At 40.2% G+C, this 278,665-nt stretch overlaps 26 protein-coding genes, 2 long non-coding RNA genes, 1 other non-coding gene and 5 pseudogenes across 69 annotated transcripts in view; 16 read left to right on the plus strand and 18 right to left on the minus strand.

Moving 5' to 3' along the window:
• Nucleotides 1-368, minus strand: part of LOC126614922 (uncharacterized) — an 885-nt gene extending 517 nt beyond the window's left edge. Inside the window, exon 1 of the mRNA XM_050282624.1 lies at nucleotides 28-368. Coding sequence (XP_050138581.1) covers nucleotides 28-197 — 170 coding nt within the window. The 5' untranslated portion in view covers nucleotides 198-368. The remainder of the gene's footprint in view (nucleotides 1-27) is intronic.
• A 116-nt stretch (nucleotides 369-484) lies between these two features.
• LOC126615497 (uncharacterized mitochondrial protein AtMg00810-like) lies at nucleotides 485-1,642 on the plus strand. Its single transcript, XM_050283310.1, has one exon. It carries the CDS (start codon nucleotides 485-487, stop codon nucleotides 1,640-1,642), a length of 1,158 nt encoding a protein of 385 aa, XP_050139267.1.
• Nucleotides 1,643-7,753: 6,111 nt separating this feature from the next.
• LOC126614925 (uncharacterized) lies at nucleotides 7,754-10,212 on the minus strand. Of its 8 annotated transcripts, none has more exons than XR_007620572.1 (7): nucleotides 9,870-10,206; nucleotides 9,624-9,762; nucleotides 9,322-9,379; nucleotides 9,016-9,137; nucleotides 8,760-8,888; nucleotides 8,137-8,314; nucleotides 7,754-7,930 (listed from the first exon to the last, which is right to left on the minus strand). It is a non-coding gene; the product is annotated as an uncharacterized LOC126614925 (long non-coding RNA). The 8 variants fall into 8 exon arrangements; XR_007620571.1 differs by having other exon boundaries at nucleotides 9,322-9,382; XR_007620569.1 differs by having other exon boundaries at nucleotides 9,016-9,379; nucleotides 9,870-10,210.
• A 16,451-nt stretch (nucleotides 10,213-26,663) lies between these two features.
• Nucleotides 26,664-29,848, plus strand: LOC126614903 (protein NRT1/ PTR FAMILY 8.2-like). 2 transcript variants are annotated; one of them, XM_050282596.1, is made up of 5 exons: nucleotides 26,664-26,841; nucleotides 26,911-27,131; nucleotides 27,273-27,490; nucleotides 28,027-28,580; nucleotides 28,775-29,848. In XM_050282596.1, the coding sequence occupies exons 2-5, from the start codon at nucleotides 26,990-26,992 to the stop codon at nucleotides 29,607-29,609; spliced, it is 1,749 nt and encodes a 582-aa protein (XP_050138553.1). In that variant the 5' UTR covers nucleotides 26,664-26,841; nucleotides 26,911-26,989; the 3' UTR covers nucleotides 29,610-29,848. The 2 variants fall into 2 exon arrangements, with proteins under 2 accessions (XP_050138553.1, XP_050138552.1); XM_050282595.1 differs by having other exon boundaries at nucleotides 26,926-27,131.
• Nucleotides 29,849-34,230: 4,382 nt separating this feature from the next.
• On the plus strand, nucleotides 34,231-35,204 carry LOC126614919 (uncharacterized). The gene is made up of 2 exons (XM_050282621.1): nucleotides 34,231-34,455; nucleotides 34,590-35,204. Exons 1-2 carry the CDS (start codon nucleotides 34,422-34,424, stop codon nucleotides 35,048-35,050), a joined length of 495 nt encoding a protein of 164 aa, XP_050138578.1. The 5' UTR covers nucleotides 34,231-34,421; the 3' UTR covers nucleotides 35,051-35,204.
• A 163-nt stretch (nucleotides 35,205-35,367) lies between these two features.
• LOC126614904 (protein OCTOPUS-like) lies at nucleotides 35,368-37,235 on the minus strand. The gene has a single exon (XM_050282597.1). The coding sequence runs from the start codon at nucleotides 37,072-37,074 to the stop codon at nucleotides 35,551-35,553; it is 1,524 nt and encodes a 507-aa protein (XP_050138554.1). The 5' UTR covers nucleotides 37,075-37,235; the 3' UTR covers nucleotides 35,368-35,550.
• Nucleotides 37,236-41,617: 4,382 nt separating this feature from the next.
• Nucleotides 41,618-43,453, plus strand: LOC126614915 (uncharacterized). 4 transcript variants are annotated; one of them, XM_050282616.1, is made up of 5 exons: nucleotides 41,618-41,857; nucleotides 42,135-42,328; nucleotides 42,529-42,666; nucleotides 43,119-43,208; nucleotides 43,291-43,453. In XM_050282616.1, exons 1-5 carry the CDS (start codon nucleotides 41,635-41,637, stop codon nucleotides 43,297-43,299), a joined length of 654 nt encoding a protein of 217 aa, XP_050138573.1. In that variant the 5' UTR covers nucleotides 41,618-41,634; the 3' UTR covers nucleotides 43,300-43,453. The 4 variants fall into 4 exon arrangements, with proteins under 4 accessions (XP_050138573.1, XP_050138572.1, XP_050138574.1 ...); XM_050282615.1 differs by having other exon boundaries at nucleotides 41,620-41,857; nucleotides 43,119-43,453; XM_050282617.1 differs by having other exon boundaries at nucleotides 41,649-41,857; nucleotides 42,128-42,328; nucleotides 42,529-42,687; nucleotides 43,119-43,453.
• A 3,934-nt stretch (nucleotides 43,454-47,387) lies between these two features.
• Nucleotides 47,388-52,337, plus strand: LOC126614920 (uncharacterized). Of its 2 annotated transcripts, none has more exons than XM_050282623.1 (3): nucleotides 47,388-47,664; nucleotides 50,899-51,039; nucleotides 51,707-52,337. In XM_050282623.1, exons 1-3 carry the CDS (start codon nucleotides 47,476-47,478, stop codon nucleotides 51,857-51,859), a joined length of 483 nt encoding a protein of 160 aa, XP_050138580.1. In that variant the 5' UTR covers nucleotides 47,388-47,475; the 3' UTR covers nucleotides 51,860-52,337. The 2 variants fall into 2 exon arrangements, with proteins under 2 accessions (XP_050138580.1, XP_050138579.1); XM_050282622.1 differs by having other exon boundaries at nucleotides 47,389-47,646.
• Nucleotides 52,338-53,889: 1,552 nt separating this feature from the next.
• On the plus strand, nucleotides 53,890-55,472 carry LOC126615498 (probable anion transporter 4, chloroplastic; annotated as a pseudogene).
• Nucleotides 55,473-57,301: 1,829 nt separating this feature from the next.
• Nucleotides 57,302-60,267, plus strand: LOC126614911 (calmodulin-binding receptor-like cytoplasmic kinase 2). Its single transcript, XM_050282610.1, has 6 exons — nucleotides 57,302-57,648; nucleotides 57,901-58,142; nucleotides 58,266-58,437; nucleotides 58,801-58,890; nucleotides 59,020-59,315; nucleotides 59,780-60,267. Exons 1-6 carry the CDS (start codon nucleotides 57,399-57,401, stop codon nucleotides 60,104-60,106), a joined length of 1,377 nt encoding a protein of 458 aa, XP_050138567.1. The 5' UTR covers nucleotides 57,302-57,398; the 3' UTR covers nucleotides 60,107-60,267.
• A 1,332-nt stretch (nucleotides 60,268-61,599) lies between these two features.
• LOC126614924 (50S ribosomal protein L12-1, chloroplastic-like) lies at nucleotides 61,600-62,279 on the minus strand (annotated as a pseudogene).
• A 902-nt stretch (nucleotides 62,280-63,181) lies between these two features.
• Nucleotides 63,182-70,304, plus strand: LOC126614901 (alpha-glucan phosphorylase, H isozyme-like). 2 transcript variants are annotated; one of them, XR_007620564.1, is made up of 17 exons: nucleotides 63,182-63,570; nucleotides 63,686-63,942; nucleotides 64,029-64,208; nucleotides 64,842-65,018; nucleotides 65,101-65,186; nucleotides 65,345-65,534; nucleotides 65,811-65,903; nucleotides 66,230-66,414; nucleotides 66,555-66,672; nucleotides 66,753-66,881; nucleotides 67,393-67,611; nucleotides 67,702-67,905; nucleotides 68,239-68,397; nucleotides 68,468-68,731; nucleotides 69,182-69,372; nucleotides 69,572-69,763; nucleotides 70,040-70,304. XR_007620564.1 is itself a non-coding variant. In XM_050282592.1 (16 exons), the coding sequence occupies exons 2-16, from the start codon at nucleotides 63,724-63,726 to the stop codon at nucleotides 69,696-69,698; spliced, it is 2,541 nt and encodes an 846-aa protein (XP_050138549.1). In that variant the 5' UTR covers nucleotides 63,182-63,570; nucleotides 63,686-63,723; the 3' UTR covers nucleotides 69,699-69,945. The 2 variants fall into 2 exon arrangements, 1 of the variants encoding a protein (XP_050138549.1); XM_050282592.1 differs by lacking the exon at nucleotides 70,040-70,304 and having other exon boundaries at nucleotides 69,572-69,945.
• Nucleotides 70,305-72,093: 1,789 nt separating this feature from the next.
• On the plus strand, nucleotides 72,094-98,664 carry LOC126614900 (DExH-box ATP-dependent RNA helicase DExH11-like). 2 transcript variants are annotated; one of them, XM_050282590.1, is made up of 23 exons: nucleotides 72,094-72,411; nucleotides 72,600-72,857; nucleotides 73,085-73,345; nucleotides 73,431-73,499; nucleotides 73,661-73,745; nucleotides 88,082-88,260; nucleotides 88,386-88,493; nucleotides 89,137-89,238; nucleotides 89,329-89,529; nucleotides 89,674-89,784; nucleotides 90,893-90,960; nucleotides 91,176-91,566; nucleotides 92,040-92,195; nucleotides 92,274-92,384; nucleotides 92,611-92,664; nucleotides 93,288-93,545; nucleotides 94,237-94,346; nucleotides 94,910-95,063; nucleotides 96,126-96,585; nucleotides 97,051-97,265; nucleotides 97,378-97,616; nucleotides 97,974-98,100; nucleotides 98,177-98,664. In XM_050282590.1, the coding sequence occupies exons 1-23, from the start codon at nucleotides 72,277-72,279 to the stop codon at nucleotides 98,387-98,389; spliced, it is 4,065 nt and encodes a 1,354-aa protein (XP_050138547.1). In that variant the 5' UTR covers nucleotides 72,094-72,276; the 3' UTR covers nucleotides 98,390-98,664. The 2 variants fall into 2 exon arrangements, with proteins under 2 accessions (XP_050138547.1, XP_050138548.1); XM_050282591.1 differs by having other exon boundaries at nucleotides 73,670-73,745.
• Nucleotides 98,665-98,885: 221 nt separating this feature from the next.
• LOC126614917 (uncharacterized) lies at nucleotides 98,886-100,294 on the minus strand. Its single transcript, XM_050282620.1, has 3 exons — nucleotides 99,983-100,294; nucleotides 99,268-99,504; nucleotides 98,886-99,120 (listed from the first exon to the last, which is right to left on the minus strand). Exons 1-3 carry the CDS (start codon nucleotides 100,202-100,204, stop codon nucleotides 99,079-99,081), a joined length of 501 nt encoding a protein of 166 aa, XP_050138577.1. The 5' UTR covers nucleotides 100,205-100,294; the 3' UTR covers nucleotides 98,886-99,078.
• On the plus strand, nucleotides 99,551-99,622 carry TRNAG-UCC (transfer RNA glycine (anticodon UCC)). Its single transcript has one exon. It is a non-coding gene; the product is annotated as a tRNA-Gly (tRNA).
• Nucleotides 100,295-116,716: 16,422 nt separating the features above from the next.
• LOC126614910 (protein GRAVITROPIC IN THE LIGHT 1-like) lies at nucleotides 116,717-118,879 on the plus strand. Of its 2 annotated transcripts, XM_050282608.1 has the most exons (3): nucleotides 116,717-116,937; nucleotides 117,099-117,778; nucleotides 117,860-118,879. In XM_050282608.1, the coding sequence occupies exons 2-3, from the start codon at nucleotides 117,139-117,141 to the stop codon at nucleotides 118,633-118,635; spliced, it is 1,416 nt and encodes a 471-aa protein (XP_050138565.1). In that variant the 5' UTR covers nucleotides 116,717-116,937; nucleotides 117,099-117,138; the 3' UTR covers nucleotides 118,636-118,879. The 2 variants fall into 2 exon arrangements, with proteins under 2 accessions (XP_050138565.1, XP_050138566.1); XM_050282609.1 differs by lacking the exon at nucleotides 116,717-116,937 and having other exon boundaries at nucleotides 117,014-117,778.
• Nucleotides 118,880-119,537: 658 nt separating this feature from the next.
• LOC126614913 (mitochondrial uncoupling protein 2-like) lies at nucleotides 119,538-122,667 on the minus strand. The gene is made up of 9 exons (XM_050282613.1): nucleotides 122,390-122,667; nucleotides 121,635-121,853; nucleotides 121,452-121,530; nucleotides 121,146-121,279; nucleotides 120,948-121,046; nucleotides 120,725-120,829; nucleotides 120,210-120,284; nucleotides 119,963-120,049; nucleotides 119,538-119,847 (listed from the first exon to the last, which is right to left on the minus strand). The coding sequence occupies exons 1-9, from the start codon at nucleotides 122,468-122,470 to the stop codon at nucleotides 119,824-119,826; spliced, it is 903 nt and encodes a 300-aa protein (XP_050138570.1). The 5' UTR covers nucleotides 122,471-122,667; the 3' UTR covers nucleotides 119,538-119,823.
• A 2,001-nt stretch (nucleotides 122,668-124,668) lies between these two features.
• On the plus strand, nucleotides 124,669-126,621 carry LOC126614914 (proliferating cell nuclear antigen). Its single transcript, XM_050282614.1, has 4 exons — nucleotides 124,669-125,120; nucleotides 125,750-125,902; nucleotides 126,002-126,099; nucleotides 126,191-126,621. The coding sequence occupies exons 1-4, from the start codon at nucleotides 124,802-124,804 to the stop codon at nucleotides 126,419-126,421; spliced, it is 801 nt and encodes a 266-aa protein (XP_050138571.1). The 5' UTR covers nucleotides 124,669-124,801; the 3' UTR covers nucleotides 126,422-126,621.
• A 56-nt stretch (nucleotides 126,622-126,677) lies between these two features.
• LOC126614916 (probable sugar phosphate/phosphate translocator At3g11320) lies at nucleotides 126,678-129,078 on the minus strand. The gene is made up of 4 exons (XM_050282619.1): nucleotides 128,423-129,078; nucleotides 127,787-127,890; nucleotides 127,460-127,688; nucleotides 126,678-127,063 (listed from the first exon to the last, which is right to left on the minus strand). Exons 1-4 carry the CDS (start codon nucleotides 128,852-128,854, stop codon nucleotides 126,917-126,919), a joined length of 912 nt encoding a protein of 303 aa, XP_050138576.1. The 5' UTR covers nucleotides 128,855-129,078; the 3' UTR covers nucleotides 126,678-126,916.
• An 816-nt stretch (nucleotides 129,079-129,894) lies between these two features.
• LOC126614909 (cytosolic enolase 3-like) lies at nucleotides 129,895-135,832 on the minus strand. Of its 3 annotated transcripts, none has more exons than XM_050282607.1 (14): nucleotides 135,410-135,832; nucleotides 135,074-135,228; nucleotides 134,633-134,807; nucleotides 134,312-134,383; nucleotides 134,099-134,215; nucleotides 133,611-133,691; nucleotides 132,807-132,883; nucleotides 132,445-132,548; nucleotides 132,148-132,243; nucleotides 131,955-132,040; nucleotides 131,440-131,526; nucleotides 131,077-131,274; nucleotides 130,428-130,512; nucleotides 129,895-130,212 (listed from the first exon to the last, which is right to left on the minus strand). In XM_050282607.1, exons 1-13 carry the CDS (start codon nucleotides 135,512-135,514, stop codon nucleotides 130,441-130,443), a joined length of 1,425 nt encoding a protein of 474 aa, XP_050138564.1. In that variant the 5' UTR covers nucleotides 135,515-135,832; the 3' UTR covers nucleotides 129,895-130,212; nucleotides 130,428-130,440. The 3 variants fall into 3 exon arrangements, with proteins under 3 accessions (XP_050138564.1, XP_050138563.1, XP_050138562.1); XM_050282606.1 differs by having other exon boundaries at nucleotides 129,895-130,225; XM_050282605.1 differs by having other exon boundaries at nucleotides 129,895-130,512.
• A 1,870-nt stretch (nucleotides 135,833-137,702) lies between these two features.
• Nucleotides 137,703-139,490, plus strand: LOC126615500 (uncharacterized). Its single transcript, XM_050283312.1, has 2 exons — nucleotides 137,703-138,795; nucleotides 138,898-139,490. The coding sequence occupies exons 1-2, from the start codon at nucleotides 137,703-137,705 to the stop codon at nucleotides 139,488-139,490; spliced, it is 1,686 nt and encodes a 561-aa protein (XP_050139269.1).
• Nucleotides 139,491-147,969: 8,479 nt separating this feature from the next.
• On the minus strand, nucleotides 147,970-148,575 carry LOC126615501 (uncharacterized). The gene has a single exon (XM_050283313.1). The coding sequence runs from the start codon at nucleotides 148,573-148,575 to the stop codon at nucleotides 147,970-147,972; it is 606 nt and encodes a 201-aa protein (XP_050139270.1).
• An 8,447-nt stretch (nucleotides 148,576-157,022) lies between these two features.
• On the minus strand, nucleotides 157,023-160,166 carry LOC126614926 (uncharacterized). 2 transcript variants are annotated; one of them, XR_007620573.1, is made up of 5 exons: nucleotides 159,770-160,166; nucleotides 159,527-159,588; nucleotides 158,328-159,414; nucleotides 158,029-158,210; nucleotides 157,023-157,076 (listed from the first exon to the last, which is right to left on the minus strand). It is a non-coding gene; the product is annotated as an uncharacterized LOC126614926 (long non-coding RNA). The 2 variants fall into 2 exon arrangements; XR_007620574.1 differs by having other exon boundaries at nucleotides 159,527-159,591.
• A 695-nt stretch (nucleotides 160,167-160,861) lies between these two features.
• LOC126614902 (neutral ceramidase 1-like) lies at nucleotides 160,862-166,090 on the minus strand. 2 transcript variants are annotated; one of them, XM_050282593.1, is made up of 10 exons: nucleotides 165,927-166,090; nucleotides 165,367-165,754; nucleotides 164,917-165,125; nucleotides 164,487-164,831; nucleotides 163,572-163,836; nucleotides 163,188-163,458; nucleotides 162,973-163,098; nucleotides 162,506-162,569; nucleotides 162,003-162,163; nucleotides 160,862-161,616 (listed from the first exon to the last, which is right to left on the minus strand). In XM_050282593.1, exons 2-10 carry the CDS (start codon nucleotides 165,708-165,710, stop codon nucleotides 161,065-161,067), a joined length of 2,337 nt encoding a protein of 778 aa, XP_050138550.1. In that variant the 5' UTR covers nucleotides 165,711-165,754; nucleotides 165,927-166,090; the 3' UTR covers nucleotides 160,862-161,064. The 2 variants fall into 2 exon arrangements, with proteins under 2 accessions (XP_050138550.1, XP_050138551.1); XM_050282594.1 differs by lacking the exon at nucleotides 165,927-166,090 and having other exon boundaries at nucleotides 165,367-165,872.
• A 2,244-nt stretch (nucleotides 166,091-168,334) lies between these two features.
• LOC126614908 (uncharacterized) lies at nucleotides 168,335-171,641 on the minus strand (annotated as a pseudogene).
• A 6,901-nt stretch (nucleotides 171,642-178,542) lies between these two features.
• Nucleotides 178,543-180,439, minus strand: LOC126614921 (uncharacterized; annotated as a pseudogene).
• LOC126614906 (uncharacterized) lies at nucleotides 178,543-220,329 on the minus strand. 5 transcript variants are annotated; one of them, XM_050282601.1, is made up of 5 exons: nucleotides 220,183-220,329; nucleotides 218,729-219,385; nucleotides 195,339-196,067; nucleotides 194,482-194,845; nucleotides 178,543-178,610 (listed from the first exon to the last, which is right to left on the minus strand). In XM_050282601.1, exons 2-4 carry the CDS (start codon nucleotides 219,350-219,352, stop codon nucleotides 194,753-194,755), a joined length of 1,446 nt encoding a protein of 481 aa, XP_050138558.1. In that variant the 5' UTR covers nucleotides 219,353-219,385; nucleotides 220,183-220,329; the 3' UTR covers nucleotides 178,543-178,610; nucleotides 194,482-194,752. The 5 variants fall into 5 exon arrangements, with proteins under 5 accessions (XP_050138558.1, XP_050138557.1, XP_050138556.1 ...); XM_050282600.1 differs by lacking the exons at nucleotides 178,543-178,610; nucleotides 194,482-194,845 and adding exons at nucleotides 180,437-181,191; nucleotides 181,610-182,232 and having other exon boundaries at nucleotides 195,962-196,067; XM_050282599.1 differs by lacking the exons at nucleotides 178,543-178,610; nucleotides 194,482-194,845; nucleotides 195,339-196,067 and adding exons at nucleotides 180,437-181,138; nucleotides 217,370-217,422; nucleotides 217,916-218,644.
• LOC126614912 (uncharacterized) lies at nucleotides 206,684-210,084 on the minus strand. Of its 2 annotated transcripts, none has more exons than XM_050282612.1 (5): nucleotides 209,946-210,084; nucleotides 208,055-208,682; nucleotides 207,398-207,973; nucleotides 206,989-207,128; nucleotides 206,684-206,895 (listed from the first exon to the last, which is right to left on the minus strand). In XM_050282612.1, the coding sequence occupies exons 2-4, from the start codon at nucleotides 208,565-208,567 to the stop codon at nucleotides 207,021-207,023; spliced, it is 1,197 nt and encodes a 398-aa protein (XP_050138569.1). In that variant the 5' UTR covers nucleotides 208,568-208,682; nucleotides 209,946-210,084; the 3' UTR covers nucleotides 206,684-206,895; nucleotides 206,989-207,020. The 2 variants fall into 2 exon arrangements, with proteins under 2 accessions (XP_050138569.1, XP_050138568.1); XM_050282611.1 differs by having other exon boundaries at nucleotides 207,296-207,973.
• Nucleotides 220,330-236,193: 15,864 nt separating the features above from the next.
• LOC126614923 (ubiquitin-conjugating enzyme E2 36-like) lies at nucleotides 236,194-236,626 on the plus strand. The gene has a single exon (XM_050282625.1). The coding sequence runs from the start codon at nucleotides 236,278-236,280 to the stop codon at nucleotides 236,584-236,586; it is 309 nt and encodes a 102-aa protein (XP_050138582.1). The 5' UTR covers nucleotides 236,194-236,277; the 3' UTR covers nucleotides 236,587-236,626.
• Nucleotides 236,627-247,214: 10,588 nt separating this feature from the next.
• Nucleotides 247,215-255,835, minus strand: LOC126614907 (uncharacterized). Of its 2 annotated transcripts, none has more exons than XM_050282604.1 (5): nucleotides 255,696-255,835; nucleotides 255,556-255,600; nucleotides 254,345-254,995; nucleotides 253,532-254,260; nucleotides 247,215-247,633 (listed from the first exon to the last, which is right to left on the minus strand). In XM_050282604.1, the coding sequence occupies exons 3-5, from the start codon at nucleotides 254,960-254,962 to the stop codon at nucleotides 247,541-247,543; spliced, it is 1,440 nt and encodes a 479-aa protein (XP_050138561.1). In that variant the 5' UTR covers nucleotides 254,963-254,995; nucleotides 255,556-255,600; nucleotides 255,696-255,835; the 3' UTR covers nucleotides 247,215-247,540. The 2 variants fall into 2 exon arrangements, with proteins under 2 accessions (XP_050138561.1, XP_050138560.1); XM_050282603.1 differs by lacking the exon at nucleotides 247,215-247,633 and adding an exon at nucleotides 252,598-253,038.
• Nucleotides 255,836-258,064: 2,229 nt separating this feature from the next.
• Nucleotides 258,065-260,527, minus strand: LOC126616193 (uncharacterized). Of its 5 annotated transcripts, none has more exons than XM_050284199.1 (4): nucleotides 260,318-260,527; nucleotides 259,290-259,991; nucleotides 258,497-259,204; nucleotides 258,065-258,305 (listed from the first exon to the last, which is right to left on the minus strand). In XM_050284199.1, the coding sequence occupies exons 2-4, from the start codon at nucleotides 259,896-259,898 to the stop codon at nucleotides 258,225-258,227; spliced, it is 1,398 nt and encodes a 465-aa protein (XP_050140156.1). In that variant the 5' UTR covers nucleotides 259,899-259,991; nucleotides 260,318-260,527; the 3' UTR covers nucleotides 258,065-258,224. The 5 variants fall into 5 exon arrangements, with proteins under 5 accessions (XP_050140156.1, XP_050140155.1, XP_050140157.1 ...); XM_050284198.1 differs by having other exon boundaries at nucleotides 260,206-260,527; XM_050284200.1 differs by having other exon boundaries at nucleotides 259,290-259,988; nucleotides 260,318-260,332.
• A 398-nt stretch (nucleotides 260,528-260,925) lies between these two features.
• LOC126614523 (uncharacterized) lies at nucleotides 260,926-263,176 on the minus strand (annotated as a pseudogene).
• A 2,150-nt stretch (nucleotides 263,177-265,326) lies between these two features.
• On the plus strand, nucleotides 265,327-274,419 carry LOC126615164 (chromatin modification-related protein eaf-1-like). Of its 12 annotated transcripts, none has more exons than XR_007620660.1 (9): nucleotides 265,327-265,474; nucleotides 265,567-265,630; nucleotides 266,091-266,370; nucleotides 266,457-266,672; nucleotides 266,761-269,979; nucleotides 270,111-270,295; nucleotides 270,415-270,705; nucleotides 272,456-273,960; nucleotides 274,034-274,419. XR_007620660.1 is itself a non-coding variant. In XM_050282923.1 (7 exons), the coding sequence occupies exons 3-7, from the start codon at nucleotides 266,164-266,166 to the stop codon at nucleotides 270,503-270,505; spliced, it is 3,918 nt and encodes a 1,305-aa protein (XP_050138880.1). In that variant the 5' UTR covers nucleotides 265,327-265,474; nucleotides 265,567-265,630; nucleotides 266,091-266,163; the 3' UTR covers nucleotides 270,506-271,045. The 12 variants fall into 12 exon arrangements, 3 of the variants coding, with proteins under 3 accessions (XP_050138880.1, XP_050138882.1, XP_050138881.1); XR_007620661.1 differs by having other exon boundaries at nucleotides 274,044-274,419; XR_007620662.1 differs by having other exon boundaries at nucleotides 272,456-272,553.
• Nucleotides 274,420-275,062: 643 nt separating this feature from the next.
• Nucleotides 275,063-277,737, plus strand: LOC126615291 (tubulin beta chain-like). Its single transcript, XM_050283103.1, has 3 exons — nucleotides 275,063-275,694; nucleotides 275,892-276,161; nucleotides 276,858-277,737. The coding sequence occupies exons 1-3, from the start codon at nucleotides 275,301-275,303 to the stop codon at nucleotides 277,532-277,534; spliced, it is 1,341 nt and encodes a 446-aa protein (XP_050139060.1). The 5' UTR covers nucleotides 275,063-275,300; the 3' UTR covers nucleotides 277,535-277,737.
• The last annotated feature ends 928 nt before the right edge of the window (nucleotides 277,738-278,665 follow it).

Below are 278,665 nucleotides of genomic sequence, written 5' to 3' on the forward strand. Positions count from 1 at the left end.
AAAGAAATGGCGATAAAGAAAACTCACCCTAAAATATCCATTGAAATTTTCCTTCGTTGCCCTACAACTATGGTATCAACCCCAAGAACATCGCTTTGATGTAGAATGGTGCATGCTTTGTCTCTGCCTTCCTCCATTGCCAACCTCTCTACACGCACACGTATTTTTGGTTGTACGCATTCGCATACTTTCTTCATTTCCTCAAGAAAATCACGTCCTCCCCTACGGTTCCTTCGAAGGACATGGTGGCGAAAGCCGCAGAGGCAATGCTAGGTATTTTGAGTAACGTCGTAAATGCATTCCTCCATGTATTTTGGTTCTCAACAAAGAAAATGATCAACTCTGTTAGACCAAGTCCGAGTCTGGTGGTGGTTTCCTCCAATTCAGTATTGGATAAGTATCATTTGCCATGTCAGCAGTGCCACATGCGCAATAGTAGCTTATGTCTTAAGCCAATGTATTTGAGTTACAAGAGGAGGTTTATATGAAACAACCTCAAGGTTTTGTTAATTCTCAGTTTCCCACACATGTTTGTAAACTGGTAAAATCTTTATATGGCTTGAAACAAGCTCCTCGAGCCTGGAATGAGAAGTTTACTAGTTTTCTGCAAGCCATTGGTTTTGAAGCTTCTCTATTCGATTCAAGTTTGTTTGTGAAGACAGATGGGGTTCATGTGGTTATTTTACTCCTTTATGTCGATGACATCATAAACACAGGTTCTAGTACTTCATTGATTCAATCTGTGATTACTACTCTCAGTGAGGTTTTTGCTCTTAAGGACATGGGCAGATTAGCTTATTTTCTTGGTCTTCAAGTCATATATAAGCCTAATGGAGATTTGTTCATTAGTCAAGCCAAGTATGTCAAAGATCTTCTCCATAAAGCTGGGATGGCTGATTGTAAGTCGTGTTCAACTCCTTGCAAACCACATAATCAAATCTTGACTACTGCAGGTAACTTGCTTCCTGATCCTACCTTATATCGGAGTTTAGTTGGAGCCTTACAGTACTTGACCTTTACTCGTCCAGATATCGCCTTTGCTGTCAATACTGTTTGTCAATATATGAGTGCACCTACTGATGTACATTTTGGTATGGTGAAAAGAATTCTGAGATTTCTCCAGGGCACAATTCATTGTGGTTTGACATACACTTCTGGAAGTCCTATGCAGTTAAAAGCCTACAGTGACTCTGATTGGGCTGCAGATTTGAATACTCGGCGTTCCATCACTAGTTATGTTGTTTATTTAGGAGATAATCCGATTTCGTGGCAGTCCAAGAAACAATCTTCTGTTTCTCGGAGTTCCACCGAGGCTGAATATCGTGCTTTGGCTCATACTACTGCAGACATTGCTTGGATCAGATTAATCCTTAAGGATTTACATGAATATTTGTTTTCTCCTCCAGTGATCTATTGTGATAACCAATCTGCAATTGCCTTGAGTTTAAATCCTGTTCAGCATTCTCGGATTAAGCATCTGGAGACTGACTTCCATTTCGTTCGTGAACGAGTTCAAAAGGGTGATTTGCTTGTTGAATATTTGTGTACTAAAGATCAGATTGCAGATGTATTAACCAAGGGTCTTCATGGTCCTGATTTTTTGCGCCACTGTTTCAATCTTCAACTGAGTTACCTCAGTTAAGATTGAGGGGGGGTATTGGATAAGTATCATTTGCCATGTCAGCAGTGCCACATGCGCAATAGTAGCTTATGTCTTAAGCCAATGTATTTGAGCTGTTAGGATAAAAAATACTATTTTTCCTCCTTGTATTGTCGGTTAAGTAGTCTGTATTCTAAAAGGAAATAATAGTTAATGAGAAATATAGAAGTTTTTCCCTCTTTCTTCTCTGTTAAGTGTTATTCTTCAATTCTTTGAGATCATATTCTGAGAATAATGACGATTGTTAAGATTCAGGAGGTTGTGATCAACCTAAACTCTTATCCAAGAAGAGTTAGATTAGTTCAAACTTCTTTTCGAATGTTAGTTGTTTTCCGTAATACGTTTTCTAGCTTCTGTTGTAATTTTGAATTTGAAACAGCCTTGTAAATAGGGATTTCAATCCCTGATGTAATCTGAACGTGAATATAAATACATGCAACCTCTCTTTGAAACGGCATGCAATTAAAGTGAAACCTTGAGAGTTCTTAAGTTTTACATGGTATACGAGCCCTAGCAGTCTAACGACTTAGATCCTGATTTTTTTTTCCATGGCTGATACCCCAAACGACGCTGCAACCTCCACCAACTCTATTTCAAACCCTGCCATGAATCATTTCTGATCCATGACTACGGTTGTCAACATCAAACTGGATCGAACCAACTATCCTCTATGGTTGGCTCAGATCCTACCAATCCTCAAGAGTCGTAACCTGATGGGATATGTTGATAGGTCCATCGTATGTCCACCCAAACATCTTCCTGGTACTGCTGCTATCAACCCAGCATACACAACATGGGTGCAGCATGATCAAATGATACTAAGCTGGATCAATGGCTCTCTCACGCCATCTGTGTTGTCTGTCGTCACCAGCAAAAGGTCCTCTCATGACACCTGTGAGGCTCTCAAGCAACGGTATGCTTCTACGTCCTAAAATCGTATTTTGTTTCTTCGCAATGAACTGATGCAAACTAAGAAATGAGACATATCTATTGCTGACTATCTTGATCGAATGAACTCGATTACTGATAACCTTGCCCTAGCTAGCAACCCCGTCAATGATGATGAACTTGTCCAGATTATCTTGAACAATTTGGGCCCTGCCTATGAAATGACAGTGAGTGCTGCTCAAGCACGTGATACTCCAATCGCGTACCCTACACTTGAGGCCCTCTTACTGACTACCGAGAGACGAATGGCTGCATAGACTGCTCAGCCTGTGGAGGCTGCTCCGGTGAATGCCTTTGTCACTGCCAGAGGTCGTGGTGGACAACTTTGTGGAAATGGACGTGGTGTTTTTCCGTCCGCACATGGTGGTGGTGATGTCAACCCGCGGGGGTTCTTTCCTCGCAACAATAATCAAAGGCCAAATTCGGCCTGCAATGGTGAGAAATTTACTACCACAGAAGAACGACTCACATGCCAGATATGTGGAAAACAAGGGCATCCTGCCCTATATTGTTATCAAAGAATGAATGCATCCTATAAAGGGGGAATTCCAGCAAAACAGCTCACTGCCATGGTAACATCTCCGGTTCCTCTCAATCGGCAGAATAATGGATAGTGGCTTTTGAACACCGGTGCTAATGCTCATGTAACTCCAGACATCCAGAATTTGGTAAACCCAAAAGAGTATAATGGTAATCAGAATGTGGGTGGTGTAGGTAATGATAATGGCCTTTCTATCTCTTATGTTGGTTCGAATCAAATACAAACTCAATCTTGCTCATTTAAATTGCAAAATATTTTAAGATGCCCCACTGCCTCAACCAACATTATTTCTGCACACCGATTTACCCTAGACAATAATTGCTATTTACTCCTCTTTCCTAATTTTTTTCTTGTTAAGGACCTCAAGACCTGGAAGACGCTTTTCCGCGGGAGATGTGAGAATGGCTTATACCCATTTTTTGGTGGCGGTGGACAGTTCAATAACCATATTTCAGTGTGTCTAGGCATTCGAGTCTCGGCTCAAAAATGGCATTCACGTCTTGGTCATCCTGCGTCTTCTATTATCAAGTTTTTAATTTCAAATAAACACGTACCAATTCATGGTACTGTTGATGTAACGTTTTGTCAGTCATGTCCTTTAGGAAAAAGTACTAAGTTACCGTTTAGTACTTCAGAGTCTGTTTCTCAATTTCCCTTACAACTTTTACATTCCGATGTTTGGTGTTCTCCAGTTATTTCAATTGAAGGTTCGATATTATGTCTTGTTTGTGGATGATTATTCTAGGTATTCTTGGATTTTTTTCCATGAAAAATAAGTCTGAAGTGTTTGAAATATTTGTTCAATTTAAAGCTAAGGTTGAAAATATGTTTGATACCTCAATGTGATGAAGGAGGTGAGTACAAAAGTAAAGGTTTTCAACAATTTCTTGCAACAAATGGAATTTCTCAAAGGTTTCGTGTCCCAAACACCCCGAGCAAAATGGCCTAGCAGAACGAAAACATCGACATATTGTTGAAACGAGTATTGTCATGCTTTCTCACTCTCACATTCCAAACAAATATTGGTTTGATGCATGTTCAACAACAACTTATTTAATTAATAGATTGCCAACTCGGGTTTTGTCCCATAAATCGCCCTATGAGACATTGTTTGAAAAATCTCCAAACTATGAGACGTTAAAGGTGTTTGGTTGTAAGTGTTTTCCTTGGCTTGTTCCTTATGCACAAAATAAACTTCAACCCAAGTCAAAACCATGTGTATTTTTAGGATACTCATTGAATCATCAAGGGTATAAATGTTTGGACCTGTCCACTAGACGAATTTATTTGTCTCGCCATGTCCTATTCGATGAGGACTCGTTTCTATTTAAGGAACTCACATCCTTGCGAGAAAACGTTGATAACACAGGTCGTTTTGCATCTCCTGGTCTTTTGTTCACATTTCCTATACTTTTGTCAGATACTTCCCCCACTTTGCTGAACGCACCCACCATTTAGAGTCCCCATCCCAGCCAAACATAACCACGTCCAATTCGCCAAATCTTGATCATAATACTATTCCCCAAAATCCCATGTTATCTTATCCTTCCAACCCGCCAGCCACCTTATCTCTCCCTGACCCTAGTTCCACGAACCAAAATTTAAATAAGCAAGCCTTAGTTGTTGAGTCAACCAAGCCTCAGTCTCTGCCACCTTCAGACCACGATATTGCTTCAATAAATCAATTCTCAGTACCAAGGCCGCGCATGACGACTCGATCACGGTCTGGAATACAAAAACCTAATCCTAAATATGCTATGCATGTCTCTACTGAACTTTCTTTAGTTGAACCAACCTGTTTCAGTCAGGCAGTCAAGCACCACCAATGGAGGGAAGCCATGGTTCAAGAATTTAATGCACTGCAGTGATGTGGCACGTGGGAGCTTGTTCCTTATCATTCACAAATGAATGTGCTGCCAAACAAATGGGTATTTAAGATCAAAAGACAGGCGGATGGCTCTGTAGAGAGGCACAAAGCGAGGTTAGTCGCAAATGGGTTTCATCAATAGCCTGGGATTGATTACACCGAGACCTTTAGTCCTGTGGTCAAGCACAGCACCATACGACTTGTTCTTAGTTTGGCAGTTTAAAAAAAAAAAGGCATATCAGGCAATTGGATGTACAAAATGCTTTCTTGCATGGCTTTCTGAAGGAGGAAGTATATATGCGACAACCTGCAGGTTTCATTGATGAGCAGTATCCAAAACATGTCTGCAAATTGCAAAGGAGTATATACGGATTGAAACAAGCTCCGAGAGCTTGGTTTCAATGTTTTTAGAGTTTTTGCTTCAATTAGGGTTTCAAGCATCCACTTGTGCTTACAGTTTATTTTTTTTCAATCACTATGGTGTCTACTTGATTTTATTGATCTATGTAGATGATATATTGTTGACAGGGAATAGTCCTCGCCACATGTCTCGCTTAATCCATAAATTGGGAACTTTGTTTTCAATGAAGGACTTGGGGCCTCTTCATTACTTTTTGGGTGTCGAAGTAACCTATTGTGGTGATCAAATGTATTTGAATCAGGCCAAGTATGTTGTGGACTTGCTTAAGCGTACAAAGTTTTTGGATGCTAAACCAATTTCCACTCCAGTTTCTTGCGGACAGAAACTGAGTGCTTACAACGGTGAGCCACATGACGATTCTGAGATGTATCGAAGTGTTGTCGGAGCACTTCAGTATTTAACTATCCCGAGACCAGACCTCTCTTATGCAGTAAACCAGGTATGTTAGTTCATGCACTCTCCAAAGAATACTCACTGGATGGCAGTCAAGCGGATCATTCGATATGTTAAAGCCACATACAATCATGGTCTTGTGTATAAACCTGGTATTGCACACCTTATGGAGTATTCTGATGTTGATTACGCTGGGAATCCTTATACACGTCATTCCACAGGTGGTTTTTGCATTTACTTAGGGTCCAATCTCGTGTCTTGGAGTTCTAAAAAGCAGAAAACTGTCAGTAGGTCGAGTTCAGAAGCTAAATATAGGTAGCTTGCTTATACTGCTGCAGAATTATCATGGTTTCGGTCTTTATTTCGTGACCTCCACTTGCATCTTGATCGACCAACCATCTGGTGTGACAATGTTTCCTCCATTGCCCTTGCTTCAAATCCAGTTTTTCACTCCCGTACAAAGCACTTTGAGGTGGATTATCATTATGTTCGTGAGAAAGTGGTTCATCAAGAGTTATTTGTGAATTTCATATGTTCTCAAGACCAGATTGCTGATCTTTTTACAAAAGGATTGTCCTCTTCACAGTTCAAGCATCTTGTTTCTAAGCTTCCAGTTGTTTCTCCTCCCGTCAGCTTGCAGGGGGCTGTTAGACCAAGTCCGAGTCTGGTGGTGGTTTCCTCCAATTCAGGAGGTTGTGATCAACCTAAACTCTTATCCAAGAAAAGTTAGATTAGTTCAAACTTCTTTTCGAATGTTAGTTGTTTTCCGTAATACGTTTTGTAGCTTCTATTGTAATTTTGAATTTGAAACAGCCTTGAAAATAGGGATTTCAATCCCTGATGTAATCTGAACGTGAATATAAATACATGCAGCCTCTCTTTGAAATGGCATGCAATTAAAGTGAAACCTTGAGAGTTCTTAAGTTTTACACAACTCATCGTGTTCGAGTACTGCATGAGAAAGCGCATATTGGAGTGCACCCGCTGATTCCCGGGTTGGATCTGCCACCACCGTTACTCACCGCGGAGGTGCAGTTGGTTTACGTTCCATGGAATATATATAAATGCCGGTGATTGACGGGGTAGCTGCCACAACTCCTACCCAAATGTTGTCACTGAAAATTCCAAAAGGATTGCGCAATAGAAGGTATTAAGGAAGTGACGTAAATTTGGAGGGATCATTTTTTTGTGTTTATTAAGAAGGGATACTGCATTGACAACTTTTAGTGATTCACAAAGTTTTATCTTTTTAGGGCAGAGATTCACAAATTAGCTAGGGATTCTTTTGGGCATGCCATTTTTAGGTAAATTTGCAGACTACTATTCCATAGGACGCGGTCAAATGTCAGCAAAACACTAAATTTTAACATGTCCAAATTCCATGATTTCCACAACTCGAACCAAGTAAGACGAGTTGGCTTCAAAACCTTGGAGTTGGCCTAGAGAAATTTATGAGTATAATATAATCACACTAGATGTTATTATTAGTATATTTTTTTTTCAAAAAAGAGACCAGCTAGTAGAATTATCACAACAATCTATTTTTTGGGGGGTTAGAAAGACTATGCATTTCAGCTTCCCCCTAACCACTATGTAGTGATTCACCAATGTCAAGAATCTAATCCTCTGAAATTTGTCCACAACCACTGACCACCCCGAATCAAACGCATGACGTACAGTGTGAGATACCAGCCTGAAATTTATCCATAACTACTGACCACCCCGTAGTGATCACATAGTGTTATTAATTTATGTGTTATAATAGAGGTGGACAACCTTATTGACAATATGAAATAATTAAAATATAGTATTAATAAATAGATACATACTAGCTAGTAATGCCCGCGCGTTGTTGCGGGATTACAAATTGATCTTATTGCAGTGTACAAATTTGAGTTAGTATCAGTGTAACATTAATTAATCTAAACAAAATTACCATAGTGAAGGAAAGAATTTTATTTGCTATAGAAAAATTATAGTTTTGATACCTTACAAAGGTAATTTGTTTTAAAAGATTGAAAGCCATCGGTTTTCAATCTTGAAATTCCACAGCATCCTTTGAAAAATAGCGACCATGATCGGATAGAACTATTGTACCACCTACAGGAAAGAAAAAACAATGAGTTAATGAGATATTCTTATACACAAAAAGAAAACACTTGACACTGAATGAACAAAATATTCAAACATGGAAAACACATCATGAGGGATAATCTATCATTTTTGGCCAAGTGAGGAATGATATCTTGAGTATCGAGAGAGAAGATTTTAGAGACAAAGTGAGGACAGAAGAGAGGGGGGAGCACCTTGGGCAAGGAGGCGGTTGATAGCTTTGTTGGAGGAGTCAGTCCAATTTTTCACAATCTCCTTCAAGCTTGCACCAACAATTAAAAACAGACAAACACAACATAATTGCAGAACGGAATTAGAAACGATCTAATTTTGGGAAAACCTGTGGCTCGAACACACGTCCAATGACAATTGCTGCTTGAGTTTAGTAACATTAGTTAAATACAATACAATGTTTGCTTGCATAATCATGTTTAGTGATGCATTGGAATGCTCTCGAGGAAACAACTAAAGAAAATACGTAACTTAGTATTCGATAATGCACATTATAACTCATTTTTATGCAGAAATCAAGGTCCCATTTGATAACCATTCTGTTTTTGTCAACTTAAGTTTACTTCTCAAAACGTAACAGAATGCAAGGTTCTCAACTCAAACACACTTAACATTTGCAGGTGTAAGAGTAGCACTATAATGTAACAAAAGACTGCACACTACTCAAAAGATTGATGTTGAAGAATCCATGTTCTAATTAGCACTAATCACGACACGAGTACACTAAAGTCGAAACATAAGTAAAAAACGATGGAAAACAGATGCATAATGACAGGGAGACACGAACCTAAAAAGCAATCAATACCTTTAACTCTTTGTTCATAAGCAGCTTGGTAACACATCATTAAAGCTGCAGCCTCTCCGTTTAAAGCGTCAGAAGGATTGGGATACAACAGAAGTTGTGGTAACAACACTTCAAATACGTTTGCAAGATCTGGAAACACAGGCAGATGTAAGAGAATAAAACTTGGATTTCGGTACTTTCCCCATGCTTATAAGAGAATTTATTGTCCATTAGGTCTTACTGGGTACAAATAACGATAAACCGACTGCAATACTACCTGCACAAATACAGTTCTGTTCCAACACGGATTCCTCAGAGGATGCGGCTGCTGCAGATCAAGTTCAATCTTGATTGTTTTGTATTTAGTTCACATGCTGCTATTTATTTGTAATCCTACTTCTACACGTATATCAATTGTAATTAGATCAATGACCAAACAACAAATTCCATTAAAAAAAAAAAAAAAACTAACCAAAAATATCAAATCATAAATCTCAGAAAGCCCAATGCACAAAATTGCAGAAATAGGGAAGGAATCATAATCAAAACAAATGATACAAACACACACAGAGAAAATATATACTTTTATGCACTTAGCTACTGTACAAACCGCTCATTCAATTGCCTTATTCCCTTTTCCCCTACTAAATAAAAAAGAGGTCAGTGAATCAATACAAATATTCATTGAAATAAAAAAAAATTAAAAAAAATCCAAGATTTTCCTCAAGCGATATCCCAGAATTTAAATTCACGCTATATCCATTCCCTAATTCTCTTAATTGTAGGCAACCCAGAAACAAAAAAAAATGAAAAACTGATTCTCAGTATCCAAACAGCTCAAAACCCAGAACCCAAAAAAAAAAAAAATAAATAAATAAAAAAAACCTTTGCGGGTTTGGAGCTCTTTTCTTATAATTGTTACAGTATTGGTGTTGCGCCTCAATTCGTGGTGTTTCCGTCAGTATCAAGCGAAGGTGGGGCTGCTGGTTTGGGTGAGGAAGAGAAGGAGGAGGAGGATCCAAGCCTACAAACAGAATCACAAAAAGCAAACATAAACACAAAACCCATCTGCAAATCTAAAACCCAAAAGAAAAATTAAAACACCCACACTGAGAAAGCTATCAAACTCACCAGGAAACGCCAACGTTTCTGGGTAAAAAATTGAATCGGATCTAATTGCACCGTTGTCGATAATTCCTGAGAGAAAGATGGAAGGTTGGAGGGCGAGAAAATTCGCCGTTTTGGAGACACGAAGCTAGAGTTGAGAATAGCGGAACTGAGAACGGCGAGAGAGAGAGACGCGAAAGCAGGTCCATCGATGATCGACGCGTGGGAAAAATGAAAACGGAAGGGAAAAATGGAGAAGAAAAGTGGAGGAGCAGGCGTTGCACAGCGATGGTCGACACGTGCATCCAATACGGAAAAACGTAATCTCACTGTGCAAAGTAGGTCACAAAGGAGGAAACCAAGGAGAAACCCAGGGGCAGAATGGTCAGTACACTAGTCATCCACAGTGTCCGGGCGACTGAGTTTTAGTATATAAAGATGTTTTATATATATATATATATAATCAATAGATTGAGGCAAGAGACACAGGTTTCGAACAACCAATTCGGGTTCATGCCAGGGCGCTCAACCATGGAGGCAATCTATCTCTTACGAAGATTGATGGAAAGATATAGAGATGGGAAAAATGATTTACACATGATCTTTATAGATTTGGAAAAAGCGTATGATAGGGTCCCAAGAGACATTCTTTGGAGGATTTTAGAGAAGAAATGAGTACGAGTAGCATATATCCAAGCTATACAGGATATGTATGAAGGAGCAAAGACTGCCGTAAGAACTCATGAAGGACAAACCGAAAGCTTTCCCATAACTGTAGGATTACATCAAGGCTCATCCTTAAGTCCTTACCTTTTTGCGTTGGTAATGGATGAGATAACAGGACATATTTAAGATGATATTCCTTGGTGTATGCTTTTCGCAGACGATATAGTGTTGATAGATGAAACTCAGGAAGGGGTAAATGCAAAGCTTAACCTTTGGAGAGAAGTGTTGGAATCTAAAGGTCTTCGCCTAAGCCGATCAAAGACAGAATATATGGAGTGCAAGTTCAGTGCAAATGGAGGCCAAAACGAGTTAGGGGTGAGGATCAGAGATCAAGAAATACCAAAGAGCGACCGTTTTCGTTACCTAGGATCTATCTTGCAAAAGAACGGAGAATTAGATGGAGATCTCAACCATAGAATACAAGCTGGATGGATGAAGTGGAAGAGTGCATCCGGCGTGTTGTGTGACCGCCGTATGCCACTGAAGCTCAAGGGAAAATTTTATAGGACGGCAATAAGGTCGGCGATGCTGTATGGCACAAAATGTTGGGCGGTGAAGCATCAACACGTACACAAAATGGGTGTAGCGGAGATGAGGATGCTTCGTTGGATGTGTGGGCACATGAGAAAGGATAAGATTAGGAATGAGGATATCCGGGGTAAAGTAGGAGTAGCCGAAATTGAAGGAAAGATGAGAGAAAATCGGTTACGGTGGTTTGGACATGTGCAAAGAAGGCCTACGGACGCTCCGATCAGAAGATGCGACTATGGGACAGAGGTTCAGGGCCGAAGGGGTAGAGGAAGACCTAGGAAAACTTTGGAAGAGACCCTAAGAAAAGACTTAGAGTACTTGGATCTAACGGAGGACATGACACAGGACAGAACACAATGGCGTTCTAAGATTCATATAGCCGATCCCACTCAGTGACTTGGATTTTCCAAGTCTCCAACCGAGAAGTTTTCCTCACTCGGGAAATTAAGGGAACACTACCTCAACCTACATGGTCCACTCACAAAGCTTCAACAAAAGAAAATTCAAAGAACTTAGCGAAGAAGACTTTGGCTTATTTATTGATATCCCCGATAAGTTACAAATATGTACATATACTTGAGTCAAAATAAACAAACAAGAGGGAGCCTTCACAAAGGTTGCTTAGGAGAAGTCTCAGCAGTCGGTAGAGCCTCAGAAAGAGAAGGCACCGGAGGGGGATCATTCAGAGCCTCAGTACTGGACAGAACCCTAGAAGGAGGAGGCATCAGAGGTTGATCATTTGGAGCTTCATTACGCGGTACAGCCCCAGAAGACGAAGGCAATAAATGCCTTTGGAACAAACCCACAAATCTCTAATGATCAAGTAAAACCTGACCATCAGATTCTTTCATCTGGTCAAGCTTCCTCTTCATGTTTGTAGCATAGTCATGTGCGAGCCGGTGCAACTGTTTATTCTCATGCTTGAGCCCTTTAATCTCCTGTTTGAGACTCATCACTTCAGCCGCCAATGATTCAACTTGGCGGGTTCGAGCAAATAGGCGTTGGGCCATATTAGACACAGAACCTGCACACTGAACACTGAGAGCCAGAGAATCCTTAACAGCTAACTCATCAGACCGTTTGGAAAGTAGTCTGTTATCTTTGGGAGTGAGAAGGTTCCTGGCCACTACCGCAGCGGTCATATCATTCTTCATCACGGAATCCCCAACGGTAAGAGGACCAGTAGGGGAGACGAAGGATGGGCGCCATATGTTGTCTGGAGATGGCGGGGCTGCCTCTTCAACAATGTTCAAGTCAAAACGACGGTCGGAGGGGCCAGACATTTTCAAAGGTGTTGAAGAGAGAAGAGGTCGGACAAATCAAGATCTTAGAAGTGCAAGAATGGAGCTTCTACTGGTGGATATTCAAGTGTGCTTTGGAACTTAATGTCAGCCCCTATAAAAATCTGCACTCAACGAAGCTTCAGAAATTGAAGAGGCGCCTGCTCAGAAATCGAAGAGGCGTTTGCTTTCTCAAAAGTTGGGTTGCTCAGAGACCACGAGGGTCAATCTCAGAAATCGAAGAGGCGTTTGCTTTCTCAAAAGCTGGGCTGCTCAAAGACCACGAAGGTCGATCTCAGAAATTGAAGAGGTTTGCTTTCTCAAAAGCTGGGCTGCTCAGAGACCACGAGGGCCGATCTCAGAAATCGAAGAGGCACCTACTTTTCCAGCCTTGTCAGCACCTGTCACACGCACACTCAGCTTTGTGGAAATTATGGCAATTCTGTCGAAGATTTCTGGCGAAGTAGAAAGCACATGAATCGTACTGTTCAATCACCCACTTCCCACACGCAACAGTAGCTCATGGGTACCACAGATAACTTTGCCAAAGTTCTCTGACAAAGTTGAGACACGTGAAGCTTGCAGCTCCCACTACATCGCTCTGACCAAGAAAGGTAAAAGAATAGCAAAGAAACAACACTAACAAAGTTTAGACACATAAATTTTGAAGGTCTAGCTACCATATTATTACCCACAAGGGTAAAGGAATAGTACCACTGCTGGATAATTGGAAAGTCCCGGTGTGTCAACCTCTGTGCTTCGTGGCAAGGTAGACTAGCAAACATGCCCAACCTTTACTCACATTCGAGAAAACACTCCCAACAAGATTGCTTGCTCCAAAATCGAAAAGGCACCGCCCTCCGAATCTCGAGAGCCAGACTCCCAACATGATTACTTTCTCAAAAATCAAAGAGACACCGCTCTCCGAATCTCGAGAGCCAGACCCCCAGCAAGATTGCTTTCTCAAAAATTGAAGAGGCATCGTTCTCCGAATCTCGAGAGCCAGATCCCCGACAGGATTGCTTGTTCGAAAACCGAAGAGGCACCACTTTCCCAACTTCAAGAGCTGGATCTCCTTGGATAAAGCTTGTCTGTAATCTTCACACGCAACATCAGCTTTCCAGATACCACAGACCACTTTTTCAAAGTGCTCTGACAGAGTTAAAACATGTGAAGCTGGCAGCTCCCAATACCGTGCTATGACCAAGCAGGGTAAAGGAATATCATTATTACTTGATGTTAGGGAGACTCCTATATATGTCGACCTCCATCCCCAACGGACAGGCAGACCTGCAAAAATGCTCAACCCCTCCTTTTATCTGAGAGGGCACTCCCAACGAAGCCTTTCGAAATATTCAGCTTTCTTTCCCCCCGATAACACCTCTGTAAACAAGCTATACTAGAGCAAGAATATCTCATATCATCAGGGTTAAAAGCAAGAGTATCCCATATCATGTTTTTTCCCTGTCTTTTCCTTTGGCCTTGTTCTTACCTGCAAGACAAGGAGAAAGAGAGCAATCAGTCAGCACTTGGAATCAAGCTTCCAACCAGGAACTAACTGCCTGGAACCCCTTACCTGATTACTTACCTGGCATTGCTCTCGAGTACTTATCTTCAACATCTTAGGCTTCCAGGGAAGATACCGCATCTGCCTGCGGAACAGATAGGGCAAGTGAGAAGGATACAAGGAAGCATGTGGAGACAAGCGTAACAGCACACGTGCCGATACATCCACTACTCTGTCAAAAGCAAAAGTATCCCATAGCAGTAGGGTCGAACGTACTCTAGATTTGATGGACTTGTTTTGACCCTCAAATTCTTCAGTCGGCCTTATACTCTGGAGGAAACCAGAAAACCCTCCAGCCCAGTTCAAGAATAAGCCTGTGGAAAGTTACTTCTTCAAAAGCAAAAGTATCTCATATCATCTCTTCTCATTTTTCTTCTCTTTATCCTTCATGCTGCCTGCAAGATAGGGAAAATGTGAACAATCAGCCGGAGCTCTAATTGCTTACCTTGTCTGTCACCTCTTTCAGCAGATCCCCTAGCTCGGCGACTTGGGGGGCTCCTACTACATGGTTTGTATCGCGCTTGACCAAGCCTGAAACTACAAGTAAGCTTCAAGTGAAATTGATACATTACCTTGTGCATCTCCACCAGTTACAGATACCACCCCTGGATGGAGGAAGAGTACTTCCAGAGAAGATGCCACATCTACCTATGAGACAGATAAGGCAAGTCAAGACGATACCACACTCCGGTACTTAGAAGTTTCGTGGTTACGAGATCATTCTCCCACAATATTTCCTAATGTCATTTGTACTAAATCATTCACTTGTACTCACTAAAGGAGAGCTTGAACCTATGTACTTGTGTAAACCCTTCACAATTAATGAGAACTCCTCTATTCCGTGGACGTAGCCAATCTGGGTGAACCACGTACATCTTGTGTTTGCTTTCCTATCTCTATCCATTTATATACTTATCCACACTAATGACCGGAGCAATCTAGCGAAGATCATAAAAAGTGACCGTTTTCGCTACCTAGGATCTATCTTGCAAGAGAACGGAGAATTAGATAGAGATCTCAACCATAGAATACAAGTTGGATGGAGGAAGTGTAAGAGTGCTTCCGGCGTGTTGTGTGACCGTCGTAGGCCATTGAAGCTCAAGGGAAAATTTTATAGGACGGCAATAAGGCCAGCGATGTTGTATGGCACAGAATGTTGGGCGGTGAAGCATCAACACGTACACAAAATGGGTGTAGCGGAGATGAGGATGCTTCGTGGGATGTATGGGCACACGAGAAAGGATAAGATTGGGAATGAGGATATCCGAGGTAAAGTAGGAGTAGCCAAAATTGAAGGAAATATGAGAGAAATCGGTTCCGATGGTTTGGACATGTGCAAAGAAGGCCTACTGACGCTCCGGTTTGAAAATGTGACTACGGGACAGAGGTTCAGGGCCGAAAAGGTAGAGGAAGACCTAGGAAAACTTTGGAAGAGACCCTAAGAAAAGACTTGAGTACTTGGATCTAACGGAGGACATGACACAAAACCGAGCGCAATGGCGTTCTAGGATTCATATAGCCGACCCCACTTAGTGGGAAAAGGCTTTGTTGTTGTTGTTGTTGTTTGTATATATAAAATCAATATTGGAGTGCACCGGTTGATTCCCCACCGCCATTGCCCGCCGTGGAGGTGTAGTTGCTTTACGTTCCATGGCTCATGTACGGCGGTCATTGAAGGGCAGCCGGCTCCTACCCAAATGTTAGCACAAAAAATTGACACCATATGTTTTTGTCGGCTTAATGGAACATTTTTTTATCCTTTTGTCGAAGGGGTTGGGATGCAAACTTAAAACTTCTTTTAATATATAGTGGGAAGAGAATTACTATTAGATTGATAAGGCTCAATTCTTTTTAGCTAAAATAGTTTTTGAAATTGACATAACTCCTCATTTTGGTCTCTACGATTTAAATCGATAAAAGTGATTCATGAATTTGTTTACCTACATACATTTTGACCCATTAATTATTAAATTGAAGGTATTTGTTGTAGTCTATTTTATCTGACAGATGGACTAGGGTCGGCAGCAGAGAGAGAGAGGAGAGAGATGTGTGTTTGTAGAATTGTAGGGGAATGTGTGTGTTGTTATCCCTCCTACATTGTGCCTTTATTTATAGTAGTAAAGGGAGAGAAGATATTCCTTCTCCTCCAAGTAATACAAGTTGTAATAGGAAAGGATAACTAGAATCAAATCTTATCTAGGATTTACACAATCATACTTAAACTAGGAATGTTTACAACACTCCCCCTTGAGTGGGTAAATACTCAAGGTAGATTCAGCATCATGCAGAAGTTGAGGAAGTCGACTCGTTGGCATTGATTCCAAGGAACAACGCTTATTCTCAATAAGGTAGGAACTTGCATAAGTAGTAAGTCTCACTAAAAAACCCTAAGGCTATGGCAAAAACCCAAGTAGGGACAAAATCCATAGTCTAAGGAAAAATGCGTGAGAAATGCAAAGTCAAAAGAAACGTCTACAGGACGTCATCAGGGATATGACCAGCCCAAGGTGGGTGCCTCGTTAAAACCTAGTTAGGTAGCAAAAACCCAGTGGGAAAAATGCTCCTAATCGTAGGGAAAAAGAGTACATTAAGATCAAGCAAGTATCTAGAAGATACTCCCCCTGAGTTTGACATAATTCCACAGAGAAATAGCAAAGTTACAACTCAGAAAGTTTACGCATACCAATTCCATGAACAAGCTTCTGAAACGTCGCCTTCGGTAGTGATTTGGTGAAGAGGTCGGCCAGATTGTCTTGTGATCGGATTTGCGTGACTTCAATCTTCTGATGCTCTTGTTGTTGATGTGTAAAGAAGAACTTCGGCGCAATATGCTTGGTGTTGTTTCCTTTGATGTAACCCTTCTTGAGCTGTTCGATGCAAGCTGCGTTGTCTTCAAAAATCGTCGTCGGGGCATTAACGGCGGGATGAAGATCACAGGAGCTTCGAATATGGCCCACTACTGCTCTCAACCAAAAGCATTCCCGAGTTGCTTCATGTAAGGCGAGAATTTCAGCATGGTTAGACGAAGTGGCAACTAAGGTCTGTTTAGTTGACCTCCAAGATATTGCGGTGCCTCCAACGGTAAAGACATAACCCGTTTGAGAACGCGCCTTGTGCGGATCAGATAAGTATCCAGCGTCGGCATAACCAACAAGGCGAGAATCAACCCGATGAGCATAGGGTGCGGCATCACTCGAGGATTCGTAGGGATAGAATAAGCCCAAATCCGTAGTACCCCTAAGGTAACGGAAGATGTCTTTCACGCCAGTCCAATGTCTGCGTGTTGGTGCATTGCTGTATCTTGCCAAAAGATTAACAGCGAAGGAGATGTCGGGTCTAGTGCATTGAGCTAAGTACAATAAAGCGCCTATCGCACTTAGATAAGGAACTTCAGGCTCCAAAATCTCTTCATCATCCTCCTTCGGACGGAAGGGATCTCGCTTTGCATCTAGCGTACGAACGACCATAGGAGTACTCGAAGGCTTCGCTTTATCCTCATTAAAACGGCACAACACCTTCTGGGTGTAGTTCGATCGATGTACTAGGATTCCATCCGAACAATGCTCTATCTCGAGGCCGAGACAGTATCGAGTCTTACCTAGATCTTTCATCTCAAATTCCGACTTCAGGTGCGAAGCAGTTCTCGCGAGCTCTTCAGGAGTTCCGATGAGATTCATGTCATCGACATATACTGCAACAATCGCAAATCCGGAATGTGACTTCTTAATGAACACACAAGGGCATAGTTCGTTATTCACATATCCCTGACTAGTCAAATACTCACTTAAACGGTTATACCACATTCTTCCGGATTGTTTCAAACCGTATAGTGAACGCCTCAGCCGAATTGAGAGCGTGTTCCGGGGTTTGGAAATATTTGAACCAGTCAATGTAAGTCCTTCGGGAACTTTCATATAAATTTCCGTATCAAGATCCCTATAGAGATACGCGGTTACTACGTCCATCAGCTGCATATCCAGTTTTTCGGAAACTACCAAACTGATAAGGTATCGAAAAGTAATCACATCCATAACGGGTGAGTAAGTTTCGTCATAGTCAATCCCGGGCGTTGTGAGAAACCTTGTGCTACAAGACGAGCTTTGTAACGCACAATTTCGTTCTTCTCATTACGCTTCCGAACGAAAACCCACTTGTAGCCAAAGGGCTTCACATGTGGAGGAGTAGGAACTACAGGTCCAAACACCTTACGTTTCGCAAGTGAATCAAGTTCGACTTGGATTGCTTGTTTCCAGTTTGACCAATCAGCTCTACGTCGACATTCATCAACGGAACGCGGTTCAATGTCATCGCTCAACATGATCTCAGTAGCTACTGCAAATGCTAATGCATCGTCGACAATCATCTCATTTCTACGCCACACATCATCTAAGCTAGCATAATAGACCGAAATCTCACGATTCTCGGAAGGAGGATTCGTCTCTTCAAGGACGCTTCCATAATCTAGAATTTCCTCATGAGTTGGGTAAAATGAGTAAGCGATAGTCGGATTCACGGTAAGCTCTTAAGGACCTTGTGCCGTGGTTTTCCTCTTCCGGGGGTGTGAATCCTTTGAACCAAGGGGTTTGCCACGCTTTTGTGTAGGGGCAGATGATTGGCTAGCCGCTAATGTACGTGGATCACCAGAATTGGCGTCCCGGGCTTCCAGGAGGGTAGTCCGTCGTACATTTGGTACATCCATCTTTGCAGGCGTATTCGCAGCTGGAATATGTGATATTGTCACGCGCGCTAGATCGGTGAAAGCATCTGGCATGCTCTGAGCTATGCTCTGGAGATCTAATATGCGCTGCACTTCAGCTTCAGACTGAGCGGTGCGGGGATCTAAATGAGACAAAGTGGGAGTCGTCCACGATAATTCGCGTCGTTCATTAGGAACGTTGACGTTCTTATCTCCCCCTAACGACGGGAAGACTGTCTCATAGAAGTGACAATCCGCGAAACGAGCGGTAAACAGATCGCCTGTCAAAGGTTCTAAGTAACGAATAATCGAAGGAGAATCATATCCGACATAGATTCCCATCCTTCGCTGAGGCCCCATTTTTGTACGTAAGGGCGGCGAGATCGGCACATAGACCGCACAACAAAAAACGCGCAGATGCGATATGTCGGGTTCGCATCCGGTGACCAACTGAAGGGCACTAAATGGTTGTGTCGCAACAGGCCTCAGGCGGACCAACTTTGCTGCGTGCAATATTGCATGGCCCCAAGCAGCGATCGGGAGCTTGGTACGTATGACCAACGATCGAGCAATCATTTGTAAACGCTTAATGAAAGCCTCTGCCAGGCCGTTCTGGGTGTGAACATGGGGTACAGGATGTTCAACTTCAACCCCAACCGACATGCAATAGTCATCAAAAGTTTTAGATGTGAATTCTCCAGCATTATCCAATCGAATAGATTTGATCGGATAATCAGGGTAGTCCGTCGTACATTTGGTACATCCATCTTTGCAGGCGTATTCGCAGCTGGAATATGTGATATTGTCACGCGCGCTAGATCGGTGAAAGCATCTGGCATGCTCTGAGCTATGCTCTGGAGATCTAATATGCGCTGCACTTCAGCTTCAGACTGAGCGGTGCGGGGATCTAAATGAGACAAAGTGGGAGTCGTCCACGATAATTCGCGTCGTTCATTAGGAACGTTGACGTTCTTATCTCCCCCTAACGACGGGAAGACTGTCTCATAGAAGTGACAATCCGCGAAACGAGCGGTAAACAGATCGCCTGTCAAAGGTTCTAAGTAACGAATAATCGAAGGAGAATCATATCCGACATAGATTCCCATCCTTCGCTGAGGCCCCATTTTTGTACGTAAGGGCGGCGAGATCGGCACATAGACCGCACAACCAAAAACGCGCAGATGCGATATGTCGGGTTCGCATCCGGTGACCAACTGAAGGGCACTAAATGGTTGTGTCGCAACAGGCCTCAGGCGGACCAACTTTGCTGCGTGCAATATTGCATGGCCCCAAGCAGCGATCAGGAGCTTGGTACGTATGACCAACGATCGAGCAATCATTTGTAAACGCTTAATGAAAGCCTCTGCCAGGCCGTTCTGGGTGTGAACATGGGGTACAGGATGTTCAACTTCAACCCCAACCGACATGCAATAGTCATCAAAAGTTTTAGATGTGAATTCTCCAGCATTATCCAATCGAATAGATTTGATCGGATAATCAGGGTGGTGAGCCCTGAGCTTGATAACCTGAGCCAACAGTTTGGAGAATGCAGCGTTCCTTGTGGACAACAAGCACACGTGTGACCAACGTGTAGAAGCGTCAACCAAAACCATAAAATATCTAAATGGTCCGCAGGGAGGTTGAATCGGTCCACAAATGTCCCCCTGAATCCGTTGTAAAAAAATGGGAGGATTCGAACGAATCTTGTCATAAGAAGGCTTAGTAATAAGCTTTCCCATAGAACATGTTTGACATGCAATTTCATGGATCGAACCTAAGCTTCGGGTTAGTGGATGCCCGTGTGAAGTTTTGAGGATACGGCGCATCGCTATTCGTCCAGGATGTCCCAAACGATCATGCCAAAGTGTAATTTCGTGCGCGGTCCCTGTGGTAGGGCCGGCCACATAGTGGCATTCTATGGGGCGTATGGTCGTAGTATATAGACCACTCGGGTTACGCTCCATCTTCTCTAGAATACGCTTCTGGCCATATTCGTAGGAAGTTACGCACAGAAATTCAACTCCGTTTTCTACGTGGGTTTCAGCGTGGTAATTGTTATCTCTAATGTCCTTGAAACTTAGTAACGTTCTTCCGGAACGTGGAGAATAGAGTGCCTCAGCAATGGTCAAGATTGTACCATTGGACAACATTATACGTGCCTTACCGTATCCTTCGATCAGGTTGGATGGGCCTGAGAGGGTTGTCAGAGGTGCATTCTTAGGTACGAAGTTAGTGAAATAGATGCGTTCACGCAAAACAGTATGCGTGGTTGCACTATCTGCCAAACAACTAACTTTCCCACTAGTCATACCTAGAATGAAAAATTAATTTGAATCGGTCACATGCATAAAAGTTTATAAAAACAAGTATCAATTTAAAATAATTTCATTTATTCAAGGAAAAAAACTTAATATCCAAAATAAATCGCCAACTAATAATCCAAAACATAAAGGAAAATTGTTCAAAATCAACCAAAAAATAAGGTGGGGTTCGGCCACAAGGTGGAATTCGGCCCCAATTGTCTTATTTTAACTGAAAAATAAGTCTATGTCTAAGATTCTAATCTTCCATAGGAGTGGTATCCTCCTGAAAATCAGAAACCTCCATCTTTGTAGTCTCCGGTTCGTCCACTTGCAGGAAGTTTGATTCAAACTTCGTACGACGAGAATGATATGCATCCACAACCTTCTTGGGAGCACGGCAAATACGGGACCAATGGTCCTTGGAACCACAACGATAGCACATATCGTCATTCATTGTGGCAGGTGCTTTGCCCTTATTCTTGAAGTTCGGGGCCTTGGGAGCGAGGTTTGGGCGCTTCTGGGCTTTGTTTCCTCCCTTGGATGGGCCTTGGCTCTGTTGACCTTGGTGGGATGGCTTCTGGCCGCCCTTACCACGCCTCTTTTGGCGTTTTGGGTGCTGATTAGTGCTATAATGTGCTTCAGGCACAGCAGTAGCCCCAGTAGGTCGAGCTTGATGATTCTTCATCAACAGCTGGTTCTGCTTTTCAGCAAGAAGTAAAACAGAGATCAAATCCGAAAACTTAGTGAACTTCTGAGCTCTATATTGTTGCTGCAGGACAATATTAGAGGCAGAGAAGGTCGAGTAGGTCTTCTCCAGGAGATCCTCTTCAGTCAAAGTTTCATTGCAAAACTTGAGAAGTGATCGGATTCGACAAACTTCAGAATTATATTCATTCACAGACTTAAAGTCTTGGAAGCGCAAGTGCTGCCAGTCGTGTCTTGCTTCAGGCAAGAATATGTCCTTTTGGTGATCGAAACGATCAGCCAAAGCGACCCATAATGCACGTGGATCCTCCTCAGCAAGGTACTCAGTTTGTAGAGCGTCATGGATATGTCTGCGGATGAAGATCATAGCAGTGGCTTTTTCAGCCTCGCCAACAGGTTTATCTGTTGCTTCTTCAATAGCAGGACGCAAGTTCTTTGCAGTGAGGTGGAGCTTCACATCTTGAACCCACTTGAGGTAGTTCTTTCCAGAAACCTCCAAAGCGGTGAAGTCGAGTTTGTTCAAGTTCGACATGTTCCTATCACAAAATAGATGGACAAGATGTGGTTAGTGTAATGGAGAAAAATCAATCCATTCACATAGGAGTAGAACATACAGGTTCTAATAGACATGTATTGGTTTAATTTTGCATGAAAAACTTCGGGTTTTCATGGGTGATATATTTAAGTGAAAACTTCGGGTTTTCTAACAAGGCATGTGTATAAGAAACTTCGGGTTTCAAAGTAATTATGAACTTCAGGTTCATATATTCCTGCAGGCAAACACAAATATATATGCAAACAAATATGCAAAGAATATATGCAGAAATATTGTATAATGATAAGTGAATTAATTTATTTTTGGTCTTCGGGGCCAAATTAAAGTGTGGGTGAAAATATAAAAACCCATATTATTTAAAAAAAATTAAATAATAAAATCTCGGGGCCTAAAAATATAGGCCGAGGACCCCCGGGTGTAGGCTGCAGGCCCACGGGGTGAGAAGGGAATGGGCTGCTGTGTGCAGCCCTAAAAAAAAATTTCTCTTTTTTTTTTCGGTATGGGCCGCTGCAGGCGAGCCCAGGAAAATAAAAAAACAAATTGTTTTCTTTGCGGGCTGGGCCGCTGCAAGCGAGCCCAGCAAAAAATTGTTTTTTTTTTCTTTTGTTACACGGGCCGAGAGACAGAGCCCGAGTAGGGCTCGGGAAAGAGACCCAAAAGAAATCCCAGCCGTGCTGGGTGTGCGATGCCGAAGAAGAAAACCAGAAAATTTTGACGGCGTCGGGGTTGTTGGGACTTGGGGTGAGTCATGGTTGTCGTGGACAATCACGGAGATAAGAAAATCTCAACGTTTCAACAACTATAAAACCCTAAAAAAAATTGAAATCGAATTTTTCAAAAAAAATTCCGACGAGATTCCGGTGAATCTCGGTTCAATTACCGACATGGGACGACTTCAGGTCGTTTATAGCAAGAACCAATAGGTTCGTGGTTGTGGCTGTAGGCCACTCCATGATCGGGGGACACCATGAAGGGTGTCGGGATTTTGGGTTTTTGGGGCTTGGCTCAGTGGGTTTCTGGGAACAAGGAGAGCTGAATGCTCTCTGATTTGCGTGTGATACCCCATCTGCAGGATGGTGGTCACGGGTTCGAAAGAACTCATATCCCAATCGCAAAAAAAAATGTTTTTTGTTTTTGTTTTTTTTTTCTCAATTCAATTATATTATATGCATGTATAATTTTAATGAATCACATATTTACGTTGATGCATATGCAAATAATAGTTTCAATGCATGTACATATGTAGGATTCAATTCATGACAAATATCAAATTCACATAATTGTAGCAATTTTGATTATGAAGCATACACAATTTACGTAGAATCTAAAATACGTAAAACGTAAAGTTGGGTCATGCATCATGGTGAATGTTCATGCTATCAGGGCTTGCAAAATATCGAGTTAAAAGCCGTTGTTTGGAAAGAACCTGATTGCGTGATGATATGGATGAACTGGTTTGATGCAGAAAAAAAATCTCCAATGTCAGATTCCTAAGCGCAGCGGTAGGAGCATGCTGATAACGTGTTGTGGTCTATTTTATCTGACAGAGGGACTAGGGCCGGCGGCAGAGAGAGAGAGGAGAGAGATGTGTGTTTGTAGAATTGTAGGGGAATGTGTGTGTTGTTATCCCTCCTACATTGTGCCTTTATTTATAGTAGTAAAGGGAGAGAAGATATTCCTTCTCCTCCAAGTAATACAAGTTGTAATAGGAAATGATAACTAGAATCAAATCTTATCTAGGATTTACACAATCATACTTAAACTAGGAATGTTTACAACAGTATTATCATTTTGGTTCTTATTTAACAAAGATTTTTCATATAAGAATCAAAATGATTTACGATGGACAAACTCAGGGATCACTTTTATCGATTTCAAATATCAATGACCAAAGTGAAAAATTATGTCAATATCAAAAGCCATTTTTGGCTAAAATGTTGATTGATAGGGTGTATAGATCATTACTTTAAAGTTGCGTTGATTTTCCAGTAAAGTTATCATTTAATGATATTATCCCTACCTATAAGATAAGAGATTTTAGTTTCAATTTTTATAAATAACGGGTTTGATATTAAATTATTATAATTGATTAATTGTGAAACTTAGCCAAAATCTTCTACCTTTCTATAAAATAATTAAAGGTGGGCTAATTGAAGAGTCTGCAAGCTGGCGCTGAAAGAGAAGGGTGGGAATGAGTCAAGCCATGCCCTACCAAAAATATCCTGTACCAAGATACGTCTCTTTGTTTACACTATGCCAAAAATTCTCGTCTAGAGCTGATTAGGCAGGCTAAACAGTTGATCATCGTTTTGATAAGTTTTTAGCCCTTTGAAAATTAAGAAAGTACATCTAGACTCGTTTAGGCATCGGGTTAGCTCGTTTAAGCGTCCGTCTAGGTTTCAACTCTCACTTATACATAAAATATATAACTATCATTTTGCATTTTATTTTGTCAGTAAAATGTAAGAGACTTATTAATATTTGGACGAACACTCATAATATGTTTGTTTCTCATGTTTTCAATATATTCTAATACTTGACAATCAATATGTTTTTTTTATTTTGCAATTGTTGTATACACAATACAAATATGTGTTTTTTCACGTATAAATAAATACTTATTTATACAATATATAATAAACCTTCTTAAATCTATCATTATCGTCCAACTAGCGTTTAACTTCTTTTAGAACCTTATATATATTTTTTCTTATTTTTCAAATAATGTCTTTGAAACTAGGAATAATGCAAAACCATCAACTACGCAATCTCTGACCTTTCTGATTATGTCATCTTGGAGTAAATTTCAACGTACAAAGTTGGCCATATATTTTTGTTCACACTTGACTTGGAGTACGTGTAGGATGTTAATCTAATTACGTCTGCAATTTTTTGTCTATACTTGGTTTCATATAAAATTATAACCCATCATGTTTTTTAGGTTGAAAGATCGGCTTTAAAGTAAGATTTTTCATTTGAAAATGTCTTCGATGAGGAAGAGATGTTTCAACGTGCTTAGACATGAAGTTGTATACTACATGTAATTATATAATTTAAAAATATTAAAAAAAATCATTATTTTTATAATAACACATACTGTACTGCTTTATTTTTTAAATATACTAAAAAATCTCTTTAGTAACCGTTTCTTTCCATATATTGTTTACCACCATGTTTGTGAACACACTATTTTATTATTTTTCCTCGGTTCAATGTTGATACCTTAGAATCTAGATTACGTCTCCAGTAACAGTTTAATATTGTTTAATGAATAATATTAAAACTGTTTATAGCCATGAAGAACAAGAAGGAAGAGTCTCCTCTTGTCTAACAGAATCAGAGGGCACAATATTAAAATGCATACTTTACCATCAAGGGTTTATACTAGAATCAAGTTTGTTGTTGATTCTGCGAAAAAATAATGCTCGTCTCCTTATCTTGAAAAGACGTTCGTTCTTTGAAAAATCACAGCACACATTAGAAAAATGAATACTTAATGTAATTTGCATGTAAGATCGAGTATTGTAAAATGAGCTAAGTATTTTACTATTTTTCAGCTTAGACTTGATGTAATTTGCATGTAAAAACGAGTATTGTCAGAAAATGAGCTAAGTATTTTTTAGCCTAGAATTACCCAAAAAAAAAAAGAAGTTTTAACGAAAAGCTCACGGTATTGTTCATTTTAATGAAAAACCACATTTTTACACTAAAAAGTCAAATACGGTACTATTTATTTTACCTTTTATTTTGTCTTTATCATTAAAACTCAAAGTTTTCAAGTTCTTTTCATTAGTTTTCTTTAAAAAAAAAGTTGTTTTCTCGTGTAGGTGAAAAACAGCAAACTTTACCTTGTACTGCAAATATTTTGTCACTAGCTATAGATTAGACATACTAAATTTGTGCACCAGATAATTTGTCATGGTCAAATTTGTACCTCAATTTAAGTAAAAGTTAAATTAATAATTATAATAAAAATTCATGTGATGTAGAACGTGTCACGTTATTGATGCACGATTTCAGTATAATAAGCTCATACGGCTGTCAAGTATGCATATTCACACACTGTATTTCCAATTTCAAACGCAATCGAAAACTTGGAATCTCCACTCTAGAATCCAGATCCTCGCATGATTCTCTTTGAGAGGATCCGGAGATTCATGAATCATGTTCGTTTATTGTATATAATAAATTATTTTAAATATTTTTATTTAAAATTAAACACAAACAGTCATTGATAAAAATTAATTACAATGTACAATAAATAACCACGATTCATGAATATTTAAGAACCTCGTCAAAAGAATCCGAAGAGCATCCTGTTTGCTCCAGCCTCCACCCTAAACCCACGGCAATTGCAATACCTAATAATATTTTACACTTCTCCGGCCACATGCGTCCACACTCTCATCCACACGTGACCCACACTGATGACTTTGCTCGTTATCTTCTCGAGACAAGTCAATGCAAATAAACTGGCTATTTGCCAAATCTTTTCCGCCGTGGGAGCCTACATAATTGACCACCACACTCATCAGTATTCTGCTTTGCTTTCACTTGCCGAATAACAGATAATTACATTTAAAAAGTTCCATTAATCCATCTGAATCTCTGCCGGCCTGCCTTCTACCTCTGGTATGCAATTTTCTATTTAAATTTGGGCAAAAAAATAGTGAAAAAGATTAACCCTTTTGCTTAATCAAGTTGCTGGGTTTGCAGCTTGGGTTTTTGTAAATTTTGGGGACACCCCAAAGGGGCAAGAGCAAAACAGAGTCCAGAAGCCATGGCAGAAGATGATATGCTCGCCAAAGCAGCACCACCAGAAGAAAAAGATGCGTACACAAAAGATGGCACAGTGGATTTCCGTGGAAACCCAGCGAAGAGAAATGCAACCGGAACCTGGAAAGCCTGCCCTTTTATTCTAGGTACTTCTTGAAGATTTCCAACATGCATGCAATGAATTTTGGTCCGGGAAGTTGAATAAAAGATTGGGTTTTTATTTTAATGATGCTAATTTTCTTTGGTTTTTTAATTAATTAATGTTTTTGGGTTTGATTTGTGAGTAGGGAATGAATGCTGTGAGAGGTTGGCATATTATGGGATGAGCTCTAATCTGGTGATTTATTTCAAGACTCAATTGAACCAGACGAGTGCTGTTGCTGCGAAAAATAACTCGAATTGGAGTGGAACTTGCTACCTTACTCCATTGCTTGGAGCTTTTCTGGCTGATGCCTATTTGGGAAGATACAAGACAATTGCCTCTTTCTCAATCATTTATGTCGTTGTAAGTTCTTTTGCCTTCAAATTCTTACTAGTTTATTTCAATTTAGGAAAGTCGCTAGCCAGTTTGATAACCATTTCGTTTTCTTTTTTCACAAACGATAGCGTTAGTGGGTTAAATTGTTAGTTGTTAGAAGGGAGGGGGATCGGTGGGATCGAACCACACCAGGGTGCATAAGCAGCATTGCTTTCCACCACTGCACTAAAACACTGTTGAATGATAATCATTTTGTTTTGAGTTCTTAGTTTTTCGTTAGAGATATAAGGAAAATATATGGGTCAAACGAGAGATAAAAAGTGAAAACGTAAACCTAAATACTACAAACGAAATGGTTATCAGACGGGGGGTTCTATTTGCTTATCCCAACTGATTTGCAAATGTCCCCTTAATTCATAACATGGCTTACTGTAGGCCAACAATCATACTTTGCCTTAATTTTTCTAATATATGACCCTGCTGGTTGTTGTTGGAATTTGATTTGTTTGGTTTTTATCTTCTCACTCAATAGAAACTTATGGATTCTGTAATTATTTGCATAGGGGATGACACTTTTGACAATGTCAGCATCGGTCCCCGGCATGAAACCAACCTGTGTTAGCAAAGATGATTGCCATGCAAATGGTGGACAAATTGCAGCAACTTTCATAGCGCTTTACCTAATAGCATTGGGGACAGGAGGGATTAAGCCATGTGTCTCGTCCTACGGTGCAGACCAGTTTGACGATGATGATGAGGTTGAAAAGAAGCACAAGGGTTCTTTCTTCAACTGGTTTTATTTTTCCATCAATGTTGGTGCTTTGATTGCTAGTTCTGTGCTGGTGTGGATACAAGACAACGTGGGTTGGGGATGGGGTTTTGGTGTTCCAGCGGTGGCAATGGCAATTGCTGTGCTGAGTTTCTTTTCGGGGACTCAGTTGTATAGGAATCAGAAGCCTGGAGGTAGTCCTGTGACACGCATAATTCAGGTGGTTGTGGCGTCTGTGAGAAAATACAAGGTGAAAGTACCGGCAGACAAGTCCCTTTTGTATGAGACTGCAGATGCAGAATCTTCCATCCAAGGAAGCCGCAAGCTTGATCACACAAATGAATTCAGGTTAGTTTTTAAACCTAAAAAACTTTACTTATAAAGTTAATATTGCTAAGATGGGATTAAGGCTCACTTCAGTTCAGTAATCAAACCATAAGATTGAGAGTTCTTTTTCTCTAGCATTAGAGCGAATAGTGGTTTCGTAGTTTTACTTCCATTGTTGTTGCTGTTCTGTTGACCTGAATTTTTTTACTGCTCAGGTTCTTTGACAAAGCAGCGGTGGAGGTACAAGATGACCATTTAAAGGACTCAAAAAGCCCATGGAGACTCACTACAGTTACTCAAGTGGAGGAGCTAAAATCAATCATAAGGCTGCTTCCCATATGGGCCACCGGTATCATCTTTGCTGCAGCCTACAATCAGATGAGCAATTTCTTTGTGTTGCAAGGCACCCTCATGGATGTTCGTGTTGGCCACTCTAGCTTCAAAATCCCAGCAGCATCTCTTTCCGTCTTTGACACCCTAAGTGTCATTTTTTGGGTCCCAATATACGATCGAATCATTGTCCCAGCAGCTAGGAAATACACCGGTCACAAGAATGGCCTAACTACACTCCAGAGGATGGGCATTGGCCTCTTCATCTCCATATTCTCCATGGTCTGTGCTGCAGTTTTGGAACTCATCAGACTCCGAAGTGTTCGACAGAACAACTATTACGAATACGAGCACATGCCCATGTCAGTCTTTTGGCAGGTACCTCAGTATTTCCTCATAGGAGCTGCAGAAGTTTTCACATTCATAGGACAGCTGGAGTTTTTCTATGATCAAGCCCCAGACGCCATGAGGAGCTTGTGTTCTGCTCTCTCACTCTCCACCGTTGCACTAGGAAACTACTTCAACTCTATTCTTGTCTCCATCGTTACAAAAACGACTACAAAGGACGGCAACCCTGGATGGATACCGGACAATTTGAACTACGGACACCTTGATTATTTCTTCTGGCTATTAGCAATGCTGAGTTTTCTTAACCTAGTAGTTTACCTCTTCATTTCCAAGTGGTACACGTATAAGAAGACCGTCGGGACTCTGCGTTGATTGCCAACAGAATATCACCAAAAGAAGCTATACCATAAGAATGATAAAGATGATAAGTGACTCTCTTACTCTGCGTTGATCGCAAAATGACCGTCGGGGACTCGGCGTTGTTTCTGTACTGTGGTGATTTTTAGGTTTTACTTTGCCTTTCAATTACTTGTATATGGTTTGTCTTGTGTATGCAAGTCTGTTAGAGAGACTACAAGTTAATTAAAAGTCAATCATTGTGTTTGCTCCCATTCTATTTGACTTGTACAACACTACTAAGGCGACCCCAAGCCAAAAGGCTCTTCGCTTTGCAAGAGTCGGGGCAGAACTGTCTATCTTACATAGCCTTGCTCTTGTTTTGCAAAAATGTTGTTTTTATGACTCGAATTCAAAACCTTTTAGCCACAAATAAATAACTTTTATGTTGCCCCAAGGCTGACCCTACTTGTTCAACACTACTACTGCTACTTAATATTTGTTCGAGTCCTTGCAAGGGCCAACCGTGAGTGGACGACCTCATCTGAATGCCCCACAAGAAGCAACAAAAGAGTTGCTTCTAAATTTCTATTAAGTGGGCGAGGCCACAATTTTTCTAGGGTTGATCAATTTTCTTTGACAATTGTTTGGAGTCTTTGGACTAGATCTACTGGTTTTAAGTGGCGAAGTATTCAATATTTAAACGTATTTTAGAATTTTCGGTTGATAAGATAATTATTCTCTCCAAACATTTGTGTGACATTTACTTAATTAAAATCTGGAAAACCCTCAATCGAAAAAATCAAGAATAAGGAATAAGTCACGAATTAGGCATTGCATTAGGGAAATTTTATTTATACCCATGTAACCTATTTCTACACCCAACTTAAATTTTAAATGTAAATTGTCTATTTTACCCTATTGCATAATTACTATTAAGTACAAAATAAAATTAATAATAAAATTCAAATTTATCGATAAACCCAAACACTATACTTAAACCCTACGATCATTCTTTATTTATCCTACTTCATTCTGCCTAAAACCCTAATAGCTCTCATAGAGAAAAACATTTATTTATGGATGGTGATTATGAAATTTTGAATCCTCCAACCAATTTATGATTTTGAAGTTCTTTTAGATAAGCAAATTGATTTATTTCAATTTACAACTGCACACGATTGAAATACTTACGCAACTTCTCCCCAGAGCTTTTATTGTCTTACCTCGTGCAATTTATATCCTAGTTTGTTCTTCGGTACCATGCCAATTAGGCCTCCGCCCAAAAACATATAACATTTCTTACTTTATAAATTGCAAAAGGTAAAGAAATCCTTCCAAGAGTACCATGAGACATTGTGACACACCTCGACCCAAAAAGTCCACTAGGACTCTGAATCGAGTTGTGTTGGCCAACACCTAGAAGGTGACAAAACCATAACGTGTAGTGATGTGGAAAATGTGAATAAATTTAAACCTAAAAGTGCCTAAGTACATGAGTGCGCGGTGAGCGGGTATGAACCCATTTCATACGTGATGTCAGAGCATAAGTAAAGTACAGTAATGTAAGATAAGGATTATACCATCATAGGAAGCCACCTATATTGGGATATGCCAAGAATCCTCGCCAATACAGAAACTTTGCTACTAGAACCTGGAGGGGCGCAAAACAAGAAAACGTGAGTGGGCAAAAACAAAGCTTTTCAAAAACTATTTCTCTTTCCAAAAATAATAATCCCTCGCCGTAAAACTTGTATAATTTCCCAGAAAAAAAATACTAATACATACGTATATAGAAATTATGCTTGAGAGTAGTGAAAACCAAGTATATGCCATGTCAACTATCTCAGTATGAGAATAAGTAAACCAGGTAAAGTAAATCAATGTAAAATGATATGTCAGTCGGAGTCACCTAATGTGACATGTACGGCTGAACCTATAACTCATCACTCTAATCCTACACACGAGTCGGAACCACCTAAGGTGGTCTGTACGACAGGGCTGGGTGCAAATAAGTACGCTCAAGTGATACGAACACGTGAAGGCTGTGCGAATAATCGCGGGTCACCTACGAGTCAGAACCACCTAATGTGGTATGTACAACAAGACTGTGCACCAAACTTGGATCCAAGGTGAGCGTGCGGTGCGGGAGGTGAACATCACGCGAAGGACTGTGCCCTGACCAAGGGCGGGAGCACTAGCACCGGGGTGCTGGATAATAAGCTCTAAATACATCTCAACATAACCATACACACTACAATCACTACCATCAATATATACTCACCTGAAGCTTACATGAGTGTCCACAACATCAAACAACAATTGCATAACTATACTAATGCATGTTCTAAAATGTAATGTAATTGACATGGCATCTAAAATCGTAAATCCATATAAAACATGGGAAAACGTAAAGCATATATACGTATACATAGAAAATCAAAACCCCACTCACCTGGAGTCTGTGCTATAACTCCCTAGTACAAACATCGAGGCGTCACGAACGATCGGCGCCTAGAACAATTATCAAACCATATCTCATCATTCTTGTCAATAAAACACTTAACTTACATATCTTATTCGGAAAGATCCGTAAGTTGGATTCCCTATCCGTAAGTTTCTGAAATCCTCAAATTTTATGTACTACAACGTATCAAAGTTGAGTGATAATCCAACGGTCGGATCGTCGACTGCTATTATAATCGGGTGGCGGACCTTAATGAAACTAGGTTCAACTGACGGAAATTCATTAATCGGACCTCACAAATGGTATCAAGGTATTCAAACTTAACCTAGGAAGGTCAAGGGACACCTCGGCCCACGCGTCGCCGCAGGTGGCGGTCAGCCACCCCGACTTGCCGGAAAATTCAACTAATTCCAAAAATTATCAATTTTTACATAAATGAAGATATCAATGAATATAGCAACTTTCATACCTGCGACCAAAGCCAATTTTTCCGGAAAATTTCCCAATTTCACGAAAATCCGTCGAAACCCTAGGTTTGGGTGTGTTTTGATTCGACCTCCAAACTCACTCTAACGCCTCAAACATTGCTTAGGCTTTGTTCCTAGCCTCAAGGAGAGTTTAGTGGTAGTGGTAATTGGGACATAACGTTTCCAAAATGGTGGATTAGAGCCACGGTGTCGTCGCACCCTTCGGTGCGGTTTTGCAAAATCAAAGTCGAATTCTCTAATTTTTTTTTGGGTGGAATTGACAGAGGTATCGATTGGCCTCAAGGTAAGGATCATTTTGACACCAAGATCGTCGTCCATGGTGGCCGGAGTTGGGAGATAGAACCAGGTCGGGTCACAATTCCTCAAGGGGATCCGGCCAATCCCCTTCTTCTTCTCCTCCCTCATTTCCATCATTTCTCTCTTCTTTGATTTGTCCATTCCTTTCTCTCTCCTCTCCTCATTCCTTCTCTCCCATGTTCCTTCTTTATTTCCCATCCCCACCGCCCATCTTTCCTTACTTCAATCCCAGCCACACACATGGTATGACCAGATTAAACTCCAGAAATCTGGAGTTTTCTAGAAAATAGTAATTTACAATTTTTCCCTCGACTTTAAATGTTAGTATCTCCTTCGTTATAACTCCAAATTGCGCTTCGTTTGCGCCCACGCGTTCATAGCTATGAGTACTACAAGAATACACCAAGAAAATGAACCTTACGTGACACGACACGACAATCAACAAAAGTCAACACTTTGCCAAAGGGCATTTTTGTAAACTCACTTATTAAAATTATAAAAATCATAATTTTTAGGGACGGGGCTATTACACATTGAGCAAGGGGTTCCTGTGAGAATAATATCAGACCAACATATACTCTTAAGATTACCATGGAACCTAATCAAATGATTCGCTTCAAGACACAATGCATAACCTATATTCACCTATAAATCAAGTAAGGAGAGGAAATATATAATGATATTAAGAAGAATGCTTTTATGGAAGCCATTGAAGGGTCAATTATGAGAGTTTGATGTCTATGCAAGATTTGTCTAAGAATCATGCCTGGAGAAGATTTCAAAATATTGTCAACATCTATAGAAGTGTCAGTCTTGTTGTCAGCCATGGCTGAATTCACACCCCAATTCTCAGTATTCATTTCCAGACGGCGTAAAGATAGAGTTAAAAATCAAATGGGTGTAAAAATAAATCCACATATTGAATTGGGTTTATGGGGATATATTAGATATTAAATTGAGTTTAAAGAGATATTAATAGTTTAATTAAAAATCAAATGGGTGCAAAAAGTAAGTTTGGCGTAGAAATCGGTTACATGAGTTTAAATAAAATTTGTCATTGCATTATTGACCTGTTGCAACTTAAATTAAAGGTTTCATCTCCTTCGTCCATTTTAATGTTACGGTTTTTATGCAAGTGTGTATTTAAGATGGAGTAAACTGTAATTTGACTGCCTGAACTATTTGAACTTAGCCAATTAACCCCTCACTAATCGAAAAAAAAAAATTAACCCCTCGTAAGATTCGATAAAATATTATCTATTTTGCCGTCAAATACTAGCACATTACTAGCATGTGATTCACTCATGGATAATAGTTTAAGGGGTTAAACGACTTTTTATCCTTTAAAATGTGTATTTAGTGACGTGCGTTAGATAAAAATTGATGGGAAAAAAGTCTTTGTATGGTCTTTTCGTTATTGGGTTTCTTGCTTGGCTCAGTTGTCACAACTATATACCTACCCCAATTCTTCTCTTTACCCTAAAACAATGCCCACAGTAGCCATTTGAAGACCCTAAAAATTTTAGTTTTGATTCCTTTCAGAGCAAGATTGCAGAAAACTGAAAGATTTGTCCTCACAAATATCCGATCGCAAAAATGGTTCTCAAACGCTATCAGGATGCTAAAGCAGGTAATACCTAATGTGTTGCAGTCTCAGCGATCTATATATCCATTTGGGTTCATTTACAACCCTCCATATGTTTGATGAAATGCCTCAGTGAAACGCCCTAACCTTTTCCTCCTTTTTGAATGCGATCATTTCAGGATACCAATTGGCCAAATCGTTCAATGCCGAGAAGTACTTGAAAAAAGTGGGATTGGGCAAAGAAGACTACTACTTCTGGAAGCAAATTGGCAAGGCATTGGTATGCACATACACTCTGTTCGGCGTGGCCTGGCTCTACAACGAGAAATCGCCACTCGGGTGGTGGACACTCAAGCCTAGGCCCAAGGAAGAGAGAGAGCTAGCGCACCTGTACGAGCGTCGTGAGTTCCCGTACCCTGGGGATGAAGAAGCCATGGAAGAGTTTGTTGCCAAGGGGGGAATGATCGGCACGACAATTGGCCCGAAAGGGTTTGTCGAGACGGACAAAGATGCGTTTAATTATCAGAAAGAGCTGCAGAAGAAGAAGCTGGAGCAGGAAGCTGAGAAGCTGTGGGTGCGGATGAAGAATGAGGTCGTCTCCGAGCTTCAAGAGAAGGGTTACGTCGTTGACGCCGAGTGAAATGTGTAAAAATTTGCATGGTTATGTGAAAGTGTATGCGTTTGTGTGTAAAAGTGATAGCCTTTGCATTGCTTTTGGATAAAAGCACTTTGTGAGTACTTGCTCAAGAATTGCCGTGAGATAAATGCACAAGACCTTGGATATTTTTATGGAATTCTCACTATGCTTTTAACAAAACCCTACTTTGCAAAAGCGCTTTGCAAAGAAATAGGGGCGGATACACTACCCTGGCCAACATACCTAACCCACATTCGCCTCCCGTTCTTGAATTGGATCTCGTAATTCGTTTCATTTAATAATAATTCAACAAAAGCTAGTGAACCAATGATTTCAAAGATAAACAAACTAAATTGTATTATTACAAACTCCTCAAATTCCGATTATTGCCTTATTGGCAATTTTGGCAGTGTTAGGAAAAAAAACGTTAGGGGAAAGTGTTTGTGTTTCTCAGAAAACAAGAAAATCCACTTAAATTTGGCTTTACTACATAACAAAGACATCTACAAGACATTCTTGGGCAGAGATTGTGAGTTGTTGCCTGGCCTGCTCTTTCCCGATTCACTCCTCCGATGGCTCCTCAACGGCGTCAAGTAGAACCGCAGCAACCCGTGATCGAGATGGCTCGGCGAATACCGAGCACTCTTGTTCCTCTGCAGAGTCTTCACTTCATTGCCTTTAGTTTCCGCACCAACACCATTCACATTGCTAAACAAGCCAACCATTTTGCACTGGTTCCGGCAGCTGACACTGTAACTTCGAATCAGCTTCTGACTCACGGAGGCATTGGCTTCTTCTCCGTTGGCAACCCTCCTCAGCTTCTGCCAAGAATCCGCGGATTCTTCGTCTACGCATTTCTTCTCGCTTCTTCTCTGCATCAAACCCCGAAAGCTCCACTTCTTGTGCCTCCTATTTGATTTTTGATGATCAACATGAATCCCATTGGTTGATTCCGAAGCCGCATTTTTGCGAACAGGTCCAGAGCCAATCCCAACGCCGCTGCCCTCCTCCGCACGCTCATCATCTTCAGCAGATTTCAATTTCGAATTCGAACCCATCGAACTCATTAATTCTTTCTCTGTAATCAGCAGCTTGGCCCCATAGAACAACTCTGAAGTGGCAGGGGAGACTCTAGCATTTGATCCCAACTTCAGCTCATCAACCTCCGCCGTTGTGGACCGATCGAAACTCGGCCGTTCGAAGCTCCGCCGCCGCTGCGAATTGTAATAGTCTTTGGTCTGAGCTGAGCCGCCTGGATTCCTCTCCCAGCTCTCTTCCACAACCGAAACCATCGGGGTCAGCCTCGGGTGAGGGGCTCTCGGACCCAAATACCCGTCCCAAGAAGCCCGAGGCTCGTCCAATGACATCCGACCCGGATCGGGATCCGTATCGCACGATTTTCTTCCCAATGCGTACTCTCCCACTTCGGACTGGGTCTCCCTCCTCTTCTCCGCCACGAAACCCTCGTTCTCAGCCTTCTTCGTCTTCTGCTTCCGCCGCCATTGCTTCACCTTTTTGCTCAAAACCGACGCCGTTCCCCAAAATATCCCTGCTATTTCCTTCGAATCCCTACCCTCGCCCTTCTTCTTCTCCCACTCGAGATCTATCAACTCTTTCATCGTCTTGAACTCCGACTCTGCATCCGCATCCAAATCCAAAACCCTAGCTTCGTCTCCACCGTCGTCCTTATCCCCATCTCTCAATTCGACATCGAACTTTCTCGGCACTCCTTTGCGGTCGTCGTCGATGTTAAAGAGCTCGGACAGAGTGTTCCGGGCCCTGACATTGCACGACTTGCGCCGGGTCGGGTCCGGGGCGTTGGCCGACGACGATTCGGGTCTCGTTCCGGAACACGACTTGCTTCTCCGGAGCTCAGACCCAGAATGGGGGTTCTGGGTCAAGGGTTCTTGGTGAGAGGCGGAGTCGAGGCCGGCGAGGCGTTCGCTGAGGCAGGGGGCGCAGAAACCGGTTATGGGTTTGGTAGGGTGGCGGTGACAGGTGGAGAGGCGGTGAGTTTGCGCTTGCATGGCTTTTCCTAGGACTGGAGGAGGAGGGCGGCGGCGGTTGAGAGAGCGTGCATGGCAGAAGAAGGAAGTGGGGTGTCAGTGAGAGAGGCGGTGAGGTTGAGAAAGGAATGGGAAATTGCAAAAAATGGAAACCCCGGATAAACCCCTTTTTAGGATTTTATGGTATCCATGAATCTCTTTATTTTATTTTATTTTTTCTAAGCAGTTAGCACGGAGACGTATGATCTAATTTTTACAGAGAAAAAAGAATCCTATGCAAGGATGATCAAACAACTCTTAATCATGGCCCTAAACCCTAAACTCTTAAAAATCCAATTTTAGTCGGACGATCTTGTATCAACGGCCAATATTAGTTGATTCTAAGAGTTCACATAGAAAGATTCGGATATAATTTTTGTCTTTCTGAAAACATTCAGATAGTTACAATGTTTGTCGTTTTTGTTCTAGTTATTTGAATTGAATAATCAACAGATAAAAACAAAGAAAAAAGTGTAGGAGCATAAACAAGAGTGCGAAAGTTGTTTTCCTTTTTTGTAATATCAACTTCAATTTTTTTTTTTATTTTTTGGATTAAATCAAACAATAATTATCAAATTATTTGGTATATGACAAATGAATTTGTTAAGAAGTAAAAGGATTAGCTAGTTCATGAGTACCTCACTTGAAACCTGTTCACAAATCTAGAGTACTTCGCTTGCAACAGAAGAAGGCCGGGAAAGCAAATATTAGTGTGAAGAAGAAGGAAACCAACAGCTTTTCGGGCCACAGAAAGCCCAACACATTAGTCCCCCACTTTTCTTAGATTTTGGGTTTGCGAACGGAAACAGATGCAAAATCCAACCACTTCCATTCGGACGTGCACAAAATTTGTAGGTCAACTGCACTAAGGACACCACCATTGACATAGAAATCAACAAATAATGTAGCATTCCCAAACCGATGTGTTGTTTAAATATGAGCCTTAGAATCTTTGATTTATTAAATATATGCATTCTCGAAATACTTGCTCAATGTTTGTCTTTTCACATTTCACCTTCCAAAAAAGAGTTACTTGTATATGTCGGAGAATAGAATCTCATATTGATCATATGACAAAATAATATACAATTGATATTTGAAAGTTTCCACTTTCATATCACCAAGGTATTTTGCAACAAAAACCCAACACCTAGTAATAGGTGGTTAAGTTGGAACAATATTGATATTAATGGTGGACCATGCTGGGTCAAAAAAGTTTATCATAATATTATAGCAGACTATTCTTTCGACACATTCTTGACCCGATTTACTAGGCTTGAATTTGCTTCCTTATGTTGGGCTTTAGAAAAGTTGGGCTAGCTCTAGTTTAAGGATATTGAATGATTGAGCCCTCAAAAAGTTGTGTTGGCTTTAGTCCCTGAATGAATGATCGACCTCTCGAAAAGTTGTATTGGCTCTAGTTCCTAAATGAATGACTAACCTCTTGAAAAGTTGTGTTACCTCTATATAATGACTTGACCAATTTCTATTGTGGGAATTAGTTTCCCTTGTGACCTCGTATGGACCACTCGTGAGGAGGTGTGTTGGAGATAGGATTCCACATTAGTCATGTGACAAAATAATATATAATCAATATATAGGAATTTTCATCCTTAATATTACTAATGTCTTTTGTAATAAAACTCAACACCTAGCAATATGTAGGGCTGGTTTTGTATTGTTGTGCTTCGAAAAAAAACTGCTTTTGTTGTGCTGTGAGAATAAGTAGATGTGAAATAAAGCAGCATAATGTTTGGTAAACTTTTATGTAAAAGTGTTTTTGAAAAAAAAAAAGCAGTATGATAGTGTTTGGTAAACTTTAATGTAAAACAGTTGTGACTGTGTGAAATGAGCAAAAAGGTATAATACTAGATGTGCTATGACAAGCCACAACGTCGTTCGCTGGCAACCTCTCCACCTTCGTCTTCCTCTCCTTCCTCATCTTCTCCTTCCCCACGGTCGTCGAAAATGGGACCCACCTCCTCACCTCATTCATCGACTGCGACCCTTCTCTCAAATCCCTCATCTCCTGCCTCGACCTCGCTTGCGCTAGCAATACCAACCACCGCTCTCCCAGATCTCCAGCCGAGTCCCCTTCTCTGATCTCTCACCACCGCCGACACCGCCCATTTCTTCACCTCACCCGCGTCGGAACCTTAGACGACGATTTCTTCTCCATCAATGACGACGACGTTCACTCCCTCTTTGACCCCAATTGGATCGCCCCAATCCTCATTTTCTCCTCCTCCTCTCACTCCAAATTAGGGTTTAATGGAACTTACGGGACTAGGGTTTCTGAAATTGTTTGCTCCAGCCTCACGTTCAAGGCTGAGAAATTCACCATTTTTGATGACAGAGCTAGAGGAAGAGATGGCGACGGAGAAAGCAATGAAAGGGAGGAGAAATGCGGCGATGAAGAAATGGGCGATCAGGGCGTCGATTTGTAATTCTTGATCAAGGATTGGAGCTGGGTCGCTGGGACATGGCGTTGTTCTTCCTCCTGAAAGTGTGAGGAATCAGGAGAAACTTTGAAAATAAGCCACTTTTTTAAGCTGCTTTTTGCAGCTTCCACTTTTTAGCTTTTTTTCATCTGAAATTTTGAAAAACAGCTGGTTTGAGGTGTTTACCAAACACCAAAAACTCTCCCAACTTTTTTTCATACCAATTTTTTTTTAAATCACCTCAACCCCAAACCATACCGTAGTTAAGTTGGAATAATATCAATAATATTGACGGTGAACCCGACACTCCCCCATAACGACCTCAGCCTCCGAGATTCCTCACCCAAGAATCTTTCTTGCACCACTGGGACTAGGAGAACATGACTGAAGTCTAGCAGTCTGGAGCCATGTCACCTCATAAAGTCAACCCATAAGTCGTATTCACCATTAATCTTCTAAGATCATTTCGGATCACACACCACAGATGTTTTGATTGATCAATCAAGGTCAAAATTATTTCGTTTTCAAAGCCATGTTGCAGCTATGAGAATGCCAATGAGAAATTTACAAATATCATCCTCATATTTATTATTTACTTGGTTGATTTGGTACTTGTGACAATGTGACTTCAATTTTTTTTTTTTAAAACTTATAATTCTTGTTAAGGCTTCTTAGTTAAAATGGTTTATGAGATTGTTGTAATTTCTAATTTCAATTTCTGATAATGAAAATCGATAGAATTGATCTCTGGTGTCTACCTTTGTCAATATCTTCATTAATTGTCATGTGGACGACGCTGTGACAACCTTTTAAAGGGTATTTTTGTCAAACCAACCTCTCCACTTAACGAGGACATCGACAAATTTTTTCCGGAATGTTTTACGGTGGTTAAACTCATAAACCACTTCTAGCAATTTTCAATTTCAAAGATTAAAGTGAGGAATTATGCCAATTTTAGAGACAATTTTGGCTAAAAAGCATTCGTGTTAAAAGTATTGTAATGTCAAACGACAACAGAGAACAGATTCATTGCAAATTGCTTGACCACCAACGACCAATGTGGATATAATTTGGTGCCCTCTCTAATTGGGGGAATGAATATATTCCATATATCTTGACATCTTGTGCACTGAAATAGTTTGAGTATTCAAGCAGCCTCCGACGTGGGAACTACAATTTGGTGACAGTCTGAATCTATTTACTCACTTTTCAATGGCTATAAATAGATGCATAGTTCAACTGTGGAGAATATAGCAAGCTATGCAGCAGAATTCAGAGGAAGAGAAGTCTTGTATGAAGGTGAAGAGCCATGTTTGGTAGCCAAGGATGACTTGCCTAATCAAACATCATATATATATATGTTTATGTATTTATATTGTGGTTCGTAGCTAGGCAGTCGTCTTTGGGCTATTCTGACTGGCTCTTATCTTTCATGCTAGACTTTCCTCTCTTCCATTTTTACGTAGTTAAGTCTCTCTTTGCCATTACATGAAAAGCGAGCAACGATTACCAAGATTAGTAGCTATTCGGTTGCAGCTATTGGCGTAACAATGATTGTTACTAATGAGGAAAATGTGTGCTGATGTCAGTCGTTTTGCTTTATATATATTATTGGATATGCATTTTGATTGTGACCGACTGCAGAGCGTATGCACAATGGCTAAGCCTAAAGGTACATTTCTATCTGCATGCATGCAATGTGCAGCTGGTGAAGGCAACCACTTCTCACCATTCGCCACTCAAACCCTAGCAAGAAATGCGCATTTGGACATAATACATATCGTTGATATATCATTAATATTTGGTAGTTATTATTGATATGACGTCTGTATTTAGCATCAATACGTCAATATAATGTTGTTAAGATTCGATTATTATATCATCGGTTACGTCATTTTTGTTGTTCGTGTATTATAGACATCTGATTTTTTTTTAATAGAGACCAGCTGTTGGTTTTACCACGTCAATCCATCTTTTTTAAGGGCCAGGACTCACCCAGGCATTTCAACCATCTGATTAAAATGCCCTAAAAATCCCCCTCATTGTAGAAGCTTCCCTGGTCATAAGCCTATGTGGGTTGAAAAATAAACCAACTTTGAAAATGAATATAAGCCCATTCGAACCCGGCCCGCTCAACTTCTGCAAAGATGGATCTGAGTCAAGGCGGTGCAAAAGTCAGCAAGGAGAAGGCGTGACCCACGACGAGTCAGATGCGCCGGCGCCGGGCCGAGCTTCTACGAGCCTTACGCTCTTCGCGGCATCCGAGTCGACCGAGTCGAATCCGGACTCCTCGTCTGATTTTTCAAGGTCCCTCTCGCCTCAGTGTAAGCTACAGAGCCCCTCACTCGTTTGATCACAAGTCAAAATTTTCTGTAATTTTATCGAAATGAACTTCTGCTACTAATTGGGATTATTAGGAGCATCAAATTAGGCTAATTTAACTCAAAATTTAGCTGATTTTACTTGAAACTTAGCTAATTTGACTTGAATTTTAGCTTATTGAACCTGAAATTTAGCTAATTTAACATAAATTTTAGCTTATTTAACTAATTTAGCTAATTTGAGGCGTGATCCTAAATTGATTTGGCTTAAAGTTTGCAGCCAACAACATGGAGAATGCGAAGAAGTCTGTGGAGTTGACGCAGGACGAGTCAGAAGCCTTCTCGCGACTCGTCCTTCCGGAACCCCAACCAGGGGTATGTATATACAATCATTTCGCCACCAGAGGCATCCGAGTCGACCGAGTCGAACCCGGACTCGTTGTCTGTACTCTCAAGGTCCCTCCCCGCCTCACTGTGAGTCTTCTACTCACCAGCAGATCTGGATTTAGTCAATTTGGCTAGAGGAGTGTGGTCTCCCATTTGCACGCGAGTTCGAATCTCCCTCGCCGTAGCTTAGATGAATTTAGGGTAGAATTAGCAGTGGTTATGTTAATTGCAAACAAGGAGTTCAATGCTTGTGCGCGGTTTTGGAATTGTGTTTCTTGTGTTTGCAGGATAGAGCTGGAAATTTGGCTAATGGTGCAATTGCAAACCTTGTTGATCAAGTTGGTGCTGTTGTTCATGTTAGGGGTCTCCCGGTGAACGTTTCAGTGGACATTTCCATCTCGTTCATGTCAAAGGCGAAGCTTGGTGTAAGCAAACTTTCCACTCATGTAAAATCTCCGTTTTTCTTTCGGATTTAGCAACCTCTGAATTGGGCATACATGTACATGTTCAATCTAATAGACTAGACAATCAATATTGCGAATGCTTAAACTTCTGTGCTGAAAAGCTCTGTTGGCATTTTGATTAGCAGAATTTGGCTTTTGTAATGTGAGTCTGATATCGGTTGTTGTCCCTTGTTGAGTATTGCTTGTCAAAGGGGAATGATTAGGAATTCGAAAGAATCTGATTGCTCGTATATGGCTATTCATTTGTGTTTCCAGTGGTGGGATTTTCATTGCTCACCATGTCATGTGCGTGCGATATATGATTCACGTTTGTGTATATTTAGCTCTAACATCTTATACCTGTACCGTTCTGATTTCATCGCATTTCTTGAAGGGACCAATGGCATCTGATTGCTCTTGATCTCAAATTGCAGGATGAGTTAGAGATCACGTCAAGGGTGTTAGGACAACTAGGTCGTTATTGTGGAACATCGATACTTGTGAGAAACAAAGCAACCGGTGAGGTAATTGCTGAAGGTCGGCATTCGTTGTTTGCTATACATACTAGCAAACTCTGAGTCCTTTTTCACTTCACTATGTATATAGGTGGAATGAAGGGAGCTCTTTGGGGGCATAGGTTGAATCTTTTCGTAGTTTCGCTTTCTTTTGGGAAATAAGTGTTTTGTCATTGAATAAGGATTGAGAATTATGTTTAACATACATGGTCCAGATTCTGGCCTCAAATTTAGTGAACTGTTTTCAACTGCTATTGTTACCTGTTTTTCACTTCATCTTTTTTGCTGATTTGCTTGTACACAATCAAACATAACCCGAATCTTCACTCTGGTTGCCGGTTTTGCACTTTCCGTCGAAGTTTGTCTTTCCTCATAATAGGACGATTAAGATCGATTAGTAATTAGCGCGGATGTTATTCATGACTTGATGCTTCGTTCAGTTCGACTTTTTTTTCGGAATTCTTATATAAGATTCAATTGTGTAGACTAGCAGGTAGTAAATTTCACTCCAGAGTGCCTGGTAGTAAAAGGCTTCTTTCTATGAATCAAATTTTCATATCAAACACTTCTGTGGGTTATACTGTATGTAACTATGTTTTTGTATGCATCGCATGCAAGCCCAAGTCCTTTTAAATTTGTTTTCTCTCCTCTTGTGAGAGTCTTTCTCGCCGTGTGAGTGGTCTTTGATTTCGTCGATCCACGTCGCAGCTGGCTCTAGTTGTGGCTTGAATCGGTGGCAGTTCCATGCTTTTCCTTTGTTTTCATCTTTTCCTTGCTCTTCATGTTTGCCTGTCCATCACGATCTCCTCCTTTTTATCTCCTTGCCTGTTATCTCACCACTTTGAGCCCTGTTCCCCAATCATTCGTGTCCGCCATCCTTCTCAAGCCTTTCCTCTCCATCATCTTCGTCATTTGGCTCCATCGTCTCTCTGCCCATACCCAATTCCATTTAGTTACCGCCGGTGTTCGCTGCGATTTGTCATTGTCTATGGGAGGTTGCATAGAGTTTTGGCTCGGTCACCTTTGTTGGCCCTTGTTGGTCCTTCCCGGTGTTTGGCCTTATCGGCTACGTTGCTCGTGGGGTATGTCTTCCCTCGTGCTTACTTGGTTTCGTGGCGGAGGTTGTTGTGGTAGTTCTTCGAGGATGATGCGGCCTTTTTCTTCCTTAATTATGGGGTTCTTGCTGGTGTGATCTCTGGTGCTTGGGGGGGGGTCAATCAACAGCGGCTGTGGTGGCAACAGAGCTACAAGGGTTTTTGCTTTCTGTGGGTTTGCTGTGTTCTGTGAGTTTGTTGTGTGCTCAACCTTTGGGTTGGGTTTTTATTGCTTTGGGGGTCCAACTTTTAGTCTTGTGCCTTATTCGTAACTAGACCTTTGTTTGTGTAAGCTTGCTTTGTTTTTTTTTTTTTTTTTAAAGGAGAATATCCTGAATAAGACTAGAAGGTTCCTCAATCCAAACTAAATTATTGCTACTAGACAAAGCAAACTTTGCAAGACGGAAGGGCAACCCCATTACATAAACGAGAAACATGAATGAAACTCAACATAGAGAAGGAGGATGGCAGTTGCAACACATCATCTGCGATCAAATCTATTGCTGGCGAGTTTGAATAGGTCCTATTAAGTGCTGCTAGTAATGAATTTTACTTTTGTCCAAAAAAACATTTATGGATGCATTCAAGAGATCAAATTATGAAAACTTTTGATGAAGATTGTAGTTTGAGAAATAAACGTTGAAGATTAACTATAAGAAATTGAATAGTTGACCGTTAGTAATCGAAACAATCAAATTTGTTTAAAAAATCGAACTACTTAGTAGGCTTCGTATTTAAAACATTGATGCTTGAGAATCAAAACAATTAGGAAAATGTTAAGGAGACAATCTCTTTTTTAATAATCTTAATAAAAAAATTCAACCATCAACTATCACATTATGCGATTTACAAAATATAGTCTAAAACATTAATCTCACTAACATCGCCCAAACATTTAATTCACGGATTTGGATCCTCTCCTGAGCCAATGGAGAGGATCCTCCTGACCAGCCATTGTGGGCTGTTGGATTTTCATCCAACGGCTATAATTATTATAACTTTAAAATGACCCAAATTTGTAATCGTTGGATAAAAATCCAACGGCCCATAATGACTGGTCAGGAGGATCTTCCCCATTGGCTTAGGAGAGGATCCAAATCCTTAATTCACAAAGGTAAGTGGGACCCAATCCCACACTCTTGACGTTTTAACGGTTCAGCCAAAGCGGATAGAATAGTGGGAAACGCCGCCAACAAAATGGAGAATGCGAAGAAGTCTGTGGAGTTGACGGAGGACGAGTTAGAGGCCTTCTCGCGACTCGTCCTTCCGGAACCCCAAACAGGGGAATGCATATACAATCATTTCTCCATCACAGGCATCCGAGTCGACCGAGTTGAACCCGGATTCGTCGCCTGTACTCTCAAGGTCCCTCCCCGCCTCACTGTGAGTCTTCTAACCACCAGCAGATCTGGATTTATTCAATTTGACTAGAGCAGTTTGGCCTTCCATCTACACATAAGTTCGAATCCCCCTCCCGTAGCTTAGAAGAATTCAATCAATTTAGCTAGACCAGTGTGGTCTTCCATCTGCACGCGAGTTTGAATCCCCCTCCCCGTAGTTTAGATGAATTTAGCGTAGAATTAGTAGTGGTTATGTCAATTGAAAACACAAGTTTAACGCTCGGTTTTGGAATTGTGTTTCTTGTGTTTGCAGGATAGAGCTGGAAATTTGGCTAATGGTGCAATTGCAAACCTTGTTGATCTAGTTGGTGCTTCTGTTCATTTTAGGGGTCTCCCCATGAACGTTTCGGTGGACATTTCCATCTCGTATCTGTCAAAGGCGAAGCTTGGTGTAAGCAAACTTTCCGCTCATATAAAATCTCCGTTTTTTCGTTCACATTTAGCAGTCTCTGAATTCGCTATACATTTACATGTCAATCTTATAGACTACGTGATCAATATTGCGAATGCTCAAACTTTTCTGGAGGTGGTGGTAGGTTTTAACACCCATGAACGTGAGTTTGATATCCGTCGTTGTCCCTTGTTGAGTATTGCTTGTCAAAGGGGGATGGTTACCAGTTCGAAACAATCTGATTGCTCTTCTTTGGCTATTTTCTTGGGTTTCTAGTGGCGAGATTTTCATCGCTCGCCATGTCATGTGCACGCGATATATGATTCGCGTTTGTGTATATTTGGCTGTAACATCTTATTCCTGTTTCGTTCTGGTTTCATCGCATTTCTTGAAGGGACGTGCAGCAGCTGATTGCTCTTGATCTCAAATTGCAGGATGAGTTGGAGATCACCTCAAAAAGTTTAGGACAACGAGGTCGTTATTCCGGAGTATCGATACTTATGAGAAACAAAGCAACTGGGGAGATGATCGCTGAAGGTCGACATTCATTGTTTCGTTCTGCTGCTAGCAAACTCTGAGTCATTTCCAGAGCTGTACGTGAAGGGAAATCTCCATTTATGGTTGTTTTCCCTTGTAATTATTCTTTTCCTTTTTATGTAGTAAAGATCATAATCTTAAAAGGACGTAGACCAATACCTAAATTGGTTCTTTTCTCCCGGTCCCAGGACCACCCGCAGTTCAAAAAATATACATCCGAAGGTCTTTTGAGGACCCAATGAATGTTTTGTATTGGTTCCCTTATACCTACTACTAAGTGTTTTGATGTAATACATGCTAGGCATATCTAGATAGGTTGCATGGACAACACTCAATAAATCATCTCGATATCACTCAACAAGTGTTAAATGAAATGCCGTAGTGAATAAAGGGGAATTTTTTTTTGCAGACTTCGCGCTCTGTTTCTATCTAAAAATATTGAATATGTAACACTGCGACCATCCAAGATCCGAATCATGGATCCGCTACTACTCCTACGATATAGGAATACTACCCATCTCCCTACCCACCCTCACCATTAAACTAACCCCACTGACTTGGGTGTATTCAATTATTAATACCATACCATACGTCCTTTAAATATCAATTTCATTGTGCTTCATCCAAATTATCAAGTCTGGATTAATTATATTACGTGTCTGTGTAATCGTAAACGAGAGCCCATGCGCCATTACAAGTAGTTTTGCGGCCTTAGAAAAAGCCCACTAATACAACAAAGCAAGTTGACAGATTTTAATTCACCTAGTTGCTCTTTACATGTCAAACAAGTCGCACTGAGTTGGTTTCCGATCCAATGGAATGAAGGTTATAGATTTGGGGAAAGGGAAGTCAAGATGGAGAAGGCGAAGAAGCGTCTGGAGCTGAACTCGGACGAGTCAGAGACCGTGTCGCGAGTCGCCATCCCAGCTCTCCAAATCGGAAAGTCCAGCTTCTACGATGCCTTCGCTCTGAGAGGTATCCGAGTCGAGCGAGTCGAACCCGGTGTCGTCATCTGTTCTTTCAAGGTCCCTCCCCGCCTCATCGTGAGTCATCTAATTAATCTGTTATTTAATGCTTAAATTGTTGACATTAATTAACTTGGATCTTCTTTTATTTAGTTTAGAAAAAAAAACACATTCATTTCATAATTTTCATCTAACACTCTCTAAAGAATGTAACAGTGAGTGACCGCACATTTCTTTGATCATTAGGCGACCAAGAGAACATTGTGATAATTTTTCGATTAAACAAGTAGATTCTTTAAGGTTTTTAGTAATTTAGGAAATTTCATATGTAGACTGTTTCACGAAACATTTTAACATTTTGTTTTTCAGTTTGAGTACATTGAAAACCTTAATTAAACTTTCGCTTTGGATATTAGTGATAATTATGCACATTTAGAGATAGCCTAATTGTTGGAATTAAATAGAATTTGGTTTTGATCGAATGGTTGAGAAGGAAGAAACCAACACTTAAGTGAATGCTTAGTCTCATAGGACAAGTGTATGCTTTATATTACTGTTTGTGAATCAAGGGCTGATATTGCTCTAGAGTAGGTTGTAAGAGGAAAGTCCAATGTATTGATATATAATGAAAATATCTGTGCTTGCTCCAGATAGAGAGCACTGCACATTCCTCTGAAATTCCTAATTCTTGTTCCTTGTCAATTTCCAGAAATACATCATACCAACTACAAATTAACACACAAGAATTTATCACTAATCACCTAAACAAATGCCACTTTCCCAAAAAAAGGGGTCTCTTAGACCTACTCTAACATTTGGAGTAAAACTCAAATTTTTGGATTTAAACTTACCCCAACTTGCTTTAACTCCTGGGGCAGAATATGAGTTAAAACTCAAAACTCATTTCTGGGCTAAATTTAGCCCAGGATTTTCTTAGGTTAGTGGGGCTGAGCCACCATATAGGTATATTTTTTTTAGTTTTATATTTATAAATTCATTGAATTCAATGGTTAAAATCTAATTTGATGAGATCCAAAGGTAAAAAAAATATTTAACGGTCTAAATTTAAATCCAACGACTAAAGTAATTAAAAAGAAATTCTTTTATGTGTTTCATATTTTTTCATAGGGTTTCACGAGTTTTATGGTGACAGTTAGTGATTTTTCAATATTTGTCAGAACTCTAAATATTTTTAGATTAAAATGTTCATAAAATTAAATTAGGATAGTCTACATAATTTTTTTTCTTTTAAAAAAGTTACTTCAAGAAGAAAAAAATTAGCCTAAATTCATTATTTAATAATCTGGGGCTAAAATTTTAACCCAAAATGGTTGGAGTAAAAAAACTGTTTCTGGGTTAAAACCTAAATTTTCTAGGCTAATTTTTTTTTGTTTTAATCCAAGGGTTGGAGATGGTCTAATATGCGGTTATGCACTCTTCGAATAGGAATTCATTTTCTGAAAGATTCTGGTTTCGCATTTGCACTGGGGCAATTGGATATGATTCAATCCACCTTTGATGTTGATCCACTAGATGTTACGGAAACTCCCTTTGCTACTTTTTTCTGGGTCGACTAAAATTGGTGCCCAAAAACAAATAAAACAAACACTTCCGGGGCAGCCCATCTTTATTAATAAAGCCGAGAGGGCCCGGCTCCCCAAAAGTGTTGCCCCGTGTGAAACTGTATCCATGAAATAGTCTTTTAAACCCAATTCTTTCGAAATTAAATACAAAAAGAAAAAGCTAATACTATTTATTAGCTTAGCTTGCGTTCCGGGACAATCTAGTCATTAGTCAGTTCATAACAATCTCAATAAAGCAAGGGGCAAAGCTTCGTAGATAGCTTCCCTCCTTTGTCGGCCAAGCTGCAAGTTCATGAGTAAGTGAATGAACGAGCCATGATCCTAAAAGGAGTTCGGAAGGACCCTGCTTTGGATGGGGGGTGGTACCCTCCGTCATGCTGATCGCTTATGCACTTGTTTGAAAATGTTTTCCTGAAAACACATATGCTCATAAGTGCTTTTAGCCATTCTAGAATAACTATTGTGAGCTTATTTGAAAGCACTTAGGGCGTGTTTACTAACCCGGAATCGGAATGGAAGTATGGAGTTCGATTCCGATTACGGATCATACCTGTGTTTACTAAAATTGTGAGGAATCAACAGTGCGTGGGACCCACACAAAAAGTGGAATTCAATTTCTGAAATGGGAGGAATTGGACTCCCTGCATCGATGTGGTAATTGAATTCCGGGAGGATGAGGGAATTGGGAATCCATTTGCTCTTCCTATTATGCCCTCCAATCAATCTGCCGTTTAACCCAACAAATTAATCTCACGAGCTTGAAATCTGGTAGGGTGAGGGAATTGGAAATCTGATAGGTTCAGGAGATATGAGGGTCGCATACGAGATCTTGTCCCCGAACACCGGATCGCCGTCATTCAGGAGGCGATGGTCCAGCCGCTTCGATACCGCCAACACGCACGCGTGGACGTAGCTCCGGACGATGACGCCAACATCACGGATGTGCTTCTCGCTCGCCGGCTCATGTTTCTGGGTTTTTTCTTCTGCGGGGAGGGAAGATGAATGCGGCCGGGTTTTTTCTTTTGCGGGGAAGGAAGGTGAGTGGGTTCTTTATTTGGTTATACTAATTAAAGTTTAATTATATTACGAATAATTTAAGTAGTAACAAAATAATGCAAAAAACAAATTAGACCATAAATAATTTTTTATGAAAAAGTGTGTTTTAGTAATTATATTAAATTTAGATATTAAAGTAAATACTTAAATTTATTAAAAAAAAATTAACAAAATCATTTTAGTGTGTCTATGAAATAAAAAAGTAATTTAATTTTTCTTACTATTATATACTATATCAAATTTTATTAAAAAAAGTATATAAAATATTTGATTTGGGACAAGGGCATTTTAGTAATCATACTGGTTTATATTCCGATTCTGCTGAATTAGTAAACAGCTTTATGGAATTCTATTCCGATTCCAAACAGTTTTAGTAAACAATTTCAACAGGAATCTGATTCTGATTCCGCCTCATTTCAATTCCTCCTCAATCCAATTCCTCCTCAATTCAATTCCTCTCAATTTGATTACGGATTAGTAAACGCGCCATTAATTAGTATAACCTCTCTACTCTAGCAACTTTAATTTTTGTTGGAGATTTCAACACAATTTGTGCGAGTGGGAATATTTATTGGAAAAATTAGTTCAGTTCTTTAGTTTTCTGCAAGAAATTAAAAGGATTTAGTTTCATGTGAGAGATTTTGAATGTTTTTCTTAATTATTTCGTTTGCAGGATAGAGATGGAACTTTGGCAAATGGTGCAATTGCAAACCTCGTTGATATAGTTGGTGGTTCCTTAGCTTTTATTCCGGACCTCCCTATGAATGTTTCTGTCGACATATCCGTCTCTTATGTCTCAACTGCCAAGGTTCATGTAAGCAAATCTTTCCCACTCCAATCCCTCATTTCTTCTTGATCTTTATATATAAGTAATCCAAAAGTCACTTCAAATCTTTCAACTTTCATTTTATTTCAAAAGTTTGTTCTTTTTGTGAGGATCCGGAGGTAAAAGAATATCATATCGGTAAAAGGATAAACCTTGGAGGGTTTATAAGAGGTTGGCCCTTACCCATATTGTCAATTTTTATGGTGAAACCCAACTTTCTTCATGGTATCATAGTAGGTTGATCAACGTGTGAAGTCTAACAGCCACACGTGCTCCGCGTCACCCAATTCGTGTTGTTCACGTATTTGACTTGAATTCGCTACAATTGGTTTTATGGTGGAACCCTAACTTTCTTTAATTTTGGTATCCTTTCCCATGCATATATATAGAGAGAGAGAGAGAGAGAGAGAGAGAGAGAGAGAGAGAGAGAGAGAGAGAGAGAGCATATGATCGATGGTCATGTTCGTGTCAATATTTGGTTTTATTTTTATTTTTTATTAACAGGAGATGAGATTCAAACTTGAACCTCTTCCGAGTTCCAACATTAAAAGGAGTTCGAAGTAGCATGCACAAATGCAAATGATCGTTATATTGTTTCAATCTTAATCATTGGATGTCCCTAAGATACCTCTAACATTTTGATGTCAAATTGCAGGACGAGCTAGAGATAACTTCGAGGGTTTTAGGACGAGCAGGAGGATACTGTGGAACAATAGTAACATTCAAAAATAAATCAACGGGAGAGATAATAGCTGAAGGTCGACATTCATTGTTTCGTTCAAATGCTGGTCCCGTTCCCAAACTCTGAGGAGTCCTTTACAAATTCATATATGTAGTTTTGAGAAACAAAACAACAGGAGGGGAGATTAGTGCCGAAGGTCGACTTTGCTTCTAGCCAACGAAAAGGATCGTTTTACATGTGTTATAACAGGATCCTTGTAAAGGTTGTACCCAGTGCACAAGGCTCCCGCTTTACGCAGGGTTTGGGAGAGGTGAATGTCGGCTAGCCTTACCCCCATTTATGGAGAGGTTGCTCCCAAGTCTCGAACCCGAGACCTACCGCTCATGGGCGAAGACACTTGCCATTGCACTAAGTGCGATATAACATGATCCTTGTAAAACCTGAAATTACATCTTGATACATTCAACTTCACAGGTCACGGAACCCCTTTGAAACATTGCAAATTTCTTGCATAACTCTTCTTTCGTCTGCAAACTTGTATCAGTAATCATCTTGTCTAAAACTCTACCGTTCTTTAGCAAATACTATGCAAGTTCCATCTCAACTTCCCGCCCCTTGAATCTTTGTATGGCGATGGTCTTGAGGTGCGACAGCAAACAAATAGGTACAAATCCTGGTGGATCCATTGATGCTCTGAACATTGATGATAACACTCGCCGCTCTGAACCATAATTTAAAGAATGAATGAATGAGAATTATCGTAAAAACTGTATATTGGTATCATATTAGGAACTTACGTGTGAATATACGTCTAAGAAAAGATCTTTGAGATTAGCTGATCTTTTAAGAACCTCAGCTAGCAATTCCGAGTAATAGCAATCATAAAGAACCAACTTCAATTGCTTGAGATTATTAAAAGACGGCAGATCCCCAGCCTTCATATGAGAAACGATTAAACATAAATCCATACAAAACTTTTCAACTCAGGAACTGCAGAAATGAACAAGAGTAAGCTTCTACTTACCTCAAAACAAGAGGCCGAAAGGGACAGATATGTAACATTGCGAACTTGTGCCAGAAGCCCGTTACACAGTTGGAAAAGGCAGGCCGTTGTTCTCCAATGCAGTCGTCTAGAGCAATATTGGCTTTCACTAGAGATTTTGCACTCTCCAAAACACAATTTGCCACAATGTCCAGCTCAATATCAAGGTTTTCAAGCATTGGAGCATCAATAGAAAGATTGTAGACGTGGATTATCAACAGACAAACTTATCTGTAACGTTTTCAGTTTAGGTGCAGAAATCATGAAATTTAAAACTTCCTTGGCTCTGATACCTCCATCGATAGTCAAGCCTTCAAGTACAGGGCAGTCGGAGAAAAGCTTCGATATCATGTCATTATCAAAATAATAAACTGTAACATGGAGAAACTTGAGAGAAGGAAAATAGCCGGGGTTAGGAAGAGCGCACATAAGGCCATCTCCAACCTAAGGAGGGCCAGATTGTTAGAATTCATTTGTCCCACATCGGTCAGAAGGCTTGAGAACAAGTCATTTATATAGAATTACTCTACTCTAACTAACTCCGAGACTTTTTGTATTAAAACCCCACACCTAACGGATTGAGCAAGTAGCCAAGTGGGGACAGTATCGGTGTTGTTGGAGTGGGCCCATGGCCTGTCTACCTGAAATTTAAGATGGTATCAGAGTCAGGGGACGGGTCCGTACATCCAGGTGAATGGGTGGGGGTTCCCTTTGGCCCCGCGCAAATGGGTGAGCCCCGACTTGGCTCCATGTAGGCCAAGAGATGCCACGTGCATTGCCCTAGCGTGAACGGGTGAGCCCCGGCTTGGCTCCACGTGGTTGCCGATGTGTGGAACTCCGGAGTGTTAGAATTCATTTATCCCACATCGGCCAGAACAGTTGAACTCATGGGTTTTCAAAAAAATCATTTGGCAGTCATCTAGGAAATCTGAAATACTCATTTGAAAAAACATTTGGCAGTCATCTTTCCTTTGGGGATACCTCGTTTCTCCCATAGCTGGAGGGACTCTTGTGGACTATTATGGTGGTAAGGTAGTGGGGAGTAGCTTTCTGGTCTTTAGCTACCTTTCTTACACCGTGGGCTGCGGAAAATTCTCTATGGGCCCTCCTTGCGATGAGAGCTCTCCTTGGAATTGCAGGAGTGGCTCTTCCGTGCATGAACAACATGGTAGCGAGGTAATGGTGATCTTCAAACTTCCTTTTTGGATTTACCAATCACATTAAAGCCTATTTAATGATGTTCTTACAGGTGTTTTTTTGTTTGTTAAATTGTTGGTGAAGCTAAAATGTTGATCAAGGTATGAACTTGGTGTTTCAGGTGGTTTCCTCAAACAGAACGAGCCAGGGCTGTTGGACTTGCAATGGCCGGATTTCAGCTTGGAAGTGCAGTAGGACTCATGCTTTCTCCAATCCTCATGTCACAAGGTGGTAAATTTGGACCATTTGTGATTTTTGGTTTATCTGGATTTCTTTGGGTTAAATTTCTAGTCAAAGTGGATCTTTGTTAAAGAAAAAATTATATCCTATATGAGTTGAATTTCTAGTCGCTTATTGAATGTGAATATTGTTCCTTCTCTGCAGTCAATCGGTTTCGTTGGTCCTGGGATAGCTCTTGTGGGTTTAATTACAGCAAAAAGTCCAGCAGTTGCATCTGCTTGGCTTACATCCGCAGTCGGGCTGAAATCTTTTAGTCACTCTGGTTTTCTTGTGAATCTCCAGGTTGGCATTAGTGAATGTTATTGTCGTTAGTACGTAGAATTAATTCTTTATTTGTTTGGTGTGACTTAATTAATTAATTTTTCTTTAACCAGGAGATCACTCCACAGTACTCCGGTGTTTTACATGGTATGTAAAATTAGAATAAATTTTCAGTATATTAATGCTTCCAAAGCGTAGTGAAATAACTTGTTAATTTGGTAAAATTTGATGTTATCCTGTTATTTATTATTGTGTTAGGAATTTCAAATACTGCTGGAACATTTACTGCCATTTTGGGAACAGTTGGAGCTGGTTTCTTTGTTGAACATCGCTCTTATATATTCTTGCTGCCCTTTTCTACGTCGTCTTTTCTACTGGAGAGCGAGTAAATTTCGACGAACCTGGTAAGTATCATCGTTAACGATTCTTCAAATTTGTTTCTCCTTCCAAGCCCCTGCCCCGCTTTTAAACTTCCATTAGGAATTGTGGAGATTTGACATGATGACCAATTTGCTGCTTTGTTATACTGTTTGAACACGGTTTTAAATTCCTAACGCGTTGACAGTTTTATATCCCTAATGAAATTGGACTGTGCATTGACTTTTGCTTGACAGTTCATGAATGATATTTAAAGGCTGCTGGTGAAAGCATCGATTGATGATGACGATGATGATGCTTTTTCAACTGTAACTAACGGGGCAGTCCATGGAATTGGACCGAATGTGGGCAGGAAGACTCGACTAATGGTACAGATCGTTTCGAAGTCATCCGTTGTATAAATACATAACCTTGTTGTTCATTGTTTGAATCCAAGGTGTGTAAAGTGGATATTCTAGTAGTGTTCCTCTTCCTCGTGCATCAATAGTTTGTTTCAGGCGCATATGGGGATCCTGATTACCAAATTTTGTAAAAGATACGTGTAAATACGTTCCAGAGGTACGATGCCAGATTCTTTGTTCTTGCTTCCTCATTGATTGATTGTGGTTCATATTATTCATACATACATGAACGACAAAATGATGAAATTGAGGTTCATCATAAAACTAATTGGTAATATGAGGAGTAGTCCAAGACCATATAAGCACATACCAAACATTGTCCCTCACCGATGTGGGACAACTCTCAACACGTATCCGCATGTATGGTGGATTTTCAAGCTTATACGTGAACAACGACTGAGTGACGTGGAGTGCGTGTGTCCGTCTGGCTCCACACGAGGATAACATGTTCTGATATCATGATGAAATTGAGATTCCACCATAAAACCAATTAGCAATATAAGGAGTAGCCCAAGACCATATAAGCACATGGAAAACATTGTCTCACATTTATGTGGGACAACTCTCAACAAGGGAAGCATTTCCGTCAGGTAATTAGACTTGGCATTTTGGACCCGACCCGTTAATATTAGTATTTGGATGAATGTTTAACGGGTCGGATCGCTAACGGGTGAACCCGTTAACAACCCGTTAAATAACGGGTCACTTTGGATCAATCCGTTAGTTGATGATGTTTTAGTAATTTCAGTAAAGTTTTAACAACAAAAAATAAACTTCATGCAAAAAAAAAAAAAATAATAATAATAATTGTTAACGGGTGAAACGAGTGACCTGTTAGTTTAATGGGTCGGATTCGGATGATCCGTTAACTTAACGGGTCAGATTGAACCCGATCAAAACCCGATAAACCCGACCCGTTTAGATATAAAGTTAAAAGTTGAAAGGTCACAAGCACGTGCTGAAAATGAACGCTCAAAATGGAAATTTGAGCAATAGGAAACTGATTTACGTAAATCCCATTTTCTCCTTTTTGCGCTCAGCCATTTATTTATGTCTCTTAATTCTTTTTTAATTTATTTAATTATACGGCTAGAAAAAGAGAGGACAGTACACGAGAGGAGAAAAAGGAAGTGTGGAAATAACTTCTCTCGATCGAAAGGGGGACGCAATCACGCAAAAAGGCAGAAGCTCTCAATCAAGGAAAAGGAACCTCGTCATATCCCTATTTTTGGGGATTCCGAGATCCAATGATCGTGATCATTTATCGTATATAATGCGATCAGTTTTCGTTAGATATTATTTATATTTAATTTTAATTTTAAAATTTATAATAATTTTTTATTGCACGATATAAGATGAACGATCACGATCATGGATCCCCGGATCTTTTTCCCTCAATCAATTCATGTGATGCAACCCGCCCTACAACTTGGGTTGCCACTAGAATCTGCAGCCTATTAAAATATCTTCCGGTATTTGACTAAATATTATTCTTTCTTTCTTTCTTTTCTTTTTCTTTTTTCTTTTTTTAGGAGCAAATTCCAAACACGTATTGCGTCTTGAGTTCGACTCTTGGTGTTGATGAATTACACGATGATGATCAAATGGAGACTTTCTCTGTGAGTCTTTCCAGCCCCAGAAGAGTGAATTGCTATAATGAAATCACCAACTGATCCCTTTTTAAAATATTTTTAACTGAAAATGTTGTTGTTGATTTGTCCTCCATCAAAACGTGTAATGGCTACTAAGGACCTGGCTTCTCGGCCCTCTCAGTTCCAATATACTCTCATCCACTTCTATTTGTGCGGTCATGGTTAAGTCACATCAACATTTTATATCACTATTGTTTTTTGTCTTATTGTCCTATAAAAAATCAATATAAAATGTTGATGTAGCTTAACCAACGCACAAAATAAAAGAAAATGAAGGTGTATGAGAACTAGGGCAGAGAAGCCGGCTCTGGCTACTAATCCACAAAATCACTTGAATTAGTCTTAAATGTAAGACTTTAATAAACATTCAATTATTTTATTAAATAAAATTCTATAGGTACGAATCATAAATACAAGAATGCTACTAGTAAACAACAAAGCCAAATGTTGATCAAAATTGCATCAGACGGCCAAAAACTCCATAACTTCTGGCAATGAAGAGAACACCAAGTCCTCATAATCTGCAGGCAAATCAGGGAAAGCAAATCTCCAGTTTCCGGTATGAAGATGGTAACAAGAACAAAGCTAAGCACAAAAGTCTTCCTGTCCTGAGGCATATCAAGGTTGCTGTGAAGAAAGTTGCCGGGCTTTTCACAATTCTTTTCGGACAGCGAAAGGCCGCCTCAAAGGCTGCTGCTTTGATTGAAACAAAAAGAAATGATTCTCGAATCCGAGGGATTTCGTGTAAGTTTTTAGCTTCCATGTTGGTTCTGCGCAAATCTAAAGTAAACTTGTTCGGAAGTGCTTTTAGAACAGCTAAAAGGACTTTCAGATACCATTGGATTTTTATTGAAAATTTTGGATGTACTTTGAATAAAAGCGTCTTTGAGTAGAAGTGCTTTCTATTGCAGCTTGGTAAAAACCATATGTAGTAGTGCTTTCAAAATATCAAAGATTGAGAAGTTACTTGTGTTAATATTTTCCTGTACCCTGCAGCGTCAACTGATCGTTCGTCAGGGAGTGACACAAGGAGTAAGAGCTCGTCGAAGTTTAAGTTCTCTCAGTCCACTAGTTCTGCCAGTGGATTAATTGAGACGACGAATTTCTCTTACGAAGAGATTCTCAAAGCAACGGAAAAATTCTCTCCAGCAAATCAGATTGGTGAGGGCAGATTTGGAACCGTGTACAAGGGAAGGCTTGCAGATGGATCTCTTGTTGCTGTAAAGCGTGCTCGGAAGGTATAGATAATTATGCCTGATGGTTGAGAAACAGGCAGAATCCTTATAATTGGTAGAGCATTGTGAGGACAATAGTTAATCTCATTTTCTATTAGCTTGCATAACGGCGTAAAATTTGTGCAGGCTGCGTCTGACAAGCTCTTATTAGAAACGGAGTTCAAGAATGAAATACTTACCTTGTCAACGATTGAGCATCTGAATTTGGTACGGTTATATGGATATCTGGAGCATGGAGATGAGCGGATTATTGTGGTTGAATACGTTGCAAATGGAACGCTTCGCGAGCATTTGGATGGTAAGTCTTATGAAAACTTAGTTATGAAACTCAATAGGGTTAGTCAGTAGAAGGTAGACGTAAGTGATAAGTTCATCAGGTGGAATATCTACTGAGAAACTGGAAATGTTAACATCAAGTAACAAAAAGAGTTAGATAAAATGAAGGATCATTAGCAGTGTCCTGTTTCCTTTGTTCTTCAGTTGAAAAAATTAGCGTTTTAGTTGTCTCGTTGTGTTTTACATGAAGCTCGGAACACCTTTCCCTCCATGGAAGCTCTTTATTTTTCTACTTTTCTGTGATAATTAGATAATCTGGATATCATCAGAAATAACATAATACTAATCCAGAAATGTTTATAAAAATAGTTCTCTTTTCATGAAGGTACAAATGGAAATGAACTTGAAACCGGAGAACGTTTGGACATTGCTATTGATGTGGCTCATGCAATCACCTATCTTCACATGTATAAAGGTGTGTACATCATTTTCAATCCAAATTACTCGACCGATAAAGATGTTTTCATCTTGCTTCCCATTTAATTTGATTAGGATATTATTATGAAGGCATTTGACAACCTGAAGCGTCTCATGTATTTGACAGATCCTCCGATAATCCACAGAGACATAAAATCTTTAAACATCCTCATCACAGAAAAACTTCGGGCTAAAGTGGCGGACTTTGGGTTTGCACGATCGTCTGCAGACCCAAATGCAACTCACATTTCAACTCAAGTCAAAGGAACGGCAGGATACTTGGACCCCGAGTACCTCAAGACTTATCAACTCACCGTAAAGAGTGATGTTTACTCCTTTGGTGTCTTGCTTGTAGAACTTATGACAGGAAGACGACCCATCGAACCAAAGAAGCCAACCAATGAAAGAATTACAACAAGATGGGTAAGAGTATACTCATTTTAAGCATCTTGACATTACTAAACTGACACGAAACTGGAATTTTGTTGGGATGTCTGTTTCTATATGTTGCTTCGCGGTAAAATCTGCCCAGATTTCCACCTTACATGATTAATTAGTCATTGCTCAAGTTTTGTTTTACTCTTAATCTCCCCGATTTATTGTAGTTCCGACATTCATCACATGCTTCTGTTAAACTTTAGACAATCCGTCACTCATGACATATTTCTATAGAGGATAAGGGCAAACCACGAGTCTAGCTCTTGTAACATCCACCTTGTTCCTCGTTGCATTTACATGTGAAACATTCATCAAATGAAACCGCTACGGTTGCGGTAGATCATTTCATCCTCCTCTTCAGATGTCCTGTTCCCATGTGTTATAGACAAAGATTATGTATTAGAAGTGCTACGAACCAAACATTAGCCTAACCATGTTTACATCTGCAGGCAATCCAAATGTTGAAACGAGGAGACGCGATATTTGTCATGGATCCAAGGCTACGGAGAAACCCGGCATCAACGATGGTTTTGGAGAAAGTCCTCCTGCTAGCTCAGGAATGCCTTGCACCTCTAAGAAATTCAAGACCCTCCATGAAAAAATGTGCTGAAGTGTTATGGGGAATTCGAAAGGACTTTCAAGAAAAATCCCTCCTTTCTTCCTCCTCTGATGTTCATTTTTCTGCGAATTATCCCGTCAGAGATGCAAAGAGGACTCGGCGGACATCGTTTGGGATTCAAGATGATGATTGTCAGAGATTTATTATCTCTGCCTAACTTATAAGAATTTTGAGTGAAATTATTTACGGAAAATTGTTTTCTTCTTCTATCCAAGTGTTTAATTTGTACATCTATGTAAAAAAGAAACATCTTTTTGTATAAAACCCAATATTCAAATATTAAATTTCAATGGCAACCAGATTATATTACGAACCGAAGTTGGCGTCTAGCTAGCAATTAATGTCAGATAAATTAACTTTTTAAAGTTAAATTTGTAAATTATATGACGTGTTATCAATAAAAATAAGCACATTAATCATGTAAAACCACTTTTTATGCTTCCAAAATCTTTGGAGAAATTTTGGAAAAAGCACTTCACATAAAACAGTGTTGTATTGTATGTCACATCCCGGGCTCGACTCCGTCATAACACGATATTGTCCGCTTTTGGTCCTGACCACGCCCTCATGGTTTTGTTTATGGGAACTCACACGAGAACTTCCCAGTGGGTCACCAATCCTGGGAATGCTCTCGCCTGAACTCGCTTAACTTCAGAGTTCCGATGGTATTGTATGTCACATCCCGGGCTCGACTCCGCCATAGCATGATATTGTCTGCCTTGGGCCCCGATCACGTCCTCACGGTTTTGTTTCTGGGAACTCACACGAGAACTTCCCAGTGCCATTCTAGGAATGCTCTCGCCTGAACTTGCTTAACTTCAGAGTTCTGATGGAACCCGAAACCAGTGAGCTCCTAAAAAGCCTCGTGTTATATGAAGGTGGGCATGTACATAGAAAGCATAGAGGATCCACTCCCCTAGGCGATGTGGGATCTAACAATCCACCCCCTTAGGAGCTCGACGTCATAGTCGGCACACTTCCGATCATGGATTGGCTTTGATACCAAATTGTTACATCCCGACCCAGGTTCCATCACATCCCGGGCTCAACTCTGCCGTAGCACGATATTGTCCGCTTTGGGCCCCGATCATGCCCTCACTGTTTTGTTTCTAAAAACTCATGCGAGCAGAACTTCCCAGTGGGTCATCCATCTCGGGAATGTTCTAGCTTTTTTTCTCGCTTAATTTCAGAGTTCCTACAAAACCTGAAGCCAGTGAGCTCCCAAAAGGCCTCGTCATACGGTGGAGTCGAGCCCGGGATGTGGTGGTGGCCCGAGTCTGCATGTGACAATTTGGTATCATAGCCAATCCCTAGCCGGATGTGTGTCGATGAGGACGTCGGACCCCTAAAGAGGGTGGATTGTAACATCCCACATCGCCCAGGAGAATGGATCATGTAAGCCTTAAATGTATGAAATTGAAATGTTTTAAACATGTTGTAAGGAATTGAAATTGACCCCAAATTTGATTGGGAAAAATGTAATTTACCCTTATTTTTTTCGCCTACATCAGATCATTATTCCATCATAATAAAACCATATAACAGTGAAATAATAAAGGGTAAATTACATTTTTACCCTCTCATGTTTGGGGTATATTTCAATTTCATACATCCGTTAGAAAATCTATTAAGTAAACAGTTAAGTGATGACGTGGTAAATATGGGATCCATATTTGTGCTGACGTGGCAACCAAATTTGTATCACATGGCAAAAAATAATTTTTATGCATTTAAAATAATTAATTAAAGAAAAGTTAAAAAAAAAGAGAAAAAAATAGCCAAATCAAACCCAAAAACCATCCATTCCCCTTCCCCGCAACCCTTATTCCTCTCCTCCACTCTTTTCACCTTCCCCAACCGATCTTTTCCCTTTTCTCATTTTCTCAACGCCCTCGCTGCCTTAATCACCACAATTCTCACGTTGCTTAACACCTCCTCGATGACAACATCGAACTCCGTCTTTTCCTCCACGACGGCGGGGCCTCGCCCGCTCCTAGCGCAATGGCCACGGTGGCGGCTGGAGTGAGGGCAGCAATGGAGACGTCAAGCTTGTCCTGGAGGTCGTCAACGAGGATGCTGGCTTCCTCGAGGGTGAGGCTGGAGATGTCGGTGACAAGCTTTTCGATCTTTTTTGGGGCTTTGACGGCGGCGAGGGGGCGGATATGGGTGGCGCGGTGGGTGAGGGTAAGGGTTGGGGGGTTAAAGGGGAATTGGAGAGTGGGTTTGGTGGAGTGGGAGAGAAAGGAGGAGAGGGGTGAGAGGTTGTAGGGAATGGATGGGTTTTTCTGGGTTTGATTTGGTTTTTTTTTATTTTTATTTTTTATAACTTTTCTTTAAATAATTATTTTTAAATGCATAAAAAATTGCCACATGACACAAATTTGGCAGCCACATCAGCACAAATGTGGATCCCGTATTTGTCATGTCATCACTTAACGGATTTTCTAACAGATATATGAAATTGAAATAAAATGATAAGTAAATGTATGAAATTGAAGTGTTTTAAAGATATTATAAGAAATTGAAATCGACCCCAAACCTGAGAGGATAAAATGTAATTTACCCAATAATAAAATAGTGAAACTGTACTATTTTCTCGTTTTATCTTCTTGACTCTCTTTGTCATCTTGCAATTAAGAAAGTCAATTGCAACCTTATATTTAAATAGAAAAAAATAGTGTGCATCATTTTTCATACATAAACTCATTTGAAAATATTTTTAAAATGCCTGAATTTTTTTTTGATGAAAATGTTTTTTGAATTTATTCTTAGTAAAAATGCAAATAAACATAGAAATACACTTGAAGTGCTTCGGACAAGAAGCACTATTTTTATGTGCTTCTTGCAAGAAATACTTCAAGTATTTTTGAAATCCAATTATTTTTTTTTTCAAAAACTCTTTCATTTTAAAAACATTTTCAAACAAGCTTATAAATGCAAAAGATGTTGCTTTGCTCATTAACATGCAAAGAATCTCACATTACATCAAATACGTTCGCATGAACGATTGTCACTAGCATAGCTTAACTTTGTTGAGCTCTGTCCCTAATCTCATGGAAGAATTCTTATATGCACACGTGATCCAAGGCACCTTGGATCAAATGAAGCCACGTGGCGTCCCTAACTCAAGTATAGGAAGGGCAAAAGAAAACATGAAAATCTGATCTCCAATTGAAGCAAAGCTTGTCATGTGACTGTGCACCTCTCACTCGCTCCCACACACACACACAAACCCCGCCCTCTTTTGGCTCCATTTTCATGTGACGGTTCACGTTCGCTTCACTCCACCAAAACAAATCACGAAAAAGAAAGCAAAATATACGAAAATTTAGAACCTCCCTCCTACCATCTTCTTCTTCTTCTCCTTCTCCTTCCTCCTCTCTCTCTCTCCTCTCTCTCTCTCTCTCTCTCTCTCTCTCTCTGATATTTTTAGTTCACCTCCAAAACACACACACACACACTCTCTCTCTCTCTCTCTCACTTTTGGCCTTTATACGAAAATATCTCCTCCCCCACACTCAGATTCTCTTTTAAATTCCTTTATGCTAATATTTTCAGCTGATCATTTCATCACTCTTAAGAACCTCACACTCTCACAAACCAAAAACGCACTTCAAAGATGTAATCTTTTCTCTCTCCCTCTTTTGGGTTTTGTTTTTCTCATCAATTCTCTTCTGGGTTTCTGTTTACGGTTTCAGTTCGACATTAATTTGGTAATTTTGCTTTGATTTTTCAGATACTATTGAGGATTGAGAAGCTGCTGGAAGCTCAGCCATGGCGCCTACTGCGAAATCGAACGGGAAAACCATCACAGACTCCGCCATTTCGTCCAAGATTCCGGCAACCGCAAACCCTTTAGCCGAAGAGCCGTCGCAGATTGCTTCCAACATCAATTACCACGCCAAATTCAGCCCCCACTTCTCGCCGTTCAAGTTCGAGCCGGAGCAAGCCTACTACGCCACCGCCGACAGCGTCCGCGATCGCCTGATCCAAGTACTGTACCGCCGTTTCTCAGCCTCCGGGTTCGATCTTGGTCGATTTCCATTTTTTTAATTTTGTTTGGTTTTCCTTTTTTGTAGCAATGGAACGAGACGTACCTGCATTTCCACAAGGAGAATCCCAAGCAGACTTACTACTTGTCCATGGAGTATCTTCAAGGACGAGCCTTGACCAATGCGATTGGGAATTTGAATGTTCAGAGTGCTTATGCTGATGCTTTGAACAAGTTGGGGCATCAGCTGGAGGAAATAACAGAGCAGGTAATCTCCGAAAAATACGGTTTTCGTTCAATTATATTGTAAAGATTGAGTTTTTGTTCTTTCACATAATTAGAATTTGTGCGTGTACTTTTAGGGGCTGTATTCAACTGAGAATTTGAGAGATTTTAATGGATTTATAAATCTATGGATTTTTATGGAGTTTAATTGATTTGTTGATATTCCATATAAAATTTTGATTCAATTCCCTCGAAATCTCATGGGGATAGGTGAGGTTTGTGAATGCTTAAAATACATTACGAAATCTCTCCAATGCCCTCTAATTCCTCAACCTTTCTCAAATTCTTTAAAATCAATTTCTAATTGAATGCACCTGCAATGTTATAAACGTCTTTAAAATCCTAATTGAATACATCCGGATTTCTAAGAATTTTAATAAACTATCTTAAAATTCTAATTGAATACACCTTGAATTTCAGATAATCACTTAAAATCCTGATTGAAAATAATTAAAATCCCTCAAAATTCTAATTTAATATAGTGTCGTTGAAATGAATTATAATTGTTACCTCAGGAGGTTGTTAATAATTTGAAATGGATTCTTAATTGGATTTCGTCACATGAATTCGACGTGCAATCTGTTGATGGATGATTGGTAGAAATGAATCTTTGTAGGAGAAAGATGCGGCACTTGGAAATGGTGGGCTGGGAAGGCTTGCTTCGTGCTTTCTAGACTCCATGGCAACATTGAATTTGCCTGCATGGGGGTATGGTTTGAGGTACAGGTACGGGCTGTTCAAGCAGCGGATTGCCGAGGATGGCCAGGAAGAAACTGCTGAGGAGTGGCTAGAGGTTCTGTATCACCTCAAGTTCTGTAAAATTTTATGTTTTTCATGAGTTCTTACTGATATGTTTTTCGATGGAATTTGTGCAGAAATTTAGTCCTTGGGAAGTTGTCAGGCATGATGTTATGTACCCTGTCAGATTTTTTGGCCGTGTTCATGTCAATCCTGATGGATCGTAAGTGTCAATACTGATAACAGAATAGATTATTACACTTTTCTAAAACAAAAAAATTATTTATCAATTATCAATGTCATAAATTCACGTGCAACTTGGTTGGTGGCTTGAAATATAACTACACTAACTCAGCAATTATTCTTGTGATTGTATTATAGCCGAAAGTGGGTTGAGGGAGAGGTTTTGCAAGCTCTGGCTTATGATGTGCCAATTCCAGGATACAAAACCAAGAACACTATTAGTCTCCGTCTATGGGAAGCCAAAGCATCTGCTGAGGATTTTAACCTATTTCAGTTTAATGATGGACAGTATGAATCTGCTGCGCAGCTTCATTCTCGAGCGCAACAGGTTGGTTATTTATATCCTAATGGCAAGTTAGTCTTGGAACCACTTGCCAGTATTTCAAATCTTCCATAGACATTCAATCAAAAGCCTTTTAAGTTTACTATATCTAGATGTGTATTTGTATTACTGTGTGTGTGTGTGTGTGTGTGTATACACACACATAATACTAAGCTAAGTCTTTTTCTATAACTACTGTTCTCCCTTTCAATAATGTGTGGCACTACGTCTTCATGTTTTAAATGTTTTCTTGAACCACATTGTGATATGTGTTTTTTGCAGATTTGTGCTGTTCTATATCCTGGAGATGCCACAGAGGAGGGGAAACTTTTAAGGCTGAAGCAACAATTTTTCCTCTGCAGTGCATCACTTCAGGTTGGTTAATTATCATCTTATCCTTCATTGTTTTGTTGGTGTAAGTATCACCATTATTTTATTTCTTTCATTTGCTGTTTCAGATGACCTTTTAATTTCCACATGTCATTAGAGAAGGTCAAAAGAATCTCACACCTTTAGAAAAAAGTTTTCACATTGACATTTTCCCTCAAAGTGATGCTTGGGTTTAGCATTTCCAATTTTTATCTTCAATATGCAAAAATACATATCCAGTCTTGTCATAAAGAGGCATTTTCAGTTGCTAATTAGTGATCTCGATCCTGTTAAGATGTTGTGATCCTCAATTTATAATCTTGAAATTACAGGACATTATTTTTAGATTCAAGGAGAGGAAACAGGGGACAGACACATTGCATTGGTCAGAGTTCCCAAAAAAGGTTGCTGTCCAAATGAACGATACTCATCCTACACTGGCAATTCCGGAGCTGATGCGACTGCTATTGGATGAGGAAGGTCTTGGGTGGGATGAGGCATGGGAAGTGACAACAAGGTCAATTATATTTCATGTTGTTTTTAGGATTTCTTCCTGAAGTTGGCACACATTCTTCTTTCTTCTATGGCTACTCAGCTTGTTTGTAGTGCTTTTTGCACAAGGAGCTATAAAGTACTAACACATAATAATTGAACCAGGACGGTTGCTTATACTAATCACACAGTCCTTCCTGAAGCACTTGAGAAATGGTCACAAGCCGTAATGTGGAAGCTTCTCCCTCGCCATATGCAAATAATAGAAGAAATTGACAAAAGAGTAATATTTCTCACCTTTTTTATTTGTTCTGTTTATACTAAAGTTGTTATCTTCTAATGTACATTATTGCATCCTGGCAGTTCATTGCTATGGTACGTGCTACACGAAGTGATCTTGAGAGCAAAATTCCCAGCTTGTGCGTCTTGGATAACAATCCCCAAAAGCCTGTAGTGCGAATGGCAAATTTATGTGTGGTGTCTGCACATACGGTAAGACATCTATTTGGGGAAATTTACAAGCATCTCCTATAGCTTATTTTGAGCTGTCTTCAACGTAAACATACGGTAACCTGATATGGTTATTAGAAATCTTCCAGCTTCCTTCAATAAACTATTATGAAAGGCAACTTATTCCGTTTTCCCCAAAGAAAAAGGGGTTAGGAGGGCAAGCAAGTGATTGTATGCAATAGTGAATACAGAGTCTAAGACTGTAAGGTACAGTCCACCGTGTACGTTGGTGAGACTTGAACTCAAGCTTTGAACGAGAAGCAAGTTCTTCCCAGGAAGACACCCAATGGCAGTCTTACATAAGTGCATATTTTGACTATTCTATTTTATCTCTGAGTCCTATCTTTATTAGTAATATTTAACGACGCTTGAATATATATATGTTCTGCTTTCCTTTTCTTTTTCCCTCCCACAATATAAGAACCCCTTATTTCCACATTTGAGCTGTTGAGTGTTGACTTCGAGAATCTCATTGCTTTCAGTGTCATTGTAGGTTAATGGTGTTGCCCAATTGCACAGTGATATTTTAAAAAATGAGTTATTTGTAGACTATGTCTCTATATGGCCAACAAAGTTCCAAAACAAAACCAATGGGATTACTCCTCGCCGGTGGCTTCGGTTTTGCAGTCCTGAGCTCAGTAATATAATCACCAAATGGTTAAAAACGGATGAATGGGTGACCAACCTGGACCTACTTGTAGGTCTTCGAAAGGTATGCATCTCACATATTATGGAATTGTTTGTCCTTGTCAGATCGTTCCTGCAGTTGAAATATTAAAAGTCAGTATGTTTACTCCAACAGTTTGCTGATGATTCAAAATTACAAGAAGAATGGGCGTCTGCCAAGATGGCCAATAAGAAGCGTTTGGTGCAGTACATAGAGCATGTGGCAGGTGTCAAGATTGACCCAAACACTCTATTTGACATACAAGTGAAGCGTATCCATGAATATAAGAGACAGTTGCTGAATATTCTGGGCGCAGTTTATCGGTACAAGAAGTTAAAGGTATAAAAGGCTTCTCCTTGTTACTTGACTATATAGTTATATGAAACAATCAACATTGCTTAGTGATACTACCCATTATATGAACCTTCATGCTCTTTGAACTTGGATTTCTGTGTACATCTCTTTCAATTTGTTCGTAATGGTGTTGCACCCGCTAAGTACATCAAATAAATAATTTTTCAATCAATTTCTTTCTGCTTTTGGTTGTTATTCTCGAGCCTTAAAATTATAATTTGCAAGCAGTGTTCAACGGATTTCTTTTTTAAGGTTATATATCGTTTTTTCAAGTTTATGCATGATTTTGAGAACTTGCTTGGAACTGAACTGTGGCAGGAGATGAGCCCTGAAGATCGGAAGAAGACAACTCCACGCACTATCATGATTGGAGGAAAAGCATTTGCAACATATACAAATGCAAAAAGAATAGTCAAGCTGGTAGATGATGTCGGTGCTGTGGTCAACAATGATCCTGATATCAATAGTTACTTGAAGGTTAGTGAATATTTTTCAAGCGTGCTTGCTTCAATTGGTTGATTCTGGCCTAATAACCATTAATGTTCAGGTTGTATTTGTTCCAAACTACAATGTATCTGTGGCCGAGATACTTATCCCAGGAAGTGAGCTGTCACAACATATCAGTACTGCAGGCATGGAGGCAAGTGGCACGAGCAACATGAAATTTGCTCTGAACGGCTGCCTCATAATCGGCACACTGGATGGGGCTAATGTGGAAATCCGTGAGGAAATTGGGGATGACAACTTTTTTCTCTTTGGTGCAACAGCTGATGAAGTCCCTAAGCTGCGCAAGGACAGAGAGAACGGCCTGGTATGAGGCTTCATTTTCTCTTTATTATATGTGTCACTTAGATCAATGCAAGTAGTATGAAAGCTCTGCATTCAATGTTCGTAAAGGTAGATGGCTTCTTATCGTCGTTACAAAATGGTATTGAATCATGAAGCTTTTCGGGAGAACTTGCCAAAGCCTGAGCAATATTAGTTCTAAGTTGGAGCAACAGGCTATCAGGATTTCAATAAAAAGACTAGTTATAATAAGTTTCTAAATCTATGGATACCAAATAGTTCGATGACTGTTAATTATCTATTCAAGGTATCCAATATAATAGTTATTAGATCTCCCAGAAAGGGGTTCCTTAAACTAATCAATGATGTGAATTTCTTACATCCAGCTGAAAGTTAAATTTATCTTTTGTGCATACTGGTGAACGAGCACAAGTCTTTCTTATATGACTTTTTTCTCTTCTTGTAAATCATGCAGTTCAAACCCGATCCTCGGTTTGAAGAAGCCAAGCAGTTTGTTAGGAGTGGAGCATTTGGGAGCTACGATTACAATCCACTTCTTGACTCTCTGGAGGGGAACACTGGTTATGGTCGTGGTGATTATTTTCTTGTTGGCCATGACTTTGCACAGTATGTGGATGCTCAGGCAAAAGTAGATGAAGCTTACAAGTAAGATGTCAAACCTTCTAACCTTTACAATATAGATTTCTTGAATTGCAAGTATCTACTCCGACTAGAAAAAGAAAATCCGCAACATTTACCCTTGTGTTGACTGTTGTCATGAATCTCGCTGCTTGAAATACATGAGTCCATCGCCACAATATAACTACTTCCACCTTTGACACGAGGTGCCATTTTTCACCTGCAGGGATAGGAAAAGGTGGCTGAAGATGTCCATACTAAGCACTGCAGGGTCTGGCAAGTTCAGCAGCGACCGGACAATTGCTCAGTACGCCAAGGAAATCTGGAACATAGAGGAGTGCCGCGTACCATAGATCCCTTCACGGTGCTGGTTCTGATGCTTATTTGAATGTTATAACCATGCCACGAAAAGCTTAAGGTAAAGAATAAAAGAAGCCAACAGAAGTAGCAACTGCCGTTATATGTTCCATTTTATTTCTTCACATTTTTTTTCAATTATATGCTTCCTTCAAGAATTATTTTGGAGCTTGTGCTTCTCTATTTGTATTTTATTATGCTAACAGAAGTTACAAATAAGAAAATAAATCAATTACACGATAAGGTGTTGGCAACGAGCAGGTAAATACCTACCATACTGTGTTTGTATTATTGTGCATGCACTCTAACTTAACTAGGCACCCTTGTTCTTCTACAGACGTTTATTTTTGTACCTCGATCGATCCAAAAAAATTAACCAATGAAGTGCAGGAAGAGAAAGAATGCGTTTGGGAATTGTTTTCGCTATGATTGTATCACTGATATAATTATTTGGTCCATTTATGATTACTTAACAATGTAACTAGTGACCTCAAAAGCTTCTATTTTCGGTTGGAAAGCATTTCCCAACATGCTCATAGTTTTGGTGTATTTTAGTTTGAAAACTTCGTCGATTACTATGAAAGGGAAATATCATTGCTCCATTTGGTTGTTTTGGATGTAGACTTGTATTTGGCTGCCAAAACAGATTATATCAGTACTGCATAAACCGAGTGAGTTTTGTCAACTCTGTCACAAAGACCGGCCCGAGACTGCGTCATGTGAGGGAGTTGAGACGAGTTTGAGCAACTCTTGAAGCTCGTTATTGGTTGGATTTCGTAACTCACAAGATTCTCAAACTTCTGCATTAACAAAATCTAAAAGAAACGTCCATTTCCCTGTTCCCAATTCAGTAAGTTATCAAATCAAATTCAATCATAGACACCAACCGAGTGCTTGGCATCTTGCGCCCGAATAAGGTTACGTGAATTCATGAGACGGTTTCATATCTATCTTTGTGGCCAGGTCTTAGCCGCAAGATCATGATTCGCGATCGGCCAAATGTAGACTTCTACAGACGATCAAACCAAACACTGGAACCCGAACAGTAGAACTAAAATGACAAACTGACCAACATCACAATACTTTACCGCTAGATATGCAAAGTAACATCCTTCACGAGGAAGGTGAAGTAGACCTAGGGCTAGCAGATCGTGACATGAATCTGGAACTTGTTGCTCGAGTAGCTCCGCTTGGAAGAACCCCCCCTGTGAGACCTTGAGCTCCTGCGTCTGCGAGATCTCTGCTTCGAGAGTACCTCCTCCTTGACCGCCTCTTCACCGGTTCAGGTGATACACTAGGGGAATAACTCCTCCTGGAGGTCCTCCTAGGCCTGGGCGAATGACCGGGGGTGTAACTCCTCCTCCTATGCCTGGGCGAAACACTAGGTGAATAGCTCCTCCTGTAACTGCTAGTTCCCACGCCTGGGAGAGGCACTGGGAGTGTAGCTCCTCCTACCCCTAGGAGATACAGAACGATAGCCATGCCTCCTACCATAGTAACAGTTTATCTAGTGAATATATAGTCCATGTAGCGATGTCTCCTTCCATAGTAAAAGTCGTCTGGTGAATCTCCCCGGAGTCATACGGTGAGTAGTCCCGATCATGCCGTCTCACTGGTGACGGAGAGTAAGATCTACGCCGATTGTACTCGGGAGAGTATGACCTCCTTCTACGGTAGGGCGGAGAGTACGCCCTGCTCCTGCTTCTGTCAGATGAATGGGGCGACCGGCTACAGCTCCTCCGATAAGGAGAGTAGGTAGGAGATCGACGAGGAGGGAAGTAGATTGGGGATGTGGTGGGCCTAAAAATCAAGGGGCGTGGTTCAAATGCCGAACCTCAAAATTTCTCGTTAAAGTGGCAGTGCTCCTTCCATGCAGATATATACAAATTTATCAAAAATTAGAAATAATACATTTATCTTATATAAAACCATGACCATAAAGTCATAATATTTTGAACCAATCATGTGATGTTACTAGAAAAATAAAAAACACTAAGGCCATGTTGGTATGTTTCAAGAGTTAGGTTAAAGTAGTACGTGATTTCAGTTCAGAACGTCATAAGATAGTTCGATCTATTCTAGGATGCCACGATGGCATAGGTCTTTTTGTTTGGGCTTGAAGAACAAACAGTTGGGTTTAAATAGATTAGATACGGAAAGTATGGTAAATTACATAATTATTTTTTGAACAAACGATATTATTTATATAAAATATAAGGATAAACTTAGCGTTATAATAAACTAACAATAATTTATTCAAATTTATTTTTGACGAAATCAAACTTAAAATTTCTTAATTATAAATTACGTAATTAAAAATTACGCACAACGAAATCAAATTAAATTATAATAAAACTAAAAAAAATTAAAACCTCTGGATTAATAACTGGTATTCCCCGACTGGTAATCCGAGTTGATAGCAAGGGCAGTGAAGCAGTGACAACGACGGCACTTCTTTCCACAACCCATCAAACAAAACCCGCGAAAATCAAACACTCGGAATCGGAATAAAAAACCAAGGGTGTTCGAAGGGTTTCTGAACCCCTGAAACGCTCCAACCCTGGAGCCCGAAAAATGGATCCCGTAGAAGCCGCGAACGGGCTCTCGTTCCGGGTCGGGTTCTCCGGCCACAGTGGCCACCTCCGGCTCGAGCCCCTCTCCACTGTCGAGAGCTCCGACCCCGTCAAGTCTCTCCCTGATTTCATTCTGGTCGGTTCTCTCTTTCCACTTCGCAATTCCGCTGCAAATTTTCTTAATTTGGATTCTAGGGTTTGGTTTCGAAATTTGAAAGCTTGAATGCTTCATTGGCAAGCAAACGAGATTGGTTTCGAAATTGCTGAACATGAATGTGACTCGTAATTCAAGTATTAATGTTTGCATTGTTATGTATGTATCAGCCGCCTGCATTTCCTAGGGAGACGCCCGAATCAATAAAAGAGTATATAGAGGAGAAGTATCTTTCGCCAAGATTGGACGACGAAGTATTTGCACCCGAAAAAGTTGGGAGGCAGTGGGATTTCGACTGGTTTGATAAGGCAAATGTACCCTTGGAGCCAACACTGCCGCGCTGCGTTGTGGTTCCCACGTGGGAATTGCCGTTTCGGCGCCAGAAGAGTGGGTCGGCCGAATGTCAATGGGAACCTAAATCCGTGGAGGTATGTGGTTCACTCAGTGTTTGTGTTTGCCCACACATGTCGATTAGCTTAGCAAGTGAAGTCAAAAGCACAATGAGGTGATGTGATTCTTTTATTGTTCTAGATGCTATTAGAATATAGATCACCAGTAGTTTTTGTTCTTTAGGGATTTTTGCGTATTTTAGTGCTACATTTGTTACCATTGTGTTTCTAAGTGTGTCCCAGAGTTTGCTTTTATATTGGTTTAGGTGGATGTCTCAGAACTTATAGTAGGAGCTCAAGAGTCTGGTTCATTGCCACGTTTGGCTGGACCAGCTAAGGATTTTGTACGGGGAAGCATCAACAACCGCCCTTTTCGTCCGGGAGGCTTGGATGATTCCCAATCTCTAGAAAGAGTTCTTCCTGATGGTGCTTCTAATGGAGAATGGGTACGCGAACTTCTTGTTGGTGGCTCTCCTCAGGCTGTACCTCCAAGCTTTAAGCAAGGAATGGACCTTGGTGATCTGAAGGTTAATTTAATTGTCATCTAGATTGAAAGTTGTAAAAATATATATTATACAAAACATAATATTGATGGAAAAGCTTTTTTGGAAGGCCTATCCATGCTCGTGGAATGTATATAAGGATCAAAGTTCCCTGGAGAGCACATCAGATGAAAAACTGGTCAGTTTTGCTTCTCTCTCTCTCTCTTTCTCTCTACTGAGTCATAGTTTAAAAACTCAGTGGTTCTTCCTATAGTTTTTATACTTCTATCCTGTATGTATAATAATTGTCTCTTATCTTAAGTTGACAAATGTTTTGTTTTTATTTGTATGTGTTGCTAGTCTTTGCAGAGTGGGTTGTCTGTACAGTTTGATGACCTGTTCAAGAAAGCTTGGGAAGAGGATGTTGTTGAATTTGAAGGAGATGGTATGTATAAACTGCTAACTGGATACAATTTGTTTATAGCTTTTATAGTTTTATGGAATAAGAGCTGTAACTTAATTCACTGGGCCTTGATGCGTAGGCTTATAAAATTGGGGCAGTCATAGATCAGATTTAGAAGACTATACTGGAGTGGGGGCAGAAGTACTTTGGGGGAGAGTAAAATATTGGGCATCTTTTTGGGCTTCGGTTACTAAAGAGTTTAATAATTGCTCTCTATCTCAAATACTGTGGGATTTGTTAGCAGCAGTTAAGTGAGCTAAGTCTAGAATTGGCTACTGTAGCCAAATCCTATTGGGATTTTCCTTTCTAATTTGTTGGTGGACTTCTTATCCACTTCTATGTCTTTCACTATTCTTTAATAAAATTGTTTCTTCTAAAAAAAAAATAGATCAGATTTAGAATATGTCTGCTTTCAAATCAGCTGCAGATAACTTGGCTCTATTAGGTTGAGATTGCTTTGATGTTTATTCTCGACTAAGCATTGAAAGTAGATTTATGCAGAACTATGATACTGTTGACCCTAGAAATTACAAAGCCTACGTGGCGCGCAGGCCGAATATATTCTAAGCTAACTACGTCCTTCGGTGATTGCGGGGCGTGCCAACTCATCGGCAGAGGCTCGGCCGAGGAGTAAATTTGATGATGCTACGTTGGGTCGCGCTACTGACTTCTGCGTCTTGCGATTGCGGCCGAGAAAGGAACGCGTCTCGGCCTCTTGGGTTCTCGAGCCTGAAGACAAGGCTGCTATTTCTTACAAAGTTCACGAACCGAATTCGGCTTACAATGTGCCGAATGTAATAACTGTAACACCTCACCTCGCCGAGAAGGCTAATGAGATGACCTCGACCAACAAGGATTCGAAAACCCTTCTCGACCGAGACTTGGATAGGCAGTCGACCGTTCTCGCCGCAGTGCTGTTGATGCCAACGGAAGATACTGCGAGACCGACCGACTCTACGGTGACAGAGCTATCTATGCCGACTTAAGATATCACCGGTTGCTTCCACAGTGCTGTTGATGCCAACGGAAGATGTGTCAGCGAAAAAGGAAAAGAAAAAGATCTCAAGTTGTGAGAGTTTGCGCAGGGCAATTTTGTATTGATTTTTGTGGGGCTTTTCCATTGCTGAATGTCTTGTATTTATAGAAGCAGAACACCGAGCCCGAGTTCTAATCCTATTCGAACTAGGTTTCCTTCTCCGGATTAACGTTACCTCAATCAGTCCTACCTCTGCTAGGACTACGAATCTAGTCCTTAACTGAGCCGGATTCGCCTTCTAGTTTTACCGATCTCGTCGAGGGTCCCTATTGTATTAGGACTCGACTTGCACTCTGATTTAACCGATCTAGGCCTAGAAGCCCATGAGCTGAAGCCCCCATGACTTTCTCGCCGTAGTCTTCCCGGGCCGAAAGTGATACCTCCCTCGGCCCAAACTGCTATTTTGGGCCCAAACATTGCCCCCTCGCTTTTGAGGTCCTCGGCCTGAACCCTTCGGCCGAGTTTCGGCCTTGAAGAAGCGAATCTACCACTCAGGATCCCAATACCCGAGTTCCAAGGCGTATTTATTGAACATGTTCGCACGATCTTGATCCTGCTAAACCACTCGCCACGTGGCATCCCCTAACATGGCCAATCCCCGATAATGACGTCTGAAGCGTGCGCCTGCCCGAACCGTCTCGTCATTATGACCACTATCTCAATCCGCGAGCCATTTCATCAGTCCGTAAGCCCACCTGTCATCGTGCAGGCGTCGAACCGTCTTTCGTCATTAACTTCGCCGTCACACGCGATCGTGCGCCCCCAAAACCTAAAACCGTCGGTCTTCTCAACCGCATTCCCCAAATGCTCATCATGATCAACGATTCCTCCGGTCGATTTTGCCCTTTGTTTTGAATTTCGAACGATTGCTCTTCCTCCCATTACTCTATAAATACCGAAATTTCCTCATTTGTTCTTTACGTTCTCAAACTTCCTGAAATCCCCTACTCTTGCTCTCAAGTGCATTCCTCCATTCCAAGCTTTCGTCCTCAAATCCCCAACCCGAAAAACCTCCTTACGCTGTGCTTTTACAATGGCCTCTTTCATCTCCAAGCTTTCCCGGGAATGCGACCAGCATCAGAAGATCCTTGATCGGAGCTCGATCAAGAATATACGGTTCGAGAACGACATGAGCACCGTCCACCAAATCCTGGGTCCTCTCTTCAAGGCAACAATCCCGCCGACCATCACTGGTCTTCTCCAGGAACACTGCCTTACACCCTTGCTCCAAGGGTTTGAATGGTCGAGATGGGAGGCGGCAAAGCCCCAAGGCTCCTGGCCCTCGACGACCACCACCTGGGCGACCTGGGTTGTCCGAATGGAACGGCTCTTCGGCGAAAAATGGAAAATCCTGGGCATCTACGACGCCATCCTCCTTTCGTCGATGGACATTGTCCCTGACAAGGAGCTGCTCCTAGCCGCTCTATGCTTCTGGTGCTCAGCCACCAACACAATGGTCCTTCCCCTTGGTCCCATTGGTCCCACCATCCTGGACATCACCGCCATTTTGGGGACCTCGGCCACCGGGATCCCTATCGACGCGACCCTCTCCGGGCACCCGTCGAATATCGATCTGAAGACGCTCTTCGACCGTCGAGCCTTCGAGACCCTGAATAGTGACGGTCACATCCCGTCGAGGGATGAAATACAGAAGCTCCACAAGAACTTTCTCAACTACAACACCCTCTACCTTCACTTCGCCGGTCGAGGGGAAGAGGACCTGCGAGAAGGAGAGCATGAAGCCTTCCTCTTCTACTGGTACAATAAATACATTTGTTGTACCAAATCAAACAAATGTTTGGTCGAGAATATGCCAGTGGCCGAAGCCCTGGCCAGTGGTCGCGTCCTGGCGCTGAGTTCTAATATTCTTGCCCACCTCTTCCGTTGCCTGGCCGAGGCGACTCTCCACACGGTGGACCCCCACCAGAATGGCCCTCTCTGGGTCTTCCAGCTCTGGTTGCAGGTATACTTTGCCTCCCTTCGGCCGGCTATAGCTGATTTCTCAGCAACAGAGGCTCTTGGTCCTCAGCTAGCCTCCCGACCAACGCCTCCTCATCAGGCCGAAGAGGTGTTTAGGTACCTCTTTGCCCTTGACGATCTCACAAGCGACGAATTCCTGATTTGTCGTCGTCGTGATTACCCCCCCTCCATCAAACTGCCTACCTCTACGTGGGCGGCAGATGAGGACGCCGCTCTTCGCCGAACCTGGGGGTCGTTCGTGCTTGCTCGCGACCTTCCTCTCGGCTGCGACGGGAAACGGTCGGGGTGGGAAGTGTACCATCCGAACTTCCTTGCCCGTCAGCTCGGCTATCTTCAGGGCTGTCCCGTCCCCCTTCTTTCTTCCCGCACAGTATTGAGCCGCGGACGCGAGCCTCGCTCTTCAGAGAACGAGTGCAGGACTGCTGCGAAGGAGTTTCAAGAGTACTGCCAAAGATTTCGCCTTCGACCGGCCACCCCAGAAACCCATTGCACCGACACCTTCGGTGAGTGGTGGGAAAATTACACTCAAGAGTTCTTCGGTGCGCCGGTCGAGGATGTACTAAACAGGCTCTTCGGTAACCGACCTAAGAAAGCCCCGGCCCCCCATTCTCAAGGTAGTTGTTCAATTCCCCCTTTTTCTTCAACCTTGCCTGTTGTACGCCTTACTGAATTGTCTTTATCCTTTTAGGTAGTCGGCCTTTGAGAAAGACAGAGGTAGTTGCCGCTGCTATGGCCGGGAAAAAATCGGTCGTGGCCAAAAAGGACAAACCTGCTGGTAGGGCCGGGCTGACCAAACGGCCTCGCCAAGAGGCCGGGCCGGCTATCAAGCCTTCCCCGCCTGCCAAGCGGGTAAAGCAACTGGCGAAGAAAGGTGCACGGGAGATCCACGTTATTTCCAGCCACACGACGACTCCCAGTGCTTCCCCTTCTCCCGCCGCCGGCCATTCTGGGGTCAAGAAACAGCCGGCTTCAGCCGTAGAGACGATCCCAGCGCGGCCTGCTTCTGTGGCCGGCGAATCAGTCGTACCTACCTCTGTCGAGAAGGCACCTGTCTCACACCAGGCGGTTCCTACGACCGAGGAAACCTCTCCCAAGAATCCAAAGCCCACGGTCTTCGTGCTGGAAGAGAGTGAGGGGAGCGACGAGGTCCCGCTGGCGCGTCGTCCTCCTACTCGTCAACGAACTCCTCCAGTATCCGAGATGGCGGTTCGACACGGCCCCTCCTCGGCTAATCGTGGCAAGCACACGGTCGAGGAACCGACCCCGGCGGCCGAACCTCTCGTTCCTTCTCAAGACCAGGACGTCCCTGCCTCCACTGAAGCAGCTGCGCCAATCGGCCCATCGGCAGCCGACTGTGGCAAACGCCTGCTCGAGGAACCCGAGGCCACGGCGGAATCGCCGATCCATCCTCAAGACCAGGGCTTCCACATCCCTCCACAAGAGGTTACCTCGGCTTTTGTAAGTACCTTCGATTTTCCTCCTGATTGCTTTTCTGCTTTAGAATTCTAAACAAGGAAAAACTAAATGTCAGGTGCCTGTACATTCTTTTCACCGTCAATTCTATGCGCCGAAGGGCGTTATCTATATTTCCTGGCCGCCTCAGTGGCCATCAAACGTAGATAACCTCCATCGGCCTCGTGAAGTGAGAAGCAATCTGAGACACTGGGCTCGGCCATTGAGTTCTTTAGGTTCGAGCAACGACCCTGGGGACATGGCCGAGGTCTCCTCTCAGCAGGTTAAAAAAACGACACCCTCTTGCTATTCTCGTCATGACTTCCTTTAAGCTTAACCTTGTTTATTCGTGCAGGCTTCATGGGAGGTTGAATTCAAAGCTCTCCTCTCCAGTACGACTGCAGAGTCTGGTCCTTCGGCCGCTCCAACTGAGGCTGCCGATCCAAGCGCCCTAACCCAGTTGCGAGAAGTCCTGTCGCTCTCTTCATCGCAAGTACTTGAGCGCAACGGTCTTGATCTGCTCGGCGTGTGTCTGAACGACCTTGGGGCCGACGGTCGCCTAAGCGGAGATGCCATTGTTCGGGCATCGTCTGCTCTGGAGCGCGTTCGGGAGACATTTGGCATCTTCCAGACTGCTCTGAAGGCCGAACAGGACCTGCAAGCCGCCACGGCCGTTCAAGACACCCTCCGTCCGAAGATTGACGATCTACGGGCAAAAGGAGAAGCGTTAGCCGAACTCGACCGTCAGATGGCCGAACTAGCAAAACGCCGGTCGGTCATTGCTTCTGAACTTGCGAGGGACTTCGAGTCAGGCGGGAAGGATCGCCTAACTGAGTATGCGGCGGCCAAAAAACGGGTCGAGCGCCTGAGGCTAGACAAAAAGAATCGACAAGCCGAAGTCATCATGGCCGACGTGCGGTGGTTGGAATTGAAAGCTCTGCTCAGCACGCTTCTTCCCTCGTCTCCTTGAATGTATTTAGACCTACTCATTTTTGTAATACCTGTCAATTTTAATGGAATGACTTTTCCTACAACAAACTTTTTATTCACGCATTTCCCATGTGACCGGATAGTATTTCTTCAAGAACTTCCCATTAATTGGTAATTTGTGAACTACTCCAGTCCGGTCTTTAAGATGATACGCCCCTTTACCGTATACCTTATGCACAATGAACGGCCCTTCCCAATTCGGCGACCACTTGCCGAACCTAGGATCTTTTATTCCTACGGGCAACACCGTTTGCCACACCAATTCACCCTCGCCGAACGTTTTCTGTCGTACCCTTTGGTTATAGGCTCGCTCGGCAATCTGTTTCTGTGCCACCAGTAAGTTATAAGCGTCAAGTCGCGCTTCTTCCAAATCTTCTAGTTCCTGTCTCATGGACTGATTATATTCGGCGCTAAACAAACTACTTTGTTCAATTAATCGCAACGAATTTATGCTCAACTCGACTGGTAGCACCGCATCGTGTCCGTAAGTCAATGCGTACGGGGTTGTTGCAGTCGCCGATCGGGACGACGTTCGGTATGCCCATAATGCCTCGTTCAACTTCAAATGCCACATGCCAGGCCTCTCTTTTATTATTTTTTCGAGGATGCCAATCAACACTTTATTACTTGCCTCGGCCTGCCCATTCGCCTGTGGATAATACGGTGTGGACTGTTCCAGCCGAATTTTCAAATTGGCCGTGTATTCCTTAAACCTTTCGGCTGTGAAGATTGTTCCATTGTCGGTTATGATCGTTTCTGGCACACCGAACCGGGTCACAATGTGTTCCTCCACGAAATCGCAAACTTCTTTAGACGTTAATTCGGCATATGATTTTGCTTCGACCCACTTAGTAAAGTAATCAGTTGCGACTATTATCCATGCATGCTTAGCAGCTCCAGAAGTCGGCGTGATTTTGCCGATTACGTCCATGGCCCATCCTCTAAACGGCCACGGCTTAATGACCGAATGTAGCGATTCGGCCGGGACCCTTTGTATAGGCCCATGGATTTGGCACTGCACGCATCCTCGTGCAAACTCGATACAATCTTTCAGTATTCTCGGCCAAAAATAACCATGTCGTCGGAGTAGCCATCGCATTTTCCGTCCAGACTGGTGAGCTCCGCATACCCCTTCATGAACCTCTGCGATCGCTCGAGCACTCTCTTGAGGGCCGAGGCATAGCAATAACAAACCATCTTCACCCTTTCGGTACAACTCGCTCTGGTACGTGACATAGTTCGTGGCGTGAGCCCGTGTCCTGCGACTGTGTTTTCCGTTAGGATTATCAAGGTACTGCATAATGGGCTTTCTCCAATCATCTGGTACTGCCTCGGCCGCGCAAATTTCTATAGAGTCCTGGTCCTGCCGATCCACCAACGAAGGCAAGGACATGACCCTGGTGCGTATCACATTGTCTCGACGGAGGATTTGCTGATCAACCAAGGCCGGGTATAATTGTTGTAATATTGGTATCTCCCGGCCTAGCTTGCCCCCCAGGAGTTGTGCACCGGAGGCGATTTGAGCCAACTCGTCTGCGTCGGTATTATGAACCCGAGAAATATGCTCGAATGTAATGCCGTCAAAGGACTCGGCCAAATAGCTGGCGATCATGTGGTAAGGCGCCAGAGTACAACTTATGCAGCGAAAAGACCCATTAATTTGGTTAATTACTAATTCAGAATCCCCACGGACGAGGACACGAGTGGCATGTAGGTCAAGAAGGAGGCCTAGACCAATGACCAGAGCCTCGTACTCGGCCTGATTATTGGTACAGTCAAAATCCAATTTGAGCGAAAAAGACCAACGATCGTTGTGAGGAGACTGAATGACGATGCCTGCACCGGCCGAGGACGAAGTACTGGAACCATCGAAATACATCGTCCAATAGTTGTCGCGGGTCACCACCATGCCAATCTCAACATCAGCACCCCCGAAATCATAAGGCGAAGGGTGCTGGGCAAGGAAATCGGCCAACGCCTGTCCCTTCATAGCTTTTTGCGGCACGTATTGCAAACTAAACTCGGACAATGCCATCGTCCATTTCCCAATTCGGCCCTTCACAATTGGCCGGGTAAGCATGTACCGGATAACGTCGGTCTGGGCAATGACTTGGGTGACCGACGGGAGCATGTAATGCCTAAGCTTGGATGCAGCGAAGAACACAGCGAGACAGAGCTTCTCAACGGCGGAATAATTGATCTCCGGAGGACTCAGATTACGGCTGAGGTAGAAGATAGCCTGTTCCCGGCCGGCATCATTGTCTTGCGCGAGGAGGCAACCGATGGACTCGGCGGCCGCCGAGATGTACAGCTTGAGAGGCTTACCGCGCCGAGGAGGGACCAGGACAGGTGGGTTTGTAAGGGAAACCTTGATCTGTGTGAACGCCGCCTGGTGCTCCTCATTCCACATGAACTTATCAGAGTCCTTAAGCTTCAAAAGTGTGGAAAAGGCTTTCATTTTACCTGCCGAATTAGCAATAAATCGGCGTAAAAAATTGATCTGGCCGAGTAAGGACTGTAATTGTTTCTTCGTTGTTGGGGGTGGGGCGGTGATGATTGCGCGTGCCTTGTTCTCATCGACTTCAATCCCACGATGATGTACGAGGAAACCAAGAAAATTCCCGGCCGATACACCGAAGGCACACTTGGCAGGATTCATCTTGAGGTTGTGCTGACGCATACGGAGAAAAGCCTGTCGGAGATCGTCCAGATGTGTCTGTCGGCGTTTAGATTTGACGACAACATCGTCGATATAAACTTCGACGATGGTGCCAATTAAATCATGGAAGATGGTGTTCATCGCCCGCTGGTACGTGGCGCCGGCATTCTTGAGGCCGAATGGCATGACAACCCATTCGTAAGTGCCGAGTGCCCCCGGGCACCGGAAAGCAGTTTTGTGCACATCGGCTTCGGCAATAAATATTTGGTTATAGCCGGCATGTCCATCCAGAAAAGATAAGATCGCATGATTCGCCGCGGCATCGATTAACAGATCTGAAATCGGCATTGTATACTCATCTTTGGGCGTTGCCAGATTCAGATTGCGAAAATCGGTACAGATGCGCAGTGCACCACTTTTCTTTAATACAGGAACAATATTCGCCAACCATTCGACATATCGAGCTGTCCGAATGAACCCGGCTTTCAAAAGCCGAACTAATTCGTCCTTAACACTGAGTTGTACTTCGGTCGAGAATCGACGAGGTGGCTGACGGAAAGGCTTGAATCCGGGCTTAATACGTAATTCATGCTCGACCAAAGCACGATCTAAGCCGGGCATTTCATGATAACTCCAAGCAAAACAATCTTTGAATTCCGTAAGCAAAGCCCGCAACTCGTCCTTCATTTGTTGAGGAAGTAACGCACTAATAAACAAAAGTCGTGGGTCATCGGCCGTCCCAACATTAATTTCTTCCAAAGGGTCCTTGACAAGGGGCCGATGATCTTCGAGCTTGGCCGGGGCGGCTCGAATTTTATCAAAAGATAATACAGGCCCATTATCTCCCTCAGCAAGGAACTCGACGAGGTTGACACCCGAATTTGGTTGTTTGGATATCGTATACCAATGGGCCAGCAGTCGTTCCATAGTAGATGAAACCGCGGCCCTACGTGCTTCCCGATCGGCGTCAAACATCGGGTTCGGGGAGAAAGTTAGCTAATCCGAGTCTCGCCGAATCCTGCTGGACAGTCTCGGCGCCAACCTCGATAGCTTTCTGAACGGAAATCCGAGTCGGCCGTCCTTCTTCATTGAAGCCTTGCAACGTAATATAGCCGACGTGATCGTCATAATACCGTGCTTGAATCATGTTGGTTTCGAAGGGCTGGCTATCGGCCGGATGAACAGTGACCGATTTGCCGTCCCAAAAGACAAGCACTTGGTACAATGAGGAAGGAATACAGCTGGTTTGATGAATCCAATCTCGGCCGAGCAATGCATTATACTCGGTTTTGGAATCAACCACAAAAAAGGCGGTCATATGGGTGCGACCGGCAATATTCACAGTTAACGGAAGCACACCTTTGGTGTGGGACTTGTCGCCGACAAAACTGCTCATTGTGATCCCTGACGGAATAAGTTCGTCATTGGAACGGCGTAAGGCCTTCATGATGTTCAGGGGCATGATATTGACAGTAGCTCCACAATCGACAAAAACCTTAGAAACCGGATATCCCTCGATGTGTGCCGTTACATACAATGGCTTTAAATGGTGAAGCTTGGCCGATGATAAACGAGGGAACAATTCGGCCAAAGCGGCCTTTAGGCTATCATTTCTTGCTGTTGACTCGCCTTCAGCAATCGATATAAAATCAACATGACCAGGTTCCTCGACAACCACATCTCCATCGAGGAAATTTGGTTGAGCCGTGCTTGATTGAAAATCGGCAGGTAATACATGAACCATACTAATTTCCATATTATCCAGGACGGACGGGCCCATCTGGTCGAGACCCTCCTCGTTCGGTTGGTTAGCGACTACGGATTTGGTTGTCGTCAGAGTCGGACAACGAGATTCTTCCGTCCCTTCAACAATGTCACCCGGCGGAGCTGCTTCGGCCACTTGTTGGCTCCGCATGACCGCCTCAGGTAAGGTCGAGATTGACAATGAGCTTGGGGTCAAGTCCTGAACCTGCTCCTGGTAGTGTAGCCGAGCATCCCTAGTGTCGAGATAAGCATCAAGACGGGCAATACGGGCGATTTCATCGGTCGTAAGGCCGAAGAGAGAAACTGCTGAAAATACTTCAAAGTGATACCGTAAATACTGAAGGTCCTCTAGCGAGAAAGGAAGGTCAGCGACATCGATATCGGTATACGGGTCAACTTCAAATCCAAAGACACGAGCTTCTCGTATGTGCTGGAACCTTGCTTTCAATCCTGGATCTGAGGTCTTCTGGATGATCCGCTCAGCATCCGGACAAGCCAAGACAAGATCAATGGTGTCCTGACATGCCTTCGGCAAACCATACAAATCGTTGGCCGAATGTTCCTTATGAAATTCTCGCATATATTCCAAAGACTCCCCAAGGAACGGGGGGTGCAAATTCCGTCGAATTTTGACCAAAGGCTCTTGGATAGCTATCGGGGATAATTTACTTTCGGCCTTTTGCCTGAAATGTTCAACACGTGCCTTCATTTCCCCTGGTCGAATGAGAAGTTTGATCCGCTTATCGGCTTCTTCAAACATGGTCTCGACGTCTTGACCGACCAGCCGTTTTCCCTGAGCCAACTCTGTCATAATTGGTGGAGGTGGTTGCTTTTCATTAGTGGCAACTGTATCCTTCGGTCGCCACTTAGGGGCCGAAGTTTCTTGGGCTGCTTGTCGGCGAGCCATGCAATCCATCCGTTGATGCCGGCGTTTCTGAGATTTGGACAACGCGGTATAGACGCCCCTCGAAGAATGGTACGTATACCAACGTTGATCTCTAGGCTCAGGAGGCTTGAAGGTCTTTTGACTCCGTGATGATCCTGAACTGCTAGAATTACGCTTATAGTAATCATCGTCATAAAATGAAGCATCAAAATCGAGGCGCCGCCTGACCGGGGGTGTCTCTTCCATCCGTACTTTAGGACCGAGCCTCCCAAAAACCCCATGATGTTGGTCTTCATTGGCTACCTTTTGCCGAGTTACGGCCACGGGTTGCGAAGAAGGTTTCTCTTCTGGTTCACTGTCGACCTTCGCTTTACATTTCCTGCACAGAACCGCTGTCCCACTATCTTCATCGGCGCTATACTCCGTCAAAGATTTGACAATAGCGGGCCCCATTAAGGCCGCAGATAGTTTATTTGAACGCGAATCGGCCATGAACCGTGGCCGAACATTCTGACTCCGCGGGCGTTGTGTCTCACCCACTTCAGCCTTGCCTTTCCCTTTGTCCTTGGGTAGGTACGCGTCGACCATACTTACTGTTGCCGTGGGGAACGGATCAGTATCAACACTCATCCTCTTCTCGGGGAACTTCAGTTTGCCATTATCAATCCAGCTTTGGACGTTATCACGAAATACGACGCAATTGTTTGTCGTGTGTTTGCTCGAATTGTGGTATTTGCAATACACCTTTCCTTTAAGCTCCTCGGCCTTAGGAATGTTATGACCAGGCCGAAGCTTAATGATTCTTGCTGATAACAGTTGGTCAAAAATTGCGTCAGCCTTGGTAATATCAAAAGTATAAACCTTTGACGGTTTCGATGTTCCTTCAGTGGCCGAGCGACTTTTGGCTTCTCTAGAATCAACCTGAGTTAATGCCTTGCAAATGTATGGTTTATCTATTACTATCTCAGCCGCATCCACACTAACACATTCATCCTCGGTTGATGCATAATTGACAGTAGGGTTCTTGTAAATCGTTCCCCGAGTTGGAGTCTTCGAAGTCTTTTCCTCGCGGAGCAAATAATCGTACTGCTCAACATGCTGGGCCAATTCGTACATGTCCCGAAAATTTGCCCCCAAGAATTTCTTTTTGTATTCGACGTCAAGACCATTCAAAGCAAGTCTGACAAATTCGACTTCGGGTAAAGGCACTCGGCACCAATTCCTAGCCGATTTAAACCTAGTAAGATAATCCATTGGTGACTCATCAGACGCTTGAGCCATCCGTGCTAATGAAGAAACTGACATCTCCATCCCCGGCCGATAAAATTGCTCGTGGAACTTCTCGACCAACTCCTCCCAGTTTTGGACGGAATTAGGCGGGAGATTGATGTACCAGGCAAATGCCGAGCCGGTCAATGAAAAATTGAACAGCCGTAACTTGTGGAAATCACTATTCACATCTCCACATTGCGCGGTGAAACGAGCCACGTGCTCCAACGAAGACAGGGACGATTCACCAGCAAAAAGACTAAAATCTGGGATCTTGAAGCCCTTCGGGTATCCAAACGTCTCAACGTAAGCTGGGTATGGATGAATAAACTTGGGAAACTTCGGCCCTTTCTTCATAGCGGAGTCGATCATCCGCTGAACTTCGGTCATATCAACAGATGCTGCTTCGACCCTTTGGTCGGTCCCGTCTGACCTACTGTTCGACCCTCCTCCCTTCTCTAAGTTAATTGTTTTGAGCGGGGCAAGAATAGGCCCGGCCGGTACAATCGGTGCCGGATTGTTTTCTGGTAAGCAAGTTTGGCGAAGATCGAAAGGCCTGCTGCCACCAACTTGGCTAACCAGCATTTCGAGCAGTTTGGTTTGCCGATCATTGGCACTGAGTATCGCGTCCTGCAGCTTGTCAATGCCTCGACTGAACGTCTGCTCGACTGACCGAGACTGCTCGTCCAGTCGCTTTCTGAGGAATGACCTCGTTGGTGGGTCTGTTCCTTCACCACCATCCTCATCACATTCCTCTATTATCCCTTCATTGAGAACGCATGTGTTTCTGTTTGGGATCTCTAAACCACGGAGTTGACCGCCGAGATTAAGTTCTCTCTCTCGGCGAGTCGCGCTCGTGGACTCAGGTGTCCCAACGCTAAGGGGATTCTGCGCCTGTGGCACACTCTGTCCTATGCTCTGACTCGGTAAATCGGCTGTCGACTTTCCCATAGCTGTTTTTTTTTTTACCGATCGTGTTTCAATTGGCATGAACTTCGTAGTTTAGCACTGGGTCCCACTGGGCGTGCCAAAATGTTGACCCTAGAAATTACAAAGCCTACGTGGCGCGCAGGCCGAATATATTCTAAGCTAACTACGTCCTTCGGTGATTGCGGGGCGTGCCAACTCGTCGGCAGAGGCTCGGCCGAGGAGTAAATTTGATGATGCTACGTTGGGTCGCGCTACTGACTTCTGCGTCTTGCGATTGCGGCCGAGAAAGGAACGCGTCTCGGCCTCTTGGGTTCTCGAGCCTGAAGACAAGGCTGCTATTTCTTACAAAGTTCACGAACCGAATTCGGCTTACAATGTGCCGAATGTAATAACTGTAACACCTCACCTCGCCGAGAAGGCTAATGAGATGACCTCGACCAACAAGGATTCGAAAACCCTTCTCGACCGAGACTTGGATAGGCAGTCGACCGTTCTCGCCGCAGTGCTGTTGATGCCAACGGAAGATACTGCGAGACCGACCGACTCTACGGTGACAGAGCTATCTATGCCGACTTAAGATATCACCGGTTGCTTCCACAGTGCTGTTGATGCCAACGGAAGATGTGTCAGCGAAAAAGGAAAAGAAAAAGATCTCAAGTTGTGAGAGTTTGCGCAGGGCAATTTTGTATTGATTTTTGTGGGGCTTTTCCATTGCTGAATGTCTTGTATTTATAGAAGCAGAACACCGAGCCCGAGTTCTAATCCTATTCGAACTAGGTTTCCTTCTCCGGATTAACGTTACCTCAATCAGTCCTACCTCTGCTAGGACTACGAATCTAGTCCTTAACTGAGCCGGATTCGCCTTCTAGTTTTACCGATCTCGTCGAGGGTCCCTATTGTATTAGGACTCGACTTGCACTCTGATTTAACCGATCTAGGCCTAGAAGCCCATGAGCTGAAGCCCCCATGACTTTCTCGCCGTAGTCTTCCCGGGCCGAAAGTGATACCTCCCTCGGCCCAAACTGCTATTTTGGGCCCAAACAGATACATTCCAAGGTCATGTATCCACATTGGATTTCAGCTTCTAATAGTTGCAGGGTTAATAAACCATGCATCTATAATAATTAATAAAGTGAAAAGTTAACTCTTTTGCCCCCTGCCTATCAAACATTAACTAGGTTTATGGATTATGTTGGATGAATAAATGTGTAATAGGGATGAGAGCCCACATTGTTGTCAACTATTCACTGAGTAACTTTGAACAAATGACAAAATTACTGTGAGCTGTCTCTCCGAGTCTTTAGTGTTTTGCTTTCACTATTTTTGGGCTAATCTGGATGCCATCCACAAAGGTCAATTGTCAGGATCAGAATCTGTTAAGTCAGAGGATGAAGCAAAGGAGGTTGATGTTGCCATCGATACTTCTGAGCCTGAATTGTCTTTGTTGGATGAGATTTTGTCAGTTGCGGCAGGAGAATCAAAGTCAAGATCTAATGGAATTGGTGAAGATGGTGAACAAAATCCGAAGAAGGTATTTATTTGTGAAGTAACTGTTTACAGAAACTTTCTAATATTTGAGCATGTCATGTTTCGTGCTTTTAACTGAATTTTGCTCACTGCTGTATATTTATTTTTTAACTAGTTCGCCATTGGCAGGCTTGGGCTATTAGTGGAGGTACTGAATATATTGCAGAGAACTTTCATGATCTTGTTCCCGACAAAGCACTTGATTTTCCGTTTGAATTGGACAAATTCCAGAAGGAGGTATCGGTCAATCCAAACTCTCTTCTACTATGTTTCCATTAGAAGATTGATTTCTTTTTAGTTACTAAGCTTGGTTTTCCTTGGCTTGTAGTTGAGTTTGTATCCCTTTAACTAATATAATTTAATTATATGATGAAAAAAATTAAGATCAGTAGTTGATTTATGCACATACATAGTACACTCTCAGTCATTTTCAAGAGTGGGATGTTGCTGATGTCCCACATACATTGTTTGTGTTGACTACATAACAAAGTCAACATGGTTAAGTACATTGTACAGTGATGTCATGCAGAGAACAGGGCTAGATATATGTTGTTGTTGGGTGAGTTATACTTTTAGCGCTCTTGAGAAGGTTAAAAGCTTAATAGTTGTGTTGTGTAGCTACTTAATTTATTATCCAACTTGTAACGCAAATTCTCATGTTGAAACAGTCATTAGACTTTTCATGTGACAGTAAATTGCAGGATTCGTGGACAAAAAAAATTACACTTAGAAATTTTTAGTGTAATTTATTCGACTTTCCTCCTTTTCTCTCACTATTATAGATTACAAATTATTTAACATTTGTTATCTTTAGGATTGCTTTGAGAATTCTGTTTTTTATATCCTAAATAAACTTTCCTCTGCACTGTGATGTTTACAGGCTATTTATTATCTTGAAAAGGGGGACTCAGTATTTGTGGCTGCTCACACATCAGCTGGAAAGACAGTTGTTGCAGAATATGCATTTGCTTTAGCATCAAAAGTACAGCTTGAATCCTTGAGCTCGCTGTTACTTTTATTCATATATATTTAATTTTTCGTCAATTCTGACCTTTATGTTAATTTTGTGCAGCATTGTACCAGAGCTGTGTATACTGCTCCTATCAAAACCATCAGCAATCAAAAATATAGAGATTTGTGTGGAAAATTTGATGTTGGACTTCTCACTGGTGATGTTAGCTTGAGGCCAGAGGCTTCTTGTCTTATTATGACCACCGAAATATTAAGGTCAATGCTTTATCGTGGTGCTGACATAATACGTGATATTGAATGGGTAAAAGGCTCATTTTTTTTGTGATATTCTTTTGAACACTAATTTCCCATTATTTTCTTGGTTAATATTGTATTTGTTTTCCCCAGTTTTTTTACAAGTTATTAATATATTTTTGTTACTCTTTCTGCATGTGTGTGGAGATAGGTTATCTTTGATGAAGTGCACTATGTCAATGATGTTGAAAGAGGTGTTGTTTGGGAAGAAGTTATTATAATGCTACCAAGACACATCAATATTGTTCTCCTTTCAGCTACGGTATTTACTTTTTCCTGATACCATTGCCAATGTCCACATGAAACAAATATGAAAATATGAAGTATGATTATCTATAAAAAGAAAGGTATGAGGATTTAGGTTTGTTGACCACTATTGTATTTTTTTATTTTTTTTGACAAAATAAATTTTTTTAGTAGAAACGAGAGAATTTTATTAAAACAATAGAAGGAATTACAACAAGTGGATAAGAAATCCACCAACTTGCCAAACTAGCTAAGACCTCTCAAGTATGACTACTTTACAAGTAACTAAGGCTGAACCAAATTCATTTTACTGCTGCTAACATATCCATCACCATATAAGAAAGATAACCCCTGAACTCATTCGAAACTGATGCCCAGTATCTTACTCTACCCATAATTCCTCAACTCCCACTCCGTTATAATCCTCAAAAATTCTTCTATCACGCTCCAACCAAATGTTCCAGAAAACTGCCAACACCAAACTGCCCCACAAAGCTTTAGCTTTCTTCCCCTTTCCTAAAGCCTTGAACTTGGTGCTTAGAAGCTCGAAACAACCCTTTGGAATAACCCAACTAGCTCTAACTTCCGTGAACTATGTCAACCCCAGTTGTATCAAGTAAGAGCAATGGTGAAAAACATGATTAACACTCTCCTCAGATTTACACAAACTGCACCACTGAGGAGAAATGCAAATAAAAGTCCTTCGCTTTTGAACTTGATCATAGGTGTTAGACCTTCCCAATAGATACTAACCACGCAAGAACTTTGACATTTGGAGGAGATTATGTTTTTCAAATCCGAGAATAGGGTGGATATGTTGCACAAGAAAAACTGAAAGAGCTATCGGATTTGCAAGTGAACAATCCTGACCCATCTAGTTTCCACCTATTATCCGCTCTTTATTGAATCAAACAAACATCTTCCACCTTCTCTAACAACCCAGCCGCCTTTGCTATCACCAACTCATTCAATTTTCTTCTGAAATCAAAATTCCAACTCATTGACTGAAGAGAAGGATCCACAAAACTTGAAATTCTGTGGTCATGCTTTCCCCTGCCTCTGTATTATTATTTTTGTTTGCGGCACAAGATGCATTGTGTTACATATTAGTTATGAATTTGTAGGTACCAAACAAAGTTGAGTTTGCTGACTGGATTGGACAGACAAAGCAAAAGCAAATTCGTGTTACTGGGTAAGCATGAATCTTTGTGGCATATGGATTTATTTATTAGTTATGTTATCTTGGTTTTCTTTTGACAGTTCATATTATTTAAAACTCTCTTTCTCTTTTTCTCATTGCTCATTCTTATTTTTATAAGGATGTGGCTTACAGGAAGTTTGAATTACATTGTTGTCAACTTATTATTTACACTATTTTCACATTTGAGAATATAATTTTGATATCAGGACTACAAAAAGACCAGTTCCATTGGAGCACTGTCTATTTTACTCCGGAGAACTTTACAAAATATGTGAAAGCGAAATCTTCATTCCCCAGGGGTTCAAAGCTGCAAAAGATGCATTTAAGAAAAAGAATATGAGTGCCACTACTGGTGGTAGTGGATCACAGGCACCAGCTTCAGCTTCTCATGATGGGACTCGATCTCAAAAACAAAGTTCAAACTGGGGCGGAAAACAGAAGAAGCAATCTGGTTCCCAAAATTCAGGGAATTTCTCCCGAACTGGAGGAGCAAATCAAAACAATGGAAATGGCATGAACAGTTGGGGTTTAAGAAGATCAGATGCTTCTTTGTGGTTGTCACTTATTAACAAGCTCTCAAAGATGTCACTATTACCTGTATGTTTGAATATAACCCCTGTGCCACATGTCCGTTGCTTTAAATTCATTTGATTCTAGTCATTCATGGAAAGAATACAACCACCACCTGTGAAGATTGTGTAGTGTTTTTTTCCTTTATATGGAACAAAATGTGGAAATGTCAAAATATAAAAATAAGAAATAGAATAGTTTTAGATAAATAAGAGGAAGGCACCATGAAATGTGTTTTCTGCATCATTTTCTTATTTAACAGGGCAAAAAACGTTGATTCCCTCCATTTTTTTCAGCTCTAGCATCTACGAAACTATTGTTAATAGTCCATGGCAAGATTGGAATTTCTACTCAATATGTAGGAACCAGAGAGTTGTTGCATTATTCTTGTTAATGCCTGTGTTAGGAACTTAGAGTTACCTTCTCTGACAGTAATTAATAATTTACCTTCTCTTATAGTAATTAATAATTATCTAATATTGGTGTCAATGTGTGCCTAGGTGGTTGTATTTTGTTTCTCAAAGATTCGCTGTGATAAGTCAGCTGATAGTATGTATGGGACTGACCTTACAAGTAGTTCTGAGAAAAGTGAGATTCGTGTTTTCTGTGACAAAGCATTTTCGCGCCTAAAGGGATCTGACAGGACTTTACCACAGGTTCAGTTGCATGCTAATTATTTCTTTATACTTAACCAGAAAACCTTGAGACTTGGACATAATATGTTTGATATACAGGTTGTCAGAGTTCAAAGCCTTCTCCATAGAGGAATTGGCGTCCATCATGCTGGACTACTTCCAATTGTTAAGGAAGTAGTGGAAATGCTTTTTTGTCGCGGAGTGATCAAGGTATTTTACTTCTGTGTCGTGGCATTCGTATTTGGATCTTCAAAATGATACACCAGTCACCTGTGATGATCTTTAGAGGTTAAAAAAAATATTGCAAATAGTTTGTATGTGTGTTAATAAGGACTATTTGAGTTCAGGTTTCACCATTGTTGTTTTCCCATTTGATTGAGTTGTCAGGGTCATTTTTAATGTGTAATGTTTCAGTGCTTTATCTCTGTTGTTGTAGGTTTTGTTCTCAACAGAGACATTTGCAATGGGGGTTAATGCACCAGCTAGAACGGTTAGTTGTGTTTACGTGGTTTTCTCAAAATGGGAAGTATAATTCTGCTACACATATAAAAAAATAATTTATGTTATTTTTTCCTTTCACGCATATTCTTTATATCTGACTTCCTTTGTTAAATTGGTTTTCTACTTTTTAATTTTGAATTGATTAACATCAATCAATCTTACAAACCTTCAAAGAAATAGTTGTACAAGTTTACAAATAGTCCTGTTGGCACAATAGTTTGCAAATTTGTTGACTGAACTAATTATTTTCATAATTTGAGGCTACTTACGTAAGATTTTCTATTTTTTACATCTTATAACATGGTCATGAAGAAGAGTCTTTAATTCAATTCCACCATTAAACTGATTCGCTTGATGGTTTTGACTTCATAATTGAGTTCTATAGTCTTAATCATTACTTCATTAAAACAAGAGAGAACATAGTCTCTGACACCTAAATGTATTATAATTTTCTGCAGAGCCACTTCATGTCCTGTATTAGTTCTGGTTTATTTGTATTGATGAAACTTCAATTTTGACAAACATTTCTGATTTGCCAATAGAATATCTTGAGTTCTATACCTGTTTGCTTTGTGTTGGTCGCATTCTAACATTCTTCAAGGTGTTTTGCAGGTTGTTTTTGATACGTTAAGGAAATTTGATGGCAAGGAATTTAGACAATTATTTCCAGGAGAATACACTCAAATGGCAGGCCGTGCAGGCAGAAGAGGACTTGATAAAATTGGTACAGTTATTGTAATGTGCCGTGATGAAATCCTAGAAGAGGGTGATTTGAAGAATGTCATAGTTGGAAGTGCAACCAAGCTTGAATCTCAGTTTCGGCTTACCTATATCATGATCCTGCATCTCCTTCGTGTTGAGGAACTGAAGGTACCTGGTTACTTAATTCGTACAAAAAGGGAAGGAAAAGGATTGCAGATCAGTATTTTACCAAAATTGAAGTAACATTCCAAGTTCTAGGTGCTAAAGATAAAGCCTGCATCTTGGTACATCTAGCTTTGCAAAAATACAGAGACATGCTTCCCATAACTTATGCAACCTTATGGGGGTAAACAAATATATGCCTCTTAGAAATAGAGTGGCCCAGAATCACTAGTATTTCATTGAGGCTCATTAGGAGGGGAAAGAAAACCTGGTAGGTGTGGCTCAGGCTGCATTTAAAGTAACACCCATCGTGGCCCCACTGGGTGAAGGAATAGCTTCTAGATTTTAACCTCATTCTCACAATATTTTATCAGCAAGAGCTTATTTTTCGTAAAGTTATAATGATTGTCCCTTTCAGTTAATTCTTTGTTTATGGAGAATACAAGTCTTCTTTTCATATCATAAGTCCGTAAGGTTTTAGCTCAGGCTGCACTTAAAGTAGAACCATCTTGGGTCTATTGGGAAAATGAATGGCTTCTGCATGTTAACCTGAGTCTCAAAGTATTCTATCAACTGATATGGATTGTCCCTTCTAATTAATTCTGTGTTTTTGAAGAATACAAGTCTGGTTTTCATATCGTAAGTAAAGGTTTTAATGACTCCATTTTACTACTATTGGTTGGGACTATCACTGCAGGTGGAGGACATGCTGAAAAGAAGTTTTGCTGAGTTCCATGCTCAGAAGAAACTACCAGAACATCAGCGACTTCTGATGCGAAAGCTTGCTCAGCCTACAAAAACTATTGAGTATGTTTATGGCAGAGTCATTGTTACTTATTTGTATAATCTTGACATGGGCATGTACATGTTTTGTATGTGACGTCATATGCTACTTCTTACATGATATTTAAGCTTGTTTTACTCAATTCAGTGGTAACCTACTAAATGTGGTTGTAGTTCATTGCCATGCATGTAAGCTTTAAAAAATTAAAAGACTGCTAGACAAGTGATATGTAAAAATGGTTATGTATAAATCTTGGTGATTTTGGCTTAGGCTTATATGTCATTATCTCATAATGACCACATTTTCTGCTATTAGTAAGCTTATTAATCTAATTTGTGGACTTGTAACAGCATATCATTTAACGATATGAAAAAATGATTCTTTTTTAAAACAATGGTCGATGGGTTGTCCTTATTAATCAGTCTAGTAAATGTGTAAGGTGGGCATCTCTATGATACTAATTGTCAAAGCTTCATCTATGCAATATGAGCAACTTAGATGCTGCAGTTCTTTTCTTCTTGTTATTTTTTGCCTTTCATCACGTACAAACCTTTATGTCAGTGTCACATGGTTGTTTTGCATGTAGATGTGTAAAATGTGAAACAGCTATTGAGGAGTATTATGACATGTACTCAGAAGCTGCGAAGTATAGCAAGGAAATATTGGAGGCCGTTATGCAGTCTCCTATTGCCAAACAATTTCTTACAACTGGGAGAGTGGTAGTCATGGGATCACACTCAGTGAGTTCCTTACATATCTATTCCTTACATAGTTACACATCTATTCCAGTCATAACCTAAACCTCTTTTCTTTTTCTTTTTTCCATAAATTCCCCTTGTCCTTCCTCAGGATCAAATTGTAGTATTACTCTTCTGAGTAGTGCATGCAATGTGTTACTAGATATGATTCTTTTCATGCATGACTTTTGGTGATTCTTAAAGTGATTTGTGGTTACTGAAATTATGCTGACATCTGATGTATATCTATCAAAAAATAATTTAAAAGAAGAAAGAGTGCTGTCTTCTGGTGGTGAGTTGGTTGGAAATGTGTTTTAGAAGAATGAAATATTTGTAATTAGAATAAGACTTGGACTTAATTATTTTCTATCTCTGAGTATAATTTAGCTGTGACTTAAATAAACAACCCAATTTAATTCCATTAAACACCCCAAAGCTGGAGTCTTCACGGACCACTCTTATGCAAAAGTTGGGAGACATGATCCTACATCCTGGAGGGAAGATCAACATAGATTCTAGGAAGTTTGAGTTACCATACCTTAAGCCTAAAGAAAAAATGGAACTTAAACGAAAAGCTCCCGGTACTGTTCACTTTAACAAAAAACCACATTTTTACACTAAAAAGTCAATCTTGGTACTATTCACTTTACCCTTTATTTTGTCCTTATCGTTAAAAATCAAAGTTTTCAAACCTTTTTCATTAGTTTTCCTAAGAAAAAATTGGCAATCAAGTTTCAGAACTTATTATTTTTACTCTGGAAATGATTGATAATAGAAAATGGCATGTATTAAACCTTGAAGGTCAATTGATAATCTGAGATATTGCTCTGTGATATCTCACTCTCCCTTCCTTCGCCTTTGAAACTGAAGTCAAAGGGGATCATGTTTGTTCATATCATTTTCCCTGATCGTATGGTTGATTGCATCTATTCTGCTGTTTCTCTTTCTCATTTTCAACTGCATTTGTAAACTCTTCTGATTTGCCATTGATATTTCATTATTTCTATCTGGTTCTTTGTTAGATAGTGATTGGTATGCTAATACTGTATCATGCTTTACCAACAGGCACAGGACCACTTGCTTGGAGTCGTTGTGAAAACACCTAGTGCTAATAATAAACAGTACATCGTTTTGGTGCTGAAACCTGAATTATTGCCCCAGACTCCACTGGGTAGTGGTAACTTGCAAGACAGTAAAAACACAGATTTTCCACAAGGTTATTTTGTGGTACCAAAATCTAAACGTGCTCTTGATGAAGAGTATCGTTCTGGTGTCACACCTCGGAAAGCATCGGGTGTCATCAAGATAAAATTACCACACCAGGGTTCTGCTGCTGGGGTGAGCTTTGAGGTTAAAGAAGTTGACAGCAAAGATTTTCTATGCATATGCAATTGCAAGATAAAAATTGACCAAGTTGGGCTTCTTGAAGACAATAGCAATGCTGCTTACTCCAAGACAGTTCAACAGCTGTTGGACACAAAATCTGACAGAAATGAGTACCCTCCAGCCTTGGATCCGTATAAAGGTACATATTTGTCTTCTTTTTTTTTTTTTTGAACAATCGATATTATCTACACTAAGGTGAGGGGTTGGGCTTAGCCTCACACATATTTGTCAATTTTAAATAAGAAGTAAGATCAAGTAAATGCAGTTGTATCATTACAAAGTTACATTCATCCCAGATAAATATACACTTTCATGTAACTATAGAATTGTGATGCATGCCTTCTTTGGTTTTATGTCGTTGGAAATCTGAATTCCCGACTATGCACTCCTTGGTTTGATATTCGGTTGTCCCCTTTACTTTCTCTTTTCTGTTCAATTGTTTCTGTTTGGTTCAAAGTTCAATTGTTGAGAAAGCCTACTAGCCTGCTTATATAATATCTTGCATGTGCTCATTAAAACGTGCCTAACACTTGGGATAAATTGGGAATTTTTAGAGCTTAACTCGCCCTTAAAGCTGACTTTCATGGTGGTGACTCTGGTTCAGATCTGAATTTGAGAGACGTAAATCTTGTCGGAACATACTATAAGTGGATTAACTTATTGCAAAAGATGGCAACGAACAAGTGCCATGGGTGTATAAAGTTGGACGAGCACATTAAGTTAGCAAGAGAGATAAAGAGACACAGTGAGGAAGTCGATGCTCTTAAGTTTGAAATGTCAGATGAAGCACTTAAACAAATGCCAGACTTTCAAGGCCGGGTACTTTTCTACGATCCGCATATTTTTTTCTTAGTTGCTGTGGCTTGTGCTAATTGTCTTAACACTTATGATTCATCTTCGTAGTTTAATTTTGTATTTTCACTATTTTCAGATAGATGTTCTGAAGGAAATTGGATGTATAGATGCTGATCTTGTGGTTCAAATAAAAGGCCGTGTTGCATGCGAAATGAATTCTGGGGAGGAGTTGATATCCACAGAGTGTTTGTTTGAAAACCAACTGGATGACCTGGAACCAGAAGAAGCAGTGGCGTTGATGTCTGCCTTTGTGTTTCAGCAGAGGAAGACTTCAGATCCTTCTCTTACTCCAAAACTGTCTCAGGCCAAACAGAGGTCATTCACTCCCATCATCTGCATACAAATTTTCTTCTGTGCCAAGTTCCATGCTTAAATATCGTGTTTAATACAAAATATATGCATAAGGTTTTGGTAGTATGCTTTATGCTTACATTTAGAGGCTGCAATCAACCACCAGATCTGGCCGGATTTGTTACATAGAATTTTTACTTCTCGGTGACTTTAAGCAGAGACTTGTTATCAGATATGAGATGTTTACGAAGTTCTGGCTTGGGTACTGATAATCAAAACTTCGATTACATCATGCTGCATATACCTTAACTTCCATCAAAATTGTGTTCTGTATTATTCCCGTTCCCGTGTAAACTCATTTTATATAATTATTCATTTCAGGTTGTACGATACAGCAATAAGACTTGGCCAGCTTCAAGCCCACTACAATGTTCAAATAAATCCAGAGGAGTATGCTCGAGAGAATCTCAAGTTTGGTCTTGTTGAAGTCGTTTATGAGTGGGCAAAGGTATTTATCTGAGAATTTCATCAATTCTTCGTACGATTTTTAGAGTGGTTGGTCTTACATGCCCTTGTTATCGCAGGGCACTCCGTTCGCAGACATTTGCGAACTTACAGATGTTCCAGAAGGCATGATAGTTCGAACCATTGTCAGACTTGATGAGACGTGCCGTGAGTTCAAAAATGCTGCATCTATTATGGGTAATTCTGCTCTGTACAAGAAAATGGAAACAGCTTCAAATGCGATAAAGCGTGACATTGTATTTGCCGCTAGCTTATACGTCACCGGAGTCTAACTGCTTCGCAACCTGAAGGTATACCACTCCAGTTCATCCCTGTAAGTACTGAGTGGGAGGATCTACCTGGAGAAGCACACTGCATTCATACCCGTTTGTTGTATGTTACCATACGCTCAATTTCCGCAAAGTTCCTCAATCTTCGGTCATAGAATTTGTTTATTGTACTGTAATTGATTCGTTCTGCTAACAATTTTAGATGCAGAACTACAGCAGGATTTCAATGTGCAATTGTAGTTCAGAAATAGAAAGCTAACTAGTGACATTTTCTTTTTCGCGCTCGAGCTAAATTTTTCACCGAAGAAGAGATGTCATTAGCATCGAAAACCATAATCTTAGGATTAGTTTTGGTCATTTATCGTCCTCACCATTCATGTAAATCGAACCTGAGACTTCCATCCTCTCCAAGACAAATACATCAGAAGGCTAGTTGGCAGCTAACATGCAATTTATGCAGCAGAGAGAGTTTGCTAAGTGGAATAATAAAGATTGAACATTATAGAAGCAGCATTTTTATTTTTATTTTTTAAAATTTATTATAAGTACGGACAGGAGAGAGTTCGAAGTTATTACATTAATTTAGAGAGGAGGAATTTCAAACCCGAAACTCATACATTGAAATTCTCAAATTGCAGAGGAACAATAATATGCAGACAAAAATCTGCAACGTAATTACTTCTCGTTTAATCCTAATTTTCACTCCTCCTTGGCTTCCCTGAATCAAAACCCACCTGGAACAAAAGCAAATCAAATCAAATAACCAAATTTAAAAACAGTAGCAAATCCCTGAATCAAAAGACAGAAGCGCGTAATGACATTTTTGAAGCGTCAATAACAATTCCCTAGTAAAAAACGAACGGTGGTTAAGTTTAACCTACCGCATTGGCAGCAGAAGCGTCCGGGATCCAGTCATTAGTTGCTGGGTTGCACTGGCAAGAAGCATGGACGTCGGTGTCGGAATCCGGTGCTAAATTGTAACTGTTGTTACCTTTGTTTTGCACTTTGATGAACCCAGTTCCTGTGGTGTGGTGTTGCTTGTCAATGTCGTTCAGGTCCTTGTAGTAGTCTGTCTCCACAAACTCCTCACCAACTCCACTTCCATTCACCACTATTTTCTGCTCAAAAAAATAAATATCAAGAGGAAATGAAACAAACAAGCAAGCGTTTGTAGTCCAACGGTTAGGATAATTGCCTTCCAAGCAATAGACCCGGGTTCGACTCCCGGCAAACGCATTTTACTTTTACTTTTAAGAAAATTTTAACCAAAAACTCTCTGTTTATTTTAATAAAAAATTATATTTGTACTATTCAAATTTCTCTTTATCTTCTTTTCATTAATTTTTCTTATTTTTAAACTACAAAAGTTAAAGTGCAAAACTACATTTATTTTTAAGAGAATTTTATCCAAAAACTTTCAGTAATGTTGACTTTAACAAAAAAATCACATTTGTATTATTCAAATTATACTTTATTTTGTCCAAATAGTTAAGGTGCTTCTTTTCATTAATTTTTCTTATTTTTAAACTACAAAAGTAAAGTGCAAAAACTACATGGATCAAAACCATCAAGGACCAAAACCATCATAGAACTAACCTGCGAATCGTTTTCGAGACGATGGAACTCAACGAGTTCAGGAATTTGGTCTTCGTTTTTCAAATCATCCACATACTTTGACGAATACTCACTGCGTTGAGGTTTGGAGTGACGCTTGGGAGTCACTCCGTCGAAGTACTCTCTCGTCTTCGACTCGATCTCTGCCTCTTCCTCTCTCGACAAATGAGCGTCGCTCCTGTTTGGCCTCCCACAGCACTCCATTTTTCTTCTTCTTCCTCTTCTCTAATCTCTTCTGTATTTTCCCACAAACTTTTTCTTTCTGTTAATTGGGTTTTATACAAAAGAGAGAGACTTTTGCTTACCTACCTATCGTTGTTGACTTTATGAAATCTGGTGGGAAGTTTTGGGATCCAAAAGTATCCAACTTTTTTGAGAGAAAATATCTCAGCGATCTTATCCATTTGTCCCTTGCTTACCTGGCATGGTTTGGTGGCAATTTCAAGTTGGGTTCTCTTTTTTTCCTAGATTTTTACAAATTTTTTATTATTATCAAGGAAATGTAAAAGGATTTGAAACTATTATAATACTTTAAAATAGGAGTTTCGAACACGGGACGTATGGGTAGAAATCAACATCCTATCAACTAAGATATTGAACTAGCTCTTCTAGATTTTGATTATTTGAGGTTCTATTGTCTTTAATTTTAGTTACATAAACATTTGGAGTGGGCTAGAGAGCTTATACGCTCACAATTTTTATGCAAATTTGAACAAGTTTTATGGTGCAATGATATTGTGAATCATTTAGATTGTCTTTATATTGTCAAGATGAAAGCAAGAATTCTTACAACTCAACAACATTTGTTACATATGTACTAAAATTAGTGAGAAATGAAAGATTTGAACTCCTACTGTGAATCTGAGAGTAAACTGCTTTATAATTGAAGCTATAAGCCCTACAGAAAGTTAGTTGGGAAAGAGAAAAAAAGAAGAAATGTGTTTGGTTTATACCTAAAGTATAATGTGTTTGTTTACGTTGTTCAGTTTGGGACAGTGGCAAAGTCAGAAATTGTCGGAGGAATGACAAATTATAAAAGGGTAAAAGGTCCCCCAAAAATGTGGACATCCAAGTTTGCAAGAAAATTATGTGAAATACCCAGAATATTCAAAGGAGGGTTTGGATAACCGAAATATTCGAAGGAAGATTTGAACTACCCCAAATATTCGAAGAAGGGTTTGAACTAACAGTATTATTTGAATTTAAGCATTGTTTCTTGTTGTATCGTTCCATTACATAACTGTATGATGAACAAAGTTCTAAAAGACGCTAAACGCTAGTTGGACGGCCACATGACCTAACGCTCAAGTGAGGACCTAGACGGATTTAAATAAATTTATTATATATTGTATAAATAAGTGCCCATTTATTATATAGCACATAACATCTAAAAATATTGATAAATTTTCTGTATTACTTTGTTGAATTTGGTTGTAAAAGAAACAAATTCAAATGATTACGAGTTTGTAATACTTTACAGAATATTTTTTGAAGCTCGTAAGGATTTATAGTTTTAAAAGAAATAACAGTATCAAACACGTGACTTAAAAAATATTGGAGAATAATTAAAACAAAACAAAACAAATCCAATATAAATCAGCACATCTAACAAGCAAACTAGGTAACGCAAATTGATTGGACAATAGTTAAAAAACCAAAACAAATTGGGTGAATTTTGAAAGGGCATGTGGGGTGAGATGAGGGAGAGAGAAAGTCTCTTCTTCTTCGTCGGAACCCGAAACAGAAGCTCCATTTCCAGAAGCTACAAAATGTTGCTCTCTATTCCTCCTTTCTTTGGCATGAGTATTTTCGAAAGAAAAAACAAAGGAGAGCGCGGGCAACCTACTCTGCGCAGCAACAGGGACTCCTGACGGAGTTACAGGTTTTCCGACGAGATCAGAGGGCTGACCAATGCTCCTTGACATGCTTTTTAACGAGGGAAGGTACGGCCGCACCTCCTTGCACCTCCTTGCACCTCTATGGCTTCACCGCAGGCTTGGGCATACTCATCTTGCAAGAAAGAAAGACGGTGATGATTTCAGTATGGGTTAAAAGCCCAAAAAAATGTTAAATGGGCTCAGGCCCACAACCTGGTGCAAATCGAATCAAACTGTAACCAGACCAGTCTGGTCTGAGTCCAGTTTGGTTCGATTTTCATGACATGTTTTTGGATTTGTTGCATTAGTCGGCAACCGTCGAAATCAATTTGGAAGGCATTCTTCAGTCTGTTTTCTTTGTACTTTGATTCTTGTTCGATCATTGCTTTTCGATTTGTTGAAATGCTCTAGTACTTCCGACCAAAGAGGAAAAAAAAGGTATCGTAACAAACATAATGCATGTGCTGGGCACTGTAGCAATGTGATTACAACTTATAAGTAAAATCCGAATGAGGATCCTCTCCGGATTCTCAAATCGTGTCTTTTCATCGTATATCGTATGGTCATAAATTATTTTAAATACTTTTATTTAAAATTAAACATGAACAATACTTAACGAAAACTGGCCGCATGATGTACGATGAACGGACACGATTTGAGGATTCCCGGGATCCTCACAAAAAGGATCTAGAGATGATCCTCATTCCTAAAACCCATCATACCATCAAGTCTAAAATCACATACCACTTTGTTGGGGTACATATTACAACTTATAACTAAAATCCACCAATAACTTCGTCAATTACGTCACTTGATCCGAGTGGTCTTACAGTCGTAATATGACTAAAATAATAGAGTTTTAACTTTGATCGACCAATTATGTAATTCTTCTTTGGTAAGACTTATCACAATGCGGTATAAAATATATAATTGTTATTAGGAGTATCTCTCGTTTAATAATAGGCTTGATAAAGAGATATTCTGGCAACTATATAAGGATTGTTCCTATTCTCACAATATATACATTCCATTTTGAACAAACCCTATTATTACTAGAACACTTTCGTCTATTGAGAATAGACAACTTTTTTGTCATCCGTAAGAGCCATGTCATCCTCTTTGGTACATATTTCGTGCACATTGACCTTTGAGAATCAAGTCAAAGTGCCTATGATCTATTATTGATGTTGGTTCCAACTTTTATACTATCACATGCATGACTTGATAGAAATGGGGTATACAACCCAAAGCTAACTTATAACATTAGAGGTAACAAAGCGAGTTCGAAAGACTCCAACAGTATCATCCATGAGCGATGGTCCAATCCAAACAGGAGGAGTTTTTCTCCACTTTGACATCTTTTAAAGTTTACTGTTCGCTTGATAGGTCAAATTAAAATATTATTTTATTACATTAAACTATTAAAATAAATGTTTTTAAAACAAAATACAATAATAAGATTAATAAAATACATTTAATAATCAATTAAAAAAAATCAAGCAACTGTCACTTTTAGCAACAAAAGTAAAAACTGCTAATCTATGTCATGACACATCAGATTTGATTTTTCGGTTGAAAATTATTGTTGCTAGACAAAAAAAAATGACATGGACATGGACAAAAAGAAGAAATACCCCAAGAAAAAACACCTATACGCTATCAACCCCTTGACCGACAACTAACATATGCTCATGGCTCCACATTACAAGATTATATTCTCATGATTAAATTTTTTTATTTCTGAGTCGGAAGTCTATATAAATACCAACGCACTTGCTCTTCATCAACATATCTCATCTATCTATCCATCTTCCAACTTAGAACTAAATACTTGAGCTCTTAGTACCCTCTGGGATTGAAAGCATCATCATCATGTTCCTTCACATATTTACTTGTTGCACCAGTGTAGCAAGGTAACCTACATATACATACATACATACATACATACATACATACATATACATATATATATATATATATATATATCGTGTGTATATATATATATATCATATCAGACCCTTTAAAGGAAGATATTCCCATTTTATTTGAAAAATGGGGGTTGGTTATGGGATCCACTCCACATCGAACTTCAACAATCTGAACGTCTATTGTAAGTCTCGATTCATAGATCATCCTTACAAAAATTCAATTCAATCCAGAAAGTGTTCGACAATTTCTTTTAGCTCAATTAGATGCCTCAAATATTTTCTGTTTGACTAATATTTTGCAATGATGGTTTATGGGGTACAACTAAAAAAATGAATTGTTTAGATTGTTAAAGTTTAATGTGGTGTGAGCCCCACAACTAATCTCATTAAAAAAAATAGAAATCCCTCCCTGAAATTGAGGCCTCATATATCATAATATTTTCAGTTTGACTAATATTTTGCAATGATGGCTTATAGGGTACAACTAGAAAAATAAATGGTTCAAATCGTTAAAGTTTGATGTGATGTGAACTCCACAACTAATCCCTATTTAAAAAAAAAATTGGAAATCTCTCCCTTGAAATTAAGGCCTCATATATCATAATATCATAGACTTGTTCATTTCATAAATTACAATTTCTTGGTTACATTTTAAGCTGTTTTAGGGTGTGTTTGTACCATACTTGACCAATCCCGAAACTACTGAGCACCGGTCAACGTTATACCGTCAAGGACCCAGAAGAGCTTCCCTTCAACCAGGAGGCCAATCACAATGCGACACGTGTCGAGATCAGAAGTCAATCACAGCACGACACGTGTCAACATCAGAAGCCAACTAGAAACTCTCTTCTATAAATAGGGATCATTCTCCCGCAATAATCTATAATGTCATTTTGTACTAAATTATTCACTAGAACTCACAAAATGAGAGCTTGAACCTATGTATATATGTAAACCCTTCACAATTAATGAGAACTCCCCTACTCCGTGGACGTAGCCAATCTGGGTGAACCACGTATATCTTGTGTTTGCTTCTCTGTCTCTATTCATTTACATACTTATCCTCACTAGTGACCGAAGCAACCAAGCAAAGGTCACAAAACCTGACACTTTCTGTTGTACCAAAGTCCTCACTGATTTTGTGCATCAACAATATGAAATACTTTTGCTTTTGAAGAAGTAACTTTCCATAGGCTTATTCTTGAACTAGGCTGGAGGGTTTTCTGGTTTCCTCCAGAGTATAAGGCCGACTCAAGAATTTGAGGGTCAAAACGAGTCCATCAAATCTAGAGTACGTTTGACCTTGATAATATGAGATACTTTTGCTGTTGACAAAGTAGTGGATGTATCGGCACATGTTCTGTTACGCTTGTCTCCACATGCTTCCTTGTATCCTTCTCACTTGCCCTATTTGTTCCTCAGGCAGATGTGGTATCTTCTCTGGAAGCATAAGATGTTGAAGATGAGTACTCGAGAACAATGCCAGGTAAGTAATCAGGCAAGGGGTTCCAGGCAGTCAGTTCCTGACTAGAAGCTTGAATCCAAGTGCTGACTGATTACTCTCTTTCTCCTTGTCTTGCAGGTAAGAACAAGGCCAAAGGAAAAGACAGGGAAAAAGCATGATATGGGATACTCTTGCTTTTAACTCTAATGATATGAGATACTCTTACACTGGTGTGGCTTGTTTGCAGAGGTATTATCGGGGGGAAAAGAAGCTGAGTATTTTGAGAGACTCTGCTGAGAGTGCATTCTCGAATGCGAGAAAGGGTTGAGCATTTTTGCAGGTTTGCTTGTCCGTGGAGGAGGGAAGTCGACATATATAGGGATTTCCCAATAGCAAGTAGTAATGCTATTCCTTTACCCTTCTTGGTCACAGCAATGTAGTAGGAGCTGCCAGCTTCACGTGTTTTAACTTTGTCAGAGCACTTTGAAAAAGTGGTATGTGGTATCTGGAAAGCTGATGTTGCGTGTGAAAATTACAGACAAGCTTTATCTAAGGAAATCTGGCTCTCGAAGTTCTGAGAGCTGTGCCTCTTCAGTTTTCGAATAAGCAATCCCGTCGGGGATCTGGCTCTCGAGATTCGGAAAGTGGCGCCGTTTCAGTTTTTGAGAAAGTAATTATGTTGGGAGTCCTTTCTCGAATGTGAGTAAAGGTTGGACGTTCTTGCCAGTCTGTCTTGCCACGGAACACGGAGGTCGACACACATAGGAACTTTCCAGTTGTCAAGCAGTGGTGCTGTTCTTTTACCCTTGTGGGTAATAGTAGGGTAGCTGGAACTTCGAAATTCTCGTGCCTAAACTTTGTCAGAGATCTTTGGCAAAGTTATATGTGGTACCCGAGGAGTTGATGTTGCGTGTGGAAAGTGGTGCCTCTTCGAAATCCGGATAGTGGTGCCTCTTCGAAATCCGGAGAGTGGTGCCTCTTCGAAATCCGGATAGTGGTGCCTCTTCGAAATCCGGAGAGTGGTGCCTCTTCGAAATCCGGATAGTGGTGCCTCTTCGAAATCCGGATAGTGGTGCCTCTTCGAAATCCGGAGAGTGGTGCCTCTTCGATTTTTGAACCAACAGCCCTATTGCCCTTTCTTTTATAAGGGCACCAATTATGTGTAAGGAGTACATTCAGAGACTTATTGCTTGTAGGAATTTTCCCCTTACTTCAGAGATTTATTGCACCTCATTTCTCCTTCATCATTTCTGAGAATGTCTGGTCCATCTGACCATCGTTTTGACTTAAACTTTGGTGAAGAGGCAGCCATGCCTTCTCAAGACAACATATGGCGCCCCTCTTTCTTATCCCCTACTAGTCATCTTACTGTTGGAGACTCCGTGATGAAGAATGATATGACCGTTGCGGTGGTGGCCAGGAACCTTCTCACTCCCAAAGATAATAGAATATTTTCCAAACGGTCTGATGAGTTGGCTGTTAAGGATTCTCTGGCTCTTAGTGTTCAGTGTGCAGGTTCTGTGTCTAATATGGCCCAACGCCTATTTGTTAGAACCCGCCAAGTTGAATCATTGGAGGCTGAAGTGATAAGTCTCAAACAAGAGATTAGATGGCTCAAGCATGAGAATAAACAGTTGCACAGGCTCGCGCATGACTATGCTACAAACATGAAAATGAAACTTGACCAGATGCAGGAATCTGATGGTTAAGCTTTACTTGATCATCAAAGGTTTGTGGGTTTGTTCCAAATGCATTTATTGCATTCGTTTTCTATGGCAGTACCGCATAATGAAGCTCTAAATGATCAACCTCCAATGCCTCCTCCTTCTAGGGTTCTGTCCAGTACTGAGGCTCCAGATAACCACCCTCCGGTGCTTTCTCCTTCTGGGGCTCTACCGACTGCTGAGACTTCCCCTAAGCAACCTTTGTGAAGGCTCCCTCTTGTTTGTTTATTTGGACTCATGTATATGTACATATTTGTAGCTTATCGGAAATATTAATAAATAAGCTTTGCTTCATTTCAACGTATTGTGTTAAATACACCAAAGCCTTCTTCAGAAAGTTCTCTGAATTTTTTCTTTTGTTGAAACTTATATTGTTGAAGCTTTGTGAGTGAAGCATGTAGTTTGAGGTAGTGTTCCCTTAATTTCCCGAGTGAGGAAAACTTCTCGGTTGGAGACTTGAAAAATCCAAGTTACTGAGTGGTTGTGAGACTTCCGAGTATCAAGGTGCAGTAGCATATGGTGGGAGTCCCCTAAGTCTTCAGGCGAGGAGAGTTGCCGAATGAGGTGTCTTGCTTGCTACTAATTTGTCAAAGTAACGAAGCCTTGTTTTGATGTCACACCTTCATATATGCCTTATCCAAAAATATTTCAAGCTGGTTTTAGCTTTGCGAGGGCCCAAAATTTTTGTGTAGCCCAAAACTGCTCATTTGTTTTCAAGCCCACGAAAAGAGGGGATCCAGTGCCTTGGTTCATTTTTTATGTGGTTGGCAAGCCCAAAGAGGAGAAGAGGTCTGTGCCCACTCCCCTTTATTTATTTTATATTTTTTTTTTTGTGAAGCCCAATGCTTTCTTGCTTCATGTCGGGAGGTAGAGAAATAATAACAATGAGACTCAAAGTCTTATCCCTTTGCTTGTGTCTTCTTCCTCATTTCCCTGGACTGTTCTCAATATAGCACTGTTCATTTATTCCTTTTGTCCGTCACTTTTTGTGGCATTTAGCTTTTCTTTTGCTTTGCCTTTTCCTTTCTTTGCTGGAAAGGTTTTCATTTTCACTAAAAATCTGAATTATTCCAAATCCATGTTGAAGGAAATGTGGGTGTTAGAGCCAAGGAAGTGAAGGAGGGAGTTAACGTAGAGGGAGCGGTAGCTCTTCAATATAACACCATTCTATGTAGCTCAAATTGCAAGGTTGTCTTCATGAAAATTGTTCCTTAGCTTGTGAACTACACCATATCCTAATTTGAGATCCATCGGAGTAGTACAACTCCAGATATTCAGGTATGATGAGTGACTGTTCATCATTTTTCTGTTAACCCGTCAGACTTATTGTGAGCTTCGAAACTTCATGTTCTCTTATTCAGATCAACATACTTTCTTCATCGAAGTTGTTCCTCACCGTGTGAACTACAACATATCCAAATTTGAGATCCGTCGGAGCAGTACAAATTCAGAAAGTCAGGTATGATGAGTAGTTGTTCATCATTTTTCTGTTAACCCGTCAGACTTATTGTGAGCTTCGAAACTTCATTTCTCTTGTTCAGATCAACATACTTTCTTCATCGAAGTTGTTCCTGATCATCTCTTCCATAACATATCAAAAATTCAGAACAAACTAACGGTTGAATATTTCCAGATCTTCGAAACACCGCAGCAGCTTTGAAGCTTGCAGAAATCTGACCGTCATGTTTGGAGCTTCAACACTCTAACTTCTGTCGCTCAAATAGAAACATTTCCTTCGTGAAAGTTGTTCATCTGCTCAAGAACTATAAGATGTCCAAAATTCAGCTCCACTGAGGAAGAGCAGGAGTTGCAGAAATTTGATAGATGGAAAGAGGCGGAAGAGGGAGAGGGAGAAAAAGGCTGCTTGGGTTGGATTTTATATAATTGTATGTCTGTTTATGATAGGGATATTGCGGATGTAAAACAAAAAATGTTTGTGTTTACTCATGTGTTGTTGTACAAGTTCAAGAGAATCTTGGTTTTGTGAACAAAATTTGTTTATTTGCCATAAGGTTTTGTGTTTGTACCATATTTGACCAATCCCGAAACTAATGAGCACCGGTCAACGTTATACTGTCAAGGACCCAGAAGAGCTTCATTTCAACCAGGAGGCCAATCACAATGCGACACGTGTCGACATTAGAAGCCAATCACAGCGCGACACATGTCAACATCAGAAGCCAATCACAACACGACACGTGTCAATGTCAGAACAAAACTAGAAACTCTATTCTATAAATAGGGATCATTCTCCCACAATAATCTCTAATGTCATTTTGTACTACCCACAAGGGTAAAGGAACAGCACCACTGCTTGACAACTAGAAAGTCCCTATGTGTGTTGACCTCTGTGTTCCATGGCAAGACAGACTGGCAAGAACGTCCAACCTTTACTCACATTCGAGAAAAGACTCCCAACATAATTACTTTCACAAAAACCGAAACGGCGCCACTCTCTGAATCTTGAGAGCCGGACTCCCAACAGGATTACTTTCTTAAAAACCGAAGCGGCACCGCTTTCCGAATCTCGAGAGCTAGATCCCCGACGGGATTGCTTGTTCAAAAATCGAAGAGGCACAGCTCTCAGAACTTCGAGAGCCAAATTTCCTTAGATAAAGCTTGTCTGTAATCTTCACACGCAACATCAGCTTTCCAGATACCATATACCACTTTTTCAAAGTGCTCTGACAAAGTTAAAACACGTGAAGCTGGCAGCTCCCACTACATTGTTGTGACCAAGAAGGGTAAAGGAATAACATTACTACTTGCTATTGGGAAATCCCTATATATGTCGACCTCCCTTCTCCACGGACAGGCAAACCTGCAAAAATGCTCAACCCTTTCTCGCATTCGAGAAGACACTCTCAGCAGAGTCTCTCAAAATACTCAGCTTCTTTTCCTCCCGATAATACCTCTGCAAACAAGCCATACCAGAGCAAGAGTATCTCATATCATCAGGGTTAAAAGCAAGAGTATCCCATATCATGCTTTTTCCCTGTCTTTTCCTTTGGCCTTGTTCTTACCTGCAAGATAAGGAGAAAGAGAGTAATCAGTCAGCACTTAGATTCAAGCTTCTAGTCAGGAACTGATTGCTTGGAACCCCTTGCCTGATTACTTACCTGGCATTGTTCTCGAGTACTCATCTTCAACATCTTATGCTTCTAGAGAAGATACCACATCTGCCTGAGGAACAAATAGGGCAAGTGAGAAGGATACAAGGAAGCATGTAGAGATAAGCGTAACAGAACACGTGCCGATACATCCACTACTTTGTCAACTGCAAAAGTATCTCATATCATCAATGTCAAACGTACTCTAGATTTGATGGACTTATTTTGACCCTCAAATTCTTGAGTCGACCTTATACTCTGGAGGGAACCAGAAAACCCTCTAGCCTAGTTCAAGAATAAGCCTGTGGAAAGTTACTTCTTCAAAAGCAAAAGTATTTCATATCATCTCTTCTCCATTTGCTTCTTCTGATCCTTGGTGCTATTTACGACACAAAGAGAAGGAGAACAATTAACAGGAAGCCGAAGTCGAACCTCCGATCCAGGTTGCTTGCTTGGAAGTCTGATTGCTTACCTTGTCTGTTACCTCATTCGACAAATCTCCTAGCTCGGCGACTTGGGGGACTCCTACTATAGGGTTTGTATTGCACTTGACCAAGCACGAAACTACAAGTAAGTTTCAAGTGAAATTGATACATTACCTTGTGCATCTTTATCGGTTAAAGATATCACCCCTGGATGGAGGAAAAGTACTTACAGAGAAGATGCCACATTTACATATGAGACAGATAAGGTAAGTGAAAATGATACCACACTTTGGTACTTAGAAGTTTCGTGATTACTCAATAGCTTGGATCTTGCAAGTCCCCAACCGAGGAGCTTCCCTCACTCGGGAACTTAGGGGAGCACTGTTTGTACCATACTTGACCAATCCTGAAACTACTGAGCACCGATCAACGTTATACCGTCAAGAACCCAAAAGAGCTTCCCTTCAACCAGGAGGCCAATCATAATGCGACACGTGTCGACATCAGAAGCCAATCACAGCGCGATATGTGTTAACATCAGAAGCCAATCACAACACGACACGTGTTAATGTCATAACAAAACTAGAAACTCTCTTCTATAAATAGGGATCATTCTCCCACAATAATCTCTAATGTCATTTTGTACTAAACTATTCACTAGAACTCACAAAATGAGAGTTTGAACCTATGTATTTGTGTAAACCCTTCACAATTAATGAGAACTCCTCTACTCCGTGGACGTAGCCAATCTGGGTGAACCACGTATATCTTGTGTTTGCTTCTCTGTCTCTATTCATTTACATACTTATCCTCACTAGTGACCAAAACAACCAAGCGAAGGTCACAAAACCTGACATTTTCTGTTGTACCAAAGTCCTCACTGATTTTATGTATCAACACACTACTCTCCAGATTCCGAAGAGGCACCACTCTCTACACGCAACATCAACTCATCAGGTACCACATATAAGTTTGCCAAAGATCTCTGACAAAGTTTAGGCACGAGAATTTCGAAGTTCCAGCTACCCTACTATTACCTACAAGGGTAAAGGAACAGCACCACTGCTTAACAACTGGAAAGTTCCTATGTGTGTCGACCTCCGTGTTCCGTGGCAAGACAGACTGGTAAGAACGTCTAACCTTTACTCACATTCGAGAAAAGACTCCCAACATAATTACTTTCTTAAAAACCGAAGCGGCACCGCTCTCCGAATCTCGAGAGCCAGACTCCCAACATGATTACTTTCTTAAAAACCGAAGCGGCACCGCTTTCCGAATCTCGAGAGCCAGATCCCCGACGGGATTGCTTGTTCGAAAACCGAAGAGGCACAGCTCTCAGAACTTCGAGAGCCAGATTTCCTTAGATAAAGCTTGTCTGTATTCTTCACATGCAACATCAGCTTTCCAGATACCACATACCACTTTTTCAAAGTGCTCTGACAAAGTTAAAACACGTGAAGCTGGCAGTTCCCACTACATTGTTGTGACCAAGAAGGGTAAGGGAATAACATTACTACTTGCTATTGGGAAATCCCTATATATGTTGACCTCCCTCTTCCACGGACAGGCAAACCTGCAAAAATGCTCAACCTTTTCTCGCATTCGAGAAGGCACCCTCAACATAACCTCTCGAAATACTCAGCTTCATTTCCCCCCGATAATACCTCAACAAATAAGCCACACCAAGAACAAGAGTATCTCATATCATTAGGGTCGAAAGCAAGAGTATCCCATATCATGCTTTCTCCCTGTCCTTGTCTTTGTCCTTGTCCACACCTGCAGGACAAGGAGAAATAGAGCAATCAGTCGGAGCCTGAAATCAAACCTCCAATCTGGAACTGACTGCCTGGGACCTTTTCCTGGTTGCTTACTTAGCATTGCTCTTGAGTACTCATCCTCAACTGCTGTCAAGGTCATGAATTCATCCGGCAAATACCTCATGACAGTTGATCAGATATTGGCTATTTACACTGAAGTTGCCAAGCGTGGATGAGTCACTATGAAGGAATGTTCTGAATGACCATTTAAATGCAAAGCTTGCACACCACTTCTGCCATGCAAAAGATTGAAGCAGAAGGTTCAACGATGAGCTTAAACAGATCACTACAGCACGACACATTTCCATACCACATTCACTATTCTGTCAACAGCAAGAGTATCCCATATCATCAGGGTTACTCTAGATTTGATGGACTTGTTTTGACCCTCAAATTCTTGAGTCGACTCACTAAGGCGTCGTGAACTGTACGTGCCGATTCACCACTCTTGAATCAAATCCTTAAAGATCAAGCCACCAACGGTCCTTGAAGATATCACAAGCCCGATTCAAGATCAAGTGTCCACCACCCTGAATCAAATCCAGTTCAAGAATAAACCTGTGGAAAGTTACTTCTTCAAAAGCAAAAGTATCTCATATCATCTCTTCTCATTTTTCTTCCCTTTATCCTTCATGCTGCCTGCAAGATAGGGAGAATGAGAACAATCAACCGGAACTCGAAATCACATATCTGATCTGGGACTGATTGCTTACCTTGTCTGTCACCTCTTTCGGCAGATCTCCTAGCTCGGCGACTTGGGGGACTCCTACTACATGGTTTGTATTGCGTTTGACCAAGCCTAAAACTACAAGTAAGCTTCAAGTGAAAATGATACATTACCTTGTGCATCTCCACCGGTTAAAGACACCACCCCTAAATGGAGGAAGCGTACTTCCAGAGAAGATGCCACATCTACCTATGAGAAAGATAAGGCAAGTGAAGACGATACCACACCTCGGTACTTAGAAGTTTCGTGATTACTCAGCGGCTTGGATATTGCAAGTCCCCAACCGAGGAGCTTCCCTCACTCGGGAACTTAGGGGAGCACTGTTTGTACCATACTTGACCAATCCCGAAACTACTGAGCACCGGTTAACATTATACCGTCAAGGACCCAGAAGAGCTTTCCTTCAACCAGGAGGCCAATCACAATGCGACACGTGTTGACATCAGAAGTCAATCACAGCGCAACATGTGTCAACATCAGAAGCCAATCACAACACGACACGTGTCAATGTCATAACAAAACTAGAAACTCTCTTCTATAAATAGGGATCATTCTCCCACAATAATCTCTAATGTCATTTTGTACTAAACTATTCACTAGAACTCACAAAATGAGAGCTTGAATCTATGTATTTGTGTAAACCCTTCACAATTAATGAGAACTCCCCTACTCCGTGGACGTAGCCAATCAGGGTGAACCACGTATATCTTGTGTTTGCTTCTCTATCTCTATTCATTTACATACTTATCCTCACTAGTGACCGAAGCAACCAAGCGAAGGTCACAAAACCTAACACTTTCTGTTGTACCAAAGTCCTCACTGATTTTGTGCATCAACAGGGTGCATATTAGTCTCATTCAATAGATTTCTCGTCAGCCACCAATATTAGTCAGCGGTGCGCGTCGCCACCACATATGTATAGTTTTATTTTATTTTATATTTTATGAAACCATCCACATATGTATGGTTAAATGAGTTTAAAATAATTTATCAGTTGACAAAATTATAAAATTAAACTCATTGGCGGTGGTTCTTGTTGGAAAATATTAGGATTTTAGTTTATTTGAATATTTGGTTTTCTAGACTTAGCCTGTTAGCATTAGGGTTTCGGTTTATTACCTTTTAGGGTTAGGGTTAGTTTATTATAAATAGCATGCTTGTTATTCAGTTTAGAACAAGTCACTCACAATGTAGTCTCTTAGGGTTTTGTAGTCGTTTCAGCATTCTCAGTTAGTTTAATAATATTTTTATTATTTTGTTAGTCTTGTTCGTTGCGCAATTTGATATTCAACTTGGTATCAGAGCAGGTTTCATCCTTCGGCATTTAATCTGCTTTAGGTTGGTATATGTTTGCTTGTTTCTGTTTGTTCGTTCATAGCTACAATTGAGATATGGAAATCTTGTTCGTTTAGTGACGGGTTCTTTCCATACTTTCAACTCTAGCCAGTTTGCCAGCCAGAATCAAGAATCAAGTCAAGTCAAGTCAAGAATCAAGAACCAATTTACCAGTTTGCCAGTTTGCCAGTCAAGTCAAGAATCAAGCAAGTTTGTCAGTCAAATCAAGTCAAATTTGCATGCCTGTCAGTCTACCTAACGGAGCCAGTCCGCATTTGCTTATTTGCAAACCCATGTCGTATACCATCATGAGTTCGACGGGGGGTGTTGGAAAATATTAAGATTTTAGTTTATTTGAATCTTTGGCTTTATGGGCTTAACCCGTTAGCATTAGGGTTTCGGTTTCTTACCTTTTAGGGGTTAGTTTATTATAAATAGCATGCTTGTTATTCAATTTAGAACAAGTCATTCACAATGTAGTCTCTTAGGGTTTTGTAGCCGTTTCAGCATTCTCAGTTAGTTTAATAATACTCTTATTATTTTGTTAGTCTTGTTCGTTGCGCACTCTGATATTCAACCGTTCTTAGCATGAAGCAAGTCTTTTGCTGAAGTCCATGATTGATATGACCAAGATTTTTTTCATTGTCCACACTTGCTTATTGCTGCATCTTTATTCAAGACGAGAAAATTGTGTATGAAAATAATTTCTTTGTGTATTGTAGATGAGTTTAATTTAAAGGATAATGTTAGAGAGATCAAATTTGCAAATCAAATTATGTGTCATCAATAATAACAAAAGCACGTTAATCGACACTTAATTAATAACTCAATCATCTACAACCACATCATTTGGTTTGCAAATTTAGTTTAAATTTTTTGATCTCCCTAGCATTATCCTAATTTAAATTATTGATCCTTGTTTGACAGCTAATCCAGTGGTGATCACTGTGAGAGAGTCCTCTCCAGAGCTGGTTCCACCGGATCCTCCTCTTTCCTTTTCTTTCTCTGCAGGTTTTCGGCCCCCAGAGTTGGCGTTGTGGCCTCCCCGGAGCTAGTTATCAGCAATATCGTAGTAGTCGTCGCTGATTGTATGGTTTTGAAGTTTTCCGATAACTAGCTCCAAGGAGGCCACAGTGCCTACTCTGACCGATACCCACTCCGAGGGTTGAAAACCTGCAAAGAAAGATGAGGAAGAAGGATGATGGATCCTCTTCCGTGATCACTGATCTTGGAAAAGGATTATCGCCAAATCTTCTTTGTGAGGATCCAGGGAATCAAGCAATCACAGCCGTTCATCGTATATCGTGCGGTCAGAAATTATTTTAAATTCAAAATTTACAATTGAATATGAATAGTATATAACGAAAACTGACCACACGATATACAATAAACAGCCATAATTGCTTGATCCATAGATCCCCACAAAGAGAATCCAACGAGTACCCTTTTCCGCTGATCTTAGCAGTGAGCAAATCTTTTGCTCAAGTCCATGATCTTGCATAACATTTTGGAAACTCTTTCCAAAAAATAATTACAAAAAAAAAAATTTGGAAACTCTTTTTTCGCATTCTGCAACTTCTTATTTATTTTTAACCTTTTTTTTATCTTTCTTTTCATTTTCAAACTTTAATTTGTATTTCTTATTTTTGGATTAACCATGACTCGATGCCAGTCACTTCTTTATAAAATTATGGTTTATTTTTAATTGCATTATCTGAAACTTCATTTTGATATCATTTTATCTTTTATAATTCAAAAGTCGATCACTTTACTCCCTGAACTTAAAATTCGTTCAATTTTGACTTGTGAAGTCTCTCTTCTCTCCGAAACTTATAGGTTGTCTCCTAAGACATATGTGGAACCAACACCCAATAAGACTATGCAACATTTGCAATAAATTTGATTATAAATCTTCATTATGCATTAATATTCAATAATCAAAGAAATTGATTAGCTTGACGCACCCAAATCAAACTCATATAAGAAATTAATAGATCTATGAAAATATGGAGCGAATTTTGAGTTTTATAGAAATGACTTTTAAGTTTCAGGGGGCAAAATGAGATCAGAATCGATTTTTTGAGGTAAACTGAAACGGACTTTGAATTTCAAAGAATAAAATGATGATTTTTAAATTACTAAGAGATAAATGAGATTAAAAAATGAGTTCCAAAAAGTATGGCTAAAAATATGCGTTAGAATTAGAAAGTGAATCTTTCCATGGTCAACCGTAACTCCAAATCCTGGACGTACACGTGTAGGATAATCCAGACACATCAGCCTTTACACTCTCTTTCTTCACATGCACATGCACTTGCCCTCCCCGTCCTCCACAGTCCACTCACTAGTCACTACTGTGCCCATAACTCCAGATAACCTTCCACTTTTGACGCCGTAACACCAACTAACGCCGTTAATTTTCCGCTCACTCAGAAAGAAGGTCGCTGCCGTCAACGGCAGCCGGGTCAACCCGTTCGCCGTTCCGTACCATAGTGATCCTTTGCCGTTTGGGAAGCTTCAGCAAACACGATTGTCTCTGAGCTCCGAGAGGTCAGTCTCACTCAGATTTTTCATTTATTTATTTTTTAATAATTCATCAATTAATTTAATATGCTATCCTAAACGGTAAATTTTCTTATCCTGCGCACCCACCCCTCACTCAAAGAGCAAAGCCACTGGTCTGCGAATCTGATCTACCTTGTTTTTCTCAGAGGCGGAGAAGTACTCGAGGCAAAGAAGAAAGCGGAGAAAATGGCGGGAAAGGTTTCGAATTTCTCGGATCTGATTCAGCGAGTGGCGGCTTCTTGCTTGCTCCACCCACTCGCCGCCGGGCGCCACGATTCCTGCGATTCCCCCGTGCATCGACGCACCGGCGATGAGCATGACGAGGACGACGGAGATGAGGAAGACGAAGACGATGAAGTGATTGACGGTGGAGGCTTAGGGTTTAAGGCTGGGGAGGATCGGGGGTCGACGAATAAGGAGGTTGTGGAGATGGAGATGTCAATGCGGGAGGTTTTCGACGCCGTTGCGGCGATGAAGAAGGCGTACGTCAGCCTCCAGGAAGCCCACAACCCGTGGGACCCGGCGAAGCTCAGGGCGGCTGACGCTGCGGTGGTCGGTGAGCTGAGAAAAATCGGGGTGCTGAGAGAGAGGTTTCGAAGAAGGCATTTTACCGGCGGGGGAGAGCGAGTGATGGCGGGGAGTACGTTGAGAGAGGTGGTGGCGCCGTACGAAGCGGCAGTGGACGAGCTGAAGAGAGAGGTGAAGTGCAGAGAGGTCGAGATCCAGAACCTCAAGGAGAAGCTAAACGGCGTCGCTAACGGGTCCCACTCTAAGAAGGGCAGGTCCGTGTCCAGAAGAAAAGTCGGTTCCATCGGTCTGACTGAAGGTACACACTAAAATCTCTCTCCCAACTTTGTCTTACACTACGTAATGACAATTCTACCCCTTAATGGCTTCTTAATTACAGTTGCAGCGGCTCCAGCGCCGGAGCTGTTCGAGGCGACGATGAGCCAGGTGAGAGAGGCATCCAAGTCGTTCACGTCGCTGCTCCTCACCCTAATGCGCGCAGCCCACTGGGACATCGCCGCCGCAGTCCGGTCAATTGAAGCCGCCACCGCTACCACCGTCGGGACCAACACGACGTCTTCGACCATCGCTACCCAGAACGGCGACGCCAAGTACGCGCTGCAGTCCTACATTTCGCGGAAGCTCTTCCAGGGATTCGATCACGAGACGTTCTACATGGACGGTAGCCTCTCGTCGCTGCTCAACCCGGACCAGCACCGGCGCGACTGCTTCGCCCGGTACCGCGACTTCAAGGCCATGGACCCCACCGAGCTGCTCGGGATTCTGCCCACGTGTCAGTTCGGGAAGTTCTGCTCCGCCAAGTACCTGGCCGTCGTCCATCCCAAGATGGAGGAGTCGTTGTTTGGGCACTTGGAGCAGCGACGACATGTCGTAGAAGGGGGGCACCCGAGGAGCGAGTTTTACAGGGAATTTTTGGGGCTGGCGAAGGCGGTGTGGCTGCTGCACTTGCTGGCGTTTTCGCTTGACCCGCCGCCGAGTCAGTTCGAGGCGAGTCGGGGAGCGGAGTTTCATCCGGGTTATATGGAGAGTGTTGTGAGGTTTGCGGGCGGGCGAGTTCTGTTGGGTCAGGTTGTCGGGTTTCCGGTTTGTCCCGGGTTTAAGCTTGGGAATGGGTCGGTTATTAAGGCCAGGGTTTATCTGGTAAATAGGAATTAAAGGGGTTTATGCGGTGGGTTTAAGACCTAACCTAGGTTGCTAGTGAGTAGTGTGCCTAATGTTACTAGACTAGTAGTCCTCCTGTACTTTTGAGGATAAATTGTGCCTGCAACATAGGGCGCATCGTCAGTATTTCAAGCACATTGAAAATGTCTTAGTGTTGAGAGTGTAAACGTTATTGCATTGTTTAGTTTAAACAATAAATTTCTCTTATTAAATTAGAAATGGTTTAGCCCTTTGATCATTGTTGGGACTACTTTGCTGTTTATCAACAAAGTCAATATGTTTCTCTATTTATCATGTCATGGTTAGATACCTAAACATCTTTCGATTTTAGTGAATTATTGTAAAGATGATCTCTCAATAGTAGTCTAAAATGGTAAGTGAGATATTGTGAAGGTGACCCAAATGACTACAATTATGTCTTTTGTCTAATGTCAACCATTGTGGAGGGTTTAAGCTTGAAAATTCAACGAAATTTGGAAATTTCAACATTTTAACTTTTAAGATGCATTTCAATTCCGCTTGTTTTTTTTTTTCTTTGAATTTTTCGAATGTTAGATTTGATTCAGGTGTTCCCAAGTTAACAAATACGAAGTTAGGCAGTTCAATCAACAACACCTCCACTTAGCTGATGCCATGAGAAAAATAATTAATAATAAGGATATCTGAGATAAAGTAGAAGTAGCTACAATTGAAAATAAGATAAGAGAAATTCAGTTACAATGGTTTGGATATGTGAACTGAAGCGATTATAAGACAGATGCTCAGGGTAGAAGGGGTGGAAAAAGACTTGAAAGGATACTTTAAGAAAAGACATGGAATGCTTGCAGCTAACAAAAGACTTAACACAAAACCGAGCATAGTAATGTTCTAAAATTCATACAACTGACTCCACTTAGTGCGATAATGCTTTGTTATTGTTGTTGTATATTAATTCAAATGGCAATGCAAATATAAATAACAACATTTATATAATAGTCTAGTATAGTTGAAGGGAAGTAGCTTCCCAAAGAAGGGTACAAAGATATGACTCCCTTTCAAACCCTCTCCAATGATACAAAGATACAAGGATTTTATGCCTAAAATGGAAAAGCAGAAGAAATTTGGGGGATAAAAAATGAATCTTTAATTCCAAAGCAAAAGCTGTCTTCGTGCTTCGTGGTGACTGAAATCCGAGGAGCCTATTTATACCCGAATAACATTTTTCGCCTGCCATGGAAAACGTACAAGAGCGAAAAGGAATCATTACGATTTACAAGCAGGTTAACGGAGTAAACATGAACTGCCTGTGCAATTGAAAATTCCACATTAATGCAAATCTTACTTGCTCTAGCATTAGAAACATAAGCACGTTCCACGATCCTAGCCGACCGAAGTTTGGGAGGAACCCTTTATAGAAGGCCAAAAATCCCTGCAGTATGTCATGAGTTCCAAAACAAAGGAGTCACAAAAACCCATGTAGATATTGGCCTTTTATTCTTTTGGCCCTTTTAGTAATCAAAAACTTCGAAGGCGAATGGCCTACAGAATCAGAGTGCACAACACGGATTAAAACTGATTAAAAAGCATACCTCATACTTCAACGTTTTGACGAAGCAATCAAAGGTGTTTTTGTAAGTTGAATCTCCCATCATTCTGGATTTCACCTGGAACATAACAAGGAAGGCATCCAAGCCAACATTGCCTTACTAACTCACCCACTCAAAAACAATATAAAATTGTTTCATACAATAAGAAAATGTCATCACAATCTTTCACTAGCACACCGTTGTTACAGCCTGTAACGAATAATTGCAATGCAGGTCGTTGCTACCATCGCAAAACCAGCATTCAATGATGATTTAAAATTTGTGAACAAATATAGCAAGCGCTTATCATTTCTGTTTTTCTTTCTTAGGCTGGAAAATAGCGCACCGGGAAGGCATATGGATATCATATGATTACTTTTCTTTAAATTTTGTTTAATGTTTACAGATCTGTTGTAGTTTCCATATGTTGCAATCGTTACTTACACCTCTGCCAGTAGCATTCAACCTAGAAAACCACGGAACTTAATGTCACAACTAAAAGGTTGCAGAGTGCATACCACGTCAACAGGAGAGCCAATCGAAACTGCAAAGAAACCGGCACCCAGACCAGCTAGGATATGAGTTAAAATATTGTCTGTGGACCCTGGAATTTTCAAAATTGTCTGCATAAGTATGAAGAATCAGGAATCACTGGGATAATTATCCTAGTTATAGCAGATTATATTAACTTGCAAATTAGAAAGATAACTGCATTTCCGAGAAGGAATGTTATGAGATTACCTCCTTCACTTGATCATAACTGGCTAGTTCGGCAGCATTTACAATAGCGTTCCGTGCTACATTTGGCCCCAGCCCAGTCCACAGGGCCCCTAATCCTTCCTAAGTGTTAACAAATATTCAACAACTAAGCTGGTCTGCAAACAGTATTCAGGAACCAGAACAAAGAAAAACACTGCTCTACTATGAAAAAAAGCTAACCTGTCTGACTATAGTGGAATAAGCATCTAAGGCTCCAGCATATCGCCTAGGAACTCCAGCTGGCAATTTTCCTTCAGATTGAAGTCGAACCTTCACAAGGTCAGTTGGATTAGCCACTATGATTGCCAGAGCACCTGTCAACATAGAAGTTAACAAAAGAGTATGCTGTTAAATTTACTTTTTTAGATCAAAAGGCAGGGAAGATAATGGCAATAGTTTCGGCGCCTTCAGATAGGTAAAATATGTTAGTGAACAGAACAAGTTGCATAAATCTAGTCTCGCAATATGGTTGCCAAGTACACTTACCAGTGAATAGAGCAGCAAGTATTTTGTGGAATAGAGGAATATCCCCACCAAAAGCACTGCCAACAAGGAAAATTTTGACCTGTTCAACATTCAGTTTATAGATATGCAGAATGTGTCACAAAGGAAGCATTAAATAGGTAATTCATAATTTTATTTATGAAAGTAAACGTATTTAGAACTCACAGGATCATATAATCCAATTCTCAAGCCTCCGTAAATACATTGGCGTTGTAATCCTGGAATTATGCCATTCCAAAGTGCTGCTAAACCTTCTTCCCTAGCGATCGTAGCCATAGTACCCAATAGGCCCCTATACCTTGGTGCACCAGCTCCATCCCCCGCGACTGCTTTCTTTTGGAGCTGAAGCCTGACTTTAGCAGTGTCTAAAGGAATGGTACAAAACTGCAGAATATTCATGCATACACCATTAAACACCAAGCTTCGATTTTTATGCACACGCACACAAACACACACATGAAGTTGAGACCTTGTAGTTGTAAGACCGTCAAATCATACTTCAAGTGCTTAAATTGTTCAACAAAATCTTAACCACCAAGATAAAATAATTAAGCCACATTATCCATTAAATTGAGACCTAGTAGTTGTAAGACCATTAAATTGCTCAAATTGTTTCGACTCTAGCCTAGCATTCGCCATTTAACCTAATTTGTTCCAATTTTCGATCCTAACCTATCAGTTTGTTCACATTAAGCCACATTATCCAAATCTCTGAACCATCATACCAGAACCAACTGTCAGAAACTCACAAAACCCAAGAAGAAATTACACCAATTAAGCTAAAAACACAGAAATTAAAGCTAAATTATGATCAAAACCACCGACCCAGTAAACCAAATTTCACAACTAAGCAGTAAAAAACTATAATTTCCGCTGAAATTTAGAGCATGAACACAAACAGATGAAGTATCATCGATTACCTCAGCGAAGCAGGCGGCGAATGCACTGCAGAGGAAAGTTTGCAAGAAGGAGATCTCAGACCTGGGGCTGAGATCTGCCATTGGAAGGCGCAAAACGAAAGCTTCAAAAGCAAGGAATTTGGGGAAATGGGGAGGGAAATTCAGAGCGAATGGGGGGATTAAGGTTATATAAAGAAGGTGGTTAATGATTACTTTCGAAGGAAAGGGACATGGAAAAATATCAAGAAGAAGGAAGCTTTTGCAATTGCAATTGCCTTTTTCACAACTTTGCCATTTTCTTGTCGGTTGTCGACATCGACGTCGACGTCGACGTCGCGTCGTTTTTAATTGTTTTAGTTTAGGGGGGTAAGGTTAAGTGGACTTTTATTAGTTAAATTGGGTTTTGTTGCTTAATTTGATTTGTTGTGATTTTGAAAGTTAGAGCCTCTCAGCTCGCGGTAACATGCTAACCGTTTGGTTTTTTGTCTGTTGTTGAGCTATTTTTGGAAAACTCACAACGCTTATTATTCAATAACAAATCACGTTATCTATAATTCAACTAGTGTGGGTGAAAACTTTACTAACTATCTCAATGCGTGTTTAATTAGATCTAAACAACATGTGACAATGATTTTCTTGACGACATGACTTATTCTCGCGCTGCTAAGCTCGATGACGAACACTTGTGATTTGAGAAGTGAAAGGAAATATGGCTTCTATTTTTAGCATTATTTGGTTAACTTACATTTTACAAGATTTTCACTCTTAGCATTTTATTTAAAAAGGAGTATTTGTTGATTTTTCGACATTTAGTCAGATGATAAAATGCAATTAAAAGAGAAAATAATTCACTATGATATGTTATTTTCTGTCTAAAAGGGATTGATTCAAGTTCATCAACCGAAAAAAATGTGGTGGGAGAAGGGTTCGGTGTCAATACTAAATGCAACAAGTTTGACACCAAATATTCCCAAAAAGAGGTTTCAATTGAATCATAGATTTTAACTCTAAAAATAGAAGAAAATTAATTGGTATGCAAAAGAAAATTAATTGTTACAAACTATAACGAGAAAATATTGTGATGTATCGTAAGATAAAAGAGGTGAAAAATGAGATATAGCATAATCCATTCATCATATAAAATTCCAGCTTATGTTTGACTTCTTTATACCTTGTGCTACCATGACATTACTTCAAACAAGAGTTGTGAACAAACTTTGGTTAAAAATTCACTATAAAAATACTAAAGACATATTACGAAGCTACTTTAACTTTCACGGTCTAATTTGTTCCAATGCCATCGGCTTTAACAGTGATGTAAGTATATAACTGAGTGACAAACCCAATCGTAGAAATTTATGTTGTTTTTCGTTAACTTAGACGAGAGACATGCCAATCAAGCGGTTAAGAGTATTTAATTTAATCCACCTTGAGGTCTTGCATTCAATGGCGTAACCACACCAAGGGCTACGGTGGGCTGTAGCCCAGGGAGGATTTGTGTCAATATGTATATATACTTTGGTGTATGGTCTATATAATGGACAAAAAATGTGCAAGAAGAATTATTTTCAATGAAACTAGTCCAATGAGTATTTAGCACAACTAAAAATATAAAAAGTACCATGAAAATTGTGATGTTATTTTGTTCAAGATTATTCTGCTTTGATTTATATTAGTTTCAACCATTTTTTTTTAAGATTGCCTTTACTTCTACTTTTAGTGTTTTGTTTTGTGCTAGTTGTGCGGTTATAATTGAGATATCAAGTTTTCTATCTCTTCTTGTGTTTAAATCTAAATATATGTGAAATTTGATAATTCATTGTAATTTTTGTAGTTTATAATTGCGAAACGTATTAAGTTCATACCAAACAAATTTTAAGCATACAAATATAGAAGTTAAACTTAAATTTTTACATACAATACTTATGTAACAAAAGAAGAACAATTGATTTTAAGGTAATTTTTTTAGCTAACCCACCCATAAAATATTTTCTGGGTCCGCCCTTGCCCGCATTTGATTCTTCCTTCCTCAGTTATTGATTGTACATCATAAAATAAAATAAAAAATAAAAAACCAAAACAAAAAAGCCATAAAAAAGGGGCTTTGGTGGTGTTAGTTTATTCTTTATGGGCCACCCGGTCCTGGGCCATTAATTTAGTTCACTTTCTGGATCAGAAATAAGTCCAAACAACTGAAGGTGCAGGAATAATTACACTGTACCCTTACTGCAGCCAATCCCTCCCCGTCAAAGTCCTGCGCGGGAACACGAACCCGCCAAATCCCGCCAATCAAACCCCAAAATTCCCAAATACGCTTCCCATTTCCCCCGCTATATAAACCCTAACCCCCCACTCCCTCGCTCAAACCCTCCAAATCTCCCCCTCGAATTCTCCAAATCGAACAACCCGTACGCCTCCGACGACCCGGAAACGATGTTGGAGCTCCGACTGGTCCAGGGCTCGCTGCTGAAGAAGGTGCTGGAGTCCATCAAGGACCTGGTGAACGACGCCAACTTCGACTGCTCCTCCTCCGGCTTCTCCCTCCAGGCCATGGACTCCAGCCACGTGGCGCTCGTCGCCCTCCTCCTCAGATCTGAGGGCTTCGAGCACTACCGCTGCGACCGCAACATGTCCATGGGCATGAACCTTGGCAACATGTCCAAGATGCTCAGGTGTGCCGGAAATGATGACATCATCACCATCAAGGCTGACGACGGCAGCGACACCGTCACCTTCATGTTCGAAAGCCCCAGTATGTTTTTTCTTTCCCCCCCTTTTTTTTGTATTAATGTTTTTTCCCTAAATAATTTGATTCATTTGGGATTTCGTTAATTTGGGTTTCTTTTTTGCTATTAATTTTATTTCTTTATTATTGCTTTTTGTAAATTGCTTCTGTTGTATGCAAGAAATTGTAGGAAAGCAAAAAGAGACAATTTTTTCAATTTCTTTTTAAGAATTTGAAATTGATACTGGATTTGATAGTCATTTTTCTGTTATTTGGTTATAACCTGCAAATTTGTTAGTAGAATTTAAGCAAAAATGGGGTTTTATCTGATAATTCCGTGTTTGCCGGTGTTGATTACTTTGTACCTCACTGAGGTTCTACCATAGAGTTTCATTTATATGATCCTGCAGTGGCTCTTATTCTTCGCGTATGGAAACATAGAAATACTGATATGAGGAGAAATTGAATTGTAAGCAACGAAAATTGTACTGGTAGCTAAACATTGTATCTAATAGTTGTGATTGTTAATTGGAAGTTTTGCAAGCAAGGTTTTGGTTATGTGATAGTTTATTTCCATGCTTCAATGTTAGTTTTGTAGTTGGTGTATTTGTTTGTTGTTTTGATTTTCGGTGTTTTCTATGGGTGACGGATCACAGCACAAGATAAAATTTCTGATTTTGAGATGAAGCTGATGGATATTGATAGCGAACACCTTGGAATTCCGGAGGCAGAATACCAGTCTATTGTGACAATGCCCTCTTCTGAGTTTGCTAGAATATGTAAAGACCTCAGTGGCATTGGTGATACTGGTACTTTTTACTCTTTATCCCTTTACAAGATTCCGCTTTATCCAAATTTTGTGTATTTGTCTTGTGGATATGTGAGTAATGGTTTGATGTTGCTTGCAGTTGTGATATCTGTGACCAAGGAAGGAGTGAAGTTCTCTACAAGAGGGGATATTGGCACTGCTAACATTGTCTGCAGGCAGAACACTACCGTCGACAAGGTATGCTGTTCTTGTGAAAACATTGTCTGTTAGGTTTTTGCTACTGCAATCCGATGCCTAACCTTGTTTTGCTGATTTTTGGGAATTGCAGCCTGAAGAAGCAACTGTCATAAATATGAGCGAGCCAGTGTCGTTGACATTTGCTCTGAGGTACATGAACTCGTTCACAAAGGCTACCACATTGTCGAACACGGTCACAATCAGCTTGTCTTCTGAACTCCCAGTTGTGGTTGAGTACAAGATTGCAGAGATGGGCTACATTAGGTTCTACTTGGCTCCCAAGATAGAAGATGACGAAGACGAAACCAAGCCTGAAGTTTGAGTGTTATGCCAAATCATCATCGGCACACTCTTGCTGACTTGAACTGCTCTGTTTAAAAATCCATGTAGAGGATTCTTAATACGAGTTTTTTCTTGCTTTCTCTGTGACAATGAGTTAGCAAATCTGTAGTTTAGGAGTTTTCGAATCCGTCAGGTAAAGATGTTGTAGGTTTTCTATTGAAAACAATGTTATTTCTCCCATTTCTTTTCTCTTTATGATTTCTGGGTTGTTATGTATAGGGAAATCATCACGTAATCTTTCATTATCGACGAAATCAAACAATAATACACAAAATTCGAACTCCCTAAATCGAACAGAAAAATTTTGAGCTAGCACATTGGGGCGCAAGGTTACAAGGAAAATGAAACACGTTGCTTGAGCTGTCCTCTCTGATTTGGGCAGACAAAAGCCCCTTGTTCCTCTCTTTTGCACAAAAAATTGGAGAGTGCAGCACAAGAAATCTGCTCCATACATATACCCATAAAAATACTAAATCTACCTCCCTCGTTTCTTGGCTTCGCCGTAGAGGATGACTCCTGTTACTGTGAGACCGTAACCGAGCATTCCGGTCACTGATACCGGATTTCTGAATATCAAAATTGAAACCACCACTGCAACCGCTCCTTTTGCATTTCCCAACACCTGAAAGACACAGGATACCATATTTCAGCAATTACCATCCATGAGATATGTATTTTTTAACATAGCGGAAATTGAGCGTCACTACACCAGATGATCATATTGATTTATTGGCAAACGAGGTTGCATTTGTCCCACATTAAGCCTTGTTTGGATAAATTCACATGGAGAAAGGGTTTGGAAGGAACATAACAATATACTAAATTATAGGGCGACTCAAGCCAACAAGGCTCCGCGCCTTGTGAGGGTCAGAGAAGGTAACATCAATAATACACAAATAAATTGTTTCCACGAGTCGAACCCATAATTGTAACATTGTTCTTAGAGAACACTATTACTGTATAAAATAGTTCGACTGTGTCGACGTCATCTCAATATGTAGAAAAAATATTCAATTACCTGGAGAGTCAAGGCACTGGTGTGTTTGGTTACCACGAAGTTGGTCAAATTGACAAAATATGCAAGAGCGGAGTTGAACACCAGGTACCAGACGATTGACACGTCATCTCTTGCAAGTGCAATTGTTATTCCAACTACGTTCTCTTCCATCAAAAGAGCTGCAGGGAGAAGGATTGCCACGGCTACAGGAGCCATGTACATGAGCAGGTTCATGGAATTCAGCTTTTCCCTGGGAAATTGAACTGGAATTACAATCTCATTTAATTAACTCATAATTTTGTTTAATTAGTTGGTAATTAAATGTTAAATATTAGTGGAGAGGGTTACCCTTCAGAGGAGAGGAGTATCCCTTGAAGCACCGACTTGAGTGCCCTTGCTGCTGTAGCACCAATACACATTATAAATCCAAACAGATGAAAACTTGGCTCTCCCTTCATTCAATTAAAAAAAGAAGAAGAATATGATTAACTTCTCTCATATTTCCTCCAAAGAAAATAACATGAAAAGTTATATTGATCAAATCCTTCCCTTTAAGAGCATACAATGAGAAACCCTTAAAAATTTTAGCTAGAACAAAATTCTTTCGGCCAGAATATCTCAGAAGTTTATGGTGTGGCGAAAATGCCACAAAAATGTACTTTATGATTGTGGTAAGAAAAAAAATTGTGTACGATGATATGAACACTTGAAAATAGCCAAGATCAAATTAAGGTTTGGTAAATTATGTTTTACATTTCAAATCAGGCAAACCAAATATTTAGAAAAGTGAAACCAATGCCCAATTCCAAAAACAAAAAATCAAAATTAATTATTAAAGAAAATTAAAAGGTCAGAGGATAATGGCCAAAATTAAATTCAGGGAAGAAATTGTCAATTATAAAAGTTTTAGGGGGAGAAATTAGCCGCTCCTTACAAGTTCGATGAAAAAATCGACAAATGCCTAGCTTGATATTACGGTCTTACCCCGCTGGCAATGATAACGCCGGTGACAACCGGAATAAGAGTAACGTACGTGACCCAGCCCTCCTTCTTGAGAGTCATAATATACGCAAACACAGCCGTGAAGAACGGCGTGGTGGCGCCGATGGCCTGGTTAAACGACACGGCGAGGTACCGGAGCGAGATGTTCCCGCCAACGACAGACAAACAGAAGATGAGACCGAGGGACGATATCTTGAAGAACTGGACGCGTGACTTGATGCTCTGCATGGGAACGACCTTCATCCACGAAATGGCTACGTAGCTGAGGAGGGAGCACGCGAGCATGTGGCAAAGGGTCAAGAAAATCGGGTACTTGAACCCGTAATTGCTCAGGAGAAACTTGTTCAACAGCAAAACTCCGATGTTCGACGAGTACCATGCTGTTATTAATCCGACCGTGACGAACTTCGACATGTTTTCGGGTTCGGATTTATCAACTCTTGTGGAGGGCAAGGTGGAGGAAGGAAATGGTGGAGTGCATGGATTTGTTGAGGTTGTTTTTGAATTGTTGAAGGATGTCGGAGAGAAAGATTTGAATGGAAATGGGGGATGGTGGGTTGGAGGGTTGGAGGGATGGAGGAGATCAGGTATTGGATCTGGGGAAGGAGATGGAAAGAAATCTGGAACGTAGATTTCGAGCTTTAAATTCGGAGGTTTATTTTGTTTCTTAATTTACGTTGTTCCAATGTTTTAATTTTTGTTTTGGATTATAATTTTATATAAATGAGTGGGTGTTATTTTGAAATAATTGTAGGTAGGGTGACAATTTTTTATACGATTTGTTAACTTGACTCGAAACGATACGAAAATAACAAGTTTCGGATTAACTTGTTAATGAGTCAAATCGTTATCAAGTCACCCATTAATGAGTCAAGATGTTCTCAAGTCACTCCGTTGAGAACCCGATAAGATATCGTTTGTCAGATCTAGACATTAGGCATAACAATTTCTTGCAGGACACGTTAACTCAACACGAAACGACACGACTCATTAATGAATTGGGTAACACTTTGAAACAACACGGTCTATCAAGATAACGAGTATAATACAAAAACAAGACGAACACGAGAAACACAACTGTTTGCCAAATCTAATCGTAGAATGAGAAATGTTAGGACTGATAATGCAAATTGCAGATTAATCAACGGTAAGTTAATCCTCATATTTCATGTTAAAAATGTTCAGTCAAATTAATTTTTGGTAACAGGCAAATTGCAAATCAATTAATGTTGTGCATTTTCTGTTGTTTAATTTCACCTGACGCTACGAGGCTAATTTTGTCAATGCATCTCTTAATTTTGATTTATTTCACCTTTTAGCCACATGAGATCAAGGGATCATTGAAGAGTTAAAAGCACTTTTTAACAAAAATGCTTTTTCCAAAAGCATTCATTTACAAGTCTCAAGTCGATTGACTGGCTTTTGATTAATTTCGAGCTAGGGTTCTACTCATATTTTTCTCCATAATGTCTAATACCATTACCAAAACAACATTATTAAGAGTTCAGTAAACAAAGCAAGCTTCCATTCCAACAAATTGCCAACAAAAGTTCAGATTCAGAGGATTATACGTCGAGCCTATCGCACTTTCGTCAATCACTCAAGTCAGTCATAACTTCGCAACTCCTCATAGTAGTCTTATATCAACTGCATACAAATGCATTTTGATGAAGCAAGTACAAAGACATGCGTCGGAGCCAGTTCTTTTTATCTACCAAAACCTTGGTGCACGCTAGAAGTTCCGAAAATTTACTCAAAAATGTTTTTTCCTTCTGCAGTGTGCATCTGAAAATTTCATTAGGCGAACCGTCCATGTCTAGAACACCTTAGCAAACTTAATTACACATTTCATACTGCTCTCCACTCTATCCAGGGAAAACAAAGAGGAAAACACTCTGATAACAAAAACAACGAAGCAGAAGCAGGATTGGGGAGGCCCGGACTTTAGAGGAAGAATATAAGGAGAAGAGAATTGTGAGAAGGAAACCTGGGAGACATGATCAGGATGATTGCCTCCAATCCTCACCAGCATAAAATGCATCGTCCCCAAGTTCTTCCTCAATTCGAAGTAACTGCAAGAAAATTTGGCGCATCAGTTTCAAATCACGTATTCCTTTGTACCCGAACATATGGCTGCATAATACAAATTAAGAAACTAAGAGCATGGAAGACCATAAAAAGAAAGGGAACTTTAACTAAGAGCATGGAAGACCATACAAAGAAAACTTGATTTGTTTATTACAAGATTTCTCATAAAAAGAGTAGAAAAAGGATGAATTTGGCCAGGAAAGACGTGTTTTGACTTTTGAGTTATATATAACAAACAACAATAACAACAAAGTCTTATTCCACTAAGTGGGGTCGGCTATATGGATCCGAGAACGCCACTGCGCTCAGTAATAAATATTTCTGTTGCATTGACACTTGTCCTTGGACGATTCCAGATGCAATTACTTGTTTCTATAGCATAAGCTATAAAAAAGGGAACTCCGCATGGGGATGGAATATCAAGTATGGTACTGCAAAGTAGTAGTACTATCCGTGCAGAATTGCACCATAATATCCGATACCAATAACTTGTTAAGTAGCAGGTAACACAAGAATGGTGGACACAGTAACTGAGTATAAAAGTTTACCTGGTTATACTTGGCCAGCCGTTCGCCTCTGCAAGGAGCACCAGCTTTGATCTGACCCGTTGAGAGACCAACAGCTAAGTCAGCTATGAAGGAATCTTCCGTTTCACCACATCTATGAGACATGACCACTCCCCAGTGGGCATCCTTTGCCAGCTTCATCACTTCAATGGCCTCGGTCACTGTTCCAATCTGGTTTATCTGATGAATTGTAAAATTATCAGTTGCCTCGATCTTATCTCTCGTCCAAAAAAAAAAAAACCATAACAGTAATATAGTGTTAAAAATATCTCAAAAACGTAGAATAAAAACAGAATAAACATCTAAATCGAAAACATCACATATCATCCAAATATAGCTATATACCTTTACAAGTAGAGCATTGCAGGTGGACTCCTCTATAGCTCTCTTAATACGCTTTGGATTTGATGTTATCAAGTCATCTCCGACTACCTGAAAAACCGAAAAACCATCCAGTCTTCAAGTTAAGACATCTAACCATATCTCAGGCTTTCCAAAGGAGAAAATCCTAGAGGCATCTAACAAAAAACTAACTAATTTATATAGGCAAGATTCTACATTGCTCAGCGACCGTGATAGCAAGGCAACCGAATTGTTTTTACAAGTTACCGACAGATGAGGTCGAATATTCATGATAATATCTGATAGAATTTGCAGTGTACTACGGCCTTAAGCATTCACAAGGATGTTAAACAAAAGCAGTTGCAGGCTCATGTCCATCTAGTTACTACATAGTTTTCCATATGGAGGGACAACAAAAATTATCAATCTGTTCTCTTGTCAAAGCTTCTTCGGCAAAGAATGAAAGCACCAGGATACTAAATAAATATATCTCACCAACAAAAGAAAAGTAAACAAACCTGACAAATTCCAAGGCTAGAAAAGCGTTTAGTGTGTTCCCAGTCCTCTTTATCAAATGGATCTTCAATTGACACAATTTGGTACTCTGACACCCCAAACACAAGGAAGGAAGGCAGAAAAGGTACGTCACAGTGCAAAATTGCAAATCAAATACAAACACATTGACAAACAAAAAAGGAGAGACTGATTTACCACTACAAAGTTCTTTATACATCTCGATCATATCATCAGCCGACTTGAAATTTTGTCCCTTATCCGCTGATTTGTAATCCAGGTCATACTTTGTACCTGTATCAAGGGGGAAATAGAAAGGAAAATATTGCATTTAAAGTATACATGAATTCATGTTTTTTCTAAAAAGAAGATAAATTTTAATCATTACTACAAGATAATTTAGCCTTGGATTTCCATCAAGAAATCGTAAAATGCAATTATTTTCCCAAACTGCTATGTTACAGAAAAGATCAATTCTCAAGAAAGATCCATCACCTATGCAAAAGTCAGTAGCAGCAAAATCAATTGCTAGTTTGATTTGCTCATTATAACCTGTTCTACTGATCGCCTCTTTTACAAGATCCAAGACTTCTCTAACGCTGCCAAGAGATACAGAAAATAATTATAAAAAAATTGGCATATCATCTAATTAGTTCAGAAATTTCTCACAAGGCACAAAGTAACAACCATAGTAAACAGTTCAGAAAAACCTAAAACAATGTGTGTATGCATTTTAGGAGCATCTAAAATGATTTTTCTCTTCCAAAGACTTCTCTCTCCTTGGGGAAGGCTGTTTCAGGCGGATTCATGAGGCAAAGAAATTAAGGAACACTACAGATCACACAATAAATACTTGCCTCGAGATGTTGGGAGCAAAACCACCATCTTCACCAACATTACATCCATGTGAGCCATATTTTTCTGTAATAACAGCCTGCTCTTTTTGTGAACAATAATAGCTATCAATAAAAATGAGAGATGAAACTATCAAAACAAAATGGGACATAATGGCATAGCCTTGTTGATTGTTCACATGTACATAGAAAAGTCATTCTCCAATTTCTTACGCACATGGGATGCTGAGCTATTGACTTTATTATTTGAGCCAAATAAATTACATGCATAATAATAGATTGGCCACTTAAGAGCAGCTATGAAGAGCCATGAAATTTACTTCAAGGATTAGCATAATGGCATGAGAAAACTGAAATCAGTGCATACTCTGATATTTAAGATTTGGAAAGGCACAAGTCAGTTAATATTTACATGAATTCTTCCTTTTCAGAGCTAATTTTCGTTGTCATTAATAGAGCTGAATATTTGTTGGAAAGTTCAGCACTAAATAAAGCTTTAATTGAAACAATTTTTTGTAAAGTCATGAAACTTTTCATCCTAAGATGTGATCTTGATAGGTTGTAAAACGTGGTCAAAGACTTTGGTGACAAAAGAACACTGAAATTTAGGTCAAATGAATACTTATTAAAATGCAAGTGAAAAAAGTTGCATTCAGGTCCACATAAAATAAGGTGATTGCTTGTATGAAATGGGCAACTCATCAGGTCTCATAAGATGGAAAAATATTTTTTTCACATCAGTAAAGGAAAAATATTTTTTTCACACAGAATGTAATCTCCAAAGTCAACAGTTGAGATGAAAAGTACCTTCAGGTGATGATAGGTTTCAGATCCCATTTGCAATGCCTCCTCAAACTTGCTAGCTCCAATTGGGAGAATCATAATTTCCTAAAAAATTCAGGTCAAGTTTAATTAGAAGGACATGCCACACAAAAGTTTGAAGAGTTCATGCCAAAAAAATTGTATTGAAATATATATAAGCAACTTCAGCAGGCATAAAAACAATGTTATAGGAGGAACCAAAGAGAGCATTAAGCAGTCGTTACTGACACAATCAAATTCATGTAGAAGTGTTTAACCAGTGAACTCCACTGTAGTTTCCCACAAGCCAATTTCAAATATTTAAAATTTTAACTTCATTTTAAGGTAAAATGTCATACTTTCATGATGTGAATACAAGTACCCACATTAGTAAATGGTCTAAATATTGAAACCCCTCTCCCCACATACATTAAAACTGAAAATAAAAGATTTGGCAAGTACATATCTACAGACTCAAGCTTACCAGAGCATACCTGAATGGCCAGATTATTCCCAGCATGCTTTCCTCCACTAATAACAGTAAAAGCAGGGACAGGCAGGGTCAGGTGGCCTTTTCCAGAAAGGTCAGCAATATGTTTGTACAGTGGAACCTGATATTAACCTTGACTCAGACATTTTCGAGAAAAAAGTGAACAAATTTTAGCAATACCAATACTTAGTAAGCGGTAACAGAGAAACAGTCATGCCTCCTTTTGAGCAGCTCCAGCTTTGCAAGCAGCGATTGACACAGCCAATATGGCATTTACTCCAAGTTCACTCTGAAAGTATATTTGAAAATAATCATTAATCCAGAATCATAAAAAAAAAGTAAAATACAAATGCTTAATAGAGTTATCCTTCACATTTATAGTTACGCAAACGATATAAATTATGACTAATGTCTATTATTTATAATTTTTTATAGCCAGACAAGGAGAGTCATAGCATGAAAGCACCAATATATATTAGTAACAAATTCTCAAACAGATCATTTGCATCAAGCTGCATTGAAAAACGAAAAACGTTACCTTCTTTTCTGTTTTATCGAGGTCTATCATTGCCTGATCAATCTGCGACTGAAGCGTAGGATCCATGCCTACCAATGCTTCAGATATTTTCTCATTGACATTCTTAACAGCTTTAGTCACACTATTTCCAAGATATAATCCCTTGTCCCCATCTCGCAGTTCAACAGCCTCATACCTGGTTTCAACAAACACCTCCTTGATAATTAATCTCAGGATTTATAATTTTGAACGTGATCGAGCTCAAATAGAATTGTATACAAGAGGCATAATACACAGTTACTTAATAGTTAATAGCAATGCTCTTGACAAATGCAATAACAAATCAATTTCTGAATCATACAAAGCATTTCCACACGCAAAGAAGAAAAATGCAATTCAATATGAAACAAAAGGTCTATACAAATTCTCGGCAGCCAAACAACAGAGAGAGAGAGAGCTTACATTCCGGAAACATCAGAGCTAGGAGCTGAAGCACGAAACGTTCCTTTGTTAGTGTGGAGGTCGACTTCAACAGTTGGAATTCCTCTGCTATCGAGGATCTGCCGAGCTTTGACCTTTGTTATCACTGAAGGTACCGCTTTCTTCATATGATTCGACTGCGTAATTCAATTCAAAAACAAAGACATACAACAAAATCATTTCACAGCTCAAACAAAACTAATCAAGAAACTACAATTTCCTTCTCTTTCCAGAAACTTTCCTGCACATTCATTTTCCGAGTAACCAAACAGAATCACAGACGAGAGAGAGAGAGAGAGAGAGAGAGCAGAGATTTACGATGAAGAGGACGGGATCGGAGGCCTTAGCCCTAACGGCGGCATTGACGGCGTCTTCGATTTTCCGAGAGAGCATGTGGTTATCCAAGTAATCTTGCACCGACATTTCTTCTTATTGATTTCGGTCGCTCACCAAAACACCGGCGGTTTCAGATTCGAGCTCGGCGGAGAGAGGCGGAGCGATCCCTAATTGATTCAGAGCTTCACGCGCAGTAAGAACAACGACTGAGAGATGCTCGTGACTGGTGCCGAATATTCTCTTTAAATTTTTGAGTGCGTTGTGTTCCGGTTTAGGGTTTAGGTCCGAAGGCCGAGGCTTCTCCAAGCTTTCAGGTCCCCGGCTCTTGGATGTCAGCCGCAGAGAGTGTAGCAAAACGCAGCGTTTCCGTGTGTTAATTTCAAGTGGCTTCTGGTTCTGTCATGCTTTATTACAACAATTTTAATTGGGTTTGATTTGATGCTCCATTTTAATAATTATCGTGGTAATGATTTTAGTTATGGTCCCTTTTTTTTTAATTCCTCGATGCAGTTTGGTTTGGTTTTATCTTCTTCGTTGTTTTTGTTTAATTTATTTGGTTATGCGAAAAAAAATATAATAAGAATTGTATGAGACGAAAAATATTATGATTTATCATATGCTTTTATTTTATCATTTACTTTTTATTTGTATGAATTTATCCTTATATTTTTTACATCATTTATTTAATTAGTGGGTAAAAAAATAAAGGTTAATGATATTCACATACTTATTTTTATCTCTCATACATTCTTACTAATTTTTTACCATTGATCTGCAATTTATTTGATTGGACGGCCGAAAATTAAAAAAGGTAAGTGAGAGGCAAAAATGAATGTGTAGATAGACTTCTGGCTCCTTCTTGAAAGCTTTGCGGTTAATAATAAGTAATCTAATCTTCCTCACGCTCTTTAATTCATCTTGACAGAGGGACTTGAGTGACTTGTTTGGTACGAGCAAACGAGGGACGAGTGGTGGGAGCCGACAAATAATAGTGTTGGTTCAGTGAAGTCAAGCATTACCCAAAACAAAATTGAGGTGAATGAGCAACTGGTTTGGTACAAGCCACACTATTCCCTCCTTTTCTTTAGGACATAAACATACCAAACCACCATAAAATATTTCCCAAAAAAACCTAGAATTTTTGTCCAACCGTAGCAAGAAAGAAAAAAAAAAATTCTTGAGTTCGTCGCCAGTGGCGGATCCACAGTGGGGTCAATGGGGTCGCACGACCCCTTGGAAGCCATGGAAACAACCTGTGAGACCCCTTGGAGCTGCTGGTGCGACCCCTTGGGGCTGCACACCAAGTGTTCGACGAAAGTCCTCGGCAGTCCGCTGGGCTGGTTGAAGAAGACGAAGGCGCTCGCGCGCCTGTTTGATTTTTAAAACAGCCTGGGCAAAACGACGTCGTTTTGGGCCAGGTTTGAACAAAAAAAAAATGCCCAGCGTGTCCTGGGCAGGTCTGAACAAAAAAAAAATACCAACCGTGTCCTTTTCAGCCATATTTTGCACAGAACCGAAGCCCTCGAATCCAAAACCCCCAAATTTCTTTTGTTTTCTCCTCCTCTAACCCTAAGTTCCAAACTCAATCCTCCCCAAACCCTCAACTCCATCTCCTCCCTTGCTGCCGTCGTCGTCACTGTGGTGGTGGTGCCACCAGCTTTGCTCTTTGTATTTGCTCATTGTTATTGTGAAATTTCACAATTCAAGTAAGTTCTAAACCCTATGTATGATATATTTAATTTAATTGAAACCTAATTCATATTTATTTTGATTATATTGGTGGTTTGTTTATATTGTGAGTATTTATTTTGAATATTTTGTATATGTAGAATATATTTAATTTAATTGAAAATCAATTCATATTTATTTTGATTATATTGATGGTTTGTTTATATTGTGAGTTTTTATTTTCATTATTTTGTATATGTAGAATGCAAGATGAGATATTTAATTTAATTGAAATCCAATTCATACTTATTTTGATTATGTTGATGGTTTGTTTATATTGTGAGTTTTTATTTTCATTATTTTGTATATGTAGAATGCAAGATGAGATATTTAATTTAATTTAATTGAAATCCAAATCATACTTATTTTGATTATGTTGATGGTTTGTTTATATTGTGAGTTTTTATTTTCATTATTTTGTATATGTAGAATGCAAGATGAGATATTTAATTTAATTGAAATCCAATTCATATTTATTTTGATTATGTTGATGGTTTGTTTTTATTGTGAGTATTTATTTTGAATATTTTGTATATGTAGAATTATTATGGAACGGTTTTTTAAGAGAAAGTCATCATCGGGTTCGGGTAGTTCGAATAATGTTGATAGTTCAAATACTGTTGGTAGTTCAAGAACTCCAAGTTCAAGACAAAGTCAATTAGATGGTGTTTTGGGTAATCTTGAAGCGGATCCTGGATTGAGAACTCGAATAATAGATTATGATGCTAATATGAGAGATGAGGTCCGAAGATCATATCTACAAAAAGGACCTTGTCAACCTAGAGGTCATAATTTCCCAATAACTGATATGTCGGGAATTAATCGACGCTTCATTCCCCAATGGTTTGATGAGTTTGATTGGTTGGAGTATAGTATATCTAAAGATGCGGCATTTTGTCTATATTGCTATCTCTTTAAAACCAATTTTGCACAAGTGGGTAGTGAAACTTTCACTGGAGATGGATTTAAGACTTGGAAGAAAGGGAGAGAAAGATTTAAGATGCATGTTGGACCGATTGGGAGTGTTCATAATAAGGCTAGAGAAGCTGCTACAAATTTGATGAATCAAGCTACACATATTGAAACGGCAGTGAGCAAACACTCCGACCAAGCTCGTAAGGCTTATCGCACATGCTTGAATGCATCAATCAAGTGCACTAAGTTTTTATTGCGACAAGGTCTTCCTTTTCGTGGCCATGATGAAAGTGCCACTTCAAGCAATATGGGAAATTACTTGGAGCTATTGCAATTCATTGCAGATAATAATGATAAAGTTAGAGAAGTTGTGATGGAAAATGCTCCGGGGAATCTTAGATTAGTAGCTCCTAGCATTCAAAAAGAAATTTTGAATTCATGTGCCCTTGAAACACTTGATGCTATCATGGATGGTCTAAAAGATAGATTCTTTTCAATATTGGTGGATGAAGCACGTGATGTGTCGGTGAAAGAGCAAATGGCTATGGTGTTGCGTTATGTGGATGACAACGGGCATGTAATTGAAAGATTTGTGGGTATCCAACATGTTGCCAACACTACTTCAAGTTCACTAAAGGATGTTATTGACACATTATTTTCTCGCAACGATTTGAGCATTTCCAAGCTACGAGGACAAGGTTATGATGGTGCTAGCAATATGAGAGGTGAGTTGAATGGCCTTAAAACAAAGATATTGAGAGAACAACCTTATGCATATTATGTTCATTGCTTTGCTCATCAACTTCAACTAGCTCTTGTTGCCGTAGCAAAGAAGAATATAGACATTGCCTCTTTTTTTGCAACGGCTAATAATGTGGTTAATCATGTTGGAGCATCTTGTAAGCGACGTGATTTACTTAGAGAGCAACTTCAAGAAGAGCTTGTGATAGCTTTTGAAAATGATTGTCTTATAACGGGGCGAGGCTTAAATCAAGAAACAAGTCTCAAACGTGCCGGTGACACACGATGGAACTCACACTATGGTACCTTGATTAGCATCATTTCCATGTTTTCATCCGTGGTTCATGTGCTTCAAATGGTTATTGATGATAATCTCAATGACAGTGCGGGTGAAGCAAATAAGTTAATGAGAGATATACGTACTTTTGAGTTTGTGTTTCACCTTTTCTTGATGAAAGTCATATTAGGACTCACAAATGATTTGTCACAAGCATTGCAAAGGAAAGATCAAGAAATTGTGAATGCAATGGCGTTAGTGAAATCATGCAAGGAAAAGTTACATTGGATGAGGAATAATGGGTTCGATGCATTAGTTGATGAAGTATCTTCTTTTTGTGAAAAACATTATATTGAGGTTCCTAACATGGAAGAGGCATTTATACTTCCAGGGAGGTCGTAATGCTCCAATAAAGACAAATTGTCATCATTATCGTGTGGAGCTCTTTATTTATGTCATTGATGAGCAAATTACGGAGTTAGAGGATCGCTTTAATGAGGTAAATACCGAGTTGCTTATTTGTTTGGCATGTTTGAGTTCGAAAGATTCATTTGTAGCTTTTGATAAACCAAAGTTACTTCGTCTTGCTCAATTTTATCCTCAAGACTTTTCGGATGAGGATCGTTTGGCACTTGAAGATCAACTTGAGATTTATATTCATTATGTGCGTTCCAGTAGTGATTTCTCTCAATTGGAAGGGATTGGTGATCTTGCAAAAAAATGGTGGAGACAAGGATGCATCAAGTATTCAATTATGTATATTTGCTCATTACATTGTCTTTGGTTTTACCAGTTGCAACTGCTTCAGTGGAGAGAGCATTTTCTGTCATGAATATTGTTAAGGGTCCACTTAGGAACAAAATGGGAGATTAATGGTTGAGTGATAGCTTGCTTGTTTATATTGAGAGAGATATTTTTGCTTGTATTGAAAATGAAGCTATAATGCTTCGTTTTCAAAATATGAAACCTCGTCGTGGACAATTATAGCTTGTAATATTATTTCTGTTATGAATTATGAATGAAAGTACTATGATTTCATTTTCAACATGTTTTTCCATCCTAAATTTTTTTTTGGACTTTTACACTACGACCCCTTGTGGTAAGATTTCTGGCTCTGCCACTGTTCGTCACAAATGACTATTTGTAATAGAAAGCGTCAAGCCCTCTTTTGACGAAGAAGCATAGCCGTTGCCAGAATCCTCTGTTGTTGCAGTCCTTTCCTTGCTGCCAGAAAGCTCATTAGTGGAGGTGTAAAACAACCATAGTAAAAGAGAAAAATAAAGACTAAACTCGATATAGATCCAATTTTGTGAGTTGTTATTGAGTTTTAGTCCATTTTATTTGGTTAAGTTCATTCACTGATTGTCCACATCATCATTTTTTAATTATATTTTTACTAAACTGTAATGAATACCATCCTTTATAGGTTTATATTTTACTAACTTGTGATGAATAATTAATTTTGGATTAATCTCAATTTACTACCTTTAAGTTTCTTGGTTCAACATTTGGTACATAAAGTTTTTTTCATCCTAGAGTGATATCTGAAGTCAAAATTTTTGCACAGTTTCATACATCCGTTAAGGTTGCTGTTAAGTAAGCCATTAACTGGTGACGTGACACCCATGTAGACAATGACTGGACGCCACATGTTAATATGGGCCCACGTGTATATTAAAAAAATTAAAAATTAAAAGAATTAAAAATCTGGGTCCAAACCGTCGTCTTCATCCCAAAGGAAGAGTTTGACCTCCTCCCTTCCCTCATCCACGTCCCACACACATCCATATTCTCCGAAGTACCCACCTTGTCACCTCTATCTTCTTCGGCCAACTATATCCCAACCACACCCACTTCTCCTCTCGACAATCCACTCCCAAATTCCCCAAACCGCCATTTTCACCCATGCATCACACCCAGAACCCACACAGAAATCAAACACTTTATTTTCACCCACCACACCCAAAATTTGTCTCTCCACTTCTCCAAAGATACCACCGTTGACCCAGTATCGCAGCGCCCAATCGAAGAGGAAATTGAAACATGTCCACCCTCACATCAAGATCTCTAGCAAGGCCATGAGAATCATGAACATCTTGATCAACGACATCTTCGACAAGCTCACCCAAGATTCGTTAAGGCTCGCGAGGTACAACAAGAAGTCGACGATCACTTGCCAGGAACTCCAGACTGCCGTGAAACTCATGCTTCCCAGTGAGCTCGCCAAGCATGCCGTTTTGGAAAGGACCAAAGTCATGACTAAGTTTACTAGCTCTTGAAGGTTTAGGGTTTGTTGGTTTTAAGGTCTGGTATTTGAAATCAAGTCATATAGGTTTGTTGGTTAACAGACTTAATTCTCCTGCTCGAAGTGTTCGTCGACCGCTGTTAACCCCATGCTGTCTTTGCACACCGCCCTCGCAGAGGAGATTCTGGGTGAGAGTTGCAAAAACTTGATATAGTGTTGGAGAGAAGTGAGATGGCGGGTTTTGGGACGGGGGAGGAGGAGGGGAGGAGCGAGAGAGACCGAAGGGAGGAATTGAAGGTCGGGGTTAGGAAAACAGATCATGGAATATGCGAAACAATCTTAGGGTTTTAGTTTTTCTTAATTTTTTATTTTATAAATTTTTAACTTTTAACAGTTAGGTTTTTTTAATTTTCAATTTCATTTAATTTTTTTTAATATCCACGTGGCGCCCAGTCATTGTGTGACATCCCACATTGACCAACGGGGAGGGGGTGATGTGCCTTATATGTACATGCCCACCTCCATATAGCACGAGGCATTTTGGGAACTCATTGGCTTCGAGTTCCACCGGAACTCTGAAATTAAGCGAGTTCAGGCGAGAGCAATCCTAGGATGGGTGACCCACTGGGAAGTTGCTCGTGAGTTCCTAGAAACAAAACCGTAAGGGTGTGGTCAGGGCCTAAAGCGGACAATATTGTGCTACGACGGAGTTGAGACTAATATGTGACATAATGGTATCATAGCCACTATGGCGTGTGGTGCGAGTGTGCCCAAGAGGACGTCGGGGCCTTAAGGGGGGTGAATTATGACATCCCACATCAACCAACAGAGAGGGGGTGATGTGCCTTATACATACATGCCCACCTCCATATAGCACGAGGCCTTTTGGGAACTCACTGACTTCGGGTTTCATCGAAACTCTGAAGTTAAGCAAGTTCGGGCGAGAGCAATCCTAGGATGGGTGACCCACTAGGAAGTTGCTCGTGAGTTCCTAGAAACAAAACCATTAGGGCGTGGTCAGGGCCAAAAGTGGACAATATCGTGCTACAACGGATGTGAGACTGGGATGTGATACATTGTTCACATGAGTACCACGTCACCAGTTAACGGTTAACTTAACAGCAACCTTAACGAATGTATGTCTCAAAATTTTGACTTCAAGTATCGCTCTGGGATAAAAAAGCTTGATGTACCAAATATTGAAAATTAAGAAACTTGAGGGCAATAAACTAAGATTAACACATTATCATATGTTAAATGTATTTATTGACCCTAAAAACTACCAAGCATACGTGGCGCGCAGGCCGAGTAATTAGTAAGCTAACTACGTCCTTCGGTTTTATGCGGGGCGTGCCAACTTGTTGGTCGAGCTCGGTCGAGGAGTAAAATTTGTTGATGTTGCATTAGGTGCGCGACCGATTTCTCGATATTGCAATTGCGGTCGAGGAAGGAACACGCCTCGGCCTTCAAGTTCTAGAGCTTGAAGACAAAGCTACTAGTTATGCGAAGTTCACAAATCGTCGGCACCAGATTCGGTCACTGTGATTATATTCGTAAGAGTATAAGCACGCCAAATCGACACCAGAGTATAGGGACACAAATATTCAAAACGAATATACGTCTTGATTGTGAAAGTGGTTCGATCGTCAGAATGCCGAACTCTAAATCCTACTTGCGAATAACCAATCATAAACGACTCGGCGTTCAATGTGCCGAGTATAATAACTTTTAACACCTCGCTTTATCGAGAAGGTTAACGAGATGACCTCTACCGATAAGGATTCGAAAATCCTTCTCGACCGAGACTTGGATAGATAACCGGTCAACCTTGTCGCAGTGCTGTTTATCCAAACTGAAGATGCTCTACGGTCGGCTGATTCTACGGTAACAGTGCTGTTTATCCAAACTGAAGATGTTCGCCGGTTGCCTTTACAGTGTTGTTTATCCAAACTGAAGGTGCGTCGGCGAAAAAAGGAAAACAAAAATCTCAAGGTTGTTGAGAGGTTTCGCGTAGAGCGAGAGAATGCGCAGGGCAATTTGTGTGTTGAATTGGAGGAGGTTGTTTCGATGTCTTCCCTCCTTATTTATAGCAGTCAACCTGTATTGAATCTCAATCACTCCCGGATTAGAACTCCTTCTCATGATCCAACCTTATCTCGGCCAATCCTATTCCTACTAGGACTTTGAACATAACTCGTTATCAGACCGTATTCAATCTCAGTATCCTGACCCCGTCGAAACTCCTTCTCATAACAGGATTCGTCCACATTCCCAATTTATGATAAGATATGGCCAACTTCAACCGCGCGGCCCATGAGCTAAATATCTCCCAATGACACCTGTACACGACCACTAGGCCGAAAAAGATCTAACTCGGCCCAAAACAATATTTTTGGGCCCAAACATTGCCCCCTCGCTTCTGAAGTCGTCGACCTATACTCCTTAGTTCGAGCCTCGACCTTGAAAAAGTGAAACCGACTTTCGGGAACTGCCACCATATGCACTTATGAGATGTAATCCCATAATCTCGATTTCCAAATTGTCTTGCCACGTGTCAACCCCCTGGTTCCCTAGCAGCCTTTAATCATGATCCTCGAAAACATGCGACCGCCGAAACGTCTCTTTTGCATTAAAACCGCCGTAACACGCCATCGTGCTTCCTCAATTTGCGAAAACCTCAATCCTCTCGCCTTGATTTTCTGAACCTGTACAATGATTAGTATCTCTCCTGCTTGATTTTACCCATGATTTTGAAAATCAACCGTTTAGCCTTCCGTTCCCAAATGTCTATAAATACCTGGATCTCTTCCATTCGTACCTTACGCTCTCTCAAACCTTTGAAATTTTCTTGCCGTTCTGTTTTTTAAAACTTTCAAAAACCAGGGATTCTGAAACTTTCATCTCAGAAATTTCTAACCTTTCCTCAATGGCCTCCTTTGTCTCAAAACTCTCTTCTGAGTCCAACAAGTGCAAGGATTTCATCGATCAGCACGCTATCAAGACTCTGCGTTTCGAGGGTGAGTCAAACACTACTCACCAAGTTCTGGGCCCACTCTTCAAGGATACGGTGCCGTCATCCATCACCAACCTATTTAAAAAATACTGTTTGGCAGGTTTTCTGCAAGGATTCGATTGGTCGAAGTGGTGCCAGACAAAACCCCAAGGATCCTGGCCTTCACCCAATGCGAATTGGGTGGCATGGGTCATTCGAATGGAAAGGTTATTCGGTAAAGAGTGGAAAACTCTTGGTATTTATGACGCTATCAAGTTCTCGACTATGGAGATTACAATGGATAAAGAGCTCCTCATGGCAGCTTTTAGCCTCTGGTGCTCGACCACCAACACCATGGTCATTCCATTCAGTCATATGACTCTTACCATCCTCGACATTTCGGCTATCATTGGGACTTCTCATTCTAGCATCCCGGTCGACGCTACCCTTATTGGATGCCCCTCTAACCTTGACCTCAAGGCATTGTTTGACGATCAGGCCGTCGAGACGTTGAGCCAGGAAGGTTAAAAGCCTTCAAAAGTCGATGTTCAGAAATTGCACAAGAATTTTCTAAACTACAACACCCTTATCCTCCATTTTGCTGGTCGAGGAGATGTGAGTCTTCGGAAGGGGGAACACGAGGTTTTCCTGTTTTACTGGTATAACAAATTCATTTGTTGTACCATGTCAAATAAATGCTTGGTCGAGAACATGCCGGTGGCGGAAGCCCTGGCTAGTGGCCACTCTTTAGCGCTCAGCCCCGCCATCCTTGCCAACCTTGTTCGTTGCTTGGCAGAGACAACCCTCAACAAGATCGACCCGCAACAGAATGGACCTCTCTGGGTGTTCCAACTATGGCTGCAGGTTTATTTCTCCACCCTTCGGCCAGAAGTCTCCGACCTCCAGTCTACTGTAGTGTTCGGCCTTCAATTGGCCTCCCGCCCAGTGCCCCTCACCAAGCCGAAGAAGTCTTTAAACACATCTTCGGCCTGGATGTCCTTTCCGATGACGAATTTTTGATATGTCGTCGTCAAGAATATCCTCGCTCCATTAGACTTCCCACATCAACTTGGGGTGACAGCGAGGATGCCGCTTTTCGTCAAAACTGGGGGTCATTCGTGTTAACTCGCGACCTTCCCCTTGGTTGTGATGCCTATCGAGCAAGTTGGGAAGTTTATCACCCCCACTTTGCCGCCCGGTAGCTCGGTTACCTCTAAGGTTACCCATTGCCTATACTTTCTTCTCGCTCCATTCTGACCCGATGACGCGTCTCTGGTTCTTCAGAAATGAAGTGTAGAGACGCCGAGAAAGAATTTCAGGAACGATGTAGGAAATTTCTTCTTCGACCCAATTCTATTGAATATCTCGGCACTGATATCTTCAGCGACTGGTGGGAAGAATATACGCACGACTTTTTTGGCACTTCGATCGAGGAAGTAGTCAACAAAATTTTTGGTGATCGGCCCAAGAAACCCTCCGCCCCTCAATCTAAAGAGGCGCCCCAAGGTATACCCATGTTTCTACCTTTATTTTTTAGACATTTGAGTGATTCTATTAACGGGACTTCGCTTTCTTAGGTGGTCGGGTACTAAAACAAGTGGACGTGGTCGTCCCGGCAGTGGTTAAGAAAAAATTGGCCCTTTCCTCCAATAAGACCAAAACCACCGCACAAAACCTATCGAGCAAACGACTTCAACCGGTCACTGAGACGACAGGTGAAACTCCCCGTCCCCCAAAACGCGTCAAGAAATTGGCGAAGAATGGACCTTGGAAGATTCATGTTATCTCCAGCCACACAACTAGGACGATCGCTCATAGTGCCTCTCCTTCCGCTCTCGTTGCTCAGGCTTCGACGGATAATCGACCTTTTTCGGCTAGCCCGGCAACCCAAGCTCAACCAACACCTGAGGTCCCCGAGGTCGTGGTTGAGCCGGTTGTTGCACCCTCGGTTGACTTGCTTGCAGCTCCAAGGTCAACATGAGTACCCGTTCTTGGGGAGATGACTCCTTCGATTGGGAAGGATCTCTCCAAGAATCCAAAGCATTCAGCGGTCATCTTAGAAGAGGTACGATTATGCTGTCAAATTCCTTTACTTATTAAGTAATAAACAATTATTAACACTTTTGTTTTAGGATGATGAGAGTGACTAGACTCCGCTAGCGAGTCGCTCTCAACCAACCCAAGCTCTTTCCATTAATCTACCCCCCGTGGTTGAGGCAGCTGATCAGGTTAATCCTCCGGTCGCCGATCGCGAAAAGAGGCCTCTCGTCGAGCCTGAAGCGACGTCAGAAACTCCAATTCACCCTCACGACCAAGACCTCGACATCCCTCCTCAAGAAGTGACCTCGACTTTTGTAAGGCTCGATTACCTTCTATTGTTAATTTGTTATAACATGTATGAACCGAGAAAATATTAAATGTCAGGTGCCCATTTATTCATTTCACCGAAAATTTTATGTGCCAAAATGTGTTATCTATATTTCCTGGCCACCTCAGTGGCCATCGAATGTAGATAACCTTCATCGGCTGCGTGAATTAAGAAGCAGTCTGAAACATTGGGCTCGGCCATTGAGTTCTTTAGGTTCGAGCAATGAACCCGAAGACATGGCCGAAGTCTCCGCTCGGTAGGTTTAAAACAAAAACCTTCTTGCTATATTCTTTTGTAAATTTTCTTGCGCTTAAACTGTTTTCATGCGCAGCCTTCATGGGAAGTAGAGTTTGATGCTCTTCTATCAAGCACTTCTGGAGTGGCTGGTCCTTCGGCAACTACGATTGAACCTGTCAAATCAGCTGCTCTTGTTCGGTTGCAAGAAGTTCTGTCTCTCTCAGCTTCACAAGTCCTCAAGCGCAAAGGTCTTGATTCGTTGGGTGCATGCCTAAACGACCTCAGAGCTGATGGTCAATTGAGCGCCGAAGCTATCATTCAGGCGTCGCCCACCTTGGAACGAGTTCAGGAATCCTTTAGTATTTTCGAGAACACTATTCGGGCTGACGATGACTTGAAAGCTGCAACAGCCGTTCAAGACATTATTCGTCCGAAGATCGACGCTTTAAAAGTGAAAAAGAGGCCCTGGCCGACCTTGATCGTCAAATGGCTGAACTGGTAAAACGAAGGTCGGCCATTGCTTCTGAGCTTGAGAGGGACTTTGAGTCGGGCGGTAAATCTTGCTTAACCGAATACGCGGCGAACGCCAAGTAAGTCGAGCAGCTGAAAATGGACAAGAAAAACCGACAAGCTAAGGTCATAATGGGCGATGTGAGGTGGTTGGAGCTGAAGGCCCTTCTTGGAACTCTTCTTCCTTCATCACCTTAGAATTATTTAACTGTAAACCGACTTATGAATGAAATGAACTTGATGAAATGAAATAAGCTTTATTCTTGCATCTCCCATGTGACTGGGTAGTATTTCTTTAAGAATTTTCCATTGATTAGTAACTTGTGAATAATAACGGTTCAATCTCTAAGATGGTATGCCCCTTGCCGAGGATTTTATGAATAATGAATGGCCCTTCCCAATTCGGCGACCACTTGCCGAACCTGGGGTCTTTAATTCCTACGGGTAGTACGGTTTGCCAAACCAATTCTTTTTCGCCGAACGTTTTTTGTCTAACTTGCTGATTATATGCACACTCAGCGATTTTCTTTTAAGCCACTAATAAATTATAAGCATCAAGCCGAGCGTATTCCAAATCTTCTAGCTCTTGTCTCATGGCTTGATTGTACTCGGCGCTGAATAAACTAATCTGTTCAATTATTCGTAATGAGTTTACACTTAGCTCGACAGGTAGCATTGCGTCATGTCCATAAGTCAATGCGTACGGAGTCATTCTGATGGCTGTCCGCGGAGAGGTTCGATAAGCCCATAATGCTTCGTTTATCCTTAAATGCCACATGCCCGGCCTTTCTTTTATCATCTTTCCGAGAATACTAATAAGAACCTTATTACTTGCTTCGACCTGTTCATTCGCCTGCGGGTAGTATGGCGTAGATTGCTCGAGTCGAATCTTTAGATTCGCCGTAAAGTCCTTAAATCTGTCGGATGTAAAAATCGTACCGTTATCTGTTATGATTGTTTCTGGCCCTCCGAATCTAGTCACAATGTTTTCTTCAACAAAACTGCAAACTTCCTTAGACGTTAACTCGACATATGACTTGGTTTCGACCCATTTGGTGAAGTAGTCCGTTGCAACATGTATCCACGCATGTTTGGCTGCACCAAAATATGGTGTGATTTTACCAATAACATCCATGGCCCATCCTCGGAACGGCCATGGTTTGGTGACCGAATGTAATGATTCGGTCGGTACTCTCTGTATTGGCCCATGGATTTGACATTGTACACAACCTTTTGCGTACTCAATGCAATCCTTCAGAATACTCGGCCAAAAATAGCCGTGTCGTCGAAGTAGCTAACGCATTTTTCCTCCATATTGGTGGGCTCCATAAATTCCTTCGTGTACTTCTGCCATTGCTTGAGCAGCTTCTTGCGGGCTGAGGCACAACAACAGTAACTTGTCCTCACCTTTTCAATATAGCTCATTCTGGTATAACACGTAATTTATGGCATGAACCCTTGTCCGTCGGTCGTGTTTTCCGTTGGGGTTATCAATATATTGCATAATCGTCCTTCTCCAATCATCTGGTAATGCTTCAACGACACAAACCTTGACAAAGTCTTTACGTTCTAACAACGACAGCAATGACATGACTTGTGTACGGATCACGCAATCTTGTTGGAGAACTTGCTGATTGATCAAGGTCGAATGTACTTATCGTAACACAGGTATTTCTCGACCTAATTTGCCCCCCATGAGTTGGGCTCCGGAGGCTATTTGAGCCAATTCATCGGCGTCAGTGTTATGAACGCGTGAAATATGTTTGAAAGTTATTCCGTCGAAGGATTCGGCCAAATAGCTAGCAACCATGTGGTAAGGTGCCAGAGTACAACTCATGCAACGAAAAGTCCCGTTGAGTTGATTAATTACAAGTTCGGAGTCACCAAGCACAAGTACACGAGTTGCCCGCAAGTCATACAGTATGCCGAGGCCGATAACAAGAGCTTCGTATTCGACCTGATTATTTGTACAATCGAAATCGAGCTTGGGAGAGAAATACCAACGATTATGAGTGGGGGATTGAATAACGATCCCAATGCCAGCCAAGACTGACGTATTGGACCCATCAAAGTACAACGTCCAGTAATTATCCCATGTTTGTATCATGCCGATGTCAACGTTATTGCCCTTAAATTTGTACGGGGAAGGGTGGTGAGCCAAAAAATCAGCTAGGGCTTAACCTTTGACAGCTTTCTGGGGTACATATTGCAAGCTGAATTCAGACAGGGCCATCGTTCATTTGCCGATTCGACCCTTGACGATCGATAGAGTGAGCATGTAACGGATGACATTGGTCTGGGCGATAACTTGAGTGACTGACGGAGCATGTAATGTCTTAGTTCCAACGTGGTAAAAAATAAAGCCAGGCAGAGCTTCTCGACGGCTGAGTAATTAATTTCTGGTGGGTTGAGGTTCCAGCTAAGGTAAAAAATGGCATGTTCTCGCCCGACGTCATTATCCTGGGCGAAAAGGCAACCGATGGATTCTTTGGCCGTCAAGATATATAGCTTAAGAGGTTGACCCCGTCGTGGTGGGACGAGGACGGATGGAGTTGTTAGAGAGACTTTAATCTGCGTGAATGCCTCTTGATGCTCGGCACGCCATTCGAAGGTGTCGGAGTCTTTGAGTTTCAAGAGTGTGGAAAGGGCTTTCACTTTCCCGGTTGAGTTAGCAATGAAGCGTCGGAGAAAATTGATCTTGCCAAGCAACGATTGTAATTGTTTCTTGGTCGTCGGCGGTGGAGATGATTGCATGAGCCTTGTTGTCGTCCATCTCAATCCCACGGTGATGGACAAGGAAGCCTAAAAAATTCCCAGTTGATACGCTGAAAACACATTTGGCGGGATTCATCTTCAGATTGTGCTAGCGCATGCGCAAGAATGCCTGACGTAGGTCATCCAAATGCGTCCACCGTCGTGCTGATTTAACAACCACATCGTCAATATAGACTTCGACGATGGTACCAATTAAATCATGGAAAATACTGTTCATAGCTCGTTGGTATGTGGCCCTGGCGTTCTTGAAGCCGAAGGGCATGACGACCCATTCGTAAGTGCCGAGTGCCCCGGAACATTGAAAGGCAGTCTTGTGGACATCCACCTCAGCGATGAAAATCTGGTTATAACCGGCATGCCCATCCATGAAAGATAGAATCTCGTGATGTGCTGCGGCGTCAATTAACAAATCGGAGATAGGCATCGGGTACTCGTCTTTGGGCGTTGCCAGGTTCAGGTTACGAAAATAAATGCAGATGCGGAGTGTGCCATTTTTCTTTAATACTGGGACGATATTGGCTAGCCACTCGACGTATCAAGCGGTCTGAATAATCCCAGCTTGTAAAAGTCAAACTAGTTTGTCCTTTATGCCGAGCTGTATTTCAGTTGACAACCAACGAGGGGGCTGGCGGAAAGGTTTGCAGTCAGCTTTGATGCGTAGTTCATGTTCAACTAGGGTTCGATCGAGACCCGGCATCTCATGATAACTCCAAGCAAAACAATCTTTAAACTCGTGAAGTAATTGACGGAGTTCAACTTTCATGGTATGGGGTAATAACGCGCTAATAAATAATGGATGAGGGTCGTCGGCTGTTCCAACATTTATTTCCTCTAGAAGATCCTTAACTTGGGGTCGACTGTCTTCGAGTTTGGCTGGTGCGGCCTGAACTTTATCTAATGACAGTACCGGGCCGTTATCTTCCTCGGTAAAAAATTCGATTAAGTTGATGCCTGAATCTGGGTACTTGGAAATAGCATACCAATGGGCCAGCAGGTGTTCCATCGTGGATGAAACCGCGGCTCGACGCCTCTCGCTTTTGATGTCAGTCATTAGTGATAGGGAGAAAATTAGCCAAACCGAGTCTCGCCGAATCCTGGTGGACGGTCTCGGCGCCTACCTCGATGGCTTTCTGGACTGAGATCCGAGTCGGCCATCCATCTTCATTAAAACCCTGTAGGGTAATATAGCCAATGTGATCATCATAATAGCGAGCCTGAATCATGTTGGTTTCAAACGGCTGAGTATCGGCTGGGTGGACCATGACCGATTTACCATCAAAAAAAATGAAAACTTGGTATAAAGAAGAAGGAATGCAATTCATTTGATGAATCCAATCCCTACTAAGCAAAGCATTATACTCGGTCTTGGAGTCGACGATAAAAAATGCGATCATGTGATTGCGACCTGCAATGTTGACCTCTAGAGGGAGTACTCATTTGGTTTGAGACTTGTCACCGACAAAGCTGCTCATGGTTATTCCTGAAGGAATGAGTTCGTCGTTGGATCGTCGTAATGCTTTCATGATGGATACATGCATGATATTGACCGTTGCCCCGCAATCGATGAAAATTTTAGAGATTTGGTTGCCTTCAATATGGGCCGTGACATACAATGGTTTTAAATGCTGAAGATTAGCTGAGGAAGAACGGGGAAACAAGATGTCCAAGGCTGTTTTAAGTTTATCGTCGCCATTTGTTGACTCATATTCAGTGGTAATGACGAAATCAACTTGTGTTGCTTCCTCGGCCACCACATCACCATCCAAGGAACTTGTTTGGTGTGTAGTCAGCTGGAATTCAGCAGGTAGAACATGGACCATACTGATTTCCATATTTTCAAAAACTAAAGGGCCCATTGGATCTTGGTCGTCATCTTCCGGGTTGGTGAAGACTATAGCATCGTAGGTTAGAGCATTCTCGGCCTTATTGCTGTGTGTCTCAACATGTTATTGCACTTGTGCCATATAATCCGACTCTGTGTCCTTTTGACTGTCGTCGTCAGGCTTGCATGCATCTGGTGTCTAACTCTGCTCCTGCCGCATCTTACGAGCTTGTTCCTCATAGGCGATCCAGGCATTCCTTGTATCTAGGTAGGCGTCCAGACGTGCCACCCGATCTTTCTCATCAGCAGTTAAACTGAATAAGGATACGGCCGAAAAAACTTCGAAGTGATATCGAATGTGTTGAAGGTCTTCGAGAGAAAAAGGGAGTTCGGTTGTGTCAATGTCCGTGTATGGGTTAACCTCGAAGCTGAGAACCCTAGCCTCTTGAATGTACTGGAATCTAGCTTTCATCGCTGGATCAGTGGTTTTTTTTTATGATCTGCTCAGCGTCGGGGTAAGTTAATGCCAGGTCAAGAGCTTTTTGGCATGCCTTGGGCAAACCATACAAATCGTTGGCAGAATATTTTTTGTGAAACTCTTTCATGTACTCCAAAGATTCGCCGAGGAATGGGAGGTGCAGATTCCGTCGAACTCTGATTAGTGGTTCTTTCAAAGGTAATAGGGGCAATTAGCTTTCGGCCTATTTCTTAAATTGCTCGAAGCGAGCTTTCATCTCCTCGGGCCGAAGAAGGAGTTTGATACGCTTCTCGGACTCTTCAATGGTAGTTTCGAAGTCGCGATTGGTTTCCTTCTGCCCTTGTAACTCAGCCATGATTGTTGGGGTTGGCCGATCATCTCCGCTCCTTACCGATCTATACGCTGACGTCGACGTTTCTGAGATTTGGAAAGTGCGGTATACCTGTCGGTGGGAGAATTATAGCTATGCCAACGTTGGTCACGCGGTTCAGGCGGCCTGAAAGTTTTTGGATTCGCTGATGAGCTTGAGCTACTGGAATTATGTGAATAATAATCCTTATTGTAAAACGGTGCGTCGAAATCAAGGCGTCGTCTGACCGAGGTAGGGTCATCCGTCTATTTCTTAGGGCTAAGCCTATCGAATGCTTTCTGGCGCTGGCCTTCACTAGGTTCCTTTGAAGGTGCCGTCGTGGTCGCCAATTGTTATCGTGACGTCGACGTCTGTGTCTGAGGCAGTTTCTCCTTGGGCTCGGTTAAAACAACGCGTGCCTTACAATTGCTGCACAAAACTATCGGCCCATCATTTTCTTCTTCGCTGGAGTCTGACATGGATTCAACTATGGCCGGTCCTGAGAGCTCGGTAGGTGGCGCATTGGAAAATAGGTTGATCTTGAGTCGAGGCTGGGAACCTTTCTTTAGGATGTGTTGTACTGGGGCAAACCCGACCTTCTCTTTCCCTTTGCTCTTGGGCAAACGGGCGTCTACCATGCCAATTGTTGCCGAAGGGAATGGATCCATATCAACCGTCATACATTTTTCAGGAAACTTTAACTTGCCTTTGTCAATCCAGCTCTGTATATCATCACGAAATATGACACAATTGTTTGTGGCATGCTTGGTCGAGTTATGATATTTGCAATATGTCTTTCCTTTAAGCTCTTCGGCCTTGAGAATGTTATGCCTTGGCCGAAGTTTGATGATCTTCACTGATAGCAATTGATCAAAAATTGCTTCAGCCTTTGTAATATCAAAAGTGTAAACTTTCGATGTTTTCGCTGTTCCTTCTGTGGCCGAGCGGGTTTTGGCATCCTTGGAATTAATTGGAGTCAATGCCTTGCACACGTATGGTTTATCTATTACTATCTCGGCCGCGTCCACGCTGATGTATTGAGACTCATCGCCTTCGGTCGATGCGTAACTGATCGTGGGGTTTTTGTAAATCGTCCCTCGGGATGGGGATTTCGAGATCTTCTCTTCTTGGAGCAAATAGTCATATTGCTCGACATGCTAGGCTATTTCATACATATCCCGAAAGTTAACCCCCAAGAATTTCTTTTTGTAATCTACGTCGAGGCCGTTCAGAGAAAGTCTAACAAATTCGACTTCGGGTAGAGGCACTCAGCACCAATTCTTGGCCGATTTAAATCTGGTAAGATAATCCATTGGTGACTCATCAGATGCTTGACCCATCCTTGCTAATGAAGAAACTGACATTCCAACCCTGGCCGATAAAACTGCTCGTGAAATTTCTCGACCAACTCCTCCCAGCTTTGGACAGAATTAGGTGGGAGGTTGATATACCAGGCAAATGTTGAGCCGGACCGAAAAGTTAAACAGTCGCAGCTTGTGAAAATCACTATTAACATATCTGCATTGCGCGGTGAAACGAGCCACATGTTCTAACGAGGATAAGCATGATTCTCCAGCGAAAAGGCTAAAATCTGGAATTTTGAAACCTTTAGGATATTTAAACCTTTCCACATAAGCTGGATACGGATGCATGAATTTAGGGAACTTCGGCCCCTTTTTCATGGCCGAATCAATCATCCGCTGGACCTCGATCATATCAACGGATGTTGCTTCCACTCTCTAGTCGGATCCATCTGACCTACTACTCGATCCTTCCCTTTTTTCTAAGTTTGTCTTAGGCCGAGTAGACACCACTACGGCTTGTAGGGAATTACTTTTAAGTGGAAGTTGTCGAGCCTGATCAATAGGTTTCTCTTCGAATACTTTACTAACTATTAGTTCGAGCAATCGGGTTTGGGTCTCTCCAGTGCTTTGTATCGCTTCAGGCAAACGGTTCATTTTATGGCCTACTGTTTGTTCTACTTGCCGGGATTGCTCGTGTCATCTTCGAAGAAACAACCTAGTCGGAGGATCAGAACCTTCACCACCGTCTTCATCGCAGTTATCCACTATTCCTTCAATGAAAATGCCTGCAGTTCGGTTGAGTACTTCTGTATTTTGAGGCTGGCCACCGAGGCACATTTCCTTCTTTCGGTGCGTTGCACTTGTAGCCTCAAGGGTCACGGCGACGATAGGATTTCGCACATGTGATACCTCTTGTCCAGGACTTTGAACCGGTAGATCGGTCGCTGATTTTCCCATGGTCGTTTTCTTTTTTACTGATTGTGTCTCGATGGTCATGAACTTCGTAGTCTTAGCACTGTGTCCCACTGGGCGTGCCAAAATGTTGACCCTAAAAACTACCAAGCCTACGTGGCGCGCAGGCCGAGTAATTAGTAAGCTAACTACATCATTCGGTTGTATGCGGGGCGTGCCAACTCGTCGGCCGAGCTTGGCTGAGGAGTAAAATTTATTGATGTTGCGTTGGGTGCGCGGCTGACTTTTTGGTCTTGCGATTGCGGCCGAGAAAGAAACATACCTCGGCCTTCAGGTTCTAGAGCTTGAAGACAAAGCTACTAGTTCTGCGAAGTTCACAAATCGTTGGTGCCGGATTCGGTCACTATGATTATATTCGTAAGAGTATAAGCATACCGAATCGACACTAGAGTATAGGGACACAAATATTCAAAACGAATATACATCTTGATTGTGAAAGTGGTTCGGCCGTCAGAATGTCGAACTCTAAATCCTATTTACGAATAACCAATCATAAACGACTTGGCGTTCAATGTGCCGAGTATAATAACTTGTAACACCTCGTTTCTCCGAGAAGGCTAACGAGATGACCTCTGCCGATAAGGATTTGAAAATTCTTCTCGACCGAGACTTGAATAGATAATCGATCGGCCCTGTCGCAATGCTGTTTATCCAAACTGAAGATGTTCACGGTCAATTGATTCTACGGCAACAGTGTTGTTTATCCAAACTGAAGATGTTCGCCGGTTGCCTTTACAGTGCTGTTTATCCAAACTGAATGTGCGTCGGCAAAAAGAGGAAAACAAAAATCTCAAGGTTGTTGAGAGGTTTCGCGTAGAGCGAGAGAATGCACAGGGCAATTTGTGTGTTGAATTGGAGGGGGTTGTTTCGATGTCTTCCCTCCCTATTTATAGCAGCCAACTTGTATTGAATCCCAATCACTCTCGGATTAGAACTATTTCTCATGATCCAACCTTATCTCGGCCAATCTTATTCCTACTAGGACTTTGAACATAACTCATTATCAGACTGTATTCAATCTCAGCATCCTGACCCCGTCGAAACTCCTTCTCATAACAGGATTCGTCCACATTCCCAATTTCTGATAGGATATGGCCAACTTTGACCGCGCGGCCCATGGGCTGAATATCTCCCAATGACACCAGTACACGACCATTGGGCCGAAAAAGATCTAACTCGGCCCAAAACAATATTTTTGGGCCCAAACAGTATTTTAATAATTTATGGAATAGATATTTAATAGTTTATGGTATACACGTATCATGCATAAATCAAATTAAAAATAGAGTATACATATGAAATCATGAAATTAGATTAAAGTTGATAAAATAGGAAAACTCCAATTTGAAAAAATCAAACGCAACGGCATTCTAGGATTCACAACCAACCGCACTTGTTGTTTTTGTTTTGGAAAGATATGAAAACTGGACTAATTCAACAATTGTTATGTAGGGGGTTTTCTTACTAAAGTTTATATTACTGCAACAATCAATATGATTTTCCACACATAACGAGTAGAACTAAAATATATCTTCACAACTTCCTCATTATCTCGAAGGAAACTCTACAAACAAACGTCTTGCTGAACAATTTTTTAAGTAGGTTGGACTTGAAAAAATTATGGAAGGAAACGCTAAAACCCTAAAGCTAGTTTCGTTGGACCAGACTAGGTTTCGTTGGGGCCGGATGCCATTGAGTTTGGGCCGAACATCGTTGGGTTAGGCTGGACCCCAGTTGGGTTGGGCCAAACCTTATTGGGTTGTGCCGAACCACAGTTGGGCTGGGCCGAACCATGATTAGGTTGGGTCGGAGCTAGTTGGGTTAAACCAAGTTCGATTGTTGAACTGGCCCCGTTCAAGTGTGGACCAATCCTGTTTGATTATGGACATACCCTGTTCGGTTGTTGGACTGACCCCGTTCAATTGTTAGACCGAGTCTATTTGGTTGTATATGGTCACCTCAGCTATGACCAAGTTAGCCTTTTTTCGTTTGCACAGGCCCCTTTCAGTTGTTGGGCTGACCTAGTTTGATTGTTGGATCGACCCCGTTAGATTGTGGACCAACCCTATTCAGTTGTTGGATTGACCCTCGTTCAATTGTTAGATCAGGTTTGTTTGGCTATATCTGATCGCCTCGGTTGAGACCAAGTTAAACTCTTTCATTTGCGCAAGCCCCGTTCAGTTGTTGGGCCAACCCCATTTGGTTTAGGGTTTAGGGACCAACCCTTTTCGGTTGTTGGACCAACCCTGTTTGATTATTAAAACAAGTTTGCTTTGTTATGTTTGATCGCCTCAACTGAGACCAGGTTAGCTTCTTTCTGTTTGCACAGGTTGTTGAACCGACCCTGTTGGGTTGTTGGACAATCCCTGTTTAATTGTTAGACTGACCTCATTCGATTGTTGGACCAACCCTGTTTGGTTATTGGACCAACCCCGTTCATTTGTTGGACCGACCTCGTTGGGTTGTTAAACCGACCCCGTTGGGTTGTTAGGCCAGCCTCGCTCGATTGTTGGACCGACCCCGTTCGATTGTTAAACCGACCCCGTTTGGTTGTTAGGTCGACCCAATTCGATTGTTGAAACCCGGCACCGCTCAGTTGTTGGACCAACCTCGTTTGATTATTAAATTGGCTCTGTTCGATTGTGGACCAACCATGTTCGGTTGTTAGACCAACCCTATTCAGTTGTTGGACCGACCCTCGTTCAATTGTTAGACCAGGTTTATTCGGCTTTATTTGGACCAGGTTAGCCTCTTTCTGTTTGAGCAGGTTGGACCAACCCCATTAGGTTGTTGGACAGGCCCTGTTCGATTGTTAGACCAACCCCATTCGGTTGTTAGACCAGCAACATTCGATTATTAGACTAGCCTCGTTCGACTATTGGACCAACCCCGTTCGATGTGTCCGATCACCTCGATTGGGACCAGGTTAGCCTCTTTCCGTTTGAGCAGGTTGAACCAACCCCATTAGGTTGTTAGACAAGCCATATTCGATTGTTGGACCAACCCCTTTCGATTGTTAAACCAGCACCATTCGATTGTTAGACTAGCCTTGTTCAACTATTGGACCAACCTTGTTCGATTATTGGACCGACCCCGTTCGCTTGTTGGACCAACCCCGTTCAATTGTTGGGCCAACCCCATTGTGTTGTTCCCCATTTGATTGTTAGACCAACATCGTTGGACAAACCCTGTTTGATTATTGGTTTGTCTAGCTGTATCTGATCACCTCAACTGGAACCGCATCAAACTCTTTCCGTTTGCGTTGACCCCCATTCGGTTGTTAGACCAACCCCGCACAATTGTTAGACCGACCTTGTTCAGTTGGACCGAGTCTATCTAACTGTGTTCGATAAGCTCGACTAAGACCACATCAAACTCTTTACGAAAATTGTTCATTTGCATCGGCTTCGTTCAATTGTTGGAGCGATCCTATTCGATTGTTAGACCAAAATTGTTCAATTAGACCTCTATCTGACTATATCCGATCGCCTCGATTGGGACCACGTCAAACTCTTTCCATTTGCGCCAATCCCATTAGGTTAGGCCGGGTTTATTTGGCTATCCAGTCACCTTGGCTGTGACCAAGTAAAACTCTTTACGAAAAAAAGTCAATATTTAAAAAATCCAAAAACATTTTGTTTTTTGTTTTTTTTTAATTTCTCTTTCATATTTTACTTGTAGATTTCAACATCTGTGTTACAATTTTTAACCTGCATATCTGCGTTGCAGAAAATAAATCTTGATTGGAAAAGGGTTTGTGAAACATGCTTCTGATGCAAAAATTGGGGAATATGCAGGTTGATTTCAAAACATGCAAGGCAAACGAGATTGCCCCGGACGGATAACAAAGGGCTGGATCCTGCATCCAGCAGCAATTCTACATTTACATCAACCACAGCAGTTCTACTACTATCATATGCAGAAATTAAAGGCGGAAATTCAACTCAGACGAGCAGATATGAGGTCCTAAACCTATCATTGCAGGACTAAGTTTCTAAGGCCATCCCTAATCATGCACATCTAACAGATATAACCCTAAGCATGTTTCTAAGCAGTCACAGCACACATCAGTTAACAAGCAGGGTTTTCAGAGATCATACCATGGCGATTCTGATGAAGCTTCTGCACTCAGACCCACTCACTCCCACCCCATGAATTAATTACAGACCATTTCGAATTTCCTAATACATTTTCTAAAGTTCGGGTCCGAGTGCAGAAGGGTCCACATTGCTTAATCCAGTTTGGTCCAAGAGTTCATTTCAATTTTTCTCTTACTGGAAACAAGCACAAAAATTAAACTCAGAGTTCCAAAAAAAAAAAAATCACCAGCAGATTCATACATTTACAGATGAGTTATTTACAGTGAAGGACAGTGAAAATTTATACCTTCCATGTAGTGGATCCGAATATATAGAGCCTCACAACTCAGGTCCGTTTGCCCTTGATGCCTGCTGGATCCGAATATATCATGGGCATGCAAACACAGATATGGTACATGAGATGCAAACTTCACAGATTCAAATTATTCAAGAATTCAAGTTTGGGGGTCCCTAGGGCTCTACAGATTGCACATTCAAAGACACAGACACAGATCAAACTTTACTCAGTGCAGGGATTCACGTTTTGTACCTTTCGAAAATGATGGATCTGCGATTTCCAGTGTTCCATCGTCGTTTTTTTTTAACTGATCTCAGGTCCATGCAAAAGAAACAACACAAGCATTAGGATTTTAAGATTTTTCTTGTATGGTATATTTCAATCGGTGAACCTGAGTGCATGAATCGACAAGGGAGGGCGAGAAGTTTACCTCTGAGTGCGTCGGCACCAAGATCGGTGCTGCTACCCTTCTGGTGTTGCAGCAAATCCATGGCTGCGAGATCGTATGGGGTTGATGATGGAGGATTAAGGTTTGGTTTGCAGAGACGGAGGTTAGGGTTTGAGAAAATGTGGAGAGAGGAGCTGCGGTTTTAGGGTTTGCTTGGAAGAAATGAGAGAGAAATGAGGGAGAGCTCTCGAACGGCTAGAATTTGAAAATTTGAAATTTTGGAGAAATGAGCTGCTGAATGAGTTTATATAGCTTTTTTTCTAGGATTTCCATCGGAATGGCTTGCACGTGTGTCGCGTGAGAGTCTCAGCGCCTCTGCCACGCTTCCCACGGGTCACGACTCACGAGTTCGATTTCAAAATTTCAAAGGAAAAATAATAAAAAAAGTTTAAAAACTTTAAGTTTTAATGATAAGGACAAAATAAAAGGTAAAGTGAATAGTACTAAGATTAATTTTTTAGTGTAAAAATGTGATTTTTCGTTAAAGTGAACAGTACTGCGAACTTTTCGTTAAAACTCCATTTTTAATCCAAAGAGCATGCCGTTTATCCATCTTTCTTTGCCGTTTTGGTTTTATTTTTACTTTGCGCCAAAGATAGGAATAGACAGGCCACACACGTTCTGGATTTGGATCTCAGAAATCATCACATTTTAATCGTTTATCGTAAATCGTACGGTTATAAATTATTTTAAATTTTTTTATATAAAATTAAACACAATTAGTACCTAACGAAAACTGACAGCACGTTGTAAAATTTACAGCCATAATGTAAAGATTCCTAGAATCCCTGCAAATAGAATCCGGCAAGGATCCCCATCCCACAAGTTCCCACAAAGGGAATAAAAATTGTTGGATTCTCAGACGGCATTTCACATTTGCATACCAAATTTCCAGATTTAGCAAACAGCAAGAAAGTAGTGTAAAATTATATTGCACAAACAACGTCGTGATTACACCGCAACATAGTACAAAGGAAGGAATACGAGATGCTCTCTGTACACCCAAGAGATAAGAGTCCGTGGTAACTACTCAGCCGTATAATTAGCACAAAATACTAACAAGTATTCGCGTATAAAGTTACAGATAATATACGCCATCTTATGCTACCACGAATGCACTAGATGAACCTGTAAAATGGCGAATGGATCCCACGAAATTCTTTGACGCACCGAAATGTCTAATTCTGTATACGCCGGGAGTTGCAGACTGAGGAATTCTCCATTCTATGGTTGCCTGACTTCTGGTACTAAGTTTGGCGGGTCTTGACCACTTAAACCGCAGGCAGAAATCATCGTCATCATAAGCTGGAACCCAAGTATCTTCTCCATGGAGAATTTCCACAAGGGCGAATGTACCTTCAGTCATAAGGTCATTCCGAGGGCAAGCAGACCAGAAGGTAACTGTCACCATGTCATGGCCTTTCTTGAAGGTGGAGTTTTGAGGAACATCGGAGCTGCAGTCCCCAAAACTAATGCCCCGAGGGGTTCCATCCATCACAACTGGTGTAAGTAAGCTTATTTGTTTATCAAGGAGATCTGGGGGTTGTGGACCTTCTGCAATGGATTTGCCACTGGTGAGAGCGGTAGCAAGCTTCTTGAACTCCTGAATGTAGGCACTGAGTGTGTGTGGCCCATACAGAGTGGAGGCACCCTGGGAAGCACAACAGGTTAAAGAATGAACATATAGTACAGTATGACATTCCTCACACAAATACACCTATTTATGAATTTTGACTCATAACGCTACAATAGAAGTAATAAAAACAAAATAAACGAAAAAAGGGTGAAATCAAATTGTTTTCGGAGACAGGCTGATGGAATGTGGCATGAATTTTACCATTGACAGCACAGAGGCTTTAGTCCTAGAACCACTTCCTAGTCCCACAAGGGAATATCAAGTAATCTATTCTGGTTACTAGAAAAACGTTTAGAGTATGAGTTCATTGCTCATTTTATTTAATCTATCCATGATATTTTATCAGTTACTCTTTTAAGAATGTATTAGCAATTCATCACTTCAAGAAAATAGGAACTGACCTCGTATCTCTGCACCTGATACTCTTCAAAGGTAGTGATATACTGTGAATATGTATTAGTCAATCCAGCTATAACAACGTGAACATTTTCGCCATTACCACCACTAGTCAGTACTGACTTCACAGCATCACGGAGGCGCCTACCGGCCATTGTTGTAAATTCTAAAACAAAATCATCAAAAACTTTAGGAGCCATATAAAAAGTTGACCAGTTGAAAGAAAGAGAGGAGCTCAGAAGCAACTTTAACTTATGAACAAGGAAATAATAAATGAACGAGGACAGTGAATGCATAATGTGGTGCTTAGAAAATTACTGCAACAGCATTGTTTAGCCCCTCTACTATTTTCCGAAATATGGGGTATTCATAGGTTGGTTTTAATTATTAAAGCAGAAAACTCAGACAACACATTAAAAAATGAAGGTATTTAGGCATGAACCTCAGTTGAAAACGTTAAATACTAATTCCTAGTGTTTGTTTTATAAAAAGATGGACAAGATACTACCTCCAGGTACACTGAGAATGACAAGCTGTCCTACTCGGATGATCTGAATTGGAAGTATTGAAGGCTGCATAAACCAGGGAGAAAGAGTTATTTGAATATGTTAAATCATTAATCTCTCATGGCAAATATCATCCAGAAGATATCTACCAAGCATAGTTTTGTAACTCATACAAAATACAACTCAAATGCGCCTATACATTAAAGATAATTTGGATTTATCTTGGCTATGCAGATGATCCAAACAGATAAAACAGGAACTGCTATTTCCTATCTCAAATATAACATGAATCAGATATGATCTTGCATAAGATACGGACCTCAACTATCTAATATAATAGGTGAACTACACAGCTACGGAGGGTTTTAAGAGGTTTTAATGAGATACTATATGATCCAACCATTACGGAGTTTTCATATAATGCAACATCTTTGTCCAAAGAAGTATGTCCACAGAAATTGCAACCTACCGCCCAGTCATATGGTTCCTTCATTTCACCAGTATCAAGCAAGATCGGCTTTGGACTCTGACATTCCACTTGTTCCTGGCCTGGCTTTTTAAGTACATTGCGCACCAACCTCCAGAATGGATTTCCCTGATATAACCATGGAAATTAGTTACTTTGAAATTATAATGGGAGAATAGAACATGCACTACATATGAAATATTGCATTTACATGTTACCTTATCATCGCCTTGCTTGAAATCAAAAGCCCCAGGTCCATCAGTGGTTCCAGCAGCAAATCCAAACCCCATTGCAGCAGGACATGTTTTTACCACCTCCGAACCTCCTCCCTTTTTGGGAAGCGTTACTTCAAGTTGGGAGAAGTCTACATAAGTATGACGATAGTCAACTTTCCCCTTCAACTTCTCAGATGCCTTGTTGAAAAGATCCACAGCTTTTTTGAGTTGCCTCTCACCAATTATACGTGTACTTTCAAATTCATCTGGGTAGCTGTAATGTCATGTACAAGATGCAATTTAGCATTCGCAAAGGCGTCATAAACCATAACCATATGTACACATATCGGTAACTAAAGATATATATGTGCGCAGAGGAAGAAATACCCTGGTCCACGGCCATAGCACAACTCATTCTTCCCACCACAGGTACTGTGATTAAATTCACAAGGTAACCCAGTGTCTGTACAGAAAGCGCCTAGAACATTGGGGCTTACATCACCACAGTTCGATTGACAAAATGCAGAAACAAATTGAGGCTTGTCCGCCTGCCTTAGTGCACCCCTGACACGTCTTGCAACACTCAAGGTCCTGGTTGCTGGCTTACCAGGACGAGACTGAAAGGACGCAGCAAGCTCTAGTAACTCATGGTCTGAATCAGAAAGAAAAACAAATAAGCAATTTCTACTCCCTTTCTTATTGTTCCCATGACCAAAGTAATATGATGACTCAACACAATCTTACTTCTACACCTTTGGTAGCAAGTTTCACCATAGTTCTCAATGTACAGTGAAACCGAACATATAACATGTAAATGCGTCAAAGTCTCCTTCAAACTATGTGAAATATGTTTATAACAAGCACAGATAAAAAACATTTAAGGTAGAAAGTTGAAAGGGAAGGGATCCTATTAACACGTCAAATGATATCTATGATTTTGAGAGCAACTCCTCTTGCATACTTGGTTTGTTTTGAAAAATCTTCTTACAACACAATTTCAGTTCATTGGTTCTCCTCATTTATAAAGGGAAACATCCACAGGCAACTGGACAAGTCAACCATTCTTTGTTTTCAGTACCATGTGCATCATATATGTATAGGCAGCATCAACCAAACATCAGCATGTAATACAGTTAGCTTAAAAATCATGCACGTGAAAATCAATATTAACATCCCATACAAATATCATGACACATTAAAGAGGGTGTTGGCATGTATAGTTCAATTCAGCTATTTCAGAATAACCAAAAACCAATTTTATGTTAATATGAGGTAATTAAATGCAACTGAGGAATAACTCACGATTGTCATGACGGTCATAAAGTAAGTTTGAGACTCTTCGAGGGATTCCATCAGCAGCAAATTCATGAGAGTATGCACTTTTAGCACCATTCTCTTCAAACCAGTCTTCCATAAATCGTGCAGCAGCACCCTTGTTATCCCCACTAATCAATGAGTTACTACGACTCATGGAAGTTCCATGAGTCGCAAACCAATTAAAGCTACCCACTGGACCCCATTGATCATCAACAAACTTCAGAAGAGTCATATCTTTATCAACATCATACTTGTAAATACTGCGCTCTGCTGCAGGGTTATTGAGATAAGCACTAGGACTGCGATTTACACCAGCGTCTAAAATTTCCCCTGTAAGGAACCAAAACTTATATTAGAATTCAGTCACTAGTATTTAAAAAGAACCAGAAAAAATGACCAGGACTCTCCAACTTACCCTTATTAACAAAAATTGATCCCGGCGCAAGATTTTCATGAGCTTGAGTAATACTTTTTTCAATTCCATCAACAAGAACATCAAATGACTGACGGACGAATCCAAGAGATGTCACAATATACACCACATATTGCAGATAACCACCAGGGCCAGCGTGGGTGTGAATTCCACTAATAGCTACATTCTTTTCGGTGTATAAATCCCCATACCTGCCAAACAAAAACCCAGTACCATTTCCATCATATACCCGAAAAAGATGAAATCGGCCTCGATACAAACTGCATACACTTGATACCAATTAACAAATTGCAAAAGATTTTAGGAGAGATTAACAACATATCAAATAACATGAATTATAAGATTACCCATCAAATTAATTCAAACTATAAAATTTAATACACTTTGAACAACTGCAGCTCAGCTCCAAAATTAGTCATATAAATGGCTTACCTTGCCTTCAACCTCTCGACCACCTTCAATTTCACAAGTTGCGACGCCATGCAAGCATCGAGATTCACAAACGCCACCCGCTTCCCTTGCGGCTCCGCCACAATGAATGTCCGAGCCCGCAACCGGAAGTGGACTCCGGCAGCGACCTGCTCCGTGTTCGCGTACCCCATCATGTTGACATCGGCGGCCGGCCCCGTGATGTCATAGCTCCCGAGACCGATCAAATACTCTGAACCGGAGACTGCTCCTCCGCTACTACACAGAAGGATCAAAATTACGAATTTAGCCCACAAACCTCTGTACTTTCCTGTATCCTTGGAATTGGCGATACCCAAAAACTCCATTCCTGCTCTCTCCTCAAAAGAACCGATTACAGCTCGATCATCACCTTCCGTTGAAGAAAAACACAAAAAACATCAACTTTTAGCAACGAAAATTCAACGAAATTAGAGAATTGAAAACAAACCCAGTTCTATTTTTCACTGATGGAGCTCTCAGTGATGAGAGAGAGAGAGAGAGAGAGAGAGAGAGAGAGAGAGAGGGAGAGCTTGGGAGCAGACCTGCAGTTTTGTAATGGAGTCAAAGCGAAGAACGACAGGTTCTGGTAGCGGGGAAGGGAAGACACGGATGCTTAAATATAGTTTTTTAGCTTGGAATTTTCAGCTACTTTTTATAATATTTTTTTATTTGACGTTGCGGGAGCGTTCCTTTTGTGTACTTTGATGAGTATTTCACCGATTTTCGACTTGAATTTGTACTCTATTGCCAATTTTATTCATAAGCTTTTATTTTGGTCCTCTTTTCTTAAATATTACAAATGGCTAATTTTTCACTCCTATCCTCAGATTTACAGTGAATCATTTATCACATTTCATCTAATTTTCCGTCCACGAAAGTCACAAGCATGTCACCAAATGTTATTTTCTATTGTCTTTTCTTAATGTTATATGTTTTTTTTCCTTCTTGATATATGACATTTTTAATGAAGATTAAGTTATATGAAATGTGGAAAAAGACGATGTAGAGGTGAATGCATTTATAATAGTTTAGGAGAAAAGTTAGTCCAAATAAAAGTTCCAAGAGGTATTCGACATCGGAGTACAAGTTCAGAAGAAAAATCGACAAAATACTCAATTTTAATATTTGCAAAAATGAGTTTGGTTTTTACATGTGAATAATTCTCTTTGAGCATGTCACCTAATAAAAAGGGAGTGTCAATATAATATCGATAATATGTCTATAACATTGATAGATAATATGTCAATGTGCACGAAGAAAACCCTCATATCCACGTGTGGGAAAGAACATGGAAACTTCCATGTTTTGCTGGTGATAGTGATATATACCTACGTACAAACAAACATTCTGTTTCATACATGAATCATTCATCACGCCCACTAAGGCACGTCAAAAGCCAGTCCTCTTCATTTCAAACTTGTAGATTATAGAAGTTGTAAAGCTAACCCTAGATTATGCCAAAAATGTACTAGCACGACGAATGATCGTTGAAATTCCCGTAGGGCCATCTCGAAGATAAAGGTATCACACTAGGACATAAACCCATAATAGAGATCTTCTTTGGATCTCGCAGTCCGGAGTTTACATATCGAGAAATTTTGGTCATTCATTTAAAATCATACGACTCCTATTAGCCCATCACACTAACATACCTCACAGAAACTAAGGGTTCGGTTCTCTCTCTCCCTCTCTTGAACGATTTTCTCGGTCCGTCGGCTCCAAACTGCGAGATTTGAAGAGGATTTGGTACTCTTAATACTTAATCAAGTCATTTTTCATTGCTTGCGGTAAAAGCCACATAATATGATGTAACCGTGTAAACCATTTCCGCAAAACACGTACCGGTAAATAATAATCTTGGTTGATTCTCTTAAGGAACTGAAAGTAGTCACATAAATCTGTTTGCATGATTCTGTATAAAGGGTTGTTGTGTCACTTGAGTTGTATTAGGGTAAAAAAAGATTATTTTACTTTTTATTTTGTTAGAGAATAAAATAATCACACTAAATTATCTAAACTACATGGAAGGGTAATTGAACTTTTGTGAACATTGGACTCTAGTCTACTTGGCTAAATCCAGGCATGCGTATTGTGGTAAAACCTTAATTAGGAAGATAATAGGAAAATTATGAAGTTATCGGTGGTGCGGTGGGATTCAATTTCATAGTGTATCAATTTATCAACCTTTATTTTTACTTGCTCTATCTAGTTTTTGCAAGCTTAGTTTAATAAATAACATTAAAACTGCCACTTCGTACTATGATTTAGTGGTAATTGCTTTTTACCTGTAAGTTCGACTTCTGTAAATAGAGAGTTCAATACCACTTATTATACTTAGCTTAATGCATTCTCTCACCCCTTACGAACATGACTTCTTTCATGTTCTTTGAGCCTGAATACCAACATCTTCGTTATCGTTAATTGTTCAAGATATGTTTGTTCATTGTACCGTGTCGGCTCATCATTGTGAATTTTAAATTTGAGGTTTCTGCAATGACATTCAGCAGCATTGCAGGAAGCAACAATATGTCTCTATATGCATTTGATCGTAAGACACGTACACATTTGAATCGAGGATATTGAAAACGATGGTTTTTTTTATACAGATCGAAAATGGAGTCTATTTATAAGACAATAGGTTTCTTTGGCACATGAAAAGTTTAAAGGTGATTTCAATAAGTTCTCTTGATTTATTGTAGATCACTTGAATCATGTTGGAAGACGAAGCATCAGGTGAACCAAATAAATACATTTACCATCGTAAATGTGGAATTTTGAAAAGGAAGTCGTTTAGGTAGAAATTGCAAACCCCAACGATGACTTGAAGACTATTCAATGCTCTAACAGCATCTCCAATAGGAGAAATTCTTCAGCACACTGAATTCGTCTTGGTACACAAGTGTCACGTCCCGATACACTAATTATCTCTCTAATAAAGTAGGATCTACAATACAATATAAGTACAGAGCTGAACATTATCACAAGGTTCACCTAGATACAACCGATTTTTATCATAATAGTTCGGCAGCCTTTTACCAAACCATACAAATTTGACAGAAACAAACCGAAACTGGCTAAAGCCAACCAGGTCCAAACACCATTCGCTACCAGATCTCAAATTTTTCACTTTATATCAAACACAAAAGTTACCATGTAAATAAAATTTAATCTCACAGATAGGAATACTGTGGAGTTCTTATGCAGTAACAACAAAAGCAGCTCTTCTTTGTGTGACCAATCCTTCCTTATTGTTCTTGCTTTGGCTCCCTAAGCTTTCTAATGAAGGTATTGGTAAGGGCAGAATCACCAATAAACGAGGCCACCAAAAGAAGCAACGCCTGCAAAAAGTAACAAACTCTGAAGTTAAAAGAAATTTAAACAGATAACTAATGTTACATGTCCACAAAATGGGATTCCTTCAACTTTGAAGGTGGACGTACGGATTGGCTCAATTAAGTGTTCGATTACATGTTTGGGATTATGGTATCATTTTCCAACAATTGACTACCCTTGTTGTTTAGAGCAATCAATAACATAACATTGTGGACTGATGCAAATCAACAACCGTAACAAGGGAACTCCACTGACAGATTAGAGATGTTGGATAAGATGACGAATCAGTCAAGGTGATATGTGTTGCCGATGATTCATAAGGAAATCCCAGAGGGACATGAAATCTGGTAACAAAGATTCCACATAAACTAATAAAGCATAACGTTAGTGGATGAACATCAAACATTATAAATGACAACTCACCTCCCTCTTGCCCATATGCACGATATGGTCCTCGATGTCGGTGAAAGGTACCTTCAATTCTTGAAGAACAGACATTTCAAGGATTAGAGATAACGGTCTTACAACTAGATTGTCTGTCACTGTGAAGGTAGCAGGTCCTTCCAGAAATCCTTGAGCACTTTTATCGCTATCTTCATGAGATTTGGGATAAAAAACATTAAGTTTAACTGACTCCGCTGAAGCATAACCAGGAATACAGGACTTATCAGTAGTTAACTTCTCGTCGACATAATAAAACGAGGTCTCCTCAATTCCTAACAGAGTGTTCTCGTATCGATAACCAGGTGCAAGCTTTGGATTGACCAATAATTCCTTGTGGAAATTTGACTTCAATTATTGCTCCTCAAGATCTTGGACACTCTTGTACAACTGATCGAGACAGCCTTTCCATGAAACATTCCGCATCTTTTCTAATATAAACCCAAGTGGGAGAGTCAAGAAACTGCAGAGTAGATTAACAAAATCCTCTCGTGCCTCTGCATAACAAACAATCTTCTTAGACTTGCTAACTACAATCTTAAGAGAAATGTTTTTCTCTTCCTCATTGATTGTGTCACCATCCATTTGAGAATCAATTGATATTCCTTGACAGGAATGTACATCTCCCAAACTTGGTATTGGTTCGTTTTTCAGAAGAATTTCAGTCAACGGTGTCCTTGATACAAACGAACGCATAAGCAAATTCAAAGCCTGGAAAAAAAGACATCAAGCTAGTTAGAAACCACTTCTATTGTTGTTGATGAAAAAAAAAAAATTGAAGGCACACCCCACAAGAAAGAAATACCTCCTGAACTCCCATATTGAAAGTCGACTCCTCTGTAGTTTTAGAATCCGTGACCCCTAGCTTCGAAAACAAACAAATGCTTGTTGCACTTACTGGGGAAATGACCTGTAAATCATCGGTAATTATCAGCCTGGGTCGCCCTTTCACAAATACGCCTCCAACTTTAGTATTATCCACTGGAATCTCCCGAGAAAAGGAACAACCACAGGAAGGACAGATGGCACTTTTATAATAGCTAAAAAAGCGTCTTTGACAGCACTTAAAGTACCGTGTTGACCAATCATTGTCAATTTTCAACTTGAGGTTCTTGCATTGAAGATCTGCAGAATTGCAGGGAAGTAACAACATAACTTTACAAGCAATTGATCGGAAGTTATGCACATCAAATTTCCCAATACTCTGATACAAATTTCTCATACAACCTATTTCCACTGGCACTGAATCTTCAGCAAGCCTGACAATTCTTCCCATGGGCATTGTCAAGAAACTGAAGAGAACATCAATAAAATCACCGTCGGACTCTACGAAGATAACTTTGTTGCTTCCCCTGTCCACCAAGGCCTTCAAGGTAATAACATTTTCGAGATCCTCATTCAACCCAGCCTTTTTTTCAGCCATGATTGAAAGAAAGTATAAAGTCGGATTGCTATCCTGTTGTTGAACAAATTCAGTAAGCAATTGTCACAAATATTTGTTGTAGGATAATGACAACCGAAATAAAGCCTGTGTAGTCCGTGCCGATGTTAAGTTGTTTCCCTCCTCAAACATGAAAGAAGCTTCAAAATACAAATCAACTACTGGGAAAGAGATAAAATCTTGAGGAAAAAATAGCTTAAGCTATAGGAAACAGATTATCTAAAACCGGCAGACCCTATTTTTATTTGAAAATCTTCTAGCAGATAACAAATATGATACTAAAAGATTGAAAAAAATAACCATCTTATTGAATTCTCTGGAAAAAAAAAAACGTTAAAAAAAATCATAAATCTTTCTCAGAAAATTTCCAATAATCTTTTTTAGAATTGTGACTGTTTGGTTTTTGGTTTCAGTTAGTGATAGAGGGGATATATTTCGGGAGAGTTGAAACAAAAATCATTTCATTTTCACTTTGAAGATTTTGTTTTCATTTTTTTCTTCCTTATTTCTTCCCCTTTCTCGTCATTTTCCCTGTATACTTTCTTCGTGTCTCAAGCACAAAAATGAAAATCAGGACCTAAAAACCAAACCAAAAGGCCCGCAATATGACGTTGTTATTTTCTTTTTTCATTTTATGTAATATGAAATTTGAAGTGTCAACCTTTCTGATAAAGGGAACCATTTTGCGTAGAAAAGCTTGGATTGATCACAAGAAATTATATAAGTACTACTAATATAGGATCCAACATGTTTAAAAATAAATAAGACAACAAATAAGAGGTTCTTAATTAAGTTAGTTCAGAAACTCCTTCAACCTTCCAACATGCAAAATCTGAATATGTTACCCACAAACATTAATGAGAATCCTAACTCAACATCTCACGTAAACTTAACCGTACCAGAAAAAAAAAAACATGAAACTTGAAGAACAAACCTTCCTGGGTTGAATTGGCGAGCCGAAGTAATGGATGAAATATACGAAAGCACACAAGGAAGATCATCGACTTTGGAGAGAAAATATAGTGATAAAAAGTAAAGTGAGAGGAAGAAGTAAAGTGATTGCTTTGTTTCACAACATTATCTTTTTTATTTTGGAAATTTTAACAAAAAGCTCTCAGTACTCTTTAACGAAAAATCACATTTTTACACTAAAAGTCAATCATAATACTATTCACTCTACCATTTATTTTGTCTTTAGTGTTAAAACTCAAAATTTTCAAGCCTTTTTAATTAGTTTTTTTTTTTTTTTTGGCTAGACACAACATTATCTTTTCATAGCAGGAATGGTGCAGTAGATTTGACATCATTGGTTAATTAAAAAAACAATGCTAAATAGACTCTTTTAAATTGGAATTCTCCATCCTATAAAAAAAAATTGGGATTTTTTATAAACTCTTTATTAGTTTACAGCTTAATGTCAATTATCATGCCAAGTTTATAAAAAATTGTAAATAAAATATGAGATGACATATAATTTATAAATAATCTCATTTTGAAAAAATCTTATTAACTTTTCATAAGGAGATGTTACCTAAAAGTAATAAAATTTTATATTTAAAATTTCAAAGCGTTTGGAATCCAATTCACTAGTCTTCCTAGTTAAGGATTGAGATTGATAGTTTTAATGTTTTACATTAGATTTTTGTTGACTACGAGTTTGATTTTTAATATGTGCCATATCACTTGTATTAAAAAGAGTAGTTATCTTCACATATTCATTTTTACTTTGTACATTTTTGTTAGTTTTTATCTATTAATATTATTTAATTTATTTGATCCAACAATTGAAAATTAAGAGGAGTGTGTGAGAAGTAAAAATGGGTATGTGGATTGCACCACACAGAAAAAATATATTGACATTGCATGACAAGTGCCCTTTTTGGAAAGCTAAAGCTAAAATTAGACTTGGTAATCGTGTCATATTTGTTGTGTTCGTGTCGTTTTCGTGACATATACGATATCTTCATGGAACGTGTTGTGTCAAATCCGTTAAAATGAACTGATAATATGATATGAACCAAACTCAACCGGTTAAAATTAACGAGTAATATCACCCTATCCGTTCCCATTAAGAAAATATATTTGACTTCCATTAATAATCGAATGAAAAACGTTATACTAAATTAGTATCTACACAACACATTGACATATTGTTTAATTTAAAAAAAATGTCAATGAGACTTTTAAAGTGAGACTCTTTGTAGATTATTTGCCATCTCAAGACGTCAATTTATGTGTTAATATTATAAAATATAAGATAGCAGACTGTTCGTAGACTCCCACTTTTGATATATTCTCCTTAGCTTTTGACAAGGAGATGTTACCTAAGAGTGAAAGTAAGAAAATTTTATATTTAAAATTTCAAAGCGTTGGAATCCCACTCACAAATTTCTTCCTAGTTAAGGATTGAGATTGATACTTTTAGGGGGGATGTTTTAAGTTAGATTTTTGTTAACCTCGAGTTTGATTGTTTATTATGTGGCATAGCAATCGTATTAAAAAAAAGTAGGGCTATTTAAACACTTCTTTTTATGTCTTATACACTATTATTAATTTTTATTCGTTGATTTTTTCAATTCATTTAATTCAAGTACTAAAAATTAAGAAAATATATATTGGCATTGAATGACTAGTGTCCATTTTGAAAAGCTATAGCTAAAGTGGTGGCCCATAACATGCACCTCTAGACTCATGGTTTTTTTTTCTTTAAAATGGTGGCCCATAACATGCACAAAAATGTTTGATCTTTAATTTTATGTTTTTTCCCTTTCTGAAATGTATATTCTTGTACTGTTGATCTGTTTGGACTGATTCAGTCTGAGTACTCTGCTTGATTATGATTTAATTTAGTCCAAGAAAATTACACATTTTATTATAGCGTTTACACAAAACGCTATGATGATGATGTACTCGTGCGATTAAAGTTGTTCTTGCCATTACTCTAGCAGAAAATAACCCAAAAAACAGAAACAAGGGAAATTAAAAGAAAAACCCAAAACCAAAGAACAAAGTCCAAAGTTTAAATTTAATAACAAATGCATCCTCGATCCCCGACGATGGTAAGGGATGGATGCTTAATTATAGCAGAGTCGCCATGAAAGAAACTGTTGAATAAGTGGCCAAGTGGCCAAATGGACAACAAAACAAAACAACTTTAGGCTAATAAACAAACCAAAAGGAAAAAAAAAGGTGAAAGACAAAATGATGAGGGAACATATGATTATGTTTGTTGAAAAGAAAAATTGAAGGTCATGATGATGTTTTTGAATTTTTTATTTGGTGCTTTTGTATTGATGAAGTGAGCATACGGAAGTGAGAAATAGAGAGGAAGTGTGCATCATTTTTTCTGTTTTAGTAGCCCATCTTTGAGAGAGCAAAGAGAGCTGCAGAGAGCAGAAAACAGAGAGCAGAAAAGAAGAAGAAAGGCTCTTCTCTTTGGTTAGTAATCACCCACCAAGGTAGTTGTTGTTGTAATAGCTTTGAGCTTTGTATAGAGAAGAAATTAATCACTATATTTCTCTTTATTTGTTTCTTTGGTGTGTGAAAACTATTGGTTATATTGAGTTATTTGGGTTGTGAGATTGCCAACACTTTGTAAACTCCTATTTGGTTGATAGTGGATTATTGGGTGAGCTCCTACTGCTCCGAGCAGTGGCGAAGCCAGGAATTGACTGGGGGAGGGGCGAAACTTATCAAACCAACCGATGATAAAACATCTTTTGTCGCTAACTCTTTTTGGCATGATGTGGTCTCTAGGTTGACAATGATCATTTTGGAGATAGTGTCTACGAATTGCTTCACGATAATTAGGTAGATAATCAAGCATTCGACGTCTATGTTCATGATCTTCAGGAAGATTAGCCAAAATTTCATCTATCTCAGTGACCTCACTTTGTTGTGAACTACTCGGAATACTTGAAGGATGACTTCTTGGAATATTTGAAGGAGAAGGAGGAGGACCACTTTGAATATTTGAAGGAGAAGGACTACCTCAAATGTTTGAAGGAGGATTTAAGCATTGCTTTTTATAATATTGTTCCATTACGTAACTGTAAAATGGAGAGGAAAAAAAATTCTTACACTCTTAATCCTAGAGTAGACTATACTAATATGCATCATAATTAATCCAACCAACAATTCAATTAAGCAATACCAATAGCATACAAATTATTCAATAAATAAATATTCAATTCAACTAATCATATGAAATAATCAAGAATTCAAATTTTAATTTCACATAAAAAAATCATAGAATCAGATCAATAATCAATAATCATATTAGTGCATTACCATAAAATTCTATGCCAATCAAACAAAATGTGTATTAAATAATTAATTAAGGTTAAGGATTGTAAATTTGAGAATTAAATAAAACTACCTTAGAAGGCTGAAGCCGATGGCTCATCTGCTGGAGAAGTGTAGAGTGGCTGGAGCCTGGAAGAAGGTTGACAATTCAATTCGAATTAAAAAATATTTCTTTTTGTTGCTGATGGGACTTTGGGGGTAGCTTTGCTGTGCTCTCTGGCAGAAAGGTTGAAAAACAAAAGGTGGCGTGTCCTGCACTGAGGTCTTAGAGGGATTAAGAGTGAAAGGGGGACACGGGGTCCCCCCAATATATATATTTTTTTATTTTGAAACCTACGAAACGGTGCCGTTTCAATTACTTTAAAAAAAAAAAATTAAAACGCAGACACTCAGTCTGCTGCGCGCACCAGACATCACCGAAGCAGGGAGCACTGAACCAATGGGTTTTCCGGCGAGCAAGGGGAGGGGCTGACCCAGATATCCAGTCCAGTTTTCCGATGAGGGGAGTGGCGACCGCCACTCCTCCCCCTCACGTGGCTTCGCCAGTGGCTCCGAGGACGTACTCCAGTTACACTGATTGTTGAGGAACCTCGTTAAATCTTGGTGTTCTTTTATATTTTTATTCTTACATTTCATTTGATAAATTTCCTGTGGATTAGCTTGAGTTGGTTCCATTTGGTTTGGTGTTATCCTAGCACAACAAGAAGCTACCTAAAAGTGGAAGTTTCAACCTTCATATAAGTTTTTCAAGCAACCAATTCCCAGTGGAAAAGAATAACGATTGGAAAGCCTGATAATTGTTCCCACTGGAATTGTCAAGAAACTGAAGAGAACATCAATTATCACAAACGAACAAGTTTTTCAAAAAACACAATGTAAAAATAATATCATCCATATAAGAACCAGGTCAGTGAGCAATTGTCACAAATATATTATCTCAAACCGGCAAACCCTATTTTTATTTGAAAAATCTTGCGAATAGATTGGAGAGAGTTAAGTGTTAAAAAGTAAACGGACCTGGTTTCTCTGTCATTCTAGTTCTCATACACTCTCATTCATTTCTATTTGTGAGGTCACGGTTAAGCCACGTCAACATTTTATATCACTATTACCTTTTGTCTTATTATCTCTATAAAGAAAATTAATATAAAATGTTGACGTGGCTTAACTGTGATCGCACAAAATAGGAGGGGATGAGAATGTATGGGAAGTGAGAGGGTAGAGAAGTCGGGTCCAAAGTAAAGTGATCGCTTTGTTTCACGACATTTTCTTTCCACTGTTCAGTTTGACATTATTGTTTAATTAAAAAAAGTAAAGTTAGGGAGGCGTCACCATTTTTGCTTTCCACAAGAATAGATGTTACTTGAAAGCTAAGAATTTTTTTTATTATGCCGGAAATATGGTTTAGTATACCAAGTGTCATAGTTAAAAATTTTTATTTAAAACTCTAATCACTTGTTATGATATTTTGTGTACTAAATCGTGTTTTCAATACACTAAAAAAATCTCTCCTAAAGTGGAAGTAACAATTTTATATCTAAATTTAAAAGATTTGGAATCCAGTTCACTAATTTCTTCCTAGTTAAGGAATGAGATTGATACCTTTGGGCGTGATGTTTTAGGTGACAAAGCACTCATGTTAATAAAAAGGATATATTACACAAAACTACCTCAATTATAAGTACAACCACAATCACATACCTCATGTTTTAAACATCACAATGTTATACCTCAACTTTTGAATTCGTTGCAATGTTAGATATCCGTTAAGTTTTCTGTCAATTTAACTGTTATACCTCAACTTTTGAATTCGTTGCAATGTCCGAATTAAGAGTTTTTTTTTTAAGAATTTTAACGAAAAACACTGGAGTGTTTATTTTAACGAAAAATCACATTTTTACACTAAAAAGCCAATCCTGTACTATTTATTTTATCCTTTATTTTGTCTGTATCGTTAAAATTCAAAGTTTTCAAGTTTTTTTCATTAGATTTTTTAATATTATATTAGATTTTTTAATTAAGTTTAATTGTTAAATAATTTTTTATTAATTAATTTTTTATTCCAATTGGCAAAGGAGTGGGTTCTGCTCTTATCACGTCATCATTTAATAGGCAAATTGACAAAAAAGTTAACGAAACTCTGATATTGCAATGAATTCATAAGTTGAGGTATTGAAATGGTTAAAATATAAAGTATGAGATTGTGATTCGATCTATAGTTGAAATAGTTTTAGTCTAAAAATATTTATTGACATTGAATGACTGGCACTCTTTTTGAAAAGCTAAAGCTAAAACGGTGGCCAAAATGGTGACCCGAACTAGGCACAAAAGGTTTGATCTTTAATTTCTTGTTTTTTTCACTTTCTTATTTGCCCTTGTACTGTTGATCTGTTTGTACTGATTCAGTCCGAGTATTCCGCTTGATATGCTAATATATATTCATCTAATTTAGTCTGAAAAACTTACACGTAACGTTATATCATTATATCATCAACACAGAATATCATAATAACAGTGTATCCATGCTATTAAATTTAAGGGTTAAGATCTGAGAGTTGAGGGAAGGGAAATAAGCACAATAGGTGGGGTGTTTGTGTGTGTGGTGGCGGTGGTAGGACTCCTACCCTAGGAGTCAGAGAAGGAGATGGGGTGGGTGTAAAAGAAAGTGGTGGAGGAAGATGGAAAAAATGAAGTCCTTAATCTCTATTTTGTTCAATGCCATGCGAGCAGTGGCGGATCTACAGAGGGACCTGGGAGGTCCCAGGACCCCTCGGCGATCCTAAATTGCTGCTAGAAATTTTCTGGAGGACCCCTCGTACTCGACACGAGGTATGTGCTACGGGTTGGAGTTGCAGGTTCTAATGGAGAAGAAGACAGCTGGGAGGGGAAGAAGAAAGAAAACAGGGCCTTTTAACAATTGGTCCAAAACGGCATAGTTTTGGCCAATTGTTTTAATTTAATAAAAAAAATCAATGAGACAAACTCTGCTGTTTGTCCATGATGTTCCATATTCTTTTAAAGCCCCACATGGGCCGCATCCTTCCCGAGAGTCCCTCCCGTTTCCTTTCCCCACTCCTCTGCTTTTCCCCCTAATCCCCATCTTTCTTATATTCACCCAAAACCCAATTTCTAATCCCACCCAATTCCTAATCCCACCCAATTTCATATTATAATTACATTACTCCAATATCATACCTCCACTTGTTTCAATTCTCCAAGCCACCACTATTTAGTTCAAAGTTCACGTATGTTTTTTGGTATTCTAATCTAATCTCAATTAAATTATATTAGATATTGGTGGAGATTTTTAGTCTATTATTGATATGGTTGTTGATATGTTTTATGTTTGTATACTCATTTTATCATTGCAATTTAGATGGAATTTTTGTTTATTGGTTGATTGGTATATATTTTGTGTTTTTGGTTAAATGTGTAGTTTAGAAATGAGAAATATGGAAAGATTTTTCAAGCCAAAGCCAATAGCACCATCTAATTTTTGAATGAAGTGTATTATATTTAACTTTTCAATGTTATTTTTATCTATAAATTTTTTTACCTTTATTATTGGGACCCCCCGAATTTAAAATCCTGTATCCGCCACTGCATGCGAGGTATACGAATTGTCAGGGATGATGAAATGAGATCATATTTTGTAGATCACATTTAAATTATTTCTTTAATAAAAATAGGATCCACAAGTACAGACCTGAACAATATCACAAAGTTCGCCTAGATACAACCGATCTTCATCACAATACAAACCAAACACTACATATTCGACAGAAACTAACCGAAACTGGCCTAAAGCCAACCAGGTCCAAACTCCCTTCGCAACTAGATCTCACATTTTTCACTTTATCTCAAACCCAAATGTTACCATGTAAATAAAAATTAGTCTCAGACAAACAGGAAATACTGTGGATTCCTGTGCAGTAACAACAAAAGCAAGCTCTTCTTTGTGTAACCAATCCCTCCTCATTGTTCTTGCTTTGGCTCCCTAAGCTCTGAAATGAAGGTATTGGTAAGAGCAGAATCACCGATAAATGAGGCCGGCCGCCAAAAGAAGCAACGCCTGCAAAAAGAGTAACAAACTCTAACGTTAAAAGAATTTAAACAGATGACTAATCTTACATGTCCACAAAATGGGCTGTCTTCAAATTCAAGGCTTCAACTTTGTAGGTCAACGTATGGATTGACTCAATTAAGTATTTGATTACTTGTTTGGGATTGCGGTATTAGAGATGTTGGATAAGACGACGAATCAGTCGAGGTGATTTGTGTTGCCGATGATTCATAAGGAAATCCCGAGGGACATGAAATCTGGTAACAGAGATTCCACATAAACTAATAAAGCAACACATAAGTGGCTGAACATCAACTGCCTGCGCTAGCTAGTTTGCCCGTCTCGAGTCAAATCTACGATTTTTCAATAGGGATCATTTCACCAACCTGATAGTCTGTTGACATTTTCTAAATTGAATGTAAGCTCTCGATTTTATGATAAGCCAATGGCCTAAATTGTTAAAAGAACTTGCAAATCTGAAACCAACGGATTCTTTCAGTAAGGTTAATCAAACATTATAAATGACAACTCACTCACCTTCCTCTTGCCCACATGCACGGTATGATCCTCGATGTCAGTGAAAGGTAATTCTTGAAGAACAGAGATTTCAAGGATTGGAGATATCAGTCGTACAACTAGAATGCAGTCACTCTGAAGATAGCAGGTCCTCTAAGAAATCCTTCCACAGGATCTGAATGTTTACGAGCAAGCTCGATAACTGTTCCCATGGGGATTGTCAAGTAACTGAAGATAGTATCAACCAAATCATTACCAGACTCAACGAAAATAATCTTGTTGATTCCCTTGTCCACCAAGGCCTTCACGCAAATAGTAGGATTAGAAGCCATGGATTCTAAGGATAAGACCTACAACGAACGTTGGCTAAACGAAAATGGAGTCTATTATAAAGCAATAGGTTTCTTTGGCAGGTGAAAAGCATAAAGGTGAATTCAATAAATTCTCTTGATTTATTGTAGATCATTTGAATCATGTTGGAAGACGAAGCATCAGGTGAACCAAATAAATACATTTACCATTGTAAATGTGGAATTTTGAAAAGGAAGTCGTTTAGGTCGAAATTGCAAACCTCAACGATGACTTGAAGACTTTTCAAAGCTTCTTTAGCACACTGAGAACACGTCTTGATACACAAGTGTCAACGTTTCGATACACTAATTATCTCTCTAATAAAAGTAGGATTTACAATACAATATAAGTACAGAGTTGAACAATATCACAAGGTTCGCCTAGATACAACCGATCTTTATTATAATAGTTCGGCAGCCTTTTACCAAACCAAACCATACAAATACCAAACCAAACCATACAAATTCGACAGAAACAAACCAAAACTGGCTAAAGCCAACAAGGTCCAAACACCCTTCGCAACCAGATCTCAAATTTTTCATTTTATCTCAAACCCAAATGTTACCATGTAATAAAAATTAATCTCACAAATAGGAATATTGTGGAGTTTGTTGGTATATGGTCCAGCCCATGATCAATGTTCTAGATTATTCTAGTAAGCAAGAGAGATGGCTGGAGCATGCTAGACAATTCTAGCATGTTATTAAGTTGATGGAAGAAGCTAGAGAGTACTAGCTTCCTTGGTTGCAAATGGAAAGATCTAGAAGCCACACTTTTGTGGCTAGTCTAGATCTTTCTATGCTAGAGGTTTGAAGAATACACTAGAAACTAGTAGAATGCCAAACCCTCACCTATAAATATGGGTGTGATGTTGTAGTGAACCAACAAAATCAAGAGAGTAGTGAGTAGCAAAGGATCAAGTCCAAAGCTAGAGTTCCACTCCAAGAGTGAGAGTGAGAGTGTTCCACTACACATTGTGTGAGTGAAGTTTAGTGTGATAGAAAGTGTGTGTCCTACTTTCTTGTATCCATCAAGCCTTGTCTTTGGCTTGGTAAGACTACTCTTGTTGTACTCATCTTTTCATATAGTGAAGATTGATCCTTGTTTGGTGGACGTAGGCATAAATTGCCGAACCACATAAATTCTTGGTGTCCATTTTCTACTTTACTTTGTGCATTCTCTATCTTGTAGTACTGACATTCCTAACAGAGTTCTTATGCAGTAACAACAAAAGCAAGCTCTTCTTTGTGTGATCAATCCTTGCTTATTGTTCTTGCTTTGGCTCCCTAAGCTCTCTAATGAAGGTATTGGTTAGAGCAGAATCACCAACAAACGAGGCCACCAAAAGAAGCAAAGCCTGCAAAAAGTAACAAACTCTGAAGTTAAAAGAAATTTAAACAGATAACTAATGTTACATGTCCACAAAATGGGATTCCTTCAACTTTGAAGGTGGACGTACGGATTGGCTCAATTAAGTATTCGATTACATGTTTGGGATTATGGTATCATTTTCCAACAATTGACTACCCTTGTTGGTTAGAGCAATCAATAACATAACATTGTGGACTGATGCAAATCAACAACCGTAACAAGGGAACTCCACTGACAGATTAGAGATGTTGGATAAGATCACTTATCAGTCAAGGTGATATGTGTTGCCGATGATTCATAAGGAAATCCCAGAGGGACATGAAATCTGGTAACAAAAATTCCACAGAAACTAATGAAGCATAACATTAGTGGATGAACATCAAACTTTATAAATGACAACTCACCTCCCTCTTGCCCATATGCACGATATGGTCCTCGATGTCGGTGAAAGGTACCTTCAATTCTTGAATAACAGACATTTCAAGGATTAGAGATAACGGTCTTACAACTAGATTGTCAGTCACTGTGAAGGTATCAGGTCCTTTCAGAAAACCTTGAGCACTTTCATCGCTATCTTCATGAGATTTGGGATAAAAAACATTAAGTTTAACCGACTCCGCTGAAGTATTATCAGGAATACAGCACTTATCAGTAGTTAACTTCTCGTTGAGATAATAAAATGAGGTTTCCTCGATTCCTAACAGAGGGTTCTCGTATCGAAAACCAGGTGCAAGCTTTGGATTGACCAACAATTCCTTGTGGAAATTTGACTTCAAGTATTTCTCATCAAGATCTTCGACACTCTTGTACAACTGATCGAGACAGCCTTTCCATGAAACATTCCGCATCTTTTCTAATATATACCCAAGTGGGAGAGTCAAGAAACTGCAGAGTAGATTGACAAAATCCTCTTGTGCCTCTGCATAACAAACAATCTTCTTAGACTTGCTAACTACAAGCTTAAGAGAAATGTTTTTCTCTTCCTCATTGATTGTGTCACCATGCATTTGAGAATCAATCGATATTCCTTGACTGGAATGTACATCTCCCAAACTTGGTTTTGGTTCGTTTTTCAGAAGAATTTCAGTCAATGGTGTCTTTGATACAAACGAATGCATAAGCAAATTCAAAGCCTGGAAAAAAGAGACATCAAGCTAGTTAGAAACCACTTCTATTGTTGTTGATGAAAAAAAAAATTGAAGGCACACCCCACAAGAGGAATACCTCCTGAATTCCCATATTGAAAGTCAACTCCTCCGTAGTTTTAGAATCTGTGACCCCTAGCTTTGAAAACAAACAAATGCTTGTTGCACTTACTGGGGAAATGACCTGTAAATCATCGGTAATTATCAGCCTGGGTCGCTCTTTCACAAAGACGCCTCCAACTTGAGTATTATCCACTGGAATCTTCCAACCAAAAGTAGAAGCACAGGAAGGACAGATGACACTTTGATAATAGCTTAAAAAGCATCCGTTATAGCACCGAAAGTACCGTGTTGGCCTATCATCGTCAATTTTCAACTTGAGGTTCTGGCATTGAAGATCAGCAGAATTGCAGGGAAGTAACAACATATCTCTACATTCATTTGACCGGAAGTTACGCACGTCAAATTTCTCAATACTCTGATACAAATTTCTTAGACAACCTATTTCCACTGGTACTGAATCTTCAGCAAGCCTGACAATTCTTCCCATGGGCATTGTCAAGAAACTGAAGAGAACATCAAAAAAATCACCGTCGGACTCTACGAAGATAACTTTGTTGCTTCCCCTGTCCACCAAGGCCTTCAAGCTAATAACATTTTTGAGATCCTCATCCAACACAGGCTTTTTTTCAGCCATGATTGAAAGAAAGTATAAAGTCGGATTGCTATCCTGTTGTTGAACAGATTCAGTAAGCAATTGTCATTTGTCACAAATATTTGTTGTTGGATAATGACAACCGAAATAAAGCCTGACTAGTCCGTGCTGTTGGTAAGTTGTTTCCCTCCTTAAACATGAAAGAAGCTTCAAAATACAAATCAACTACTGGGAAAGAGATAAAATCTTGCCGAAAAAATAGCTTAAGCTATAGGAAACAGATTATCTAAAACCGGCAGACCCTATTTTTATTTGAAAATCTTCTAGCAGATAACAAATATGATACTAAATACAACAACAACAACAACAACAACAACAAAGCCTTTTCCCACTAAGTGGGGTCGGCTATATGAATCCTAGAACGCCATTGCGCTCGGTTTTGTGGCATGTCCTCCGTTAGATCCAAGTACTCTAAGTCTTTTCTTAGAGTCTCTTCCAAAGTTTTCCTAGGTCTTCCTCTACCCCTTCGGCCCTGGACCTTTGTCCCGTAGTCACATCTTCGAACCGGAGCGTCAGTCGGCCTTCTTTGCACATGTCCAAATCACCGGAGCCGATTTTCTCTCATCTTTCCTACAATTTCGGCTACTCCTACTTTACCTCGGATATCCTCATTCCCAATCTTATCCTTTCTCGTGTGTCCACACATCCCACGAAGCATCCTCATCTCCGCTACACCCATTTTGTGTACGTGTTGATGCTTCACCGCCCAACATTCTGTGCCATACAACATCGCTGGCCTTATTGCCGTCCTATAAAATTTTCCCTTGAGCTTCAGTGGCCTACGACGGTCACACAACACGCCGGATGCACTCTTACACTTCATCCATCCAGCTCGTATTCTATGGTTGAGATCTCCATCTAATTCTCCGTTCTCTTGCAAGATAGATCCTAGGTAGCGAAAACGGTCGCTTTTTGTGATCTTCGCTAGATTGCTCCGGTCATTAGTGTGGATAAGTATATAAATGGATAGAGATAGGAAAGCAAACACAAGATGTACGTGGTTCACCCAGATTGGCTACGTCCACGGAATAGAAGAGTTCTCATTAATTGTGAAGGGTTTACACAAGTACATAGGTTCAAGCTCTCCTTTAGTGAGTACAAGTGAATGATTTAGTACAAATGACATTAGGAAATATTGTGGGAGAATGATCTCGTAATCACGAAACTTCTAAGTATCGGAGTGTGGTGTCGTCTTGACTTGCCTTATCTGTCTCATAGGTAAATGTGGCATCTTCTCTGGAAGTACTCTTCCTCCATCCAGGGGTGGTATCTTTAACTGGTGGAGATGCACAAGGTAATGTATCAATTTCACTTGAAGCTTACTTGTAGTTTCAGGCTTGGTCAAGCGCGATACAAACCATATAGTAGGAGTCCCCAAGTCGCCGAGCTAGGGGGTCTGCTGAAAGAGGTGACAGACAAGGTAAGCAATCAGAGCTCCGACTGATTGTTCACCTTCTCCCCATCTTGCAGCAGCAGGAAGGATAAAGAGAAGAAAAATGAGAAGAGATGATATGAGATACTTTTGCTTTTGAAGAAGTAACTTTCCACAGGCTTATTCTTGAACTGAGCTGGAGGGTTTTCTGGTTTCCTCCAGAGTATAAGGCTGACTGAAGAATTTGAGGGTCAAAACAAGTCCATCAAATCTAGAGTACGTTCCACCCTGCTGATATGGGATACTTTTGCTTTTGACAGAGTAATGGATGTATCGGCACGTGTGCTGTTACGCTTGTCTCCACATGCTTCCTTGTATCCTTCGCACTTGCCCTATCTGTTCCTCAAGCAGATGCGGAATCTTCCCTGGAAACATAAGATGTTGAAGATGAGTATTCGAGTGCAATGCCAGGTAAGTAATCAGGTAAGGGGTTCCAGGCAGTCAGTTCCTGGATGGAAGCTTGATTCCAAGTGCTGACTGATTGCTTCTTTCTCCTTGTCTTGCAGGTAAAAACAAGGCCAAAGGAAAAGACAGGGAAAAAGCATGATATGGGATACTCTTGCTTTTAACCCTGATGATATGAGATATTCTTGCTCTAGTATAGCTTGTTTGCAGAGGTATTATCGGGGGGAAAGAAAGCTGAATATTTCGAAAGGCTTCGTTGGGAGTGCCCTCTCATATATGATAAAGGGTTGAGCATTTTTGCAGGTCTGCCTGTCCGTTGGGGATGGAGGTCGACATATATAGGAGTCTCCCTAACAACAAGTAGTAATGTTATTCCTTTACCCTGCTTGGTCATAGCACGGTAGTGGGAGCTGTCAGTTTCACATGTTTTAACTTTGTCAGAGCACTTTGAAAAAGTGGTATGTGGTATCTGGCTCTCGAGATTCGGAGAACGATGCCTCTTCGATTTTTGAGAAAGCAATCATGCTGGGGGTCTGGCTCTCGAGATTCGGAGAGCAGTGTCTCTTCGATTTTTGAGGAAGTAATCATGTTGGGAGTCTGGCTCTCGAGATTCGGAGGGCGGTGCCTCTTCGATTTTGGAGCAAGCAACCTTGTTGGGAGTGTTGTCTCGAATGTGAGTAAAGGTTGGGCATGTTTGCTAGTCTACCTTGCCACGAAGCACAAATGTTGACACACAGGGACTTTCCAATTATCCAGCAATGGTACTGTTCCTTTACCCTCTCTTCGATTTTGAGAAAGTAGTCATGTTGGGAGTCTGGCTCTCGAGATTCGGAGGACGGTGCCTCTTCGATTTTGGAGCAAGCAATCTTGTTGGGAGTGTTTTCTCGAATGTGAGTAAAGGTTGGGCATGTTTGCTAGTCTACCTTGCCACGAAGCACAGAAGTTGACACACAGGGACTTTCCAATTATCCAGCAGTGGTACTGTTCCTTTACCCTTGTGGGTAATAATATGGTAGCTAGACCTTCAAAATTTATGTGTCTAAACTTTGTTAGTGCTGTTTCTTTGCTATTCTTTTACCTTTCTTGGTCAGAGCGATGTAGTGGGAGCTGCAGGCTTCACGTGCTCAACTTTGGCAGAGAACTTTAGCAAAGTTATCTGTGGTACCCATGAGCTATTGTTGCGTGTGGGAAGTGGGTGATTGAACAGTAAGATTCATGTGCTTTCTACTTCACCAGAAATCTTCGACAGAATGCCCATAATTTCTGCAAAGCTGAGTGTGCGTGTGACAGGTGCTGACAAGGCTAGAAAAGTAGGTGACTCTTCGATTTCTGAGATCGGCCTTCGTGGTCTCTGAGCAGCCCAGCTTTTGAGAAAGCGAGCGCCTCTTCGATTGATTCGGAGAACGATGCCTCATCGATTTTTTAGAAAGCAATCATGCTGGGGGTCTGGCTCTCGAAGATTCGGGGAGCAGTGTCTCTTCCATTTTTGAGAAAGTAATCATGTTGGGAGTCTGGCTCTCGAGATTCGGAGGGCGGTGCCTCTTCGATTTTGGAGCAAGCAATCTTGTTGGGAGTGTTTTCTCGAATGTGAGTAAAGGTTGGGCATGTTTGCTAGTCTACCTTGCCACGAAGCACAGAGGTTGACACACAAGGACTTTCCAATTATCCAGCAATGGTACTGTTCCTTTACCCTCTCTTCGATTTTTAAGAAAGTAGTCATGTTGGGAGTCTGGCTCTCGAGATTCGGAGGACGGTGCCTCTTCGATTTTGGAGCAAGCAATCTTATTGGGAGTGTTTTCTCGAATGTGAGTAAAGGTTGAGCATGTTTGCTAGTCTACCTTGCCACGAAGCACAGAGGTTGACACACAGGGACTTTCCAATTATCCAGCAGTGGTACTGTTCCTTTACCCTTGTGGGTAATAATATGGTAGCTAGACCTTCAAAATTTATGGGTCTAAACTTTGTTAGTGCTGTTTCTTTGCCTATTCTTTTTCCCTTCTTGGTCAGAGCGATGTAGTAGGAGCTGCAAGCTTCACGTGCTCAACTTTGCAGAGAACTTTGGCAAAGTTATCTGTGGTACCCATGAGCTATTGTTGCGTGTGGGAAGTGAGTGATTGAACAGTAAGATTCATGTGTTTTCTACTTCCCCAGAAGTCTTCGACAGAATGCCCATAATTTCCGCAAAGCTGAGTGTGCGTGTGACAGGTGCTGACAAGGCTGGAAAAGTAGGTGCCTCTTCGATTTCTGAGATCGGCCCTCGTGGTCTCTGGGGAGCCCAGCTTTTGAGAAAGCGAGCGCCTCTTCGATTTCTGAGATCGGCCTTCGTGGTCTTTGAGCAGCCCAACTTTTGAGAAAGCAAACGCCTCTTCGATTTCTGAGATCAACCCTCGTGATCTCTAAGCAGCCCAGCTTTTGAGAAAGCAAACGCCTCTTCGATTTCTGAGCAGGCGCCTCTTCGATTTCTGAAGCTTCGTCGAGTGCAGATTTTTATAGGGGCTGGCATTAAGTTCCAAAGCACACTTGAATCTCCACCAGTAGAAGCTTCATTCTTGCACTTCTAAGATCTTGATTTGTCCGACCTCTTCTCTCTTCAACACCTTTGAAAATGTCTGGCCCCTCCGACCGTCGTTTTGACTTGAACCTTGTTGAAGAGGCAGCCCCGCCTTCTCCAGACAACATATGGCGCCCATCCTTCGTCTCCCCTACTGGTCCTCTTACCGTTGGGGATTCTGTGATGAAGAATGATATGACCGCTGCGGTGGTGGCCAGGAACCTTCTCACTCCCAAAGATAACAGACTACTTTCCAAACGGTCTGATGAGTTAGCTGTTAAGGATTCGCTGGCTCTCAGTGTTCAGTGTGCAGGTTCTGTGTCTAATATGGCCCAACGCCTATTTGCTCGAACCCGCCAAGTTGAATCATTGGCGGCTGAAGTGATGAGTCTCAAACAGGAGATTAGAGGGCTCAAGCATGAGAATAAACAGTTGCACCGGCTCGCACATGACTATGCTACAAACATGAAGAGGAAGCTTGACCAGATGAAGGAAATTGATGGTCAGGTTTTACTTGATCATCAGAGATTTGTGGGTTTGTTCCAAAGGCATTTATTGCCTTCGTCTTCTGGGGCTGTACCGCGTAATGAAGCTCCAAATGATCAACCTCTGATGCCTCCTCCTTCTAGGGTTCTGTCCAGTACTGAGGCTCCAAATGATCCCCCTCCGGTGCCTTCTCTTTCTGGGGCTCTACCGACTGCTGAGGCTTCTCCTAAGCAACCTTTGTGAAGGCTCCCTCTTGTGTGTTTATTTTGACTCATGTATATGTACATATTTGTAGCTTATCGGGGATATCAATAAATAAGCTTTCCTTCATTTCAACGTATTGTGTTAAATACACCAAAGCCTTCTTCGCTAAGTTCTTTGAATTTTCTTTTGTTGAAGCTTGTATGTTGAAGCTTTCTGAGTGGAGCATGTAGGTTGGGGTAGTGTTCCCTTAATTTTCCGAGTGAGGAAAACTTCTCGGTTGGAGACTTGGAAAATCCAAGTCACTGAGTGGGATCGGCTATATGAATCTTAGAACGCCATTGTGCTCGATCCTGTGTCATGTCCTTCGTTAGATCCAAGTACTCTAAGTCTTTTCTTAGAGTCTCTTCCAAAGTTTTCCTAGGTCTTCCTCTACCCCTTCGGCCCTGAACCTCTGTCCCATAGTCGCATCTTCTAATCGGAGCGTCAGTAGGCCTTCTTTGCACATGTCCAAACCACCGTAACCGATTTTCTCTCATCTTTCCTTCAATTTCGGCTACTCCTACTTTACCCCGGATATCCTCATTCCTAATCTTATCCTTTCTCGTGTGCCCACACATCCAACGAAGCATCCTCATCTCCGCTACACCCATTTTGTGTACGTGTTGATGTTTCACCGCCCAACATTCTGTGCCATACAGCATCGCCGGCCTTATTGCCGTCCTATAAAATTTTCCCTTGAGCTTCAGTGGCATACGGCGGTCACATAACACGCCGGATGCACTCTTCCACTTCATCCATCCAGCTTGTATTCTATGGTTGAGATCTCCATCTAATTCTCCGTTCTTTTGCAAGATAGATCCTAGGTAACGAAAACGGTCGCTCTTTGGTATTTCTTGATCTCCGATCCTCACCCCTAACTCGTTTTGGCCTCCATTTGCACTGAACTTGCACTCCATATATTCTGTCTTTGATCGGCTTAGGCGAAGACCTTTAGATTCCAACACTTCTCTCCAAAGGTTAAGCTTTGCATTTACCCCTTCCTGAGTTTCATCTATCAACACTATATCGTCTGCGAAAAGCATACACCAAGGAATATCATCTTGAATATGTCCTGTTAACTCATCCATTACCAACGCAAAAAGGTAAGGACTTAAGGATGAGCCTTGATGTAATCCTACAGTTATGGGAAAGCTTTCGGTTTGTCCTTCATGAGTTCTTACGGCAGTCTTTGCTCCTTCATACATATCCTTTATAGCTTGGATATATGCTACTCGTACTCATTTCTTCTCTAAAATCCTCCAAAGAATGTCTCTTGGGACCCTATCATACGCTTTTTCCAAATCTATAAAGACCATGTGTAAATCCTTTTTCTCATCTCTATATCTTTCCATCAATCTTCGTAAGAGATAGATTGCCTCCATGGTTGAGCGCCCTGGCATGAACCCGAATTGGTTGTCCGAAACCCGTGTCTTTTGCCTCAATCTATGCTCAATGACTCTCTCCCAGAGCTTCATTGTATGACTCATTAGCTTAATACCCCTATAGTTCATGCAATTTTGTACGTCGCCCTTATTCTTGTAGATAGGCACCAAAGTGCTCGTTCGCCACTCATTTGGCATCTTCTTCGTTTTCAAAATCCTATTGAAAAGGTCAGTGAGCCATGTTATACCTGTCTCTCCCAAAAGTTTCCACACTTCGATTGGTATATCGTCTGGGCCTATTGCTTTTTTATGCTTCATCTTCTTCAAAGCTACAACCACTTCTTCCTTCCGGATTCGACGATAAAAAGAGTAGTTTCTACACTCTTCTGAGTTACTCAACTCCCCTAAAGAAGCACTCATTTCATGTCCTTCATTGAAAAGATTATGAAAATAACCTCTCCATCTGTCTTTAACCGCGTTCTCTGTAGCAAGAACCTTTCCATCCTCATCCTTGATGCACCTCACTTGGTTTAGATCCCTTGTCTTCTTTTCCCTTGCTCTAGATAGTTTATAGATATCCAACTCTCCTTCTTTGGTATCTAGTCGTTTATACATATCGTCGTAAGCCGCTAACTTAGCTTCTCTGACAGCTTTCTTCGCCTCTTGCTTCGCTTTTCTATACCTTTCACCATTTTCATCGGTCCTCTCCTTGTATAAGGCTTTACAACATTCCTTCTTAGCCTTCACCTTTGTTTGTACCTCCTCATTCCACCACCAAGATTCCTTTTGGTGTGGGGCAAAGCCCTTGGACTCTCCTAATACCTCTTTTGCTACTTTTCGGATACAACTAGCCATGGAATCCCACATTTGGCTAGCTTCCCCCTCTCTATCCCACACACATTGGGTGATTACCTTCTCTTTGAAAATGGCTTGTTTTTCTTCTTTTAGATTCCACCATCTAGTCCTTGGGCACTTCCAAGTCTTGTTCTTTTGTCTTACTCTTTTGATATGTACATCCATCACCAACAAGCGATGTTGATTAGCCACACTCTCTCCTGGTATAACTTTGCAATCCTTACAAGTTATACGATCCCCTTTTCTCATTAGAAGAAAATCTATTTGTGTTTTTGACGACCCACTCTTGTAGGTGATCACATGTTCTTCTCTCTTTTTAAAGAAGGTGTTGGCTAAGAAGAGATCATATGTCATTGCAAAATCCAAGATAGCTTCCCCATCCTCGTTTCTCTCCCCAAAACCATGGCCACCATGAAAACCTCCATAGTTGCTTGTCTCCCTGCCCACGTGTCCATTTAAATCTCCTCCTATAAATAACTTCTCCGTCTGAGCAATTCCTTGCACCAAGTCTCCAAGATCTTCCCAAAATTTCTCCTTCGAACTCGTATCCAACCCTACTTGAGGTGCGTACGCACTAATCACATTGATAAGTTCTTGTCCTATTACAATCTAGATTGCCATGATTCTATCTCCTACCCTCTTGACATCTACAACATCTTGTACCAAGGTCTTGTCCACGATGATGCCAACACCGTTTCTCGTTCTATTTGTGCCCGAATACCAAAGTTTAAACCCTGAGTTTTCTAGATCCTTTGCCTTACTACCAACCCACTTAGTTTCTTGTAGGCACATAATATTTATCCTTCTCCTCACCATAACTTCCACTACTTCCATAGATTTTCCCGTTAAGGTTCCTATATTCCACGTTCCTAAACGCATTTTGCTCTCTTGAACTCTACCCTTCTGTCCTAGCTTCTTCACCCTCCCCCGTCTAATAGGATCAAAGTACTTCTTTTGTGTGTCCCGGGTAAAGTTGATAGGAGCATATGCTCCCAAACAACTTTGAGTGGAGTCGTTCGAAAAGAAGTTTCTATGGCCCCCTTGCTCATTTAACACTGCATCCGGGTGCCGATGGAGATACAGCGACCCTTGCTCACTTATCACTGTGCTCGGGCCACACAGCGCGCCACTTACGGGTGACGCCCTAGCTTTAGCGCGATTTTGTTCTGGATTCATTTTCATAAGGATTCGACGTGATCATGGAGTGCCGGCTGTCGACTACCTGACGCCCTCCCCCTCCTCCTTTATCCGGGCTTGGGACCGGCCATGTAAGACATAGGCGGAGTTAAATATGATACTAAATGATTGAAAAAAATAACCATCTTATTGAATTCTCTGGAAAAAAAAAAGAAACGTTAAAAAAAATCATAAATCTTTCTAAGGAAATTTCAAATAATCTTTTTTAGAATTGTGACCGTTTTGTAACCATGTTATTTTTTGTTTCAGTTAGTGATAGAGGGGATATATTTCGGGAGAGTTGAAACGAAAATCATTTCATTTTCACTTTGAAGATTTTGTTTTCATTTATTTCTTCCTTATTTCTTCCCCTCTCGCGTCACTTTCCCTATATATTTTCCTCATGTCTCAAGCACAAAAATGAAAATCAGGACCTAAAAACCAATCCAAAAAGCCCGCAATATGACATTATTTTCTTTTTCATTTTATGTAATATGAAATTTGAAGTGACAACCTTCCTGATAAAGGGAACCATTTTGCGTAGAAAAGCTTGGATTGATCACAAGAAATGATATAAGTACTACTAATATAGGATCCAACATGTTAAAAAGTAAATAAGACAACAAATAAGAGGTTCTTAATTACTTAGTTCAGAAACTCCTTCAACCTTCCAACATGCAAAATCTGAATATGTTACCCAAAACATTAATGAGAATCCTAACTCAACATCTCACGTACACTTAACCGTACCAGAACAAAAAAACATGAAACTTGAAGAACAAACCTTTCTGGGTTGAATTGGCGAGCCGAAGTAATGGATGAAATATACGAAAGCACACAAGGAAGATCATCGACTTTGGAGAGAAAATATAGTGATAAAAAGTAAAGTGATTGCTTTATTTCACAACATTATCTTCTTTTTTTTTTTTAAATTTTAACGAAAAGTTTTCAGTACTGTTCATTTTAACGAAAAATTACATTTTTACACTAAAAAGTCAATCCTGGTACTATTCACTCTACCATTTATTTTGTCTTTATCGTTAAAACTCAAAATTTTCAAAATTTTTTAATTAGTTTTCCTGTTTTTTTTGCTAGACACAACATTATCTTTTCATAACAGGAATGCTGCAGTAGATTTGACATTATTGGTTAATTAAAAAAACAATGCTAAATAGACTCTTTTAAATTGAAATTCTCCATCCTATAAAAAAAATGGAATTCTCTATAGACTCTTTATTAGTTTACAGCTTAATATCAATTATCATGCCAAATTTATAAAATTTTGCAAATAAAATATGAGATGACATATAATTTATAAATAATCTCACTTTTGAAAAAATCTTATTAACTTTCCATAAGGAGATGTTACCTAAAAGTAATAAAATTTTATATTTAAAATTTCAAAGCGTTTGGAATCCAATTCACTAGTTTCTTCCTAGTTAAGGATTGAGATTGATACTTTTAAGCGGGATGTTTTACATTAGATTTTTGTTGATGACGAGTTTGATTTTTAATATGTGGCATATCACTCGTATTAAAAAGAGTAGTTATCTTCACACACTCATTTTTACTTCGCACATTTTTGTTAGTTTTTTTTTCTATTAATATTATTTAATTTATTTGATCCAACGACCGAAAATTAAGAGGAGTGTGTGAGAAGTAAAAAGGGGTATGTGGATTGCACCACACAGAAAAAATATATTGACATTGCATGACAAGTGCCCTTTTTGGAAAGCTAAAGCTAAAATTAGACTTGGTAATCGTGTCATATTTGTCGTGTTCGTGTCGTTTTCGTGACATACAAGATATCTTAGTGGATCGTGTTGTGTCAAATCCGTTAAAATGAACTGATAATATGATATGAACTAAACTCAACCGGTTAAAATTAACGAGTAATATCACCCTATCCGTTACCATTAAGAAAATATATTTGACTTCCATTAATAATCGAATGAAAAACATCATACTAAATTAGTATATACACAACACATTGACATATTGTTTAATTAAAAAATAAATAAAAATGTCAAGGAGACTTTTAAAGTGAGACTCTTCGTAGATTCTTTGTCATCTCAAGACGTCAATTTATGTGTTAATATTATAAAATATAAGATAGCAGATTGTTCGTAGACTCCCACTTTTGATATATTCTCCTTAGCTTTTGACAAGGAGATGTTACCTAAGAGTGAAAGTAAGAAAATTTTATATTTAAAATTTCAAAGCGTTGGAATCCCACTCACAAATTTCTTCCTAGTTAAGGATTGAGATTGATACTTTTAGGGGGATGTTTTAAGTTAGATTTTTGTTAACCTCGAGTTTGATTGTTTATTTTGTGGCATAGCAATCGTATTAAAAAAAAGTAGGGTTATTTAAACACTTCTTTTTATGTCTCATACATTATTGTTCATTTTTATTCATTGATTTCTTCAATTCATTTAATTCAATTGCTAAAAATTAAGAAAATATATATTGGCATTGAATGACTAGTGCCCTTTTTGAAAAGCTATAGCTAAAATGGTGGCCCATAACAGGCACAAAAATGTTTGATCTTTTAATTTCATGTTTTTTTTCTTATTTGCCCTTGTACAGCTGATCTGTTTGTAGTGATTCAGTCTGAGTACTCTGCTTAATATGTTCATATATATATATTCATCTAATTTAGTCTGAAAAACTTACCCGTAACGTTATATCATTATATCATTGACACATAATGTTATAATAATGGTGTATCCGTACTATTAAATTTAGGGGTTGAGATATGAGGGATGAGGGAAGGGAAATAAGGACAATAGGTGGGGTGTGTGTGGGTGTGGTGGATGCAAGGGGACCATATTTTGTAGATCACATTTAAATTATTTTTCTAATTAAAATAGGATCCACAAGTACAGAAACATTATCACAAAGTACTGCTAGCTACAATCGATCTTCACCACAATACTTCGGCAGGCTTTTACCAAACCAGATCCCACATGTTCGACAGAAACTAACCGAAACTGGCCTAAAGCCCTTTGCAACTAGATCTCATATTTTTCACTTTATCTCAAACCCAAATGTTACCATGTAAATAAAAATTAGTCTCAGACAAACAGGAATACTGTGGATTCCTATGCAGTAACAACAAAAGCAAGCTCTTCTTTGTGTAACCAATAATCCCTCCTTATTGTTCTTGCTTTGGCTCCCCAAGCTCTGAAATGAAGGTATTGGTAAGAGCAGAATCACCAATAAATGAGGCCGCCAAAAGAAGCAACGCCTGCAAAAAGAGTAACAAACTCTAACGTTAAAAGAATTTAAACAGATGACTAATCTTACATGTCCACAAAATGGGATGTCTTCAACTTCCAAGGCTTCAACTTTCAAGGTCAACGTATGGATTGACTCAATTAAGTATTTGATTACTTGTTTGGGATTACGGTATTAGAGATGTTGGATAACAGGACGAATCAGTCGGGGTGATTTGTGTTGCCGATGATTCATAAGGAAATCCCGAGCGACATGAAATCTGGTAACAGAGATTCCACATAAACTAGTAAAGCATCACATAAGTGGCTGAACATCAACTGCCTGTACTAGCTAGTTTACCTGTCTTGAGTCAAATCTACGATTTTCTGTTGACATTTTCTAAATTGAATGTAAGCTCTCGATTTTATGATGAACCAATGGCCTAAATTGTTAAAAGAACTTGCTAATCTGAAACCAACGGATTCTTTCAGTAAGGTTAATCAAACATTACAATGAGAACTCACCTCTCTCTTGCCCACATGCACGGTATGGTCCTCGATGTCAGTGAAAGGTACCTTCAATTCTTGAAGAACAGAGATTTCAAGGATTGGAGATATCGGTCTTACAACTAGATTGTCAGTCACTGTGAAGATAGCAGGTCCTCTCAGAAATCCTTGAGCACTTTTATCTTTATCTTCATGAGATTTGGGATCAACAACATCAAGTTTAACCGACTCCGCTGAACTATTATCAGGAATACAGGATGTATCAGTAGTTAACTTCTTGTCGACATAATAAAAGGACGTCTCCTCGATTCCTAGCAGAGTTTTCTCGTATCGATAACCAGGTGCGAGCTTTGGATTGACCAACAATTCCTTGTGGTAATTTGACTTCAAGTATTGCTCATCAAGATCTTGGACACTCTTGTACAGCTGATCAAGACAGCCCTTCCATGAAATATTTTGCATCTTTTTTAATATAAACCCAAGTGGGAGAGTCAAGAAACTGCAGAGTAGATTAACAAAATCCTCTTGTGCTTCTGCATAACAAACAATCTTTTTACTCTTGCTAACTACAAGCTTAAGAGAAATGTTTTTCTCTTCCTTATTAATTGCGTCGCCATGCATTTGAGAATCAATCGATGTACCTTGACTGGAATGTACATCTCCCAAATTCGGTATTGGTTTGTTCTTCAGAAGAGTTTCAGTCAAAGGTGTCTTTGATACAAACGAATGCATAAGCAAATTCAAAACCTGGAAAATATAAATCAAGTTAGAAACCACTTCTATTGTTGTTGATTAAAAAAAATTAATTTATGGTACAAGAAAGAATTACCTCCAGAACTCCCATATTGAAAGTCAACTCCTCTGTAGTTTTAGAATCCGTGACCCCTAGCTTCGAAAACAAACAAATGCTTGCTGCACTTACTGGGGATATGACCTGTAAATCATCGTTAATTATCAGCCTGGATCGCCCTTTCACAAAGGCTCCTCCAGCTTGAGTATTATCCACTGGAAGATGTATCTCCCTAGTCAAGGGACAAGTACAGGAAGGACAGGGGATATCTCCATAATAGCTTAAGAAGCGTTTGTCATAGCACAAAAAGTACCGTGTCAGCCTACCACTGTCAATTTTCAACTTGAGGTTCTTGCATTGACAATCAGCAGCATTGCAGGGAAGTAACAACATATCTCTACACACATTTGACCGGAAGTCATGCACGTTACATTCATGATTGAAGGAAAGTATAAAGTTGGCTTGCTATCCTGTTGTTGAACAAATTCAGCAAAGCAATTGTTACAAATATTTGTAGTGGGATAATGATAACCGAAATAAAGCCTGTGTAGTCCGTGCTGATGCTAAGTTGTTTCCCTCCTTAAACATGACAGAAGCTTCAAAATACAACTCAACTATTGGGTCAGGGGACGTCTATCATACGCAGCCTTACCCTTGGTTTGCAAAGAGGTTGTTTCCACAACTCAAACCCGTAGCTCGCCCTCATAAATCAACTACTGGGAAAGAGATAAAATCTTGTGGCAAAAATATCTTAAGCTATAGGAAACAGATTATCTAAAACCGGCAAACCTATTTTCATCTGAAAAAATTCTAACTAAAATGATACTAAAAGATTGAAAATATAACCTTCTTATTGAAGGCAAGGAGGTAAAAATTCTCTGGAAAGAAAGAAACATTAAGAAAAAATCTTACATCTTTCTCAGAAAATTTGCAGTAATCTTATTTGGAACGAAAATCATTTCATTTTTACCTTCAAGATTTTGTTTTCATTTTTTCTTCTTCATTTCTTCCCCTCTCTCCCGTCACTTTCCCCATATACTTTCTTCGTGTCTCATGCACAAAAAATGAAAATGAAAACCTAAAAACCAAACCAAACGGCCCTAAATATCAAGTTTTTATTTTATTTTTCATTCTATTTAATATGAAATTTGAAGTGTCAACTTTCATAATAAAGTGAACCATTTTGCGTAGAATAGGTTGGATTGATCACAAGAAATGGTATTAATAAGTAAATAAGACGACAAATAAGAGGACTTGAGAGGTTCTTACCTTCAACCTTCCAACGTGCAAAATCTGAACATTTACCAAGAAGCATTAATCAGAATCCTAAAGAACTCAACATACACTTTACGGTACCAGAAAACAAAACATGAAATTTGCAGATCAAACCTTTCTAGGTGATCACAAGAGAGAAGAACATGTGATCACCTACAAGAGTGGATCGTCAAAAACACAAATAGATTTTCTTCTAATGAGGAAAGGGGATCGTATAACTTGTAAGGATTGCAAAGTTATACCAGGAGAGAGCGTGGCTAATCAACATCGCTTGTTGGTGATGGATGTACATATTAAAAGAGTGAGACAAAAGAACAAGACTTGGAAGTGCCTAAGGACTAGATGGTGGAATCTAAAAGAAGAAAAACAAGTCATTTTCAAAGAGAAAGTAATCACCCAGTGTATGTGGGATAGAGAGAGGGAAGCTAGCCAAATGTAGGATTCCATGGCTAGTTGTATCCGAAAAGAAGCAAAAGAGGTACTAGGAGAGTCCAAGGGCTTTGCCCCACACCAAAAGGAATCTTGGTGGTGGAATGAGGAGGTACAAACAAAGGTGAAGGCTAAGAAGGAATGTTGTAAAGCCTTATACAAGGATAGGACTGATGAAAATTGTGAAAGGTATAGAAAAGCGAAGCAAGAGGCGAAGAAAGCTGTGAGAGAAGCTAAGTTAGCGGCTTACGACGATATGTATAAACGACTAGATACCAAAGAAGGAGAGTTGGATATCTATAAACTAGCTAGAGCAAGGGAAAAGAAGACAAGGGACCTAAACCAAGTGAGGTGCATCAAGGATAAGGATGGAAAGGTTCTTGCTACAGAGAACGCGGTTAAAGACAGATGGAAAGGTTATTTTCATAATCTTTTCAATGAAGGACATGAAATGAGTGCTTCTTTAGGGGAGTTGAGTAACTCAGAAGAGTGTAGAAACTACTCTTTTTATCGTCGAATCCGGAAGGAAGAAGTGGTTGTAGCTTTGAAGAAGATGAAGCATAGAAAAGCAATAGGCCCAGACGATATACCAATCGAAGTGTGAAAAGTTTTAGGAGAGACAGGTATAACATGGCTCACTAACCTTTTCAATAGGATTTTGAAAACGAAGAAGATGCCAAATGAGTGGCGAACGAGCACTTTGGTGCCTATCTACAAGAATAAGGGCGACGTACAAAATTACATGAACTATAGGGGTATTAAGCTAATGAGTCATACAATGAAGCTCTGGGAGAGAGTCATTGAGCATAGATTGAGGCAAGAGACACGGGTTTCGGACAACCAATTCGGGTTCATGCCAGGGCGATCAACCATGGAGGCAATCTATCTCTTACGAAGATTGATGGAAAGATATATAGATGGGAAAAAGGATTTACACATGGTCTTTATAGATTTGGAGAAAGCGTATGATAGGGTCCCAAGAGACATTCTTTGGAGGATTTTATAGAAGAAAGGAGTACGAGTAGTATATATCCAAGCTATAAAGGATATGTATGAAGGAGCAAAGACTGCCGTAAGAACTCATGAAGGACAAACTGAAAGTTTTCCCATAACTGTAGGATTACATCAAGGCTCATCCTTAAGTCCTTACCTTTTTGCGTTGGTAATGGATGAGTTAACATGACATATTCAAGATGATATTCCTTGGTGTATGCTCTTCGCAGACGATATAGTGCTCATAGATGAAACTCAGGAAGGGGTAAATGCAAAGCTTAACCTTTGGAGAGAAGTGTTGGAATCTAAAGGTCTTCGCCTAAGCCGATCAAAGACAGAATATATGGAGTGCAAGTTCAGTGCAAATGGAGGCCAAAACGAGTTAGGGGTGAGGATCGGAGATCAAGAAATACCAAAGAGCGACCGTTTTCGTTACCTAGGATCTATCTTGCAAAAGAACGGAGAATTAGATGGAGATCTCAACCATATAATACAAGCTGGATGGATGAAGTGGAAGAGTGCATCCGGCGTGTTGTGTGACCGCCGTATGCCACTGAAGCTCAAGGGAAAATTTTATAGGACGACAATAAGGTCGGCGATGCTGTATGGCATAAAATGTTGGGCGGTGAAGCATCAACACGTACACAAAATGGGTGTAGCGGAGATGAGGATGCTTCGTTGGATGTGTGGGCACACGAGAAAGGATAAGATTAGGAATGAGGATATCCGGGGTAAAGTAGGAGTAGCCGAAATTGAAGGAAAGATGAGAGAAAATCGATTACGGTGGTTTGGACATGTGCAAAGAAGGCCTACTGACGCTCCGATTAGAAGATGCGACTATGGGACAGAGGTTGAGGGCCGAAGGGGTAGATGAAGACCTAGGAAAACTTTGGAAGAGACTCTAAGAAAAGACTTAGAGTACTTGGATCTAACGAAGGACATGACACAGGACCGAGCACAATGGCGTTCTAAGATTCATATAGCCGATCCCACTCAGTGACTTGGATTCTCTAAGTCTCCAACCGAAAAGTTTTCCTCACTCAGGAAATTAAGAGAACACTACCTCAACCTACATGCTCCACTCATAAAGCTTCAACAAAAGAAAATTCAAAGAACTTAGCGAAGAAGGCTTTGGTGTAATTAACACAATACGTTGAAATGAAGGAAAGCTTATTTATTGATATCCCCGATAAGCTACAATTATGTACATATACATAAGTGAAAATAAACAAACAAGAGGGAGCCTTCACAAAGGTTACTTAGGAGAAGTCTCAACAGTCGGTAGAGCCCCAGAAAGAGAAGGCACCGGAGGGGGATCATTCGGAACCTCAGTACTGAACAGAACCCTAGAAGAATGAGGCATCAGAGGTTGATCATTTGGAGCTTCATTACGCGGTACAGCCCCAGAAGACGAAGGCAATAAATGCCTTTGGAACAAACCCACAAATCTCTGATGATCAAGTAAAACCTGACCATCAGATTCCTTCATCTGGTCAAGCTTCCTCTTCATGTTTGTAGCATAGTCATGTGCAAGCCGGTGCAACTGTTTATTCTCATGCTTGAGCCCTCTAATCTCCTGTTTGAGACTCATCACTTCAGCCGCCAATGATTCAACATGGCGGGTTCGAGCAAATAGGCATTGGGCCATATTAGACACAGAACCTGCACACTGAACACTGATAGCCAGAGAATCCTTAACAGCTAACTCATCAGACCGTTTGGAAAGTAGTCTGTTATCATTGGGAGTGAGAATGTTCCTGGCCACCACCGCATCGATCATATCATTCTTCATCACGGAATCCCCAACGGTAAGAGAACCAGTAGGGGAGACGAAGGATGGGCATCATATGTTGTCTGGAGAAGGCGGGGCTGCCTCTTCAACAAGGTTCAACTCAAAATGACGGTCGGAGGGGCCAGACATTTTCAAAGGTGTTGAAGAGAGAAGAGGTCGGACAAATCAAGATCTTAGAAGTGCAAGAATGGAGCTTCTACTGGTGGAGATTCAAGTGTGCTTTGGAACTTAATGCCAGCCCCTATAAAAATCTGCACTCGACAGAGCTTCAGAAATCGAAGAGGTGCCTGCTCAGAAATCGAAGAGGCGTTTGTTTTCTCAAAAGCTGGGTTGCTCAGAGACCACGAGGGTCGATCTCAGAAATCGAAGAGGCGCTTGCTTTCTCAAAAGCTGGGCTGCTCAGAGACCACGAGGACCGATCTCAGAAATCGAAGAGGCACTTACTTTTCCAGCCTTGTCAGCACCTGTCACACGCACACTCAGCTTTGCGGAAATTATGGGCATTCTGTCGAAGACTTCTGGTGAAGTAGAAAGCACATGAGTCTTACTGTTCAATCATCCACTTCCCACACGCAACAGTAGCTCATGGGTACCACAAATAACTTTGCCAAAGTTATCTACCAAAGTTGAGCACGTGAAGCTTGCAGCTCCCACTACATCGCTCTGACCAAGAAGGGTAAAAGAATAGCAAAGAAACAACACTAACAAAGTTCAGACACATAAATTTTGAAGGTCTAGCTACCATATTATTACCCACAAGGGTAAAGGAACAGTACCACTGCTGGATAATGGGAAAGTCCCTGTGTGTCAATCTCTGTGCTTCGTGGCAAGGTAGACTAGCAAACATGCCCAACCTTTACTCACATTCGAGAAAACACTCCCAACAAGATTGCTTGCTCCAAAATCGAAGAGACACCGTCCTCCGAATCTCGAGAGCCAGACTCCCAACATGACTACTTTCTAAAAAATCGAAGAGAGGGTAAAGGAACAGTACCATTGCTGGATAATTGGAAAGTCTCTGTGTGTCAACCTCTGTGCTTCGTGGCAAGGTAGACTAGCAAACATGCCCAACCTTTACTCACATTCGAGAAAACACTCCCAATAAGTTTGCTTGCTCCAAAATCGAAGAGGCACCGCCCTCCGAATCTAGAGAGCCAGACGCCCAACATGATTACTTTCTCAAAAATCGAAGAGACGCCGCTCTCCAAATCTCGAGAGCCAGACCCCCAACATGATTGCTTTCTCAAAAATCGAAGAGGCATCATTCTCCGAATCTCGAGAGCCAGATTCCCGATAGGATTGCTTGTTCGAAAACCGAAGAGGCAACACTTTCCCAACTTCAAGAGCCGGATCTCCTTGGATAAAGCTGTCTGTAATCTTCACACGCAACATCCGCTTTCCAGATACCACGGACCACTTTTTCAAAGTGCTCTGACAGAGTTAAAACATGTGAAGCTGACAGCTCCCACTACCGTGCTATGACCAAGTAGGGTAAAGAAATAGCATTACTACTTGTTGCTAAGGAGACTCCTATATATGTCGACCTCCATCCCCAACAGATAGGCAGACCTGCAAAAATGCTCAACCCTTCCTCATATCTGATAGGGCACTCCCAACGAAGCCTTTCGAAATATTTAGCTTTATTTCCCCTCGATAATACATCTGCAAACAAGCTATACTAGAGTAAGAATATCTCATATCATCAGGGTTAAAAGCAAGAGTATCCCATATCATGCTTTTTCCCTGTCTTTTCCTTTTGCCTTGTACTTATCTGCAAGATAAGGAGAAAGAGAGCAATAAGGCAGCACTTGGAATCAAGCTTCCAGTCAGGAACTGACTGCCTGGAACCCCTTACCTGATTACTTACCTGCCATTGCTCTCGAGTACTCATCTTCAACATCTTATGCTTCCAGGGAAGATACCGCATCTGCCTGAGGAACAGATAGGGCAAGGGAGAAGGATACAAGGAAGCATGTGGAGACAAGCGAAACAGCACACGTGCCGATACATCCATTACTCTGTCAAAGCAAAAGTATCCCATATTAGCATGGTCGAACGTACTCTAAATTTGATGGACTTGTTTTGACCCTCAAATTTTTCAGTCGGCCTTATACTCTGGAGGAAACCAGAAAACCCTCCAGCTCAGTTCAAGAATAAGCCTGTGGAAAGTTACTTCTTCAAAAGCAAAAGTATCTCATATGATCTCTTCTCATTTTCTTCTCTTTATCCTTCATGTTGCTTGCAAGATAGGGAGAATGTGAACAATCAGCCGGAGCTCTGATTGCTTACCTTGTCTGTCACCTCTTTCAGTAGATCCCCTAGCTCGGCGACTTGGGGGACTCCTACTACATGGTATGTATCGCGCTTGACCAAGCCTGAAACTACAAGTAAGCTCCAAGTGAAATTGATACATTACCTTGTTCATCTCCACCAGTTAAAGATACCACCCCTGGATAGAGGAAGAGTACTTCCAGAGAAGATGCCACATCTACCTATGAGACAGATAAGGCAAGTCAAGACGAGACCACACTCCGATACTTAGAAGTTTCGTGATTACGAGATCATTCTCCCACAATATTTCCTAATGTCATTTGTACTAAATCATTCACTTGTACTCACTAAATGAGAGCTTGAACCTATGTACTTGTGTAAACCCTTCACAATTAATGAGAACTTTATTCCGTGGACGTAGCCAATCTGGGTGAACCACGTACATCTTGTGTTTGCTTTCCTATCTCTATCCATTTATATACTTATCCACACTAATGATCGGAGCAATCTAGCGAAGATCACAAAAAGCGACCGTTTTCGCTACCTAGGATCTATCGTGCAAGAGAACAGAGAATTAGATGGAGATCTCAACCATAGAATATAAGCTGGATGGATGAAGTGTAAGAGTACATCCGGCGTGTTGTGTCACCGTCGTAGGCCATTGAAGCTCAAGGGAAAATTTTATAGGACGGCAATAAGGCCAGCGATGTTGTATGGCACATAATGTTGGGCGGTGAAGCATCAACACGTACACAAAATGAGTGTGGCGGAGATGAGGATGCTTCGTGGGATGTGTGGGCACACGAGAAAGGATAAGATTGGGAATGAGGATATCCGAGGTAAAGTAGGAGTAGCCGAAATTGAAGGAAAGATGAGAGAAAATCGGTTCCGGTGATTTGGACATGTGCAAAGAAGGCCTACTGACGCTCCGGTTGGAAGATGTGACTACGGGACAGAGGTTGAGGGCCAAAGGGGTAGAGGAAGACCTAGGAAAACTTTGGAAGAGACTCTAAGAAAAGACTTAGAGTATTTCGATCTAACGGAGGACATGACACAAAACCGAACGCAATGGCGTTCTAGGATTCATATAGCCAACCCCACTTAATGGGAAAAAGGCTTTGTTGTTGTTGTTGTTGTTGTTGTTGTAAACCTTTCTGAGTAGAACTGGCGAGCCGAAGTAATGAATGAAAAACCAGTGAAAACACTCGAGGAAGATGATCGAGTTTGGAGAGAAAGTGAAGTGAGAGGAAGTACAGTGATCGCTTTGTTTCACATCATTTTCTTACCTTGTAGTAGATTTGACATTATCTAAAACTGTATTAATAAAAAAAATTGTCAATTAAAAAATGATGAAAAGATTATTTAATCTTCTATCACACAAAAAATTAATGAGTAATAATATAATTTTACAAGTCTAAATTTTACTGTTTTTTATTTAAACCTCTCCAATATTTAAAATTAAAAAAACCAAAAAATAAAACAAAAATATCCCACTCTCCCTCTCTCCTTCACATTTTTCTAATAAAAAAGTGTTCACACGCACAACAGAAAAGAGCAAGGGTCAGCTTCTTAATTACCGTAATAAGTTGAGGGGCAACCAAAGCGACCGCCTTTTGAGGCCTTGCATGCATGTTAAATAATATTTTTTTTTTAACAAACGAAATTATTTACACTAAGGAAGAGAGGGTAAGCTTAGTCTCACATGGTGCGTTTGTTGCACCGAACTGTCTCGGACTGGACTAGCTTCAAGGATTAAGCTGGACTGGCTTAGACTAGACTAAGCTGGACTGACTTAGTGAAGTGTTTGGTGCAGTGTCGGACTAAGAAGCAGGATTATAATATTATATTATTTAATCTATATTTATTAATATTTTATTTTTAATTTAATATATCAATTAATATTTTTTCATTACTATATCTTCTTCCCTATTTTCTAGAACCACCTATGTGCATCATTTTTTCTCTCCGCCTTTCCCTCCCCATTCCCTTTTTCTCCCAGTTTTGTTCCTCCTTTTTTTATTGCAAATCCTCTACCTCTTCACTTCATCTTCTTCGCCTCCTCTGCACTTCACCTCTTCCTCCTGCCTCTTCACTTCCTCTCACAAAATCACTTGCAAATCTTAAAATAAAAAAAATAGAGCAAGAAAGAGATTGAATGAGGTGGGCTACATGTGTGATTGGCTCAAAGGTGGAGGATAAGGGTTGAATCTGGTTTGGTTTTTCTGGGTGCATGTGTGATTGAAACAACCATGATCATCCCACTGCATTTTTTTTTTCTGGATTTCCTGGGTTTCTGAGTTTTCTAAGTTCGAATTTTGGGATTTTCTGGGTTATCTGGGTTCGAATTTTTCTGGGTGCATGTGTGATTGAAACAACCATGATCATCCCGCTGCAAATTTTTTGTATTTTTTTTTTGAATTTTGCGAAATCTGGATTTGAAAAGGGTTGTGGGACACGAGATAGAAGCAGGTGGGAGGAACGAAACAGGGAGGGGTGAATCCATCAGATTTGGCTTAGCAGTCCGGCCAATTTCGGGGGGCCTCGCGAAGACCCTTCAACGAAGCTTTTAGTCCGACTTAGTCTAGGCGAGTCCCATTAAAGGTAGTCCCGGCGTGAAACAAACACATGACCACAATCTAGTCTAGTCCAGTCCCCTCTAATCCGGTCAAACAAACACCCCCACAATGGATTAGCAATAATATGATTCAAATTCGTTTTTACGCGAAAATTGAATCTAAGACATTTCACTTACAAAAATATACAAAATAATAATTATACTACAAAATATACATAAAAAGCTACGTTTGATACGCGGAAATGAATTCATGGGAAATTAGGGAATGAGAAATGAAAATTTTCTTTCCTATATTGGTAATTAACGATGGGAAAGTAACAAGAAAAATTTAATTTTGAGAAAGGGGCCTTGAAAGGGTTTATAATCCCTTTTAGATTTTGGTCCAACAATGTGTCCGTAGGACAAGCATATATTGTTGATTGAACATCAATAAGGGGGTCGTTCCTTTTGTGTCTGATTACATGGCTTCACAGCCGATCGAACATAATAATTTATCGTCGGTCATACCATGTATGTAGTTTAATTACTTTAAAGAATGTTATTTTGTTTATGTTTTACGATGAAAGATTAAGTTTGAAGTGTACTTGGTGGTTAACTTACTAATTAATTCTATTTGCACTTCGTTGAAAGAGATCGTGTGTTTAGGTCCATCTTCTTGATTGCGTGACTGAAAATGTAATATTCGATATATCTATTGTGAAATGAATTTTGTTGTCTCTCACATCTTTTGAGTCATCTCTATTTTGAACAAGGTATATCTTCTTGTAAGCAGTTATTGATATTATTGTATGATATTTATAAGATTTCTTGACTTCGCAACATTATTTTGTAATTTCTCTTTTGTCAGACTATTAGCCCCTTTGATTAAAAAACAAAGAAGATCGCGCGTTCAAAATTCATGAAGGACAATTGCCGATCGATAAAAATCAAAAGAATAAAGTCTTCTTTGCAATTACATGATAATGTGCTATAATCATCTTATAATAACTTTACTCCAAAGAAGTCCACTCATGCCACTTAGTACTACAATCTATTAATACTCTTCTTCATTTCAAATTTGAACTACATTATTGCTAGCACATTGTAAAAGCCCACCCTCTCTCCTTAATGTAGATAATATTGATTGTTCAACAAAAAAAAAAGTCGACTAATATAGTTTCCAATCGAGTTTAGTGATTCCTGTAAAAATAATTTTTGATCAAATATCGGGTTTTAAACTGAACCATATGATATATATCAAAGAGTAAATACCTAGATTTAAATATTTATATCCACACATATATTGCAAAGTTTTAAGCCAAAAACAACCCAAAGTTTACGTCATGTAATGCAAAATATGATAGTGCAAAGAACTGCACATAACTAGAAAGCTAAATATCCTCTTCTTAAATTAGAAAATCAAGGCATCTGATCCTCAATCTTGCAAATGGACGTTGAGATTGAAAGCTGCCTGCAGTAAGAAACATGACATCAACAACAACAAAAGAGATATATGAACTCTCACAATAGAAGAGTTTATGATATGTTATAAATGATTACTCACCCCCTCTCCTTGCCAACATTGTTCTTACTTTCTCATCTTCGGCTTGCTTGGGAAGCACTTTTATCTATAGTCGAATTCCTCATGAAAACACTGGTTAGAGCAGATTGACAAACAAAAGAAGCCATGAAAAGAGAGAGAGCCTGAAACAAAACATAATCGTAACACCATCACTGAAAAGAAAAACTTAACAATACAAATACAATGCAGCATTTTATCAGTCCGTTCAGTGCTATAGAGTAAAGAAATACCAAATTTTCAGAGACTAATAAAAACAAAAATTTGTCGTAAATGATAAATGACAACTCACCTCATCTCTTCTGACTTTTGTAACTTTAACTTCAATGTCAGTTATCGGTACACACAGTTCGCACAGTTTGGACATGCTTAGGATAGGAGATATTGGACTTACAATGAGACTGTCAGTTATCAAGAACATAGCCGGTTCTTCTAAGAATCCACAAGTGCGACGATCATCATTATTGTGGGATTTGGAATCCGTGATTTTGACTGAGTTCCACAATCTATTAGCAAGAACATGGGTTCTATCAGTAGCCAGAGTACATGGTCGCTTCTGCTCGTAGCCAAATTCAGGAAAAAGCTTGGGATTCATTAGAGTTTCTCTGTGGTAATTTGACTTGAAGTACCAATCGTCAAGATCCTGGGCACTTTTGTACACGTGATTAACGCATCCTTTATAAAAGCTAGACGGCAATTCTTTAAGAATAAATCCAAGAGGAAAATGGAGGAAGCTGGAAAGTAAAGTAACAAAATCCTCCCCTGCTTCAGCATAACAAACAATATTCTTGGATTTGCTTACTACAAGGTTGATACAAATGTTTAAATCATCATTCACGGTGCGCCCTGCATTTCCATGTTCCATATATTTACCAATTTCTGGGCGGAAATCTGACAGTGGTTTATGCTTCAGCAGAATATCAGTCAGAGGAGTCTTTGATACTAATGAGCACAAAAGCAGATTCAAAACCTGGAAAAGGAGAAAAAAATTATAAAAACTGGCAGTTCAGGTCTAACAAAAAAAATTGAAACATGTGAACAAACTAGTTACCTGCTCAGTTCCGACATTGAATGTCAACTCTTCAATAGTATTCCAACCATTGAATCCAAGCTTAGTTATTAAAGAATAACTTGCCGTAGTTAATGGAGGCAACACTTTCAAATCGTCACTTACTATAAATGTGGCTAGTCCCTTAACAAAACTCCCACCATCTTGACCATCACTTACTGAAACATTGGTCTCGTGACTGTCAATTTTCAGTTTAAGGTTCTTTAAAAGAGATTCAGCCCCATTGCGAAGACATAAAAACATGGCTCGACACTCTTCAGATTGAAAAAGCTGTGAATCAGAACTCTCAACACTTTCATATAACTTTTTCAAGCAACCAATTCCCAATGGAAAAGAATGACGATTGGAAAGCATGATAATTGTTCCCACTGGAATTGTCAAGAAACTGAAGAGAACATCAACAAAATCATTATCAGCTTCTATGTAAATAATTTTATTCATCACATTGTTCACCAAGGCCTTCAAGCTTATAGTGTTCGAAGATGTATTAGCCATGGATTGTAGCAGAGAACAATTTTGGCTTTGACTTTGTCTTTAGTTCGAACGGCAGGACGTATGTTTGTTGCAAAATGAACGGTTCCGATTAGGGCCCATGGTGTAAGTTGTTTCCCTGTTTAAACAAGGAAAGAGCTTCAAAATACAAATTATCAACTACAAGAAAAGATGTAAAAGAAACTTTCGGACTCTTAGCAATGAACAACTCAAACAATAAAAATGTGCTACAAAGACACTAACCAATGTACTTTCAAGTTCATCTTAAAGTTGTCATTTTAACCAAGCTACTACTCAAGGTGTCATTTTAAAGTTCTCTCAAAGGTATAACATCTAGTCTATTTTGAATTCCCTGCATCAAAATTTTGTAGAGCATTCCTACCAAATTTAGCCGAAGTTCCATTGAAATGTAAAGTTTCTCATCCACAAGCTGTGGATTGCCCTAATGGTTAGGGCCTCTCTTTTCAAGTCATTGCGTCGCTGGTTCAAACCCTCCCCCCCCCCCCCCTCTCTCCTCTCCTTTTTTTTTGTGTAGATTATTATAGAATATCGCTTGTATTAAAGTTCCTCATCAAACAAGAAAACTTTGATACTGAGTTATGTATTCCACAACAATGAAAATTAATGCTTATCAATCGTCACAATTATATCGCATTTGGCTTCTCAACAAAATAACATTTGCCTTCATTTGGAATTGAGATGATTTTAAGTGCAGTTAATAACAGAAATAGCAAGGAAACTCATCTACGATCACAAACGAACAAGTTTTTCAAAAACACAATGTAAAATAGCATCATCCATATAAGAACAAATTCAGTAAGCAATTGTCACAAATATTTGTTGTAGAATAATGATGACCGAAATAAAGCCTGTGTAGTCCGTGCTGATGTGAACTTGTTTCCCTCCTTAAACATGAAAGAAGCTTCAAGATACAAATCAACTACTGGGAAAGAGGTAAAATCTTGCGGCAAAAATAGCTTAACCTATAGGAAACAGATTATCTAAAACCGGCAGACCCTATTTTTAACAGAATATTCTAGCAGATAACAAAGAAACATTAAAAATAAAAAAAATAAAAACATATAGATCTTTCTCAGAAAATTTGCAGTAATCTTTTTAGGAATTGTGCATGTTTGATAACCATTTCATTTTTTGTTTTTAATAAAGTGAACCATTTTGCTTGGGACAGCTTGGATTGATCCCAAGAAATGGTATAAGTAGTAATATATGATCCAATAAGTTAAAAAGTAAACCTTCCAACATGCAAAATCTGAATATTTACCCAGAAACATTAATCAGAATCCTAAAGAACTCAACTTCTCAAGTGTACTTAACCGCACAAGAAAAAGAAAAAAAAAACCATGAAATTTGAAGATCAAACCTTTCTGGGTAGAACTGGCGAGCCGAAGTAATGGATGAAATCAATGAAAACATACAAGGAAGATCATCGAGTTTGGAGACAAAGTAAAGGGAGAGAAAAGTGATCGCTTTGTTTCACAATATTGTCCTTTCATAATAGAAATGCTATACTAAATTTGTCTATTGTTTCATTGAAAAAAATGTGACTTTTAAAGTGAGATTTTTTTGTAGATTCTTTGTTATCTAATAATATTAATTTATATTTAAATTTTAACGATTTAGATCCCAAACTTGATGAATTAAGTGAAAAATGATAAATCTCTTTCTGTTACCTAAAAGTGGAAGTAATAAAATTTTATATTGAAATTTTCAAAGCGTTGGAATCCCACTCACAAATTTCTTCCTAGTTAAGGATTGAGATTGATACTTTTAGGGGGATTTTAAGTTCGATTTTTGTTAACCACAAGTTTGATTGTTTATTATGTGGCATAGCACTCGTATTATATAAAAAAATAGGGCTATTTAAATATTTCTTTTTGGGAGATTATATTTACACACCTCAAATTACTTTTTCTACATCTTTTTAATTTTATAATATTTTTCTATTAAGTGTTAGTGGTGTGTAAAAAATATTTAAAAAGTAAAAAATTGTGGAAGAAGTAATTTGAGATGTGTAAATATAATCTCTTCTTCTTTTTATATCTCAGACACTCTTTTTAATTTTTATTTATTGATTTTTTCAATTCATTGGATTCAAGTACTAAAAATTCAGAAGAGTATGTAAAAAAATAAAAATGACCTGTAAATCATCAGTAATTATCAGCCAGGTAACCCTTTCACAAAGACCCCACCAACTTTCGTATTATCCTCTGGAAGATGCATCTCTCTAGCGCCTTGAAAACAACAGGAAGGACAGCGGATAGCTCTATAAGCTTAAGTGGCATTTATGATAGGATGAAAAGTACCGTCACGGCCCATCATTGTCAATTTTCTTCCCATGGGCATTGTCAAGAAACTGAAGAGAACATCAATAAAATCACCGTCGGATTCTTGGAGCTGGTTTGGTATTGATAAAAATTACTTTTATTGTGCTATGAGAATAAGCGATTGTGAAATAAAACTGTAGAGTATTTGGTAAACTTTTTTGTAAAAATGCTTTTGAAAAAAAAAAAAAACAGTATTATAGTATTTGGTAAATTTTTATGTAAAACAAATATGAAAAAAAAGTCGGTTTTTTAAAGCTGAGTTTTGCAGCTTCTTGTTTTTTGCTTTTTTCCACCCAAAACTGTGAAAAAAAGCTGAAGCTGAATATTTACCAAACACAAAAAACTCCCAACTTTTTTTTATACCAGATTTTTTCAAAATCACCTCAGTACCAAACCAGACCTTACTCTTCGAATATAACTTTGTTGCTTCCCGTGTCCAGCAAGGCCTTCAAGGTAATAACATTTTCGAGATCCTCATTCAACACAGGCTTGTTGTTGAACAAATTCAGTAAGCAATTGTCACAAATACTTGTTGTAGGATAATTACAACCGAAATAAAGCCTGTCTAGTCTGTGTCGATGTTAAGTTGTTTCCCTCCTTAGAGCAATTCCACCCCAGTGGATTTTTCCCAGGACCCAGCACAAAAACAGGGCCAGAACCCTGTCAACCAAGTCCACCCCTCAATTTGACTGGTACCCAGCCTGAGCTGGGCAATGGACCAGCCCAAAACCGACTGAGTAAGAAGCTGGGCAGTTTGCCTGGCGCGTGCGCTTCACGCAGACGCTGCCGTGAGTGCCCAACAAGGTTTCAGAGCGCGGGCCCGCGTGCAGGCGCACTCAGTTCCCCCCCCCCCCGAGTTGGCGACGTGGCTCCCTTTGTGCCGTTGGATTTCCAACGGCTAGTTTTCTAGACCGTTGGATTTCCAACGGTAAAAAAAATTTAAATTTTACTTTTAAAATAGACCGTCGGATCAAAGATCAACAGTCCACGTTTTTTTCACAAAAAAGTAAAAAAAAAAAAGGCCCAACGGTCAGAAATATGATCGTTGGCCACGTGGCAATTCCCTGTCTCTTGGATTTGAATATTTTTCAAATCCAACGGTCCAGATTAATTAACTATATTAAAATTCATTAAAAATTATTAAAAAAATAAAGAAAAATTATTAAAGAATACATTAAATTTTGAAAAATGTTAAATTTTTTTCCTATAAATACCTAACCCTCATCTTCCACCTTTACACCACATTTCAATATTTTCTACACTTTCTATACTATCTACATTTCAATATTTTCTACACTTTAAGAGGAAAAAATGTCTTCGTGGAAGCTCATTGAAGATATTACGTTGTGTGAATGTTGGGTTCACACTACTCATGACCCGATTACGGGTAATGAGATGGATAAGCGAGAAATGTGGAGTAAAATTACGAAAGCGTTTTGCGATGTACATGGAGAAAACGCCAGAACTAGTCAAGGTCTTCAAGGTCATTAGAAAAAACTCAACGCATCCTTTACTTGTTGGAAAAACGCCATCTCTCATGCTTCCGGTAACCTCCGTAGTGGGACAAGTTTAGCAGATCATGTGACAATATTTTTATTTATTTATATGCATTCCACCCACATCAATATTTTGATTTATTTAATTTCGTATGTAATTTTTATGTTATTTCTTATGTAATTTTTATATGCATTCCACCCTCATCAAAATTTTAATTTATTTAATTTCTTATGTAATTTTTATTTAATTTCTTATGTCATTTTTTTGTAATTTATATGCATTCCACCCGTATCAATATTTTGAATTTATTTATTTGTGTTACACCCGCATTTTTTAACACTATGTTATCCCACATTTTTATAGACACTACAAGCTCAAGCATTCTACAATTCAAAGAACGGGAACCAATCATTCACTAGATGGGAATGTTGGCAAATTGTCAAAGATTGCCCTAAATACAAAATTGTGGCAACTGGTCCAGAAGTTGTCATGCACGGTATGGGTCTACATAGTTCTCCAGAACCAGACATGACTGAACAAGAAGCCAACACATTTCAAGACACGGAAGGGACGCCTGAACAAGTGCCCGAGACACAACCGACTCGTCAGTCCCTCAGGCCTCTCGGTAAAAAGGCGTCAAAGAAAAAAGGTAGTTCTTCCAAAAATGACTACACTAAATATATGGAGGAACTTGCTCGCTAAGGTGAACTGAACTTGGCACGGGAAAAGGTTAGAGATGAGGAAAAAGTTGCTGCTATGGCAGCAATATTAGCAGCTACTGAGGCTCGTGATGCGGCGGCTGAGAGACAAAGAGAAGTAGTTAATCGAGAGAACGAGCTGGTTAGAGAAGCACTTCATCGAGAAAATGAATTGCTTCGAGAAGAAAGGATGGCTCAAGCAGATCGTGACACTATGAGCAAGTCTCTAGTAGGACTGTCTCCGAATTCTAAATATTTTTGGACATCGGAAAAAAGAGATGTCATGCGAAGGAGGCGTGCAAGAGATGCGGAAACAAGTCAAGGGGGTTCTAGCTACACAAATTATGGCAACCAAGATCCTAGCACCACATATCCTAACTCGAGAGACTTTGTATAATTTTTATGTATTTTTTATGTTTTTTCTTTCTTTTTTCTTTTGAACTTTATTTAATTTCTTATGTAATTTCTTATGTTTTTTCTTTTTTTAGGTTTGAACTTTATTTAATTTCTTATGTAATTTTTATGTTTTATGTTTTTTTAGGTTTGAACTTTATTTAATTTCTTATGTAATTTCTTATTTATTTTTAAAACTTTATTTATTTTTATTTAATTTCTTATGTTATTTCTTATTTATTTTTAAAACTTTATTTATTTTTATTTAATTTATTATGCAATTTTAATGTAATTATGTATTTATTTATTTATTTTTAAAACTTTATTTCTTTTGTACTTTATTTAAACACATGAAATAAGATTACATAAACTCACCAAATAAATTTAAAAACAAAACACACTACATAGAATTACATAAACTCACCAAATAAACTTAAAAACAAAACACACTACATAGAATTACATAAACTCACCAAATAAATAGAATTACATAAACTCGCCAAATAAACTTAAAAACAAAACATACTACATAGAATTACATAAACTTAAAAAAAAATACAATTTATTGTTCAATCACAAGCCTCATTCTAATTATCTTCGCCTTCATGCAATCCCCACTGGTGCTCAATCAAGTCATTCTAGCAGGTTACGTGCCAGTATGGCTCTTGCACATTAGTGTACCGATGAACGATCAATTCATTGTAACGTCCATCGCGTTCCAACGGCTCGTGTTGCACTGGATCTTCGGTCCGGTCATGAGCACAATAGATACGTGTTCTTGAGTTGTTCATCGGATCCGGCTCATATTCATTGACGGCATCATAATCATACTCATCTTCAACAATCATGTTGTGGAGAATAATACACGTCATCATGATGGATCGAAGAGCCTCGACATCAAACATTCTAGCTGCAGCCCTGACAATCGCCCAACGAGCTTGCAGGATACCAAAACAACGCTCGACATCCTTCCTACACCCTTCTTGACATTTTGCAAAGTGTTTTTCCTTTTCAGTATGTGGATGTGGCACTGTTTTGAAAAATGTTGACCACCTTGGGTAAATGCCATCTGCAAGGTAGTATGATCCCTCGTATTGGGTACCATTAACCCAATATGTGCATCTCGGTGAGTTTCCTTGCAGCAGTTCGTCGAACACTGGGGATTGGGCAAGGACATTTAGGTCATTCTGAGCTCCTGGAACACCAAAAAAAGCATGTCAAATTCATGTATCAAATGAAGTCACCGCTTCCAAAATGATGCTTTTGGCTCCTTTTCTGTCGCCATATGCTCCTTGCCACGCACTTGGACAGTTTTTCCAAGTCCAGTGCATGCAGTCGATGCTTCCAATCATGCCAGGGAAGCCTCGCATCTCACCCTTCCTCAGAAGCCTTCGCATGTCCCTTGACGTGGGTGTCCGGAGGTACTCATCGGTAATTATCAGCCTGGGTCTCTCTTTCACAAAGACGCCTCCAACTTGAGTATTATCCACTGGAATCTTCCAACCAAAAGTAGAAGCACAGGAAGGACAGATGACACTTTGATAATAGCTTAAAAAGCATCCTTCATAGCACCAAAAGTACTGTGTTGGCCTATTATTGTCAATTTTCAACTTGAGGTTCTGGCATTGAAGATCAGCATAATTGCAGGGAAGCAACAACATATCTCTACATTCATTTGACCAGAAGTTACGCACATCATATTTCTCAATACTCTGATACAAATTTCTCATACAACCTATTTCCACTGGTACTGAATCTTCAGCAAGCCTGACAATTCTTCCCATGGGCATTGTCAAGAAACTGAAGAGAACATCAATAAAATCACCGTCGGACTCGACGAAGATAGCTTTGTTGCTTCCCTTGTCCACCAAGGCCTTCAAGGTAATAACATTTTCGAGATCCTCATTCAACACAGGCTTTTTTTCCGCCATGATTGAAAGAAAGTATAAAGTCAGATTGCTATCCTGTTGTTGAACAAATTTAGTAAGCAATTGTCACAAATATTTGTTGTAGGATAATGACAACCGAAATAAAGCCTGTCTAGTCCGTGCCGATGTTAAGTCGTTTCCCCTCCTTAAACATGAAAGAAGCTTCAAAATACAAACCAACTTCAGGGAAAGAGATAAAATTTTGCGAATAGCTTAAGCTATAGGAAACAGATTATCTAAAACCGGCAAACCCTATTTTTATCTAGACCAAATCTTCTGCATCCAAAATGGGTGACCTCTCTGTGGCCCCAATAAATGTCTGACACGTATTCAATATTTTAACTTTTCTTAATTTTATTGTCATGAATTTAATATGTATCAAATACTTATTGCGGCCACAGAGAGGTCACACCCATTTTGAATGTAGAAGATTTGATCTCATTTTTATCTGAAAAATCTTGCGAATAGTTTGGAGAGAAAGTTTAGTGTTAAAAAGTGAAGTGATCGCTTTGTTTCACAACATTTTCTTTCCACTATTGAGTTTGACATTATTGTCTAATTAAAAAAAAGAAAGTAAAGTTAGGATGGCCTTACCGTTATTGCTTTCCACAAGAATAGATGTTATTTGAAAGCAGATAAATTTTGTACTATGCCAGAAATACAACTTAGTACACCAAGTGTCATAATTAAAACATTTTGTTTAAGGCTCCAACCACTTGTTATGATATTTTGTGTATTAAATCGTGTTTTCAATACACTAAAAAATCTCTCCCAAACGGAAGTAATACAATTTTATATCTAAATTTCAAAGCATTAGGAATCCAGCTCACTAATTTCTTCCTGGTTAAGGAATGAGATTGATACTTTTAGGCGGGATGTTTTTGGTGACAAAGCACTTGTGTTAATAAAAATATAAATTGACATTGAATGACTAGTGCCTTTTTGAAAAGCTAAAGCTAAAAGGACAATGATTGTATGCCCTCTACTTTCGGTGTCCTTCCTATGCCCTTCTATTTTGTATGATCACGGTTAAGCCACGTCAACATTTTATATTGTTTTTTTATAGATATAATAATATAACAATTAATAGTAATATAAAATGTTGACATAATTTAACCGTGACCACACAAACAGAAGGGCACCGGAAGTGGAGGGCAAACAATCCTTGTCTAAGCTAAAATGGTGACCCGTAACGGGCAAAAAAAGGTTTGATCTTTAATTTCATGTTTTTTTTCTTATTTGCCCTTGTACGGTTGATTTGTTTGTGGTGATTCAGTCTGAGTACTCTACTTGATATGTTAATATATATTCATCTAATTTAGTCTGAAAAACTTACACGTAACTTTATATCATTATATCATCAACACAGAACGTCATAATAACGATGTATCCGTACTATTAAATTTAGGGGTTGAGAACTGAGGGATGAGGGAAGGAAAATAAGGACAATAGGTGGGGTGTGTGTGGGTGTGGTGGCGGTGGTAGGTGTCAGAGAAGGAGATGGGGTGGGTGTGAAAGAAAGTGGTGGAGGAAGATGGAATGATGCTAGGAGATCATATTTTGTAGATCACATTTAAATTATTTTTCTAATAAAAATAGGATCCACATGTACAGAGGTAAACAATATCACAAAGTTCTCCTAGATACAACCGATCTTTATCACAATACTTCGGCAGGCTTTTACCAAACCACGTCATACGTATTCGACAGAAACTAACCGAAACTGGCCTAAAGCCAACCAGGTCCAAACTCCCTTCGCAACTAGATCTCACATTTTTCACTTTATCTCAAACCCAAATGTTACCATGTAAATAAAAATTAGTCTCAGACAAACAGGAATACTGTGGATTCCTATGCAGTAACAACAAAAGCAAGCTCTTCTTTGTGTAACCAATAATCCCTCCTTATTGTTCTTGCTTTGGCTCCCCAAGCTCTGAAATGAAGGTATTGGTAAGAGCAGAATCACCAATAAATGAGGCCGCCAAAAGAAGCAACGCCTGCAAAAAGAGTAACAAACTCTAACGTTAAAAGAATTTAAACAGATGACTAATCTTAAATGTCCACAAAATGGGATGTCTTCAACTTCCAAGGCTTCAACTTTCAAGGTCAACGTATGGATTGACTCAATTAAGTATTTGATTACTTGTTTGGGATTACGGTATTAGAGATGTTGAATAAGAGGACGAATCGGTCGGGGTGATTTGTGTTGCCGATGATTCATAAGGAAATCCCGAGCGACATGAAATCTGGTAACAGAGATTCCACATAAACTAGTAAAGCATCACATAAGTGGCTGAACATCAACTGCCTGTACTAGCTAGTTTACCTATCTTGAGTCAAATCTACGATTTTCTGTTGACATTTTCTAAATTGAATGTAAGCTCTCGATTTTATGATGAACCAATGGCCTAAATTGTTAAAAGAACTTGCTAATCTGAAACCAACGGATTCTTTCAGTAAGGTTAATCAAACATTATAATGAGAACTCACCTCTCTCTTGCCCACATGCACGGTATGATCCTCGATGTCAGTGAAAGGTACCTTTAATTCTTGAAGAACAGAGATTTCAAGCATTGGAGATATCGGTCTTACAACTAGATTGTCAGTCACTGTGAAGATAGCAGGTCCTCTCAGAAATCCTTGAGCACTTCTATCTTTATCTTCATGAGATTTGGGATCAACAACATCAAGTTTAACTGACTCCACTAAACTATTATCAGGAATACAGGATGTATCAGTAGTTAACTTCTTGTCAACATAATAAAAGGACGTCTCCTCGATTCCTAGCAGAGTTTTCTCATATCGATAACCAGGTGCAAGCTTTGGATTGACCAACAATTCCTTGTGGTAATTTGACATCAAGTATTGCTCATCAAGATCTTCGACACTCTTGTACAACTGATCAAGACAGCCTTTCCATGAAACATTTCGCATCTTTTTTAATATAAGCCCAAGTGGGAGAGTCAAGAAACTGCAGAGTAGATTAACAAAATCCTCTTGTGCTTCTGCATAACAAACAATTTTTTTAGACTTGCTAACTACAATCTTAAGAGAAATGTTTTTCTCTTCCTCAATGATTGTGTCGCCATGCATTTGAGAATCAATCGATGTTCCTTGACTGGAATGTACGTCTCCCAAATTTGGTATTGGTTTGTTCTTCAGAAGAGTTTCAGTCAAAGGTGTCTTTGATACAAACGAATGCATAAGCAAATCCAAAACCTGGAAAATATAAATCAAGTTAGAAACCACTTCTATTGTTGTTGATGAAAAAAAATATTAATTGATGGTACAAGAAAGAATTACCTCCGGAACTCCCATATTGAAAGTCGACTCCTCTGTAGTTTTAGAATCCGTGACCCCTAGCTTCGAAAACAAACAAATGCTTGCTGCACTTACTGGGGATATGACCTGTAAATCATCGGTAATTATCAGCCTGGATGGCCCTTTCACAAAGACTCCTCCAGCTTGAGTATTATCCACCGGAAGATGTATCTCCCTAGTCAAGGGACAAGTACAGAAAGGACAGGGGATATCTCCATAATAGCTTAAGAAGCATCTGTCATAGCACAAAAAGTACCGTGTCGGCCTACCATTGTCAATTTTCAACTTGAGGTTCTTGCATTGACAATCAGCAGCATTGCAGGGAAGTAACAACATATCTCTACACGCATTTGACCGGAAGTCATGCACGTCAATTTTCTCAATACTCTGATACAAATTTCTCATACAACCTATTTCCACTGGTACTGAATTTTCAGCAAGCCTGACAATTCTTCCCATGGGCATTGTCAAGAAACTGAAGAGAACATCAATAAAATCACCGTCGGCTTCTACTAAGATAACTTTGTTGCTTCCCGTGTCCACCAAGGCTTTCAAGATAATAACATTTTCGAGATCCTCATTCGACCCAGCCTTTTTTTCAGCCATGATTGAAAGAAAGTATAAAGTCGGCTTGCTATCCTGTTGTTGAACAAATTCAGTAAGCAATTGTCAAAAATATTTGTTGTAGGATAATGACAACCGAAATAAAGCCTGTCTAGTCCGTGCCGATGTTAAGTTGTTTCCCTCCTCAAACATGAAAGAAGCTTCAAAATACAAATCAACTACTGGGAAAGAGATAAAATCTTGCGGAAAAAAATAGCTTAAGCTATAGGAAACAGATTATCTAAAACCGGCAGACCCTATTTTTATTTGAAAATCTTCTAGCAGATAACAAATATGATACTAAAAGATTGAAAAAAATAACCATCTTATTGAATTCTCTGGAAAAAAAAAAAACGTTAAAAAAAATCATAAATCTTTCTCAGAAAATTTCCAATAATCTTTTTTAGAATTGTGACTGTTTGATAACCAAGTTATCTTTGGTTTTTGGTTTCAGTTAGTGATAGAGGGGATATATTTCGGGAGAGTTGAAACAAAAATCATTTCATTTTCACTTTGAAGATTTTGTTTTCATTTTTTTCTTCCTTATTTCTTCCCCTCTCTCGTCACTTTCCCTGTATACTTTCTTCGTGTCTCAAGCACAAAAATGAAAATCAGGACCTAAAAACCAAACCAAAATGCCCGCAATATGACGTTGTTATTTTCTTTTTTCATTTTATGTAATATGAAATTTGAAGTGTCAACCTTCCTGATAAAGGGAACCATTTTGCGTAGAAAAGCTTGGATTGATCACAAGAAATGATATAAGTACTACTAATATAGGATCCAACATGTTAAAAAATAAATAAGACAACAAAAAAGAGGTTCTTAATTACCTTAGTTCAGAAACTCCTTCAACCTTCCAACATGCAAAATCTGAATATGTTACCCACAAACATTAATGAGAATCCTAACTCAACATCTGACGTACACTTAACCGTACCAGAAAAAAAAAAAAAACATGAAACTTGAAGAACAAACCTTCCTGGTGTCACGGGATGACTCTTTAAGCCTTCCGCCCGTGCGGCACTTAGACTTGAATACCTCGACGAACAAGCTAAGTAAGCCTTCGAAGCCTCGCTTCCCCGGATCGAATCACAAAGAAAGCTAAGATAACTTGGAGAATGCTAAGATCACTTGGAAGATGGGAGAAATGAAGCTTTGTATTGAAAGTTAAGAGAACTTTACAATTGCTTACAATTCTTGGATGGTTTGGCCAAATGGCCTTACCTCCTATTTATAGGCCTAAGTCACCTCCTCAATGGAGGGTTCTAGAATCCCCTACTTACATCCAAAAATATCTAGCATAGTTCTAGATACAACTTGCCTAATCTAGATTATTCTAGGTGAGGCTTAAATATGTACACTGGTGTGGAATGTTCCGGAATGCCCTAGATTATCTTGAATGCTCCGCCACGTTCTTGATTTCTCCGGGACGTTCCAGAAGCTTCCATGAAGACATGGCTTCATGGGCTTAGATATATGATGTCTTGGGCATTTTCTTTGTTTTTAACATGCGGCCCGTGACATCCTCCCCCACTTAAGCCGTCGACGTCCTCGTCGACTCTTGCCTCTCAAATGTCTGAATCAAGTCCTTATATTGCCATAAGGACGTCTCCTTCTCCCATGTTGCTTCGGAGTATGGTAGCCCCTTCCATTTGACAAAGTACTCCACATGCTTTGGTTGTCTTGGTCGCACCACGACACGCTTGGCTTCAATGCTCTCCACTTCTTTGTCAAATGCCTCCGTCATCAAAGGGGGTGCTCGATGAGACTCACCTCGGCTTGGTTCTTCATCGTCCGCATGATAAGGCTTCAAGTTGCTCACATGGAACACCGGGTGAAACTTGAGACGGGGTGGGAGTTCCACAACATAAGCGGCTTTGCCAACCTTCTTGATGATAGGGAATGGTCCCTCATATTTCCGCAACAAGCTTTTGTGCAAGCCACGAGTACTCTTGTGTTGAGACGCATTGAGCTTCACAAAGACTTGGTCGCCAGTTTGGAACTCCACATTCCTTCGCTTGCGATCCGCCCATTTCTTCATCTTCTTTGAAGCCTTCTCCAAATGAGCTCGAGCAAGTTCGAGGGCTAATTGCCACTCCTTAGCGGTTTTGAAAGCGGCTGGACTATTCCCCGTGTAGCCAGTCACGACCGTGTTCGGGGTCAAGGGTTGTTGCCCTATAGCCAACTCGAACGGACTTTTCCCCGTCGACTCCGAACGTTGCAAGTTATAAGAGAATTGGGCAACATCAAGTAACTTAGCCCAATCTCGTTGATTGGCACTAACATAGTGCCGCAAATAAGTCTCCAACAATGCATTAACCCGCTCCGTTTGTCCATCAGTTTGGGGATGAAAAGCTGTGGAGAAGTCTAACTTCGAGCCAAGTAGTTTGAAGAGCTCCTTCCAAAATCTACCCGTGAAGCGAGCATCTCGATCACTGACTATGCTCCTCGGAACACCCCAATACTTCACCACGTGCTTTAGAAACAAGCGTGCAGCTACTTCGGCTGTGCACTCCACAGGTGCGGGTATGAAAGTGGCATACTTGGTGAATCTATCGACCACGACGAAGATAGATCCACATCCATCAGACTTGGGCAAATGTGTGATGAAATCCATGGTTAAACATTCCCATGGTCTTGATGGGGTGGGAAGTGGTTCCAACAGTCCTCCCGGTTGCTTTTGTTCCACTTTGTCTTGTTGGCACACAAGACAAGTCTTCACGTATGAATCTACATCATCTCGCATTTGTGGCCAATAATAAGCATCGCTCACCAAAGCCAACGTGCGGTGAGTGCCAGGATGTCCTGCCCACATTGAGTCATGGCACTCCTTAAGGATTTCTTTCCTTAAGCTTCCCCACTTTGGGACATAGATCCGCTTGCCCTTGGTGTATAGCAAGCCGTCCTCAAGCCAAAACCTTCTTGTCTTCCCATCCTTGACAAACTCCACAATGTTCTTGGCTTGGACGTCATGTGATAAACCTTCTCGGACACGGCCCAAGAGATGGCTTTGCGGCTTGAGTACCGTAGCCATTAACTCTACTCGTCTACTCAGAGCATCGGCCACCACGTTCTCCTTTCCTTGCTTGTACTCTAGCTTGTAATCAAACTCCGCTAAGAACTCTTGCCACCTTGCTTGCTTAGGTGTGAGCTTTTGTTGGGTTTGAAAGTAGCTAGTGGCAACGTTGTCCGTCTTGATGACGAATGGGGTACCAAGCAAGTAATGCCTCCAAACTCTAAGGCAATGGACGATGGCGGTCATCTCCTTTTCATGGGTCGTGTACCTCTTCTCGGCATTGTTTAGCTTGCGACTTTCATAGGCTATCGGATGTCCCTCTTGCATCAACACTCCTCCTATGGCAAAGTCGGAAGCATCAGTGTGCAACTCGAATGGCTTACTAAGGTCGGGCAACCTTAGTACAGGCTCCTCCATTAAGGCCTTCTTCAACCTCTCAAAGGCCTCTTGACACCGGTCCGTCCATTCCCATGCCTTGTTTTTCTTAAGAAGGTCTGTTAAGGGTGCCGCTATAGCTGAATACCCTTTTATGAATCTCCGATAGTAGTTGGCTAGCCCCAGAAAGGATCGTAGTGTTGGTACCTTGGTCGGCGGTTCCCACTCTTGAATGGCCTTGATCTTGCCCTTTTCCATCATAAGTTTCCCCTCCTTTATCTTGTGGCCAAGAAATTCTACTTCTTTTGTGGCAAAGGAGCATTTCTCCTTCTTGACATAGAGTTCATGCTCCCGAAGGGTCTTGAACACTATGCGCAAGTGCTTGACGTGCTCCTCCAATGTCTTGCTATAGACAACGATATCATCAATGTAAACCACGACAAACTTGTCAAGATAAGGATGGAATACCTTATTCATCAATGTGCAGAATGTTGCGGGGGCATTGGTTAGACCAAATGGCATGACTTTATACTCGAACGCTCCATATCTGGTCACCATCGCCGTCTTCGATTCGTCTCCAGGGGCTATCCTCACTTGGTAGTATCCCGATCGAAGATCTAACTTTGTGAAGTACCTTGCTTCACCAAGTTGATCGAATAAGTCGGCGATCAACGGAAGTGGGTACTTGTTCTTGATGGTAATCTTGTTCAATGCTCTATAGTCGATGCACAACCTTAGGCTACCTTCTTTCTTGCGTTGGAACAAGACGGGTGCACCATATGGGGACTTGGAGGGTTGGATGTAGCCAGCATCAAGCAGCTCGTTGAGTTGCTTCCTCAATTCCTCCAACTCGGGTGGCGACATCCTATAAGGTGATTTGGAGGGAGGCTTAGCACCAGGCTCCAACTCAATCGCATGGTCGACCTCTCTCCTTGGTGGCAACTTCTTTGGAAGTTCCTTAGGCATCACGTCCGCAAACTCCACAAGGACGTCTTCCACTTGTTTTGGCAAAGGCCCGTGCTTCTCCTCCCCTTCATTCAACATTAGGGTTGCAAGAAATGTGGCCTCGCCTTTCTTCCAAGACTTGGCAAATTGAATTGCCGACAAGTGCTGGGTACACTTCTTGGCTTGCCTTTCCAATGGCACTAGGCAAGGTTGTCTTCCGTCGGCCAGGATACAGAAAATATTGTAGAAGGGAATGGGAAAGGCTCGTACCTTGTCCATGAACTCTAACCCAATGACTACGCCATAGTCGTCCATCTTGACTACGGTGAAGTCGATTGTTCCCTTCCATGTGCCAATGTCTACGTGTACATTGCGCGCAACTCCAACAATGGGGGTGGCAGCGGAATTTACCGTCTTCACGCTACCGGGCTCCTTGGTGACTCGGAGGCCAAGCCTTGTGGCTTCCTCCGACGTCATGAAGTTGTGTGTTGCTCCCGTGTCCACCAACACACGCGTCGTCTTGTCACCAGTCTTGACGTCGACGAACAATGATCCTCCCCCAACTTGAGCCTTAGGTTGTGGGAGGGTTGTCTGGATGGCATTCAGTAGACGGATGCATCCCATCGTTGCATCGTTACTCTCCTCGGCCTTGTCCTCCTTGAAGGCCATGGCCTTAAGGGCCTTCTTTTGTGGGCAATCTCGCATCATGTGAGGGCCGTCGCATAGGTAACAAGTGGGTTGCCAAGACTTACCCTTGCCTTTGTCATGCTTATCGGCTTTCTTCTCCTTCGGTTTGCTTGTCTCGGCCTTGTCCTTCGGCTTATGTTCTCCCCCACTTCTCTCATGGTTACCCCTCTTCCCCGTGGACTTGGAATCACCTTGGTGGCTTGATTTAAACTCAATCAAGGATTCGGCAGCGGCAATGGCATCAGACAATGTTTGCACGTGTCTCCTTTGTAGTTCGAGTTTTGCCCAATTTTGCAGTCCACTCATGAAGTACATGAGCTTGTCTTCCTCTAACATGTTGGGCACCTCGAATAACAAGCTCACGAAGGCGTTGACATAGTCTTTGACGTTCCCCGTTTGCTTGAGCCACCTTAGTTTCTCCTTGGCTTCGTACTTGGCATTTTGGGGATAGAAGTGCAACATAAGATCTTTCTTAAATTCATCCCAAGTGGTGAGAAAGAACGTACCTTGCTCAATCTCCATGCTCCGACGACGCCACCACATAAGGGCATTGTCAGCTAAGAACATGGTTGCCGTTGAGATTTTGGACTCGTCATCTTCAAGCTTCAGGTACTTGAAGTATCGCTCCACGTTCCACACGAATGTGTCGAGCTCCTTTGCTTCCCTCTTCCCATTATAGGATTTGGGTTTAAAGGAGTCGATTACCTTGGAGTCCAACGCCTTGATTTCCCTCGACCCTTGCACGAATTGCTTCACGACTGCTTCTTTACAAAACGCCACATCTCCCTTAAGTTCCCTTGTGTCCTTTATCTCTTCTTGAAGCGCCACAAACCTTGCCTCTATGTTGTCAAGGTGAACCTGGACTTCCCTCCGCATCTTGTCTGCCATGGTGTTGAGAGCGCCAAGGAGCTCATCTCGTAGCCCTTCCACCAAGCCACGCAATTCATCCTTACCATTGTCCACCATGGTTTGGATTTCCTCCTTGTCGACAACATCCTCATCAAGTCGAGTATCGAACTCGAGTATGGTTCGTTCCACCTTCTCGAGTCGCTCTTCCATGGTCTCCATCGATGCTTGCAAGTCCTTTAACTTTGGCTTGCTCTTGGCAACATCTTGGACCTCGGCAGTACGCTCCCTTAGGTCGGAGACTCCGGACACCATCTCTCCACTTGCCATATCCTACTTTCCTTCAAGTGATTCACGAGCTTGGCTCTGATACCAGCTGTCACGGGATGACTCTTTAAGCCTTCCGCCCGTGCGGCACTTAGACTTGAATACCTCGACGAACAAGCTAAGTAAGCCTTCGAAGCCTCGCTTCCCCGGATCGAATCACAAAGAAAGCTAAGATAACTTGGAGAATGCTAAGATCACTTGGAAGATGGGAGAAATGAAGCTTTGTATTGAAAGTTAAGAGAACTTTACAATTGCTTACAATTCTTGGATGGTTTGGCCAAATGGCCTTACCTCCTATTTATAGGCCTAAGTCACCTCCTCAATGGAGGGTTCTAGAATCCCCTACTTACATCCAAAAATATCTAGCATAGTTCTAGATACAACTTGCCTAATCTAGATTATTCTAGGTGAGGCTTAAATATGTACACTGGTGTGGAATGTTCCGGAATGCCCTAGATTATCTTGAATGCTCCGCCACGTTCTTGATTTCTCCGGGACGTTCCAGAAGCTTCCATGAAGACATGGCTTCATGGGCTTAGATATATGATGTCTTGGGCATTTTCTTTGTTTTTAACATGCGGCCCGTGACATCGGGTTGAATTGGCGAGCCGAAGTAATGGATATAATATACGAAAGCACACAAGGAAGATCATCGACTTTGGAGAGAATATAGTGATAAAAAGTAAAGTGAGAGGAGGAAGTAAAGTGATTGCTTTGTTTCACAACATTATCTTTTTTATTTTGGAAACTTTAACGAAAAACTCTCACTACTCTTTAACGAAAAACCATATTTTTACATTAAAAAGTCAATATTGGTACTATTCACTCTACCATTTATTTTGTCTTTATCGTTAAAACTCAAAGTTTTCAAGTTATTTTAATTAGTTTTTTTTTTTTTTGGCTAGACACAACATTATCTTTTCATAACAAGAATGCTACAGTAGATTTGACATTATTAGTTAATTAAAAAAACAATGCTAAATAGACTCTTTTAAATTGGAATTCTCCATCCTATAAAAAAAAATTAGGATTCTCCATAGACTCTAGTTCACAGCTTAATGTCAATTATCATGCCAAGTTTATAAAAATTTGCAAATAAAATATGAGATGACATATAATTTATAAACAATCTCACTTTTGAAAAAATCTTATTAACTTTCCATAAGGAGATGTTACCTAAAAGTAATAAAGTTTTATATTTAAAATTTCAAAGCGTTGGGAATCCAATTCACTAGTTTCTTCCTAGTTAAGGATTGAGATTGACACTTTTAAGCGGGATGTTTTAGATTAGATTTTTGTTGACGACGAGTTTGATTTTTAATATGTGGCATAGCACTCGTATTAAAAAAAGTAGTTATCTTCACACACTCATTTTTACTTTGTACATTTTTGTTAGTTTTTATCTATTAATATTATTTAATTTATTTGATCCAACAACCGGAAATTAAGAGGAGTGTATAAGAAGTAAAAAGGGGTAAGTGGATTGCACCACATAGAAAAAATATATTGACATTGCATGACATGTGCCCTTTTTGGAAAGCTAAAGCTAAAATTAGACTTGGTAATCGGGTGTCATATTTGTCTTTTTCGTGTCGTTTTCGTGACATACACTATATCTTAATGGATCGTGTTGTGTCAAATTCGTTAAAATGAATTGATAATATGATATGAACCAAACTCAATCGGTTAAAATTAACGAGTAATATCACCCTATCCGTTCCCATTAAGAAAATATATTTGACTTCCATTAATAATCGAATGAAAAACATCATACTAAATTAGTATCTACACAACACATTGACATATTGTTTAATTAAAAAAAGAAAAAGAAAAATGTCAATGAGACTTTTAAAGTGAGACACTTCGTAGATTCTTTGCCATCTCAAGACGTCAATTTATGTGTTAATATTATAAAATATAAGATAGTAGACTCTTCGTAGACTTCCACTTTTGAGATATTCTCCTTAGATTTTGACAAGGAGATGTTACCTAAGAGTGAAAGTAAGAAAATTTTATATTTAAAATTTCAAAGCGTTGGAATCCCACTCACAAATTTCTTCCTAGTTAAGGATTGAGATTGATACTTTTAAGGGGTGATGTTTTAAGTTAGATTTTTGTTAACCTCGAGTTTGATTGTTTATTATGTGGCATATCACTCGTATTAAAAAAAAGTAGGGCTATTTAAACACTTCTTTTTATGTCTCATACACTATTGTTAATTTTTATTCATTGATTTCTTCAATTCATTTAATTCAGCTGCTAAAAATTAAGAAAATATATATTGGCATTGAATGACTAGTACCCTTTTTGAAAAGCTATAGCTAAAGTGGTTGCCCATAACATGCACCTAGACTCATGGGTTTTTTCTTTAAAATGGTGGCCCATAACAGGCACAAAAATGTTTGATCTTTAATTTTATGTTTTTTTCCCTTTCTGAAATGTATATTCTTGTACTGTTGATATGTTTGGACTGATTCTGTCTGAGTAATCTGCTTGATTATGATTTAATTTAGTCCGAGAAAATTACACATATTATTATAGCGTTTACACAAAACGCTACGATGACGATGGACTCGTGCTATTAAAGTTGTTATTGCCATTACCCCAGCAGAAAATAACCCAAAAAACAGAAACAAGGGAAATTAAAAGAAAAACCCAAAACCAAGGAACAAAGTCCAAAGTTTAAATTTAACAACAAATGCATCCTCTATCCCCGACGATGGTAAGGGATGGATGCTTAATTATAGCAGAGTCGCCATGAAAGAAGCTACCTAAAAGTGGAAGTTTCAACCTTCATATAAGTTTTTCAAGCAACCAATTCCCAGTGGAAAATAATAACGATTGGAAAGCCTGATAATTGTTCCCACTGGAATTGTCAAGAAACTGAAGAGAACAACAATAAAATCATTATCAGCTTCTATGTAAATAACTTTGTTCATCACATTGTTCAGCAACAGCAAGGACTTCAAACTTGTTAGCCATGGATTGTAGCAGAGAAATTTTTTGGCTTTGACTTCGTCTTTTGTTCAAATCGCAGTACGTGTATTTGTTGCAAAATGAACGGTTCCGATTAGGGCTCATGGTGTAAGTTGTTGTGCAGATAATAACAGAAATAGCAAGGAAACTCATCTATTATCACAAAAGAACAAGTTTTTCAAAAACACAATGTAAAAATAATATCATCCATATAAGAACCAGGTCAGTGAGCAATTGTCACAAATATATTATCTCAAACCGGCAAACCCTATTTTTATTTGAAAAATCTTGCGAATAGTTTGGAGAGAGAGTTAAGTGTTAAAAAGTAAAGGGATGTGGTTTCTCTGCCCTCTCAGTTCCCATACACTCTCATTCATTTCTATTTGTGAGGTTACGGTTAAGCTACGTTAATATTTTATATCACTATTATCTTTTGTCTTATTATCTCTATAAATAAAATTATTATAAAATATTGACGTGGCTTAACCGTGATCACATAAAATAGGAGGAGATGAGAGTGTATAGAAACTGAGAGGGTAGAGAAGTCGGATCCAAAGTAAAGTGATCGCTTTGTTTCACGACATTTTCTTTCCACTATTCAGTTTGACATTATTGTTTAATTAAAAAAATGTAAAGTTAGGGAGGCGTCACCATTTTTGCTTTCCACAAGAATAGATGTTACTTGAAAGCTAAGAATTTTTTTTATTATGACGGAAATATGGTTTAGTACACCAAGTGTTATAGTTAAAAAAATTTATTTAAGACTCCAACCACTTGTTATGATATTTTGTGTACTACATCGTGTTTTCAATACAATAAACAAAATCTCTCCCAAAGCGGAAGTAACAATTTTATATCTAAATTTAAAAGATTTTGAATCCAACTCACTAATTTCTTCCTAGTTAAGGAATGAGATTGATACCTTTAGGCGTGATGTTTTAGGTGACAAAGCACTCACGTTAATAAAAAGGATATATTACACAAAACTACCTCAATTATGAGTCGAATCACAATCACATACCTCATGTTTTAAACATCGCAATGTTATACCTCAACTTTTGAATTCGTTGCAATGTTATATCTCCGTTCAGTTTTCTGTCAATTTAACTGTTAAATGATGACGTGGCAGGAGCATGGCCCACTCCTTTGTAAAATTGAATAAAAAATTAATTAATTAACAATAAATTATTAATTTTTATTAATTTTTTATTTAACAATTAAACTTAATTTAAAAAAAAATCTCTTAATTTAAAAGTTTGTATGATTTTATTTATTTTTGGGGTTGATTTTGATGAAATGAAATCTGGGTGTGCAGGTTTTGTCGTTGGTGAAATCTCTCCAACAGAACGAAGCAAAGATGAGAATAGGTGTACAAGCAGAACGCCATGGCAGGCTGCGACGGGATGGATTCAGCTGTGTGCCCAAAACCACGCGTCCCTTCGTCCTCCCCTCACCGAGCCTCTCTCTCATTTATCATTTTCCCTCTCTTCGAATCCCATCACCAACTGGGGCTTTCGCTGCACCTTCTCATTTCCGCCTCCGTCCGTCCGTCCGTTCTCCATCAACAACCGTTTGATTTCTTCCAACCATCATTCGAATCGATCCACTGCCGTTTCAAAGAAAATCGGACCGATTTATGCCAAAGAAGACATGTATATGCTCGCCGACGTCGTAGCCAGATCATCTCGTTGCAGCCTCCACAAGAACTAAGGAAGGAGTCAGAACAGCGGATCTTTCCTGTCGAACAGGTTGAGTATGCACCGATCTGATATGACGAACTCGCTGGTCCGAATCAGTGGACTCGAAGGTGGCTGATGGAGATCAACCGCACTTTCCCCGCCGGCCCCATCTCATCTTTGCTTCTTTTGTTAGAGAGATCTCACCAACAACAAAGCCGCACACCCAGATTTGATTTCACCAAAATCAACCCAAAAATAAAAGAGAATTCATCAATTCTTCTGAACTTGTGATCATTGACCAATTTCCCACTCAACTTTAATTTTGATCAATTTCTCCTTCAACTCTCATGATTAATCAATTTCCCCCTCAACTTTAATTAAGCCAATTTTCCCCGTCAACTCTTATAATTAATCAATTTGCACCCTATTGTTAATTTTTTTTTTAATTTTCCATCTTTTTTTTTCTTTCAATCTTTCAAATAACAAAGTACTAAAATTAACATAAACTCACCTGCATAATATAGGGTAAAATGTACAAAAACATAATACAATTAGTATGTGATATGAGTTGATTATAAGAAAAAATTATGAATCGGGTTTAAAGCATGTAGAAGAAGAAATAATAATCCTAAACTCATGGATCAGACATATTTCAATAAAATGAGTTATTCTTAATAAGGAGTCAAAAATTATGAATTGACTAGCCATTTTTGCACTAAAGCTCGATTCTTTACAATTTACTTGAACTTAGCTTTCACTTTTATAAAGAAAATTGTATTCACATACAAAAATGTACACATCAATCATTTTCGTTATCAATTTTGTATAGTAAAAAATCAAATAAAATTACTCCATACTGATTTATTATGACTAATAATATTATCTATGATAAATTGTAAAATTCTAAATTTTAATCTATTTGTAATAGGATAAAGACATAGGAAAATGATTAACATACATCTTATTTAATTTCTTACACACACTTGTTTAATTATGATCAAATTAAAAAATTAACAGTAGGGTGCAAATTGACTAATTATGAGAGTTGAGGGGGAATTGGCCAAATTAAAGTTGATGGGGGAAATTGACTAATTATGAGAGTTGAGGGGGGAAATTGGCCAAAATTAAAGTTGAGGGGGGAAATTGGCCAATATTCACAAGTTTAGGGGGATTGATGAATACCTCAAAATAAAATAATGCAAACTTCCGAATAAAGAGTTTTTATTTTTTATTTTTTTAGAACTTTAATGAAAAGCAACTTGTACTGTTCACTTTAACGAAAAATCATATTTTTACACTAAAAAGTCAATCCTGGTACTATTTATTTTACCCTTCCTTGTACTATTTATTTTACCATTTATTTTGTCTTTATCGTTAAAACTTAAATTTTTCAAGCATTTTTCATTAGTTTTATTTTATTTTATATTATTGTGAACACGGAAAATTCCTGAAACGAAAGAGACAAGAACAACGTGCACAAACAAATATTTGTATTTGATGATTTTGGGTTACAATCTCTCTCTATTTTGATCCTCTGATTCGATCTCCGTAAGGTGTTGATTGGTGGATGTTTCGTTGATCCAAAGGTCGTCGAGGCTTGATCTTGGATGAACAATTCTTCAAGGGCCGTGGACTTGATCTTGAAGGTGGATTTGAGCGGATCTTCAAAGGGGCTTTTGGGCTTGATCTTTGAAGAACAGTGATGAACGGATCTCCAAGGGCTTTTGGGCTTGAACTCGAAGAATAGTGACGAACGGATCTTCGAGAGCTTTTGGGCTTGAACGGATCTTCGAGGGCTTTTGGGCTTGAACGGATCTTCGAGGGCTTTTGGGCTTGATTTCGAAGAACAGTTGGATGTGTGGATTGATTGATGTTGTTGATCCAAAGGGGCCGTTGGGGCTTGATCCTTGAGGATGAACAGTTGATGAACGATGAACGCTTTCTTCAAGGGCCGTCGGGGGCTTGATCTTGAAGGTGGATGATTGTTGATCCAAGGGTCGTCGGGACTTGATCTTGGAAGAACGATGAACGAAGAACGAAGAGGGCTTTCTTGATTCTTCGGGAAATCTGGATGCTTGAGAGCTTCGGAGTTTCAGAGCTTCAGAGCTTCAAGCGTTTTGCCTCTTAGACTTGGTCCTCCCAAATGAATGAAATGGGCTTGTATTTATAGAATTTTCCAAGGCCTAACTTTGAATATAATATTCCAGATGAAATAAATCATCTCTGCCAGGCGTTGACACATGTCATATTTGATGCCTTTTCTGACCCATTTCAATTTTTCATCGAGTCACATGCTACGTGTAAAATTTATGTAATACATGAGCGTTGAAACTTTGATTTATCAGTCAACATTTATTTACTGAAATTTCGATGTCTACAAATGCCCCCACTTCAAGGCGCGTCGTATACATGTGCTTATCACGTGTAAGAGATGTGTTTTGAAGTCCCTTACTGTAGATGTCGATTCAAGGGCCGTTAAGGCTTTGATCTTGAAATGGACTGGAGATTTCTTCAAGGGTCGTTGAGGCTTGATCTTGAATTGGGCTTGAGATTTCTTCAAGGGCCATTGATGCTTGTTCTTGAACTTTTGTTTGAAATTTCTTCAAGGGCCGTCGAGGCTTGGTCTTAAAGGTTGAAATTGGGCCACAGGGAGCTTCATGTGGTAGATGATCTTTGGCTTTGGTAGTGGATGAATCGGCACGTATTTATTTTTGCGTTTTGTTGACTTTCCATAGCTTTGATCTTGAACTGGGTTGGAGGATTTTCTGGATTCCTGCAATTGTTGATTTTCCACAGCTTATTCTTGAACTAGGTTTTGATTCAAGGGTGGTAGACACTTGATCTTGAATCAGACTTGTGATTTCCTCAAGGGCCGTCGAGGCTTGATTCTTAAAGGTTGACTCGAACACATGGCAAGCAGGCACGAGGTAAAGGTGACAACCTGTTTCTTTGTTCAATCTTTCTAATTCACACCTGAGCGGTTTGGTCAACGGTATGATCTTCAAGATTGATGGGCTTTTCTTCCAGTCGGTGACTTGATCTTTAAGGATTCGATTCAAGGGTGGTGAATCGGCACGTGCAGCTCACAACGCCTAGTAAGTCGACCCAAGAATTTGAGGGTCAAAACGAGTTCTTCATCTCAGACTCTTTCTGCCGAGTTGACTGAGCATGCTGCATTCTTCTCTGCTTGTTTCTTCTGTACCTTGTCTCCACATGCTGCAAGGTATCATTTTCACTTGCCTTATCTGTTCTCCAGGCAGATGTGGCAGCTTCTTTGGAAGTATAGCAGCAGTGGGAAACGAGTACTCGAGAGCAGTGCTAGGTAGGCAATCAGGGAAGGGTTCCAAGCAGTCGGTTCCTTACCCGAGTTTGAGTGGAAGTTCCGGCACATTGTTTTCTTTATCCTTGTCTTTGTAGGTAAGAACAAGGACAAAGGAAAGGACAGAGAGAACGCATGATATGAGATACTCTTGCTTTCTACCCTGGTGATATGAGATACTTTTGCTTTGGGGTCATTGGCTTGCAGAGGTACCCCAAGGAATAAGGAACAGTGAATGACTCGAGAGGCTTCGTTGGGAAAGCATTTTTTTGGAGATGAAGAAAGGCTTTGTATGTCTGCCTTGCTATGGAAGGCGAAGGTAGACAATTATAGGAAGTTCTTTGATACCTGTAGAGGTACTATTCTTTCACTCGTGTCGGCAACCCATGCATGATTGATCTATATGGCTTCACGTGCTTTCTTCTTTATCAGAAATCTTCGATAAATTGTCCGTAATTTCCGCCAAGATGAGTGTGCATGTGACAGGTGTTGACGCGGCTGAAAAAGACTGGCGCCTCTTCGATAACTGAGATCGGCGCTTCGACAAATTACCCGTGATTTCCGCAAAGCTGAGTTCGCGTGTGATGGGTGCTAACGTGGTTGAAAAAGACTGGCGCCTCTTCGAGATCTGGGATCGGCGCTTCGACAAATTGCCCGTGATTTCCGCAAAGCCGAGTTTGCGTGTGACGGGTGCCGACACGTCTGGAAAAGCCAGATGCTTCTCCGATTTCTGAGCTTGTCTCTTCGATTTTTGAATGGCCTCTTCGAATTCTGAGCTCGCCTCTTCGATCTCTGAAATCCCGTCGAGTGCTGATTTTTTATAGAGGCATGCAGTTCGTTTCAAAGCACACTTGAATTTTCGCTTGTGAAAAATCCCCTCTTGTACTTCTAAGATCTTGATTTGTCCGATCTCTTCTTCCTTCAACACTTTGAAAATGTATGGACCTTCCGACCGTCGTTTTGATTTGAACCTTGGTGAAGAGGTAGTCCCGTCTTCTCCAGATAACATATGGCGCCCATCATTCATATCCCCTACTGGTCCTCTTACCGTTGGGGATTCGGTGATGAAGAATGATATGACCGCCGCGGTGGTGGCCCGGAACCTTGTCACTCCCAAAGATAGCAGACTGCTTTCCAAGCGGTCTGATGAGTTGGCTGTTAAGGAGTCTCTGGCCCTTAGTGTGCAGTGCGCGGGTTCTGTGTCCAACATGGCCCAACGCCTATTTGCTCGAACCCGTCAAGTTGAATCGTTGGCGGCTGAAGTGATGAGTCTCAAACAGGAGATTAGGGGGCTCAAGCATGAGAATAAACAGCTGCACAAGCTTGCACACAACTATGCCACCAACATGAAAAGGAAAATTGACCAGATGCAGAAATCTGATGGTCAGATTTTACTTGATCATCGGAGGTTTGTGGGTTTGTTCCAGCAGCATTTACCTTCGTCTTCTGGGGCTGTACCGACTGCTGAGGCTTCAAACGGCCGACCTTCGACGCCTTCTCTTCCTGGAGCTCCGCCGAGTTGTGAGGCGGCACCTGATCGTCCTTGAATATCCCCTCTTGTAAATTTGATTTGATTTGATGATTTATTTATTTATTTATTTATTTATTTTTATTATTTCTTTTATTATTTCTTTTATGTATAATGCAAATGTATGTGAAATTCCCAGAAAAATAAATAAAATGAACCTTCTATTTCTCTCTATGCATTTTTTTGGGGTGCTGGATGCACCAAGTTCCATCGTTTTTTTTTTATTTATTATTTTATTTTTTTTTACAACAATTTTTTTTTTCTTTTTGCACATGGTGCCCATGCACCATCAGAAACTTTTGATCTGTCATGGGTTGTACCCCATCTTTGATCCACCATTCCTCTTTTTCACGTGGTGCCAGATGCACCACCACCTTTTTTTTTTTTTTAATTGTATTTCTTTTTGTATAAATTTGGGTGGTGGGTAGAGGAATTTGCAGGGAGCGGATGAAGACGGACGGAGAGTTGGAGTTTGAGGAAGCGCTTCTCGGCCGGCTAGTCGTTTGACAGCGGTCTTTGAAGTTGTTGGCAGCTGCGAGGCAAGAGACGGAGGAGGTCTTTGGGTGTGTATTGACAAACTTTGTTTTTGTCAATCTCATTCAAAGGCAGCGGCCAAGGCGGAGGTGCAGAGGAAGACGCTCCACCACTACTGTTACTGAGCACAACCATTAAGCACAGACATTGCACACCCGTTGCACTGCCACTGAGCACAGCCACAGAGCACAGCCGCTGTACACCCGTTGCACTGCCACCGAGCACAGCCATTGCAGACCCGTTGCATAGCCTGCCTGCCGTCGCGGAGGAAGAATGAGCTTGTTTGCAGTGTTCCGCCGTGACTCGAGAGATGAAGACGAGGGGGTAGCATGGAGGAAGTTGGATGGGCAGCATAGACTTATCACGGAACAAGCTCGAAGGTGACGCGGCTGTTGGGTGGTCTTGATGTTACCGTGGGTGAGCTAAAGACGAAGAAGATGGAGCACGGCAAGCTTGCGAGAAGATTCCAGGAGGTGAGGCTGCTCAAGGCGATGTTGTTCAACATCCGATCGAGAAACTGAAATTTTATAACTTCTCCGCATTATTCCCTATTAGCAAAAGCTGTTGACCAGATTTCCCCCATTTTGTTGGTCCCTTTGGCTTTCAGCTTCTGATCTTCACAGAGAGAGAGAGAGCTTCTGAGTCTTCGGCTTCTGGAGTCCTCCAACTCTCAAGAGAAGAATAAGAGATTTGATGGCGAACAGTAATCTTCCGAGAAGAATTATCAAGGAGACGCAGAGGCTTCTCAGCGAACCAGCTCCTGGAATCAGTGCTTCTCCTGAAGAATATCCAATGGCACCTCCAAAGGTCCGTTTCCTGACAAAAATATATCATCCTAACATTGACAAGCTTGGGAGGATATGCCTCGATATTCTGAAAGACAAATGGAGTCCAGCCCTTCAAATCCATACAGTATTGCTGAGCATTCAAGCACTTCTGAGTACTCCAAATCCTGATGATCCGCTTTCTGAGAACATTTGCAAAGCACTGGAAGACAAATGAAGGAGAAGCTGTTGAGACAGCAAAGGAGTGGAAACGACGGAGAAGCAGAAAACGACACTGAGCCCGGAGATCTTGGCTAACTGAACCTTTGACTTCAAGCTCTGCAATGGGGCCACCTTCATCACAGCTATGGCGACGTAGCTGAGCACCGAACAAACCGTCATGTGGCAGAGCGTCAGAAAGATCGAAAACCGGAAGCCGCAGTTCGTGAGCAGGTACTTGTTTAGAAGCAGGATACCGATGTTGGAGCCGTACCAGGTGGCGACCATCCCGACCATCGTCCATTGGATCGCCGCCGACATCGATTTTTTTGCAGTTGGTGATGTAAGTCAGGTGGTGCTTCTGGTGGTGGATCTGCGAGATCTCGCCGCTGATTGCAGGCGCCATAGTCATAGGGAGGTCGTTGGATGAGGGTGGCTCGTGAGGACGAGAGATTCCATGTCGTCTCGGAATGCGTGTAGGTCGACCTCCTGGTCGCCGTGGTTTTCCAGCCTTATCATTTTTCCCTTTTTCTTTAGCCGGGAAATAAAAAATTAATATTTAAATAAATGATAAATGGAAGGAGGGTTTAGGCGGAGGAAGATGCCGCGGTGGCTCAGCGTTGGGCTTTGGCTTCTAATTCGCGCTTCTCTTGCTCCCAAAGCTTCTGGATTTGCTTCTGCTTTATCTCGGAGTGCTTGAAGAATCGCTTGCTGCTGGTGTTCCGAACTTCCTGGCGCCGATTGTGTCGCGCAAGACGACGACAGTTAAGAACAAGCACAAAAAAGTCACCGTTCTGTGCCGCAGCGCCCTCTGGATCTGACGGGCCCGGCGAGGCCCTAAGAACCGGTCCAGCATTCTGACTCGCCCAAGTTGAACTGGAAGGGAAGCAAGTCGAACCTGGCACTTGACGAATTCGGCGCGATGAGGGTCATCAACACGATCCCATCGACGAAGAAGAAGCAGAATGGGCCTCTTGCGTGGCCTATGGCATCAGCCGGTCTCTGGGCTTCTGGGCCAGTAAATTGGAGAGGGGCCTGGGCTTTGACTTGCAGAGAGATTGGGCTCTGGGAGCCGCTTGTAGTGTTTTGGCTAAAGGGGTTGCTTCTTGTAGCCATTTATATATATATTTTGTAAATACATAAAACATTTATCTCTTTTTTTTTTCTTTTTTTTTTGTACAAAGAAATTGTAATAGCATCAAAACTTTTAATAAAATCTTTATTCCTTATTTTGGTGTGACTGAACTCAAATTTTGAATATTCAAGCTGCCTACGTACCCCTCCAAAGAATAGATCAAGTCGTAACGTAGTTCAAATACATAGATATATATATATATATTTTTTTTTTGGTATTTTATTTTTTTGTGCCATTTGCAGCTTTAACTCATGCAGGCAAGGAGTGTTGGTGTCGTTTGCAGTTTCAACTCGTGCAGACAAGGAGCATGGTATTTGTTGCCTTTCAGGGGTAGTAGCACTTCAAGAATCTGCCGTTGATAGGGCCGATCTTCAAGTCGTCTTCCGCCATGATTAAGTAGGCACCATTGGTGTAGACTTCTTGTACTACGTATGGTCCATCCCATTTTGACGTGAACTTGCTTTTTGTCTTGTGAGTTGTGATGATAGGCCTACGCAATGAAAGGACGAGATCTCCCATTTGAAAAGATCGAGGGAGAACTTTCTTGTTGAAAGCTTTAGAAAGTCGAGCTTGATAACACTCCAGGTGTTGCTGGGCTTCGAGTCTTTTCTCATCCAGTGCCTCCAGTTCTTGAAGACGCAACTTTGCATTCTCTTCGTCAGTCAAGCCTTCTTGTATAGCCATCCTTAGCGAGGGGATTTGACTTTCGAGTGGTAGAACAGCTTCTACGCCATATACAAGAGAATAAGGTGTGGCTTGGGTAGGCGTTCTATATGTTGTCCTGTATGCCCATAGGGCTTCGCCTATTCTTTCATGCCAGTCTTTCTTTGTTCTACCGATTACCTTCTTCAGGAGGTTGCACAATGTCTTGTTGAATGCTTCTGCAAGACCGTTGGCCGGAGCATGATACATGGAGGATTTGCGCTGCTTGAACTTGTATTTCTCGCAGAGCTCGTCCATGAGTCGGTTTGAGAACTGCTTTCCGTTGTCGGTGACAATGTAGCGAGGCACCCCATATCGATGGATGATATGTCCCTTGATGAAACAGACGACATTTTCCTTCTTGACTTCCTTCAGGGGTATGGCCTCAGCCCACTTAGAGAAGTAATCTGTTGCAGCCAGGATGTAAGCCTCTCCTGTAGATGACTTTGGCGCAATTGGTCCTACGACATCCAATCCCCATGCATCGAACGGCCATGAAGTAGCTGTGGGGTGTAATGGTTCAGGCGGTTGATGTATGAAGTTGGCGTGAAATTGGCAGGCTTGGCACCTTTTGGCGTATTCTAGGCAGTCATTTACCATGCTTGGCCAGTAATAACCCATTCTTTTGAGCTGGAAATGAAGCTTTGGTCCGGACTGGTGCGCTCCACATATTCCTGAGTGTGCTTCTTCCATGGCTTGATTGGCTTCTTCCTCGCCTAGGCATCTCAGAAGTACCCCTTTAAACGATCGCCGGTAGAGTGTCCCTTTGTAATAGAGGAAGCGATGTGCTCGTCGACGTATTTCAGAGCGGTGTTTCGAATCATCTGGAAGCATTCCGTGCTCCAAGTAGTTGATCAGAGGCTGTCTCCATTCTTCAACGTTGACCGGAAGTATTGAAATAACGTTTGCATCACTTAATACCATTTCGGTGATAAGCGGGATTACCCATCTTTGGCAGACTGGCACGTTTGTAGCTTCGTCTTCTCCTAATGTCATGCTCGAGGCTAGGTTGGCGAGAGCGTCTGCCATTTGATTCTCTTTTCTTGGCACGTGTTCTAGTGTTACGGCCTCAAACCTTTGTAGCAACTGTGTTGCCAGCCGGAAGTATGGGACAAGGTCATCTTTCCTCACTTCATATTCAGTCAGGAGTCGATTGATTATGAGCTTGGAGTCGCCGTATATCTCGAGGGCTGCGATTTCCATGTTGATTGCCATTTGGAGCCCGATAATCAGTGCTTGGTACTCAGCGACATTGTTGGAGCATAATTCACTTAGCTGGAATGAATAAGGTAGTACTTGCCTTTGTGGCGACATGAATACTACTCCTGCCCCCGCTCCGTCTGCTCGTGCAGATCCGTCGAAGAACATCGTCCATGTCGGGAATATGTTGATGCAGAACACCTCTTCGTCGGGCAAGTCGTCCGAGATTTTCCAATCGGCTGGGATTGGATGGTCGGCAAGGAAGTCTGCTAGCGCTTGTCCTTTGACGGCTTTAGCTGGGACGTAGATGATCTCGTATTGATTGAGAAGTAATGCCCATTTAGCTAGTCGCCTTGTCAAAACGGGCTTAGACATGACGTATTTGACCGGGTCAGCTTTAGCAACCAAGTGGATGGTGTAAGCATGCATGTAATGTCTGAGCTTCTGGATGGCAAACATCAAGGCCAGGCACATTTTCTCTATTGGGGAGTAGTTCAATTCAGCGCCGGTAAGCGTTCGACTGAGGTAGTAGAGCGCTATTTCTTTCTGGGCCTTGTTTTCCTGTGCCAAGAGTGCTCCAACTGAACTTTCCTGAGCAGCAATGTACAATATGAGCGGTTTCCCTGGTACAGGTGCCCCCAGGACAGGTGGACTTGATAAATACTTCTTTATGCTTTCAAAAGCATTGTTGCATGCTTTGTCCCATATGAACGAGACATCTTTCTTCATGAGTCGACTGAACGGTTGACAACGCCCTGCAAGGTTGGAGATGAAGCGTCTGATGAAGGCTAGCCGTCCTTGTAGACTTTTCAACTCGTGCAGGTTTCTTGGCTCGGGCATGCTTTGAATGGCCTTGATCTTTGATTGGTCCACTTCAATGCCACGATGCTTGACAATGAAGCCAAGGAACTTTCCAGATGTGACGCTAAATGCACACTTTAACGGGTTCATCTTGAGGTTGTATTTTCGCAACCTTTCGAACACTACTCGCAAATCCTTCAAGTGATTTGATCTTTTCTTTGTCTTGACCACCACATCGTCTACATAACATTCTACGTTCTTGTGTAGCATGTCATTGAAGATCTTCTGCATTGCGCGTTGATATGTAGCTCCAGCGTTCTTCAGACCAAAGGGCATCACCTTGTAGCAGTAGATACCTTTTGGAGTGCGGAAGGCTGTTAGTTCCTCATCTTCAAGAGCCATACGAATTTGATTGTATCCAGAAGAGCCGTCCATGAATGATAGTGCCTCATGGCCAGTGGTTGCGTCCACCATGATTTCAATGATTGGCAAGGGGAAGTCATCCTTTGGGCAAGCATTATTGAGGTCTCGGAAGTCCACGCAAACACGTATTTGTCCAGATTTCTTGAGGACTATGACGACGTTGGAGATCCACTTGGGGTATTGCACCTCTCGAATGAAGCCTGCTTCGATCAACTTGTCAATCTCGGCCTCGATCTGTGGGATGAGCTCGGATCGATAACGTCTTTGAGTTTGCTTTATTGGTCGCGTTCCAGGCTTAACTGCAAGATGATGCACAGCAATGATAGGGTCGAGGTCGGGCATTTCCTTGTAGGTCCAAGCAAAGACGTCCTTGAACTCTAATAGCAGCTGGTAATACTTCTCTATCTCGTCTACACTTAGTAATGCACTCACGAAGATAGGCTTCGGTTCCTCACTTGTGCCTAAGTTGAGTTCTTTGAGATCGTCAATGGTGGCTTGCCCCCCATCTTCGAGTTGTGACGGTGCTGCAATGACATCTTCCTCGAGGCTTTCATCTTCTTCACCTTCTTGGATTGTGATGTGGAAGACGTCTTGGGCTTCTTCTTCGGTGTTAACCTCTCGAGCTAGTTGGCATGAAGATTGTCCAGTGTGAATGATGGTGCGCCTTTTCACTTTCAGCGATCCAACTGTGTTAACCTCCAAAATTGCTTGGCGCTTCATTCTTGAAGGAATGGAACTTCGAACGTCACCCTTTTCTGCTAGACGATCGATCTCTTCTACTTCTGATGTCGTCTTTCTCCTTTTGGAAGGCTCTTTGGCTTCTCCAAGTCTTTCCATAACTGACTGTCGTGGAGGAAAGCTAGTCGTATTGCTTTGCTTTTTAGGTTTTGATAACCTTTTGAAAACAGAGCCTCGAGATACTGATGTGTTAAGCATTTTAAAGACGGAAGTTTTGTTTTGACCGCCAATGAGTTTAGGTGCCGAAACTTTGGGCTTTGAACAATTCATTCTATCGAATACTGATGTCCGGGGGGTAGGTTAAGGCTCCTCTTTATCTTGTATAATGCTTACGCTGATGTGTTGAGCGCTAGCATTTTTTGCCTTGCTGGAGATCTTCCCCGGTGCATTTGGTGTGAAGCCAAGCCCAGCTTTGTTGTTGCTAACCCCGTAACCATGCTTCTCTAACTTCTTCTGAGTTTTAGTGAGATCACGTTCGTTGTCTTTGATGGTGTTCAAATCATTCTTTCCTAAATTTGTAGAGGAAGTGAAGTTATACCCAGCTTTCGACATAAGTTTGTAGGCGTTTGGATCAAAACCTTCTTCTGTCCTTTTGGTTGGGAGAAAACTTGGTTCTACCCCCTTTGGCAGGCCTTTTATGAAGCCCTGTGATGGTTTTGCAACCTTAGTGTCGCCTAGCTGGGTCAGAGGCAAAACTGCATTCGTTTTGAGCAACTTTACATTATCTATGTGCCGCTGTGCATCGGCTTTGCTCGCTGCAGTTTCGAACGGGGATTGACCATTCTTTCTTCTCGACGTCGGGATGTACCGGAAGACGGGTACGCTTGGTCCACTTGAGGTCGTCCTACTTCCTCTGGTTGTTGCAGGTTTACAAAGCTCATCGTCGTTTTTGCTTGAAGATGGCATAGCTTCTTCTTCTTGCTTCTTGGCCATAGCTTGCCACTCCTGTTTTTTAGGCGCTGCTTTGCTCATGGATTTAATCTCTTTTGGAAGAGTTTCGGGCACCGTGTCTTCATTCATGTAGAACTTGGCGTATGCGAAATGTGATTTGGCTTCGGTGAATGGCTTGGTGTCACCATAGATCACCTTCACTCGTTCTTGGTAAAATTTTAAACATTGGTGAAGGGTGGACGGTACCACTCCGTTCGCATGGATCCAAGGCCTTCCTAAGAGCAGACCGTAGGAAGTTCTTGCATCAATCACGTGGAACATCACGCTTGACTTGAGTTCGCCAATGGTCATCTCCACTCGGATCATGCCCATCGCTCTTTGTCCTCCTTGGTTAAAACCTTGGATTAGTAGACGACTTAGGGATAGTTCATCCACCTTGATGCCGATTGCGATCATTGTTGACTTTGGCATGATATTTATGGCTGACCCGCCGTCCACAAGCATGCGGCTGACTTTATGCTCCCTTACGTACCCAGAGACGAAGAGAGGTCGGTTGTGAGGCTTGGATCCTAGCAACAAGTCTTCGTCGGCGAAGTGGATTGTGTCCTCGGTGGCACAGCACGTGGCACACTCGTGTGGCCGAGGCCTCAAGCCTTCGTTCTTGCTTTCTTGCACTTCGTGGTCTTTTGGACTCGCTAAAACCGTTGCCAATGCCCTTCGTATCTTCTTTGGCAATTGTAGCGCTTCCTCGATGCTAAAGTGTATTGGCAGACCTTCTTCAGGTGTCGGAGTATTTTCTCCCTCAGCGGCGACGATTTTTTCCTTTGAGGGTTCTTCCATTTCTACTTCGACCATGTGACATGCGGTGATAGTGCAATGTTGGAAGAAGTCCTCCGGGAAGTACTCATGCAATGAGACGGGAATGCGTGGCTTTTGCTCCGCAGGTTCCCCAGCATATATTGGCTTAGCAGCCCTTATATTTCTCTTAGGCTTCCTATTGCCGCGACGGCGGTGCTTTCTCCCTTGTTCCCCCTTTTGCTTTATAGCTCGCGGTTTTGGTTTCCTCGTCCTCTTATAGGTCACCAATGTCCATCATTTGTCATCGTCAGTAGGTGCGTCCTGGTGGCTTGCCCCCAGTGACGGTGGTGAAGAATGTGCCGTGTGGTTTGAGTATTGCCGAGCATGGTCAGGCATTTCTTGAAGAAGCGCGGGATCAAAGGATCCGAACACGACCGTAGTGGTGTGCGTCGCAGCTGTGTCTTCAAGGTCGAGCTCAATCTGTCCTTGTTGTGCCAACTTCATGATGAGTTCTTTTAGGATGAAACACTTGCCCACATGATGACCCACGATACGATGGTACTTGCAGTACTTAGGATCATTGATGCGATTCATTTCTTCAGGGCGTTTGCATTCGGGTAAGTCAATCACCTTCTTCTCCAGTAGGTCGTCCAGCATTGCGTCCATGTCGGAGTCCGGAAAAGGGTATACCTTCTGCTCCAATTCCCTCAAGGTGTTTTTGTACCTATCTTGGGTGTGGGAAGGCTCACATTTTTTTATCTCCCTTGCTTTATTGAAAGAGATTTTGACGGGCGCGGACGAGGTCTTGTTAGGGGTGGTGTTGGTGGTAAAAGCTTCATTGGCGGGCTTTTTCCCATGATTGTCTGCTCTTGAAGTGAACACCTTATCCCTTTTGAAATCGGTGATTGGCTCCTTCTTTCCATGGTGGGCGATGCTCAACTCCATGTCGTGGGCACGGGTGGCTAATTCTTCAAAAGTTCGTGGTTTGATACCTTGAAGGATGTATTGTAAACCTCATTGCATGCCCTGGATGCACATCTCGATTGAAGAAATCTCGGAGAGTCTGTCCTTACAGTCGAGGCTTAGATTACGCCATCGGTTGATGTAGTCCATGACTGGCTCGTCCTTCCACTGCTTTGTGCTTGTTAGCTCTAGCATGCTCACAGTGCGGCGGGTGCTGTAGAAGCGATTGAGGAATTCCCGCTCCAATTGCTCCCAACTGTTGATGGACTCAGGCTCCAGATTCGTGTACCACTCAAAGGCGTTTCCTTTCAGCGAGTGCACAAACTGCTTGGCGAGGTAGTCCCCTTCGGTTCCTGTGTTGTTGCAAGTTTCAACGAAGTGGGCAACGTGCTGTTTCGGGTTTCCCTTTCCATCAAATTGCATGAACTTTGGTGGTTGATAACCCTTCGGCATCCTTAAGGCGTCGATCTTCTTTGAATACGGCTTTGAGTACAACCCGGATGTATTTGAGCTCCCTTCATACTGTGCCTTGATGGTGTTGGTGATCATCTCTTGCAGCTGCTGGATAGAAAGAGATCCCATGAGTGCCGCTGCTTGGTCTGGTTTCGGCTTCCCATCGATTTTCTTCACCGGGGGTTCTTCGTCTCCGCCAGCTCCTCCCTTTAGTGGATCATCCTCTGGGTCGGGTTTCTCGCTGTCCTGCGCCTCCAGTCGGTTGACTAATGCCGCAATTTGCAAGTCTTTTTCTTCCACAGTTCGAGTTAGTCTTGCGATTGCTTCATTCATTTGAGCAAGATGTTCCTCGACTAAAGTTGCTCCAGCGGTCATGACTTGCATAGCTGAACTGCCGCTTGAATCGTCATCGGAGTGCATGGATTCGGAGTATTCCCTTGGTCTTTCCCCCCTTGGTGCCCTTAGTGAGGCTAAGGTGATCACAGGCTCGCGCCTGGGGTACTCTCGTTCCCCTGGCAGAGTTGATGCAGAGGTGAAAGAGGTGGCAGAAGTAGCTTTTGCTTTGCTTCGAGTCGTGATACCCAACGTGACACCACTTGCGACGAGGGCGCCTTTGTTCTTTGCGCCGGTTATGGGAACAGCTTGAGCCTTCCTTGACGTCATTGATTTTGGAAGTGTGCTTATATTCCTTGAACGGAGGAAGAGATGAGAGGTAGAGATTGTCCCACTGGGCGTGCCAATTTGTGAACACGGAAAATTCCTAAAACGAAAGAGACAAGAACAACGTGCACAAACAAATATTTGTATTTGATGATTTTGGGTTACAATCTCTCTCTATTTTGATCCTCTGATTCGATCTCCGTAAGGTGTTGATTGGTGGATGTTTCGTTGATCCAAGGGCAGTCGAGGCTTGATCTTGGATGAACAATTCTTCAAGGGCCGTGGACTTGATCTTGAAGGTGGATTTGAGCGGATCTTCAAAGGGGCTTTTGGGCTTGATCTTTGAAGAACAGTGATGAACGGATCTCCAAGGGCTTTTGGGCTTGAACTCGAAGAATAGTGACGAACGGATCTTTGAGAGCTTTTGGGCTTGAACGGATCTTCGAGGGCTTTTGGGCTTGAACGGATCTTCGACGGCTTTTGGGCTTGAACGGATCTTCGAGGGCTTTTGGGCTTGATCTCGAAGAACAGTGATGAACGGATCTTCGAGGGCTTTTGGGCTTGATTTCGAAGAACAGTTGGATGTGTGGATTGATTGATGTTGTTGATCCAAAGGGGCCGTTGGGGCTTGATCCTTGAGGATGAACAGTTGATGAACGATGAACGCTTTCTTCAAGGGCCGTCGGGGGCTTGATCTTGAAGGTGGATGATTGTTGATCCAAGGGTCGTCGGGGCTTGATCTTGGAAGAACGATGAACGAAGAATGAAGAGGGCTTTCTTGATTCTTCGGGAAATCTGGATGCTTGAGAGCTTCGGAGTTTCAGAGCTTCAGAGCTTCAAGCGTTTTGCCTCTTAGACTTGGTCCTCCCAAATGAATGAAATGGGCTTGTATTTATAGAATTTTCCAAGGCCTAACTTTGAATATAATATTCCAGCTGAAATAAATCATCTCTGCCAGGCGTTGACACATGTCATATTTGATGCCTTTTCTGACCCATTTCAATTTTTCGTCGAGTCACATGCTACGTGTAAAATTTATGTAATACATGAGCGTTGAAACTTTGATTTATCAGTCAACATTTATTTACTGAAATTTCGATGTCTACAATTATATTATATATTTTTAATTAAGTTTAATTGTTAAATAATTTTTTATTAATTAATTTTTTATTCTAATTGGAAAATGAGTGGGCCTTGCTCTTGCCACGCCATCATTTAATAGGCAAATTGACAAAAAAGTTAACGGAACTCTGATATTGCAACGAATTCATAAGTTGAGGTATTAAAATGTTTAAAACATAAGGTATGAGATTGTGATTCGACCTATAGTTGAAATAGTTTTATGTAATTTAGCCTAAAAATATTTATTGACATTGAATGACTGGCGTCCTTTTTGAAAAGCTAAAGCTAAAACGGTGGCCAAAATGGTGACCCGTACTAGGCACAAAAAAGTTTGATCTTTAATTTCTTGTTTTTTTTTCATTCTTATTTGCCCTTGTACTGTTGATTTGTTTGTACTGATTCAGTCTGAGTATTCCGCTTGATATGCTAATATATATTCATCTAATTTAGTCTAAAAACTTACACGTAACGTTATATCATTATATCATTGACACAGAATGTCATAATAACAGTGTATCCATGCTATTAAATTTAGGGGTTGAGATCTGAGAGTTGAGGGAAGGGAAATAAGCACAATAGGTGGGGTGTTTGTGTGTGTGGTGGCGGTGGTAGGACTCCTACCGTAGGAGTCAGAGAAGGAGATGGGGTGGGTGTAAAAGAAAGTGGTGGAGGAAGATGGAAAAAATGAAGTCCTTAATCTCTATTTTGTTCAATGCCATGCGAGGTATACAAATTGTCAGGGATGATGAAAGGAGACCATATTTTGTAGATCACATTTAAATTATTTATCTAATAAAAATAAGATCCACAAGTACAAAGCTGAACAATATCACAAAGTTCGCCTAGATACAACCGATCTTCATCACAATACAAACCAAACCCTACATATTCGACAGAAACTAACCGAAACTGGCCTAAAGCCAACCAGGTACAAACGCCCTTCGCAACTAGATCTCACATTTTTCACTTTATCTCAAACCCAAATGTTACCATGTAAATAAAAATTAGTCTCAGACAAACAGGAATACTGTGGATTCCTCTGCAGTAACAACAAAAGCAAGCTCTTCTTTGTGTAACCAATCCCTCTTTATTGTTCTTGCTTTGGCTCCCTAAGCTCTGAAATGAAGGTATTGGTAAGAGCAGAATCACCAATAAATGAGGCCGCCAAAAGAAGCAACGCCTGCAAAAAGAGTAACAAACTCTAACGTTAAAAGAATTTAAACAGAGGACTAATCTTACATGTCCACAAAATGGGATGTCTTCAACTTCCAAGGCTTCAACTTTCAAGGTCAACGTATGGATTGGCTCAATTAAGTATTTGATTACTTGTTTGGGATTACGGTATTAGAGATGTTGGATAAGAGGACGAATCAGTCGGGGTGATTTGTGTTGCCGATGATTCATAAGGAAATCCCGAGCGACATGAAATCTGGTAACAGAGATTCCACATAAACTAGTAAAGCATCACATAAGTGGCTGAACATCAACTGCCTGTACTAGCTAGTTTACCTGTCTTGAGTCAAATCTACGATTTTCTGTTGACATTTTCTAAATTAAATGTATGCTCTCGATTTTATGATGAACCAATGGCCTAAATTGTTAAAAGAACTTGCTAATCTGAAACCAACTGATTCTTTCAGTAAGGTTAATCAAACATTACAATGAGAACTCACCTCTCTCTTGCCCACATGCACGGTATGGTCCTCGATGTCAGTGAAAGGTACCTTCAATTCTTGAAGAACAGAGATTTCAAGGATTGGAGATATCGGTCTTACAACTAGATTGTCAGTCACTGTGAAGATAGCAGGTCCTCTCAGAAATCCTTGAGCACTTCTATCTTTATCTTCATGAGATTTGGGATCCACAACATCAAGTTTAACTGACTCCACTAAACTATTATCAGGAATACAGGATGTATCAGTAGTTAACTTATTGTCAACATAATAAAAGAACGTCTCCTCGATTCCTAGCAGAGTTTTCTCGTATCGATAACCAGGTGCAAGCTTTGGATTGACCAACAATTCCTTGTGGTAATTTGACATCAAGTATTGCTCATCAAGATCTTCGACACTCTTGTACAACTGATCAAGACAGCCTTTCCATGAAACATTTCGCATCTTTTTTAATATAAGCCCAAGTGGGAGAGTCAAGAAACTGCAGAGTAGATTAACAAAATCCTCTTGTGCTTCTGCATAACAAACAATCTTTTTAGACTTGCTAACTACAATCTTAAGAGTAGATTAACTACAATCTTTTTAATATATGGAGGAACTTGCTCGCTAAGGTGAACTGAACTTGGCACGGGAAAAGGTTAGAGATGAGGAAAAAGTTGCTGCTATGGCAGCAATATTAGCAGCTACTGAGGCTCGTGATGCGGCGGCTGAGAGACAAAGAGAAGTAGTTAATCGAGAGAACGAGCTGGTTAGAGAAGCACTTCATCGAGAAAATGAATTGCTTCGAGAAGAAAGGATGGCTCAAGCAGATCGTGACACTATGAGCAAGTCTCTAGTAGGACTGTCTCCGAATTCTAAATATTTTTGGACATCGGAAAAAAGAGATGTCATGCGAAGGAGGCGTGCAAGAGATGCGGAAACAAGTCAAGGGGGTTCTAGCTACACAAATTATGGCAACCAAGATCCTAGCACCACATATCCTAACTCGAGAGACTTTGTATAATTTTTATGTATTTTTTATGTTTTTTCTTTCTTTTTTCTTTTGAACTTTATTTAATTTCTTATGTTTTTTTCTTTTTTTAGGTTTGAACTTTATTTAATTTCTTATGTAATTTTTATGTTTTATGTTTTTTTAGGTTTGAACTTTATTTAATTTCTTATGTAATTTCTTATTTATTTTTAAAACTTTATTTATTTTTATTTAATTTCTTATGTTATTTCTTATTTATTTTTAAAACTTTATTTATTTTTATTTAATTTATTATGCAATTTTAATGTAATTATGTATTTATTTATTTATTTTTAAAACTTTATTTCTTTTGTACTTTATTTAAACACATGAAATAAGATTACATAAACTCACCAAATAAATTTAAAAACAAAACACACTACATAGAATTACATAAACTCACCAAATAAACTTAAAAACAAAACACACTACATAGAATTACATAAACTCACCAAATAAATAGAATTACATAAACTCGCCAAATAAACTTAAAAACAAAACATACTACATAGAATTACATAAACTTAAAAAAAATACAATTTATTGTTCAATCACAAGCCTCATTCTAATTATCTTCGCCTTCATGCAATCCCCACTGGTGCTCAATCAAGTCATTCTAGCAGGTTACGTGCCAGTATGGCTCTTGCACATTAGTGTACCGATGAACGATCAATTCATTGTAACGTCCATCGCGTTCCAACGGCTCGTGTTGCACTGGATCTTCGGTCCGGTCATGAGCACAATAGATACGTGTTCTTGAGTTGTTCATCGGATCCGGCTCATATTCATTGACGGCATCATAATCATACTCATCTTCAACAATCATGTTGTGGAGAATAATACACGTCATCATGATGGATCGAAGAGCCTCGACATCAAACATTCTAGCTGCAGCCCTGACAATCGCCCAACGAGCTTGCAGGATACCAAAACAACGCTCGACATCCTTCCTACACCCTTCTTGACATTTTGCAAAGTGTTTTTCCTTTTCAGTATGTGGATGTGGCACTGTTTTGAAAAATGTTGACCACCTTGGGTAAATGCCATCTGCAAGGTAGTATGATCCCTCGTATTGGGTACCATTAACCCAATATGTGCATCTCGGTGAGTTTCCTTGCAGCAGTTCGTCGAACACTGGGGATTGGGCAAGGACATTTAGGTCATTCTGAGCTCCTGGAACACCAAAAAAAGCATGTCAAATTCATGTATCAAATGAAGTCACCGCTTCCAAAATGATGCTTTTGGCTCCTTTTCTGTCGCCATATGCTCCTTGCCACGCACTTGGACAGTTTTTCCAAGTCCAGTGCATGCAGTCGATGCTTCCAATCATGCCAGGGAAGCCTCGCATCTCACCCTTCCTCAGAAGCCTTCGCATGTCCCTTGACGTGGGTGTCCGGAGGTACTCATCGGTAATTATCAGCCTGGGTCTCTCTTTCACAAAGACGCCTCCAACTTGAGTATTATCCACTGGAATCTTCCAACCAAAAGTAGAAGCACAGGAAGGACAGATGACACTTTGATAATAGCTTAAAAAGCATCCTTCATAGCACCAAAAGTACTGTGTTGGCCTATTATTGTCAATTTTCAACTTGAGGTTCTGGCATTGAAGATCAGCATAATTGCAGGGAAGCAACAACATATCTCTACATTCATTTGACCAGAAGTTACGCACATCATATTTCTCAATACTCTGATACAAATTTCTCATACAACCTATTTCCACTGGTACTGAATCTTCAGCAAGCCTGACAATTCTTCCCATGGGCATTGTCAAGAAACTGAAGAGAACATCAATAAAATCACCGTCGGACTCGACGAAGATAGCTTTGTTGCTTCCCTTGTCCACCAAGGCCTTCAAGGTAATAACATTTTCGAGATCCTCATTCAACACAGGCTTTTTTTCCGCCATGATTGAAAGAAAGTATAAAGTCAGATTGCTATCCTGTTGTTGAACAAATTTAGTAAGCAATTGTCACAAATATTTGTTGTAGGATAATGACAACCGAAATAAAGCCTGTCTAGTCCGTGCCGATGTTAAGTCGTTTCCCCTCCTTAAACATGAAAGAAGCTTCAAAATACAAACCAACTTCAGGGAAAGAGATAAAATTTTGCGAATAGCTTAAGCTATAGGAAACAGATTATCTAAAACCGGCAAACCCTATTTTTATCTAGACCAAATCTTCTGCATCCAAAATGGGTGACCTCTCTGTGGCCCCAATAAATGTCTGACACGTATTCAATATTTTAACTTTTCTTAATTTTATTGTCATGAATTTAATATGTATCAAATACTTATTGCGGCCACAGAGAGGTCACACCCATTTTGAATGTAGAAGATTTGATCTCATTTTTATCTGAAAAATCTTGCGAATAGTTTGGAGAGAAAGTTTAGTGTTAAAAAGTGAAGTGATCGCTTTGTTTCACAACATTTTCTTTCCACTATTGAGTTTGACATTATTGTCTAATTAAAAAAAAGAAAGTAAAGTTAGGATGGCCTTACCGTTATTGCTTTCCACAAGAATAGATGTTATTTGAAAGCAGATAAATTTTGTACTATGCCAGAAATACAACTTAGTACACCAAGTGTCATAATTAAAACATTTTGTTTAAGGCTCCAACCACTTGTTATGATATTTTGTGTATTAAATCGTGTTTTCAATACACTAAAAAATCTCTCCCAAACGGAAGTAATACAATTTTATATCTAAATTTCAAAGCATTAGGAATCCAGCTCACTAATTTCTTCCTGGTTAAGGAATGAGATTGATACTTTTAGGCGGGATGTTTTTGGTGACAAAGCACTTGTGTTAATAAAAATATAAATTGACATTGAATGACTAGTGCCTTTTTGAAAAGCTAAAGCTAAAAGGACAATGATTGTATGCCCTCTACTTTCGGTGTCCTTCCTATGCCCTTCTATTTTGTATGATCACGGTTAAGCCACGTCAACATTTTATATTGTTTTTTTATAGATATAATAATATAACAATTAATAGTAATATAAAATGTTGACATAATTTAACCGTGACCACACAAACAGAAGGGCACCGGAAGTGGAGGGCAAACAATCCTTGTCTAAGCTAAAATGGTGACCCGTAACGGGCAAAAAAAGGTTTGATCTTTAATTTCATGTTTTTTTTCTTATTTGCCCTTGTACGGTTAATTTGTTTGTGGTGATTCAGTCTGAGTACTCTACTTGATATGTTAATATATATTCATCTAATTTAGTCTGAAAAACTTACACGTAACTTTATATCATTATATCATCAACACAGAACGTCATAATAACGATGTATCCGTACTATTAAATTTAGGGGTTGAGAACTGAGGGATGAGGGAAGGAAAATAAGGACAATAGGTGGGGTGTGTGTGGGTGTGGTGGCGGTGGTAGGTGTCAGAGAAGGAGATGGGGTGGGTGTGAAAGAAAGTGGTGGAGGAAGATGGAATGATGCTAGGAGATCATATTTTGTAGATCACATTTAAATTATTTTTCTAATAAAAATAGGATCCACATGTACAGAGGTAAACAATATCACAAAGTTCTCCTAGATACAACCGATCTTTATCACAATACTTCGGCAGGCTTTTACCAAACCACGTCATACGTATTCGACAGAAACTAACCGAAACTGGCCTAAAGCCAACCAGGTCCAAACTCCCTTCGCAACTAGATCTCACATTTTTCACTTTATCTCAAACCCAAATGTTACCATGTAAATAAAAATTAGTCTCAGACAAACAGGAATACTGTGGATTCCTATGCAGTAACAACAAAAGCAAGCTCTTCTTTGTGTAACCAATAATCCCTCCTTATTGTTCTTGCTTTGGCTCCCCAAGCTCTGAAATGAAGGTATTGGTAAGAGCAGAATCACCAATAAATGAGGCCGCCAAAAGAAGCAACGCCTGCAAAAAGAGTAACAAACTCTAACGTTAAAAGAATTTAAACAGATGACTAATCTTAAATGTCCACAAAATGGGATGTCTTCAACTTCCAAGGCTTCAACTTTCAAGGTCAACGTATGGATTGACTCAATTAAGTATTTGATTACTTGTTTGGGATTACGGTATTAGAGATGTTGAATAAGAGGACGAATCGGTCGGGGTGATTTGTGTTGCCGATGATTCATAAGGAAATCCCGAGCGACATGAAATCTGGTAACAGAGATTCCACATAAACTAGTAAAGCATCACATAAGTGGCTGAACATCAACTGCCTGTACTAGCTAGTTTACCTATCTTGAGTCAAATCTACGATTTTCTGTTGACATTTTCTAAATTGAATGTAAGCTCTCGATTTTATGATGAACCAATGGCCTAAATTGTTAAAAGAACTTGCTAATCTGAAACCAACGGATTCTTTCAGTAAGGTTAATCAAACATTATAATGAGAACTCACCTCTCTCTTGCCCACATGCACGGTATGATCCTCGATGTCAGTGAAAGGTACCTTTAATTCTTGAAGAACAGAGATTTCAAGCATTGGAGATATCGGTCTTACAACTAGATTGTCAGTCACTGTGAAGATAGCAGGTCCTCTCAGAAATCCTTGAGCACTTCTATCTTTATCTTCATGAGATTTGGGATCAACAACATCAAGTTTAACTGACTCCACTAAACTATTATCAGGAATACAGGATGTATCAGTAGTTAACTTCTTGTCAACATAATAAAAGGACGTCTCCTCGATTCCTAGCAGAGTTTTCTCATATCGATAACCAGGTGCAAGCTTTGGATTGACCAACAATTCCTTGTGGTAATTTGACATCAAGTATTGCTCATCAAGATCTTCGACACTCTTGTACAACTGATCAAGACAGCCTTTCCATGAAACATTTCGCATCTTTTTTAATATAAGCCCAAGTGGGAGAGTCAAGAAACTGCAGAGTAGATTAACAAAATCCTCTTGTGCTTCTGCATAACAAACAATTTTTTTAGACTTGCTAACTACAATCTTAAGAGAAATGTTTTTCTCTTCCTCAATGATTGTGTCGCCATGCATTTGAGAATCAATCGATGTTCCTTGACTGGAATGTACGTCTCCCAAATTTGGTATTGGTTTGTTCTTCAGAAGAGTTTCAGTCAAAGGTGTCTTTGATACAAACGAATGCATAAGCAAATCCAAAACCTGGAAAATATAAATCAAGTTAGAAACCACTTCTATTGTTGTTGATGAAAAAAAATATTAATTGATGGTACAAGAAAGAATTACCTCCGGAACTCCCATATTGAAAGTCGACTCCTCTGTAGTTTTAGAATCCGTGACCCCTAGCTTCGAAAACAAACAAATGCTTGCTGCACTTACTGGGGATATGACCTGTAAATCATCGGTAATTATCAGCCTGGATGGCCCTTTCACAAAGACTCCTCCAGCTTGAGTATTATCCACCGGAAGATGTATCTCCCTAGTCAAGGGACAAGTACAGAAAGGACAGGGGATATCTCCATAATAGCTTAAGAAGCATCTGTCATAGCACAAAAAGTACCGTGTCGGCCTACCATTGTCAATTTTCAACTTGAGGTTCTTGCATTGACAATCAGCAGCATTGCAGGGAAGTAACAACATATCTCTACACGCATTTGACCGGAAGTCATGCACGTCAATTTTCTCAATACTCTGATACAAATTTCTCATACAACCTATTTCCACCGGTACTGAAGATGTACAGGCAAGCCTGGCAATCCTTCCCATTGGCATTGTCAAGAAACTGAAGAGAACATCAATAAAATCACTGTTGGACTCAACGAAGATAACTTTGTTGCTTCCCGTGTCCATCAAGGCCTTCAAGCTTACATTTTTGCGATTCTTCGCACGCTTTTTTTCAGCCATGATTGAAAGAAAGTATAAGGTTGGCTTGCTATCCTGTTGTTGAACAAATTTAGTAAGCAATTGTCACAAATATTTGTTGTAGGATAATGATAACCGAAAAGCCTGTGTAGTCTGTGCTGATGTTAAGTTGTTTCCCTCCTTAAACATGAGAGAAGCTTCAAAATACAAATAAAAAAGAGAGAAAATCTTGCATCAAAAAGAAACTTAAAAAAAAAAAACAATCATAAATTTTTCTATATTATTTGCAGTAATCTTTTTTGGAGTTGTGCTTTTTTGATAACCATTTCACCTGGAAAGTTGGAGCAAAAATCATTTCATTTTCACCTTCAAGATTTCTTTTTCATTTTTTCTTCCCATCTCTCAGTCATATACTTTCCTCTGTCTCATGCACAAAAACGAAAATCAAAATCTAACACCAAACCAAACGCCCCGCAATATCACGTTGTTATTTTCTTTTTTTTCATTCTATGTAATATGAAATTAAGTGTCAACTTTCCTAATAAAGTGAACCATTTTGTGCTTGATTACCAAGAAACATATGATCCAACAAGTTAAAAAGTAAATAAGACAACAAATAAGAGGTTTTTAATTACCTTAATTAGATGCAAAAACTCCTTCAACCTTCCAACATGCAAAATCTGAATATTTACCAAGAAACATAATCAGAATCTCCTCATCATCTCAAGTACACTTGACCGTACCAGAACAAAAAAATGAAGTTCGAAGATCAAACCTGTCTGGGTAGAACTAGCGAGCCAAAGTAAATGGATGAAATCAATAAAAACACACAAGGAAGATCATCGGGTTTGGTGGAGAGAAAGTAAAGGGAGGCAGATTCTCTACCCTCCTGTTATGTTACGGTGCCATTCCCATCTCTTCTTATTTGTGCAATCATGGTTAAAGCATATTAATATTTTATATTCTTATTGTCTTTTATCTTATTATCTTTATAAAAAAATCAATATAAAATGTTGAAGTGGTTTAATCGTGACCGTACAAATAGGAATGAATGTTAATTGCACCATAACTAGAGGGCATCTGCCTCCAAAGTAAAGTGAGTGTGGCCCCACCACTTTTGAAGAAAGTAATGCCCTTAATGAAGGAATAGGATTGTCTTTGGATCCTCTTTGTGGGGATCCGGAATCAATCAATCGTGTCTATTTATCGTACATCGTACAGTTAAAAATCATTTAAAATTTAAAATTAAATATAAATAGTATCTAACGAAAACTGACCTCAAGATGTATGATGAACGGACACGATTGATTGATCTTTGGATCCCACAAAAAAAATCGGGAGAGGATCCTTGTCCTTTAATGAAAAGCTAAAGCTAAAATGGTGACCCATAACATGAACAGATTTTTTAGCATGCCTAAAACACAAAACGAAATACTACATGCTTTTATATATAGGAAAATTAATGAAAATTACTTGAAAATTTTGAGTTTTAATTAAAATGACAAAAAGGTTTTGTAAGTAAATAGTATTAGGAATGACTTTTTAGAGTAAAAATGTATTTCTCATTAAAAGTGAACAGTACCAGAAGTGTTTTGTTAAAACTCCATTTATATATTGAAGGAATTTTTTTTTGAAGTGCCTCTCTAATTGTACAACGAAATGCGGTCTTCCACTCTATATTCTAAGCCCACTGAAAAATCTTTTCATAACATGCACCTCTAGACTCATAATCTTCTTCTGCTTGTGTATTACTTCAAGTTGAACCTGATTTCTGGTTCAGCAGTTTTACCCAAAATGGTTTGAACTTTAATTCCATAATTTTATTTTGTTTCTGAAATGTATATTTGTCCTTGTACTGTTGATCTGTTTGGACTGATCCATTCCGAGTACTGCTTGATATGTTAATATATATTCATCCAACGTACTTGAGAAACTTACACATAACATTATATCATTAACACACAAAGTCATGGTATCGATGTATCCGTGCTATTAAAGTTGTTCTTGCAATTACCCCAACAGATAATAACCCAAACAACAGAAACAAGGGAAATAAAAAGAAAAGAACCAGAACCAAGGAACAAAGTCCAAAGTTTAAATTTAACAACAAATGCATCCTCGATCCTTAACGAAGGTAAGGGATGGATGCTTAATTGTGTTTGACAACTTCATATGAGCAAGTATTCTTAATACTCCGCACCAATTAACATATTGGCTTTGGTTCAAGTTTGTAGCAAGTCTAGCGACAGAAGCATCGCATCATCATAATAGTAAACCGAGCAATTCGACTGATACAACCCGCACCATGGTGCGTAGGCTCGTAATTATTTGAAATGTATTTGTGGCCTTATCTGTTTGCTACCATGTGTTATCCAGTTAGTGTTTGAAATTGGAATTGGCTCATCCGTTCAAGTTGCAGATTGCCGGTTCTTAATGACATTCTTTCGTTGATGGCTAAGGAATACACGGGTGAGAGCAGAATCAGATCGAAAAGATGTCACCAAAAGACGTAAGGCCTGCAGCAAGTAACAATACAGGAGACAACAACAGTTAAAACGACGAGACATAGAAACTGAAGCTTTCATAAAAACAAGCATGGAAGATGCAAGAGCAGTTAAATGGAAGTGTAACCAAATGTTGAGGACTCAAGGTCACCTCCTCCCTGCCAACCTTCAAATTTTGCACCTTCATTTCGTTCAAAACAGAAATTCCAAAGAGAGGAGATATAGGCCTTACGATAAGACCATCAGTTATGTTGAACATCATCGGTCCATTTAAAGATCCTTGAGCACTTAAATCACCTTGAGATTCTTGCAATGAGACTCAGCCCCATTGCGGGGATGTAGCAACATCTCTCTGCATGCTTCGGTTTGAAAGTGACGAGCATCAGCATTCTCAACGCTTTCATACAAATTGCTCCCTTTGGAATTGTCAAGAAACTAAAGGGAAAGGCATGAAATGACAAAGGCAAACACTTGAGATCATTAACTTGAAATTACCAACAATCTAAAAGGACAAGAACTAGTGTACCTGCAGCCTCGGAAATTTTTTTGGGTATGACCTTAACACCGAAACTGCTACCTGGATTAAATACTAATTTCCTAAGTATAAAATTACTGTTCACCTCATGTTATAACACGTGGATTAAATACCAACTGACGGTATTAAAATGAAACTTGTATGTTCGAACTTGCACACACACACGCAAACACCAATCTCAAGTCTGCATAATCATGAAAACATTACAGTCCTATTTTGAAACAAAATCATCGTATCCTCTTCATCAAATGTAATCAAGCTCTGGTTATTCTTGATATGGCTCGCTAATGAAGGCATTCGTTAATGCAGAGTCAGAAGCAAAAGAAGCAACCAAAAGACTCAGAGCCTGCAAACAAATAAGGAATGTTTAAGGAGTCTTTAGCAAACTTTTTAATTAGTTTCCGAATTTCGTTAAAACTTTGATTAGAATAAATCAACTGTCTTTGCCAAATGGCCTAAAGTGCTTAAAAGATCATGCTAATTAAAACCCAGAATTCTGTTGGTAGAGGTAATTGAAAAATATAACTGATAACTCACCAACTTCTTGCCCATAAGCATAACTCTTTCTTCAATGTCAGTGAAAGGTACATTCAATTCGTGAAGAACAGACAGCTCAAAGATTGTAGATATCGGTCTTATGACCAGATTGTCAGTTACTGTGAAAATCGCCGGTCCTTTTAAAAATCCTCGAGCACTGGAGTTGTGATCTTCGGGTTCAATTTTAAATGACTCCGATGACGTATTAGAATGGATAAGGGAACTATCCGTAGTTAGCCCACTGCCGAGATAATAATATGAGGCTTCCTCAATTCCTAAAAGACTGTTGTAGCAAAAACCAGGAACAAGCTTCGGATTGAGTAGCATTTCCTTGTGATGATTTGACTTCAAGTATTGCGCATCGAGATCTTGGACACTCCAGTACAACTGATCAATGCATCCCTTCAGAGACCCATCCTCTATCTGCTTTGTTACAAACCCAAGTGGCAGAGTTAGAAAACTGAAGAGTAAATTAACAAAATCCTCCCCGGCTTCTGCATAGCAAACAATGTTCTTAGATTTGCTAATTATAAGCTTAATAGAAATGTTGTCTTCTTCCATCAGCACCATCTCTCCTCCTGTTTGCGGATCAATGTGTACAGCTTGATAATTGTTGTCATGGTTCAGTTCGGCCACGGGTTTATGCTTCAGTAGAGTTTCGGTCAATGGCGTCTTTGATACTAAGGAGCTTATAAGCAAATTCATAACCTGGGAAAAAATTCACGTCAGAAATTGCGGATTGCAATTTTAACGAAAAGCTAATTAAGGTACGCATGAATCAACAACTGAGTACCTCATCAACTCCAATATTAAACTGCAACTCCTCCGTAGTATTCCTATTGGTGACTCCAAGCTTGGTAAATAAAGAAACGATTGATGTGCAAAAAGGGGAGATCAGTTGTAAATCATCGGTAATTAGAAGCCTGACTCGCTCTTTTACAAAGGCGCTTGCAACATCCACCGAAAATGAAATCTCCCGATGCATGGTATCCATGCACCCTACACACAAGAGACCTGGGTAGTAACTAAAGAACTTACTTGTGGCTGTGGCCAGGCAATAACGAGAGCATACAAAGTACTGTGTTGGCTTGGCATTGTGATCAATTTGCAATACAAGGTTCTTGCAATGAGATTCAGCCGCGTTGCGGGGAAGTAACAACATTTCTCTACATGCATCTGACCGCAACTCACGCGCGTCAATTTCCTCCACACTTGAATACAAATTGTTAATGCAGCCGATTTCCACTGGTACTGAATGCTCACGACCAAGCTTGATTATTGTTCCCAAGGGGATTGTCAAGAAACTTAGGAGAACATCGACAAAAGCATGGTCGGACTCTATGAAGATAACTTTGTTGCTCCGCTTATCCACCAAAGCCTTCAAGTTTATCTTGTTCTCCATAGTCGGACTAGCTATGAATTGTTAAGAAGTTGTCTTTTTTTTATCCCTTCTCTGAAGAATTTCAGTAAGTAAAGTGGCAGAAGCCAATTCCTGCTGAACACGACAGGAGCTAATGAGAAATAAAAATTTGCGGTATTAAGTTTCATAAGTAGGCAGGGTTACGCGGATAACAAACATGATTCATATCTAAACAACCCGAATGCAGCACTTAATTGTAAATTCCACCTCCTAGAACTGATAAGTGATGAACTGGAACGTAGAGCAAAAATAATACGATCTCTAGAAGCAGTTATGACAGAGACCGTACTAAATTCCAGGTTGGTATTAACATAATACGTATCAAGCAGATTGAATCAGTCCGGACAGATCAACATTGCAAGTACAATTAAAGTTAAAAACCTGGAATTCAAATATCAAACCTTTTTGTGTAAAACTGTGAATCTGAAGTAATGGGTGAAGGTAATGAGAAGACAAAAGACTTATAAAACAAGCTCAGCTTAAAGTAATACACAAGCGGAAACACATTATTAGTGTAGAATGCGTAGAGAGACGGTAAAGCGACGATTACTGAAGTTTTGGGGGCAAGAGGTGCATGTTATGGCCCAGCATTTTAGCCTTTTGCTTTTTAAAAAGAGAATTACTCAAGTGTTAATAGCATAACTAAACTTAATATGAGATTAATTACTTCCAATTCCAGCCAATGAGGTGTTGATAGCATCGCTAAACAAGATATCAAAGGCAAGAACTTGTCTGCTTCGCCCTCACGGAGTTTTATGGTGACACTACTATGTTGTGTTACTAATCAACGTGTTATAACATAAGTGAATTGGTAATAAAATGTGAAATTGTGATTGTACCGGCGAAAAATTACTCAGCATCGTCGTAAACTTTCACCGACTGCGCTTGTGTGGGCCAGAAAGTCTGGCTTTTACTGTTAAAAAACACCAGTCCAGAATAAAACAAGGATTATGCTTACGCAGTCACTGATTCTCATTTAACTGATCTCACACTCACAGTGACGAAAATGCAAAAAGTCCTTGCATTTTCATCACCATCAGGTTGATCGCATCACTGATGCTCAATTCCAAAAAGGACAATTGATCTCGCAGTGATGAAATTGCAGAGTGGAGCATCGCAGCGATCTTCTAATTGAACAACAAACTGATGAGATCGGTCAAACAAATGAATAAATACAATCCGTAAGTAATATCTTTAACCAACTAGTAGCAGTATGCTGCCATTAATATACATAGCACACCGGCATAAATAAGTGCAGACGCTGTATCACCCATCCATCTCCAGTTTATAGAAACAAAACAAGCATCACCATCGTGCATAAGATGACCAACATCTCTTTAATTATAGACTTTGTATATGATTAATCGTTCTTCGGCTGCCTAAGAAAGACGTCAGTTAGAGCAGATTCGCCTAGAAAAGAAGCCACCAAAAGCTGCAGAGCCTGTAACAAGGAACAACATAAGAATCGTCACCAATTAAAGTTGACAAATTAAGGTACCTCTGTCAATAACTAATGACCAAAATTGGAACCATCCACTCACCTCTTTCTTGCCAACCTGAACACTTTCCTCCTTAATGTCAGTCAAGGGTACAGTTAGCTCGTTCAAAACCGAAAAGCCAAAGAGAGGGGATATAGGCCTTATGATCAGCTTGTCAGTTATCATGAACACTGACGATCCTTTCAAATACCCATGAGGATTTTTACTGTCCAGCAATTTGAGTGGAACCGTCACTGCAGTGGAAGGGATTAGTTTTTCATCCACTGTTAATATATCCTGCAAACGTCCCTCAAACCAAATTGCATAATAATACGAGGCTACTGAGCCATCCTCGACTCCCAAAAGATAATTCTCGTAGCAAAAATTAGGATAAAGCTTGGGATTTAGTAGAATATCCTTGTGGTAATTTGACTTCAAGTACTGCTCATCAAGATCTTGGACGCTCTTGTACAGCTGATCAATGCACCCCTGTGAAGAGGCTTCTCTCATGTGTTTGACTATAAATCCAAGTGGAACAGTCAAGAATCCGAAGAGTAAATTGACAAAATCCTCTTCTGCTTCTGCATAACAAACAATATTTCTCGACCTGCTAACTGTTAATTTAACAGAAATCTTTTTTTCTTCTTCCTCAATCAGGATCATGTCTCCTCCAAGCATTAGAGATTCACTACGTATTCGTTGATTAAGATTTGCATTACTTAATAACTCTGGTTTGGGATTATGACCCAATAGAGTTTATGTCAATGGTTTCTTTGATACGAATGAGCGCTTAATCAAATTCAAAACCTGGAGAAAAAGACATGATGTGAGAAACACAACACAGCACTACAGGTATAGCAAAAATAAAAATAAAACAAGTGCCAACAACGCTCAATTACCCCATCAACGCCTACATTCAAAGTCAGTTCTTCGGTAGTACTATTCTCACTCATGACTCCGAGCTCCATAAACAAGGGATTGCTTGCTACAGACAATGGGGATATCACATGTAAACCATCAGTTACTATGAGACCACCGAATTTGTCGTTGACAAAGATGCCCGCATTTTTCTCAGAAGAGGAGGAACCTGAAAGTGTGCATTTCACATTCATGGATGCTCCACACTGACAACGGACACCTTTGTAGTGACTTAATAACTTATTGTCAAAGGTGCATTGCCAACTGTCACACAGAAAGTACCCCATCGGCTCATCATCATCAATCTTCAGTTTGAGATTTTTGCAATGAGGTTCAACCCCACTGTGGGGAGACATAGCAACATCCTTCTATATGCTTCAGTTTGGAGATGCTGAACATCAATATTTGCAACACTGGCATACAAATTGTTCAGGCAACCTATTTCCACCGGTACTGAGTGCTTTCGGGTATTTCTGACAATTGTTCCCATTGGTATTGTCAAGAAGCTCAAGAGAACGTCGATAAAATGTTTGTCGGACTCTATGAAGATAACATGGTTCCTCTCCTTGTCCACCAATGCCTTCAAGCTTATGATTGCAGTTTTATCACCCATGGATTGTAAGAAAGGATATATAAACTCGTCTTTTTTATCCTTTCTTAATACAATGGCAGTGAGCAACTGGAACAAATCAGCTACATACGGTGAAAGATTAAAGGTTGCAGAATGAATAATTCAATAAAATTACACCCCTAAGGTACCTTCCGGCATATAATTTTTTAATTACTACCGATACGTGTGATGAAATATGTACAATACAAAGATGAGTAACAATTAATTTTCAGATGAATATATTGAATATCAAGCAGAGTATGCATAAAACACAGTGCAACAGCTCAATTCCAAATTACATTAGAACAAAAAATAAAGCATGGAATTCAAAGTACAAACCTTTTTCGGTAAAATCACCAAAGTAAGGACGAGGGTAATGAAACAGACTTAAGAAAAGGGTATGCTGAAAGTACTATAAGTAGAAAGATGGTCACGACTCCGGAGAGACCATAATTAAAGTGAGGATTACTTGAGGGGGAGTATAAAGGGCCAGCATCTTTAGCTTTTGAAAAGAAGTATTCATTACTTGACTAGGAAGAAATTTATGGTTTCATCGGACCTGCAGATTCGAAGCTCTAAAATTAAGATAGCATTATGGCTTTAACCTCCAGCTAATCAGGTGTTAACAGAATCTCCAAAGGAGACATCAAAGGCAACCGAGTTTGCTAGTTCAATTTTGGTTAAATTGGGTACGTAAAGAGAGATTGATGCATTTGATAGCTGACTGTGACTACAGCTGATAAGGTCTACTGAATTACGAAAAATACGATTAAAAAAAAGAAAGAAGAAACCTGCATTAGATAAAGAAAATTAATAACGAACAAACGTTCATTAAATATGTATTATATACAAGGAAAGTTCAACCTCTTCTAGATATTGAACCCATGATTCCAAAGTAAGCTACTACTAGCATTGATATCCATATCACTAATATAAGAAAATGGAGACAGAAGAATAACAAAGCTATCTTTGTAGACTTTATCGCTAATTGGCGCGTGCCTGATGAAGACATCGGTTAGAGTATAATCGCCAAGAAAAGAAGCCACCAAAAGATGCAAAGCCTGCAATAAGGAACAACACGAGAATCGTCACCATTGAAATGGACAAAGGTGCAGTGAAAATGGCAAGACTAGATCGTATCCGATGGCCAGAATCAGAAAGACTACAAAAAGTACGATAACTCACCTCCTTTTTGCCAACCTGAGCAGTTTCCTCCTTTATATCGTTCGAGGGAACCTTCATTTTTTCAAAACATAAAAGCCAAAGACCTTTGAATACTGAAGATCCTCTCAAAAACCTTTGAGATATAGGCTTCACTGCATTCGAAGGGATGAGGGATTTATCAGTAGTCGAAATATAACTGATGAATGCACCCTCGGAAAGAAGTATCCCTCACATGTTTAACTAGCAGACCAAATAGAAGAGCCAAGAAGCTGAAGAGTAAATTTAAAAAATTTCTCCTCTGCCACATCTTAACATGCCATTTCCCGAATTAAACATCAATTACTCCCTCTGCCTCTGTGGCCCAACAGAGTAGGATTCTTTACTATCTTATTCTCATCCCCTTCCTTCACCTCCTCTCGTATGTTTTTTTTTGTCTTATTATCTTTATTAGAAAAATAACATAAAATATTGATGTGATTTCATCGTAATTGTTCAAGTATGATCTCCAACATTCTCGGCGTTGTTGCAATAGTGATGTGTGTCAAAACAATAGAAAAGAAGAAAAAAAGCGCTACACATGCCACAATCTCATAATAAAATATATGTAAAAATAAAGGCCTTTTGGCCGAAATAATTTAATTTCAGCTCATAATTACTTAACTGATAAGTTTCTAATGGCTTTTTGGCCACAATGATCTTTGAGATTTGCATAACAGATAATTTTGGTATCTGAGATTGGAAATCAATAGGAGTGGTTCTTGAAATTATCCACCATCCATTATTTTGGTCATTTCATTAAAAAACTCTGTAAGTGATCCTGACCTTTTTAACGGAATGACCAAAATGATGGATGATAGACAATTTTAGGGGGCCAAAGTCATGTGTTATGCAAATCTCATGGACCATTTTGGCTAAAAATACCCTCAACTTAACGAAGTTTTTTAACAGGATGACCAAAATAATAGATGGTCAACCAGTTCTATTGATCTTAAGAATCAAAATTATGTGTTATACAAATCTTAATGACCATTTTAACTAAAAAAAACCATTTCTAATATACCGTTTTTTTTTTCGTCGACTAATATATCCTTGTTATTTCATAGAAATTTAGCCGAAATTTGATTTGGATTAATTCATCAATTGAGATTTGATTTTAGTAAAATAAAAAAATAAAAATTTAGAGTACAAAAGAAAAATATAAAAAAAAAAGAAAGAATATAACATGACCACAAACAAGTACCCAAGCATAAACTTGTTTTTTGACAGAAAAAAGAACACACACTTGTTTTATAAGCACCGTGGTCTTCTTGCGCCGGTCTTCCGTTCGCAATTAGCATCTCTCTTGTGCCGAGAGACTTTTTGCGTTTCTCGACCAATCCGCGCCAACTGTAACTTTTTCACACTCGATTTACTCTTCGCGCACAACAATTTCGTTCATGAAAGCCCTAAGATTTATTCAATTTTTCCATTTTTTTTACAGGTTTAAGCTGGGCTAGGGTTTTAGGGTCGCGAATCGGATTGGCAGACAGTAGAGAATCTCCAAGGTACGGAAATTCTCTTACTTTAACATGTTTGGCTGCTGAGAAAGTTTGGGAATAGAAATTTGGAAAGGAAAAGTTTAAATCTTTTGATATGATTGTTGTATTTAAATCAGTTTGGACTTGGGAAAGTGGAAACCGCACCCATCTGAATCTGATAACGAACAAAAAATTTGATTTGATTATATTATAAGCCTGCCTTGTTCTTCGCATCGGAAGGTTTGATTCTCATTGTTTTTGTTTTAATGTGATTTTCTGATTATTACCAAATGCTAATCGAGTGATGGGTACATTTTGGATTTTCATGTATCCACTTGCATATCACTGGCTGTGTTCCCTGTTTCCGTGTTTGGTTTTGTAAAAATGGCAAATTGCTTTAATGAGTTTGGTCAGTTTATGATTTGTTTTATGATTTTGAACCAAGTAATGCTGATGGAAAAATGAATGGTTCTTTTTCTTCACCAAGGGCTCAATTTTTTTGCTCATTCGGGTTGATAGCATTGATGCACTAGGACTTGAAGCTGAATTGATAGGGCGGCATGGGATTTGACAATGAATGCATATTGAACATCCAGTCTCTTGCCGGAGAGTACTTTTGTCCGGTTTGTCGTCTGCTTGTTTACCCAACTGAAGCACTACAGTCGCAATGTACTCATCTGTATTGCAAGCCCTGTTTGACATACGTTGTGAGCACCACCCAGGCTTGCCCATATGACGGCTACTTAGTGACAGAAGCAGATGCCAAGGTCCTTCCTTATACAACCTTGGTTGTAGCAAAACCTTTACTCCTTGTTGTCTATTTATTGATAAACCTTGACACTAATCAATGCAGCCACTCACGGAGTCAAATAAGGCCCTCTCTGATACCATTGGCAAAATACTAGTTCATTGCTTATTTCACAGGAGTGGATGCACATGGCAGGGACCATTATCCGAGTGCACACCTCATTGTTCTGGATGTGCCTTTGGCAATTCTCCTGTAGTATGCAACCGGTGTGGAGTCCAAATTGTGCATCGTCATGTGCAGGAACATGCACAAACATGTCCTGTAAGTATTTTCATTTGTTTCTTGTATTAATTTTCAATCCTTTGACTATCAGACTTAGTTGGTTTTTATGGTTATCTTTCAATAACAGGGTGTGCAGCCTCAAGCGCAGCAGGCAGAGGTTGCTCTGCACACTTCTGCTTCTGGCACATCAGCAGCTACTGCTGATCAATCCCAGGCTGCAATTCAAACAGGAACAACTACATCTCAGGCCCCGGTTTCTCAAACTACAAGTGCCACTGCACCTGGATCTGATCCAAATCAGAAAGTAAACTCAAGTTCTCAAGCTCAAGCGGCTGTGCCAACTGCTGATCAATGGTACCAGCAGCAGCAACAATATCAACAGTACTACCAGCAGTATCCTGGATATGACCCATATCAACAGCAATATCAGAACTACTATCCCTATCAACAGCCAGCAGTTCCACAACAACAGCAGGCTCAGCCACCATATGGGACCGTCCAGAATCAACCTCAGACATACTTGCAACCTCAGTCTCAAACTCAACCTCCGCCACAGCCCCAAACTCAACCTCCGCTACAGCCCCAAATTTCTCAAGCTCAAGCTCAACCCCAAATTCAGCCTCCAAATGGCCAGGCTCCTGTTGTGGCTCAAACTCAAAATCAGGTACAAGCCAACCAACAGCAGCAACTCCACCCGACAGTGCAGACTTACCCAGCAGCTCATGGGCAGACACAGCCATATTTCCAAGCTCCATCTCAGTCACAGCCTCATTCTCAACAGGTGCAAGTGCTTCCGTATCAGCAGCCCCAAATTCAGCAACATACCCAGGCCCATCTTCAACCGCAGCACCATCCCCTTTCTCAACCCCAGTCTCAGTCACAACCTCAGCAACAGGTACAGGTTCAACACCATCCCCAACTTCACCCTTCTCAGCCCATGAATGCTGCTGTCCAGCCTCAGGCACAGCATCCACCATCTCATCCCGTGTCTGGCAATAACTCATATCCTCAACCTCACCTTCACCAACCAGTGCAACAGAATATGTATGTGCAATCTCAAGGTGTGCCTCACTCTCAGTTACAGACTCCTGTTCAAATGCAGAATCAGTTTCCTCCACAACCCCCACTCATGCGTCCGCCTTCATCTCATACAACAATTCCAAACCAGCAGCAGCCAGCTTTGTTGCCTTCACCCGGTCAAGTCCAAAATATCAATCCTGCACAACAGCAGCCAGTTCCCTCTTATGCTCAGCAACCTGGAAATTCAGTCTACCAGCGCCCTATTATGCAAGCAGTTCAACAACCGATGCCTCAGCAGTATTTCCACCATCAGCCATATGTACAGCAGCAACCATCTACACAGTTACGTCCCCAGAGCCAATCTCATCTGTTCCCTCAACATATTCATGCCTCTACACAGTCTCAGCAGAACATTGCATTGTCTCAGGGCATTCAACATACTCAGTCTAATCTTGTCGGAAGACCTATGATGCCAAGTCATGGAGTACAACCTCAGCCTTATGGACAAACTGCTGTTCAGGTGAGGCCAATGCATTCTTCTGTAAACCATCCATCTACAAATCAGAATAATATGGTCAGAACAAACAACCCAGTGCAATCTGGAGCAAACTCAAGACCAACTATGTCTGAGAGGCAAGCGGAGAAAGAATCTGAGTCATCAGGTCAGAGTGTTGCACATGATGCTGAATTTAAATCCGTGAAATCTGAGATGCGTATGAAGTCCGTTGATGATGAGCATAAACCTAGTGGTGGAGTTAAACCTAATCAGGGGGATACATCTTTCAAGGAGATTCCAGAGTCTAGGGGCTTGCCGGAGGCAGATCCAGATTTACATGCACTTGATAATGGAGGTTCTGTAAATATCCCAATGTTGAAGGAAGAGGGTATGGATAGTGCTATGGAGCACTCAAGTAATGGTAAATTGGGTGAAGTAGCTGAGGGCGCAAAAGAAATCCCATCGGAAGAAGCTCAACTTCATGAAGAACAGGGTCGAAGGTTGCAGAAGAATGCTAGTGGCATTCTGCAGCCTTCCAATGTACAAATACAAGCTGGCGGGGGTTCTCAAGCTGTATCTACTCCAGCTCCAACTGTTCAAGTACAAGCTGGTGGCTCTACACAACCTTCACATCCTGTATCAATACATCATGGACCTACTATACTCCCCCAAGGGCCTGGTGCACCTCCGCATCATGCACAGGGGCCTGGGCAGCCCTTGGCTCATTTAAGACCTCAGGGACCTGCACATGTACCTGGACAGCCTTTTCATCCATCTGAGCATTTGCAGCCACCTGGTCCCAACCCAGGTTTTGGACCATCTTCTGGAAGGGGAGGTCAGTATGGTCCTCAAGGTGTACTACCTCCTTCCCATACAGGGGCTCCCAAGATGCAAGGTGAACCTGTTGGAGGCCCTCCATTTAGTGAAATGATGGCACCATATGGCCCTGAAGGTCATAGGAGTTACCAGCGGCCTGCCTTTCAGATTGATCAAGGAGCAATTGGACAGCCATCTGGTATCCCCCCAAATATGTTGAGAATGAATGGAACTCCAGGCCTCGACTCCTCATCAGTTCATGGGTTGAGGGATGAAAAGTTCAAGGCTTTTCCGGACGAACGAATGAATCCCTTCCCAGCAGATCCAACTTATCGTGGTTTTGACCGGGTAGCGTTTGAAGATGATCTCAAGCAATTCCCTAGGCCTTCGTATCTGGATTCTGATCCTGTTTCTAAATTTGGGAATTATTCATCAAGGCCCTTTGATAAGGGACCTCATGGGCTCAAGTATGATATGGGTCTGAATACAGATCCTGCTGCTGGAGATATTGGGAGAATGGAGCCTTCTCGCGGTCGTCCAGATTTTGTTGGACGACGCCATATGGATGTTTTGGCTCCCCGAAGCCCAGTTAGAGATTACCCTGCGATACCATCTCATGGGTTTAGAGGCTTTGGCCCTGATGATTTTGATAGAAGAGACTTTCATCGATTTGGTGATCCACATGGAAATTCATTCCACGAGGGTAGGCTTTCTAATTTTCCTGGTCAATTTCGACGGGGTGAGTTTGAGGGGCCTGGTAATATGCGAATTGTTGATGGGCACCCTGGTCATCTTCGGAGGGGAGATCATTTGGGTCATCAGAATGTGCATAATCATTTGCATTTGAGAGAACCTATGGGTTTTGGTGATCGTCATCCACGGATTGGAGACATGACTGGACCTGGGAACTTTGAATCATTTAGAGGCAAGAGGACAAGCCATCCACGTCTTGGTGAGCCTGGATTTAGGAGCAGCTTTTCACTTCAGAGATTTCCAACTGATGGAGCTTACACAGTTAAGTATTACTTCAAGTATCTGTGTCTGTTAAGTGATGTTCTTCTGTTCTCATATTACTACAGCTTCCATTCTGATATTTTATTGTATTTGATTTTTAGTTCAATTTTTTATGCTCTTGATATCTTCAGGGAGATCTAGAGTCTTTTGATCACTCAAGGAAAAGGAAACCAGCTAGTATGGGATGGTGCCGGATATGTAAAGTTGATTGTGAAACAGTTGAAGGTTTAGACTTGCATTCACAAACAAGGGAACACCAGAAGATGGCTATGGATATGGTGCGAACCATCAAGCAAAATGCCAAAAAGCAGAAACTGTAAGTTCTCTGAGCACATAGTTACTAATTGGCTATTGACCAAAATCATTATCATTATTTTCAAACTTTGTCTTAAAAAAGTCTGATGCTTCGTTTATTATTTTTTCTTCATTTTGTAGAACCTCTGGTGATCAGTCCTTGGTAGAGGATGAAAATAAGTCAAAAAATCCAGCTTTGAAGCCCGGGGAGAAAAGCAGCATTGATGGATGATGTGTGCTGCAATGTGGATCTCTTTGGTTTCATTTCACTTGGGGTCCAATTGTTTCTTTGGTATTATTGCGTTAGCAATATAGGTGATGCACCCTTCCATGCCTCTTTTTTCTAGATTCGGGGTGGTTTATGCTAGTTTTGTCATTTCAGGTTGCCGCCATGTTAATGGAGATGGTATATGGAACTGGAGTTCAATGGCAGTTAAGTTTGTTGTTTTTGACTCTCAAGTTTTCTACTTTCACTAGGATTGTTTTTCGTTGACATTGTCATTATCGGTTCAAAAGTGGTATATTGCTATCACTTCCTTTTGCATTTGGTACTATTGAGATGGCATTGGTTTATAGCATTTTCGAATGTATGCTTGACTCTTTTAATCTTATTTATTAAGTTTATTCAACTGCTCCCAGAAAATTATGGTGACCAGCAATGTATTAAGTTTAAGTTTTACTGCTCTCAGATATGTATTTATGGTTATAAAATATATCATTGCTAAACATGGACATTTACTTTGAACGTTGAAGCTATAAGCATTTTCCTTTATGCTGTATGTAACTCTGTGAATTTTACATTATCGTCAATTTTGTCACTACTGCCGACAAGAATATCTGTTTTTAAATGTAATGACACTGCTGCTGTCTGACTTGCTTCATCATTTCTATTTTAGGCAGAGATAATTTTATGCAATCAACCTGATCCTTGGCCTTCAGTCGGTAGAGATTGGACTGACCACATTAAGCAGATTAGTTATAACTAACAATTCAGCATAATTTTACCCAATTAGTTGGAAGTGTTAAAGTAGTGTTTTCTAAAAGATGAATATTTCTGCAAAACGAATGAACTTTGTGAGAAATAATTGTCAATCACTAGTACCACAGTAGGCTTCAAAACTAAATATTTGAGGTGTACAGGCTTTTATAGAAGGCAGTCACTGGAGTACATATTAATATAGATTACACAGAATTTTGCACGCTGACTCTTAAGAAAAAGTGAGAGACTTTAAGGAATTAGGTATCTTAGAGACCATGACATCATAAATCCTAGACTTTTCCTTTTTAGTAGCTTTTAGTAGCTAGCAGAGACGGCTTCATGGTTTTGCTTGTTGGATTGCAGCATCTATTATATTGTTATCTGTTTTGATGGCTTGCAAATTGACATATACTTGAAGGGTATTTTGTTTTGCTGATAAATTATACAAATGAAACCAATATTAGGTGTACTGGCTATATGGGTTGGAATGGTGCGAAACTAATTGAACAACTTGGTCTCCACAATTCAGCTGTATATTCTGCAGCTCAGTCATCATCTGATTGGTTTTGTGCTAATTGGTGTAGGACAGAAGCGGAAGCTACTGTCTGTTTGTTGTAGCAAAGCAAAACAAACTATAGAGTAGAGAAGGATATCCTGCACGAAACAACATCAAAACGAGAGAGAACAATGAAATTCGTAAAAGAGACTAGTATCTAATTTTCTGGAATAACAGACCTGCATAAAAAGTCTCGTAATGGTATGTATACTAGGGTTACATCCTTAGCATCCTAGCCTTGATTACACTATTCAATTAGGCCTCCATAAGTTACTTACAAACACACAAAACTATCATCCGACTATAAATATATAAAAAATAAAACGACTAGGAGTAGAAGCAATACTATCATCTACAAAGCAACATAAGACATAAAGATTAAACGAGTCAAATAAAAGGTAATCTGAATACCTAAACCAAGGTTGCTAGCCTTTTAATCTTGGAAAGCCTTGTAGATCTTCTCTTATTAGTTTTACATACGGGGAAAGGCTTGAACCATTTCATAAGTTTGGTTTTTATCTTTATTGCTATTTGTTTTACTACGGACTTGACGATTTTATGCTAACACTGTCATGTTATTTTTAGCTTCTAAGGTCGATTTGTTGTTGATTTTTCTTTTTGGTGGAATTTCTCTTTTTCTATTCTAGATCTTTTCAATTCAACCCGTCATTTTTTGGCAAGAAGACTCCATATGGACTGAAAGTTTAGCAGAAAAAGGTTTACTCTGTCATCTATTTTTGATGTGGTAAGGTTGTGTTCAATGTACAGATTTTATTTAGTTGTGGCAAAATTAGCTTCTTAGTGTTGATTATATGACCTGCTTACATGTCGGGTTTCATCTGCTTCTACATTTTTACGAAGAGTATATTTACATCTTTTGAAGTGCTAGGATAAATCTTAGGAAACCTTAGGAGACATGTAATTTTGATTACCTTCCATCCACTAGGTATATATAGATACTAACTTTAAGGGGGCATGGGGCTTACATTTTAAGATGTCTACTTGGAACGGGTTAGGGATCATGATTTATCTAGGACAGTTTGATGGCTAGGTTTTTTTTTATATTATCTCCGCCCATGGTGGTCGTGGTTGTGGCCATCGCCCTTGCCGCCCTCAACATGGGTGGGCAGCACCCCAAGAACACCGCATCCTTAATGCTTTGTCATATACGTTCTCTAACAATAAATTCAATTCTGTTTGTATGCTGACTTTTGAATGAATTTTGCAATTACTCTCCTTCAACTATAGCAATCACTTCCTATCAATTTTCCATATGCATAGATTCGGGTTCATGTTGATGTTTTGAGGCAGCCTTGCCGGTTGAACTCAAAATATATTTTTTTTAATATTTTGGTAGCAATATTTTTATCTATTTCAACAGCTGATAAGTCTCTCTCTCTCTCTCTCTCTCTCTCTCTCTCTCTCTCTCTCTCTCACGCACACAAAACACATCCTTTCACCATCACCTACCACTGCTAAGTTCGGGTGGTTGAGGAAGGGAAAAAACCGGTTTTCTTGTTTTCCATCAGGGTTTAGGTGGTGACAAATGCTAAGGGGACTCTCTCAAAAGTGGATCTCTCTATAAACTCTCCGCCACCTCATGTTTTTAGCACAATGTTTAATAATATTGACACGGAAATTGACGTTAAACGTTGAAGTGTCAGAGAGTTCCATTTTGAGAGAGTTCCCTTGGCATTTCCCTTTCGTGGTTTAGGAAGGGAAGAAGTGGCGTTCTTTCGATTGTGAAAGCAGTACACCAAATCTTAGTTTTGTTGAACAGTATTACCATAATTTCCATGGATAACTCTGGTGGACATGATTCATGCCATGAAAGTTCTTTATAAGATTGCATCTAGTGATATCTGGCGTCTGCTAAAGCATCCCTTGAGCAACCTAAATAATAATACACAACCTGAGAAGTTTTCGTCGCTTAGAAAATTTATCCTTGTTTTTAAACACTGTCCTTGCTATAGATGTTTTAGCCTTTTACATGAACCCAAGGACTGAAATATTTGTATTTGATTGTTTTAGTGTGTTTTAAATATAATCGCGTTTGAACTAATACTAGTCTCGGAAATACGCATCTTTGTTCAATTACGAAGGAACAAGAATAACGCAGGGTTCCAGTCCGAAGAAAAAAGAATACAACATAGTAAGGCGAACGCTGGGATGTTTTTTTTCGGAGAAAATTGCTAACGAAGTAAAGTGTTTGATAAAGATTGCAGTGTGGTGCAGGGACTGATAGCATGATTGCACAGTGAGACAATGTAGGATGGTTGCTTTGCTTATTGTTTCTCCTAGTGCTACCTTATTCTCAAAGCGTGTCTGTGGGTCTCGCGAAGCTGTACATCGGAAGGTTATTCGGCGATGGAGGCTCCTTACCTTGCCAACTTTAATGCCTTTCAAGGCCTTTGTTTAACTGCGTTTTGTTTTGCAATTTTGGGTAATATGGCTGTAAACGAATGATTGTGTAGGCTATATTTACGAGAGACGTTTAGTGATACCACTTCTTTGTTTTCTTGTTAAAGAAAAACAGAATTGACAAAAGAAAATATGTTATGTTCCGATTTACTTTTATGCATAACAAGGGAGAAAATATTCAAAGTGCGTATTATTATGGGTGGGCACAGTTTGGGCCAATCTATCCGTTTTGCGCATGTTGTTGTGGCATTCTGGTTAAATAATACAATGTTATAAATTTCTATAAATTTCTCTCGCTATCCAGATATATTTAGGGTGTGAAAGTAAAGCTTCTTCATAGTAATCAAACTCAAAACATTTTGGCATACGTTAAAGACTATAAAACATAAGACATTTCATTTACAAATAAAAAAGAATATCGTTAGACGGTAATGTTAAATTGATAAGTTGATATTTCTTAGTTACTTAAAATATCTTTACCAAACCAAAAAAGGTTTTTATCAGTGGTTTAAAAATTGGGGTCAGGATTCGACCGCAAGCAATGCCAGAATCCCCACGCTGTAACAGATCACGAATAACCTTTAATACCACGGACCTCGAGGCTGTACAGTCTCACATCACGTGATATCGAACCCGCACCAACCAGATCGGCAAGGGGTAATTCCGTCATTTCACAATTTCAGGATCCTGGAATCGTAAATAAACCAGTGGGCCACACCGTATCCAGCTGTATCCCTAATTCTAAAATTCAAAATCTTCGTTTTAGGCTCTAAAAATTTAAAACCGTTTCGGCACCCATCAAATTAGGTGGCGCAAATCCAGCCGTTGATTCTCCCCATCCCAGTTAATTTAAACAGCCAATGAAAAATCCGAAAATTAAATAATTAAATAAATTAGCAAAGAGCCGTTGTAGGGTTACAGCTCACTCCCTCTATATATCCGCCCTCTTACTCCCTCGCTGCCCCTCATCCTCGCCGTTCCCCCTCTTTCTCTCTCTAAAACTTCATCTCTCTCTCTTTCTCTCCCCCTAGATCTGCCGATCTACTCTGCCCCGAAACCCTAGAACCGAAAATGCGTGAGATCCTTCACATCCAGGGAGGCCAATGTGGCAACCAGATCGGGGCCAAGTTCTGGGAGGTGGTGTGCGCCGAGCACGGCATCGACTCCACCGGACGCTACCACGGTGACTCCGAGCTCCAGCTTGAGAGGGTTAATGTCTACTACAATGAGGCTAGCGGCGGCCGCTACGTTCCTCGCGCCGTGCTCATGGATCTGGAGCCTGGCACCATGGACAGCATCAGATCTGGGCCGTACGGCCAGATCTTCCGCCCTGACAACTTCGTTTTCGGTCAATCGGGTGCTGGGAACAACTGGGCCAAGGGTCATTACACTGAGGGTGCAGAGTTGATCGATTCCGTTCTCGATGTGGTTCGCAAGGAGGCGGAGAATTGCGACTGCTTGCAAGGTATGTGTGAACTCGGACGAAATCCTAATTGTAATTTGTGAGATTTTGAGATTGGGTATTTCATTTCTGTGTCGATTAAACCCTAGTTTACTGAAATGACGAAACCCTAACTGTATTTTGTGAGACTCTGAGATTTGGGGGTTTTACATTTCTGGATCGGTTAAACCCTAATATTGGCTTGTGATTTGGTGGTGCAGGGTTTCAGGTGTGCCATTCGTTGGGAGGTGGTACTGGATCTGGGATGGGAACGCTTCTGATCTCGAAGATCAGGGAGGAGTACCCAGATCGGATGATGATGACGTTCTCTGTGTTCCCATCGCCCAAGGTCTCAGATACTGTTGTGGAGCCTTACAATGCTACTCTTTCGGTTCATCAGCTTGTGGAGAATGCTGATGAGTGCATGGTTCTTGACAATGAGGCCCTCTACGATATTTGCTTCCGCACACTTAAGCTCACCACCCCCAGCTGTAAGTTTGCTCAGATCTATCTTCTCTGTTGTTTGGTTGAATCAATTTTGTGCAAGTGTTGGTATATTTATAGATCTTGATTTACTCTTTATCTAAATATCAAGTTGTTTGACCATGTTAAATACTCTCTGTTGCATGATTTGAATGTCCATCGTGTTTTTCTTTTGAGTCTGTCGGTCATGTGAAGTGTTCGGTGTTTTCTTGTTGATTGTTGAGTAATGGGTTGCCATTCGTTTCTTTAGAAAAGTAAGTTTTGGCAATGAATGAAAGTTTGAATGTCTAAGTTTAGCTGGGTTTTTAAGTCATGAGGTCTCTGTTCAGATGTTACGTTTTGTGGTAGAGTTATGGTAATTACTGTGAAAGTAAAATGAGGTGTCATTTGATTTGGAAGTCTGAAAAACGTTTTGGCTAGCAATGAATTATTGAATGTTCTTTACTTGTACTATCTTTTATATTGTTGCTTTCCGAAAGCATGAATTGATTTCTTGGAAAATGAGGTTTGGTGGGCAATGGATGATTGATTTTTCTGTACTTGTTTATTTTTTACTGTTGGGGTTTGAAAGCGTGATTTGTTGATTATGTGTGGTTGCGATGAAACATATACTAAGTTGAACTACATGCTTTTTGATTGATTTCTGCTTCCTCATAGGATTATGATTGCTGATGATGTCTCTGTTTTTTCTTTTATGTTTACAGTTGGTGATTTGAATCATTTGATCTCTGCAACAATGTCTGGAGTTACTTGCTGCCTGAGGTTCCCTGGTCAGCTCAACTCTGATCTGCGCAAGCTTGCTGTTAACCTGATCCCCTTCCCCCGTCTCCACTTTTTCATGGTGGGCTTTGCTCCTCTTACTTCACGTGGATCTCAGCAGTACCGCGCCCTGACTGTTCCAGAGCTCACTCAGCAAATGTGGGACTCCAAGAACATGATGTGTGCTGCTGATCCCCGACATGGACGTTACCTAACAGCATCAGCCATGTTCCGTGGTAAGATGAGCACCAAGGAAGTTGATGACCAGATGATGAATGTGCAGAACAAGAACTCTTCCTACTTTGTTGAGTGGATCCCCAACAATGTCAAGTCAACCGTCTGTGACATCCCACCAACCGGGCTTAAGATGGCATCAACCTTCATTGGGAACTCGACATCCATCCAGGAGATGTTCAGGAGAGTGAGCGAGCAGTTCACTGCCATGTTCAGGAGGAAGGCTTTCTTGCATTGGTACACTGGTGAAGGCATGGACGAGATGGAGTTCACTGAAGCCGAGAGCAACATGAACGATCTGGTTTCTGAGTACCAGCAATACCAAGATGCAACAGCCGATGAGGATGAGTATGAGGATGAGCAGCAAGAGTACGAGGAGGAAATGTAATTCTATCGTCAAAGCAGTATCGCTTCTTTTAATATCGACTTTCCAGTTTAGTGTGTAGCATGTGAATGAATGAATTTCCGGTTGAGAGAGGGATCGAGGGACAAGTTTTAATATCAACTTCCAGTTGCTGCTATGTGCTGTAACTTTGCTTATTTTCGACATTATGTATTTGCGGTAGTGATATATTCGCTTGCTTTCTGGCATTGATCTTTTGCTTGTCTATCTACTTTCTGTTCTCGCTAGCATTATCGAACTTCCGGTTATTGTATTGAACTTCCTGTTATCCCTACTTTCGGTTCCCTTTCTCTATGTTGAGCATCGTCGAATGAGTTGCCGACGTTAGAAGAGGTTAGTTTGAATTTACCCTCTTTTTATGTGGTATATGAGGATCCTCTTTGTGAGGATTTTGGGAATTTTTTGATAATATTCGTTTATCGTACATCGTTGGGAATTTTTCGATAATATTTGTTCATCGTACATTGTGTGGTCAATTTTTATCAAATACTGTTTATATTTAATTTTAAATAAAAAAATTTACAATAATTTCTGATCACACGATAATACGATGAATAAATATGAATGAAGAATATTCAAAATCCTCATAAAGAGAATCCAACGAGAATCCTTTTGAATTGATCTCCAAAATATCAAAACTTGAGTTGCACAAAAATTGCATTTTATTAATTTTGGAATTTATTAATATCTCAAGTACTGTAGTCCTCAAAAATTGCATTTTAATACTTATTTGAATGAAATGGAATTGAAATTCTCACATTATCCACTGTTGCAAAATGCAACATTTTGTATACTCTTTATATCTTCTCACATGCTAGTCGCGTGACAGTTACTGCAAGTGGACACTACACTCGTTAGTTATGCTTATAAACTCATCATATGAAAGAAATAAGAATTTACTGTAATGCCAAAGGGGCGATCAATTGTATCTTAAAATGTTTGATCTCGAGCGGTTGATTTAGTGGAAAGCGACCAAAAGTTTGAAACTGCAACCCAAGTTTAAACTCCCACGATTAAATTTATTAGGATCACCGACTCTACTTTGGTGTACAATTTGACCCGAGGACCACAAGTACGATGATGATACCTCATGTGATACCAGAATGGCAGAATTAA

The sequence above is a fragment of the Malus sylvestris genome, chromosome 3 (assembly GCF_916048215.2).
Source record: "Malus sylvestris chromosome 3, drMalSylv7.2, whole genome shotgun sequence".
Classification (NCBI taxonomy): domain Eukaryota; kingdom Viridiplantae; phylum Streptophyta; class Magnoliopsida; order Rosales; family Rosaceae; genus Malus; species Malus sylvestris.

Excerpts from the sequence above, each read along its gene's own strand:
- LOC126615497 (XM_050283310.1), top strand. The coding sequence starts at position 485 with ATGAAACAACCTCAAGGTTTTGTTAATTCTCAGTTTCCCACACATGTT.
- LOC126614903 (XM_050282596.1), top strand. The coding sequence starts at position 26,990 with ATGGCAGAAGATGATATGCTCGCCAAAGCAGCACCACCAGAAGAAAAA. Across the intron at positions 27,491-28,026 it reads TCTCAATCATTTATGTCGTT|GGGATGACACTTTTGACAAT; the intron begins GTAAGTTCTTTT and ends TTATTTGCATAG. Across the intron at positions 28,581-28,774 it reads GATCACACAAATGAATTCAG|GTTCTTTGACAAAGCAGCGG; the intron begins GTTAGTTTTTAA and ends TTTACTGCTCAG.
- LOC126614919 (XM_050282621.1), top strand. The coding sequence starts at position 34,422 with ATGGTTCTCAAACGCTATCAGGATGCTAAAGCAG. Across the intron at positions 34,456-34,589 it reads CTATCAGGATGCTAAAGCAG|GATACCAATTGGCCAAATCG; the intron begins GTAATACCTAAT and ends CGATCATTTCAG.
- LOC126614904 (XM_050282597.1), bottom strand. The coding sequence starts at position 37,074 with ATGCAAGCGCAAACTCACCGCCTCTCCACCTGTCACCGCCACCCTACC.
- LOC126614915 (XM_050282615.1), top strand. The coding sequence starts at position 41,635 with ATGAATATAAGCCCATTCGAACCCGGCCCGCTCAACTTCTGCAAAGAT. Across the intron at positions 41,858-42,134 it reads AAGGTCCCTCTCGCCTCAGT|CCAACAACATGGAGAATGCG; the intron begins GTAAGCTACAGA and ends TAAAGTTTGCAG. Across the intron at positions 42,329-42,528 it reads AGGTCCCTCCCCGCCTCACT|GATAGAGCTGGAAATTTGGC; the intron begins GTGAGTCTTCTA and ends TTGTGTTTGCAG.
- LOC126614920 (XM_050282623.1), top strand. The coding sequence starts at position 47,476 with ATGGAGAAGGCGAAGAAGCGTCTGGAGCTGAACTCGGACGAGTCAGAG. Across the intron at positions 47,665-50,898 it reads AGGTCCCTCCCCGCCTCATC|GATAGAGATGGAACTTTGGC; the intron begins GTGAGTCATCTA and ends TTTCGTTTGCAG. Across the intron at positions 51,040-51,706 it reads TCTCAACTGCCAAGGTTCAT|GACGAGCTAGAGATAACTTC; the intron begins GTAAGCAAATCT and ends GTCAAATTGCAG.
- LOC126614911 (XM_050282610.1), top strand. The coding sequence starts at position 57,399 with ATGAAGAGAACACCAAGTCCTCATAATCTGCAGGCAAATCAGGGAAAG. Across the intron at positions 57,649-57,900 it reads TCGAATCCGAGGGATTTCGT|CGTCAACTGATCGTTCGTCA; the intron begins GTAAGTTTTTAG and ends TGTACCCTGCAG. Across the intron at positions 59,316-59,779 it reads AAAGAATTACAACAAGATGG|GCAATCCAAATGTTGAAACG; the intron begins GTAAGAGTATAC and ends TTACATCTGCAG.
- LOC126614901 (XM_050282592.1), top strand. The coding sequence starts at position 63,724 with ATGGCGCCTACTGCGAAATCGAACGGGAAAACCATCACAGACTCCGCC. Across the intron at positions 66,673-66,752 it reads TAGAAGAAATTGACAAAAGA|TTCATTGCTATGGTACGTGC; the intron begins GTAATATTTCTC and ends GCATCCTGGCAG. Across the intron at positions 68,398-68,467 it reads ATATCAATAGTTACTTGAAG|GTTGTATTTGTTCCAAACTA; the intron begins GTTAGTGAATAT and ends ATTAATGTTCAG.
- LOC126614900 (XM_050282590.1), top strand. The coding sequence starts at position 72,277 with ATGGATCCCGTAGAAGCCGCGAACGGGCTCTCGTTCCGGGTCGGGTTC. Across the intron at positions 89,785-90,892 it reads TTGTTCTCCTTTCAGCTACG|GTACCAAACAAAGTTGAGTT; the intron begins GTATTTACTTTT and ends ATGAATTTGTAG. Across the intron at positions 97,266-97,377 it reads TGCCAGACTTTCAAGGCCGG|ATAGATGTTCTGAAGGAAAT; the intron begins GTACTTTTCTAC and ends CACTATTTTCAG.
- LOC126614917 (XM_050282620.1), bottom strand. The coding sequence starts at position 100,204 with ATGGAGTGCTGTGGGAGGCCAAACAGGAGCGACGCTCATTTGTCGAGA. Across the intron at positions 99,505-99,982 it reads GTCTCGAAAACGATTCGCAG|AAAATAGTGGTGAATGGAAG; the intron begins GTTAGTTCTATG and ends TTTTTTGAGCAG. Across the intron at positions 99,121-99,267 it reads ACGCTTCTGCTGCCAATGCG|GTGGGTTTTGATTCAGGGAA; the intron begins GTAGGTTAAACT and ends CTTTTGTTCCAG.
- LOC126614910 (XM_050282608.1), top strand. The coding sequence starts at position 117,139 with ATGGCGGGAAAGGTTTCGAATTTCTCGGATCTGATTCAGCGAGTGGCG. Across the intron at positions 117,779-117,859 it reads TTCCATCGGTCTGACTGAAG|TTGCAGCGGCTCCAGCGCCG; the intron begins GTACACACTAAA and ends TCTTAATTACAG.
- LOC126614913 (XM_050282613.1), bottom strand. The coding sequence starts at position 122,470 with ATGGCAGATCTCAGCCCCAGGTCTGAGATCTCCTTCTTGCAAACTTTC. Across the intron at positions 121,047-121,145 it reads ATTCCACTATAGTCAGACAG|GAAGGATTAGGGGCCCTGTG; the intron begins GTTAGCTTTTTT and ends GTTAACACTTAG. Across the intron at positions 120,050-120,209 it reads TCAAAACGTTGAAGTATGAG|GGATTTTTGGCCTTCTATAA; the intron begins GTATGCTTTTTA and ends GACATACTGCAG.
- LOC126614914 (XM_050282614.1), top strand. The coding sequence starts at position 124,802 with ATGTTGGAGCTCCGACTGGTCCAGGGCTCGCTGCTGAAGAAGGTGCTG. Across the intron at positions 125,121-125,749 it reads CTTCATGTTCGAAAGCCCCA|CACAAGATAAAATTTCTGAT; the intron begins GTATGTTTTTTC and ends GACGGATCACAG. Across the intron at positions 125,903-126,001 it reads CAGTGGCATTGGTGATACTG|TTGTGATATCTGTGACCAAG; the intron begins GTACTTTTTACT and ends TGTTGCTTGCAG.
- LOC126614916 (XM_050282619.1), bottom strand. The coding sequence starts at position 128,854 with ATGTCGAAGTTCGTCACGGTCGGATTAATAACAGCATGGTACTCGTCG. Across the intron at positions 127,891-128,422 it reads GCGTTATCATTGCCAGCGGG|GGAGAGCCAAGTTTTCATCT; the intron begins GTAAGACCGTAA and ends AATTGAATGAAG. Across the intron at positions 127,064-127,459 it reads CCAGTGCCTTGACTCTCCAG|GTGTTGGGAAATGCAAAAGG; the intron begins GTAATTGAATAT and ends TGTGTCTTTCAG.
- LOC126614909 (XM_050282607.1), bottom strand. The coding sequence starts at position 135,514 with ATGTCGGTGCAAGATTACTTGGATAACCACATGCTCTCTCGGAAAATC. Across the intron at positions 134,384-134,632 it reads TCGATAAAACAGAAAAGAAG|AGTGAACTTGGAGTAAATGC; the intron begins GTAACGTTTTTC and ends ATATACTTTCAG. Across the intron at positions 134,216-134,311 it reads CTGGAGCTGCTCAAAAGGAG|GTTCCACTGTACAAACATAT; the intron begins GCATGACTGTTT and ends GGTTAATATCAG.
- LOC126615500 (XM_050283312.1), top strand. The coding sequence starts at position 137,703 with ATGGAACGGTTTTTTAAGAGAAAGTCATCATCGGGTTCGGGTAGTTCG. Across the intron at positions 138,796-138,897 it reads TGGTGCTAGCAATATGAGAG|CAAAGAAGAATATAGACATT; the intron begins GTGAGTTGAATG and ends TTGTTGCCGTAG.
- LOC126615501 (XM_050283313.1), bottom strand. The coding sequence starts at position 148,575 with ATGGATGTTATTGGTAAAATCACACCATATTTTGGTGCAGCCAAACAT.
- LOC126614902 (XM_050282593.1), bottom strand. The coding sequence starts at position 165,710 with ATGGAGTTTTTGGGTATCGCCAATTCCAAGGATACAGGAAAGTACAGA. Across the intron at positions 163,459-163,571 it reads TGCTATGGCCGTGGACCAGG|CTACCCAGATGAATTTGAAA; the intron begins GTATTTCTTCCT and ends ATGACATTACAG. Across the intron at positions 162,570-162,972 it reads AGGAACCATATGACTGGGCG|CCTTCAATACTTCCAATTCA; the intron begins GTAGGTTGCAAT and ends TGGTTTATGCAG.
- LOC126614912 (XM_050282611.1), bottom strand. The coding sequence starts at position 208,567 with ATGGCTAATACATCTTCGAACACTATAAGCTTGAAGGCCTTGGTGAAC. Across the intron at positions 207,974-208,054 it reads TCAATGTCGGAACTGAGCAG|GTTTTGAATCTGCTTTTGTG; the intron begins GTAACTAGTTTG and ends CTCCTTTTCCAG. Across the intron at positions 207,129-207,295 it reads CAAAAGTCAGAAGAGATGAG|GCTCTCTCTCTTTTCATGGC; the intron begins GTGAGTTGTCAT and ends GTTTTGTTTCAG.
- LOC126614906 (XM_050282601.1), bottom strand. The coding sequence starts at position 219,352 with ATGGCTGAAAAAAAGGCTGGGTCGAATGAGGATCTCGAAAATGTTATT. Across the intron at positions 196,068-218,728 it reads TCAATATGGGAGTTCCGGAG|GTTTTGAATTTGCTTATGCA; the intron begins GTAATTCTTTCT and ends TATATTTTCCAG. Across the intron at positions 194,846-195,338 it reads TGCATGTGGGCAAGAGAGAG|GCGTTGCTTCTTTTGGCGGC; the intron begins GTGAGTTCTCAT and ends CTCTTTTTGCAG.
- LOC126614923 (XM_050282625.1), top strand. The coding sequence starts at position 236,278 with ATGGCGAACAGTAATCTTCCGAGAAGAATTATCAAGGAGACGCAGAGG.
- LOC126614907 (XM_050282604.1), bottom strand. The coding sequence starts at position 254,962 with ATGGCTGAAAAAAAGCGTGCGAAGAATCGCAAAAATGTAAGCTTGAAG. Across the intron at positions 254,261-254,344 it reads TCAATATGGGAGTTCCGGAG|GTTTTGGATTTGCTTATGCA; the intron begins GTAATTCTTTCT and ends TATATTTTCCAG. Across the intron at positions 247,634-253,531 it reads TGCATGTGGGCAAGAGAGAG|GCGTTGCTTCTTTTGGCGGC; the intron begins GTGAGTTCTCAT and ends CTCTTTTTGCAG.
- LOC126616193 (XM_050284199.1), bottom strand. The coding sequence starts at position 259,898 with ATGGAGAACAAGATAAACTTGAAGGCTTTGGTGGATAAGCGGAGCAAC. Across the intron at positions 259,205-259,289 it reads TTAATATTGGAGTTGATGAG|GTTATGAATTTGCTTATAAG; the intron begins GTACTCAGTTGT and ends ATTTTTTCCCAG. Across the intron at positions 258,306-258,496 it reads TGCTTATGGGCAAGAAGTTG|GCTCTGAGTCTTTTGGTTGC; the intron begins GTGAGTTATCAG and ends ATTTGTTTGCAG.
- LOC126615164 (XM_050282923.1), top strand. The coding sequence starts at position 266,164 with ATGGGATTTGACAATGAATGCATATTGAACATCCAGTCTCTTGCCGGA. Across the intron at positions 266,673-266,760 it reads AACATGCACAAACATGTCCT|GGTGTGCAGCCTCAAGCGCA; the intron begins GTAAGTATTTTC and ends TTTCAATAACAG. Across the intron at positions 270,296-270,414 it reads AATGCCAAAAAGCAGAAACT|AACCTCTGGTGATCAGTCCT; the intron begins GTAAGTTCTCTG and ends TTCATTTTGTAG.
- LOC126615291 (XM_050283103.1), top strand. The coding sequence starts at position 275,301 with ATGCGTGAGATCCTTCACATCCAGGGAGGCCAATGTGGCAACCAGATC. Across the intron at positions 275,695-275,891 it reads GAATTGCGACTGCTTGCAAG|GGTTTCAGGTGTGCCATTCG; the intron begins GTATGTGTGAAC and ends TTGGTGGTGCAG. Across the intron at positions 276,162-276,857 it reads TAAGCTCACCACCCCCAGCT|TTGGTGATTTGAATCATTTG; the intron begins GTAAGTTTGCTC and ends TTATGTTTACAG.